We start from the raw sequence: 271,740 nt of genomic DNA, 5'->3' as shown, positions 1-271,740 counted from the left end.
TGCATGGCAGAAGGGGGTTGGACTGGATGGCGTTTGGGGTGTCTTCTGATCTAGGATGCTATGATTCAGGGTAATCGCTGTAGTCCCCAGGAGTGAAACACTGCTGCCAATGCAGTTCCAATATTGGCAGCCACACAGTGTCCCTTCCTCCCCCCCCTGCCCCCCTTCCCTTGCTGTCCTCCATGCAACAGGGATGTAGCCAAGGGGGGGGGTCTTGGGGTCCAGAACCCGCCCCTTCCATTAGAAAAATGGTGTGTGCTGTGCACCCACCGCACCCAAGCCCCATTATAATGGGTGGCACTTAGTCTGGAACCCCCCCCCTCCAAAAATCCAGCTACGTCCCTGCATGCAAGTTATTTTCTAATTTTTTTTCTATTCTTTTTTTAAAACCACATGACAGAACAGAACCTAGAACTCCATTTAAAAAGTAAAAATAAAATAAAAATCCCTTAAATGCATGTTAGGTTGGGCATAGGGGGAGTGTGGAAGAGAGTGTGATTGCAGAAATAGCCCCAAAAACTCAATTGACAACATATGCAATAATGGCTGCTGTGAAACATGTAAGTTTCCATTTTTATTATCTAGTACTGTTGCAGCAAGAATGAGGCTCATGTGGTAATGTCCTAAGTCCCACAGGTAACAAAATGCAGTCCTCTGGTTTACTATTCTATATCATGCTCTGTAGCCTGAATATTTGAAAGCTTGGTAAAGCATCTTCATCTCCTAGCGTACGGCTGGGGAAAGAAATCCAAGAATTTCTTCAAAACCGAGGAGAAAATTAAACTCCTGCTTTCTTCAAAACCATAACATACCTGTTTTGATCAGTGCAAATAAATATTGAGGCAGAAGTGTTACTCTGTGTTCTCATTAATACCCATATATGCAACCTTGTATTTATACAAGCATCCACAACCATTGAACTACTGGGATGTTTTGCAAGGGCACAGTCATACACTTACACAAAGTGACTAAATTAGATCTCACAAAGATTCAGGTTAAAGCACCAGGGTTTTCTGTGTTCACAGAAAGAGAAACATCAATCAGTATTGTGTCATCAACCATAGCACTGGAGTGGCAGACTATTCTTTTGTGATTCCTAACAAGATTGATGAAAGGAAGCAGAGGTGGGAGTTGGTGTTTTACCCAATGAGGGGTGGGCAGAACATAAGGATGATAATGAGCTGGCACTTGGCAGAGCCAAGCACAATGGTGTACCTTTTACTTCCATGGCAAGGCCATAGGAGGGATGAAGCACTATTAGGAAAAAGACTGAAAGTTAGAGTGGCTACATTTGCCTCTTTCAGAAAGAAGGCACATTTATTTAGATTATTTATATTCCACCCTTCAGCCAAAAAGATTCCCAGAGCAGCTTACAAATTGTTTGTTTGACAGGCTTGCAATCTAAGTAAGACACATACAAGGAAAGAGGGGTGCCAGTGTATGGAGGGGATGAAGAACAGCAGATACTGTCTACTCTGTCTCACATCTTTCTTCAGCTGCTGGACCTAGGCACATGAGAGCTGGGCCCTGGATGATCTTCTCTCTTCAGGCCACAGCAGGGGCAGTTGAGGTGGAGGGAGGGCCTTTTTTGAGCTGCTGGACCTAGGCATGATGGAGCTGCTATAGCTTGGCTACTATTCTCTCCCTCTGAGGCTACTGCAGGGGCAGTTGGGGTGGAGGGAGTTGCTTGGCGAGTGCAATGGAGTTTCACTTCCTCATTGCTCACAGTTACTTGGAAACCAAGGGCTTTATACATGATAGGTTTGTTGCACAATTGATTGGGTTTGATTCCACACTTGATCTTTCCTAATCACACGATGTCACAATTCTCCCATTGTTGCACTGCATTTCCATCATTAGAATCATAGAGTTGGAAGAGACGGCAAGGGCCATCCAGTCCAACCCCCCTGCCATGCAAGAAATCTCAATCAAAGCATCCCCGACAGATGGATCACATCTTTTCATTGTTATTGGATCACATCTTTTCATTGATGGGAAAAACCTGTTAACAGCTCCAGTATTACTGCTGTTCAGCTATTGCTTCTAGTGCAATTGTTCCATTCTGCTGCATTTGTGATATTCCAGCAGTCCTGGGGGATGAGTGGATGTAATTCTCCTTATGCACCCTATCCCCAAGCAGAATGAAGTTACTCCGCTTCTGATGTCTGGGCAAAGGGAGCATAATGATACACAGGATGAATATTTAATCCCGTTCCTTGGTGGGGGGTTTTCTTCTTATAACAGCTTCATTAATATACCGCTTCAGTCTTTAAGCAGTTTACAACTGTCAGCTAATTGCCCCCAACATGCTGGGTACTCATTTTAGCGACTTTGGAAGGATGCAAGCCTGAGTCAAGCTTGAGCCCTGTCTAGTATTGAACTCACAACCCTATGGTTTTGAATGAGTGTCTGCAGTACAGGCATCTAACCACTGCACTACCAGGTCTCCTTGTTTAATTGCACAATTGTGCTGTTGTGGCAGGTTGTAAGCATGCTGCAATTACACAATTAAAGCAGAACTAAATTAAAAATAAATACCAGAAAACTGAGTAAAAGTAGCTGATGTAAACCAAGGAATGGATAGGAACACTACACAAAAATGTGAATGAGGTGGGCCGATATGAGCCACACTGAATATGTGTGTGTTTTCAATCAGAAGAATGAAATAGTAGCAGTGAGAAGCATTGAAACTGTACAGTTATGCAATTGTGACCAAAAAAAAAAGCACGCATGAACTACTTAGGACAGACACAAGGAGGAAGGCAGTGTGGAAGACTGATTGCAGGAACATGCATCTCCAAAGCGGCACCATGGCACTATTGCATAAAAGGTGTAATAGTGCTTGTTTCCATACCAGTATACAGTATTTCTATTTGCTTAAAGCAGTGGTGTGCCTACCTCTGGTGTCACCTGGTAGGGGGCAGGGCTTCCAAAGCAGAAGGGGTGGAGCTTCTGCAAGGAGGGGTGGGGAGGCCAGGCTCAGTGTTGCTTAGCACATGCACACCCCCAACCCTCCTTGCTGCAGCTTGGTTTTCCTCAGGGGAAAGCCATACTGCAGCAAGGAAGGGCATGCACACACTCGGGAAGGCTGAGCCCAGCCTCCCCACACCTCCTTGCAGAAGCTGCCCCTTCCACTTGCTGCAGCAAGGAGATGTGGGAGTGTGTGCATGCTCAGTCTGGCTCCTTGCTGTGGCCCGGTCCTCCTCTGATGAAAACTGGGCCAGGGTGAATGGGGGGCAACCAGTTGTCACCCTGTTCTGGGGTGTCACCCAATGTGGTCCACACCCCATCAGTAATACTATTGGCTTAAAGAATGCTATTGATGCAAGACAACAGGTTGGTGTGGTAAAACCCCAAGAGTGAGCGATGGCTTTTTGGCACTTCTCAGGGTGTATGAAAATATACAATGCATAGCTGAGGTATCTGTTAATACCAAATTACAGGTGCATTACAGTTCATCAATGGGAGAAGAATTGGAAAAGTGTGTGGGGTGTGAAAATCTTTGCCCCAATTGTGCAAATTGGATGGGAGCAATCCACTTTGCTCCCGTCCTTACCCTCAGTGTGATAATCTCCAGAGACAACATTGCCGACAGTAGTCTCCAGTCTCACAGAAACCATGGCTGTATCAGCAATGATAACAGAGGAATGACAGGCTGAACTGTTATTTGAGACCACTGGGCCTAGTATGTGGTGGAAATGCAGTTCAGAAATAAAATCTGAAGAACAATGCCTTTCATAGGAAAACAACAAACTTGGAAAAGGACGCACTGATGGGAAATTAGCTAGGTGAAAAGCCTAGCACAGCACTGTGGGCCTTTAATTTGGCCACTTGAAGGGGAAACCATTGAGCTTAAAATCAACAGTCTTTAACAATCATGCTGCTGCCTCTTACTGCGAGGTGTGTACTTCTTAGGTCTGGAGTGACACATAAAAGGTTGGTGGTTCCAGTACCTCAGCCATTTATGCAGTATGATGGTCTTATTGAGTAGGCCAGGCAGTTAGTCCAGCTCCCAGTGTAACTGGGCAGTACCACTCAAATGGATGCCATCTAAATGCAGCAGTGGCTGCTTCATGGGAGTGAAGTCAGATATGCAAGGTCAAAGAAACAAATTGGGAATTCTTGGTGTTAGAAATGTGGGCTGGGCCCCATAGCGCAGTGTTGTGAGTGACCGATATGTCAGGCAAATCCTAGGACTGTGTTGGGGAAACATCCAAATTGGTGGAAAGGTGGATATAAACAAATTAAAACTAAGGAAGGAACATCAACAGTTTAAGATATACAAATGACACCACACTACCAGCAGAAAATAGAAGACTTAGAATCATAGAATCATAGAGTTGGAAGAGACCACAAGGGCCATCCAGTCCAAACTCATCCTGCCATGCGGGAAATCCAAATCAAAAGCATCCCTGACAGATGGCCATCCAGCCTCTGCTTAAAGGTGGCCTTCCCACCTTAATTTGTCCATTTATTTTCCTGCCCCCTTTCCCCTCTTTTCTTTTTTGACCCTGGATTGATGTTTAATTTTCATATTTTTTTCTGCCCCTGCCATGTGTATTTTTCTATTTTATTGTCTTCCTGTTCCTGTCTTGTAGTAATGTTTTTAACTGTTTATTCGATTTTAACTTTGTATTGTAACGTTTTTAAATTTTGTAAGCCGCCCTGATCATATCCATGGAAGGGCGGGGTATAAATAAAATTTATTATTATTATTATTATTATTATTATTATTAAAGACCTTTAAGGAAGGAGACTCCACCACACTCCGAGGGAGTGTGTTCCACTGTCGAACAGCCCTTACTGTCAAGAAGTTCCTCCTAATGTTGAGGTGGATTCTCTTTTCCTGTAGCTTGCATCCATTGTTCCAGGTCCTGTTCACTGGAGCAGCAGAAAACAAGCTTGCTCCCTCCTCAATATGACATCCCTTCAAATATTTAAACAGGGCTATCATATCACCTCTTAATCTTCTTTTCTCCAGGCTAAACATCTCCAGCTCCCTAAGGCGTTCCTCATAGGACATGGTGGGAACTTGGAATGATTGCTCAAGAAAGTCAAGGAAGAAAGTGCAAAGGCAGGTTTACAACTGCACATTAAGAAAACAAAATAATGACCACTGATTATTTATATAAAGCACACAATGAAGACATTAAAATAATTCCAAGATTTTCCATACATTGATTCAGTCATTAATCAAAATGAAAAGAAAAAAATAGGACTTGGAAGGGCAATTATTAAAAAACAAGAAAAGATCCTGAAGTACATATAATTGAATACTAAAGTTAGGATTGTCCATGTCATCATATTTCCCATTTCAAAGAACCATAGAGTTCAAAAAGTCCACAAGGGCCATCCAGTCCAATCCCCTGCCGTGCAATCAATCAAAGCACTCCCAACAGATGGCCATCCAGCCTCTGCTTAAAAACCTTCAAAGAAGGAGATTGTAACACATTCTGAGGCAATATATTCCACTGTCAAACGTACTCCCTGAAATGAAGGAGTACATAACCAAAGCACTCCTGACAGATGGCCATTCAGCCTGTTTGAAAACCTGTCAACAGTATTCCACTGTTAAATAGCCCTTACTATCTTCCTGTAGTTAAGGTGGAATCTTTTCTTTTTCTGTAGTTTGAGTCCATTGCTCTGGACCAGCACAAAACAAACTTGCTCCTTCTTCAAAGTGACATCCGTTTAAATATTTAAATATGACTATCAGGTCACCTCTTAGCCTTCTCTTCTCCAGGCTAAGCATACCCAGCTCCCTAAGCTACTCCCGATAGGGCATGGCTTCCAGACTTTTCATCATTTTGGTCTACTTCCTCTAAACACATTCATATTTCTACGTATTTCTATGTATGGTTGTGAAAGCTGGGCTGTGAAAAATGCTGACAGGGAAAAAAATCAAGTCATTTGAAGTGTGGTGCCAAAGATGAGCTCTACAGATTTCATGGACTGCTAAAAAAGATAAATCAATGGGTCCTAGAACAAATCAAACCTGATCTTTCCCTGGAAGCCAAGGGGCTAAACAGACTGGCCAAAAGGGCCAGCGTCAGGGTGGAGTGGGAGTGTGGCGGCTTCACAACACATGCCCCGACTCCACCCCCAAGCCTCCTTACAACACTCCTTTGGCACAGCATTCAGATGACGCATGCCAGAAAGTGCTGCAGCACTGGCAAGGATGCCCTTTTGCCACTCTAAAAAGGAGCACATTTTGCCAGTTCTTTTTGGTGGAGCAAAGCACACCAAAGCAAAGCATGTGGTTGCCGTGTGCTCCGGAACCCTAGTATCGGCGACGGCATAACATCTAGCTTGAAGATTCACACTTCACATGAGAAATTCAGGTAATTTACAGCCCAGGATGTCTTCTGACAGGGCTAAGAGCAAGAACAATTCTCACCTCTGAATTGGTCCACATCAAGGCAATCTTTGCTATGTAGATTTGGGTACTTGTAATATGTACAAACCAGAATAACTGACCTTCTCAGTAACATCCAACAGTCATCCTTAATACTTAAACAAAAGGTATCCTACATATGTCTACAATATCTTCTTAGCACCCCAAAACAGTAATGTTCATTTATCATTTTTAATATATTTTAATAACACTGCAACACTGTATCCTTGGTACTTTTTTCTTTGGAATTACTTAATGTTCTATAATGGAGGAGCAGTATCTTCTTTCCATCGGCAGCTTCACTGCAAATGATAGGAACACCATGGAGGATATCACACGACTGAAATTGGAAGTATAATCCAGTGTCATCCTGAACGCGATCATGCGTATTCACGTTATTGCATGAAATATCACGCGATCGCTGGCAGTCCAAATGCACTCTGAACGCAATCACGCATCAATCCACAGTTAAGTAAATTCTGTGAACTAGCGAAGTCACAAACCCTATTCCTAGGCAACTTCGCACTCAGTGCGCTGTTGTTTGGTGTGATGTGCATGTCTCCTTTGGTCCTGATTCCCTCCCCCCCCCCAAATGTGGAAGGGGGGATTCCCATGAAGCCACTCTGCAATTCCGCTTCAATTTTGCTTCCGCTTGTCCTTCAGCATTGCTGGGGGGCGGCTGCTGCCTGCTAATTAAGAGGCATGGACCGGGAGCTATTGGATAACCATTATATTCATGTTTTAATGTGACAAGAGTGAATATATGCTTGTTATAACGTGAATAGAGCATGTTCTTTCAACCAGTCTTCCCGCCCCCGTCTAACCTCTTTTGTAAATTGTGGAGTTCCTTGCTTTATTTCTCTCACTCGCCTAAATATGCTATGCTCCAGTCATCTGAGCATGCGCAAGGGTGCCAATTCGCAATTAAGGACCCACCGATGTGATGGCTTACTTTGCACAGAATCTGGGTTGCATTCAGGGAGGCCATTACAGCGAATTTAAGGTGTGATAAGTAATCACGTAATTGTGTGAATTTTTGAATTGGCCTCGCTATCTTCTCTTTCAAAATTGAGAGCCTCCTGTCCCGTTTGATAAACTCCCATGTTTATGTTTCTTTTTAGGCTGAATTCAGAGCTGCTAGTTAGAAAATGATAGGCCAAGTTTTTTCAAAGAGACATGGTGAATCCCAGTATTTTGCAGCCACGGGGACTTGGAAGCTACTGGGGAGTGCATATTAGCAAAATTCTGGGCAGCAGAGACTAGAGGGCATCTGTTCACACTCTTGTGTCTGTCTTGAATCCTCCTAATGTCTTTTTCTGATCTGGCATATTAATTAGAAATGGTATAAAGTACAGCCCCCTGAGATACTGCACCATTTGCAGCAAGCATGACTGTACGACAGAGAGCTCTGATTAATTCCACATTATCTTAGAGCTAACCTTGTTCTCTGATTGTCATCTTATCCTGGGCTTACTGAAGTCACATTAAAATAAAATTATTCACAAGTGACCCTGTGATCAAACATCAGTTTAATCACCCAAAGTTACTAAAGAAATGTGTTGATTGAGCACCAGTGCTGCTATTGAAGATGTCTGCAATGCTATTTAACAAAAGATTCCAGGGCGACAAATAATGCATGTGAAAAACTCAGGAACAAAAATCATATATTGACCTTCTTCCCTCACAGATATATTGTGACAACTGAGGAGATGGTAACAAGCTTTGAATCCCTATTCTAAAAATAATGCTGCTATGATTGCAGCTCTAGTCAGTATGCCTTCCTATGCCTGATTAAGAGCTTTTATTCATTTGAGCCCACTTTGTCTTTCTGAAAGCTATGAAGTTGCCAAGCAGTAGGACAAAGCATTTAGTAAGACTTATTATTAACCTATTAGGTATAATGCTGAAGGATCTTTTTCTGTTTTGTTTTTTTCTGTTTCATGTGAGATAGTGAGAGTGCTGGATCAGTCTCTGGTAAAGATAATGGATAGGGGATGTGAGCCAGCCCACCCAGACAAGACAGAAATTGCATCTATTCCATTCATCCATATTACTGGTGTCCAACCTGTTCTGGAGGGAGTTGCACTTCTTCTCAAAGATGGGGTTTGTAATCTGGGATCCTTCTGGATCCATCACAGCCAGTAGAGGTGCAGCTAGCCTTAGTTTTTACTAATCCAGCGCACTTATATCCAGCTAGAGTTCTATATGGATATGGATATCCTGCCTTCAGCTTTGGTAACTTCCTTTTGGATTATTACACTGCACTGCACTTGGGCTGTCTTTGAGGGTAGCTCAGAAAAGTTAAGAAGCTTAACTGGGATGAGGTGCTGTGAACATATTACCCCCATTCTTTCCTGTATTCATTGGCCTCTGATTTATTTCTCAGCCTGTTTCTGAGTTTTGACCTATACATTTTAGTATGTCCTGTGCCTCTTTTCCACTTATCTGCCTATGCCTTAAGATCATCCACTGAGGCCATTCAGCCAAAGCACAATGAGATGGTGATGAGACTTGGGAGGGGGGAGACTTTTCACTGCCGCCCTAAATACCTCCAAACCACCAGATTCCCATCTGATCATGGAAGCTAAGAAGGGTCAGCCCTGGTTACCAGGTGCTGTAGGCTATATTTCAGAGAAAGGGACTAGCAAAACCACCTCTAAGTATTCCTGTGAAAACCCTATGGAATTCATGGGATTGCTATGTGTTGACACAAAACATGTGAAATGTTCTCCCTAGAGAGGCCCACTTGGTACCACCATTGACCTCCTTTCCATAATAGCCAAAGATCTTTGTGTTTAATTTTTTTAAAAACCCAGTGTTTTCTGTTATTATTGTTGTTTGCTGTTTGTGTATCATCTCTCAGCCTTCCTCAGTTCTTGAGACAATGTACACAAATAAAAACAGACAGAAGACCTAACTGACTGAACAGTAAACTGATTGCAAAGTCCCAGATTTTGTTCCTGTTCTTTTCAGTTTTATAGTGAGTTAAAATAAACACCCTGGTGTGCTGATCTATGAAATCTTTCATTGCACCAGGAGCTGACAGAAAATGTTTGAGATAAAAAAAAAACATGTATGGATCTCCAGAATGAAATTGTGTGTGTGTGTGTGTGTGTGTGTGTGTGTGTGTGTGAACTGTATAGAAAACAATGTCATCTTGGCTGCCTGCTGGACACTCCAAAGGGAAAAACAAGTCCAAGACAATACCACAGCCATAATGTCACTCCAGAGAAAGTCCTTAGTTGTGTATTCACCACCCTGAAAGGTTAGGGTTGTAATAAATACAATATGGTCTCTACTCAGGGTTTGAAATTCCAGGAAGGCTATCTTTTAATATTAAGTTTAGTGACGTGTGTGTGTGTTTCATTTTAAAGTGTACTGACATTTATTTTATTGTATTTGATGTTTTCGTTATATTACTTGATATATGTTTTCATTTTTGTTTGTTAAATTGTATCTCACTTGGCAGGCTAGAGTAATAGAAAACATTTTTTTAAAATGATGACATTACGATTTTTTTTTTAAAAAGTGATGTCATTACCAAATGTCATAGTTAAAAGAGATGTCATTACTAAAATAATCATAAGTCATCTCACGTTTGGCATTTACATCAGTGGAAACAGGATGTTTACAAGCTTCTTTAATGCAGTACTCCAAATTCGTAGTATTCTTTCTTCTTTTTGTCATATATAGCTCATTGCTATAATCACCTCAGTTATCCTTCAGTGTACTTTTTTAAAAAACCTGCAAAATCATCTGAAAGTTCCTTTTAGTTGGAATTAGAATAAGAATAGAGATGTATACCTGCTTTGATTCTGTTATTTGCAGAGTGCAGCCACATGCCACCCTTAATAGTTTCCATTTCCTCTTTGATTTCTCTCCTAGTCCTGGCTCCAGGTAAAGACCAATTGTGCCTTTAACAAGGTCTTTTCATCCTGAGGGGTTTCATGATTAATGATGGTTTTTATAGTTGGTTCTTTGCAACTATTCAGCTCAGCCATCTAACTGACCTTATCGCTTCTGAAACAGGAAAGTAGGCAATTTAGAGGGAAGAAGGATGGGTCTGGTTTTTGTAAAAAAAAAAAAAAAAAGTATGGGGGAAAGAGGGCTGGATGGGTAAAGTTTAAATATAATCTCACAGACATTTTTAAGAGTTGTTAACTTTAATTGTTCACTTCATCTGTCTTCTTTTGGTACTCTAATATTCTACTATATTATTTTCCCCCCATGGTCCTCCCAAGCAGTATGATAATGCAAATATGTACAAAGTGTAATTAAAAGAAGACATATTTCTATGATCTATAAAGAATAAAATCTATGTACTTTAAAGGCTCCTGTTTGAAAAAATCTTATGCTATTTTTATTACTGTACAAACTAATACGTTTTTGCAATGGGACAGAGGATGCTTAGTGAATTTTACTGTCCTACGAATTCAGGAGGCCAGGGTCTCTAAAACCTGTTTTCTATCAGGTAGAAGGCATAAGTTTGCAAAAGGAAAACAGGACTAAATGAAATTATGTTTTGCAAAAGGATGATTGGACAATTTCATAACGCTGTTTGTGGCATTTGGAAGAGGCTAGATAAATTATGATCCTCAGAACTCATGATCATTGGGTTTCTAAAAATCCTGTTTTTCTGAGGGTCATAACAACACTCATTAGTGTAATTAAATAGAGTGGATATTTCTATGCCCCGTAAAGAATGTTGAATGAAACATATGTACTATTGGTCCTATAAGAATCTATCAAATAAAGCCTCCTGTTTGAAAAAAAATCTTATGCTCTTTTTTATTTGTCTATATTCTACATAACTGGTTATGAATGTATGATATGCTAAACAGGGTTTGGAAGGACCAGAGAGCCCACTTAATGATTTTATTACCCCTCTGACAAAATTGATTGCCTTAGGAACTCGTGACAAGATGAAAGGATGCTTTGCAAAAAGATGTTTGCATTTGGAGAATCATAACAAATGCTATTTGTGGATTTGGGGAGGGGGACTAGATTTCTTTATGACCCTTCCATGTCAGCCATTTTGGGGGGCGGGAACTTCCATGTTGGCCATTTTTGGGGGACAAGAATTTCCATGTTGGCCATTTTTTGGGGGGTGTGAATTTCCATGTCAGCCTTTTTTGGGGAACAGGAACTTCCAGCAAAGTATTAGGTTTGGATTCCCCATAATTATATTTGGCAGAAGGCTTGAATTCCCAGAATCTTCCCTGAAATGTGGCAAATCCCCCAAATGTCCCTGAAAGCTTTCAAAAATCCCTATTTCAGGGGGAAATCCCTGAAATTGTCAACACTGGTGTGTAGGGCTCTTCTTTAAAAGTTTTTGTGAAATGTGTTGTAGCTCAGTACTTGTTTCTTCTTCACACTATTTAGCTTTCCCTCTATGTGAAAGAAGTCCATGTTTCTCTCTGTGTGTTTTGCATAAAAATATTTTTCTTTTCATTTATTGCCTTCTGAGAACGTTTTATAATGCCTAGTTAACACGAACTTTTATTTTCTTGGCCATGTGTCCCTTATCTCATGCTGTTTTGTGTGTACAAATGTTTTGCTTCTCTGTGTGTGTGTGTATAAAAAGTCCGTGTTTTTTGTCTTTTCATTTATTGCTATCTGAGAACATTTGTAATGCCTGGTTAATATGAACTTTTATTATGTGTCCTTTATCCCATTCTTCATGCTATTTTGTGTAAGGATATTTAGCTTTCTCTGTGTATGTAAAGAAGGCCTTGCTTTTCTCTGTCTCTCTGTGTGTTTGTGACCTTATGATTTAAAAGGCACTACTACTACTACTAGTAGTAGTAGTAGTATATGTGTCCATGCATTAACCCTTATGCTTTTATCTGTGTGTGTGTGTGTGTGTGTGTGTGTGTGTGTAAAGAAGGCCTTACTTTTCTCTCTGTGTGTGTATGTAAGAAATCCATGTTTCTCTCTGTGTGTTTTGTGTAAAAATATTTTTCTTTCTACCAAAGTTTTATAATGCCCAGAAGACTTGAGATAAACCTGAAAAGCATATGCACCATTTTTAGAAACGGCAGTCGAAAGACATGATGTAGTGCTTCACTGAATCATGACTATGCTGAATGTACAGGACATGCTTGGGAGCATCCTGAAAAACGACACACTCTTAGCTTGAATAAAAAACTATAGGAAGACATGTTGAGAGATGTTGCTAAACATCCAACCACCGCAAGGAGCATGTGCAGTGTCATTTTAAACAAATATGTATAAGGGGGAGAAGTGTCTTTGTGTGGCTTTTGCACAATGAATGCTTGCAACAGTTTTATTTCAACTGTTGGGGCATGTGTTTCTCAGAGGTGAATAAAAACTAATGATTTTTTACTATAACTTAATTATTTTAAATGAAAAACATTACACTTTTGACAGCAGCTCTTAAATCTAAACAGATACACATGGCCAAGAAAATAAAAGTTCATATTAACGGGCATTATAAAACAGTGGAGTTTAAAAGCTAGCAACTGTATATTGTGCATTTTGGGTGTCCCAATACTATTTGGTGGATTTTTGATGTTATTGGATTTACTATATGACCAACTGGTTACCCCTGCATATTTTATCCTGTTATTGTTATTCTGTTATTATTAACATTCTTCCACTTGAATAAAGTCCCAGTGCTCTTTCCTTTTATAACTGCACTCTACTAGACATATGTACTTTCAGCACTGTGGACTTCTATCATGTCTATCTTTTTCTCACCCTTTATGTATGTGCAAAATATATATTCTCAAATATTCTTTCTTGAGGTTTCCACACCCTGGCCAGAAGGTTAAGAAAGAAGGTTAATAAAGAAGGTTGTGGCAGAGCCACATCTGTACTAAACTTGAGGAAAACCAAAGAATACAACTCTCTGATGCAACAAAATCACTGTGGCAAAAAAAAATAGTAATTTCCAAACAGGAATGAGATAGAATCATCATAAATTTATGCTGGTAACTGTTAGACAAAGCAATGTCAAATTCTACCCCCATCTGCCACCCTTTTGTAATAGGTTATGCTACTATATTACTTACCCTCTAACAGAGAAGCTAGGATAAGCTTCGGCAGTTTGCTTTTGCTTGAGCTGAGTGGGAATAGCAAGAACCTGTCCTCTCGTCTTCCCTTGCTGAGTTAAAGGAGTGCAATCTACTTTGGCACTTTGAACTCACTTTGTGGCCATTGAGGTAAGACAAAGAAGAACATCAGAGGAGAGAGAAACCAGGATATTTTAAAAGCAGCTGAGAAAACGAAATAACAGAGGATTAATCAGGATTGTCACTGCCAAATCTGGACAATTGGAGGGCATGGTACTACCATGTGGGGACTGAGCGCCCTCAGTGATTTTCCACTGTCATGGAAACCATGAAAGTAGAAAATTTGAGAAATTGGTTTAAAATGTGAGGCTAATAGCACCCCGGTCAAAAATTAGATTCCTATATAAGTTGAGAGGGTTTTTAACATCTTTCTTTTTTCCTTTTCCCTCTGTCTTCTACTCACTGGTTCAAACTGCAATCTCTCTTCATCTCCTTCTCTGTAATGTATATCATCTGAGTATTTTCTTTGAAAATTGTGCAAGGGACTGTTCTTGAGAACAAGCAAAATCCACTGCATCCAGAAGGGCCTGCAAAACTTAGAGCCCTGGATCTTTTTATTTGGCATCCAATGCCCTGCCCAGATAAATTGGTAGCCAGTGTGCTTTGGCAGCTGTTGCGACCAGATATTTTTCACAAAGGGCAGTGATACATCAGGAAAACTGGAAGTATGGAAATTTCTCAAGCAGTGGCCTTCATCTTTGATCCTCCAGCTTGCTGTGAGGATTAGCCTGTTAAGATTCATAAAGCTCTCTGAAGATTATAAAGCATTATGTTGCATAAGTGTTAAGTATTAGTATTAAACATGATCATCAAATATTTCTGACCATGTAAGTTCTGTTGCCTTTGCAAATATTAACAGTGATTTCAGAAACTTCTTCTGCCTATAGATTAAAGAACAGTATCTTTTTCCCTCCTTTTCCCAAGCAGAAGCAAAGTTTTTCTCTGGTTTGATCCTAAATTGAATGCATACTTTCTTGCTTTGAAACACAACATGGTCATTTCTAAAAGTACTGAGGACATTCAGCTAACATATTTTTTTCTGGCTGGTATGTTAAGAGCAGACAACTCCTGTCGCTTATGCTACTTCTTCAGTGAACTGTAGGAGACTCTTATATAGGCTCAGCACATATAAAAGTGGAAAGCTACACCAATATTATGAAGCTGCATGAAATGGGGCCAGTCTAGATGATTCAATGGAAATATACCTGAATCTCCTACCACTTGACATTTTTTTTTAAAAAAATCCACTTGAAATTCTGTGTATATCTGCTTGTATATATAGGTGGGGAAAGCAGCAGCCTGTTCTGGGTTTACATCAAGAAAATAATGCAAGGTGGAGAGAAAGGCATTAAATCCCAACTTCCCCAGTGAGTTCCTACAGCTGCTTTGAAAATGAGTTATGAGTAGGTTCTGCCATAGATCTCCGAAGTTTGGCCTACATTAGTCCATGTCCACATGATAGGTTGAGTCTAATGCAATAGGATTCAGATTAACCCTACACCATCTTAGCTGATACATTACTTTATAAGATAGTGAAAAGCAAATCCTGGTTTCCATTGCTAATCATGTGCTTCTTTTGTATAACGCTTGAAGGTCATGTGATGCCTGAAAATTATAGTCAGCCCATCTCCTGAATCTACTTGCCAAGGATTCTGGATATATGTTTACCATCTTTTGTTCCAGGTGGTATATTTAGTCGTTCCAAACTAGAATGGGGAAGCAAAACAGAATTCTAAATATACTCTGCAGGAATTGCCTCACATTGAATTCAGCGTGATTTAGTGCCAAGTAAATACTGTATGGCTAAGAATAGAGCATAAATCTTTTAATTATTTAAATCTGATAGCCATTTCAATAGGCACATCATAGGAAACCTCTGCAACTAGACAAATGTTTCTGCTTTCTTTTAGACTGAGAATGCTTGCTTGTTTATTTGCTTAACCATTTTAACTTAATAAATTATTTTGCTTCCTTATGTAAGATTAAACCCTTAGGAGAAAAAATGTGACCTCTTTGAAACTTGCTAAGACATACACTGAAAGCTGATGTGTTGTTTTGTGTTGAGAGTACTGAACTTCGTTGCAGTGAAACATTTCAACTTTTTGCTATTCCTCATTCCAGGAACTGAACAAAGATGATTCCATTCCTGGCAAATCATTTCCAATTTAACCTTGTCAGACAGTGTTTATATTGTTAACATGATAAGAGCATTAAATCATGCTCAGAGCAAGACTCAAGCCTTTGCCTTGTGATTTTAAGTCTGTATATTTTTAGCAGTTTCTGTATAGTAGAATCATTAGTTTCTGTTAGTTTCTCACTAAACCTTATGGTTTGATTTCTGTAAAGCATCTAGATATTGTTGTGGCGGTGGTGTTTCCAATACTATGTGAAATCATAACTGTTGTTAATAATAATATATTGCAGTTCTGTTTCTTTAATTGTATTGTACTCACACTACAGTTTTTACTATTTTTATGTTATTTTATCCCTTCATATTGTGTGTGCTCTGTGTTTTGTTTTGTCAGGAAAGAAGTGATCTATTACTTTTTTGCTGGGTCTCTGGGCCATAATAAAGAATGGTTGTTGATGTATTACTTAATGTGCTTCTGTTTATCAGCATATTATTTCCTAGTAAATGTATATATAAATACTGTAGAACAAAATGTAGAGTGAAGTCCACAAATATAAAGCAAAATCCTTGCAAACCAATTGCTCAACTGCATTAATTTTTCTGTAATGAACAAAGGCTGATATTTTAGAAAGCCAGGTAAAGTAGCCTGGAGCCAGGCCAAACTACAGCGCTGCATCAACAACTATTGTTTTACAGCTGGAAGTGTCTATAGTCAAGTTTCCCAGATCCTTTCTCACAACTCTGCCTGTGGGCAGGTGAAATCACTGATCCTGTCTCCATTTATTCACACCATTTTCTATTCTTCTTTGGAGATGTTGCTTGGTGGCAAGTAACTGTTTGACATGCGAGATCAGCACCACATATATGACAGTACCAAAGTTTGATGAGCTCCCTGGTTAATATAGCTTGAAAGAACACTCACAAATTATCTCAATCTCAACAGGAGTGTCCAGATTCATTTTTTCAAAAAATCAGGGATAGCTGTGTTGACCATGAAACAAAATCCAAACTCATGTTTTGGTAACTGCCTTTGTTAGGCCAACCCAAAGGTGAAAAACACAGCATGCTAGTTTTCAAAGTTGACAGCCTTCTTCATCAGATGAAAGATTGTTTTTAAAAACCATGGCATCTAACAAGTGATGGCGCTGGAATCATGGAATATACTGGCACAGACACACACACAAACTACATGTGTTTGTATCCAGTGGAAGCTACAAACCTCTTTAGTAGAAAGACTGCCAGTAAGAAGATAAATTTGGCTGTTGGAACATCATATCATAGAATCATCAAAAGGAAATGTCAATATTCTTCCTCAAGGTTCTTATCTTAGATATCAAAGACACACCAGTCACCTCCATACACAGAAAGACGGAAAGGGCAAACAGTTACTTAAAAAAAACTGTGGCTTATTGAATTTTGAATGAATGGACATGCATGGCTGATGTGTTGCTTTGGTTTGGTAGGTAAAGCTACCCTTAGAACAGAATGATACAGACAGTACAATATTGTGATGTATTAATGGACATAAGACCTTTATTTTAATGTTAGCCTTGGCTTTCATGAATCACGAACTTCAGACTGTAGATATGAATATAGTTCCTTGTCTTTATGAGTCAGTCATTTGATTCTTCTTTGCTTGATCTTGTTTTCCAGTTTTCACAAAACTACCCTGAAGGGTTAATAAAATTAATAAAGTTCAAATGCTTTTCATAGAATCCATGACTTTAATTAGACCCTTTATTTTTCAGTAGAAAGTATGAATCTAATTTTAAGAGGAAATTATTTGAAAACGCATGACTCATGCTCCCCGATGTTATGGAAGTTTACTGGATGGCATGTTAAATCACTAAGAATAAGGCAATGCTAATTGTGTTGTCTGAAACTGACTGGCCTCATTCTTCAAACAGCTAACTGAGTTGCTCTGTGCATCTATATCAAATTTAATTGGATTCTAAGAACTCACATAGACACTTTAATTAAATTTAGAATAAGAATCTTTTTTTTAAAAGAAATCTTTATACAATGAATATTTTAAAATATATGAGATTTTTATATTTGCCCAATGGCTTTATGAATCAAATGGTATTTGCGGGAGCTAGATGATATAATGATATAAATGACACAAAGATCTATAATGGTATAAAGATGGTAGCCAATAGAGAGTTGAGGGATTGCAGGGGGTTATCATGTACCAGAAATTGAGGTTCCAATCAGGAGATTTGGTGAGATGAAAGTGGCTCTGCACACTGAGTGTGGATCTGGAGTGGCTAGTGGTTACTGAGAAGTCAGGTAAGATACAGACAGTCTGTCTGTCTGAGCTCAAAACAAGACCAAATTGGAGATACCTTAGCAGGCATATTTATAGGGCAAAATGTATCCCAGGGCAGACTTTGGGAATAAAATAAAGTTTCCAGGAGAGAAGAATGAGAAGGAAAGAAATGACTGAACAATCAGTGTAAATGTCTCTGAACAATGAAGTATCTCCTGCAGAGGGAAGTACTGTATACTGGAGCTTCCATTCATTTGTAAGCACAAGGTCTATTGTGTATCATCACTCCTTTCAATGAAGGATTTATGGAGATTCTGGTCTTAACTGATCTATCCTGGCCATGTGCTCTTGGGCTTCCCCCCATGCTGAGCCACTCGGGATCTCTTTATATGGTCACTGATGTCCTTATGTTTGGCTAGTTTTCCACATTGGAGGATCCTTCTTGACTATATGTCTAAAACATCCCTTTTGATAGCAACGTGATATTGAAAAAGAGGAGGAGTGCAGAGGGCTATACTTTGGGGTAACAAGTCCCCATTTCATGGGGCTGCCTTTGGAAACTGTTCAGAAGCTTCAGGAGGTTCAAGATGCTGCAGCCAGTATGCTGACCAGGGCCAGTTATAGTGACCATAAAATTTCCTTGTTGAAACAGCTTCACTGGCTTACTGGCTGCAACATTTTGAATCTGCTGAAATTTCTCAACAGTTTCTGGTTCTTTTCCAGGCACAATTCAAAGGGCTGCTCATGACCTATAAAGCCCTACACAGCTTAGGTCCAGACTATCTGAGAGACTATATCTCCCCATACGAACCTCCCCATACGATCCCTAAGATATTCCTAGGGAAGGCTTTCTCTCAATCTCACCACCATCACAGGTTCATTTGGTTGAGGACATGAGAAAGACAGGCCTTCTCAGTGACTGCTCCCACCCTCTAGAACTCCCTTCCATAGGAGGCTAGGCTTGCTCCCTCCCTGTTGGCCTTTTGCCGGCAAATAAAAACATTTTTATTCAGACAGGCATTTTAAATTCATGATAGGGTAGCTTTTATATGTGGTAGGTGTTTTAGATTATGTGTTTTAACTTCTGTATGTTTTTAATCTTAATTGTATACTGTTTTAGCTGAGTTATTTTAATTTTTTTAAAATCTTTTTTTTTTTTATCTTGTGAGCCACCTTGAGTCCCTTTTTAGGAGAAAGGCGGCATAAAAATGAAATTAATTAAATAAATAAATAATGCAAAAGATATAATTTTTGCATAAGTCTTACTGTTATGTACCTTCAAGTTGTCTCCAACCAATGGCAATTCTATCATAAGGTTTTCTTGACATGTTTTATTCAGATGAGGTTTGCCACTGCTTTCTTCATAAGCTGAGTGTATGACCTGACTAAGGTCAGTTTCCGTGTCTGAGCAGGAATTTGAGCCGAATTCTCCCAAAGTCCTAGCCAGCATTCAAACTATTACACCATCCTGGTTCTGGCATAAACATCCTATTGATCTCCCCATCCCTGGATTAACTGCAAATATATGTGTTGATCAACACATTTTAGTTACTTAATGCTTGTGCATTAGCCAAGCTATAGGGTTACACTGTTCTATAAAGGTTGGGTGGCTCATATGAAATATTAATAAAATAAATAATAAATTTTTTATTTATATCCCGCCCTTCTTAAAATCAGGGCGGCTTACAACAAGATTAAAATACAATCCATACAAAACAAGAATACAGGAAGAATTAAAATACATATACAGCAAATCATAGAAAAAATAACAGCAAAAAGCCCCATAGCCCAACCTCTTGGCCACGGAAGAGGAGGGAGGCCCACAGGATTTTATTCGGGGAATGCCTGTTGGAACAGGAAGGTCTTTAAGTCCTTCCTGAATTGGGCCAGGGTGGTGGACGAGCAGAGCTAAGTGGGCAGCATATTCCAAAGGGCTGGGGCAGCCGTGGAGAATGTCCTCCGTGTGGTGGAGGCTAACCTAGCCCCAGGCACCTTCAGTAATTGCTGCCCAGACGTTCTGAGGGTGCGAGGCGGAATATATGGGGAGAGGCGGCCCTTTAGGTATCCTGGGCCCAAGCCATTTAGGGCTTTATAGGTGATTACCAACGCCTTATATTGAGCTCGGAAGCGGATGGGCAACCAATGGAGGTCTTTCAAAACCGGTGTTATATGGCTGGTCCTGGGGGCACCAGTGACCAGCCGGGCTGCCATGTTCTGCACCAATTGTAGCTTCCGAGTTTGGTAAAAGGGTTGCCCCATGTAGAGTACATTGCAGAAATCCAGTCTCGAAGTTACCAGAGCATGTACAACAGTTTCTAGGTCCCTCTGGGCCAGGTATGGGCGCAGCTGGCGAATAAGCCGAAGCTGATAACAGGTGCTCTTGACCGTCGCATTCACCTGAGCTGTCAGGTGAAGCGACGAGTCAAGAAGCACCCCCAGACTGCGCACGGAGTCCTTCACAGGGAGCGTGACCCCGTTCAGGACAGGTGGAACCACTGCCATTCCTGGACCAGGAGAACCTATCACTAGTACCTCCGTTTTCTCTGGATTCAGTTTGAGTCGGTTTTCCCTCATCCAGCCCATTACTGACTCTATTACCTAATATATTAAGTGGGTTAAGTTGCAGTTCTTAGCCTGTTATTTTCTTGATGGTCCAGTGCTGTTTTACTAGGGGAAAATACCACTACAGAACAATATTCTTTTACTAGAGGACAAATATGAGCAAATGCCAGAAGAGATTGAGATAAGTCAAAACATTTAAAATATTTAATGGGAATATAATACTGTCTGTATAAAAATGTGTAAAAAGTTCTCTTATGGATATATGAACTACTACTATTATTATTATTATTATTATTATTATTATTATTATTATTATTATTTCCTTCCTAACTTTTTCTCAGTACTTGGACTCAAGCCAGTTTACAAGATATTAAAACAAATACTGATTTAAAAATACAAACAAATATACCTGTAAATATATAGAAGTTATTTTAAAATGTAATTGAACAATCTATAGAATTAAAACCATTTTAAAAAATCCATTTAAAATAGAAGATATATGTGATGATTCCTTGAGAGCAAAGCCCTGTGCGTGGCCATTACTCTCAGGGAGATCCCTTAAAAAGAACTAATCTTCCGCTGCCACCACTCAGTGAATTATCAATGAACTATATTTCCCAAGCACAATAAACTATATTTCCCAAGCACACACTGAGACTTGCTTGAGAGAGAGATCTAGTTTCCTTTCTTGCTAACCCACAGCAATCAGTAACCGAGATAAGGCACGTGTACAGGAGCCCAAAGAGATAGCAGATGCTTTTAAAAGAAAGAAGTTTATTTTAAAGAAAGAGTATAGAATAGGAAGGTATCACTCATGCTAGGCCGCCTTGCCTGGCAGGTCAGAAAAACACAGTTACAAAGATATTCATTTCAGGCAAGCTATTAGATAAACATAACCAAAACCTAGACGTACTGACTAACACTGTTCCTAAGCTACTCACACAATGATGGGATTTGCAGTCCTTGTGGAGTTCTTGGAATCAGGGAGTTGGCTCCTTGCCAACTCTACCTGCATGCCAGAGCCAGTCCTCCGGCTCTCAGAGGACAGACCTCTGGTTTCTCCAAACCAGCCAAGATGGAGAACAAAGGACACATGGTCCTACAGGGGTATTTAAACCCCTCTCTTGGAATCTTTTGAAACTGCCGCTCTGGCACTGTTGATTGGCCAAGTGAGCCTTACGTCAGCTATGATGTAGCTGCTCATTAGCATGTGATGTCATCTCTCATTAGCATGTACCTCCTCCCAGATTAACCCTTTGTAGTTCAGGAGAAGTCTTCAGGTGGTTGGGAACCCAGCCACCACAATATATTTGGCTGTCTGCAGGCAAACATGTTCCAAACAGTGCTGCCTGGTGGCTTCCATGTCTCTAAGACAGTGAATTTGTTCTGGGTTTTACTTTGATCTTCAAAAGAAATACAGAAGGTACTGAACCTCAACTCCCAAATTTCTTCAGCATCTTGAATAGCTCCCAAAAGTGTGCAGAGTGGTTTCACTGACCCATGGATATGGAAACTACAACCACCACCAGTTTCCAAAACTCTCCAGATAAGCATCTCTACTCCAAATTCTCTTTCACAGTTTTCGCTAACCCTTAGGGCAACGATGAGGAAAGTGTGGCCCACAGACAGTGAGTAGCCCCTTAGGAGCCCTAAGTGCAGCTCCAGAAACTCCCCCGATTCCCTGCAAAAAAAAGTTAAAAACTTTTGGGACAATTTTCAGAAAACTTTTTGGGCAAAATGTGACCAATAAGCACTCCCCAAAATCATGTACAAATGCATCTGTTTGCATCTCCTAACTCTCCAGAGACCCCCTCCAACTCTTCTATAATAATATAATAATAATATTTATTTGTATACCGCCCTCTGGCAAACCAATCCGGGCGGTTAACAACAGTAAAATATAAAATATGACAATTAAAAACACTTTATCCCTCCCCCACTTAAGACAGTATTAAACAGGGGAGGGGGGAGATTATGTCTATACATTTAATGTATATCTTACCTGTCTCTTGATACCAGATCCAAAGTGGCTTACAAACAATTCAAAACAGGATTGTTGTTGTTAACTGCCATTGGGTAGACTTTGAGTTATTGTGACCCCATGAATGGAAGACCTCCAAGTCACCCTGTCATCAGCAGCCCTGTACAGGTCTCCTAGACTCAGGGCTGTGCCCTCCTTGATTGAATCTATCCATCTGAATGCATTCTTCCTCTTTTCCTAGTGCTTTCTAACTTACCAAGAATCAATGTCTTTTCTAGTGAGTCAGGCCTTTACAAGATATGTCCAAAGTACAACTCGGTTTAGTTATCTTGACTTCTAGGGAGAGTTCAGACTAGAGTTTCTCAAGGATGTATCTTTTGTCTTTTTAGCAGTACACAGTCTCTGTAGAACTCTTCTCCAGCACCACATTTCAAGTACAGCTAAAAATTAATTATGCATAAGTTTTTTAAAAAATAATTACACAACAGATGGGTTAAAAATAAAAAGTTTCAACCACATAAAACACAGTTAAAATGTAGCACAACCCCTTTAAAAGCCATGTCTGACACATGAGTTATAAACCAAAGGCATGTCTGAATAGAAAGATCTTTGTGAGCCGGGCAGATGGAAAGGAGAGAGGGGGCCAAGTGAATCAGTTGTGGAGGCAATTCTACAATTTGAGAGAAGCCACCAACTACAATTTGAAAGAAGCCATGTCTCCCATGTCTTCACCAATGGTGGTGGGACTAGGAGGAAACTTTTCTCTAAAAGTCTTAAAACTTGGTCAGACTCATCAGAGACCTGGGACCAAGTCAAATAGGGCTTTAAAGTTCTTAAGCAGCACTCTGATTTCTGCCTAGAAATGGACCAACAGCCACTTGTTTCAACAGTGTCAGGGGGGGATATATGTTCCTTGTAACTAATCACAGCTAGCAGTAAAAAAATAAATCAAAATCAGCCAAAATGGCAGCTAGAAGCGACATTGTCTCTTGTCTGGTGTGCCCAAATATGCAGATGTGGCCCATTAAGGGGGTATGAGAGTGGGAATAGAAGGTAATAGCGTTGTTCCCTGCCTTAGATCCTAAGGAATTGGGTCACATGTTTTAGAAACCCACAAAAGGAGAAGTAACTCTCTTCTACTGGATGCCACTGCTCATTTCCTACTGACCTCTGCTTTAGCAGATGCTACCAGAATAAGTGTGAAAGCCAATGTGGCATAGTGGCTTGAAGATAGGACTATGACCCTGGAGATTGGTGTTTGATTCCCCGCACAGCCATGAAAACCTGCTGGGTGACCTTGGTGAGTCACAACATCTCAGCCTTTAAAAAGCCCATGATAGGTTCACCTGACGGTTGCCATGAGTCGGAAACAACTTGAAGGCACGCAACCCATAAACCAGAATAAATAAACTGATTTGAGACAATTTGATACTTCTGTGCTAAAGCTGTGTTAATATCGGACAAGTCCTTCTTGACATTTCCAGGAATACAGGAGCATTGTGGATAAATGCTCCCATAAGTTGATATGAAGAGTCTTACCATCCTCCTTTGTTTTTAACTCCTGCTGACTGGAAAGAGTCTGCTCCTTTCCTCTGGGTTCTAATGCACAACTGGGACTCAACTACATATTTCTGGTTCATTTATAAAGCTCAACCTAACTGACCCATTTTTAATTCTCAGCATTTCTCACATACGTGTCTCTGAAGAGGGTGGGATTGTTTGTTTTACTTTTTGCTCCCAAAATAACACTGAATTTTCTCAAGGATGTTCGTATATACCCAAGCACAATCTGTGAGCCAATACATTTGATTTAGTGAGGGTTAAAACAAGGGCAGAACTTGAAACCAATATTGAAGTAGCTGGATTCTGAGAACGTATGTTTAATTCAGCTTCTGCTAAGAGAAACTGATAGGTAAAACCATCAAGGTACCTATGAAACAAATTAAATATCAAGCATATATAAAGGTGTCGTGCTCAGGCTAGTGATCCTTTCAACGCAATGGTCGACTTGAGCTGCAATGGCTCTCCGATACAGAGGTATTTCACAGCCCAGCTGCTAAAGATCATTTTAACAAAAATACAATTAGAAATTATCCCAAGACATGCATGCAAAAAACTGATTTAGCCCAGATTCAGGCCCACCCATAGATTTATTACTGAGCTATAAACCCTCCATGATAAATGCATGCTAGACAAAATAGAAACCGTGTGTCTAACTCCACCTTCTTCTTCGGCCAGTAAAAGCCAATTATGCAAAACAGTGGAGAGGAAATAGAGAATGTTACAGCATGAACAGGTGAGCTGTGTTCAACATTTTGAGGGTGGGAAATATATACACACTCACATTTTTCAGAGACAGTCATTTAGCATATCTAATTTGGCCCTATTGTAAATTTAGAGCAATGATGCAAACATAGCATCAAGAAATAAATAAAACAAGCAGTTTTTCAATATTAGAAAAAGCACAAAACGCTGGCCGAGAAGACAAGAGGAGATGTATTATAGGTTATTGTGTACTTTCAGTAGTGAAGTACAAACTTTTGCCAAGAGTGCTAAAGGACAATAATATGTAGGGGATCACAGGGTGAAAAAATGGATTTGAAGTGCCTTGTACAATTTCCAGCAGCAGGTGATGTGTGACATACTGCTGGTTTTGGAAGAATTTGTCCCTTTGGAAATTCACTTTAGTGCAGATATTACAAAGAAATCCTCTGTGGGACACCAAAAAAACAGTTGCTACAATAGTGCCTTACTTACTCATTTTGATTTGCTAGAGTGCTCTGATTCCAAGGAGGGAATTATACAAGATCTCTTGAATGAGAACCCACATTGCTAGACTATAATCTCTGAAGAGAGAGCAAGGTGAAAGCTTCTTTTGTAACAAATGTTAGACCGTAGGCCTCTGAGAGCTTTCCAAACTTACAACTCCCTTTTTCTATGGCTAGATTGAGTTTCACAGTCTTTGTGGTGTTTAGAAAAACACCATCTAAACAAAGGTCACATAGTTCACCTACTTTAACAGCACCATTAACAAATGATATTCAGGCCACCCAGAGAGAGAAAGAGAGAGAGAGAGAGAGAAATTAGAACCACTTCAGGAAAATATTCTGGGATGAACAAAATGTGTGTGGATCTCTAAAATAATACTGAAAATAACAGGAACACATCCTGGGACTTTGTGGTCTTTTTAATCAATCATTCACAATTTTGTTTTTTTTCCTGGGGAGGTCCGCATTGCCGCAGCAATACATATTGGTTTTGTTGTTCCCATTTTGTTTTGATTTTGCGAATCTCTTTTAATCAATTTAACTCTGTGTTACTTACACACACCATGCTTTGGGGTTAAAATAGAGCCTCCATTTCAAATGTGTCGCCCCTACTTAAAAAAAGCCAAACCCTTCCTTTTTGGGAAGGAATGATGCAGAGCAATCTGAATCTATTTGAAAGCTTATTCACACTGCCAATGTTGTGGATCTTTCGGGGAGGGGGGGAACCCCTCCCCCAAAAGGTGCATCAAGTGCATTTGGGATGTGTGAACAACAAGGATTGAACCCGGATTCATCCTGGATGACTTTCAACGTGTGAATGGGGCCTAAGTCTTACCCTCTTGATCAGTGTCTCAGGAACAGCTCATGCAGTCACATTTTCATCACATTAACAAAATGTGATAATACTGTTGAAAAATAGTCACACATACCTCTCTCTCTCTCTCTCTCTCTCTCACTGAAACTCAAATTTCTGCACAACCTCTCCCAACAGTTTAATGACTAAATTAAGCTGATTTGCGTCCCAATTTTGGGGGGAAAGGGGGTATAAATAATAATAATAATAATTCATGAGTGGCAAGACAGAGCCCTGAGGGACACCACAGGCAATGGCCAGGATGAGGAACAGGATTGTCCCAGCCCCACCTTCTGGGCTTGCCCCACCAGAAAAGAAAGGATCCACTGTAAAACAGTGTGCCCAAGACCCATCCTGGAGAGGAGGCCCAGAAGGATACCGTGGTTGATAGTACTGATTACATATACCCACTCACTTGTATTGCATATACCCAATAACACAGCTTTTCCTGTGGCCTCCTATGCCCATCCTAATCATTTACAGCAGGATGATGGGGACTGCAAAAGTGTGGAGGTATATGTGTGTGGGTGGGTGTGGAAAAAAAAGAGAGAGGGGGGTGTATGTAAAAGTGTCATGCAACAATAACTCCACAATAATTTACACACTGCTGCCTTCATAACTGCTGTTTTAAAACAACAGATCTCACACCTTAAAGTTACATTTAATTTATGATGCCATGCTGAAAAGAGAGGGGGAGGCTTGGAAAGAACATTGACAAGTAACCAGCAGCCACATTTAGGCTTCAATCCTATATTCATTTGTCTGGGGATAAGCCCCACTGAAGTCAGTAGGACTTACTTCTGGACAGACATGTGCAAGATCACAGCACCAAAAACCCATAATCTAACAACAAATAATGTGCTCATCTGTTGTACTGGAAAATGTTCTCTACCATTCTGTTGCTAAGCTATGAATACAGATGGGATAATTTCAGCCTGGTATATTACTTGTACTTGGCACCAACATCAGTATGCTGAATTTGAACACCTATTTATACACATATTATGTATGTGTAACCTGATGCATATAAAATTGGTGTGGGTGCATCTGAAGCTGTATTGTTGCTTCTAACCAGAGTTGGTTAGCTTGGAGGGTGGAGGAGAGCACTGGGAATTCTGTGTAAGAGCTAGATGACATTAAATATAATAAATAAAAATACTTCAAGAAACGTATTAGATCCAATGCATTATTAAAATCTCTGACAGGTTGTAAAAACTATACATTCCTCTGTGGCATTTACCTGCTGGGGGAAAGTTTAATTTTTAAGACTGCATTGTTCTTTATTTCCTTGGTTCTTGAAATTCATAAATGTCTATAGGCATTGGATGACACCTGGATGGTTCTGGGGCCACTATGGGATTGGTATGGGAATAGGCAGGGAGATGTGTTCGAACAAGAAAAGAAGGAATTGGGTGTTTTGAAAGAGGCCATTCTTCAGAATATCTGGAAGGGAAGGCATATTGTATGAATTCATGGGTTATTTTTATCTCTTTGATATCTCTTTTGTTTTACATTCACTAGTAAAACTACCACTGATATGGTACTGTTGGCCACATATAAGCACATCAAATTACCTGGAGTTTCCATTTCTTTCCTGCTCATTCCTCTCTGTTCCTTAATGGAACCCTTTTTCTCTTCTCAAACTGCTGATTTTCCAGTATTGCACTTGTATTTCCTTTGGTGGAGAATCAGTAGGCAAAGGGATCTTGCAGCACCTTTGATACCAACTGTGCAAAAAAAAAAATGTAGAATGAGCTTTCATGGACTTCCTGCAGCATCTTTCTATGAAGTCTGCATAAACTCATGCTACAACTTATTTTGCACAGTCTCAAAGATCCTGCAAGATCCCTTTGCATACTGATATTCCAGACCAACAAAGCAATGTTTCTGAATTCTACCCCTTTGGAGGATGAATCACAAGAAACATAATATTTCATAATTTATTTTAAAAAAACTGTAATTCACAAATATGTCACTATGAAGGTAAAACTTCCCCCATTTCTCTAGGCAGCATTGCCATTTTCTGCCAAGCTAGAAATTAACTCCTTTGTGTTAATTTTGTGTCTCTTCTAAGAATGCCAGCTCTTACAACACTCATCTGCCTCCCATATCTCTGTTGGAGGAGTGTCACTTTTTCAGATTCAAGTACCTGACTGAAACACACTCTGAAATTTCCACCTATCAGAACAGCATCTCCTATCCATTAACTTTCCTTGATGAAGCATCAACAATTTATTTAATCAAGGACTGATTAGTTAGTTGCAGTAATATACAGTGTGTGTGTGTGTGTGTGTGTGTGTGTGTGTGTGTGTATATATATATATATATATATATATATATATATATATATATATATCCTATACTCCATATATCTCCTATACCTCCATAAATTCTCCCTCAGCTTCTAAATATTTTCCCAGGTTGTTGTCAATTTTATAGCTAGACTCAAACTACTGCATTTCACTAGCCTGGAAAAATTCAAGGTTTTAGATATTCAAGGCAGGTTGCGTATAGTCTCAGAGTCTCTTCCAGCTTTGACAAATTCATTAATCTCCCAAGCTGATTCTTTCCAAACTCAACAACACAGGGTAGCGTTGCTACTTGCATCTTTATCAGAACTGGCAACCTTTCAAGCACCAAATGACATAAAAATCCTACCTCCAATTGATTTGTTGACTTAAAATGTTCTTGGCACCTCTCCCCATAAGCCACACGGTACTTAAAAGTAGTTGCATTTAATTAAGTTCCTAGGCATCAATGTGCTTCAGTCTGGAAACTTCCAATGCCTGATGCAAAGTGCCAAACTATTACTGCTCTGACATGTCCTCACAGACATAAAGTATGGAGAGGATCCTCCCTTAATTCCTGGCCATCTAAGAACGCTTCAAATCCCCTCTGTGTTTGACCTATTGGAAGACAGGACTTTGACATACCTTCTTGTTTTAGCAACTCATTTCAACTTTCAATCCAGAACTTGGAAAAAGTATATTTGGGACTATACCTTCCAGAATCCATAAACTAGCATAGCCATGCTGGTCCAGAGATTCTGGAAGTTGTCGCCCTAAACAATATCTTTTCCAAGCTCTGCTTTTCAACCAGATGGACCTGGATTCCAATTCCTGCTGAGCCATGATGCCTATTTAGTAGGGTTTGAGCTAAATGCTATTTCTCACCCAAATTTCTGGCCCAGTCTGATTATGTCACTACTCTGTCTATACAATTATGCTACTTGGAAATTAGGTCAAATTGCACAGTTTTAGGTCAAATTAGGTTCAAATGAGAGCCAGCGTGGCATAGTGGTTTGAGTGCTGGACTAGAGTTCGATTCCTAGCTCAGCCATGAAACCCACTGGGTGACCTTGGGCAAGTTACATGCTCTCAGCTTCAGGAGAAGGCAATGAGAAACCACCCCATTTCCAAGAAAACCCCATGATAGGTTCACCTTAGGGTCGTCATAAGTTGGAAACAACTTGAAGGCACACAACAAACAAACTGCACAAGTCAATTAATTGCTTTATAAAATATGCATTCTAACCAGCACTTGGAAAGGTTACTTTTTCATACTACAGCTCCTACTGGCCTTACTGGCTAGATATTTCTGGACACTGAAGTCTCTTGGGGGATTTTTTTTTTTCAAAACTGTGGCTATCACCTTATGGTGCACCCAGTCTGATTAAAAAGACCAGAACATCCAACATTTTGTTCCTGTTCTTTCCATTTTTTTTTTTAATTCTGGAGATCCATACACATTTTATTTTTCCCCAGAATATTTTCTGTTAGCTCCCAGTAGAATCAGAAACTTTTCATACCAGCTCCCCAGGTTATAAACTGGAAAGTACATGAATAAAATCTGGAACTTTTCAGTCAGTCTGGATGCACCCTATGATGGCTTACAAAAACATTTATCTCCCCAGCATTACCAGAATGAGCCTATGAAATTTGAATCAAGAGGGGGACACTCACAAGGCAAATAAATTCACTTGTAAGATAAGATTCAGACATTACATAAATAAATGTGTTTTTAACAAGTTGTAGAAGAGATCAGCTATAGTTAATTTACTCTTTGGATCATGGAAATGAGAAGCGAAGCATGCCTGAATAGATATAATCTACCAATAAAGTCGGAAATGATAGATATTGTGGAATACAACCACACAGTTTGTTTAACATACTACAAGTGTATTGTATTTAACATACAATACACCTATAGTATGTTAAACAAACTGTGGATCAGTTTGTTTAACATACTACACTTCAGGCTCTTTGCTTACAGTCTGTGAAACCAGGAGTCCTCTGGGAATCCTGAAAATGGCCCCCATTCTCCTAGGTAACAAAGCAACCAACAGTCTTAACCCAGTGATTGTTTTCAGATCATGATTTACCATCCCAAGATGTATTGAGTTAAAGAAAGTGTTAGCATCTGCTTGAACAAAACAACCACAGTGAAAACATGTCTCTTGCCACTCACCAAACAAGAAAGCATTCTACTGTATTCTGAAGTACAGAATCCAATTTCTTCCTATTGGTTTTGTAGCCTTGTGATCACATTTGGAATAACAGTTCTCAATGGATCCATTGCTTACACACATAAAGAGAGAGAGAGAGAGAGAAAGAGAGAGAAAGAGAAGGAAAGATCAAGTGACACACTGGCAAGGAAAATTCTTCAGATATTTCCTTTGAAGGAAAATGCAGCACAATGCTACTAAGGTATGTCAGTGAGCTGGTGACCTGGAGCAGACAAAGCTATATATATATATATCTTTCTGACTGCTCACAGACAAAAAAATGTTAGCTTACACTGCAGAACACAGAAAATGTTTAACAGTATAGGTTGGTGGCTTCCATGACAGAGGGGCAATGAATGAGTTTTATCCAAACTTTAAAGTTGTGATCCCCAAACATTGTTTGGCTGTCATCTTCTTTTCCTCTTGGGTATCAACTCTAGTGCCCTCCCAATACCTATTTCTTGATATTAGGCATACTTTTTGTGCAGCAACCAGCCAGATAGCGGTGTCTGACTCAGCCGTACCTGGCTCGCCACCTCCTCCTCCTCCTCCTCAGCATCTCAGGTGCAATTATAACAGCTATAGCAGTTGCTGGTCATTGACCAAATAAAATATATGTATGTATAACAGCAACAGCAGCAGCAGTGGTCTCAAACACCAGTCACCCCATACCAATAGGATGGTGAACTCCCTTTGGGTTTTAATCTGGATTTTAAAAAAGATAGTCCCAAGAAGTTCAGAGCTAGTGTGGTGTAGTGGTTTCAGCATTGAACCTTGACTCTGGAGACCATGGTTCAAGTCCTCATCCAGCCATGGAAACTCTCAGCCTCAGAGGAAGGCAAAAGTAAAGCCCTTCTGACTCATTCTTGCCAAGAAATCGTTTGACAGGTTTGCCATAAGTAGGAGATGACATGAAGGCATACAACAAAAGAAGTTTATATGCTGAACCTATTGCAGCAAAGGGGAGCTAGGTTCCTTTAAAGTAGCAATTCCCAAGGTGCCACCACCCTGGGGCAGTGGAAAGATCCAGAGGGCAGTGAGGGGAAAGGGCCCAGCAGGAGGTGCTTCAGTTAAAATATTGGTGTGGCAAGAAAAGGGGAACCAGCAGCCCTTTAGGTTACGATAAGGATGATGGGTTAGGGCATGTGGCAGTGGTTAAGAAGGGGTGGCAAAAAGGAGCTTTCACATTTGGGACCCTGCTTAAGCTTTGTGAGCTTTGCTGGGACTGGACTGGCAGATTGGAGTTGCACTGCTGCTCTTGCTTTCTTTCATCAGAAAGGCTGACAGAAGAGGTGGCAGAACAAACAAAGTTTATGCCTGTGGGGAATGACAAGTTGAAGCTTGTGGAGAAAACACATGTCTGGGAAAGGACGAGGAGGAGTATTCTTTGCTGCAAGGCTGGTGTGGGTGAGAGGCTTCTTGGTCACTGCTCAACCAACTGCTTGGTCGCTGCTCCCTTTGCAGCCAGTCACCCTGGGGAGCAGCAACTGAGCAGCTGGCTAGCCAGCCTGTCTTCTGCTGTAAAGCCAGTGCAGATAACAGAGAGAAGTAGGCTTGGGCTGCTGCTTTATTTGCACATGAGAGGCTGAGGTGGAGAAGCCAGGAGCGACTGAAGTAGACGCCGCTAGCCATCTGGCTGCTCCACAAAGAGTACACCTGATATCAACAAATAGGCACTGGGGTGCACTAGGGTTGTTCCCTAAGAGGAAAAGAGAGCGGTAGCCCAAAAAGGTTTGAGGACCACTGTTTTTAAGTTTGAGCTAAAATCCAGATATAACCACAGAGACTAGCAGCCACTAAATAATTAAATCTTGAGAGAAGTAAACAGCAAGTACCTTTACAGATGCACTATTCATAGTGGAAGGTGTTAAGTCTGGTCGGATGTTTTCCTCTTCCTTTGTGTCAGATTCTTTCCACTGTCTCCCAGAAATGGACAATGATCTGAAGGAAGAAAGGGGAGAAACCTCAGGGCCCTGCCTGTAGCAATGTAAATTGAAAGCAAGAGCTTCATTTCTGAAGAGTTAAAATAATTCTTTGGGGGGAAAAAATCATTCACAACAACCATCCATTACAGACAGTTGCTAAGGCAACTGCTGCTTTTGGATTTATTATGCCCACTGAAATCTATCCAGTATAGAATTACAAACCTCACAGGTGCTAGCTGGCTTCATAGCATGACTCCATTTTCTATGAGGAGCATTATTTAATTGGCTCGCAAGAGAATCGAATGCCAGTCCTAAATCCAGTGAGATTTGTTTAGATTTTTTTTTCCCATAGAGAGAAAGGGCTAACCTTGGCATTTGTCACTTGAGAACGGCACGACATGTTTCTTCAAGTAGGGGGACTGTTGATTACATTAATTATTGTCCATTACATTACATTAATTATTTATTATTCAGACTGTGGGGCATTTCTGGGAAAAAAATACATTTGAAAAGAGAGAGAGTGTGAGAATTCACACTGAATAAATGTTTTAAAAGATTTGAGAGTGGCAATAGAGTGAGTATAAAATCCTTCCAAATATCCTTTAATGAGGTAACAGCATTCACACAAATATAAAGCAGAATATAAAGCAGGAATTGGCAAAGTTGGTGGTTCTGGGGGCCAGTTTTCTGTCTTGAGGGCCTTATGGAGTGCTACTATTCTAGGTTAGGGTGACCAGAAGTCCATCTGAAGAAATATTTTTTAATGTTAAAGCAGGGGGAGGGGACTGCAGCCTGTTTGAAAGTAAATTGCTGGTCCATGAATCAATAAGAAAGGCAATTCATTCTTTTACAGGGCCAAAAAAAAAAATGACCCAGAGATTTGGAGGGATTGAGGGCCACAATGACATCCTTGGGAGCACATGCGACCCCAAAGCTGCACTTTGCCCATCCCTGATTTAGAGCGTCATGAGAAAGAAAGATTTATAGTTTGCAGAAGGGTTGTTTATTTGTTTGTTTTGCTTTTAGGGAAGGAATTTGCCTCTTACCCAAATCCTCTGCTTAATACAAAGCAAAGCAGTAGTTTCCCCAGATTCTACTCGAGGTCCATGTTAAGAACAGGTGAAGCTGCTTAGTTTTTGCAGATGACATTACAGTGAAAAGTTGGGTGGGTGTGCATGTGTATGTACATGTGTGTGAGTGCATGTGTATGTATATTTTAAGTTGGGAAACCTTTGGGGGAAAACTATATATAACACAAGAGGTCTTTGGTGGATCTTAACTAAAAAACAGTCACCAGGAAGACCTGAATTAGGAGCTTATCACATGAACTTTAAAACTGGCTCAAGCCTCACGGGCTGCAGCTGGGATGTGGGATGGAGGCAGGGATTATTGCATGCTAAATCGCTACCTAATCGCCGCCCGCCACCAGCCCAGGTCCAAGCTGGGTCCCAGCCATGCTTCACCAGCACTTTTTCGAAGTCGGGAGCTTTCTGGCTTCTAAAAAGTGCTGACAGAGCACAGCTGGGACCCAGGCTGATGGTGGCTGGCAATTAGGCAGCAATTTAGCATGTGTTAATCCCCGCCTCCATCCCATGTCCTGGCTGAAGCCTGGGAGACTTAGCCAGTGTTAAAGTTCATGTGATAAGCTTCTAAAGTTGAAGCAAAAAAAGGATTGGATTAGACTTAATAATTCCTTCCAACTCTAGGTTTCTATGATGGTGCCAGGAGAGGAGGACTTCAACTTTTTCCTCTCTTGCCATTTTACCATTAAAACCTTTCTCTTTTGAAGATGCTGCCAGTAGGCCTAGGCCATGACTTTTTGTTATCTGAGCTGATGATGGTTTCTTTTTTTCAGTGTTGGCAATGGGACTATGGCCTCCATCACACCTGAAGGCAATAGGCTAGCTGAAGGGGTGCAGGGCTTTTTTTGATGCCTGAGGTAGCCAAATGCTTGGTTGCTTCCCCTGCAGTACCTCTCTCTCCTTACCCTTAAACAGAGCTAGTGACAGCTGGGGGAGGCATTTTGATCAGAGAACTAGATCAGGAGGGGGAAAAATCTGAACAGTGTTTGTGTTTGTGCACCTTCAAGTGGCCTATTGATTTATGGTGACTTTATGAATAGCACAGAGTTTTCTTAGGCAAAAAATACTCAGCTGGTTTGCCACTGCTTTCCTCTGAAATATAGTCCATAGCACATAGTATTCCTTGGTGATCCCACGTCCAACTCCTAACCAGGTCTGCCCAGTCTACCATGACTGCTTCTAACTGTTAAATATCTGCTTGCAAATCCAATCATAGCTCATCATCCCAGCATGACTATGTCTAAAATCCACTGGAAGATCCAAGCCTTTTGTACCATGTGTTGTTTAGCTGTAAAACTGGGGCACACTCTTGTGCTATCAGGCAAGGTGGAACTGATGTACTCTGAGGAAAAACACAAGGGGAGTACAAGTGATGACATTTGTAAAAAAAAATTACTTAGGCATCAAAGGAGTTTACTTCTGAACACATGTTCTAGGAGTTGGAGATGAGAGTTCTAGGAGCTGGGGGTGAGAGTTGTAATTTTGAGCTCTAAGGAAATAGAGATCATTACCAGAGGCAAAGCCCTCCCTCCATTGCAACTGACACTGTCCTGGGCTCAGAAGGAGAGAAGAACTAGCAATATCTGCTGGATTTGTTCGCATTCCCCACTGTCATTCTCTTCTCCTTAATGTCATGCCTTTTTAGATTGTAAGGCAGGGAACTATCACATTCATTAACAATCTGAAAGCTGCTCTGAGAGGCTTTGTAGCTGAAGAGCAGAATATAAATTCTTTAAATAAATAAATAAATTACTGCTGTGATATAGTATCCACAAAACCAGTAAGATGAGATACAGCAACCCTGTTTCATCAGGATTGCATAAACTGAAGATTCATGTGTCTGTGTTGAATCCTACCACAGGATTAGTTTAGTATACTTAAACATTTGAGTAGGAGCAGTACCTGGGAAATACCCTTTTGGACTGTACATCCCCAAAGTGTGATTTTTCAAATTCTGAGATACTTTCCCAGCTGCCAAAGTAGGGAGAAATAAGAAACTGCTGGGAAAGTATCTGCTATGGAATGAAAACATTCCATCATGCATCTTGGAACCTTACACTTCTCTTTCTTTCTTTCTTTCTTTCTTTCATTTATTTATTCGGATGCTCACATTAGCCTCCCTATTTCCAGAAAGAGCTTCCTTATTTTCCTGAAAAAATTAAATGTGTGTGTGTGTGTGTGTAAAATTTATTCAGGAAAATAACTCATATCAAGGAAGCTTTAATTATATGGATCCCATTTCTTGGTCAAAGTGCCTAAACCAGTGATGTCCAAACTCTGGCCTTCCTGGTGTTTTGGACTTCAGCTCCCAGCATCCCAGACCATTGGCCAAGGTGGCTGAGGCTTCTGGAAGCTGAAGAGTTTGGACATCGCTGGCCTAAACTGTAAGACAGCAGAACAGTAAACAATAAACTGTGTCCAGTTCTGGGCACTACAGTTTAAAAGGGATATTTAACAAGCTGGAGCATGTCCAAAGGAGGGTAACTAAAATGATGAAAGGTCTGGAAACCCTGTCTTATGAGGAGAGAATTATGGAGCTGGGTATGTTTAGCCTGGGGAAGAGAAGGTTAAGAGGTGATATGATAGCCCTGTTTAAATATTTAAAGGAATGTCATATTGAGGACGGAGCAAGCTTGTTTTCTGCTGTTCCAGAGAATAGGACCTGGAACAATGGATGCAAGCTACAGGAAAAGAGATTTCACCTAAACATGAGGAGCAACGTCTTGACAGTAAGTGCTGTTCAACAGTGGAACACACTCCCTCAGAGAGTGGTAGAGTGTCCTTCTTTGAAGGTATTTAAACAGAGGCTGGATGGCCATCTTTCGGGGATGCTTTGATTTAGATTTCCTGCATGGTAGAGGGTTGGACTGGATGGCCCTTGTGGTCTCTTCCAACTCTATGATTCTATATGATTCTAGAATATTCTGAAAAATTAGTCAGCATAGTCACTAAATGTGGGCACCAAATATTTCTACTTCTGTTATTTTACTGTTTTTTCTCCCAATCTGAAAAGAGAGCTGGAGGTATTAGGAGTAAAACATTGCTGAAAATATAATTTTCTATCTGAGCCCTGTAGAGTGAACAGAGATTGTTTGTCTGTCAGCTAAACACATCATGCAACAATCACAGTAATCTCAGATTATTTAATAGGCAGTTCCTATGGCTCTAATAATGGGTCAGATTAGCACATGCCTTGATAAATCATACTAATACGTTGTTTGAAGTTAACTGTTCATTGCTCGGAGCCTGATATTTATGTACCAATGGAAAAACAAAAAGAAAGATTTCTTCACAGATGCTTTATTACAGTGACATCTTGCCTTTCCTTCAACAAACAAGTGTCATTATATTCTCACAAACTGAGGGCATAAGGGCCCTGTGCAGACCACCACTTTGGACTGGCCTGGGGATAGAGTCATAACATAGTATCTATATGACGCACGCCCTGGCTCCTCCCCCGGGCACCATGTCGTGTGCTGCACCACATGGCATGTGGCGTCACGGTGTTCCTCCGGTGCTGTGTCCGCATGATGCAGTGCCAAAGGAGCACAAGGCGCAAAAAGGAATTACTTTTGGCAGCTCCTTTTTGCACCCTGGAAAGGCTAGATCGGGGCCATGGCATGTGTAGTGCCCGCCCCAAAATTTTGCCTGCCATCTTCAGTAGCATCTTTTAGGTAGATAGAAAAATAGGTATTTAGTAAAATATATCATTTAACAAAAGCTTTGCTGGATATTGTGAGTGGTTATTGCTTTTCTCTGCTGGTGTTGGTCCTTTTTTATTGATAATGGATAGGGGGTACTATTTGATATAGGCCATGCCATGCCTGTATGCCTTGCTCACCCCCACTCCTCAATATTAGCTTCAGTGTAGATATAGATACAGGACAGGAATTAATGAGCTCTGACAACCGGCATGGGGGCCTTCAGCAAGTCCACATAAGCCTTACCCTCATAACAGATACTGAAGCATAGAAAAATACTTTTTGAGATTACAATTTGCAGAATCATCCAGCCATCATGATCAGTGTCTCTGTTTCAAAAAAATTGTAATTTTTCTGAACCCTGCAGTTGGCTGCCTGCAGTTCCTCCTCCAAACTTTCCATATCTGACCGTACAGTTTGTGAAAGGATATAGAAGAATATTTTCCATTTTTCATATTATGACATGGGTCTATTCCTGTAAGTCCCCTGAGTGTCTAAAGATGTAAGACGGGAGCAATTGTGCATACAAAACTGGTTAAACGATTTTTGTATCACTGCTTTAATGCATGGCACAGTTTACGCCTCTGTCTGCCGCTGAATCCCAGAGCACCAAAGGAGATGCTCTGATCCAGCTGAGTCAAGTTACAAGGATCATAAACTATCAGTATCAGTAAATGGCCCTTAAATAATGTTTGAGCTGCTGAGAGACTAAACTAGAGCAGTGCCACTTTATGGATGTGCCCTCAGTGTGCCTCAAAAAACAGTTGGCTGTCTGTGATATTATTTTTTATTAAAAATCTATATAGACCATATAAATCACTGCAGCCCAAACCAGAACACAACAACCAAACTTACTTCAGTAATACATACCTTTGTCACTTGTATATCCTGCTCATATATTTTTTCTTAAAAATAATTCAAAGTATGTATTGCATATATTACAGTGCAGGGTTTTATTATTAGAGTTCCCAGTTTAACATCCATAATGTCTGTCTGTCTCATGGATGGGTAAAACACAATCTGCAGGCTGCATAACAAAAAGGCAATTTTAAGTCCTCCCCTTGAAACACTGCACTGCTGAAGTCTGATGGAAATTTGGGGCCAAGTGAGCAAGCTCCATATTAAACAAGCATTTTGCTTACTTTAAATGGCTTGGAGCAGCTTCCCATTAGATCTGAGTAGCAAATAAGGAGAAGTCCCTTGAAAGCAAGGAAAAAATGCTTTAAATGGAGTGTTCTCAATTACTGTTGACATGTGGGGATGTGATTCGCTGCCTAGACTACAGCTAGGGGATCAAACTGCACACAGATGTGCCAATTGTCTACCTCCTTTTATATGGAAATTGACTGATTGATATAGCTTTCCTCAAGTTGGTGACTTCTAAAAATATTGGACTAGACTTGCTTTCATTTTGGCAGCATGATCAGGGAACATGCTGGTTAGGGATGGTGGCATTAGTGTTGACATGCGTGAGTTAAATATGTATGGAGAGTTGGGGAAACTGGCTGATGCCTTCATTGCTATCAAAAAGTAGAGAGTGGCAGAGACTTGGTTATAGAAACACAGAATAATGGAATTGACCATAGGGACCACCACAGGAATACACAACCTCTACAGGAATACACAACTGAAGTACTCCTGAGACATGGCCATCCTATCTCTGTTCAAAGATCTCTAGAGAAGGAAAGTCCATGGCAGTTTATTCCACTATTGAACAGCATTTACAGTAGGGAAGTATTTCTTAATCTTTAGGTGGAATCTCTTTTCTTATAAACTGAATCCATTGGATCATGTTTTAGTCTCTGCCGCATCAGAAAACAAGCTTGCTCCATTTTCTTCATGGCATTCCCTAAGATTTTTAAAGATAGCTATCTTTAAAATAGCTGTCAGCTCAAGTCTTCTCCTCTCCAGGCCAAACATAACCAGCTTGTCTAAAGCTGCATCTGCACTCCCAAAATAATCCAGTTTGACACCAGTTAAAGTGGTATCTAACTGGGCTATTTCTGCAGTATTGATGCAGCCTGAGCCATTTTTATATCATGACTCCCAGAATCCCCCAGCCTGCTTGGGAGATTCTGGGAATCTTAGTCCCTGTTTGAAAGTTCATATTTCAGAATAGGAGAACACATGATCAACAATCTACCTCATTAACAGATTGCTTGAGTATGTTAGTCAGAAGCAAACAAAATGATAGCTCCAATTATGTAATTTGCTATGACATATAGTTACTATATCAGATGAGGCTTCTCTTCTGTTAGCTAAACATACCCAAGTCCCTGTTTGATTTTTAGACCTTTTACCATCTTGGTTGCCTTCCTCTAGATATGTTTCAGTTTGTTAGTTCTAGCCACAGTCACAGCTGTAAGGAAAGGCATGAACCCCTCTTCTCCATGTACTACAGCCCTTATAAAAAATTTTAATGCAGAGAACATACCATGCTACACATACAAACTAAAGTGTGGTTAGGCTCCTAGACTCAAAACATTCTCAGCTGTTAATTCTATGTCTCCAGTAATTAGAATACATGTCACAATATGTTTGTTATCCTTAAACTGAACCCAAGACCACCAAAGGCAATGATCTCTGATTCATCAACCCTGAATCAACTTACAAGGGTCATAAGCACTGAAGCATTACATTTATTTTTTCAATCATGTTTGAATAGCTGCCAAGCATTTCTGAAGAACAGCACCCTGTCCAGAGATGCAACAACTGCGTGACTAAGAAAATAACTAAATGCCTGAGGGAGGTTTTGTAATCTGCATGGCCCACTAAAATCTACAGCCCAGCTTGAAACAGAACAGAATAGACAGAATTTTTAAAAACCTTTTACATATCAGGTTCATGAAAATGTAATGTTTGGTTTGGTCATTTACTAATCAGTTGCATGAATATCTGTGTTCTGGAACCATGGTTTGTATAATTCTGAGCTTTTGTTCCAATGTTGCAGTATACAGTACTAGTAGTTCCCAATGCCTGCATAATAAACAAGCCTGCAGATGTTTGAGAAATAATATATCACTTCTGCTTACCACAACTTTTGATTAATCTTACGTTTCAGACATTCTCCAAGGACTATACGGATACTCACAGCTAACATGGCATGTTAGATAATTTCAGACTACATGTTGAGTTTCCCTCAGGAGCACCTATATTTCTAGAGGAATCACTGGTTCTATACCATGCTTATACATAATGATGAGCCATAATCTAGTGCTACATATACAAGCAGAAAGGAATCCTTAAGTAATATTGGGCTTTCACACTAGCCCAGCTCCTTTCCTACTCACACATGACAAAGGAAGAGAAATTAGCAAGAATTGAATTCTACTTTCGCAGATTCCTGACTAGCTGTTCTGTGTGAACAAAGAATTGTGGATTAAAATAAATTCTAGCTTCTTCAACACACCAGCGAAACAATATAATGTGTTGTTGATTTGCTTAGCAATGGACTAGAATGTATTTTAGGCCATGTATCTTGATTAATGATAAGCCAGGAACCCTGGTTTACAGTTTTATCAAAATGAGAGTAGAAGAGAGGATGGGAAAGCATTTAACTCAACACATTCCATGGCTTCCTTTCTGGTTCTGCTCAGTTATGGTGTTAGCTTTACATGGGAACATGCCAAATGAACTCAAGAGCTTGCTTGTTAATTTGCAACATTTTAGTTGATCCTAATAAAGATATTGTCCAACTGAAATTTTGCACTTCTCTACTGCTCTGTGTCTTTAATTAAATGCAAGCCCCTACACACCTGCCTAAAAACAGTCAGTTTGGGTTGTTGTTGTCCTTGTCATCATTGTTGTCACCATCATCTTCCACTTTTCTCCAATCTGAAATTCAAGATAGCTCACAAAAATTTAAAAAGTTAAAACAGAAGTTTAAAAAGATATCCCAAAAAAAATTACATTGTACAGTTGGCCCTCCTTATCCACTTATTTTTTTTATCTACGGATTCAAGCATCCATGGTTTGAAAATATTCCAAAAAAGTATAAATTCCAAATAGAAAAGCTTGATTTTCCATTTTATATAAGGGACACCATTTTGCTATGCCATTATATTTAATGGTAAATGTGCATCCACGGATTTTGTTATCCACAGGGGATCTTGGAACCAAACCCCAGCGGATAACAAGGTCCCACTGTATTAAAGTTAAAAAATACAATCAAATTATTTATAAAATTAAATGAAGTCAGAAGCATAACCATTAAAAAAAAAGAACAGCAAGTATAAACAAAACAGCACATGAAAGGCCCCTTCTCCTTGAGCAGTCATTCAAGCACTTCATTTAGAACTATATGTCATTATAAAGGTTCCCCTTCACTTCTAAGCTAAAGAGAGAGAGATTTCTTAGACTGCTTGTTTATTTCCATTGGGTATTAGATGTATTAACTAATGAGATTTCCTTTTCTTCTGGCAGAAAGGGTTTTAGAAGGCAAACAGTAGCTCCTTTGGTCCTGAAAACAAATAGACCCTGACAGGGTATACTGAAGACAACACTCAATGGGCCCTTCTCAAATGCCAAGGGACATATTATCACATCCAATCAGATCAAGACAAGACAAAATATATCCTTCCACAGAGAAAAGAGAGATGAAATCTGTGTAAAGAAACACAAAGTTGATCCCTAACCAAGCACTGACAATCATAATGACAGATGCACTGAATTCCTAGTTAAGACGTGAAATCCTTCTGATTTCCTGGCAAAAGTAATAACAAGCAAAGCCAGGCATTACTAAAGCCAGGGTGAGGAAATCCACCTCGTGTAGCAAATGTTGACATATTATTAAACAGAAATAAATGTTATTTATTTTACTGATGCAGTAACATGGTTTATTAATTATTTTTGCAAGTATTCAGTACTGCAGCCACAAGGTTGTGAGTTCGATCCCTGGGCTCCAAGGTTGACGCAGCCTTCCATCCTTTCATAGGTCGGTAAAATGAATACCCAGCTTGTTGGGGGCAATTGGCTTACACATTATAAACTGCTTAGGGAGTGTTGGTTCACTGATAAGCGGTATAAAAATGTACTTGCTATTGCTATACTGCTATTAAAAGAAAACATTTACTATTTATTTTCAATCTTTTAATCTATCTTTTCTAGAAAAAAAATCAACAACAAAAAATAATGCAAAGATTAAATAACGTGAAGCTTAAAAAGATGTAGTAATACTATCAAAGTCTATAAAATTAAGACGGCAGTAAAAGCTGACATAACAACAGCAACAGAGAAATTACTGTAAAAGGCAACAGCAGAAAAGGCCTAATGAAAGAAGCATGGCTTAACTGCTGACAGGGAAGTAAGCAGCTATTGGCCATCACCATAGCAAAGCATTTATTTGATGTATTGGTGCCACCACAAAAAATGATGTGTCCACCACATTCAGCCATTGTACTTCAAATTTATTTATTTATTTATTTAGGTATTCCAGGGATATATAAAGCAGGGCCGTTGTAGATTATTTTAGGTATCAGGCACATTCATATGGGTAGAGGTAATTTATTTTATAGCTCCATCCTCACTGCAGAAATAATCCAGTTTGACACCACTTTAATTGCCATGGCTCAATGCTGCAAAATTCTGGGAACTGTCGTTTTGTGAGACATTTAGCTCTCTTTGTCAGAGAGCTCTGGTGCCAAAACAAATTACAATTCCCAAAATTCAATAGCACTGAGCATTGGCAGTTTAAGTGCTGTCCAACTGGATTATTTCTGCAGTGTGGATGCATTTGTCACTCTCAAGTTGTTTCAGGTTTTAAAAAGTCAAGATTAGCACTTGGAACTGAGCTGAAAAATATATGGCAGTTCTTCCTGTGGTAATATAAAACACCATTGTTCAGGTCTATCTTTGGTACTAATTGAAATCCATTGAACTCATAGTTCTCCAGAGGCCACACTGTGGTCACCAGTGGTGACATTCAACACCCATTGCCATTATTTACCAAGCTGCCATAGTGTCCACTGAAGTTCAGTGACCATTGTAATGGACACCTATGAGTCAGGAGGGTATCAGAGCACCCTTGCCCAGCCCAGAGTGGCTCAGAGTGTTTTCTCACTTACCAAAAGGGAAGGGAAGACAAAAGAAAGGAATGGAAAGGCAGGGTTACAGTGCTGTTGAATTTAAATTATGCTGTTCTTTTAGCACTGGCATCAGATGGCAGTGAGAGGAGGTACTAGAATAGTTTTCACCCATAGTCCTCATGCTGCCCACTCCAGGTTTTTATAAAGAGTTTCTACTCTAAAGGGTTTTCTGGACAAAAACTGGATTCTGTTGCATCCCAAGACCTTGTCCCAGTTATATACTACCTCTGGTGACTGGTAGCTTCCACATCAACGGGAAAGTGAAATTGCTCTGGATTTTAGTTCAAATTTTCAAGGAGCTTTCTAAAATAATGGGAATATTTGGAGGATAAGGATCAGCACCATGGACAGGTCCTTGAAAGTTTACAGTAAAAGTTGGAGGAGGCAAACAACCCCACTGGCATGAAGTGTGTGTGTGTGTGTGTGTGTGTGTGTGTGTGTGTGTGTGTGTGTTTAATATTTTGCATTAAATACTGTTTCAGCTAAATTTTATTTTATTTCATTTTGGATGCTGTCTTAAGTCCCATCATAGGAGAAAAGTGGGATATGAATTAATAAAATAAATAAAGAATAAAATAAAATCTATGGGGGAGACCAGCCAACAATGATACAAACTTCTTTTTCCATAATAAGCCCATTGTCCTCTTATTGTGTAAGCCACTACCTTATTCTGAAGAGGAAATTATGTAGGAACCAGTGGATGAGGTGAGAACTCAATTCCTCACCACCCTGAACTGTTTGCATTTAAACTGGTCATGAGAAGAAAAAAACAATGTAACTGTAAGAATCAGTGCCCAGATCTGCTTATTTTCTATTCCCCTTCCCAATCCTATTGCTTTTAATGTTGTATCTTTTCAATTGTAAGCATATGGAAACAAAACACCACTAGGTGACAGCACTTACACAGATATACCGTAAGCATCTAAATGGAACTGAAGTAGGGGGGAAAGGAAGAAAACTACCAACTAGCTAAGACGTGCCTCAAACAACTCTTACTGTGAGGAGATTCTTCCTAATGTTTAGGTGGATTCTCTTTTCCTGTAGTTTGAATCCATCACACCAGATCCTGTTCTCTGAAGCAGCAGAAAACAAGTTTGAACCCTCAATATGACACCCCTTCTAATATTTAAACAGGGCTATCATATCACCTCTTAACCTTCTTTTCTCCAGGCTGAACATACCTCACTCCATAAGTCTCTCCTTATAGGACATGGTTTCCTTTTACCATTTTGGCTGCTTTTGTCTGGACACACTCTAGCTTGTCAACATCCTTTTTGAACTGAATTGAATTTTGCCAGGTGGGACATGAAATCTGACCAGTGACCAGCAGCTAATTGCAATTTGACAGGCTTAGGTCCAGGTTTGAGAGATCCTCAAAAACCTCTTTCTCCCACCTGCTACTGAGTCTCCTCCTTTCAGACCTTTCCTGTCAGTGGACTGGGCCTTCTCTTTTCTCTTCTCTTCCTGGATTAGGCTGCAGGAGTGGCAAAAGTGTATACAGTAGAAATTGGAAGGTGATGGGGCAGGCTGTACCAAAAGAGGCAGAGAGCTGGGCAGCAGCTGCTGCTTCTTAAAGTGAACAGCCATCTGAACTCCCCCCCAAACTGGCTCCACTACAGCATTGCTTTTCTAGTTCTGGAGCCAGTGGATGCTGAAAGTTCAAATGATCACTTACTGGCAATCTTGTTCCAGTGCTGGTGGTGATGGCAGTGCGGCAAGAATAAATGGGCTATCCAAGTGCAGAGCTTGGAAAAATGCTTGGATTACAACTCCCAGAATCCTCCTGAGAGCAGGATTCTGGGATTTGTCATCTAAAAGTCACCTTTTCCAAGCAAGAGAAAGGGCAGATGGCACTCTGGGACCCAACAGTTGCTAGAACATACCTAGAGCTGACATGTCTTAACCACTGCATGTCACTTATTCCCCCCCCCCCTCCCAATCCTTCCTCCAAAATGCTCAGAACAGTCTATGTAGCTTTCATCTGTTCACAAGACTCCTGTGAGATATGTTAGGCCAGAAGAAGGCTGGCCCATGCTCACTCAATCAATGTGACGGCTGACTGTGGATCCAAAGCTGAGTCTTTTCGATACCAATCTATCACTCTTTCTGCAGTATCTACTGACTTCCATGTTAAAAGTACTTAATTTGTTACATATCCCCTATTACATAATACTATTCTATGTCAACCATCAAATACTTTATGAAAGGTGTTGCGATATCATATTCCCAGAGACTAGTATTGAAGAGAATGTGGGGTGTAAATCAATTTCAGCTCTGTTGTGAAAATCTAAAACAGGAATATTTACTTTACTGAACTCAGCAATATTGTTCTTCAGAAATGACCAGTCCTTGGAGATCCAAATGATTCTTGAAGGTTTTTATCCTCCCGTCTATAAAGATTTTATTCCATTGTATTTGTAGTCTGGAGTGAGTGTGTTGCCTGGGCTTTTACTGTTTCAGTTTTGCTCTGCTGCTTGTCTCTGACAGTTTGTGTTTCAGGTTTATGTTATGTAATTAACTTGATTTATGATGTTTTATTATTGTCTGCATTTTGTATTATAAGCTGTTTTAGAGGCCTTCAGTGAAAAATCTTGGAATCATTCATGACACAGTCTGGTGTTACCTGTTTTATTAATGGGTTTGAGACTTGTCTTTCAAAGGAAGAGGCCCATTTTTTTATCCTACAAATTAGAGATAGGAAACATATGGCCCTCCAGAAGTTTTATAGAATCATAGAGTTGGAAGAGACCGCAAGGGCCATCTAGTCCAACCCCCTGCCATGCAGGAACTCTCAGTCAAAGCATCCCTGACAGATGGCCATCCAGTCTCTGCTTAAAGACCTCCAAGGAAGGAGACTCCATTACACTCTGAGGAAGTGTATTCCACTGTTGAACAGCCCTTACTATCAGAAAGTTCCTCCTAATGTTGAGGTGGAATCTCTTTTTATGTAGCTTGCATCTACTGCTCTGGGTCCTAGTCTCTGGAACAGCAGGAAACAAGTCAGCTCCCTCAGTATGACATCCCTTCAAGTATTTAGTTTGGACATCCACCTCACAGAAGCTCCAGTGAGTAGGGTCAATAGCAAAGGCCTGTAGGAAATTTATTCCAAAACATCTGTACTGCCAAAGTTTCCCTGCCCTGCCATCAGTCCTTTTGCACTTCTTGTATTAATGAGGCAAGCCACACAAACAAGACCTCCCAGTATGCTCTTTTATTTCCATATATTTCTCCAAACCTGTGAGGATGTATGTCTCATAAGAACCATATTTAGAACAAGCACATTGTAGAAAGACAGAGGAAACAGTCAAAGGCATGAGAACAACTGTCAACTGTGGGAATTTCCATGTTGGTCACACCCTCTGCCTGAAGGTGTACTGGCAAAGCCCAGAGAGGTTTCTTGTGTAATTATAAAATAAAAGGAGTATTGTACCTGTAGGCATTCCAGTTTATAGAAAAGCAAAAAAGCCATGGGATGCACATGTGTAGGCTCTAAGCTTATGCCAATTTATCTGGGAATCTGTAAGACTTAATTTTGTTCAGAGTAAAATAGACAGGATGCTGCACTGTGAACATTGTTCCCAAAATTCTGTCAGTGCTACTAAGCCAAAATCCCACCCCCCCTTTCTTTCTGGGAATGTATCTAAATCACCAATCAGCAATAAAATCAACATTCCAGGCTGACTCAGCCTCACCTGGATTTCTTTCAGTGTTATAATTCCACTTCATAACAATATCCTATGGAATCCTGGGATTTGCAATTTGGGAAGCAATATTTAGAATTCTCAGCCAGAGAGCTCTAATGCTTCAGCAGACTACAAGCCTCAGATTTCCATAAAATGCTACCATGGCAGTTACTGTGGAATCATGGTACCATAATTATACAGCATGAAAGGGCTGTAGGCTATCCAAACCTATTGGATGACTGGTCTGAATGTTCCTCTCTGGGAGCTGGGAAGCCCAATTTAAAAAAGGAATTTCCCTCATCTTCACATATTCACATGGATAAAAGGAGTGCTGGGAACTGTTACAAATTGCTTTGATGACTTTATTAGTTATGTTCAGTATTAGTTACTTTTATATTCCACCATTTTCTTCTCTCCCCATCATCCTCACAACAATCGTGTGATGCTTGCAACAATCCTGTCAAATTAGTCAGGTTGAAAGAGAGCGATTTCCCTCAGATTTTCCCTGTGAATTTTAAAGGCTGAGTGGGAAGCTGAACCTGGATCAACCACATCTCAACTCAATATTCTTACCAATACACCGTTCTGCTCTTTTGGAGCTGTTCTTAGGATCTTGATATATTTAACTACATAATGGCTTTTTTTGTATCTGAAAATCAATTATCTTTTAATTTATTTCTGGTTGGTTCTTTCCTAAATGGGATGAATTGTAAACTGGACTTAATTTATGTAGTCTTATCTGGGCTTCACCCACATTTTGGCCATTTTAATCTCGCTGCTCAGGAATTCAAGGGCAAGCTTGGAAAAAAGATTATCCTTCTCCATAAGTTTATAAACCTGGATGTTCATAAAACCATGACAAATTAAGATCTTAACAATACAAATGGTACCTCTCCTGGGCCTCTTTTAAAAACAGCTGGGTAGGAGAAAATTGTGAAATTGTCCTCCATATTCCTAAGCAGACAAGGGTGGAATTTTGTTTGTTTAAATGGACCAATGCAGGGCCTTTGCTGCTGCCTTCAAGTTGACTTCAACCCATGGTGACCCTATGAATGAAAGACCTCTAAGTCACTCATCAACCTCCCTCCTCAGCAGATTCATGGCAGCGGCTTCTCTGATGGAAATCTATCCAGCTGGAATGTAGTCTTCCTCTTCTTCTTACACTCAACTTTACCTAGCATTGGCGGGGTACAAACTGCCGCTTTGCGGCGCTTCCCTGCCGCCGCCATTTGCTCCGTGCGGGAGCCGCAGCAGCCAAACCGCGCGACTCCCGCGCGGAGCAAAAAAGAAGCTCCATTTCGGAGCTTCTTCTTGCGGCGCCTCTATGACGTCACGAGGCGCCTGGCGCGGACTCGCGACATCATAGGCGCCGCGACACATCTGGACGCTATGCGTCCAGTACGTAAAGATGGCGGCGCCCATGTAGAAGGTGCGCCGCCATCTTGTACGTATAGGATACGTACTAGGGTTAGGGGGGTGCGGAAGCACCGCCCCTTCCTAACCCTAGTACGTATCCTATACGTACTATATGGCGGTGTGTATCCCGCCTTTATCATCTTTTCTAGTGAGTCCTTACTTCTCAAAGTAAAAAAGCCTGAGTTGAGTCATCTTTGCTTCCAGGGAGAGCTTAGGCCTGATTTGCTCCAGGACACATTTATTGGTCTTTTTAGCAGTCCATGGTATTTGCAGAACTCTTTTTCAGCACCGCATGTTTAATAAGTTGATTTTCTTCCTATAGGTTTTTTTCACTGACCAGCTTTCACAACCATACACAGAAATCAAGAATATTATGGTGAACTATTCTAACTTTATTATTCAGGGATGTATTTTTACACTTCAGGATCCTGTCTAGTTCCTTTGTAGCTTCCCTTCCAGGTCCAAGGCTCCTGCTGCAAACTCCACTTTGACTGATGATTGAACCCAAGTATAGAAAAGTATGATTGAACTTTGGGAGAGTTTAGGAGCCTCAAAATAGCTTTGAGGGACCACATGTAAACTGTGGTTGACATGAGGGAAAACACAGGCCATTCAAAGAAAAAAGCAAGAGGGCATAACATGCAACAGTTTAAAGAGTGATAGTAATGATAGTCAAAAAGATAGTGTTTCTTTCCCCCTTGAGAAAAATGGAATTACACTTTGATTGTTGTGTAGGTATAGGATTGTTTTAAACAGTGCTGAAGAATTTTAAGTGTCCACCAAAATATCATCGACCAACATCTCTGGAGATAGATGATGTAGAGATCTGTATTGAATAGACTGCATTTCTTCAGCCCAACTGATGTGACCCTGAAACCACAAAAGTGCTTACCATTCCCATGAAAAGCCTTTGACCATAACCCAACATGGCATTCTGAACCAGCATGGTGTAGTTGTATAATTGTTGGACTGGGACTCCTGGGAACCATGATTCAAATCCCCCTCAGTCATGAAAATCTACTTGGACAAGTACACACTCTTTCAGCCTTAAGAGTAAGGCAATGGCAAACCTGCTCTGAACAAATCTTTTCAAGAGAACCATGTGAGAGGGTTTCCATGCAGCAGAGTTAACTTGAATGCATGTAACAACCAAAACATAGCATGCTTATTTCACGAGTCTAAGAACAACTTATACTGTATTGGATAGATGCCTTTACTGCCCAGTTACCTGATGAGACTGGAATGATCTGTGAGGTACTTTTTATGGTGGTACAGAGCCTTCCAGCTCTGGACAATCCATACAAAACAATCCATTAGTAACTACAGATTAGGAACAGTGAAGCCACGTCGTCACCATGCGCTTCTGAATTCCCATCCACTTCACCTTCTTCCTGTTGGTGTCAAGTTCCCTTTGGACCATGTTCAGGCTGCTGTGCTGCTGCCTGAGGACCCAGGAAGGGTGGAAGCGCCTCACCAGCGAGATAGAAGTGTACCTTTTGGTGTTGGTCATCGTGGCCGTGGCTGTGGTCACCATGATTCTGCTTCAGCCTGTGTTTGGGGAGAAGGGGCTGCCGGACCTTGACAAAGCGGAGGAGATGGTGGCAACACAGACAGAGAGCCAGGCCCCAGAGGAGGAAGCCGGGGACAGAGGAGGCCAAGGGGAAGTGCTCCTCCGCATTGAAAGGCTACTGGAGGAGTTCTGCCAGGCTGTCAGGCCCCTCGTCCGTGAATTCGAGCAGCGAAGGAGGCCGGAGGAGCCCGACCCACCGACCAGGCCTGCCCTTTGAGGCTAACAGTCGGTATTGATTTAGCAGTGTCAGAATTTGATAAAATAATTTTTGATTAAAAAAACCTAAGAAAATTGCTAGGTTTTATAAATATTTGTTGAAAATTAATATGTATGAAGAAGCAATTAAACCTTCCATGGTAAAATGGGCACAGGACTTAGATGAAAATATACCACTGATTCAATGGGGAAAAAATTGGAATACACGCCTGAAATATACTGTATGTGTGTCAATAAGAGAGAATTACTATAAGATGCAAAACAGGTGGTATTTAACCCCATTAAAAATAGCTAAAATATACAAGGACCAGAATCCTCACTGTTGGAAATGTAATAAAACCCAGGGATCTTTTATCCATATGTGGTGGTCCTGTGAATACGCAAAAATGTATTGGACACAGATACATAGGAAAATGCAATCAATTTTGGAATTTAATTTCACCTGTGATCCTAAAATGTTTTTATTAAATATTGTGATGGATAATATATTAGAGAAAAAACACGGGAAACTATTATTTTATATGATTTCAGCCGCTAGAATGACTTACGCTGCTTACTGGAAAGGACCTGCTCAGCCGACGTGGAAAGATTGGTTGCTAAAATTGATAGATTTCATGGAAATGAATAAACTTACCTGTTACGTTAGAAGTCTCGATTGGGAAAAAACAAAAATGGTATGGTGTCCTTTAGTTAACTTTATAGAGAAAGAAAATATATCTTCAAATTTCTGTTGGTAATCCCTGCTGAGTGTGTGAGTATGGGATTCTATTTGAAGAAGTATGTAAACTCAAAGCATAGACAGAAGTTGAAAACTTATGAGAAAGGAGATAAGTATTTCTCCTTTTCTCTATTTTTTTTTTTTTGATTTATTTAAATATGCTGGATGAAGACATATGATATTAGTTTCCTCCCACTGTAGGGGAAAAGAGGTATTAAGGTCTTTAGCATGGCATAAGCATGCCTTGTTGTCCTCTAGGAAGTTCTGTCTTTGTCGTAATTTGTATAGTCTAAGACCTAATGGATGTCTTGTTATTTGTGTGTTTTGTTATGCGTTATATGTTGTATTTGTTATATATGTATTGTTATGTATGTATGTCATTTTAATGAAACTGAAATAAAGATTAATTAAAAAAAAAGAAAAGAAAGATTTAAAGAGAAGGGCAATCTTATGAAAATAGTATGATTACACACACAATATAAAAAGGCTAAAAATGAGAGATTATGCAATAGATTGCATGACCTACAATCTTATAACATATGAGGTTAATTCAATCTATAATATTTTTGGAATGAAAACAAAAAACTCTCAAACATCTCCAAGGTAAATGGTCTGAGGAAGATGTACCAATTCCATAGCCAGGACCACTTCTATGAAAACTTCAGCACTTGTTGAGTGAACAATGCCAAATTGTCACACTGATAAATGCAATGGTTGGTGAGCATCCAAACAGTGACTGTAACTCTTTTTTCAATGGGGAATGCCCTTCTCTGGATTGCGTCCTTTTGCTGTATGGCTGGCCAACCCTGCTGACATGGCACAAACCTCCCACTACTCCTCACTGCATTGAATAACCCACCAGTGCCGAAATTAGCTTGGTTCCGTAGGGATGGACACGGCTATGCTTCCAGCTCCTAATAACAGTTCCAAAATACACAGGAAAACTGAAGCATGGTGTCACTTAACACTTCTTGTACAGAGATTTGCTCTCATCTGAAGGCTAACGTTCAGCCACTCAAGTGCAAATATATGAATTTGCAGTAATGAATAAACTGTAAGAATCAACTTACGCATGTCATCCATTACAGCCACCCAAGAAAAAGGACAATCAGAATGGCAGCAAGAACACATTAGAGCCAGGTTAACTGTCCAGGCAAGATTATCTTTCCGTGTATAAAAGACTGCCAAGGGGTGGTGGTCCAAGAATGGCTATTGGACTGATTGATTTGATGTGAAAATACATGCAATTGTACAAATGGGGGAACAAAAAAAAATTCAGAGCAGCTCCTCTAGTTTGACCAAAAAAACAACAACCCTGATTCAGAAATCATATGGTACAGGTCGAAGGTTCAAATATATCTTGGGGAGATTTTATCCCTTCGGTGTGGTGCAAAATGCAGTCAGATCTATCCAGAATAGTGCAATGTGAAGCTGTATTATTTTGTAAGCATAGATCAGACGTGCAGCTAATTTGGAGAATCAGTTCTACCACTCAGCTGGAGAGCCAGTGTGGTGTAGTGGTTTGAGCTTTGGACTGTGACTGTGGAGAGCAGGCTTTGAATCCCTGCTAAACCAAGGAAACCCACTGGGTGATCTTAAGCAAGGCACACTGTCTCAGCCTCAGAGGAAAGCAAAGGCTGAAGAAATCTTGCCAAGAAAACATTGTGATAAGTTCCCCTTAGATTTGCCGTAAATCAGAAATGACTTGAAGGAACAGAGCAACAATTCAATTGACTCATATAGGACTATCGAGTTGGATTAGGGATTAAGAAAATGACTTCTTTGCTTGCACTGAGATTCTGCTACCTACACTTTCTATTAAATACATGCATAACGGTTGTCTAAATCAAATTACTAGTGCCAACTGAAGTAGACCTATTGAATCACTAGAATTATGAATTTATCAAGTTCCTACTGATTTAGCTGTTAGACCATATTCACAGAGGGAGTCGATTAACTTGCTGATGCACGCAACTGGTAAAAATGACAAAGTGAATGCAAACAAAAGGCTGGCTGGGTGACACCTCCTGGCCAGCCGCTCTGCTATTATCCCTCCTCTCCCGAATGACTTGATTCATACTCATACATCGTTCCCACTTAATGAAGCTGCTTTAGAATCGATTTTTTGCAAAAGAACTGCTAGAAAAGTGCTATCAGGAAAAAATGGTCTTTCCACTTTTGCCCTGATTTATCCCAACAGGATTTGATCGAATAAGGATCTAAATTTATTTCAAGTGAGAACGAAGGCCATATAACCCGAATCACTATACACTGCTTTTTGAAGTGGGAACGACCCCTAGCATTTGGATTTAGACTGTTAAATACTCCTGTTACATCAAGTCTAATTGAGGTAATACTAGAATACAAGTCTAACATTACTAGATCAAATACTTTTAAAATACAATATCTTCCCTTTTCCCTATAGAAATTACCATCTTTATTCAGGTTAACTTTGCTGGACAGCCAGAAACTGGGAATATACAAAATTGAACAAGTCACTTCCAAAGGTCTTGGTTCCGCTCCTCCCATGGACAGGATCCAAAGTGGTACAAACAGTGTTCTATTTGCAAGGGGATATTTCAGTTACCCATTTCAATAGTAGCTCCCCTTCTCCCCCAATAGACCATCTCAAGATCATGGGGCTCTCTGCTGCAGTACCCCATGATATAAAAAGACACTCATGTCAAAGTAAAATATCCCCACCCCACCCCTGCCATGTGCTCAGAATTTTATGCTTATTTCTGTCTCAGCAATCAATAAGGCACTTAATACAATTTAGTCATCCAAAACATGAAATGGATCCCTCCTGCGATTTTTTTTTTTTTTTTCATTCTGAACCAGGCAAGCATCTGGTTTATTCTTGTGGTTTCTATTAAAGCAGCACAACACACGGAGTAAACCATTTTTGCAGAATCGTGAAGTAAACCTGGTTTCAAATGCCCTGTGCAAAAATAAATATATCACTGCCAACATGTGACAGAACTGGCATGCTGTAGTGTCAAGAACCAAGACCCATGCCCCATATTTACAAAGCTTGGCAGGAACTCGGCAAAAAAATTGGATAAGGACTACAGCAAGAATCTTGCAAACATAACAAGTTTAAACAGGATTCCAGCAAACTGGTGGTTTGTATTGCATAAGCATCTTTTGTAACCGAGGGAAGAAGCTGTTCAGACTCGAGTTCAGTAAACAACACAGACCTTCTGTGAAATTGAGAATACAAATGACAATTCATCTCTACCATGGCAAAAAAATCATATTTTTAATGGTGGACTTTTCTTTAGTAAATATGAAAATAACTGAATAAGCCTTCAAAAAGAGTTACATAATCATAGTGCTAAAAGAAAAGGTGCCTTCTCAGAGTAATATGTTGGCATGGAATGAAAGTATAAGTCATTGCCAAAAAGAAGATGAAATTATTCTTGTTTGCTTCAGTAACGTTAACCTGCAAAGCACCAGGGAAACTGAAGACAAAACAAAGAAAGAGAAAAAACATTACCTGGTGTTTGACACAGTATGAAGACAGGGCCTTGCCCACAAGAAGAATAAAATATGCATTTCCAAGAACAGACAAAAGGAGGGAAGGACAGCTAAAACAAGAGGTAAGTATAAAGGGCACTACAAAATTAAAGTGTAATGATTCCACTTTAACTGGTTATATCCTAATAGAATCCTGGGATGTGCAGTTTAGGGAGGAGCCTTTAGAATACTCTGCCAGAAAATTGTAGTGTCTCAGCAAACTACAATTCCCAGAATTCCATAGGATACAACCATGACAGTTACAAGAGGAATCATAATGCTATCACTGTGTAGTGTAAAATGGCCCTAAGAGCCGTACTAGCCATGTGGGAAATAACAAGAATAAAGAACATTTTCCCCATTTGTGTCCAATGCAATGTGGACAATAAGGACAATATGCACAATGCAATATAGACAATAAATCATCTTCATATTACTAAGAAAAGAGCATTCAGAGGGGAACAAAACAAGCCCCCCCCCCCATAACTTATCTCCCTGCTTTCTGCTGCAGCCTTTCCCATACATGGGTCACTTTTGGTATTGCAGACATGTTGGAGAATGACTGCTTAAAGCAGCTGGTCATCATGAGGTATGGAAGATGATACAAGATTTCACTTTCTAATACATCCATAATCGTTACCTGCTCTTTCTCAGTGTTAGCTTACGGTTTATCTATCTCCTCAAGTTGTAAGACACAGTCTGAAGCTGTGATTTGGATATTGATGCTATACAAATGGCTAAGAGAGAGTCTGTGAGCCCCTTTCCAGGTAAAGCTCAGTTACAGTCTTGGTGACTTCCTGCCTTGGGCTGATAGTTAGCATAGCAAGAAATCATAGCTAGCTGTTAGATATTAGAAAATAATACAGTCGGCCCTCCATTTGCATGGACTTTGAATCCATGTTCCTCACTTACTCGCCAGGGGCACTCGTGGGTTCTCACAGGGGCATGCCCCTATTCAAGCCAACAGGGCTTGAATATCTGCAGGTTTCCATTTTCGTGGGGGGGGGGGTCCAGAACAGACCCCCCGTGAAAATGGAGGGGTGACTGCATGCTGCTGATATAAAGCACTTGATATCTTCCTCCCTTTCTACTGAAATAGGGAGAACTTTATTTATGTTGCTTTCCACAAAGTATACACCGATTAGAAATCTATCACTCCCCATTATGTGTTTCTGTGACCAGTATATCATATTGGATTTCAGATGAAACTAAAAAAAACCAAAAACAAATATGCTTAGCATTTCTACCCTGCTTTCTATGTTATCATAAGAGCTTTGTCAATATATTGACCTAATAAGGTCTGAGGTCCTAAACAGAGTTACAGAGACTAACTCCCACTATATTTGTAATCTCTCAAGAGCTTAAAATGCTAATAAAAATAACCTTGGCAACTAGAAGAAATTGGAGGGAATTACCAGAGATAGGAAATCTTTAGCAGAGCTCCAGCCCTTTCCAAAGTTTCAGCTGTCTCCATTTCCTTTGGCCACACACTCCTTCCCAACTCCATTTTTTGTTACTGATATTTTGTCTGTCCTATTCTTCTCCCAAACCACAAAGCTGATGAAGGGAGTAAAGAATACACCTAGTTTAAAATGACTCTTTGCCCTCTTGTTGCACATTAAAAAGATAACTTCATATCCTCCAACATTTCACAGATGAAAACTAGGAAACATGTGGCCAAGTAACAGAAGAGTATGGTCAAGATGGCAAAAGTTATTAAAGAGGAAGAACATATAAACATAGAAAGGCTGCTGCAGTTCATTTTCTCCTTACCCTACTAACAAGGACATGATTTTGCCCCTTCCATTCCTTCTTCCTCTTAGTTAATTGAGAGCACACTACTTTTGCATTTCAAACTCAGTTTGCCCCAACTGAAGCAAAGTGAAGATAAAAGGGAAAGAGAGAGGAGGAGAGAGAGGGGTATATCACACAGAGCTTTTTGGTGTTTTTCTGGCTCAGTTCCAGCTCACTTCCGAAGTGATTTCACTTCCAATGATGCAGTTTCACGTTGTAAAGTGACTGTGTTATCAGACGCCATTGGTTTCTATGGGAGCCCCTTGCGAAGTGCTTCAGCAGTGATACCAAAGTGACCCCTCATTTTGGTAAAACTGGAAAAAAAGTGACTTCACAGAATTCGCTTCCAGGCTCCCTTCGATTGCACTGCAAATTGGTCTGGTGAGGAAAAGCACAGAAACTGGGGACTTGCCTACATTAGGGAAAAACTCTGAACATCCCTCCACTGAATCTTGCACAATAAGGCCACATGACGTACAGCCCTATCTGTACCAAACCCAGGATATGTCACTTTAACACGGGCTTTTAAAACTCACAGTTTTCTCCAGAGTTTGCAGGAACCTCTGGAAACTAGGTGGGTGAGAAAGCAGGACAGATTGCTGCCTGGCAGGACCAACCATTTACCTCAATGTCTGGGCCAGTTCCCAGCCTGGAATAGTTACAGAACTGTTTCTCTCTTTTTGGTGCCACTGTGATCTGACATCTTGTTTCTGATGTCAGAGCAAGCAACTGAACGCCAGCAACAGGAGTGTGGGAAATGACTTGGACATTGAGGTAAATGGCGGCAGCTGGCAGGCAGTGATCTGTCCTGGCTCCGATGGAAGAAAGACACGCCAAAGCAACATCCAGAGGCAGGGACATATGAAAACAACTACCTGATGTTTGTGGAGAAACCGGTATCAGGGAGGCTCCAGGACAGAATAGGTTGGGGTGTACATTAGCATTTTTGCCCCAAGTGTGGACTAGCCCTGAGACATTTTAAAAGTAGGAGAAAAAGTGGTACTACAGAGGATTAGTTGAGATGGTCACTGCCAAACTGAGACATTTACACAGTATGGACTCCACTCACTTTTGGATCTATTTGTTTCCGCTGCTAGCATGTGGATGTCAAGGAGTTTCAACCAAGGTAGCACTTAGAATCACAGAATCACTGAGTTGGAAGAGACCAGAAGGGCCATCCAGTCCAATCCCCTACCATGCAGGAACACACAATCAAAGCATCCCTGACAGAGGGCCATTCAGCCTTTGTTTAAAAACTTCCAAAGAAGGAGACTCCAACACACAGAGTATCCCACTGTCAAATACCTCTTACTGTTAGAAAGTTCTTCCTAATGCTTAGGTAGAATCCATTGCTCCATGTCCTAGGCTATGTAACAGCAGACAATAAGCTTTTCTTCAGTATGACATCCCTTCAAATATTTAGATGTGAAAACCCACTGGGTAGCCTTGCGCAAGTCACACTCTCTCAGCCTCAGAGGAAGGAAATGTCAAAACCCTCTGAAAAAACCTGCCTAGAAAACCCCATGATAGGGTTGCCATAAGTCAAACATGACTTGGAGGCATACAACAACAACAAATCATGTCCCCTCTTAACCTTCTCTTCTCCAGGCTAAACCTACTCAGCTTCCTAAGCTGCTCCTCATGGGGTATGGTTTCCAGACCTTTCACCATACTGGTCACCTTCCTCTGGATTCATTCCAACTGATCAATATCCCTCTTGAACTGTGGTATCCAGAACTGGACACAGTATTCCAGGTGAAGTCTAAATAAAGCAAAATAGAGTGGTACTATTACTTCTCTCGATCTAGACACTACACTGCTATTGATACATCTAGGATCATATTGGTTTTTTTAGCTGCTGCATCACACTGTTGACTCATGTTTAGCTTGTGGTTTACTAAGCCTCCTAGATCCATTTTACATGTACTGTTGTCAAGCCAGGTGTCACCCATCATACACCTGTGCATTTAATTTTTTTTCTGCCCAAGTGTAGTACCTTGCATTTCTCCCTGTTGAAATTCATTTTGTTAGTTTTGACCCAGCTTTCTAATATGTTAAAATCATTTTGAATTTTGATCATATCCTCTGGGTTATTAGCTACCCCATCTAATTTAGTGTCATCTGCAAATTTGATAAGCATTAACAAGCCAAAGATTTTCCTACCCTTGCTTAAACATTTATCCATGTGAAATCCTTTTATAATAACTCTCCACCCCACCACCATAGCCTAAATACTGTTATTAATCCTGATTAAAGTAGACCCATTAAACCAGTGGCATTTATTTACATGTTGACTCACCATTACTAATGGATAGAATAGGTTTACTCTTGTTGAGACAAACCAACAGGATGCCAGCAAATGTTTGATGAGAGGAGAGGTGATTTGGTTGGTTTGGCCTGTAAAGTTAGTTTTCTTTTACTGAAGCACATCCATATCATAGTAATATCTTTTTTAAAAAAGTAATTAGATCTCTTAACAGTAAAGATGAGAGCATCTATTCTGTTCTAACTAACCCATTTATGAGTCTCTTAATACTTCATATAGAATTTGGCAATATTGGTTATGCTATTAAAAAAGAGAAAGTTTAACTGAGAATAAGATAGTGGGCACGCAACTGCTAAAGTGTCTTTTAAAAATACTTTTTAAAGTGGAGGGACCTGTTGAGGTAGATTGGTAAAGCAAGTAATGTTTTTTTTAATTAATTTCAATTTTTGATCACTACTTTTGATTACTCATCTTAGAGAGCCAGCCTGGTGTAATGGTTTGAGTGTTAGAAGCAAGGGTTCAAATCTCTACTCAGATGTGGAAACTCACTGGGTGACCTTAGGCGAGTGACACTCTCTCGGCCTCAGAGGAAGGTGATGACAAACCCCCTTTGAACAAATTCTGCCAAAAAAACAACAACAACCCTGTGATAGGTTCACTTAGAAATGACTTGAAGACACACCACAGCAACAACAGTCTAAATACAGTGGTACCCCGGGATACGAATGCGCCGCCTTACGAAATTTCCGGGTTACGAAAAAATCCATTGAAAAAAACTGTTCCGGGTTACGAAGGTTATTTCGGGTTACGAAAAAATTTTTGGTGCTTTTCGGCGCTTTTTCGCACGAAATCGCGGCTTTCGCTATTAGCGCCTATGGCTTTTTCGGCTTACGAAGATTTTCGGGTTACGAACGCGGCGGCGGAACGAATTAAATTCGTAACCCGGGGTACCACTGTAATCTAAAATGAATTTATGCAAAGGAAAGGAGACACAAACATTCAGCCCCCCACTCCTCAGCCCATTAAGGGGGATGGGGTGCAATTGGGATTTTTCTGCTTCAGGAAATATCTTCTGAGTGGAGGAAGAATGCTGTGATAAAAGAACTGAAACAGAAAAAACAAGGCAAAGTTCTGAATGCTGGTGAAGTGTGCTAATTGACCATCACAAAGCAATACCTCAAGGGAAGGCATCTGGATGCTTCATGGCAATGAACAATAACTGCACATTTTATTACATGCAGAAACAGAGCATGCTGAAACGTCTTAATAACAGTAACCAAACCAACAGCCACCATCCTGGCTTTGTTGCCATACCATTGCTGCTGTCTCTGACTTTATTAGCTTGCCCACCTTTTGTACTCTTAGCGTGTGGAAAGGATTATACCCATAAACCAATTAAAGGATTGGAAGTGCAGGAGAGATGCTGAATGAGCTAAATGAGTAGTAACAGAGCAGCAGTCTTTTTATATACTGCTGGAAACAGAATAAGTCAGGCACAGATTCTCTAATCTATTACATAAGCATTATACAAGAGATGTGAACCAGTTATTTTCCTTTAGCAGTGCCAACTCAAATGTACTGTGGCTTTCATTTTCCCCATATTGAGTTAGATCCTCTAATAAAACATGTGGCCTTACAGCATGCTTTCCATTATTAAATAGTTTCATTAGTATGTCAAAGCTCACATTGTAATCCTAAGCATAGTTATAGAACTCTTCCTCTATTTCGCTTAGAATTATTTACTTCAGTGTCTGATGTAGAAATAATGCAGTTTGACACCACTTTAACTGCTATTGCTCCATGCTACAGAATGCAGGCATCTGTAGTTTTTTGAGGCACAGCACTGTTTGGCAGAGAAGGCTAAAGACTCTGTAAAACTACAAATCCCACGATTTTATAGGACAGAACTACAGCACTTAATGCGCTGTCAAACTGCATTATTTTTACAGTGTAGATGCATCCTGACTTCCTGAGGCATAGTGCTGTGACGGTAAATGTTAACCAGGTTCCCATTATCACAGTCTCTCATAGCCACACCTCAAAGAGAGCTCAAAAATTCAGGAAGTTGTGTAGATTTGTACATAAAAATGTATGTACATGCACATTCACACAGCTTGTCTAGGTGATTCTGGGAGTTGTAGAGCAAAAAAATAAATGTTATGAGTTATGTTCATATATACAGGCATAGATCCAATTACTAGTTCCAACTAGAGTAGACCTTTTAAATCACTTTATGAATGGTAAGCCAATACAAATGTAATCTCCATTATTTAATGTGTCTTCTCTAGCTAGAACAGGCAACTGATCTTGCTGATAGGAAAATCCATTTCTTGCTCACCCTACTCTGAGAACTGCAAGGATACGCAGAGTGAATGGAGGAGCTTAAAGAGATGGGGAAACACCATGTCATCCCTTCAAATCAAAAAGTATGGTCATGTTAATCCTCTGAGGTTTCTCTATGCTATTGACTTCTGAACTATGTTTAATGACACTCAAAAAGAAAAAGGAAAAGGAAGAAAAAGTTACACTACAGCAATGCTGCTCAACGTATTGGTTTGTGGTCTGGTGTCCATCCATAAACTATCAGCTGCTGGTCTGTTGTGAGTCTCCAGGAAAGAAACAGTTGTAGCCAGTGGACAGAAATAGCTTATGGTTCCTGGTACATTGGGCGGGGGGGGGGTCTGTGCGTGTGCTGTGCTGGTCCCCCACATCAGACAGCCGGAGTAAAGCAGTGCACTACAGAGTTGCTCGGACAGGTGAAGATGCCAGAGATTAATGCAGAAATCTCTTTTAGCTGGGTGTGCTGCATTTTTAAAAAATTATTACATTTTTAACAACCTTAACTCTTTTAAATTATGTTTTTTTTTTTTTTTTTAAAAAATATAGTAGTTTTTATTTCATTGTTTTTAAACCACAGTATATTTGATTTTAATGTACATTGTGAACTTCCTTGAGTCCCATACTGGGAGAAAGGCAAATATATTTTAAAATAAAATAAAACTGGTACTGGGTTATAGACAAATCATTTTCTCTGGCTTCTGACTTATGAATATTCCCTCATAGGCACCCATAATAATTTTAATATTGGGACGGAAGCCTCAGTTAAACTCAGTAGCAATTTACCTTAAACTCAAAAGGATTTATATCTGAACCGACATTATTATTTATTATTATTATTATTATCCTACTCTCCCTATGAATCAGGTGGGTTACAGAATACAGTTTACATACCATAATACAATAAAATGCACAATTGAAAACAAAATCAACAAAGCATAATTCCCTATTTCCCTCCTCCTAAGAGAAAAACAATCAACTATAACGCAGATTAAAATAGTTAAAAGGCAGGTTGAAGAGAGATAATTTGGGTGGGGAGGGCAGTTGATTTAGATATTAATTAATTAATTGGAGATTAAATTAGATTAGATTAGATCTTAGAGTTGAGTTATAACTATAAAATATTAAGGAAACATTCCATTATATTCAGGTGATGTCTTTCATTTCTCCTCATCCCACTTGGTAGCCAACAGCACCACAAAAGCCATGGAGTTTCATCTTCTGAAACATAGAGGATTGGCAACTGCTGCCTTCCTAATAAGACATAATTCCACTAGCTTTGCTACCCGTATAATTTCTAACAGTGGAATCCCCTGCTGGAGAAGAGTCTCTAATATTCTCTTAACACAAAAATATTGTGGTGTAGTGGTTTGAAGACTCAATGGCACAGTGGTTAAGATGCTGACTGGTGATTGTAAGATCAGCAGTTTTGCAGTTCAAGGCCCAGATGTTGCCTGATGGAGTGAGCTCCCATCACTAGTCCCAGCTTCTGGCAACCTAGCAGTTTGGAAGCTTGTAAAAGTGCAAGTAGAAAAACAGGAACCACTTCAGTAGGAAGGTAACAGCATTCTGTGCAGTCATGAACATAATTGAGTTGTCTTTAACAATGCTGGCTGCCTTGGCTTAGTAATGGAGATGAGCACCACTCCCTATAGTCAGACATGGACAAGAGGCTACCATCAAGACAGAATATGGAGAAACAGAATGATTTCCAGTTGGCATGGGGGTCAGGCAAGGTTGAATTTTATCACTCCATCAGTTTAACTTTTATGCAGAACATACACGTAAAGCAGGATTAGATGGAGGAAGGAGGTGTAAAAACCAGAGGAAGGAACATCCACAATTTAAGATATGCAGATGACAGCATATTTTGTTGTTCTTGTTGTTATATGCATTCACGTAGTGTCCAACTTATGGTGACTCTAAGGTGAACCTATCATGGGGATCTCTCGGACTGAGAGTATGTGACTCACTCAAGGTCACCCAGTGGGTTTCCACAGCTGAGAGGAAAATTGAATCCTGGTTTCCAGAGTCATCATCCAATGTTCAAAGCACTAACCATGCTGGCTCTCCTTGATACCACATCATTAGCAGAAAATAGCAAAGACTTGGAATGATTACTGAATAAAGTCAAAGAAGAAAGTGAAAAGGCACATTTACAGTTGAACATTAAGAAAATAAAAATAAAGACCACATATGATTTATATAACATCACAAAAGATGATGAAAACATTGAAACAGTATAAGATTTTTTATACCTTTGCTCAGTCATCAATCAGAATGTAGACTGCAGTCAAGAAATCAGAAGAAGACTAGGACTTGGAAGGGCAGCTATGAAGGAACCAGACAAGATCCTGAAGTGTAAAGATAGATAGTTTAATATTAAAGTTAGGATTGTCCATGCCATTGTACTTCCCATTTCTATGTCTGGTTGTGAAAGCTGGACAGTGAAGAAAGCTGATAAAAAAAAGGTCAACTCATTTGAAACATAGTGCTGGGAAAGAGTTCTACAGATACCATGGACTTCTAAAAAGACAAATAAATGGGTCCTAGAGCAAATCAAGGTTGAACTCTCCCCAGAAGTCAGGATGCTTGAACTGTGACTGTCATACCTTGGACATACCATGAGAAGACATGATTCACTAGAAAAGACAATAATGCTTGGTAAGTTAGAAGGCAGTAGGAAAAGAGGAAAACCCATTACAGACTCAGTCAAGAAAGCTTGAGTTTGCAAAACCTGAGCAAGGCTGACAATTATAGGGTGACTTGGAGGTCTTTCTCTCAGAGGGACACTATAAGTTGAAGATGATTTTATACCAGTTAACAACACAGCAGTGCTTGAGTTATTAAGACAATGCATTGCAACCTCCATGTCATTATCTATTCTAGCCATCTCCAGTTTAGCGAGTTCCACATGTTTTAGGCTTCGACTCTAGTCATCTCCAACCATTGTCCATTGTAGTTCAGAACATTTGGAAGATCCAGGTTGGTGAAGGCTGGTGTACAGAAATAACAGGTTCAGTCATGATCAACTGTTTAAAAGCATAGGAGCTGTGTCATTAAAAAAAAGTTGTATTCCTACTTCAGCTGCAATGATTTAATACATGAAAGTATGAGTAATGGACATTCTGAGCCAAACACAAACATATGTGGAGATTAAATTGTTAGATAATTGGTTTCTTTAGATTATTTGGAATTCTTACAATCTGATCATGTCATAAATGTGGGTGGCTGAATCTGATAAGACTGAAGGAAATAAATTCCAAGTCACTTAGAAGACCTAAGAAATAGTTTATACGGCTGCAGCAGGACAAGAGTCAGTCTCCTGCTATGCAACTGGGCAGACATGCACTGGTTTTTAGACAGAAAAGGCACAAAATGAAAAGGAGACCCCCTTGAAATAAATAGGACAAAGCCAAGTGCAAAGAAATAACAAAAATAGTCATGGTGATGCCTGAGCAGAAGTGTGGAATCCAAATGAAAATAATACATTGTACCACTGGTACATCAGTTCTAGCTATATCAGTTCTCACTTTTGTAAGCCATTTTGACTCCCAGACAGGGGAAAAGGTGGAATATAAATAAATCTCATCTTCATCCCTTTGTACAAGAAAATTTAACATTGCTAGCCTGAACTGTATAAACACTGAAACTCACTGTAAGAACAGAACTTCTGAATTTTGGTTAGGGATGCATATCACAGTTGGAAAATTACCTTGGGGAAAGGCTTCTCCTTCTTTCCCAGCTGTGCTTGAGGGTGTGCAGGTACACCCCCAGAGACAATCAGTGGTTGGCAGTCAGGGAATAGAGTTGTGCCAGGGTGCCATTTGACCATCACCACAAACATGCAGAATAGGATTTTTGCCATCATCAGTAATCTGAATGGTTTTCAAGCTATGAGAAGTTTGGAATTCCTTGGAAGCTCTGCAGGAGTTCTCCACTATGTTGGAAAAAATATAGGAAATGCCTGGAAACACCCCACCCCCCCCTTCACCACTGTTTCTTTAAAGAAAAGCCAAAGGGGCTGGAAGTCTACTTCCAGATTGTAAAAATGTTTCTGAAAAGCGAAACATAGCAAAGGATTTTTTTTTAAAGTATCAATACTGAAGGCCTCCATGATGGTAAAGTTATACTTTATGGGGAGCAGAAATGGGCAACTATTGCTTGCTTGTGTGAGGTTTCATATGCTGCAGCCAAGCCAAGTTTGCAGGGTCAGTCCCAATTTATCCTATTTATCCCATTTTTTCAGCTGCATTTTAAACGTCCCACTTTCCCCTCCCTCGCTTCCTCCCTCCCTTCCTCTTTCTCCCCTTGTCCTCAACTTACTTCTGCAATTGCTGCAAAATGAGTTCAAAATGAAAAAGTAGCACTTTGCATTTAACTAAGCAAGGGGGGAGAGAAGAGAAGAAGGAATATTGCCCTTCCCAATAGGCTCAATCAAAAGCAAACTGCTGCAGCACTTCTTCGTTAATACCATTTACCGTCTTGACCACACTCTGATATTGCTTGGCCATATGTGCTCTGATTTTCATCTCTGAAATGTTGGACGGTATGAGTTTTTATGTTGTTGTTTTATTGTTTGGTTTAAAATACAGCCTCCATTGTAACTCTACCTGAGTGTTATGAGCAAAGCTAAGCTGACTCCCCATCCCTTCTCATTCATTCATTAAATCAAAGCAGAATGAAGACACCAGGGTGACCAGAGGTTCTAACCACAAAGGAGGACAAGCCATGGCAAAATGTAGGACATTTTGTCCTACATTTAGCTTAAAACACTCTTATAAATATAAATTCATGCTCCTTTATCATGCTCAAAATGCAGGGCATTTTGGAATTCCTCCTGGACAGAAGGTAGAAATGTAGGGAAAGGAGGACATATGGTCAACCCTGGAAGACACAGTGGTGCAGGAGATCTCCTCTCGTAAAGAAGGTAAAGGCAAGGCCACTAGCATCAGACCCTCACCATTTCTTGCAAACCTGGCTCTTTGTATCATCAGAACCAGGCTGTGCAGGAAGAACAAGTGTGACAAGGATAATTGCCTATACTGTAAAACGGGTAATTTTGCTAGTCATCCTGGCTCCTTTCACAGAGCATGGCTCTGAAGACCCATAATCAGGTGTTCAGAAGCAGCCAGTTCAGAGACATGGCAGTAGCATGGTGCCTTCACCAGTTGCCTCTGCTGCCTACTTCTTAGCATGGCCAATCCTAAGCCATCAGAGCATGTGAGAGTGGGTGGCCTAGTTGAAAAAGTGATGGAGCTTCCTGTCCTCCTCCTCCTGCTTTAGCACCAAACCCCTGTAGTGTTTTGTCACCAATTTTTGGCAATAATTGCAATAGAGACAACATGTACCACCAAGTTTCAGAAGTGGATTTTGCAAGTTGTTGGGGGCCATGTATGGCTCACAGGCAACAATTTCCTCACTCCTGATAGAGAAACAACAGTGAAGCACAGTGGTCCCAGTTAACACTCTATGGCATAAACTCAAAAAATACCATGGGATATTTCCTAGATTTCTCTGCAATATACAGAGAATCCATTCTTTTCGGACAAGTCAGTCAGAAAAAGATTCCCTGAAACTGAAACATTTGAAAACCAGTAAGTTACCTCATCAGCCCATTTAATATCAAACTGGTTACTGACTATCAGTGTATTCCTACCCATTTACCTGTGAGTAAGGCCTAACTGTCCTAAGGCATTACATCCCATCTGATCTTGGCTGCATCCACATTGTAGAAATAATCCAGTTTGACACCACTTTAACGACCATAAATACTAAATAAAACTTTTATTTGTATCCCGCTTTTACATGTACAACACAATGTCTAAACCCCCCCCCCTTAAAAAAGTGTTATTAACAATACAATAATCTAATGGGCAAAGTGGTGGCATAATACATAAAATGGGGAGAATTCATTCATAGCTGAATCATTCTATTCAGGGAAGGCCTGCCAGAAGAGATCCCTCTTAACAGCTTTTTTAAAGCTGTCTAAGCTGGTAATTTGATGGATGGCTCAGTGTTATGAGATTCTGGGAATTGTAGTTTATTGTGGCACCAGAACTCTCTGGGGCCCAATTCACACTATGGAAATAAACCAGTGTGAAACCAGTTTATTTCCATGAAGTTTACACTTGCCCTGACTGCACTCGGGCAACTGAAAAGCCCATTTAAACCAGTGCATTTGGCACCAGACCCTTTTCTTTTTTAAGAGCCGGAATGATCTGCATCTTCGATAGTGTGATCACACTTCTGAACCAATTCGGATCATGGTGTATCATTCCCTGAAATGGAGGCACCTCCATTTTAAATCACTATGGTGGCAAATATGAATGGCAACAGGGTTAAAATGGCATGGAGGGATTCAATCACTGTAAACATTGTTGGAACACCAAACTGATTCTCAGTCAGTTCTGAATCAGCGTGGAGGTGCGAATCTCTTTGTTCCAAAATGCAAGTGTGAATGACCCCTGAGTGAGAAGGCTAAATGTCTCTCACAACTACAGTTCCCAGAATTCCATGGCATTGAGCCATGGAAGTTAAAGTGATGTCAAACTACATTATTTCTGCAGTGTGGATGCAGCCCTTGGAAGCTAAGCGCGATCAGCCTGGGATACTGCCAACTACAGAAATAATGCAGTTTGACACCATATTAATTACACTGGCTCAGTGCTATGGAATTCTGGGATTTGTAGTTTCGTGAGATATTTAACTTTCTCTGTCAGAGTGCTCTGGTGCCACAACAAACTACAAATTCGAGGATTCCATAGGATGGAGCCATGACAGTTAAAAGCCGTGACAAACTGCATTCATTCTGTAATGTGGAAGCAATCCTGATTAGTACTACCTGAATAGGAGATTGCCAAAAATACCAAGTGATGTAGACTATATTTCAGAGGAAGGAACTGGCAAAACCACCTCTGAGTATTCTTGCCTAAGAAAACCCCATGAAATTAACAAGATGATTGACAGGTGATCTGAAGGCACATACACACACGTCTCAATGTACTGTATGGGGTTTCCTTCTGAGCAGGCATGCATAAGACTGTGCTGGAAGGCTGCAACTATAAATATACTTGCTAGAGGAAAAGCCACACCAGACAAGTGTGGAATTTATTGCCAAATAAACATGCAAAGGATTGTACTGTAAAACTGTATATCCGTGCATAAGCCCATTGACCACAGTGGGTCTTAATTTTAAATAAACATGCATAAGAATGAGCTGTAAAGTATCTTTAAACAGCTGTCAGTTGTGGCAAGCCTGCCTTTACTAGCTACTGGCATATCCTCTTCCCTAGATCTTATAAAACCTGTTTCATAAACATAGTTTTGCAATCATGAATGTGTTTAATGCACTGGAACAATCAACCTAAATACTACAACTTTCACCATAGCTATGATCTAAAACATGTTCAAAAACAATCAGGATGTTGATGATGGTGATGACAGTGATCATAAAGACAGTGTTGTCAGGTAAAGTATTTTGTTTTGTATAGAAAGTAGTTAGCAACTAGAGGAATTTAAAGAAACAGTAGAGAGAGAGAGAGAGATTTGTTGGTTTAGTCAACTGTCTTAAGAGGGTCAAACTAACTTGGGTATTTATCACACAGAGATTTTTGCAGCTCTGATCCAAAGCCACTGTGGTTCCAATGATGTGAATTCACACGATAACATGATGTTTTATCACACATGATTCCTTTCTATGGGGGTCGTTCTGAGGTGCATCCACAGTGAATCCGAAGTGACTCCTCATTTTGGTGAATTCGGTAACAAGCGAATACCTTCTAATCTCACTTCGATTTCACTCTGAATTGGTCTGGTGTGGAATGCAACTTTGCTTCCATCCTGGTACACCCAAGGTCCCACATTTCCCATGATGCTGCACTGAAATTTTGCCCCATTTGCTTCCGGTGCTCCTTCAAGAATGGATGTTTGGGAGTAGCTGATAGGGACAAAGGGAATTAAACAGGAGGCTGTGGGGAGAGATGGGAGCAATGGAGGGAGCCATCAGAGGCTGGGGGATCAACCAACTCCAACTCCCAGAATTCTATAGCACTGAGCCAGGACAGTTAAAGTGGAGTCAAACTGGATTATTTCCCCAGTGCGGATGCAACCTAAGAGAAGGCAAGTGTATTCAGGGAGGTAGTACTTTAGGGAGCATGAAGAATAGTTATAATAATTATAATAAAAAACAAAACAAAAATGTTTTTAAAATAATAATAATTATTATTATTTATTTTTATAATAATAAATAATAATAAAAATTTTATTTCTATCCCGCCTTTCCAGGGATCAAGGCGGTGTACAATAGTGGGATTTATCATCCCAATGACAGTTTATCATCCCAATAATAATAATAATAATAATAAGTTATTAGTTTGCTGAGTAAAGGCTCAATGTCTCACAACACTACAGTTCCCAGAATTCCATAGCACTGAGCCAAGACAGTTAAAGTGCAGTCAAACCGGATTATTTCCCCAGTGCAGATGCAATCTAAGAGAAGGCAACTCTTACAAAGGGAAGGAGAGTGGATTGGATTCAGGGAGGTGGTATTTTAGGGAGCATGGAGGATAAGTGAAACCAGATCATTTCTGCACTACTCCAAATTGGGTCTCCTTCAGATCCAAAGGATTTACTTCCAAGTAAACCTGCAGCTTCTACATTGATAATTTTGCAGTGAAAGATTTTTTTTATTAATAATAAAAAAGACTCATTCAGTGTGAACTTTCAAAAAAGGCTGCAGCATCGTGGATAGTGCATCTCCATGCCTCCCGATGCAAGGCCAGGGCAGACTATTGCTCATGGACAGCAACAGAAATAGAGGCCCCATTCCAACTGGCAGGTTTGCTCCTGAAGGAACTGGGCAGATTCGGAGGCCCCCCTCCCGAATCTCTTCGTTAGCAAGTGCCCACTACAATTCAGGGGCATTTTAATCCGAATGCCTTCTACAAGAAATCGGGTTTAACATGAAGGCTCCTGCTATCAATCAAGCGATCGTCATAGCTGACGTTTGCAGCACTCATTGGGGCATCGGAAGTGTGCTTCCCCCCTCCTTTTTTTTAAAGAGTCAGGCACAAAATGTGCACATTTTGCCAAATCAGATTTAAAAACCTCTTTTGTGTGTCTGTGTGTGTGTTGTGGGCATTTGGTCAGTGCAGGTAATGATCTGCCCTTGGCCCCATTTTCAACCCCCAAATGCAAGCTAATACATCCTGTATCCCCCACTCCTTGCCACCCAGAATGCCTCTTGCACATGTAATACTAATACTAATACTAATACTAATAATAATAATAATAAATTCCTCACCTCAGAAATGCCAGAAAAGGATGTGATTGCCATGCATTCTTTTTTGCTTTTAAAAGCAGTTCAGGGCTACTCCTTAGAGACAGTAGCAAAAGCATGTATCATTTTACCAATTTGCCAAATTGACAAGAGCAACAAATGTAGCATTTGAATTGTAGCATTCAGTGTTGCCCTTTGCAACATTTCCCCTTTGCTGGAAGCCAGCAAATGAAAGTGAAAGGGAACAAGCAGCTAGCCACGTTCTATCCATCTATATATCTGCCTCAAGGGAAAAAAACATGTGCATATTTTGTCAAAAATAATTTTAAAAAATAAAAAAGGGGGGGGGGGAAGGTGCCTGATGTGAGCTCCCTTCATGCCCTGTCTGTGACCTGAACTGACCCCTTTCCTCCTGCTACATTCTCTTCAGAGGAGCTTTGCCATTGCCTTCCACTGAGGCAGAAAGGGAGTGACCTGTCAGTTCCAGCTGACCCATGGAATCAATTGGAAATAAAAGGGAAATGCAGCGCAGGCATTCTGACTGTAGCATCCTCATAAAACACTAATAATAATAATAATAATAATAATAATAATAATAATCCAGGAGCAAGAGGAAATGAAAGTAGCACAAGCAAACACACAGGCATGTCACCCAAAAAATCATGCACATAAATTGTCAAAAATGAAAGAGGCCTGCTGCAGCCTGATTTCTCTACATCCCCCGGCTTAGCCCTGCAGCCCAATTTCCCTTGGCAATCCTCCTCCTCCTCCTTCCTTCCGACCCTCCCCTCCTTTGAGCTGGCCTGGATCCTTCATCCTCCTCCTCCTGCTCTGTTATAGAATGCCCTCCATGGCTCCCTTCTTCCCACAGCTCCTCCTCCTCCTCCTCCTCCTTCTCCTCCATCACTTTCTCCACTCCCCCCCCCGCCTTCCTTCTGACAGCCTTGCAGCCCTCATCACCCTGATTTCCCCCTTTTGCCTCCTGTCACCCTTCCTCCAGATTCCCTTTTCCTTCGGCTTCTCCTCCTCCTCCCCCTCCCCCTCCTCCCCCGCCCCTCCCCCCTCCCCCTCCCCTCCAATGAGGGGAGGGAATGTTCTGACCTCTGCCCACCCTCTGACCTTAATCCCTCCCTAAATTTGCCCCAATCATGATCGAGGGCAAGTTCATATTTCAGAAAAGACGGATTTTAGCCCGAATCTCGATAGCCCACGCTAAGGGGCATTTCCTTGTGCAAGCCTCGACATGGACTGTGACAGAATCGGGCCCAATATGAACTTCACGTGGAAGAATCGATTTCAAAACTGGGTTAAAAGGTAGTATGAATGGCCCCAGAGTTTTTGCTGCTCCAGAGACTAGGACCCGGAGCAATAGGTGCAAGCTATGGGAAAAGAGATTCCATCTCATCATTAGGAGGAACTTCCTGGCAGTAAGGGCTGTTCGACAGTGGAACACACTCCCTTGGAGAGTGGTGGAGTCTCCTTCCTTAGAGGTCTTTAAACAGAGGCTGGATGGCCATCTGTCGGGAATGCTTTGATTAAGATTTCCTGCATGGCTGGGGGTTGGACTGGATGATTCGATGATTTGTCACATAGTCAGTCCAGTGTATATTTAGAATTGTATGTAAACAGCGCTGATGAAAGCGTTCGAGGAGTCGTAGGTGTTGGCGATAGGTGACCCATGTTTCAGACTCATAAAGGACAATAGACAGTACAATGGCTCTATACACACTGATTTTTGTGCTTCGCCTCAAGTGTTTGTTACTCCAGACTCTTTTGTGAAGCCTTCCAAATGCACTATATGCCTTTGCTAGTCTGTGATCAATCTCTTTATCAATCTTGGCATCTGAGGAGATGATGCTTCTCAGGTAGGTGAACTGCTGGATGGACTTAAGCACAGATTTGCCTACAGTGATGTGGGGATGGTAGTGTTCTTCCTGAGGTGCCGGCTGGTAGAGAACTTTCATTTTCTTCAGTCTGACTTCCGGCCCAAAGAGCTCTGTAGCTGTTGCAAAGCAGGATGTTAGGCGCTGCAGAGCTGCTTCCGTATGGGCAATGAGGGCAGCATCGTCAGCAAAAAGTAGCTCATGGGCTAGATAGTTTAGAGTCTTAGTGCGAGCCCTCAGGCGGCTTAAGTTAAACCTTAATAACAATCATTTATTGAAGTTTCACATGTGAAACTTCAATCGGCTCTTATATACACACTTGGCGAAAATGCAAAGTGGCAAATAGATATTGGTTAAATTGTTATAAACTAATGAAGGAAATCTTAGATTGCAACTTAAACTTTGACCCCTTTTTTTTTTTTTTTGTTAAATATGGTCATGAATACCCAATTAGCAAAGAAATATGGGGAAATTATATTTTATATGTCCACAACGGCAAGATTAGTATTTGCCAAATACTGGAAGAAGAAAGAGCTTCCGGATACTCAGGAGTGGTTAAATAGACTAATCAGTTTGGTTGAGATGGACAAACTCACTTGTTTAGTAGAAGACTTGGATTGGGAAGAAAACAAGAAAGCCTGGAACCCTCTGCTTGAGTATATGAAAAAAAGGAGAAGAACTAAAAATCTAACTTTCTAAGTTAGATCTGTCATAAGACCATGAGCTTCCTGGATATTCTATAGTTGGTACACTTTTAAGTGATTAATGTAATTCTTGATATCATTAAGAAGCTTTTTGTTTAGGCCTCAACCTCCCCTTATTTAGACCAATTAAAACCTATTAAGATATTGACGTACATCATATTGAATTGGAACTGATAACAGATTAGAAGCCTGTATAGAAAAGTGAAGGAACTGATGTGTAATTTTTGTATTTCATAGTTATATTTGTTTGTTTGTCTTGTATGGGGTTTTTTTGTTACGTCTGTATTTTTGTCTTTAATAAACTTTATTTAAAATAATAAAAAAATTATTATTTTTAAAATAATAGTAATAATAATATTTTATTATTTTTAAATAATAATAATAATAATTTATAATAATAATAATAATAATAATAATAATAATAATAATAATAATAAGTTATTAGTTTGCTGAAGCACCAAAGATCTCTGGCAGAGAAGGCTCAATGTCTCAAGACACTACAGTTCCCAGAATTCCATAGCACTGAGCCAGGACAGTTTGCAAGAAGCAGGTGGGGGAATGTAGGGAAATACCACCTCCCTGAATCCAGCCATTAAATCCATTAGGTGACCATGAGCAGGTCACATACTTTCAACCTCAGGAGAAGGCAATGACAAGCACCCCCTGAACAAATCTAGCCAAGAAAACCCCATGATTGGGTCGCCATAAGTCGGAATCAACATAAAGGCACAAAGCAACAAATCAAGCAATAAAATAGCATACAGTGGACACTTGGTATCCACTGAGGTTTGGTTCCAGGACCACCCCTCCCCGAATACCAAAATCTGTGGATGCTCAAGTCCCATTAAATACAATTGCACAGTAAAATGCTATCCCTTATATAAAAATGGCAAAATCAAGACTTGCTTTTTGGAAATTATATTTTTAAAATATATTTTCAAACTGTGCATGGCTGACTCCATGGATAAAAAAAATCAATGGATACAAAGACTAGATGTATAGATTTGGATAACTGCTTATGGAATTCTCATAGGCATTCTGTTGTCCACTCTGTGTATAGAATGCTGGACTAGACAAACCTTTGCTCTTACATGACAGGGCACTGGCTCTTTTCATAACAAGTAATATTCAGACATCACTTAAGAGGTAGGCCTAGCTGTCAGTCAACTGAGTGAAAATGCAGTAGAGCCAATGTGGCGTAGTGATTTGAGTGTTAGACTATGACTCTGCAGACCAGGATTGAATTCCCACTTGACTATGAAACTCACTGGGTGACCTTGGGCAGGTTGCAAGCTCTCTGCCTCAAGGGAAAACAATGGTCTACCATTCCTTGAATAGCCTGACAAGTTTACTCTGTGAGCTTATCTCAGAGGGAGAGGAATGTGTGGCTTTGCAATGTACTATTGTGCTGCTCAAGAGCCAGCGTGGTATTGTGGTTTGTTGAAATAGGACTCTGAAGACCAGGGTTTTAATCCCCACTCAGCCATGGAAATCCACTGGCTGACACTGGGCAAGCCACACTCTCTCAACCTCAAAGGACCCCATGATAAGTTACCCTTAGGGTCTCCATAAATTGGAAACAACTTCAAGGCACACAACACACACATTACATTTTAACTAGTTTGAAAATCAGGTTGGTTCTTTAAAATGGGCCCTCCTAAAATAATAAAGTAGAAACCTAAAATGGTATGTGTTGTACAGTGCATAGAAAAATGCTGCTACAAAACACTAAAGTCATGGATACAAAGGTTATCAAAGGTTATTGTGGGTTTAATCCAGACAGCAAAAAGGCCATAGAAAAAAAATAAGAGTCTGCATTTAAAAAACAAAAACAAAAAATCTTATGTAAGTAGCTGGCTGACCTCCAATTCTCCTTTTCTAATACATGCCTGAGTCAACAGTGAACCAGATATGTGTAGAAATTATGACAAAAAGGTTTTAAAAGTAGAATCATCTTCCAGTTTATATGGCTGGGGGTAAGGATACCTTGCTTCTTGGGTGGTGACATTTTGCATTTATACAGTTTAGACCTCTGGTTTCGACATCCCTGCCTCTCTTTTCCCTCCTCCTCTGCCACTCACAACTTTTGAAACAGGATGCTCCCAAATGATCTGTACTTATACCAAAGTTCATTTATACCAAAATGACAGTAAAAAATAATTAGAGGAAACTGAAAAGGCAGAATCTGAAAATGATGGGAAGTACAGTACTAGAATCAATTGGGTAGAAATTAGAGGGGAAATTGTTTGTTAAGAAAAAAACTCACTGTAAGTGAAATTGGACTGGGGAAATTTGTTAAAAACATGACAAACTAGGTCTGTATTAACATAATAAAAGTGAACCAATTATATTACTGTAGAGTAGAAACAGATATTTGTCAAATGCAGTGATACACAACTACGGCCCTACAGATGGTTTTGGCCAACAAACCGTCAACATTGCCAACATAGCCAATGTCAAGGATTATGAGTGTTATATCCAAAACATCTGTAGTGTCATAGTTTCTAATGCAAAATATGAACCTTGTTTTAACCATCTGCCTTTAATTTAGAATTATTTGGAAATGACATGATTATATTGAATCTTGTAGCACAAAATATAAATATGTATATACTGTACAGTATCTTCACCCACCAGCAAAACTCCTTATTACTATACTACTATAATAAATAGTGTATTACTATAGTGAAATGGATTTAATCAAAGAGGCAATATGTGCTATAAAATCATATGTCCAGTTCTCACAAACAGCAGATGACAGTGGCAAATCTGCATCCTAAAGGTATACAGACCATGGCAAGCAAAGGCAAAGCAGGGCTCATGTGAATGAGTGCGCCTTCATATAAAAAAATACAAATATTTCAGTATAGACAACTAAATGAAAGGGAAAAGTGTTTTAGACTAGTGTGCACCCTGTCATTCCTGTTTTCTATGGGCAGGGAAGCTCCTCTGTACAAAAACATTCTAACATGTGAGCCCATGGCTACGCTTTGAAGTGGTACATTTCACAAATGGCTCATCACTCATCCTCTGCTATTTGTAAGAAATGGGCCTCAGAAGCTCTATGTTCAAGGGACCTGGAATAATCAGGAGACAAACCTTTTCACTTTAATCTAATAAACTCTTGTGCATCTGCATGAATGATATATATACTCATTTACATTTCAGCAAGCAACCATAGCCTGATCCAATGTTTGGCAAGCAGAACTAAGTCAGCTGATTCTGCCATGCTTTCCAAAAACATCCAACCCTTCCTAGTTCATAAAAGGCCTATAGCAGGGGAGGAGGGTTGGTTTATCATGCAGCTGGATTCAAAATGAGCAGTTGTAAAAATGGTGGGGGGTCTAAACATCTTTGGCATATTAGGTATTTATAGCACACTTAAATGATAAGAACATTATGCATACAAATTGATGCTGTTTTTTTAAATGCCAAAAACACATTAAAACATTTTCTTTTTGAACAAAACTTCCTCCTTTTCACTATCTTTAAACAGGTAACATTTTGTTGCATTTTTGTACATATCTTTGAAACCTTGGGCCTATCTTGAACTCTGTGTTCCCTTTTCTGCAACCAACACAGAACTGCTGACCAGAGGTCTCATTTTGCCAAAGGCTGCACATTACTAAAAGACTTTACTGTATGGACTGCAATGTAGAATGGAGTTGTTTTGAACTGTCAGCTGAGATGTGCTTATCAGGAATTTTGTTGCAAACTGGAGAACCTCTGTTCTTAAGAGGTATCAGTTTTAGCAGAACAAACTTGATGAAGCTGCAGGAATGACTCTTGTACTGGCGTAAATTGCCTTGATTCAGGATATAGAGTAGTGGGTGAGCTGGTGGATCGTATTGTCAGTTAATGAAGTATGCCCCATTCATAAATGAATTGTTCTTGTACAGTGAATAAGATCTATTGATGCACAAGGAGAAACTGACATTGATACAGGATGAAAGCAAGGAGGTGTTCATTTGGCTTTTGTGTGTGTGTGTGTGTGTGTGTGTGTGTGTGTGTGTGTGTGTGTGACAGTGGGGCCAATGAGGAATTTACACAGTTGGAATATCTGTTTTAAAAATGCCCTGACCCATAGGACATGATAAAACAACATGGGCAACAGTGACTTTGCCTAACTCTACAAGTTCTGTCTATATACTGATTCTACAGATTAACACGGCTATATCTTTGAATTCTGCCAGAATGATACTTTTTAAAAGGTAAAGTAAAATCAGTAGCTCAGATCATCACAGATTATAAACTTTTAATTTTCAAGCAGATGGGCATGGTTTTAGTAGAAGATGGACATCATGTGGTGTAATTCTGAGTATACAGTGGAAACATAAAAATCTCTTCCAAGCACTGTCGTTGTTGCATTATCCTATTTATTTTCCCTTTATCATATTCAGTTCAAATCACTTATCTTGTCTCTGGGTGTGCCTCTTCTTTAGTGAAACAAACTGAATTCCCAACATCATATAATTTATTCAAATCAGTTTGCCGTACCTGAAGGAAGAAGTGGTGCACTACCATGTTGCTCCTATAGCACTGTTAAACAGTTAACACAGTGAATTGCAGTATCAAACCCAACATACACACACACACAAATCAAATCCTACAATTTGTACTCATAATCCTATTTCACCAGTGAGCTTTATTGCTGGCATACCAAATGTGCCAACCTCACAATGCATGGAAATCCAAATTATGCTATACCTTATGACACTATTTCCTAAGCATATTCAATATGCATCTGCTTCCTTCCTATATACTTTAGTTCCCTTGCTTTCTCTGTACATTCTTTTTCTCCATGCCACTTGTGAAGTAACTGTTCCAAAGCAATCAGGCACATTGGTCTTCGCTTGCAGAAACATCAGTGGGATGCAGATATATATAATGATCCTCCATCATTATTTGATATCAATCAAATAAGATATGCAAACATGAACTGACCAGTGATCCCCATCTCCTATTTGCTAATAGAATGGTTCGAGGAAAATTGCAACCGTTAGGCTTAATGCTCTTTCCTGCTGATTGCTGGCTGTGGAATGGATGACTGGCGTTGCAGTTGAACACAACTGGAGGGCAATAGTTTCAAAACACTGCTCTTGGCATTTTGACATTTTCAGAATATTCTGTTATAAATTAACCTCTGTTATAAAGTAGTCTCCAGTGTTGATACTGACTATAATAATAAACACACTCTGGTACAAATGAGTAATTTGTTTACTTAATCAGCTTATCTGAAAACACATTGTCCGGTATGTTAATGCTCACAGGGAAGAGGGTGTTATGAAAACTCTCTATAGAATCATACTTTTATTATGGTCTTATTTGTTAAATGACAATGATACACATGATATCTATTATGCTCACAGGATGTAGTCATCTTAATCACTATATATTTGGCACTAACAAATAATATGTACCCTCAGACGTAGGAGTAAAATAGGCTTTGGATGGTTTCAAACATGGAAAAGGATGACAAGAAATATTTTAGGGGCCTACATATTTTTAGTGCATGTGAAGGAGTCATACAAAGATGTGATTTCCACACTGATAGCTTAGATACAGTTATAGAACATTTCAGATAACACATTATCTTCTTTTCCAAAAAGTACAAAGTGTGTGCAATATGTGTCCCACTACGCAGAACACAATCCAGCAGCCATCTTCTAAAATAAATACCTTATTACTACCTCCATCCCTCTCCTCCCTCCCTGAGGCAACAGAAAAGAAAAGGGAAGGGACTTGGTTGCAAGAACACAAACACAGATACTTGTAACCTGTCCCAAGGCAAACTACTTTCCTCCCCTCCCTCTGTCTCCCCTTGGAATTTCCTTGCATAAGAGCCAGTGTGGCATAGTAGTTAAAGCACTGGCTTATGATTCTGAAGACTAGGGTTCGAATCCTCTCCTCATTCGGCAATGGAAACCGACTGGGTGACCTTGGGCAAGTCTCAAACTTTCAGCGTGAGAAACCCCCCATGATAGGTTTGTTCCCAGAAATCAGACTTGGAAGGCACACAACAACAACAGAAAAGAAGCGACGAGATGGGAGGCAATGGTAGGTATCCCTTAAGACTAAGTGATTTATATTTTAACACAGTTATTTGTGGATATCAATCCACTTCATCAGATGCAATGATTAAGGAAGTGGATTGGTGTCCACAAAAGTTTGTACTAAAATATAAATCAGCTAGTCTTAAAGAGTTGTAGTTACCCCCCCCACCCCCACCCCGGCTTCTTCCTTTTGATCTGTCTTCAAACAAGAGGTATAATTTTCCTTATTCAGCATCTCTTCTTCCCTACAGAATGATGAATACTGTGGAGATTTCAAGAGTTGGGGGGGCATTATCCAAGGCTCAGATTGTAGAGCTCCCGTATGACTGGATTAGCCTGAATGAATCCAGATTCTGAATGAATCCTACCTAGTTGCCATTAGGGTCATTAATTAGCCAGGATTTTAAGATTTCATTTTAAAAAAGTAAGAACAATATCACCACAATCCAAGATTATGCCCCACCTACAGAGACAGAAGAAGGAGAAACTGAAAGATTCTATGCCGATATCTCTGGGGAAATTGATCAAACATCCAAACTGGATATGTTGATAATCAAAGATGATAGGAATGCAAAAGTAGGAAACAGAGCAGAATCAAAGACTATTGGAGAATTTAGCCTAGGATCAAGAAAATAAGCATAAGAGTAACTGGGTGAATTTTGTGAGGTCAACAGTTTGTTCACTGCAAATACATCCTTCAGGCAACCAAAGAAACAACTGCATACATGGATGTTGCCTGCTGGCCAATATAGAAATCAAATAGATTACAAAATTGGAAACTGAAGATGGAGAAACTCCATTCTCTCTGCAAAAACAAGACTAGCAGCAGAATGTGGCACAGACCATGAACTGCTAATATCAAAAATTAGAGAAAAGATAAAGAAGAAGAAATAAGTCTAATCCACATTGCAGAAATCATAGCATTTGAGACTACTTTAACTGCCCTGACTCAGTGCTAGGGAATTCTGGGAACTGTGGTGACACATTTAGCTTTCTCTGTCACAAAGCTCTGGTGCCACAATAAACTACAGTTCCCAGGATTCCCTAACACTGAGCTAGGGCAGTTAAAGCAGTGTAAAACTGAATTATTTCTACAAAGTAGATTGGACCTAAACCAATCATCATACCAAAATGCAACTTGAAGAACATCCCTATAGAGTTTAAAGATAATGTAAAATAAATAAATAAATGTATTTGCCCTACAGCCTAAATGAATGTGAGCAAGAAGAATTCTTAATTGCAGATAGGGATTGTGAAGGAAGAATGCAAAAAGATACCAATAAAATGTTTCAAACAGATGAGACTCTTTGAATTGTAAAAGGTAGGAAAGAAGCAAAAGGGAAAAGGTGATAGAAGTAGGATCAGAATCCTGAACATAACTGTTCAACAATTTGTGTACAGAGACAAAGAGAGCTACTGTAAGAGTAATGCAGAGAAACAGAAGTTAACAAAAATGTCTGAGTAGCCTCTTTTGCAAGATCTGACAAATCAAAGGAAAATTTAAACCAACAGTATGGATGCTAGCAGGAGAATGCACTGCATGATCAAGAAGTGATTAAAAAAGAGGATGGAAACAATACACTGAAGATCTATATATAAGAGATGAGAGAATGACAGATTCATGAAAAGAATAATTTGAAAATGAACCCACAATTTTATAAAGTAAAGTAGAAGCTGCATTCAAGACACTTGCGAGAAATAATCACCAGGAACAGATGGCATACCAATTGAGGTGTTTCAAACTACAGAGATAGAATTCACTCAGTTCTAACTAATCTGCCAACAAACATGGAAAATAAAGCAACGGCCCACAGGTTAGAAACACATTAATCTCCGGTGCAAGCAAAATGATATTAAAAATAAAAAAACAACAACAAAAATACCACTTATTATATATGGAGTGAGAAATGCCAGACAGCCAATCTGGGTTCAGAACAGAAAGAGGCACTAGGGATAATAATGCAAGCATATATTGGGTAATGGCATGCATCAAATAATTTCAGAAGAAAATCAGCTAGTGCTCATGAAAAATTATGGATCGTTCCTAAAGGAATGGGTGTACCATAATATTTTAATTGTCTTGCTGTGTAGTTTATACTTAGACATAGAGGCCACTATCAAGTAAGAATATAGAGAAGCAGAACTTGCCATTGGCAAAAGGGTCAGGCAAGACTGCATTATATCACCCTATCTAATTTATTTGCTAAACATACCATACAGGAAGTGGATTAGACTAAGAGGAAGGAGATGTGAAAACTGGAGGAAGGAATATCAAGCTATGTACATGATGCCATACTACTAAAACAAATAGCAAAGACTTAGAGCAACTACTGAAGAAAGGCAAGGAAAAAAGTGCAAAGGTAGGGTTACAGTTTGCTTATTTATTTATTTTTAATGGCATGATTGTATATAAACGGTTCAATTTTTTAAAAATCATGTGTGCACTTCTTTTCTGGCCATTATCTGCCATGGTCGCCTTAGTCGATGATCTCCGTCTGGTCATCAACCGGGGAAGTGTGATCCTGTTGGTGCTCTTGGACATCTCAGCGGCTTTCGATACCATTGACCACGGTATCCTTCTGGAACGCCTGAGGGAACTGGGTATCAGGGGCACTGCGCTCCAGTGGTTCCGATCCTATCTCTCTGGCAGATTCCAGATGGTGCAGTTGGGGGACATTTGCTCCTCTAAGAGGGAACTTACATCTGGTGTCCCTCAGGAAGCTATTTTGTCGCCCACTTTGTTTCGCAGGGAGAGATCATCCGGAGACACGGGGCGTGGTGTTAACAGTACGCTGATGACACCCAAATATGTTTCTCTGTATCTCCGACTGCCGTAGTGACTAAGGCTTGCGTCTCTCCTCCGAATGCCTGCCTGGAGTCGGTAATGGTCTGGATGAGGGAAAACAAACTCAGGCCCATTACAGACCGCCCAAAAGGGGCGGTCTCGGGCCGCTGCCGGTTGCAGCGCGGAGGAGTCACAGCAGCCAAACTGCGCAACTCCTCCACGCTGCAAAGAAGGAGCGCGAAAATCACGCTCCTTCCGGCAACCCAGAAGAGATGATGCAAGTTCCAAAGCGTGCATTCGCGGTGTCACTTCTGCTGCACGACGTGCGGACGCAGAGCGTCCGTTACGTCAAAATGGCGGCGGCCGTGTGGAACGGCCGCCACCATTTGTTACGGACTCTGTCCATAACAGGGTAAGGGCGTCTAGAAGAGACGCCCCTTTTTCAAACTGGGACATCCTGAGGACGTCCGAAATGGCGGTCTGTAACCCGCCTCAGATTGAATCCAGAGAAAACGGAAGTACTCATGATAGGTTCCCCAGGCCCGGGGAAGGAAATTTGTCCACCTGTCCTGGACGAGGTCACACTTCCCCTAAAGGACGAAGTTCGCAGTTTAGGAGTACTTCTGGATTCGTCCCTGCAGTTGACATCTCAAGTAGATGCAACGGCCAGAAGTGCTTGCTATCAGCTTCAGTTGACACACCAACTGCGACCCTACCTGGGCCAAAGGGACCTTGAAACAGTGGTACACGCTCTGGTAACCTCTCGCCTAGATTTCTGTAATGTGCTCTACATGGGGCTACCCTTGTACCAAGCCTGGAAGCTTCAGTTAGTACAAAATATGGCAGCCAGACTGGTCACCGGTGCATCTAGGTTTGACCATATAACACCCAAGCTGAAAGCTCTGCACTGGCTACCTATTCGCTTCCAGGCACAATACAAGGTGTTGGTTATCACCTATAAAGCCCTACATGGCTTGGGCTTGAGTTACTTGAGGGACCGCATCTCCCCCTACGAGCCGCCCCGCACACTCAGAACATCCGGGAAGAACTTATTGGAAACTCCATCGTCCAAATACGTCTCCTCTTCCCAAAGGGCCTTTACAATAATGGCCCCGCGGATCTGGAACAGCCTACTGGAGGAGCTCCGTCTCATGACCTCTTTGGAAACATTTAAAAAGAGATTGAAAACCGTACTCTTTTGCCAAGCGTTCCCCTCCGAGGAGTGATGTTTACATGACCAATATGCCTGCCGACAATGATATTCTGTCTTACCCCTGGATGTTGCATGCTGTTGGATTGTTGTATTTTACTGATGTTTGTATAGATGTACCATTTTGTGTTTTTATAGTGTATTGTATTGCATTGTATGTATTGATTTTAGTAGTCTGTAACCCCACTTCGATCCTTTGGGAGAGGTGAGGAAACACAAATAAATTATTATTATTATTATTATTATTATTATTATTATTATTATTATTAATTTGTTTCATTCATGCTTATTACACAAAATAATTTTGTTTTAGAGACCCTGGGTGTCAAATACAGTAGGTATGCCATTGCATAAAAGGCCATAAACAGCTGAACAAGGTGCTTGGACAAAGGCATCCCACGCATCCATTGACTCCATATAGGATGGAACAACTGCCCTTATATGTTTACTCCTGAATAAATGGTATGAATGTGATGATGTTTGGGCAGAATTAGTATCTGTGGCTGTATCTCCATTGCATTTTAACTTCCATGGCTCAATGGCATAGAATCATGGGATTTGTAGTTGTGTGAGGATATTTTGACTTTTCTGTCCAAGAGCTCTGATGACACAACAAACTACCGTACAGATCCCAGGATTCAACAGTATTGAGCCATGGTAGTTAAAGCGGTATCAAACTGCATTATTTCTGCAGTGCAGATGCAACCTTGGTCTCAGGAGCCTTGGTGTTTATGTAGCAGTTCACATCCGTAGAAACAGTTTGAAGTCTGTTGCTCCTCTTGCCATGCACTCAAACACCTCAGGTTTCCAGATTAGAACTCCAAATGTTACATAGGTCTGGTACATACGGGCCCTTACTGATGCCCTTGTCACATGCTAGGGGTGGCCTGGGGCGGAGCACCCACACGTCCCTAGGACATGACGAGGGCGTAACAATGGTGGCGCCCTGTATACATGGGCGCCGCCATTGTTACGTAAGTGCCATGCGGCATCCACATGGTGCCAAGCAGTGCTTACATAACGAGTGCGCCAGTGGTGCACTCGTTACACTGCCACCGCACCCACTTTTCACGGATTCTTTTTCCGCCAGCAGGAAGCTGTGCAGTTTGGCAGCTGGGGCTTATCTCTGGCGGAAAAACAGGTGTCGGTAGGCCGCCCTTTTGGGGCGGTCTGTCCCGCACCATAGGCTCGGTACACAGAGCCAGGAAAAGGTGGATGGGAGCCGCCTCTTGTTGTTGTGCTGCGGTACTGCAGCAACCAAATTGTGTGGTACCACTGCGCAGTAAAAAATGAGTGTGCAGAAGTTGCTGCTTTTTGCAGCGGCACAGCGGTGACACCCTGGCCAAGTGCTAGGGTTGCGGGTCATGCAGTCGCTCTTCCCCTGGGCAACCCTAGCACGTGACGAGGGCATCCCTAAAGGCCCATTTGTACCAGGCCTTAGTTAGTGTACATACAACTGTAATGTTATACCCACAGTTTTTTTAAAGTAACTTCTTTGCATTTCTCAAAAGTAATTAAAAAATTGTTTTAATTGCTTAATAACATAGCTGCTGGCCTACAGTGTAAAGTACACTTGCAATCTACCACAATGGCTCAATACTCACATTAGTGAACAAGGCAACCATATGCTGTTTCTCCTCCACCATTAGTGAACTCATACCTCTGTAACTATAAAAGTAACAAAAAATTAGAGCCATCCAATAAAAGAAGTTAAGTTCTCCCCATCAAGTTGCAACCACACCTTGACTATGGGGAAAAGAACTAGTTAACTAGGTAATTGGAACATTGCTTTCAACCTCTATTCCAAATTTTACACTATTTTTAGAAGATGCTAGCTACAGCTGCAGGTGAAAGATCAGGAATAAACTCTTCTAGAATACTGCCTCATAGCCCGAAAAACCCACAAAAATTATGGGTACTGGCTATGAAAGCCTTTGACTCCACATATTTTTAAAATGTCTGAAAGAGAACTTTCTTAGAAAATCCTCACACATTGGTTGTATCTCTGAGGCCTGAAAATCCTCCCTGTGCACATCTTCTTTCTATCATGAGGCTAGAAACAGCACAAATATTACATATGGATCCACTTAGAGTCCAAAGGGGCTCTGAGAGAGCCATGGCACCTAGTTCTATATGCATCTCACTATCCCAAGTTGTTCCCTACTGAAATCTCTCTTATATGTTGTCTATTGCTCTTTTTAAACCTCCCATTCTCCAGCTTTTAAAGAGTTACTATTATATCAAAGATAAAAATTTGCTTATATAAAAGGAAATTAGAATTTTAAAAATTCATTTTATGCCTGCTCTGGCTGATAACAAACACCCTTGAGTGCATTTTGGTTATGTTGGAGTGCACTGTACATTATGCAATCCTGCTTCACAGGAAATAAACAAGTTGCATGCTTTACATAACAGAGAAAAGCTGCAGACTCAGTCGACAGATCTCCATAAATGAATAGTGTTCTGATTATAAAATGAAATGGTTTGAAGCTAGAAAACACTATCTTTTGGTTTACACACGCAACCTTAATTCTCCACATACATGAAGGTAACTTAAAACATGAGCAGCAGGCAAGTCAGTAAAACTAGATTAGTGTATGTGCATCAATTTGACTCAAATTTGAAAAGCCTTTAGAGAACAGATCTCAAACATTTGAAAACTGCCATGTCTGAATAACAAAAGGCTATCTCATCAGCAATGAAGCAATGGCAAATGAAACTAGTCTTGTTCAGTTTCAACAATTCTCTGACTGCAAAAAAAAAAAAAAAAACCTTAAAATTTTGACAGATCTTAAATGATTCCCCATAAAATTACATCTTAAATCTGCTAGCGTTCTATATCAGTCACTAGAACCCAGGAAATTCTAAAATTATGGTCCAAAACACGCTGCAGAAATAATCCAGTTTGAGGCTGCTTTAACTGTCCTGGCTCAGTGCTAGGAAATCCTGGGAACTGGTTTATTGTGGCACCAGAGCTCTCTGACAGAGAAAGCTAAATGTCTCACAGAAGTATAGTTCCCAGAATTGAGCCAGGGCAGTTAAAGTGGTCTCAGACTGGATTATTTCTGCAGTGTTTTGGACCTATGCCTCTAATGATGACTCTTTTCCCTCCCCCTGGCTTTCTGTCTGTCTCAGTATTGCTCACACAACCAGTTTCTTACAAAAGTCTTCTATGAATCCAGCACATTAATAATTCAACCAATTTCTTGTACCAATGTTAACAGCCTAATGCTGTTTACAGGAGTGGGTGTTGTAACACTGCAATGGCCAACATAAGCTACCACTATTTGTGAGGCAAAGAGTTTAATTTTGGAGAACTGAGGTCACCCCCAAATCTCTTCCCAAACTTTAAGGTCGCTTGGTTCAGCTTTAAATGGTAGTGTGCATGTACCAAACTTTGTTCATTAATTGTTTTATTTACAACCTTTAGAAGCTGACCTGGAACAAACAGTTCTCCAGGCAGTTTACAACATAAAACAACTTTTAAAAAATCACTGACATTAAAATAAAAAGCAACACAGCCAAGAACACAAGGATCAGTAATCAGAACAATAAGGCAAAACCCAATTTGGTTCATAACAGTACAGTACTAGTCACTGAGTGAATCAGCACAATCAGGTCTCTGAACCAGAGGTCTGGGTACTTACAAATGGGATGAAGTGAATCTTTTGTTTAAAATTAATTACTCTATATACTCATGTATAAGATTAGAAATTTTAGTCAAATAACTGACCTCAAAAGCATGAATTGACGTATCCATGAGTCAATATAAGTACAGTACTTTAACTCTTTTTTTTTTAAAGGAATCATCCCCTGGTGAAAGGCAAGAGATCTGTCCTGGAAGCACTGACCCACCCCTGATTCTCTCATCCATCCATCCCTTTTTAGTGTGAGTACAAACAGTTATTATACCTGCTTGAATTTTGAAAGTTCTTTGGCATTGTTTTATTTTGCTTCATCCTTTAAATCCTTTGTTACATGCCCCTAAGTTTTACCCTTGAATTATCCACAGGGCATATCAAAATCCATAATTTTAGCTCCAAAATCTGTCCTCGACCTATACAGTCGGCCCTTGGTATCCATGCGGGATTCATTCCAGATCCCCACACAGCTACCAAGATCCACGGATGCTCAAATCCCATTGTCCCCAATGGTGGTGGTGGAGCAGCACCACTGGGGACGATGGGGCTTTGCCGCCCCAGGCGCCCAAGGCCCGCCTCACTGCTCTCACTGTGGCAGGCAGCTGCTTCCTCTTCCTCTCCCCACACCCCCTCTCCTTCTTCTTCCTCCTCCCTCATTCTCTTCCTGCCACATCTACCTCTTCTTCCTCCTCCTTCTCCTCTTCTTGCTACCTCCACTTCTTCCTCCTCCTCCCTCCTCCACCTCCTTCTTCCTCCTCCTCCTCCTCTTGCTGTCACTGCCTCCTCTTCCTCCCCACTGTCACCACCTCTTCTTTCTCCTCCTCCCTCCTCCTCCTCTGCCACCCCCACTATGTGGGCTTGCTGCCCACAGATGCTGGGATCTGTGGATGGCAAGTCCGCAGATACCAAGGACAGACTGTACATGAAGTCACCTTATAGTCAAGTATATACAGTAGCAATTTTGGAAGGGTTCTGGGAGACATTAGCATGGTGGCAAATTAAGGCTTACTTATTGAGGAGAAAGTGGCACTTTTTATGCTGCCATCACACCACTGAATTTGGGTGTTATGGCAATAGCAGCTGGTCTCCTGCCTGAGTAGCATGGCAGAAAAACTGCATGGGGAAGGCATGCCCATGTGTTGCCCATCTTGTCATTTAAGATGAAGATCAGAAGGTTGGGCCTGGAAATGGATTGGAAGCCAGTGAGGATGACAAAACTCTGACATAATATCTTCATATTCCTCAGTCAATAAAAACCTGATGAAGTGACAAGTTGTAATTTTAACTATGTTCACTGAGGGACAAAAGCAGGATGAAAGATGTTGCCCAAAGGAAGCATGGATGGATGACCATATGAATGGTGGAGTTTTGGAATGTGATATGTGCACACTAGGAACCAGAAAGGAGATATGATACCTGTCAAACTTCCTTTTGCTACCCCCCCCCCCCCATGTATCCAATCTTTTAAGGTCATTTTGAATCCTCCATCCTCTGGGGCATTAACAAACCTTCCTAATAGGGTATCTTCTGCAACTCTGATAAGCATGCTTTCTGTTCTGTCATCAAGTTGTTTTTAAAAGCACTGGGCCCAGGACACAATCCTGAAGGACCCCACTAGTCACTTCTCTCCAGGAAGCATTGGTGAATACTCTTTAGATTTATTCTGTTAACTACAGTATCTAATAATCAACACAACAGTAACATTGTTTAACCTACATTTTACCAGCTTTCTAGCAAAAATACCGTAAGTGATTTTCTCACTAAAATCAAGATGCATTGCCCAAAGCAACTAATGACCCACCAAGTTTGTACCTCCATATACAGTGGAGCTTTGCCTTACGTGGGGATCTGTTCAAGCCTGCCCCCGTGTAAGGCAAATCCCGCATAAGCTCAAGCCCCATTCAATATAATGGAGCTCATGCTCGCAGTGGCCATTCAATATAATGACGACGTGACTTTCGCGTAAACAGAAAGACGCGTATGGAGTGCCCATGTATGGAGAGGGTCCACTGTGTGTGTGTGTGTGTGTGTGTGTGTGTGTGTGTGTGTGTAAAAATGCTTTTGAGACACCCATGGCAGGTTTTCAGAATCGTAGTTGTTAACTGCCATCAAGTTGACTTTGACTTGTGGATGAATATCCTATGAATAAGAGACCTCCAAGTTATGCTATCATCAACAGCCCTGCTCAGGTTTTAGATTCAGTGCTGTGGCTTCCTTCACTGAGTCTATCTATCTCTAATGTGGTCATCTTCTTTCCCTGCTGCCTTCTACCTTACCAATCATTATTGTCTTTTCTAGTGCGTCATATCTTATCATGTCTCAAATTAGTCATCCTGGCTTCTAGGTAGAGTTCAGGCCGGATTCGCTCTAAGGCCCATTTCTTTGTCTTTTTAGCAGTCCATGATATCTGTAGAACCCTTCTCCAAGACATTTCAGATGAGCCGCTATTCTTCCTATCAGCTTTCTTCACTATCCTGTTTTCACAGTCATACATAGAAATGGGAAATATGATGGCATGGACCATCCTAACTTTAGTATTCACTGCTGTATCTTTACATTTCAGGATATTGTCTAGTTCCTTCATAGTTGCTCTTGCAGGTCCTAGTCTTCTGAATTCTTGACTGCAGACAGAGTAACAGTACAGTCAGCGCTCCCAAGTTGCGGTGGATCCATTCCGGAGCCCCCGCGAAAATGGCGACTCACATGAGTCCCATAGAGAATAATGGTGCGCCCATCAGTGATGTGTGTGCAAGGTTGCGTGCAGGCATGCACACCTATTTTAAAAATAGCTCATCCCTCCTGCAAAAAGCAAGACCGTGGACTCCAAGTACACACATATGGAGGGACGACTGTATTCCTTTCTAAGTGTGTACAGACTGACTAATTATCTGTTCTAGAAATTTTCCTGGTATTGATGTCAAGTTGACTGGTCAGTAGTTGATCAAGTCTTACTTGTTCCTCTTCTAGGACTACTCCTCATCGCCAAGATTTCTCCATGATTATCAAAAAAAAGATTCACTGAAATTATATCTGCAATTTTCTTGGATGCAATTAATCTCATCCTGGAGGCTTCAATCCATTTTGAGAATATTAGCAATCTTAGAAACCATCAAAGCATGGTTGATCAGGTTTTTGAAAAAAGAATGGGAAGAGACGATACCTTATTTAAAGCAACTATAAGCTGATTTCTTATTTAAAGTCAATATAAATTGAGAAGCAGTATTACAGTTCAAGGCAGTAGTGTCGGTGGATTACATGATAATCGGTAGAAGTATATAAGTACTAGGTTGGTACTTTATTTTCTATTCTTTTTGATTTTGTATACAATTCAGTTAATTATAGTAATAATTAAAAGTACTGTAGAGTTTGTTAGGAGAAGGGACTTCAGGCAAGAGGTGGGAAAGTACTGGGGAAAAAGATATTTGTCTTGACTCAAATCTACCTTTCATTTTAGAAAAGCTGTGTTTGAAATCTTTAATTTATCATGTTGTTTAATCTCTATTTTATTGCTCTTTGACTATTATTTTATGATGGGGGAGGTTTGGGATATGGGATTATTTATAATTGTGAATTTTTCTTCTTGTGGTATTTTATTGTTATATTTTGTGTTGTAATCCGCCTTCATTCCCTCAAGAAAAGGTGGAATATAAATAATAATAATAATAATAATAAATGTTTTGTGCGGTTTCATTTATTTATAGGTGTAATATTAATTATATAATAATATAATATTCATACCCGCTCTTCAGCCCAAAGGCTATCAGAGCGGCTTAAAAATTATTAATTAGACATTTCTAATTAACTAATGTCTAATTAAGAAACTAATTAACTAAGAAATTAATTCCTAATTAAGATATGCGTTATAGGGGAAGGAGGGTGGGACATGGGATTCCGCATGTAATTTTTTAACTTGTTCGATTGTCATTGACAGAGATGGCAAGATGTAAATAAAAGTTTATTATTGTTTTATTATTCTGTGGCGTTGGAGAATGTCACATTGGTGTTATACAGGGTGAAACTTGAATAAAAAATATTTAGGGGGGAAAAAGAGAAAAAACACTTTTCTTGGCTTGCAAACAAATGGGCAGTCAGCTCAGCAGGAGGAGGAGGAGGAGGAAGAAGAAGAAGGCTGGACTCTGTCCCAAGCTTTTGAAGAGCCTGGCTCAGTTTGAATTCCAACCGTCTCTTCATCCTCCTCCTCACAGTTGAGAGGAGAGAGAGTAGAGTCGCGAGCACGTGGCCTTGTTTTATAATTCCCCCGCCACGCCCCCTTTCCCGTCCTCGCGCTCCCGCTCAGCCAATGGGAAGTGAGGCTGGGCTTGACGCGTCGTTTTTATGTAAGCCTGTGGCGTTGTTGTCTCTCTCTCGCGCGCCGAGAGTGGAGGGGGGCGAGCAAGGATAAAGAGAGAGAGATTAGAATATGAGGGAGGAGTGGGCGGAGCTTTCCCCAACCGCCGCCCCGCCTACCTACTCCCTTGCGCGCGCCCGTTCGCTTATCCAACGTCGGAGGAGAGAGAGTGGGCGGGGCTTTCCCCAACTGTTGCCCCGCCCACTCCCCGCGCGTTCTCGTTCGCTTATTCAACATCTGAGGGAAGAAGTTGCCACTGACAGAACTGCGCATGCGCATTGGGGTCAAGAGCTCCGGCGGCGGCTGAAGACAAGAAAAAGAATAAACAGAGAGAGAAAGAGACGGTTGTGGAGGCCACGCCCCCTTCCTCCTCCTCTTCCTCAGTCGTTTCTCGAGACTGAGGAGAAGGGGAGCATGGCGTCTCCGTCGGCGGCGGCTGCCCCGGAGCCTGGCTGTAACAGTAACAATAACCACCTCCAGTCTGAGCAGGAGCGTCTCCTTCGGCGCGGGGAGCTCTTGGCGCTGGGCAACCACCTGAAAGAAGCGCTGGAGGCGTACTCGGCGGCGCTGCGCCTCGGACCTCCTCCCAGCTCCCGCCGCCGCCTCCTCAGCACTCTGGCGGACTGCCTCGTCCTCCACTACCGGCTCCGGCAGCAGAAGGAGGGCGAAGAGGAACCCTCGCCGCCAGCCCTGGAGGAAGACGAGGAGGGGCCGCTCTTCCGCTGCCCGGGCTGCCGGGGCTTCCTGGGCGAGCCGGTGACGGGGCCGTGCGGGCATAGCTACTGCCGGCGCTGCCTCCGAGAGGAGCTCCGAGCCCGGTGCCGCCGCTGCGGGGAGGCTTTGGGCGCCCCTTCCTCCTCCTCGGCCTCGGTCACCGTGGTCCTGGGCCACCTGGCGGAGAAGTGGTTCCCTGCGGAGTGCGAGAGGGCGCGGAGGTGGAGGCGCCTCGGGGAGCTGCTCGGGCAAGGGCAGCCCCGGCAGGCCCTGGAAGCCGCACGGAGGGCCCTCCGCGAGGGTAAGAGGCCCAGGCTGCATCCACACTGGAGAAGGAACCCGGTTTGGCACCGCTTTGAATGGAATTCTGGGAGTTGGAGTTTGTTGTGGGCCCCAGAATTCTATAGCAAAGAGCCAGACAAAGAGTCAAAGCGCTGAGTCCCTATTGGCTAAGTTTTGCCGTGGCCTTCCTCTGAGGCCGAGAGAGTGTCACCCAGTGGGTTTTCATGGCTCTCCAGAGTCACAGTCCGATGCTCAGACGCACTACGCCGCCCTGGTTCTCTTCAATGTAGAAGAGAGCCAGCAGAGCGTTTTGTAACTCTTAAGGGCTGCCTTGTTTGCAGTGAAAGCAGCTCCTGTTGGGGAGCAAGAAGCAGAGAAGGGCCTCAGGTGGACTGTTGCCCAAAATCACAAGAGATATTTTATGTTTGTTTTAACTAGGCATGGTTCTTTTTTATCTTATTTTCTATTTGAAATGGTCTGGAGGCTTAGTCAATAAAGAGGTATCTAATGTAAGTGTAGGAGGTTTTCCTCTGAGGCTGAGAGAGTGGACCCGAGCGAATCGTGTGAAGAGAGTCCACGCATTTGTTGTGTCCCTCGAGGACAGCTGGGTTGAGGGACCCTCCCACCAGAGCAAGATGCTCCATCGAGGCTGAAGGGCAGCCCTCCTGAAGGAAAGGGATCTATCTCTCTATCTGCTCTCTCTCTCTCTGAGCACATTGTCTTGGAGGCTTTGGGTCCCTTTCAAGTGGAAGTGTTCCCCTCCGACATGCAAGAACTGGAAGCATGAAGCCATGTTGCGTGTTCTTTCCCCCTCTTTTCAGAGTTTCCTTGAAACAAGCATCCTGAAGGTTCAGTGGGGGTTCTGGGTGACTGAAGGGCCCTTGGTGGTGGTTACACATAGCTTAATATAAAGCCTTTGTGGCAGGTGAGGTGGAGAATCAGTGCGCTCCATGACAGTCAGTTTCCTTGGTTTTATGAGGAGATGGATAGATGCGCGTTCCTCTTATCTGTAAATGGTTCCTGTTCCAAAGAAATGAGAATGTGCAGCAACCCTACAAACAGGAAGGAGCCTTTGTTAAATGCATTCCAGAGGATTAGCCTACATCGCTCTTAAGGCTCAAGTGCTGAAATGTTGTCATTTGTCTAACAAAGCAGTTTTTACATTTCAGAATCTACCTTCTGAATGAACATAAAAATACAGTAAAAAAATAATGAAAAGTGCTCTTTGCTTCTGAAATGAGACATTAAAGTCTGGTGGCGATTTTGGGGGGTGGGTCGGCAAGTAAGGGTCGGGACTTTGCTGTGGCAGCTTTTTGGGGTAATGTGAGTCAGGACTAGTAGTCGCACATGGGACATCTATCTCCTTTAAGAGAGAGGCTTATTTTCTGTCTCCTCCAGTGTTACTGAGACAATTCCCAAGAGGCTGGGGCTAGTTGCATAAGCAGATGGAGGCGTGGAAGTGGAAAAGGTTGTATAATGCCAGTGACATCAGAGATGGGTGTGTATGGCCCTTCAGAACACATTGCTGGGAATAATGTGGGGTACAGCCAGTTCAAGGGAAAAGATTAGTCTGATACTTAGTGAGCACTTTATAGTATGCTCACTATTGAGTAACTATAGCTGTGAAAGAGTGCGTGGGTATTTACGTACATCTCCTCTTCAGTCTCTTCTAAGGATGTGGGCCTTGGCTGCTAAGCCACTGTGGCTCTTCTTGTGCAGTTTAGGTCCTGAGCTGTTCACATCATGTTTTGCTTTGTGTTCTTGTTCCCCTCATTGTAATATTTTTATCTTGCACCTGTGCTTCTGACATTTTACTGTTTAGATTGAACAAAATGCATGGTTGTAAACAATTAAGCCATTAGTCAGTCTAGTTTCAAACTTGAAAGCAAGTTGTTGTTGTTGTTTTAAAGAATAGCTGTTATCTCCATGGGGGAGGCTTATCACTGAATGCTCAAGTAGTGTTTTCTAAGAACTATAAAGCTGAATCTTCCTAATACATACTGTCTGTAAAGCATTAGATCACCAGTTGTCCTGAATCTCATGGCATATTCTGTACTTAGGGAAGAATACTTACTGGAAACACATTGCAGTATTTTTGCTGTGAAAAGGAAACTTCTTTGACGTAGAGAGATATGTATGTCTTATGCAGTCAGTGTCCAATAAAAGAAGAAGGATTCCAAGGCCTGTTCTGGGATTCTTGCCCTCCGTCGCATAGCCCAGTGGCTAAAACCCAGAGTTCAGCACAGTGATCAGTTGTGCCATGTTTATGATCTCAGATTCAGTCTGTAATCTTCCCGTCATATGACTTGGTCAGCAGAAGCAGCTTGAGTGGAGTTTTGGACACTAAGTGTAATGGAGCTATAAACAGCCAGGAGGTCTTAGAATGGATTTTTGTTGGACTTGTTTTCATTGCTTTTGGTCTTTTCTTTGTAGCCGTTAGAGTCATAGTATGTACCATCAGATGCTCATAAGGATTCAGGAGGGCCCATTTTTTCTGATGCTTAGCTACCAGCATCAATTGGTGTTTAAGTTACACTAGTTGCCCCCTCCCAAAACATCTGGTGTCCTTCAGATGAGTAAGATTGCAGCTCCCAGCCTTCATGCTGCATTACTGTACATCTGGAAGATACCAAGCTGGGAGAGGGCTAATAATGCATCTGAAGAAGTAGATTGAAGTCTACGAAAGCTCATGCTGCCAACTTCTTTCTTTCACTTAGCTGCTACATGATCTCTCTGTGTACTGATTCTACAGACTAACATGGCTATATCTTTGAATTCTAGGCTAGTAATGTTGATCTCTTAAACTTAACACAAGGCCCCAAACAGACAAGCCAAACTAATGCTGCTTTGGGTCACTTGTGGTATCCTATTTAAATGATGTGTGCATCCTAGAGGCCAGAAGCTGCGCTTTGGTCCTTAACACTGGAGCCATGGCTTTGGCATGACTTATGGCCTCTTAGGACACATGCCTCATTTAACAGCATACTTCCAAAGTGACTCAAGCAGTTTATTTTGGCTTGTCTGTTTGGGCCCACAGAGTTGAAAATACATCTGGTTTGTAGCCGGTGTTGGAAAAAACCCTAGGTTGTTTGTTTGTTTTTTTAATTTAACCTGGGGTGATTGGTTTGTTTTGCATTACTTTAATGGAAAAACAAAGTCATGCTGTTATAGTAATACCATGAAACATTATTCTATGTGTTAGAAAACTTGATCAACCATACTTCAAGTTTTCTGACACCTAACAATCCAAGTTATTGGCTTTGATTCATCTTTCAATAAAGTTTTGGGGATTTATTGACCGGTTGGTACAGCAATAAAGGAGTAAATCAGAAAACTAAGTAGCAAAATCTAGTTCAGATATTGTGGCCAGTAGCTTTCAGGTTTGTGGCCAATAGTTAATGGTAATTGTTATTAAATGTTTCTTTTAAAGCAAGTTGTGCGGTTGAGTTATGTTAGTTGACGGATTTGTTTCTGATGGCATCTCTTGCACATAAAAAATAAGTGATTACAAGGAGCAAGTAACGCTGGATACTGGTTTATCAGTGAGGCAATTGCCAATAAACTATTAAAGTTAAAATGTTTAATTCATCATTGTTGTTCCAGAGATAATAATATAAACAGTAATAATAGTCAGCCTTTTTAAAAAAAAAACTAGGAGTGGGTTTTTAACGGTCATTTGGTTTAAAGCAGTCAACCTTGGTTTGTAGCATCTTGCCCAAACTATGTACACACAATTCTGTTGTCTATTAAGAAGTCCTAGGGACTACCACACACATTATGTACATTTGCAGAGATATGCCGGACATCATATTTGTTTGATCTTTTAGCTTTGTACGATACCTGATTTGGCCCCATTGGGAATGGGAAAATGAGATTTGACTTTTGCATGGAATGTTATTTGGTATTCAACTCATTAATTTTTTAATGGGCCTTGTAATCATGGGAATGTTGACTTCTCCAATTTGAGTTGATCCCTTTAAAGGTTAGTGTGCAAGGCTGTGGAAAGCACCATGTGTCAGGCACAGGTCATGGGAGAAATACGGTGTTGCTATGCCACTTTAAAAGTACATTTTTCTTGGAACAAGGCTGGACAAGTGTGGTCCTCCACACTAGCTCCCAGCATCCTTCACTATTTGCAATGCTGATGAGGCCAAACTGGATTGCAGTCCAGGTGCATCAGAAGAATTAAATTGTGCACACCCTGTTTTAGAGGCATTGCCATTCCCTCAAATTTTGATGTGAGTGAATAGAAAAGAACTGTCTATCCGATAAATATTAAATTCCAGACAGTTGTTGTTGTTGTTTGCTTCTAATTCATTTCTGACTTAGGGCAAACCTAGGCAAACCTTTCATGGGTTTTTTTGCAGCTATGCACATCAGGTTTGGAACAAGCTCAACTGCTTCTAAGTTCTGTTTCTTTGATTAGTGAGGTAAGAGGAAGAAAGCTTTTTTCCCTCCTTCTTAACTGCACTATAAAAAAGAGGAAACTGGGAGCCGTTTATCTTGTTTCATAACCTGATGTCCAAAGCTGCATATTCAAATTAGAAAATCTGTCTAACTTATTTGAAACCTGAATCATGTCAGTCAGCATCTGACATCTTGTGGTTATTTTTCTACTTTTTTCGTGGATTAAAATTTGAAATGTCACGTCATATTAAAATGAAAGTGGGCAGTACGTACTAGCTAGTATAGGAGTAGGCACATCTGTGAAGCTGAGAGTGACCTGAGGGGAGTAGGTGGACCTTAGTAGATTTTTTAAACAGATATAAAATCAGGTAATATGTAAAATACATTTTAATGGCTATAAACTTATTTTCACATACTATAGTATTAGTAAAATATCCCAAACTCACTAAAATTAATTCTTACTTTAAAAGTTAGTTTATTTTAATCATCAAATTGTATTATATGAATTCTTGCCATTTAGGTTATTCATATAGATATATTTATTATAATTATTTTATTTTATTTTATAAAATAAATAATTTTATAATTAAATATATTCTCTAATGATTACCTTAAAATGAATTAACTTAAAATTACTCTTTAATAAATTTTTAATTTCAATAAACTTGGGGAATTGTGGGCTTCAAATCAACTTCCTATGTACCACAAACAGTTGTATAGCTAGCGGCAGCAGATTAGCAAATTAAATGCTGCCTAATCTATAGGTAGGAGGGGAAGTCTAGAAACATTGAAATTCTTGCAGAAGCAAGTTTCTGTTGACTGGTAACTGGAGAAGGTAATTTGAAGAAGTCCATTGAATTAGTGGTTTGCTGTTGAATTTTGGTGGCAAAATGCACTGAAGGTGTTTTTAGTTGCTTTCCCCAAACATAAACTGAGGCTGGATGGCAATCGTTGGTTGTGTCTTTCTTGCAACAGGGCTGGACTGGATGGCCTTTGGAGACTCTTCCAGCTCTATTGATTCTATTATTCTGTATGGGGAGCACAAAAAGGGGCGGTGGCTGCATTGGCACTTTTGTGACCCCCTTTGTCAGTAATCTGTCCTTGCATTTTAACATAACCTCCTGTTGTAGCAAATGCTACAGAATAAAGCACTGAAATGTGAATAAACTGGAAATAGTTGTGTGTTCTTCGCTTTTAAAAAAAATGAATTTATGCTATAGTCGAGGTGTCCAGATAATTTCAGAAGCTGTGTAGGAAAGGAATTGGCAAGTGTTTTTGTTTTGAAACCTTTCTGTTAGGGAAGATTTAAGACCACATGCACAGTCTAGGTCTGTATTGTGGATGATCTAAATTTTAGATTCTAAAAGTTTTCTTTGAGGTTTAGACCAGGTTGAAAATTTTCCTCTCATTTGTATAAGGAAATACACCCCACCATTCAGTTATTTCTTTAGCATGTTTCCCTTTCTTTATGGTGCCCTTATGAAATATTAAAGCAGCCTTGAAATGCAACCAGACATCTCACTTACATTGGGAATGCCTTCCTGGACTTGTGAGGTAAATTGAGACTGAAATCCATGGGGAGCTAGTTCAATAAAGATACTGCAGACCAGGGGGTTGTGTTCCAACAGAGTTGAACTGGCTATAAAGTTAGCAATATTACTGAATCCGCCATCAGTTTAAGCAGGGGTAGGCAACCCTTTTGAGCCGGGGGCCGGGTTGCTGTCCCTCAGAAAACTGGGGGGCCGAAGCCAAAAAATAAAATAATTAAATAATTTAAAAAATTAAATAAATAAATAAATGCGGACAAATGTAGGACAAATGTTCAAAGGAGGGCATTTTTAAATAAATGAGGACATGCGAAAAAAAATTGCTGATTTTTTAAAGAAAATGTTAAGTAAATGCATGTTTCTGAGGCTTCTATAGACAATGCCCCACCTGCCCCTCGCGCGAGACGCCAAAGGCCCCGGTGGCAATCGGCGGCAGACCGGCTGGGGCCGGTCCCAAGGCCTTGCCGGACCGCATTCGGCCTGCGGGCCGCAGGTTGCCTACCCTGGTTTTAAGCATTAAAACATCAGAGCTTATCTTTTCCAGTCAATAGATATGTGCAGAGGCAGCAGCTGCTGGTTGCAAGGGGGCTTGGCTGGGATGAGTTGACTTACTATTAGACAATAGTTCCTTTACAGCAGAGCACACAGAAATAGAACTATATTATTCTGTGTGCCTTCTCCATTAGACTTTCCGTTGGGAAGGTACATCAGGAGAGAGACAGGCAACACATCTCTTTCTGTGCCTTCTGCAGCATGTACAGCAGGTCAATAGGAGCGGCAGTACATCTTCCTATACAGTAACTAGTTGCACTGAAACATCCAAAAATGCACCAAACCCCCACTGATATCTCTCTTCCAATTCAGTGCTTTAAGATCCACAAGGTTCTTTGTCTTGTCTTTTCTTTCTTTCTTTTTCTCTTCTCTCTCTCTTTCTTATATTTTTTTTCTATAGCAGGCTTAGCAGAGTTACCCCTTTTGACATTGCTAAGTGTTCTCTTCTCATCACAGCATCCCTCGCTTAAGCAGGTGAAGAAACTGTTCCCTCCTCTCAGCAAGCAAAGGAATCTTTCCTTCTGGCAATACCAGACTGTAAATAGGCCCTTGGTATCTGCTGGAGTTTGATTTCACGACACTCCCTGCCCCCATGGATATCAAAATCTGTGGATGCTCAAGTCCCATTATGTACAAAGTGTAGTAAAGGTCTCCCTTATATAAATGGCAAATCAGATATTGCGCATATAATATATATATATATATATATCTGTGGATTCTTGAATCCCTGGATAAAGATCTGTGGAATGGAGGGCTGACTGTACTGTCTTTCTCCCTTTCCCTGCTCCTCTAATCTAGAAGTCCAGTCCAGTCAGCTTTTCTCATGCCAGAACACCAGCTCACCTTCACTCTCACACCTCATTAACTGCACAGGCACACTTAGAGAAGCTATCTTTATCAATGACCTGGATGACAGAATTGGGAGCATACTTATCAAATTTGCAGATGACACCAAATTAGGGGGAATAGCTAATACCCCAGAGGACAGGATCAAGATTCAAAATGACCTGAATAGACTAGAAAGCTGGGCCAAAGCTAACAAAATGAAATTCAACACGGAGAAATGTAAGGTATTGCACTTAGGGCGGAAAATAAAATGCACAGATATAGGATGGGTGAACTGATGAGACTACGTGTGAAGGATCTAGGAGTCCAAGTAGACTACAGGTTGAACATGAGTAACAGTGTGATGCGGCAGCTAAAAAGGCCAATGCTATTTTAGGCTGCATCAATAGAAGTATAGTGTCTAGATCAAGAGAAATATGCCACTGTATTCTGCTCTGGTCAGGCCCCACCTGGAATATTGTGTCCAGTTCTGGGCCCACAATTCAGAAAGGACATTGAGAAACTGGAGGTGTCCAAAAGGAGGGCGACAAAAATGGTGAAAGGTCTGGAAAACCATGCCCTATGAAGAACGACTTAGGGAGCTGGGGATGTTTAGCCTGGAGAAAAGAAGGTTTAGAGGGATATGATAGCCCTGTTTAAATATTTGAAAGGATGTCATGTTGAGAGGGAGCAGCTTGTTTTCTGCTGCTCCAGGAAACAGGACCTGGAACAATGGATGCAAGCTACAGGAAAAGAGATTCCACCTCCACATTAGGGAACTTCCTGACAGTAAGGGCTGTTCGACAGTGGAATGCACTTCCTCGGAAGGTGATAGAGTCTCCTTCCTTGGAGGTCTTTAAACAGAGGCTGGATGGCCATCTGTCAGGGATGCTTTGATTTGGATTTCCTGCATGGCAGGGGGTTGGACTGGATGGCCCTAGTGGTCTCTTCCAAACTCTTACGATTCTATGATTCTATGATTCTATTCATGTGGCTGAGACAATGGCCTGTTACAGACAGCCAAATAAAGCTGCTTCGCGTCACAGTGGAGCTATGGTGTTTCACTGATGCATGCGTCCTAAGAGTCCAGAGCCACACCAAAGCCACGCTCCAGTCCTTGGGCGTTTGGAGCGTGGCTTTGGTGCAACTTCTGGACTCTTAGGACGCATGCATCATTGAAACGCCATACCTCCACTGTGACTCGAAGCAGCTTTATTTTGGCTGTCTGTAACAGGCCATTATTTATTTAACTGTTTCTGGAGAAACATAGTCAGAAACTTTAAATATTGTAAATGAAGGTAATATATTGGGGTGCTGAAAAGTTCTCATCCTGACCAAGAAAATGACCCGAGCCATGAAACTTAGTCCCTATACAGACCGGTATTTTGTGCTGGCCTGTGGGCATAGTCAGGTTGCATTATCTTGATGCTGGATGCCCTGACTCCGCCCCAGGGTGTCATGATGCCACGTACCGTTCCAGATGCCATGCTGCATCATAGCGCGCCTCTGGTGCTGCATTCAGATGATACAGCGCTGAAGCAATGCCATACAGCCGCACTGCTGCAGCTATGGCATCTGGAACGGTACGTGGCATCTGGAACGGTACGTGGCACAAAAAGGACGGATTGGGGCCACGGTATGAGGTTGCCACGGCCCCGATCTGGCCAGGAAAGGGTAGCTGTAGACTGCCCTTTACATGCTATTCCACATTGTTTCTCAAGTTTACTTAACTCATCCCCCCCCCCCCCCAAAAAAAAAAGGTAATTGATGTCTGGTCACTGCTCTGCTCCACTGCTGCAATCACATATGAATCATTCGAACATTTCCTTCCTTTCAGTCTCTCTTTAAGGTTTGGAACAGGAAGTAGTCAGATGGGGCAAGATGTGGTGAGTAGGGTGGATAGTCTATGCACCCTATCCAGTCCTCAGATTCTTCAAAACACCCACTGACTTGCCAGCCCTGTGAGCAAGTGCATTGTCTGTAGCTTCTCTCACTGTTTTTCCTTTAATGCCTCTTTTATTTGGCACATTGAGTCAGAGTAGTATTCTGCATTAACAGTCTGGGCCTCCTGAAGATAGTAATCAAAATACCTTCCTTATTCCAAAATAATTTTTAAAAATATATGTGGCTATAACCTTTCCTGCTGGCCTCTGAGTCTTGAATTTCTTTGGCCATGGTCAACCCAAGTGCTGCCACTGCAGGTACTGTTGTCTAGTCTAGTGATGTAGCTATGAGTAGTTCCAAAAAATGATCATTGGATCACTCAAAATGCTGCAAAATCAACTTGGAAATATCCACTTGATTTTGTTTCTGGTCAGCATTCATACATTTTTGGCTCCCGCTTGGCTAACAGCTTCTGCATAGCCAACTGCTCATGAATTATTAACCCTGTGCATCCCCAGATATGTCTAGTGTCTCAGAAATTGTTTTGCTGAGATTTGCTGATCTGCCAAAACCAAGTCATTAAAATGCTCAACAAATTCAGGAGTTGACACTGTTGAAGGCCTGACAGACTTTGTATCTTCAGTCTCAAAATCTCCACACTAAAAGTTGATACACCACTACTTTACAGTTAAGTATTCAAACTAGAAAATGAGGAAGTAGAAATAGTAAAACAGTTCTTATATCTGGGATCAGACATTGATAGGAACAGGGACTGCAGCCAGTCAAATCAGAAGAAGATTAAGAATGGGGAGGGCAGCTACGAAAAAACTAGAAAAGATTCTAAAGTGAAAAGATATACAACTCAGCACAAAAAGTAGAATCATACAAACCATTGTATTCCGTATTACCATATGTATGGATGTGAGAGCTGGACAATTAAGAAAGAAGATAGGAAGAAAATCCATTCATTTGAGATGTGGTGCTGGAGAAGGGTGCTGAAGATTCTGTGGGCAGCCAAAAAGACAAACGTGGGTCCTAAAGCAGATCAAGCCAGAAATCTCCCTGGAAGCCAAGATGACAAAACTTTAGCTGGTGTACATGAGAAGGCACAGATCACTGGAAAAAACAATAGTGCTTGGAAAGGTGGAGGAAAGTAGAAAGAGGCATGCCACATACTAGATGGATGGACTCTATTAAAGAGATCACAAGTATGAGTTTGCAAGATCTGGGCAGAGCAGTGGAAGACAAGGAGTCTTAGAGAAGTCTCATCAGCAGGGTTGCCATGGGTTGAGATAGATGTGTAGGCAGTTAACAGCAACAGCAACAAATGACAAACATTTGTCTCTCAGTGTTTGCATCCTATTCTCATGGACAACCTTTTGAGTTTTCTTCTGCAAGAACAGGAACTTCATGATGGCCCAGACTTCAGCATTTGAAAATTCCACAGTTTTTGTTCTGTCAGTGATCTGATCCTGTAAACAATACAAAAGAGAACTTTTTGAAGCTATATTGACAAAATTTCGCTCAGATTTTGAGAACCGGGTTGAACCAAGAACTTTTCAGTACCCCCCTCATAACTGAGACCTGCCTGTAGCTCACCAATCTTGCTAACTAACTTTGGTGTTAGTTACCATGTCTTTGTACTCTTTTCACTGGTCAAGGCATTCTTTCTTTCTCTATGAATAAGTATGTGCATGTACATACCTATCTGTATAGTTATGTCTATAAAGTCTGTGCTTCAGATGTATCTTAGACTACATAAAGTTACACAATTTATATATAAAAGTTACATGCTTATTTTTTGTTTGTTTGATTGCTTTTAGATCCTAATGACTTGATGTTACAAGTTTATAGAGCTGAATCCTATGCTGGTCTCCAAGATCTTAAATCTGCCGTAGATGACCTGAATGCTGTTACTGCTAAAATGCCAAATTGGGCAGAGGTAAATGTACATACGTGCTATACTAGTCTTGTAAAATATGCACACACAAAAAGATGTCAGAAGTTGAATCTAGATAGCTTCTAGATTTATCCTCTTAATGTGGCAAAGAGTGTTTCCAAAAGTGAATGGGAGTTTTTAGCATGTTCATCATAATTTGGTCTTAGCAAAAATCTGTTCAGGTGTTTTCTGCATTGTCAAGCACTACTGTGCAGCAGTTGGAAAATTGTTTTAGCAAACCTACTTCCATCAAACTCTAAGTGACACATATAAATATATGCAGACTCTTACTCTAAAACTGAATTGGCTTGCTTCAGAGTTACGGACAAGTTGTGAAAATGCCAAATCAACAGAATTAAATGGATTAGTCTACCAGGCTTTCCTTTCTTTTTGTGAAGGAGCTATTACACTGAACCCTGACTGAATTAAAGCAAATAGATGCTTTCCACCAGTAGTCCTAAATAAAACACCATAGGCATAATAAGTAAGAGCAGATGTTTCTAAAACAACAAACTGATGAGCATGTTTTCATTTCATTATATCTCTATGCTGTTTATTGCTGTTTTATGTTATAGGTAGTAATGATGGTATGCGTGTTCCCTTTTTCTTCTGACCCTTTAATTCCTTCAGAATACACATTTTCTGCTGTGATTGAGCCAATAACATTACTCCCAAGTATTGCATTTCAGTCTTGGGAGCATACTTTGGAAGTATTTCCTATATACAGTATGCCTGTGCAAAGATCGCAAGGGCGCACTGTATTTAACAGGCTTTTTTCAAAGCAGCTGATAAAATCTCAGCCAAGTAGTGCTGTCCTAAATATCCTTACAAGAAGCATGTTACATTGAACATGCTTAATATCATACTTTTTATGTGGTACCAATGAAATAATTATCATAATATAGCTTATGATTAATAAAATGGTACCTCTTTTTTAGGCCTATTACAGAAGAGCAAAAATACTCCATAATGCTGGGTCTGTAGATGATGCCTTACAGCTGTTTCTTCACTGCTTAGCACTTGATGAAGGATTTCTTCCAGCAAAGCTAGAAGTGGAGAAGGTACTTACTACACAGTCACATCCAAATAATTGTTTTCTTTTCAGTACTTTTCTGTGTTTATTTACTTCTTGTTATCAAAACTCAGACAGAAAACAAAACTTGGGTAACAGTTAATTTCTCAGGAATCTGAAATCTGAACTTTAAATTTTAAAAAAATCAGCTGGTTAACCAGGCATGATTTATAAGAGTAACAGATTGTATCCAAATAAATGACTTCAGATTAATATTTTATAAAATACTAAACCTGGAATTCAACTTGTGCCATCCACATATATATGTATCCCTTATGCATGCACATCTGGTTTTTAGGTGCTGTGGGGGTTATTATTATTATTATTAATAATAATAATAATAATAATAATAATATTTGTTTTATTTATATACTGCTATTCCAAAGATCATAGCGGTGAACAGCAAGTAAGCTAATTAGCAAGTAAGCTAATTATTGCCATCAAAAGCTCTTTTCATGACTTACTTTAGAGCCCCAAAGTCACTGTATACAGGCATTCCATGCTTCAGAATGAACCTGAGATTCTCACAGTTCTCAGCACTGATGTTGTGCCTCTGGCTGCGGGGGAGGTAACCATATCTTCTATTCTGCCTGCTCACATCGAAGTATGGAATGCCTGTGTGAATCAACTGGTGGTGCAGTGGTTAAATGCCTGTACTGCAGCCACTTACTCAAAACCACAAGGTTGCGAGTTCAATACCAGCAAAAGGGCTCAAGCTCGACTCAGGCTTGCATCCTTCCGAGGAGGTGACTAAAATGAGTACCCAGATTGTTGGGGGAAATTAGCTTACAGTTGTAAACCACTTAGACACTGCAAGTTCGGTATGAAGCAGTATATAAATGAAGCTGTTTGTTTTGTTTGTTTGTTTAAAGTAAGTTGAGCGGGGTGTTATGTGGGTGAGCGTAATGTAAGATCTGCATGGAGATCTTTATGCAGTGCTCAGGAGATGTTGAATTGAGGACTAAATGTGAGAAGATAATTATGTAAAGAGGCTGCCAAATGATAAATTGTTAGATTTGTTGCCTTCTGTGAAAGGAAAACATTGCGAAATGTATGGTATGTTGGGGTGTTCAGAGTGAAAGACTGGCTAATAATATTGGATAGACTTTAACATTGTTGGCCTTGTGAAGCTTTGCATGCAGCTTTGAAAAGAACTGCAAATATAAATGTGTTGTCTAGTTTGCAAAGGGCTAGAATAAGATTAGGGGGGATAACCTTTGGCAGGAACTGAGACTTCTTTCATTGCATGAGAGACTGGTGCTTAGAGCTGATTTTTGACTACATCTAGAGTAGCTAATGCTGATGTATAAAAAGTATTGAGTAAACCTTTGATAAACTGAAAAGGCTGCACTTAACTAAATGTTGGTCCCTTTTGGTCTAATTTCTTAATTTTTTTGATTTAACAGATGCTGTTTGACTTATTGTCACCAGAAAATGTGCAAAAGAGTCTGAAGGAATCTACTTTGAATTCTTCACATGTTCGAAATAAACAGTTCATACAGGATTCTGAATCTGAAACTGAAGAGTCTTATGATAATTTACAGCAGACTTCAGTGACAGTAAGTAATGATTGGTTTTATATTTCCATTTATCCCATGCTTGATCTGTTGTGTCATTGTGCTCATGTTGCTTCTATTTCTCATATTTAGATGTGACAAATTTAAAAATAAAATTCCATGGTTGACTGGGATGTGGAGAGAGTATTGTGCAACTTTTTGCATTGCATTGGGAAAAGAGTCTTTGGGGAACTGAAAATTTCCCAATTTGAGCAGTGATAGTTTTAAACTAGTGATTGGCCTAAGAATTGCTTGTATGTATTGAGGGTAAAATAAGATGTGACATAAATTTTATGCATACTAATGAAAACTATCAACATCTTTTGTTAAAAAAAAGAATACAGTAATAGTTTTGGAGTGATACCCAAAAATAAGCCATACCTGAACCTGTATGCCTTTGCTATCTCAAACTGAAAATGAGACATCCAGGTGAAAGAGTTATTTAGCAAAACAAGCTAAGAAAACAATGAGAGAAATGTTCAGAAGCTTAGTTTTGAGCCCTGCTTTCATAACAGGTGGTGTGTGTGTGAGAGAGAGGGAGAGAGAGAGAGACACACAGACTTGCAGCTTGTTCTTGGCAAGACTGTTCAGAAAGGGTTTGCTTTGCTTTCCTCTGAAGCTGAGAGAATGCAATTTGCCCATGATCTCCCAGTAGGTTTCCATGGCTGAGTGGGGATTCAAACCCTGTTCTGCAAAGTTGTAGTTCAACGATCAAACCACTATACCATGCTGGTTGAAACCACTACATGACAAGAGTAGACCATACAATACTTTTTCACTGAATATTATTTTGGTACCAAGACAGTTGCAGACTGACAAGGAGGGCTTAATTGAGACACTGTGAAGCCACTGGTGGAATATTTGTTGTTTCTTCATTATATGGAATTCTGTAAACTATACTCCATGTTCTTTCTCCTTTTTTTCTCATTGTCTTCTGGTAGGATTTAGAAGTGCCAGAGGTAACATCAGAAACTGTTGGAGGAAGTTTGCACCGTGCACAGTCTACCCATTCTCTTAACTCCACTAGAAAAATGGCCAAAGAAGATGGATTAAAAAGGGTTTCTTCTGAACCTCTGCTTTCAAGCCAAGAGAAAGGTGCTTTATTAAAAAGGAAGTTGTCTCTCTCAGAACAAGATTTCACTGTTTGTGAAGATGGCAGGAATAAGCATAAAAAACAAGGGGGTAAATATTCATTCATCCTTATGATTTTCTGATCCATTCGGTATATTATGTTTTTATAATACTCTCTTTTGTCTTTTAGAAAGTACTAAAAGGGATGCTGCCTTTTCATTCAGCTATGAAGCAATTCCAGAGGACTTGGTTGATGTGTCAGACTTTGAGTGTTCACTGTGTATGAGGTAATGCAGGGTTCTTTTACCTTATGTCTGTTTTTATCATTGTCTTTTACTGTTTTATGGTAGCATTTTATGTATGGATCCTTTCATAAAAGGTATGGTAGCCTTTTATGTTAGAACCCTCTCATAAAACTACTAAAGGTTGCTTCTGTCTGAAAATTGTTCCATGCTGTTCAAGGGACAAGCATAATGTTTGTAAGTCCATTTGTGCAAAGGTCTTGTTGTACGGATAGTATCCATAGCAGTGCTGTGTCAGGAGTGTGAATTGTGCAGTTCTCCAGAAGGAGTTCCAGCATCCTTAGCTGGCATAGCTAATGATCTGGAGTGCTGGGAGTTGCTGTCCAACAACCTCATGAGGGCCATATGATTCCTACCTCTGTCATACAAAGTTGAAGGGCTTAGCAAAATCACACCTACCATGGTAATGAGGAACATGATGTTAATGCAGTTAAGGTGCCTGCACATTTCTATTGTTCCACAGATGCAAGTAGTGAAATGAATGTACAGGTATCCCCTGCTTTTTGATGGATCACTTTTCAGGCCGTTTTTTCCGTGCTATTGCATTATTACCGGAATCCATTCATTTGACATGTGTTCTGCTCTTTCGATAAATGCAATATCCAAAGTTGTAGCTGTATTAATGTGTTGTTAAGAAAGGACTGAAGCACACTGACATAAAAAGCCAGCTTCCAGCTGGCTTGGGGTTGTGGCGTAGAGATGAGGCATGCCCCCAAGGCACCCAGAAGCTGACTTCAATCTGCCCAACTGTCCGCATGTGGGCCGGCTTCTGGATGCTCCGGTGGTGTGGCGTTTACACACTGCATGCAGCTAGAGCACCTTCCAACCACAGCAAGTGATAAAAGCCGACTTTTTGCCACCTGAAAAAGGAGCGGCTCTTTACTTCTCCTTTTTTGGGTGGTTTCAAGGCAGATTGGGTTGCAGCATGCGTTGCTGAGGCCCCAAGCCACCTTCAGAAGGGCTGGCTTGAAGCTGACCCTTTGGGGTGGTCTGTTTCACCCCAAAGTCATTCACACTGTCATTAATACCTGCATTTCATTTCTTCTGCCAACATTGGCTACACTTCAATTTCCTATTATGAGTACTATGTACATGTACTTAAAATTCTGCAAGCACTTCTTATAGCTGATAAAACATCTGTTGTTTACAAAAGCTCACACTGTTGTATTTTAGTTGTTAAGTAGCGGCATTATTTTCATTTATACTGTAACAACAAGGTGCTCAACATTATTAAAATAAAAATAGGTTCTACATAGAAGCTTACAAACTAGTCAAAGATAGGTGTGTTAGAGAGGCTGAAAATACAGGGCAGACAAATAATCTTGATCCAGTTTATGAAGGTAGCAGAAGGGGACTTGGAAACTACTGGGTTAATATTCTACTGGAAATTACTTGTTTGAAGTTTCCACTAGGAAAAAAACACTGCATAAAATAAGAATTAGTTAATAAATTAGTTAATACAAGACACCTTGTAGGTGTCTAGGAGAACAGCCACACTTCAGAATTAAAGATGTTTGACACCACTTTAATTGTCATTACTCTATCTAGTGGAATCCTGAAATTTGTAGTTTGGTGTAGTATTCGTCCTGGTCTGTCAGAGAGCTCTGATCCCAGGATCCACAGGATAGAGTCATGACAGTTAAAATGGTGTCAAAGTGTTTTAATTCTGCATTGTGGCTCCACCCTAGGATTGTTTCTCCTGTAGTTTCCTCTAATTAGAAAATGAATGGTGTTACAGTGGACCCTTGTTATACGCTGGGGTTTGGTTCCAAGATCCCCCGTGTATAACAAAATCCGTGTATGCTCAAGTCCCATTACATATAATGACATAGCAAAATGGTGTCCCTTATAAAAAATGGAACATCAAGGTAAATTTATACTTTTTTGGAACATTTTAAATCCGTGTATGCTTAAATCCGTGTATAAAAAATCCGTGTATAAGAAGGGCTGACTGTATTCACTAAAGTGATTGTAACATGAAACTTTTTGAAATTATGTTTCAGGCTCTTCTTTCATCCTGTGACAACACCATGTGGCCATACTTTCTGTAGGAATTGTTTAGAACGTTGCTTAGACTATGCTCCTCAGTGCCCTCTCTGTAAAGAAAGCTTAAAAGAGGTAATGTGTTGAATAAAATTTTGTGATAAAGAATTTTTTGTGTTAAAGTTTATTTTGAAAAAAAATAACCAAACAATCTTGATACAGTACCTGATATTTTCTGAATGTATGGATACAGTTTTCAGATAAATAACTAGAGAATCTGATTAGTTATTTAAAATGTAATAAAGTAGGCTTGGCTACTTGATGAAACTACCAGATTTTTAGTATATTAAAGTCATTTATTATAAATGTATATGCTTAAAAGGAAGATCATTCGATAACAAAAATAAATCAATCTAATTGATCAACAGGTCTACTCTGGTTGAGACTAGTAGCAGGATTTAGCCCATGCTTTTCAATAAGATATTAAAGTATAGTCATTTATATGTGATCTTAATAAAGTACCTTGACTTTGATTTCTTTCTATAAAAAGATGGGGTAGTAATGAGAAAGTGTGAGCATGCCATCCTTTGGCCAGCAGATGCCAGTAGCATGCATGAGGCCCCTCCCCAGTAATGAACACAGGATCAGTTATGTTTGATCACGACATGTAGCCACTCACCTCAAATGCTTATAGAGTGACTCTTTCCAGCAGTGACCAGCCAAAAAGCATGACGTCTCTCTTTGTTCTTGAAAGTTGTTATTGCCTTTTTCTTTCCTGCAGAAACAGCCTTATCTACTTTGCAAGAAACGAAAAGGTTTCTTAAAAAAAAAAAAAAAAGCAGCAGGAAAGCCTTGTCATTCCTGGTCCTGGATAGGGTAGCTGAAGTGTGCAAGCAGGAAGAGAGCACAAATGCACACTGTGAGCTTAGGCTGTAGCCAGCATGTCACATGGGGGTAGTGGGTGGGTGGCAATTGGCATGAACCTGGAGTCATAACTTTTTAATTTGATTGCCTTGATTTACTCATTTTCTGGATCTAGCAAAAATTTGTTGAAAGGTTTAGTGGATTTAGGTTTCTTTTTTATAATGCTAGACACTGATATTTGTGTCCAAGGGAAACTTCAGCCTATTAGATCACTTTGTGTTTTTCCCCCTTGATGTTCTGAAATCATACTGAAGTGGTATGAAACATTAATTTTGAGGACTTGAATTCTTCTGGTAGATTTATAATGGCTTAAAATGTTAATTTCATCTTTATTTTTAGTATCTGGCAAGTAGGAAATATAGCATTACACATTTGGTGCAAGAACTAATAGTAAAGTATATGCCTGCTGAATTATCTGAGAGAAAAAGAATTAATGATGAAGAAATATCTGAACATGCAAGGCAAGTTTTATTATTATTATTATTATTGTTGTTGTTGTTGTTGTTGTTGTTGTTGTTGTTGTTAGTGTATATGTATTTCTTATTTTTCACACAAGTTTAGTAACCAAAGACTAATATACAGTTATATGTCCATTTTGGTTTTGCTAGTTTTAAAAAAAAATTCTGAGCACCTGAATTCTTGTAGTAGATTTATAATGGCTTAAAATGTTAATTTCATCTTTGTTTTTAGTATCTGGCAAGTAGTAAATATAGCATCACATTGTTGGTGCAAGAACTAATAGTAAAGTATATGCCTGCTGAATTATCAGTGTCCATTTTGGTTTTGCTAGTTTAAAAAAAAATCCTAAGGAAAGTTTTAAAAATGGGGTTTGGCGTTACGCAACTTATAAAATTGTTCTTCCTCAGTTTACTAAGTCAGGTTATGTTAGTACACTATCTCATTTACTAAAAAGCAGCACTGTTATCAAGGTAGAAAATAAAGTGAGGTTATACTGAAGTATTTGAATCTTGTGACTGCTATTCTTCCAGCAGTCTTTTCCTTGCCTTCTTTAAAAGAGCTCAGAGTACAGTAACTTTTCTCAGCATCACTGTGATGATTTGATAAAGGTTTTGAGAGAGCCATTTCAGTGTTGTTTTTCTTCGTTTTCAAACCCAAACTATACATGACAACAACATACATTTGCCTTTTTAAATACACCTTTGCTAGATTTGCATATAAAGAAATGGATCAGGTATGATATTAAAAAACAGAAGGTATGGCAACCGATACTGAGTCTCCCCCTGCTGGTAATCTTGCTTCTCTGTTCCCTTAACTCATCTTTTTCCCAGCCAGGCTTGCTTCTGGTATTTGTTTGCCTGATTGAGGAAAATATCAGAACAGGAGTGATTGTGAAGAAGTTCAGGTTACAAAGGGTTTACCACCTATCTACTCCATACTTTTCTTAATTCATACGTAAATCATACTTTCACCCACAGGCAGAGGTTTGCTGCTATTGCCTCAGCAGTATTATTTTGGCCTAAACACTGTTGCACAAACTATTGCATAAGTTCATATTTTGGAGAACATTTTTCATTTCTTTCTCTTAAAGGAATATGGCACATGACAGTTAGTTATTGATGAGTCAGGAGACAATTGGAAGTACAGTCAAATCTTTTGTATATAGTCAAAATGCAGCTTATAACTTTTGTCATCCATCTTTGCTGTTGAATACATTGATAACAAGGGTAAAAACAAGAGATATGTTTCTGTCAGTGTAAACAGCAATCATTCATTTACACAACTTCACAATAATAGAATTAGATTTTTATTGATTTAAAATGCTGTAGGATTTTGTTATCCTTTCTTACTGTTAGAGACTAATAATGAAAATGAGTGTGCACACAATATTGGTGTATTTTAGTTCATCTGGCAGCATAGTGGTGAACAATGGCCCAGAAACACACAATTGGATGTAATACATGGGTTGAAATTTCTGAGCTAATGATTCATTCACTTTAAAGAAGACAATACAGTTTTTTAATGGTAAGGAAAGAATATCTGTGAAGACTGACCTCCTTCTTGAGTTACTATTGTACCCTTGTAGAAATATGTAACTTTCAGAGTATCACCATAATCTTATTTTATGTATTTTATCTTCAGTTTGACCAAGAATGTTCCAGTCTTTGTTTGCACTATGGCCTACCCAACTGTGCCTTGTCCCCTTCATGTGTTTGAACCAAGGTATCGTCTGATGATTCGAAGAAGTATTGAAACAGGGACAAAACAATTTGGGATGTGCGTTAGTGACCCCCAAAATGGGTATGTCTCTATTTCACAATAAAAGAAAAACTAAGAAAAACGTTATCTTAAACAGTGGTTGACACAGTGCCCTTTCTTTTAGCTTTGCAGATTATGGCTGCATGCTGTACATTAGAAATCTTGACTATCTGCCAGATGGACGATCTGTTGTAGATACAGTTGGAGTAAAAAGATTCAAAGTACTTCGAAGAGGGATGAAAGATGGCTACTGCACTGCAGACATCGAGTATTTAGAAGATGTAAAGGTACTGAGATTTAATTTTCTCTGAAAAGGAGAAAATAGGAGATGCGTGTTTTTAAAAAATGCATCTTGGTTGTGGCATCTCCCTGTTCATGGGAAGCGAATTTGCCTAGAACAGTGATGTCCAAACTCTGGCCCTCCAAGTGTTTTGGACTTCAGTTCCCAGATTCCAAGACCATTAGCCAAGATGTCTGAGGCTTCTGGGAGCCAAGTCCAAAACAACTGGAGGGCCAGAGTTTGGACATCCCTTTTGGAACACAGCACCAATAATCCCACAGGCAGTTTGGCCATTAGATTCTGGGGGTGTAATCTAAAAAAGTGACTTATTTCAGTTGCAAATCTGCATAATACTGTACATGTTTTTAGTTTTGCCATTTTGTTTCCAAGTGAGTAGCAGGAGGAAACTTACTTGCTAATTAGCTTATTTGCTAGTCGCTGCTATGATCTTTGGAATAGCGGTATATAAATAAAACAAACAAACAACAACAACAAACAGAAAACATGCTACTTACCATTGACAGAAAAAGAGAACAATTCTAAATGAAGGGAGACTTTTATTGAAAGAAACATTGTAGAGAGAGCAACTGGGCAATTCTTCACACTGTGGCTTTAATGTTGAATGAAACATGGCCTTGAACCTTTCCACTTTTTTGTGCCCACATATTTCTTGACACAACATCTATCCATTGCACGGTTCCCTTTTTTTTTTTAAGACTGTATGTGAAGGAAACAGTGAAGTGTAAGTGCTACAGCCAGCTTTCCCTAATTTTACAAACCATAAGTTAATATGTTTTTGAATTCTCTCTTTGTGTATAATACCATGAAGTAATGTAATTCTCTTCACTTTCTCCATGTATAGGTTGAAGATGAAGGTGAGATGAAGAAACTTGGAGAGCTTCATGATATTGTATACAACCAGGCTTGCAGCTGGTTCCAAAGTTTAAGAAACAAATTCCGTAGTCAAATACTTCAGCACTTTGGTCCAATGCCTGAGAGGGAAGTAAACATCCAGGTACCTAGCGGCTGTGTAGTACAATTACAGTCAACCTGATCTGGGTTGCTAGTGACAGAGCAGTAATGCGACTAGTACAAGAACTGATTTGATAATAGCAATGATAAATTATAAAAAGAATTATTGCCAAGAAAGGTTTACTTCTGAAAAAGTGCAAAGTGCCCAGTGTCAGATGAATTGTCTTGGTCACTGAATCCTGGCTTTTAAAAGGGGGCTTTTGAGCAAGAGTGGGTAACTTCCGTTGTACAGATAGCACTGAACATTTTCTTTCAGCTGCTGATAGCTCTGCCCTCAGGAAAACTGTTCCTTGTTCTCTCCATCACTGGTGGAGAGAGCAGCAGGTGGTAAAGGATCAACAATCTTTATCATGGGCATACAAGGCCTGGCAATCTAATTGGCTCCTTGTCTTCCAAGACTGGCTTTGTTGGGTGGCAGCAGCTGTGAAGCTTCCATCCAGAGTAGATGACAGCCACCTCCAGCAGGTCATTTATCCTCATTGAGCATGTGGGAAGAGTAGTGACCATCAGTGGGTGAAGCAGAGGCTCAGAGCATAAACAGCTACTCTCAGTTGCCCAACTCCTTAATTGGTCATTCTGGTGGCTTTTCCACACTGCCAAGTAACTGGGGGGGGGGGGGGGGGGTGTCACCATGAAAATAACCTACTGCGGGAACTGCTCCACCCAGCTATTTGAGTGCTTATTGGCATGGCAGCAATCAATACGGTTATTTTGCAGCATAGAATTGTCACAAGTGGGAAAAGGGTGGAGCTGCCTGAATGATTCTTCGGATTATTATTATTATTATTATTATTATGCTTTATTTATCTGTGCCATCACAACTTGAAGATCTGATATATAGTATTATTCTTACTCTGTTTTCAATGGGAGTGAACTAGTGGCAGGGAGAAGCTTGCTGTACATTGACATGATTACAACAAAGCAAGCTCTACTTATCACAGCCATCCAAGGCAATATTGAAAACTCCAAGTCTAGAATACAGCTGGAAAGCTGTCAATAGGCTAGGTATTAGGGAGAATTTGGATTCCTTTTAAGGAACTTCTGTTTTCATCTAAACATTTAAAAAATTGAAGATTGAGGCAATCTTAATGCAATCTGATGCATTCATTACATGTAGAAAACCTGTATTTTAAGGCCTGTGTCAAAATTATCTTTATGGTAGATTCTAAATATAACACTTCTTGTTCTTTGTTTTAAGGAGATGGCTAATGGACCTGCTTGGTGTTGGTGGCTTCTGGCTGTACTTCCTGTAGATCCTAGATATCAGCTTACAGTTCTCTCTATGAAATCTTTGAAAGAACGTCTGGTAAAAATTCAAGACATACTGACATACTTCTCTAGAGATCAGTCCAAATGACTAACTGCCTGGACATTACTGAAACATTACCCTTTTCTATCTGTAACTGCAGTCGGGTTTTTTGCAGCATTTGCACTTTCAGCGCTGGTTTGAGAACTTATCAAAACTGCTTTTCCTATTTTCCTGTATGAATACTTCATCACATGGATACCTTCAGTGTGAAGGATACCACTAAAATTTGCACACAGAAAAATCAATCCAGCAACAATGTGGAAATTTCTACTTTATTTGCACTATATACAAGTGAGAATGTATCATCCTAAGATTTCAGTATTTCCACTTTACAGCTTAAAAATAGTGGAAAATATAGAATCTAAATGCTCAGTCCAAGTTTACAATATTAAGGATGCATTCAAAATCTTGCTAATCAGAACTTGCCTCAGATGCAACCCTGTTGCTATTTGCACAAGTATTTAAAATGTAGTATTGGATGTTGCTGTAGCAAACTTCTGTTTTGTGAGTGTCTTACTCTAAATAATGGCACAAGATATTTTCTTGCATACTTCATGATAAAAATGATTGTATGAATTTAGAGCCATGTTAAAGAACAACAAAGATCTTTCATTCAAAAAGCTATTAAAACTGTGAACATGTTGCCTATAGCTGTGCATTGAGAAACTGGTGTTGGACACATGACAACAGCATGTTGATCGGAGTACATAAAAGAATTTCTCCAGTACACAATAAAATAACAAAGATGGCTTATAATGTACTAAGCGTTGAATACACCAGTGATTCCTAAACTTTTGTGCATACTGCCTAGACTCAAATTTGCAAATATATTTGCATACTGTTTCTCATAGCTCTATGAATCAGCTGTGGCTTACCATACCCTTGCAGAACTCTAATGTGAGAGTTTGGGAACTACTGAAACTCTAGTACAAAAGTCCTACCAGTTATTGAAAAGGTCTGAAAGCATTTGGTGCAAATAGGACTTCCATGCCTTATTCATATCAATATTATACTGCAATGCAAAGGTTAGCACTCTGCTTGCCAATAGGTACTTTTGTAGTTTTCAGTTTGTGTCCGTCTTGTATGTGAATCATTTTGTAAAATATTTCTTTAAAAATCTTGCTTTTGCTAATATTTAATTTTCAATAAACCTAAAGCTTATATATTTTTAAACTTAACTCCACTTTTTCTTACTGTTGCCTGTTCCTACAGCGCCTTAGTTGCAAGCATTATGAACTGCCATAATGGGACTTAGATGGTAGTAGCAGGCTATACCAGGTCACTGACTGCATTCAAAAATGTATGAAGTGGGCATGGAACAGCTGGTAACTTATTCATTAGAATAATCCCGGGGGTGGGGATTAAAACAAATTTGGTGCAGGAGCCATTAGCATTTTATAGAAATACCTTTCTGTGAGGAACTAGAATTGTTTTGAGGAGTAGACTTGATTGGTAGAGAGTTGTGAAATGTTTTAAGTCACCACAGAACTGAATATGTAGACTACAAACTTTCCAGCCATATCCATATAGATCTTTCAAAACTGGAGTTAAGAACTACTTCAGTGCTAGTCGTATATTTTGGCAGGATTGTTTTATGAAATGCATGCTATGACAAGTTACACTCCTCTGAAGAATGTTCCTGATATGAATAGGTACCAAGAATGCTTCAGTTAAAAATTTGAGTAACTGATAGGTGGGACCAAGGATCACCTTTAAAAAAAAAAAAAGAAGAAGAAGAAGAAGCTTCAAACATAAGCTTCAGTTGAAAGCCTTTTATTAAACTGTTGGGTTTGTCATATTTTATTTCCAGTTGCATGTACTTTGAATCATGTATTTAGTCCAGATGTTTTGTATGCTATTCTCTTCATAGTCATCAGAAGGATGAAAGTAATGCAGTCATTATGAATTTCCAGGCATATGATGCGTCAGATGACTCCCCAAACCAACCAAATGGATCAGATGTCTAGTATTTAATGACTTCCAGGTGAAATGTCAGCTGCATCCATTGAAAATAGCAGCAAAGTTCAGCAGGGACATCTTCACGACTTTGATATTAAAACTGATGCAAAGTCCTCTTAGGCAGAGTTAAAACGAGCATGTTGTACCAAACTTGGCGAAATAGCTCCAAAGGATCTTTTTGCAAGTGAAATATGTTTTTGTGTTTACTTTATGCAGCCAGCCATTCCTAACCACCCCAATTTTAGTAACTGCCTCTTCCCTTTTCCCCTCATGGCTCTAATAGGATGATTACATGAATCCCATTACAGTGCTTCCTCGGGTTACGAAATTAATTCGTTCCGCGGCCGCTTTCGTAACCCGAAAAGCCTTCGTAAGCCGAAATGCCATAGGCGCTAATGGGGAAAAGCCGCGATTCCGTGTGAAATAGCGCCGAAAAGCACCAAAAAAATTTTCATAACCCGAAAAAACCTTCGTAACCCGGAACAATTATTTCCTATGGGATTTTTTCGTATCCCGGAAATTTCGTAACCTGGGTATTTCGTATCCCGAGGTACCACTGTATCTTGTTACTGAAAGGCGGCGGGGGGGGGGGGCTTTGAAACAGTCTTAGAAAAGCGGAATATAAATGTGAGGGGGGAAGACTCAAAAAAGGTGTACATATAGGTATAAAGTGTAGGGTGGGTAGGTTATCAAGCAGTTATACATTGCTGTTTTAAACCAGGATATCCATTACGAGTATGTTTAAAACTACTAGGACATAGTGAAGCTATAGATAGTGCCATTCAGGTAAATCTTTCCATGTTTGGTTTATAGATTTTTAAAGAAGACAAAGAAGCATCATTAGAGAAAGCTATTTTTATTCCCAGCTGTAGTGACTTATTTTCTGCATCTTTCTCCTCAGCACAGATAGGTCCACAAGTACCATGCCAAATTACATTCCAGAATAAGGTCATCTTTAGAAACTAGAGTTAAATCTATTTGTTATTGCTAGTTTTTTAATATAAACTTTTGGTAAATCCCTAGTGGACATATTCTCTACAGGATTACACATCAATACACATAACCAGTTTTACTTAATAAGCCATCAAAATAGATCAGTAAGAACTATTCTATAGTAATATTTATATGATGCTGCTTCCAGAGATTATTCTTCAGTTGTTTGGAAGAAAGATCTCACCTGTAGAGTCATTGTTAGCATCTGAGAAAAGTAATTTCTTGTTATGACAAGCGTTCTTGTATTAGGAATGATACACCAACAGAAGCCATCTATGCAGTGTCTTCTCTCATCTTTTTGTCAGCCTGCTTCAAGGAGATCCATGTATTCAACATACTTGATCGCAGCTTGGCCCAAACTAAGTGATTATTCAGCCCAAAAACCTGAGCAGCAAACTGTGCAGCACCTTCAGGTGAAAGAACAGTGGAACAACCAAGACCTGTTTAAGAAGAGAAAAGATAGTATAGCTGTCAATGAGATATTTATAGAATATGTCCAGTGTGCATATCACCTTAATTCCATGGGTAAAAATTCAGATAAGCATTTCATCTGAAAGAGCTTACAGATAACATGAGATGAAATGGGCAAGATGAGCATTGTAACTAACCTAGTTACATACTAGTTTGCAATTACAGACAAGGGTTGGTATTCTACATCAACTACTCTCTCCTCCCCTCAAGCCTTGATGGAAACCACACAGAATGGACCTGCTTCTCCCCAATGCAGCTGATGCCTGATAAAATAGGCTGGGGCAGGGAGTTATGATCATGGCAATGTCGCAATCATGACTTAAGTGATCATGAATATTGAGCAGTTACCATCCATAACACTGGTTTCACAATTGCTACTTATGAAACCAGACATCAGCTGCATAGAAAGAAGGAGGTCAATCTGCCAGCAATCAGAGCATGGGGGAATGATGTTGAGTTGGGGCCAGGAGAAGTTACTGAAGTTGCTGATAGAATACTGGGCAAGGTTTTTAAGGAGTTTAATGTAGTTACACAAATATGAGAGGTTTAACAACAAGAGACTAGTAGAAGATAGCTCAAACTTGCTTTGACTCAATACTGATTATCTGTTCTATATCTATATTTTAATCACATTTTGAGATGTGAAAATGCCAGTTTACCCTGACAGCTTCAGAAAAAATTAGGTTTTATTGGTAATATCTGCTAAATGCAGAAAACCGATTTGAGGTTTCCCTGACACTGTTCATCACAACTCATATTTCTTGTTGCCCTGATCTCTATTTTTTAAAGCTTTTGCTCAAGCCATGAACCATAAGAAGAATAAAACGTATGTTGATTAAAACCACACGTGCAAGAAGGGAAAAGTTGATCAATAGGTAGGATACAATATGCATGCCCAAAAGTAGAGTATCAGGTAAGTATAGCAGATTTGGTTCTCCAAGGATGTGGTCCTGTGCATGTTTCCTTTGAGGTGATCTCCACTGAAAGTGCAAAATTAAGATCACAGTTCTACTGCCATTAGGCTAGTGACCTGTTTGGGCTTAAAGCATGCCATGCGTCTTTGAAAATAACTTGTTTGTTGTGAAGCATTCAAGGATGACAACTTACCACTGGGCAGCCTCAGTGATGACCATATATCCTGAGCACCCCAATCTCCTGACAGTGGGGGACAGTTGATAACAGGATATGCAGTGTTTCCAGACATCACAGGTCCCAATCCATTGCTTCTCCCAGCCACTGCTATGAACACTGTAGGAATGCCATCACCTGGTAACATGTAAAATGTACAGTATTAATACCACACCTCCCAAAGAAAACCCAGTTCTGTATTCTTTATTGGATACATGAAAGTGGGTGGGTGGCACATAGCAAAATTACTATTTTGCTGAAATAGGATTAGGTTTATGAATACAAATTCAGTTTACCTTCATATTCAGCTTTGATTCTTAGTGTCTCATCTGGTCCTTTATGAGCAGAAGTCACCCGTAACTCACAAGGAATACCAAAGTTTCCACATGCCTTTTTAATCTTCTCACAGTGAGCAAGATCTGAAGTTGAGCCCATAAGCACAACCACTCTGCCTTGGCTCTGCGGTTTCAGCAACAGCTAGCAGAAAGGAAAGTCAAAGGGCAAATTAAAAAAATACTGGAGAAGACAGACAAAAGTTAATTAGCTGTTTTATGAAAGTTGTTGTGAATACCTCCACTCTTTCAGCCACCCATTCAAAGTTTCTTTTCACCATTTGCAATGCTTCAGGAGTTACTTCTTTGAGATCACGGTATGACTAAAAGACACGAGAAAAACAACAAAATATTGTATAATTCAGAAGATGTGCTTGTTTCATAGCTACTGAGGCAGCATGTGTATGCACTTTCATCAAAATACTACAGAACTGTTTAACTGATCTGTATAGCTAGTATACAGATCTCCTTTGGACATCTTCAAAAAGAGTCTGGAAAGATCACAGTTCCACTGCACATTAGAGTAGTGACTTGTTGGGGCTTATCGGTAAGCCTGTTGCAGTTGCTCTAACTAGAAATTCTGCACTGAGCAGGGAACTGGGTTTAATGGCCCACATGGCCCCTTCAACTCTAATCCTATGTTCCTGGACCTACTAACATCACTTGGAAACTAGGTCCAAAACCATGTAGAACCCCGTGACAGCAACGCAGATAAACATAAGAGTTAGTGGAAATGTGGCACTGTTGCTCACCCAGCTCCACTATTATCTCTGCAAAGTGATCTATAGCATCAAGAAAAATGGAGCAGACACATAAAAGACTAAAAAACAGCACAAAGCCAATGTGCTCAAAAATTAATTTCCTACCATTTGTTAAGACCATTCCATCATATTATGATATATTTGCATGAAATATATAAAGTTATTGGTATAGGTTGAGAAGCTAGCTTAAATATATGTACACTCCAATAGCTGTGCCATTTTTAGTCACAACATTTGGATTAAAAGTCACAATGACCAAAGTCACCAAAGGCATCATGAAACAATGTTAAAATGGTGAAAACACCTAACAAATAAAATACTTTCAGTGCAGGTTTCTTATATTGTTTAGCTATGATATTGCTATTTTCAAATATCTCTACAATCTAAGTTTTAAATCGTTAGAATAATAATTTTGTCCACAGTAGACCAATTCTGCTAAAATAAATTTCTTTTATTGGTGCCAAAGTATCAATAAAGTGTTTGTAAAGTAGAAAATAGGGAAAGACTTTGGGGGGAAAATATCTAAGGAGCATTCAGAAAGTAGTCCCAACTTTCCATCAAGTGAATATTGATAATTGTTCCTGACCACTGACCATACAGGGTGGGATTTATGGGAGCTGAGGTTTGAATCACCTGGATGTAAAGATTGACAACCACAGCTCTATAAAACAGATTTCTCTCCTCTCATAGCCAACTGTGAAACTTCAATAAGAATTCACCACCAGAATTGCATACAGAATTTCCAGGACAACAGATCTGGGTTAGGGTAATTACCCCTTTTTGTTTCTGTGTGCCTTCAAGTCATTTCCGATTTATGGTGACTAAGGTAAACCTATCATGAGATTTTCTGGGGCTGAGAGTGACTTGCCCAAAGTCACCCTGTGGGTTTTCCAAGCAGGGAACTGGCCCCTGAACTCCAGAGTAGTCCAATGCTCAAACTGGCTCAACTACCCCTCTGAAAAAAAATCCTAATTGTGGTTTAACACTGGTTAAGTTCCCAAAAACGCAGCATAAAATTACCTGTTTGTCTTTCTGCTGTCTTCTGTCTCCAGATGGCCACAACCTCCAAGAATCATTATCAATGACATCAGCAAGAACAATCTCTTTAGTCACTACATTAACACCAAACTCAACCTAAAAACATCAAACAGAAAAGTTACCTGAAGCCAGGCATTATACCGCTCCTTTGGAAACAGATTTTGATTCAGAACAACATTTTTCATACCTTCATGTCTACTAAAGTACAGTTCTGAGGCTGCCATGCTTTCTCAAGTATTTCAAAAATTGCTTGGGTAGACTGGGCCATAATATCAACTTCAGTTTGTCCAATTTCAAGGCCAGCAAACCGGAATTTACTTTCAATAAGTTGCTCTTCAGACCACTGTGGATCGTTTGCTGCATCATCCTGGAAAATAAACAGCAAAAATCATTTAGATTTTCATAACATCCACTGAGTGGAAATGAACTGGAAAGTCTCACATGCACTTTAAAACATTTATTATATAAATGTACCATTTCTTAGTTAATGTGGTGCCACCGGTGGGCTTAAAAAACAATTATTTTATTTAAAAAAAAATTAAATTAAAACTCCAACTCAAATACAGTGTTTCAGAAGAAAACCTTTTGTATTAGAAAGCTTAGTTTTTTCAAAGAATAAGAATTCCAAAAACAATATTAATATTAGCTGATGATTTTTGCAAAGTGGTATTTTATTACCAGTATTACATCCAAGGTACATCTGTGTAACCCACCTTATAAAACATCTCAATTTTAGGTGGGTAAAATCTGTAGCCTTCCTTGACACCAGGGTTTCTTTTCAGGAACGAACCTGTAGCAATTCTCCTACAAACCCATTCAATTGGAATCATTTCACAATGACCAGATATAAATGCTGTTTCACTATGCTTTCTCACAAAAGCTGTTTTGATTCCTGGAGGAATAAATAAATGAAACCATAAATTAAATGTGTTTATAAAATTAAAGGGTTGAGAATAAAACATATAATCTGTATATTGCCATCATGTACAAAATATTTATGTGCAAAATTAGTTAGCCACAGCAACTTGCACAATAACACAATAATCACTTGCAAAAGCATAGAAAGGTAAAAAGCATCTGGAAAGGGTCAAAAAGTATAGAAATAAGCCATAAAGAACTACTTGAGGAAATAATTTTGAGAAGGAACACAGTGAAATCACCTGCCCTGCACTACCAGTCGCATGGACCTGAATTAGACCTAGAGCAAAACCCCAAGCATGGGTTTGAAACCTACCTTTTAATGGAATGTGTTTGACTACACTGTGAACAGAAGAGTAAATTTATTTCAGTATAGTTAATAATTGTATGTCCTGTCTATGGCTAATAAGAATTTGTTCCAGATGATGAGGCAGTGTTTACTGGAAGGGGATTTTGGTTTTCAGAACTATACATGGTTACATTTTCAATGTTAAGTTCATAAATAAGATTTAATACTTTTATCTACTCATTACTATTGTTCTTGTTGTTTTATTTACTTGTATCCCAGCTTTCTCCAAATATAGGGACTCAAGGTGGCAACAGCAAATTTAAAACAATACAATTTAAAATAACAGAAAAGCATTAAAATGAATAAATATAACATTTTAAAAAACCAAACAATTTTAGGTCAAAATGATTATTTATTAAAATTTAAAATATAAAAAAACTCTAAAGAATATGTGTTCACTGGATATTATATATATCCAGATAAACAAGTACAGTATTGCATTTTTTGCTTTCTATAATACAATCTGTTTGGCATCCATTTGTGACTCTTTGACCAAACCTATTAGCTACCATCAAGAAACCAGACAGCAGGATGTTATTGCTGCCTTGGCAGCTAGTCCTGTCAAAGTCCTGGTTGATCTCTGGACTTGAGAAATGACTAGGGGAATTGACATGATCACTCCTAAGCATCCCATCTCACGGAGTGGAGCTAAACCAGTCCCTTGATTTTCTAAGGAACTGGCAGCAATGAAGTGAACAAGATGGATACTAGAGCAACAGGAGCGGAAAACTCAAGAGTGAATCCGACTGAAAACAGGCTAAAACCTATCAGAAGACATATGGTGATGCTACAGAAGCAGCAAAAGGCTTTTCTGACTAAAACAATTGGAGCTGCCTGCACATAACCGCTCAGTTGAGCTGTTTCAGGTGGTCAGGGATCTGCTACGATCTGATCCTGAGGAGAATGTAATCCACTCAACAGCTCATTGTGAAGAATTTGCCCACCATTTTGCTGATAAAATCACTCGGAGTCGCTCTGACTTAGATGCCAGAGTTCATACAGTTTCAGTGGATGTAACCTTGGCTCCTGCTTGTCCAGTATTAATGGATACTCTTCCATCTGTGCAGCCTGATGATGTGGACAGGATCCCTGCAGAGGTGAGAGCCACCACATGTGTACTAGACCCTTGCCCTTCCTAGCTAATTAAACAGGCCAGAGGAGGACTACCTGTTTACAGCAACACAGGGTTCCAACATGCCTAAAAGAGGCTGTGGTAAGACCTCTTTTGGGGAAAAAAAAAAACTTCCTTGGATCCTACTGTACTAGATAATTACAGACCAGTCTCCAACTTTCCATCTTTGGGCAAGGTGCTGGAGCGTGTGGTGGTCTCTCAACTCCAGGGGTTCCTGGATGAGACGGATCCTTGTCAGTCCGTTTTCAGACCTGGCTATGGGACAGAAACCGCTTTGGTCGCCTTGGTGGATGATTTACACAGGGAAATAGACAGGGGGAGTGTGTCCCTGTTGATTCTACTGGATCTATCAGTGGTTTTTGATACCATCAACTATGGTTTTCAATACCATTAACCTTCTAAATCACCTCTCTGGGATGGAGTTTAGAGGCACTATTCTACAGTGGTTCCATTCTTTCTTGGAGGAGCATTCTCAGAAGCTGGGAGATCCCAGTTCTGTCCCCTATGATTTTTAATATCTACATAAAATCACTTGGTGGTTACCTGTACATTGATAATACATGTACCCAGCTTTATCACTCCTTTCCAGTTAATTCCAAGAAAGCTGTTTCGGTCCTAAACCAGTGTCTGGCCGCTGTAATGGACTGGATGAGGGCAATCAAACAAGCTTAATGCAGACAAGACAGAGGTGCTTCTGGTCAGACGAAAGACAGATCCAGAAATAGGGATTCAGCCTGTGTTAGATGGGGTCACACTCCCTCTGAAAACTCAGATTCATAGTTTGGGGGCACTTCTGGATTCAGCACTGAGCCTGGAAGCCCAGGTATCAGTGGTGAACTAGAGTGCTTTTGCACAGCTCAAATTCGTGCAGCAACTTCTCCGTTCCTGGAGAAGTCAGAACTGGCCACGGTGGTATACACCTTAGTTACATCCCATCTGGATTATTGTAATGCACTCTACGTGGGGCTGCCTTTGAAAAGTGCTCAGAAACTTCAGCTGCAGCCAGGCTGTTAACTGGAGCAGGCTACAGGGAGCATACAACTCTGTTGTTGCAACAGCTTCGTTGGCTGCCAGTCTGTTTCCGAGCACAATTGAAAGTGCTGGTTTTGACCTATAAAGCTCTATATGGCTTGGGTCCAGGCTATTTTAAGGACCATATCTCCCTGTACAAGCCCCCCAGAGTATTGAGATCATTGGGAGGCCCTTCCCACCACCCTCTCAGGCATGTTTGGTGGGAACGAGAGAGAGGGCCTTCTCAGTGGCTGCTCCCAAGCTTTGGAACTCCCTCCCAAGAGAGGCCAGGATGGCGTCATTCCTACTATGTTATATTTTCCCACTGTGTCCCTCCACATTCTAGCAGTGTTTCGTAATGTCACATATGGTACAGAAATTCCACCTTTTGGGATCTTGGGTAAGAGTAGGGAATTTCAAAAGACTGATAACCTTGCTCAAGAGGATGCTCAGTGAAGTTTATTTTCAACCTTTGTACTCCCAAAGAACCCATGTAATTGAGGGGCGGGGGGTGGGATAAATGGATGATGTTCCATTTGAAACAGTGGAAGGAAGGAAAACATTCACCAGTAAATAATTCATGGGGAAACATTTCAGAGCAGGAGCGCTCCAAATAAGTTAAATTTTAAACCATAAAGGTTACTCAGTACTAAGATTTGATCATAGTGCACTGATATGAAGCAATTTTGAGAGGCTCATCCTGATAAACTGATACAGGATGGGCTGGATTAGAAGTGCTAAGTCTGGGACATTTTATAACCCACAAGGCATACAATATATATTCCTGCGGACTTATAATTTTTTTGTACTTGAAGCTACTGTTATAGTATCAGAGAATGGACATGCCTCATTCCAGAGGTGGGGGGAGGGAAAGAGCCTGAAAGATAGCTGAATTGTAGGATGGAATTGGTTATTCCCAATTAGAATAGATCCATTTCATCAATTGTTGAATTAAGGGTCAATGTGTAGGGAAATCCAACTGATTCAATGGCTCTCCTTTAGTTGGGACTTTAGGCTTTTAAAAATGAACAAAAAAACTGTTTAAAAATCTATTTGTCAGATCACATGTAGTGTTCAGGCTAGGAACTGACTAATTCAAATCACATCGGAGCTACAAATTAATTAGTGGTTCTAACCATTCTCTCTCACACACACGTTCCTCTGCTCCATCTTCAGTATGATATTTTTTTAAAGGCTTGTCTACCAAGATTGTTCCTGTGAAGTACTTTCAAATGCTGAAATACCTATATAAAAGCTAAGACACGATCATGATTTTGGAAAGCTCATTTTGGCCAGTGCTAAGAGTTTCAAGTTTTTGAAGTCGAAGGATTTCATGGCTAGCATCCATAGGGTTTTTTTTGTGTGTGTGTGTGTGGGTTTTTCGGGCTATGTGGCCATGTTCTAGAAGAGTTTGTTTCTGACGTTTCGCCAGCATCTGCAGCTGGCATCTTCTCTGAAGATGGCCACATAGCCCTAAAAACCCACAAAAAACTATAGTTTCATGTTTCTTTTCATTTTGTTTGGCTAGAAGAAAGGCATAATGGTGTCTTAAATCCTACTGCCTAAGCTTTCAGTTTTGTCTCTAAATGTCATTACAAGTACTAAAACAATGCTTCTTCGGCTATCTGGTGTGGGTTACCAGTAATTATTTTCTCCCAATATGCCAAGGACCAGTACCATATTTGTATCCACTTGCTACTTGTTTCTTTCCTGGAAACTAACCAGGGACTGACAGCTAACAGCTCATGGGCTGACACAGACCCTAGGAACCACCACTTTAATAGCACTGTACCAGACAACATTATGTATTTCAGGAGACCTATCTCTGATGACTGAGACCATTTTTCCCACCACATTTTGCTGGGGACAGGGAGTATATTAGTATACTTTTCATTCTAAAGCTGCCAGGAAGAGAAATAATCAGTTTTATTGTCTGCAGTTCAGCCCAAGAATTCCCAAATCTTACCAGCTTCCTTTAGCAACTGAAACACAGTGCATGTTGTGGTATTTGAAATTGCAGCCTTCCCCTCCATGAGATCCTTTCTAGCTGCATTTCCAGCAGTTATCTGGTCTTTTGATTGTAAGAGAACGCATCCAGGGAGGCTGGGCAATTCATAAACCTCCTTTGTTTTCCCTTCATTTATTTTTTTGCCTAGCTTAAGTTCTGCAGAAAGATGGAAAAACAGTTGTCAAGTTTTGCAGCCTGCTTTGATATGTGTAAACTTTTTTAGTACAGTCTTAACAATAATAAGGCATTCAATTTAATCTTCACAGTACAATATTTTTCACATTTACTCAAAGGTACATTCTTCTGTATCCAGTGGAGTTTACTCCAAGGTAAATGTGTACAGGATTGCTGCCTCTACGACTTAAATAAAGCAGTAACACATATGCTATGGCGTGTCAAAGATCACAGTTCAATAAATTTGTTTGTGTATATTGTAAGGCTAAATACGGTTAGAATTTTGTCAATGTCCACTGAAGCAAGCAAAGAAATATCTGAGACTGCAAAGAAATTTCATGTAACAATACTGATGAATCTTGCTTACAGAATTGTTCTGTTACAATTCTGAAACAGCTCATATGTCTGGTTGGCTGAGACCCTAAACAAGAAGACCTGAATATTTAGATATATATTTAGATAATGGAATCTTAGTAAAGTTTACAGTCAGCACTTCCAGCAGATAAAGCATGCACATTACATGCAGATCGTCACATCTGACAGTCACATGCACGTGTACATCGGAGTGCATTAGACCGTACAAGTGTTTGCAGCCTTCCTTGCACACATGTAGCGTGTACAAAACAGGAATTCTGTGGTGCTCGGCATTATCACCCCCTGACTATTAAGACAGCTTCAGACTAAGCAAATGAAGTGAAAACTGGTTCCAGGAGGCTCATGACAGGCAATATAAAAGCCAGTTTTTCCAGAAAAATGCAAGTTCCTCCCAGCAATACACACTGCACACAGAATGAGGTGGTGGGACTCCCAAGAAGATATAGGTAGACTATGGTCCAAAACACATTGCAAAAATAATCCACTTTGAGACCGCTTTAACTGCCCTGGATCAATGCTAGGGAATCCTGGGAACTGTTGTTTTGTGAGACATTTAGCCTTCTCTGTCAGAGAGCTCTGGTGCCACAATAAACTACAGTTTATCCAAACCAGGATCCCCTCGTCTCCACCCAGGGTGACCAGACGTCCTCCTTTTCTAGGACTTGTTCTCCATTCCAAGCCTTGTGGTCAGGAGGAATGCCAAAACATCCTCCATTTTGTGCATGAGCATGCTTCTCTCTAGTAGTTTTCTCAGCACTGTAGGAAATGGGAGAAGATCCCCTCATCTACCCACAGTGACCAGACATCCTCCTTTTCCAGGACATGTCCTTCATTTCAATGATGTGTCCAGGAGGAATGCCAAAAACGTCCTCCATTTCGAGGAGGAGGACCAAGAAGCATGGAGGTCCATCTCTCTCTCTGGGGGGTGCTTTGTGGTTTGCTCTTGCTGTCCTCCTCCTTTCTACTTGCTGGGCTTCCCCCACATTTTGCAGGGCCTGGTTCTCCTTGGGCCCCAAGGAGAGCAGAGAGAAGGGGCTACTACATCTGGATTGACATCTAAATCCAAGCCAGAGAAAAAAGGCAGGCAAAGGCCTTCATTGACTGACTGACTCACCTGAGGACTGGATTGGAGGCATGGCAGCGATGGAGGCAGCAGCTGGAGGCACCTAGGAGGCAAAAAGGGCAAAGAGAAAAAAGGTGAGAAGGAAGAAGAGGCACTGGGCAGGGTTTGCAAGAGAAAGACCCAAGAGAGGGAGGACTAGGCAGGACTAGGGCTGCCTAAGGAAAGGGGGCAGTGGCCAAAGAGGGGTGGAGAGAGGATCCCCCCCCCAAAGCCCTCCAATGGCTGCAAACACTCCCCACTTTCTCTCCCCCCACTTTTTCCTTTCCAGGGAGGAGAGAAAGGGAAGCAAAAGAGGCTGCAAACTGCAAAACTCTCCAATCTGAAGCAAGCTTTTTGCAACACCCTTCGCCCCAGACCAACCCTAGTCTGGAGCCAGGCAGGCACCGCCTTCCACCCCAAAAAAGCAACGTTTAAACTTTAACTCCCAACTTTTCAGAACGTTTCCCCTTCAGTTCTTCGCTTTTTCTCTTCAGCAACCTTTCCTCTCCACTGCCAAGCCCTCCTGCGTCCACACTGGAGAAATAACCCGGTTTGGTACCGCTTTCACTCTTATCTGGCTCAAGGCTATGGAGTTGGAGTTTGTTGTGGAGGAGTTTCAAAATGTCCTCCGCCTCTGGAGCATGGCGCAGAGGAGCTGCACGAGTTCCTTTGTGGGTGGGGGTTGTTTTGAGCTTGTATTGGGCCACCTCCTCCATCCCCCCCCCGAATGCCTTGCCTTTGGGGACCCCCTGGGGGTCAGGCTGGGGCAAAGGTGTCCCCAGACCCGGGCAGAACAAGGGGGAAGGCTGCTGCTTCCTTCCTTCCTTCCTTCTTTCCAATCGGGAAACTGCATGGAAACTTTATTTCCATGAAGAGATACAAAGTCAAGCCTTTCAGGAAAAGGCACCTAAAAGTCCCCTCAAGGCACCAGACTGAGAGGGAAGAAGCCAGAAGTGGAGGACAGGTCCTAGAAAAGGAGGACACCCCCGTCTCTCTCTTAATCTCTTTCTCTATATGTGTGTGTATGTCATATATACAGTATATGTGTTTTGTGTGTGTGTATATGTGTGTGTATATATATATATAAGAGTCTTATACAGTATATGTGTGTATGTATATATACACACATATATACTGTATATGAGACGTGTGTATATATATGTGTGTGTGTATACAGTACACACATATGAGACGTATGTGTATGTGTATATATATACACATATATGAGACGTGTATATATATATGTGTGTGTATATATATATATACAAACAGTACACACACATATACGAGACATAGGTGTATATGTGTGTGTATATACATACACATATATACATATATATTATATGAGACGTATGTATATATGTGTGTGTGTATATATATATATATATATATACATACAGTACACACACATATGATACATATGTGTATGTGTGTGCATATACACACACACATATATATATAAATATACTGTATATTATATGAGACTTATGTGTATATGTGTGTGTATATACACACATACAAGCACCCCCTGACTCTGCCCTCCCCTCCCTTTGGGTGCCTGTGTGAAGAGAAGGAGGCAGGCCAGAGGGGTGGGGAATCATCCTGGAGGCCGACGCCCCCCGCCCCTTCCTCCTCCTCGCCCACAAGCCCAAGCGGCCCCTGATGCTGCTGCTGTTGCTGCTGCTGCAGGAGCCACAACAAGGAGCAGCAACTACAGCAACTAACTAGAGCCTTGGCTGCTGCAGGAGCCCCGACACGTGTGTCCCCGGGGCGCCATGGAGTTCGAGGAGCTGGGGATCCGGGAGGAGTGCGGGGTTTTCGGGTGCATCGCCTCCGGGGTCTGGCCCACCGAGCTGGACGTGCCCCATGTCCTCACCCTGGGGCTGGTGGGGCTGCAGCACAGGTAAGGAGAAGAAGGGCTCTTCTATGGCTGGGAGGGAAGCAAGGCAACCCTTTTGGGGAGGGCATTGACTGGAAGGGCTGCTTTGGGGGTGCAGTGTTGCCTCGACCCTCATGGAAGGAGCAAAGATCTTCCATGTGGGGTTTAATCCCCAGGGCATGGGGTCCAAGTCGAAGAAGGCACTCAACCACAACAACAGCATGTGCAACATCCAGGCTGTAATTTTAGAACACTAATAAACTTGGAGACCCATCCAGTCCATGTCTGTTCAGTGGGATTTGTTTGTGAGCCCAGGGAAACTTGTGTTCCCAAGTTTTAAGTACTTGTCAGACTGCTGCCTAAAAGTCCTGGCCTTTTGCTGTTGTTTGCCTGCGCATTGCTTCAGTGGTAATCCAACAGGTAAGTTTGAAGCACAGCCCTCTGCAGAACATCCTAAATTCCCCACATAAGTTATGATGGAAGGTCTTCACTGATCCCTGGTCCAGGTCTGCCTCTGCGTTTTTAACCAAGTGGTGATTACACTGAATCTGGTCAACATCCAGATCTTATGATCATCATATTCAGGAGAACAATCATAATCTTATCACAGCAGCCACCCCAAATCCTGCTGTTTAACCAATCATTTTTGGGGTGTTTTAGGCCCCTGGTAGGGCAAGTCACACTCTCTCAGTCTCAGAAAAGACAAAAGGCAAACCACCTCTGATGAAATCTTGCCTAGAAAATCCCCTGATAGGGTCACCGTAATTAGGAACCAACTTGTAAGCATACAACAACAAAGACTTACTTGGCTTGCTGCATTCTTGAGCAGAACAAGGTTTGACGGCTTGTTTTGCTCATGTTGGTTTTGCCTATGCAAACACTGAAGGGAGCAATGTACACCACCACCATGTCTGAAGGCAACATGTGGATGTGTTTTGTGACCATATACCCACACTAAGTTGTTGTGTACATGCCATTTTTTACTTACGGCAGCCCTGTCATGGGGTTTTCTTGGCAAGATTTCTTCAGAGGGGGTTTGCCATTGCCTTTCCCTGGGGCTGAAAGAATGTGACTTGCCCAAGGCGGGTTTCACGGCTGAGCTGGGGCCTCCAGAGTCACAGCTCAACTCTCAAACTATTACACCATTCTGGCTCTACTGCCAATTGTGATTTCTTATCTCTGTGTTTCTTATTCCCTCCAGTCAGAGTTTGGAAAAGTGGCCATGCTTGCTGGAGGGTTTTGGATTTTAACATTTCTATGCTCTGGTACTCTTATGAATGATCTTCCTATACAAGACAGGTTTCTCCCTTATATGTGTCTATATGTGCTTGCAGCAAAATGTCCTGTGTGAAAGAGGCTTTAGTGTCCAGTCACTGTAGGGAAGAGTGAGCATGACATTCCTCAGGTTCTGTGTATTAGTTCAAGGGGTGGTATGTTGGTAGTTCACTGCAAGTTCAAATAGGAGCAGGGTACTTTGGAATAAGGAGCTTGTGCTGATGCTGCACAAAAGGGAAACACCAGAACAAAATGTGAGTGTGCCCTCATTCTGAATCAGTCTTTTAAATGGCTACGTCATCCTGGCCAGTCTTAATGTGTGGGTAAACTGATTGTGTTAGACCACAAGCTTTTCTGTTCCTAGCCAGCATGGTGACCATTCTGGGAGATACAGTACATCATACTTGGGAGATGCCAGGATTAGGAAATCTGGCCTATATTGTGTCTTTCCATGATTCCTGCTTCCTTTGTCTAATAATATTTTTAATTGTATAAGTCATTGGCCATAAACTTTTTTTAAAAAAAAACAACAACCAGGTCACCTACAAATTCCTTGCTTGGGATGGGGGTGATCCTCATTCTTGTTCACCTGTTAGTCTGGCAGGATTGTGATGGGAAACAATGACTGGTGAGATGGTAAAAGTGCCCTTGTAAAGGCTTGTAAACAGAAGTGCCTGTTTGCTGATTATCATCAGCAAACGTAGTAAGAACCTAAACAATTACTGGAGTGTAAACCCTATAAAATCTAACAGGATTTGTATGTAAGTAAAGATGCACAGCCAGCATGGCGTAGTGGCTTGAGTGTTGGACTGAGACTTTGGAGACCAGGGTTTGATTCCTCATTTAGCCATGAAGCCCACTGGTTGACCTTGGGCCAGTCATATGCTCAAGCCTCGGGAAGGGAATGGTAAACCTCTGAACAAAACTTGCCAAGAAAACCCCATGATAGGTTTGCTTTAGGATTGCCATAAGTTGGAAACAACTTAAGGCAAACAACAACAAAAGATGCATAGGATGGTGCTGGACATCTTTCCTTAAGACTTGCTTCTGCATCAGTTACTCTCTAAACTACTTTACTTTTTCAAGCTAGCACCAACCCAGAAAATAATCATCTCACTCACATAAAAAACAATGCATTGCATAAGTGATGATTAAATTTCCAAAATCTATAGGCTGAGGTGAATTGTATCATTGTAATGATAACACCTATCCCTGCCTCTTCGACACTCATACTTTTTGCTATTTGTTGCTCCTTAACAAATTCCACTACTTATCTACTCATTGAGTAACATCTCCTTAATGACAGATGATTCCTTCCACTTCCATTTATTGTAAAACACTTATTTCATAAAGAGCAGGGTAAGAATATGATGTTGTTGAACAGAAATTCTCAACATTCCTCACTGTTGTCTATGCTGGTTGAGGCTACTGGGAGTTGCAGTCCAGCAACAGCTTGAGAACCACTCCATTCTGGCAATCCAACACCGGGTAAAAGCAGTATTCACATGTAACTATTTAAAGGAGGGATGGGGAACATTTGGTTCCCCCAGATGTTTGGGCTTACAAATCCCCTCAGCTCTATCCAGCATGGCCAATGGCAAGGGAATGCAGGCGTTGTCCAAAACATCAGGAGGGTCAAATATTCCATCACTCCTGCTTTTTTGCTATTTCACAAGGAACAGCAAGCCTCTTATTTGTAGGCTTGTGCACTCAAACCTTACACTTTTTTGCTTTTTGCTTCTGTTTTCAGCTAACTGCAGTTATGTGTATTATGTTAAAACGCAGGAAAATGGTGCCTAGTGCTGACTGGTTTAGGAAAAACTAATTTCAGATCTGTGGTTGGTGTTACCTGTAGTTTAGAAAAGCAAGCCAACTTCAGCTCACTTCACTGATACAGTTAACATAACCATGCTTCTTCCTCTAGACGTAATAGCTCTCTTATCACTGATAATCACTGAGCCTTCCTTGCCCCTTCTGTCATGTTAAGCTAGAATTCCCTGTCTGATTTGAACTGGAAAACTGGCCTTAATTCAGTTTAAAAACCAGGAAAATAAGGCAGGATATGATCTAGCAAGAGTACTTAACTTGTGAATGAATATCACAATAAATGCAGTATGAGGCTACATGGTAAAATGTAAAAGGTACAATCCAGCCCATATTAAGCATTTGAATCAAGTCCTAATAGTGGAGATATATAATATGCACATAGAAATTAGGAAAAAATCTATCCAAATATATCTTATTCTATTTAAGCATATGTGTACTCTTTTCTCCTGTTGCTTGTACTCTCATTTGACTGAGTGTACTATAAGATTTTGATTGTTTTACAGATGTGCCCATCTGACCAATTCCTATTTATCTTCAAAATCTCACACTTAAATGAATGCCTTTTAAATAAATAAATGTTTACTGGTTTAAATAAATGGTTACTGTACCAGTAATTTAAAGATGGCTACATAAGGTATTTTCTGCCATCTAGTTACCTCTATGTACATGAATTTTAGGCCTAGGGGCTTCTTTACTGTTTTCTAAGACTTATAGATTCCAAGTCCTAGTCTCCAATCCTAAGAACATTTTCTAAGAAAGAAACCCAACAGGACCTGAATTGGACCCATTTATGAAGAGTTATATTTTAAATCAGATTACTAAACCTTTTCATTCTTTAATTTCCTGCAATTCATTTGTAGCCATGAATGATGAAATTAGACAGAGGATCATAAAATTCTTGTTAAAGGAACTTATTTCCAAAGGTAACAATTTCTAGGGAGTTAAGTGTGTCAAATTGTTACTGCAAAAACTACAATCTTATAGCATGTTAAAGACTAATTTAAATCTACTCATCTTCCATTGTGATATATGCCATCATTTGCCAGCAATGCTCTGCTGCATTCTACATACAATATATAGACCAGCCTCAGTGCAGTAGAATAAATGGGAATAATTCTGACATCAGTAATGGCATTATCTAGAAAACAATGGCATAAACCATCTTTCTCTCAGGGCATTTTGGCTATGACTTCACAGTGGCCTTTCTTAAACAATAAGAACTGCAAAGAGAAAAGTCCATGCATCACTCTCCTGTGGTTTGGACAGAGACAAAGGCTTTCCATTACATTTCATGTATTAATCAGCACATCAATGTAGTGATGTCTGTATATCCACCTAACTATTGTTTGTTAATGTCCACTGAAAGTAATACTAATTGGTTTTACTCCCTGCATCAGTCCCCCCTGACTCCACCGATTAGACTCTTCTACCCTACTGAGCAGACATAAACCATATGATGTCAGCTGAAGGTTTTATGGGAGGGGGTGCTTTCATAGCATCTGAATTTGGCAAGATCTTAAAACCTTGCCAGCTTTTCTGTTTTAGATGTCAGTAACTGTTTCCAGGCAAAATGAAAGAGGCTTCAGTCAAACCCAATGAGCAAAAAAAAGTCTTTTGTCCAAAAGGGGTATCTGACTTGGAAAGTATCCCTGAAAACAATACAGGCCTCATATTTTATTAAATATGTTTAGAACATTTCCATATTAATTAGTATTGGCTTCACCATGTGGATTTTTAGGGGGTAGATATACTTTGAAGTTGTTTGATTTAATATCCTTAAAGTGTTCACTTCCCAAACTCTTCTGTTTACTTTGTAAAGCCTTAGACCAATTAACCTTTTTCCATAGATAAGCAGCTGTTCAGGAGAACAAATTTCCCCTTCCTGTCTAAAAGAACACCCATGTCTTAACCATATTCATCATGACACAAACTAAAGGTAATTGGGAAGTTTTTGAGGGTGTCTTGCATCCTAAATTCTAATCACTTGATTAATAGGATTAATTTTTGCTGTAGAGATGTGCAAAAATCTATCTGTGGAAAACATGCTTTATTAGATAGATAAAATCATAATGGATTGTTGCTCTGAATATTGTAAAGGTAAAGGTATTTCCTTTTGACAAGGTTGTCAAGACATGTCCAACTGTAGGGGGCGGTGCTCATCTCCATTACTAAGCCAAAGAACCAGCGTTGTCAAGGACAACTCTGTGGTCATGTGGCCAACATGACTGCACAAAACACTGTTACCTTCCCACCAAAGTGGTATCTATTTATCTACTTGCCTTTTTACATGATTTTGAACTGCTAGGTTGACAGAAGCTGGGACTAGTGGTGGGAGCTCACTCCATCATGCAGCATTTGGGCCTCAAATTGCTAATCTTGCACTCGTCAGAGTCAGCCTCTTAACCACTGAGCCTCTGCATCCTTCTGAATATTGTACACAATGTCTTCTACTCCATATCATATGCTTAAAAACAGAATCGTTTACAGTGCAATCTGATTGTGGCCTTGTGCAGACCGATAGTTTGGGCCGGGTTGGGGCAGAGTTGGGGCATAGCGTCTACACAACACACACACACACCCCAGCTCTGCCCCCAGGGTGGCGTGATGCCATGTGCCACAGCGCACGGTGTCACGGCATTCCTCTAGCACTGTATCTGCATGATGCCACACTGAAGGAGCTCCATAAAGCCATGGTGCTGTGGATATCACGCCCTTCCCAGGGTGCTTTTTGCATCTCCTTTTTGCACCCTGGAAAGGCCAGATCAGGGCCATGGCATGCGGTTGCCGCAGCCCTGATCTGGCTGTAAAAGGGGTGGCTGGAGGCCGCCCCTTCAGGGCTGTCTGTACAGCCCCAAAATCTACTAATGGCTAAGTGCCATTGGCATTACTGGAGCTCACTCCTCGGTAAATGGTGTGAACTCTGCAGTTTTAAAGTATTAATAATCCTGTTACTGGAGCTACTTGTGTGTGTGTGTTTTGGCAGTAGCTCCTGAGCGACCTTGGGCAAATCATACCTCTCAGTCTCAAGACAAAGCAATGACAAACTGCCTCTGAACAAATCTTGTCAAGAAAACCCCATGACAGGTTCACCTTAGGAGGATTGCCATAAGTCAGAAAAGGACTTTAAGGCAAACAACAACAATAACATCAACCTTTTACTGAAGCCACTGAAATTAGCATTTCTTTTCTTTTTAGAAAACCCCCTACTGTTCTCCAGACATTAACATCTGGACTGAATACATGCGCAGAACTATAAAAGAAATTGAAGACTATTTTGCTATCTGCAAATATGGGAGATAATTGGATACTTATAAAACATATTATAAAACTAGGATGCCCAGCGAAGAAAGAGGACTGAGGCTATATTATTAACATCCTACTTCAGGCATTTCATCCACGTTAATCAATAAAAGAAAAAACGTCATGTGAGTCCTTGACCCAGACAATTCTGCAACATGCATTTTGGAACAAGCTTTGGGCTTGTTAATTTTTTCCAAAACATACTCCATTTTGAGAACTTTTTGGCAGGAATGGGATGTCCACTGATTAAGCATGTTTCTGAACACATTCTTCTTCCTCCTAGTCAGAACATTTTGGCAGTCAATATATATGATAAATTTCACTAGAATAAGTGAAATTTGTCAGGAATGAGTGGGAAATATATACTCTAGATTTTTCTTCAACCACTGTTACAGAAACAATACATAGTTCTTGTTCTCTGTTATATCTCAGCCTCCGCTTCCTATTATTGCTGAAGATAAATACTGTAACTTCACTTCAGAATGTAAGGGTTTTTTAAAATCCTTTCACTATTCATTTGAAGAGATAGATTGTCTCATCTGATATCACAAGTATATTACTGTATTACTTGCCATTTTTTCAGGTTATTTGGAAACACTGCTAAAACTCTGTCAGTGGAAGCCCAGAAGATCATCTTTGGTAAAATGAATATTTTAAACTACAGTTTAAAATAATTAAAACTGGATGTTGCCTCTGCCGAGACATGATTTTTCCCTTGAGGAAACCATAAATCTTACTTGCAAGAGTATAGAATATTCTGCCCAGTATTCAAACTGAGTTTCTGATACAGTAAAAATTCACTTTGCTACAGTCTTATTAAGAGCAGTGGGATTTAGGATTCATTTACTAAGCTTTTCCATTTGATTTCTGTAAGAGTTAAATATGGCTTATTCTCTGGATTGAGACCTAAACAGTTGGAGAATTGGTACTTAGTTTTTCTTGGAGTTCAGAGGGAACGGACTGCTGTTTAACTTTGATCAGATTTAAAATTCAGGAAGCTGCTGTCCTGTTTGTATACTGTCTTCTAATTAAAAGAGGCAGGATGCTGCTAATTGTGGTCAGTTTCTCTGCTAGCCAATTGACAGTGATGAAAATCTTACTGGAAATTATATTGTATCCCTGGAAACTCCATATATGGGTGCAGTGGAATAAGGACCAACTCATATATGTGTGCATCTTCATCAGATATGTGCTTACCAGTACAGCTATAAAGGCCTGTGCATGTTAACTTTTTACATTAAACAGAACAAATGGGGAACAGGAGTAAAACCCCTTTTGCCATCTCCCTTCATTCATTTCTTTAAAGTAGCCAAATTCTACAAGTCTCAAAAGATGACATTGCTACAGACAAGTGGCAATTAGCTTACAGTAACTTGAACATATGAGTAGGGAAGGAACTTAAAATGAAATTAGATTTGACACAGTTTATCCTAACCAAAATGCATGTTTTGTCATTTTAAGCAAAGTAGTTTAGTTTACTTAAAATATGTTTTGAGTAAATTTATTCAGGAGAATGGGCAGAAGAGTAAAAAATCTTTATGGAATCCCTAAATTGCATTGATATTTGTTTCTTGATGAACCTTGCAACAACCCCCCCTTTTTTTTTTTTGCTGTGCAGAGATATTTTGCAACTACTAAATAGATATCAAGAAAAACCGATAGTAGTTTAGCACTATCGTTACTGATAAAGCCCATCTAGAAGAAAAGGTCAGTAAATAAGTAACTGGTTAAGAAGTAGTTAGAAAGCAAGATAAAAATCTGAATGGCCCTATAAAATAGGAAAAAAACTAGAGGAAATCCTTAGTCTGGAAAGTTGAAAGAAGACTTTAGTAGGCTTCTCTAAATTAACCAATTAATTAGAAACAAGGTTGGAACAAGTTTTCATCAGGTCCATTACTTAAAGCAGATAAATAGAGTAGGGCCTAAGTATGCTGAGACAAATGTAATCCCCACTAAACTATTTAAGCTACTGTAAATGTGACTAAGTGTAGATCCAACCCACTGATTTTACATGTATAAAGTTATTTGTGTCTCAATCTGGAATATTTTATTTCAAAATTTGTTATTTTAAAAAGTGGAACACCTTTCAAAGTAAAAAATGCAGTCATGTGACTAGGGGATCTATATAACTGATATTATGATACTACAAACAATCTATCCTCAAACAGTAAGACTGTTCCTCATGTTAATTGGTAGCAGATATTATTAAAATAAGAAGACGCATGATCTAGGGATCCGTGGGTTGCTAGCTGCTACCCTTTCAATGCTGTCATCTGAGAGTTCTTTCAAATTCCTTCAGACAATAAACTTGGTAAAGTAGAACAAAAAACAACACCAACCTGTTGTACAGCAGGGAGCACATCATTCATTGGTGTTCTGTTGTTACCCTTCATTTCCTCCTCTTTGTAAAATTGCTCTAGAAGCATCCTTCGGTTCTTGATTACAGTATGCATGGTCTCAGAAATACATCTCTGTGACTGAACAACTATATTCTCAGAAGCACTTTTCTTAAGCTGAATAGGTGCGGGTTCTATAGGTGGAAAAGCCATTTCAGATATGTTACATGAAGCCATGAGTCAAGTTTAGTCTGACCTAACATATTGGGCATGTTGTTATGCATCCTCAAGTTATTTCCAACTTATAGTAACTCTAAGGTGAACCTATCATAGGGTTTTCTTGACATAATTTGTTGATGGGGGTTTGCCTTTGCCCTCCTCTGATGCTGAGAGAAGGCAACTTGCCCAAGGTCACCCAGTGGATTTCCATGGCTGAACAGGAATTCAAAACCTGGTCTCCAGAGTCATAGTCCAACACTCAAACCACTACATCAAGCTGGCTGTCTTTGGGCATGTTTAGTTCTCATTGGGTTGTTTGCAAGCGGGATAAGTTAGATTTGTTATACAAGACTGTAGTAAGGTATGTTTGTGTACACACACCTGCATGACATTTTGGAACTTCCTTTCATTTGTCACTTACTTCTCTTGTTTTTTGGTGTAAACCCAAGTGTATCCTGTAATGATACAAAGTCAGTCTGTGACCACTGGAAGACAGCATATAAGGAGATCATAGAATCATAGAGTTGGAAGAGACCGCAAGGGCCATCCAGTCCAAACCCCTGCCATGCAGAAAATCTAAATCAAAGCATCCCCGACAGATGGCCATCCAGCCTCTGTTTAAAGACCTCCAAAGAAGCAGAGTACACTACACTCCGAGGGAGTGTGTTCCACTGTCGAACAGCCATTACTGCCAGGGTATTCCTCCTAATGTGGAGGTGGAATCTCTTTTCCTGCAGCTTGCATCCATTGCTCTGGGTCCTAGTCTCTGGAGCAGCAGAAAACAAGATAGCTCCCTCCTCAATATGACATCCCTTAAAATATTTAAACAGGTCTATCATATCAGCTCTTGGCCTTCTCTTTTCCAGGCTAAACATCCCCAGCTCCCTAAGGCATTCCTCATAGGGCATGGTTTCCAGACCCTTCACCATTTTGGTCGCCCTCCTTTGGACACGCTCCAGTTTCTCAACATCCTTTTTAAATTGTGGTGCCCAGAACTGGACACAATATTCCAGATGGGGTCTGACCAGAGCAGAATTACTATTACTATTATAGAGTCACTATTACTTCCCTTGATCTAGACACTATACTTCTATTGATGCAGACTAAAATCGCATTGGCCTTGTTAGCTGCCGCATCGCACTGTTGGCTCATGTTCAATTTGTGGTCTACTTGGACTCCCAGATCCCTTTCACATGTAGTCTCATTCAGCCAAGTGTCACCCATCCTATATGTGTTCATTTCATTTTTCCGCCCTAAGTACAGTACCATACATTTCTCCATGTTGGAATTCATTTTGTTAGCTTTGGCCCAGCTTTCTAATCTATTAAGGTCATTCTGAATTTTGATCCTGTCCTCTGGGGTATTAGCTACTCCTCCTAATTTGGTGTCATCGTCAAATTTGATAAATATACCCCCAGTTCTGTCATCCAAGTCATTGATAAAGATGTTGAATAGCACTGGGCCCAGGACAGAGCCCTGTGGGACCCCACTGGTCACTTCTCTCCAGGATGAAAAGGAGCCATTGTTGAGCACCCTTTGGGTTTAGCCGGTCAACCAATTACAAATCCATGTAACAGTTACATTGTCTAGCCCACATTTCACTAGCTTGTTTGCAAGAATGTCATGGGGAACCCTGTCAAACGCCTTACTGAAATCAAGATATACTATATCCACAGCATTCTCTTCATCTAACAAGCTGGTAATTTTATCAAAGAAAGAGATTAGATTTGTCTGGCATGACTTCTTTCCCTGAAACCCGTGTTGACTTTTTGTGATTATGGCGTTGCTTTCTAAATGTTCACAGACTCTCTGTTTAATGATCTGCTCTAGAATCTTTCCTGGTATAGATGACAGACTAAATCAGTGGAGGACAGAAGGAGCAAGCATATCTTTCTCTACACTTTGCAAAGTAAGATTATATGGGATTAAGTAAATAGTTTCTGGAACGCAAAGGAACATTGTTGAGCAGCTTACCCACACAATTGCATCCACAGCAATCTACACAGAGAGACAGGAGACCACTGGGTCAGTCCTTGCTCCTCATTCATATAGCAATAGCAAGTACATTTCTATACCGTTTATCAGTGCACTTAAGCACTCCCTAAGTGGTTTACAAAGTGTAAGCTAATTGCCCCAACAATCTGGGTACTCATTTTAGCGACCTCGGAAGAATGCAAGCCTGAGTCTAGCTTGAGCACTTATGCTGGTATTGAACTCGTAACGTTATGGTTTGTGAGTGAGTGGCTGCAGTACAGGCATTTAACCACTGTGCCACCAGAACTCCTGAATTTTTATTTATTTAAAAGAATATTTTTATTGTATCCAGGTTTTGTGTACACAGTGCAGCCAACATTGTGATGGGGAGTGTACTGTGAATTTAATCTTCAATAACTTTTTGATAACTTTTATTACTAAAATGATAAGAGCAGTTCTTAATTCTAATAAGAGCAAGTTCCTGTTGATCCAGTAATAGCAAAATGAATATGTAGGGAGATATTAAAGCACCTTGAGACTTAGGGCTGAAACAGACAGCTCTAAAGCTGCCCTGGAGAAAGCTGGGTAGGGACCATGGCAACCACACACTGTGGCCCCAATCCGACTAGCTTCTGCTCCAAATAGGAGTAGAAAAAATCTGTTCCTATTTGGGGTGGAAAAAAGCCGCTCCTTTACTGTTGGAGCCAGCTTTTTTCTGGCTCCGGGGTGAGTGGTGTCTAATGCCACTCCCCCAAGCCGGTGACAAGCCAACTTTACTGGGCCATTGATTCAGCCCTTTGTCTCAAAGGTGCTACAAGATCTCTCTACATCAGTGGTTTTCAACCTTCCTAATGCTGCGACTCTTCAATACCGTTCCTCATGTTGTGGTGACCCGCAATCATAGAGGAGCAGTGTCTCAGTTCCTGAGACCTTCAGAAATATGTGTTTTCTGATGGTCTTAGGCCACCCTATGAAAGGGTCGTTCGACCCCTAAAGGGGTCGTGACCCACAGGTTGAAAACCACTGCTCTACATACTGATTCCACAGACTAACATGGCTGTATCTTTGAATTCTAGCAGAACAAAATTCTTACCTTCTTCCAATGATTTTCTCTTGGCACTCCGTGGTGTGTCGGTAGTAACGTCTGTAACTGTCTCTTTACAAAGACAAGAAGAGGTTTTCTGTTAAAGTGCATCCTAGTAAGTTGCTGTCTAAAAAATTGATATTCTAAAGCAAGAAGCATTCTGGAACATTTTTTTTGTTAGTTAGTTTTATGGGTTATTCATAAAGATTAAATGCATAATACCATCAGACCCATTTCAACATGTAGCAAAAAAGTTTCTCAACCACTTCATATTCGACAAAACCCAAAGGAGGATTGGAGTGGCAGCTATCTGACATGAAGGGACTCTTTAAACTTTCACAATGCATAAATAACCTGTCCCCGAGCAGTATCCCATTTTTCCCTATCTGGTTAGAGGCAAAAAAACATTGCCAGCCTCCAAAGAAATCAACAGCCTACTTTTCAATGCTGGAAGAAATAAGCTTGCCCTTCCATGGTACATTATGTATGTATGTATGTATGTATTAAAATATTTATATTTTGCTCTATTTGTCTAAAGTTCTCAGAGTATAAAATCAAATCAACATGATCATAGAATCATAGAGTTGGAAGAGACCGCAAGGGCCATCCAGTCCAAAACCCCTGCCATGCAGGAACTCTTAGTCAAAGCATCCCTGACAGATGGCCATCGAGCCTCTGCTTAAAGACCTCCAAGAAAGGAGACTCCACTACTCTCTGATCATTTTGAAACATGAAGCAATAATATTATTAAACAATTGAAAAAGTTAAAAGAAGACATATTAAAACTAGTTAAAATAAAACAGTTCAAACCCATGCATCTGTATAGATCTGTATAAAAACAGTTAGGCCGCAAAGGATTCTCTAAACAACTGTGTTTTTACTTTTCATTGGAATGACAGCAACATAGGTGCCAGTTGGACCTCTAAGGGAAAGGTAGGCCATAATGCAACTGCCGAAGCAGAGTACTATATGGATGTCACAGGGAACTTCCCTCTCTCAGCAGCCGACATGGAAATGCAGCTTGCTGGCCTCAAAATAGTCTATTAACATTTGTATAATAATTTAAAAAACCACATACTAGAAATATATTTACAAGACTGAGACTTGTCTTAACAAGATCTAAACTACAGATCTCACAACTATAACATCTAGCCTAATTTGGGGCCATTTTTAGCCCTCCCTACTTTTTAAGCCTGGTTAAGAAAGCCTGCATGCTTAACCTGGTTAAGAAAGCATGCATGCTCTTTATGATGTTTTGGTTAGTCCTAACCAACCTAGTAAAGGCATTATCTTATGTTGGATTTCAGTGTGTGTTCCCTCCTGGACCCTAAACAGTTATTTTTGCTTTTTACTGACATTGAGTTTGCTTATTTAATTTATACTCTACCTTTCCACCAAAAAAGCACTTTAATAGTTACAGTAGCTATAGTTAGCCCTCAGTAGAGTTTATGCTCATAAAGAAGGGATGGATGGAAGGAGTGAGTGATTAATGCTGGTAACCTGCTCCCCATGCTGAACCATGCTTTAACCATACAGGAGACTTGCAAGTTAAACAGCCATTAATGGGATGTAACCCAGTTTCCATTGAACAGCATGGATTCAGTGTCATCTTGTCATCCAGTATTGTCCATAAAACCTCTGAGTGACAGGGTAAGTCACATGCTCTCAGCCTCAGGGGAAGGCAATGGCAAACTTCCCTTGAACACATTTTGCCAAAAAAACCCTATGGTAGATTCAGTTTAGGATTGCCATAAATTGGAAATGGCTTGAGGGCACACAACAACAACAACAACAACAGCAACAACAAAAATTAAGTTTTGCAGAAGATATAATTAAAACTTGATCATTACGTTACTATCCCTTTTGTTCATGCCATGCTTTAGTATCTGATACAAGACTATTTTCCCTAACTTGGCAGATTTGCATACCTGGGGGATGGCTTCTCAGAATGCAGTCAATCTCATCATAAAACCGCATTTTCTTTCTTACATTGATATGCTGATCATTTTCCTTTTGCAGTGCACGGTATTCATATTTTAAGTTCTTGTACTTTGTGCGGCACTGCTTCCAGTCTCTGTCTATTCCAACTTTCATTAGTCTTCTTGCAATCTCCTCAAATATTTCCTTATTTCTAGTTGCTCCTTCAAGCATTTGCTGTATTTCCTCATCTGACCATATATTTATCAGAGCTCTAACTTCATTGTCACACCAGTGTTTTCCTGCTCCCGTGTCATTAATTGTGATAACTCTAAAGTGGTTCTGTGCTTCATCCAAGGACATTTGATTGTCTGAAGAAAAAAAACAAAATAAAACAACTTGCAACAGATGAACATTCAAGCAGTGAAGTGAACCTAAAAGATAACCAAAAATGTATTAAGCTAGATTCTACTGTACACTACACTTGATCTTAGCCAAAAGGCCAAGAAACGATATTAAGCTAGATTTACTTTTAGTTGGAGAGCATCTGAACAAAAAAAAATGTTCTTAGCATTGTTGTTGTTGTGTACCTTCAAGTAGTTTCTGACTTATGGAGACCCTAAGGCAGTGGTTCTCAACCTTGGGTCCTCCAGGCATTTTAGACTTCAGCTCCCAGAATCCCTGGTCATTTGGGCAAGTCCAAAACATTTGGAGAGCCAAAGGTTGAGAACCACTGCCCTAAGGCAAGCATAGGGTTTTCTAGGGCTGATAGTGTGGGACTTGCTAAAGGTCACCTAGTGGGTTTCCATGAGCTAGCAGGAAATCAAACACTGTACTCTGGAGTCATAGTCCAACACTCAAACCACTACAACATGCTGGCTCTCACATTATTAGCATACCATGGTTATTGTATCAGAACTATTGTCTTTCAGACAAGTTTGACACCGAAATCTGTTCATTTTGAGAAGAGTTTAGATCTGATCTTATAACTGTAATGATCCACATGTGAGATAGAAAGTGAGGATCCACTGTATCCATCCATTTTGCCGGCCAAGTTTACATCTTCTGCTGGTGGATGTACTTTGGTTTGGAAGATAATTGCTAAAGCAAGGTATTAACATGTAGCCTTCCAGATGTTGATGGAGTGCACTTCCCACGATTCCTCACTATTGGCTATGCTGGTTAGAGTTGATGGGACCTGTAATCCAGCATTTGGAGAACTATAAGTTATCTACCTTTGTGAAAAGCATTAAAACTTGATTGATATATTATAGTGGGCCCTTAGTATCCACTGGGGTCTGGTTGCAGGACCCACTGTGGATACCCAAATCCATGGATGCTTAGATGTCATTAAATACAGTGACACAGTAAAATGGTGTCCTTTATATATATATAAAAAAAATATCAAGATTTACTTTTGGAATACGTGTGTGCGCACACAGACATTTTCAAACTGGATGGCTGAATCAATGGATTAAAAAAATAGTGGATACAGTGGGATACAACCGTATAGCAGCACAATGCATGTTTTCTTAAAGCCAGTGTGATGTGGTTGTGTTGGACTTAGAACTCTGGAGACCAGGGTTCAAATGCTTGCTCAGCCATGAAACCCACTGGGTAATCTTGGGCAAGTCACATGCCCTCAATCTCAGAGGAAGGCAATGGCAAACCTCAGAACAAATCTTGCCAAGAAAACCCCATGATAGGTTCCCTTTGGGGTCATGATAAGTTAGAAACAACTTGAAGACACACAACAACAACAACATTTTCTAAGAAATACGTTTGTGTTCAGTATAGCTTGAACACAAGTAATTGTGGTTAGGATTGCCAAATTGCCAGAAATCTTATTCATAATGGGTCTTAAAAGAATAACAAGAATAAAACTGGAATACGATATAACAAACTCAGTGATTTTTTGATATGGCTTAACCATAAAATTGACTTTAGTTAAATTGTGCCTCATGGCTGCAACTTGATTGTTATAGTCAGCATTCCAGATTCTGCATTTAGAAACATTATGCTCATCATATTCATGCTTTAGTAATCTTGCAACAATTTAGTCTTGATTTGTTATAGTTATGAATGCAGTACTGGAGGAAGAGGACCACGGATGGGTATTCACGAAGGATTTGTCATCCTTTTCTCTCCTGACTCTTAAAGAGTAAAGAACCAATAACTTACCTATCCCAGATACCTCTTTAGACATTGAGAATCCAGGCACACCCTCTGAAGCTGTGCTGATGGAATCATCATCTGTAAAAAATAATTTGATGATGTACTGACACATAGTTGATAAACAATGCATATCTTATATATGTTTTTTTCTCTTTCTCTACATTTTATCGCATATTGGTTTTAAAGTAGCCGGGGTGAAATTATGTCAATAAATCATCTCCCCTAATGGTATGTTAAGTATTCTTCATGAACTGTTCAAAAAGCATAGAGGAAAAGAGGCATATTACTATTTGTTTCTTCTTTCCCACCCTCTTTAAAATTACTGACTTAAAAAAGACATCTGAAAATATACTGCAGACATACAAACAAATGAGAGAACTAAGACAGAAATGTGCCATCATCTAACCTTTGACAAATGGCAGAAGAAGGCTATAAAGAGCCCCATTGTGGCCCATCTGTAACTGCCCACAGGTTATATAACAGGATGCTATTAAAGATTATCCCCACAACTGGGCAGTACCACAAACCTTGTCCACATTGCTCAAAATACAAAGCAGGTATGTGGATACAACTGTATTTGGACTACCATAATCCAAATGAACGTGTTTATCCATGGCCTACTTCTTTTCTCTTACGTGATTTTATCCTCATCCTTTCCCAAATCCCCCAGGACTCAAGTAGCTGTGGTGTCCTATAACTCAATATGGTTTAATTTAGTTTTGTTCTTGTTGTAATAAACATAGTTTTGAAGATCAATGCCTGTTTTCAAATATCTGCTCTGAATCTAACCTAAAAGTGTGGTTCAGACCATTCTTACGCATATCTATTTGGAAGTAATTACAACAGGATTATGCTGTTCTTGAAATCTGCTAACAACTGAATAGATTGAACTTCATTATATTGTGCTGCTGCTCTAATAGATGACAGAACAGTCTAAAGTAAATTTCAGTGGAGAGGTGCAAAACATTTTCTGACCCTTAAAAAGAGAAACCCCACACACTTTCTTTCCCATGTTGCAAAACAATAATCAAGTTTCTTTTTGGGAACAAGGGTTACTTGAAACAGTATCTGCTAATCCTTGAAGGGGAAGAAACAATAAAACTGTATTCAGATAGTAAGGTTGAAGAATATGGGACCCTTGTTAGCATTCGTGAGAAACTACTGCAATTTCAGCTTAAGACAGTAGATTTCAAAATTGCGTTCTTTCCTTGAAAGGATGTGGGGTTCCTGTGTGTCATTTTTTGTCAAAGCCAGCAACTGCAGACAGGCTTCTAGGAAGGATATTTTCTATATGCAGAAGTTATTCTGTATAATATGTAATCTCTAGGGAGTCTTGGTATGTTCTGTAGTGTGCTGTCTGATTCTGTGGGTTCAGGAGGTTGTATCAAGGCCCAGCTGACCTGAGTGAGCCCTAGGATCGATTCCAGTATGCAAGCATTCATGTAGAAAGGTCAACACTGGGAAATTTCATCTTAAATTTGGGAGATTGTAAAACAGTGATTAGGCACCAGATTACACACTTCAAGACTGAGCAAATATCTGAAATTCTGTAGGAAAGCCGGAGGATGATATGTCTGAGTGGGAAAGGATTCAGTATAACTCTTCCAAACCTGCACTGTGCCTTTGTACTGGAAAAAAAAGTAGCTTCCTGAGGGTGTTTTTAATTTAAAAGCAAAAATGTTGAACCTTCATTACAGGCATGCACTGTATGGTTTGTCCATTAGGAGTTGGAAACTGTTTTTCAGGCTGTGTCGGGGGGAAAATGTAGGATACCAATTAGTTTCCCTGGTGAAAACTTCTCCTATTATTCAGATAGCCATTGAATGATGTCTGGTGCCCTTTGTATAAAGCTGCTACCAGTTAGAATAGTTGCAGAGGGAAAACAGCATTTTTGGGGAGGGCAACAGAATCTGTTTTTTATTCACCTCACATCTGAGTACACATTAATCTCTCTGAACAGAAGCATCTTATTTTTGCCTTTGTCCAAGCACTAGCATTTTAGTTGTTAGAGAATGAGTGAAATAGTGAGCCTGAGGTTTTTAAGCAGTTGTGAATTGGCCAAAATTACACTGTTAATTATTAAAGTAAACAAAAGTATTCTTTCATAAGACCTGGATCAGATCACATGGGAGCAAACAGCATCTGCTTTTGTTGTTGAAAATTATCCCAAGCAAACTGATATTCTTAAATTGAAGGCAAGTTGTGTTTGATCAATGCAGCCATCATACAACAGGATTATTCTGGCTGCACACTTGTTTTGACAACTAAATTAGGGACTGCCTAGTGGACAAAGGTGCAGAAAGATGCATCATTGCCAATTGGGCGTGTGTGCATGTTTGTGTAAAAGCAGTGCTGAGTAACAGTTTGCCATCTCTTATGTATTATTATATCAGTTACCTTTTTTATATCACTGTGGTATATGTAGGGTAGTTAAATACCAGGAAGAACCATTTTACACTACTCTTCATTGATTTGATATTTTTTTACATATAATACTGGGTTTTTATTATTTTCAAGCCAGCCAGAGAACATAGATTACTGGATGATGAATATATATGTTAGTGATCCAGTACCTAACATGCCTGTAGCTTCAGTTTGCAGCTCTGGAAAGGAAGGATATCTGAGGGCAGTCTCTTCCTGGTCGTGTCTTTAGTACATAGCTGCTGGGCTGAAGTCCATACATTCAGTTGTTTCAACTCAAGAAGTTTGGAAGTTGATACACTCTGCTTTCCCCTTCACTTTTAAACCTAGTCAAATGTTCATGAATCTAAATAAAAACATGTAAATAAGTGGGTTGTGAATGCAAGATTTCTCTGAGTGTGTCCATATAGCAGCACATGGCATTTCTTCTTCCCTGACAATTATTTTGCTTTCCTTTCTATTACTCTGCTCCTTGTCAAAATTCCAGTACTGCAGTATTATAAATTGCGTAATATTTATGTAAGCAGTCTTTTACTCAATTAAACATAATTGAGTTCAAGCATTATTGACCTAGGGGGAGATGCGTATCACAGCATCAGCTGCATTACTTCATAATTCTTGAAATCATGACTGCATCAATTTACTGCACTGTACAGATATACTAAAATAATGATTGTTCACGAACTCAGGTAGAAATTGTCATGATTTAGATATTTGTGAAAGGACTAAATGAGTATGGTCAGTGCTTTGGCTTTTTTCTTCCCCCTCCTATTTAAATGACACTATTGACATGATATTTATATTTTCCAATACATAACACTAAAATAGTTTAGGAAATGGGAGCAGCTATCTGTTTGTAACAGGCTATTCAGGATGCCTATTCACCGTATGAAGAATGAGATCTGAGCTTGAGAGCACGAACAGATTGTATCTCATCATCCTTTCGTGTGTTGCTCAAAAAAATAAAAATAAATAAAAAACTGGGAAAAAATATTGATATGCTTCTCTTTACCACAACCTGTACATCCACCCAATCTACACATGAGTAGAATAAAATAGAAATATTAGAATGGCCTTGAACTTTGGAGATTGCAGAAGGAAGGTGCCTGTTTGAAGGGTCTTCAGCTGCAGTATTATTTTAGTTGTAGGAAATGCTTACATATGGAAATAGAAAATCAACAACCCAAGATTCTCTACCTGCATTCAAATAGCATCTCAGAGCTTTCCCTGTCCCTTCATTCTGCTGCATGTGTAGATCACTCTTCTCTTGTCAATTGAACTTAAACTTGGCACTCTTGCTTGTGGTGAACGCTGTGAGTTCCAGAGGTCACAATGGACTCCGATTTGCTTCAAGCTGAATTCCATGCAAAATGGAATTTTGTAATTCCATTTTGGAACCCAGCAATTTTTCAAAACAGAAATAAACTGAAAGTTTGTTGATTGATCTCAAACTTGCATGAAAATGTCCAGGACACCAGTGTATGTGTAAATATAAAGTTTGCTCAAATCCCATTCATAAACATTCATTTAAGAGCAAAAAAGGGGATTAAAAAGTTTTAAAAAATTAGTATGAGTGGTATACAGAGTAGCTGACAAACTGAACCAGAACCTTACTGTATTCTTCATCTGGTCCAGTTGCGTAACACTAAGTGTAATCACTCTGCAATCTAGCATATATGTGCATATAGTGTAATGGACCGACATTTTAAATTATGACACATACTATGGTTTTTGTTTGACACATTTTATATCACCCCCTTCTTCCATGACAAAACTTCCCAAGAGATCTAACCACACAGATAATGACCAGACTCAGATCTGCTTTGCTTCAGCAATGTGGCTGCATTGAGTCAAGGCTACTAAACACCATTTTGGCACATGCATGATTCCAAGTCTGTTTTTTCTGAAAGGAAGGGTTGGAAGGAAGAAGAGGTTTAAAATATTCTGCTACCCAGCTAGGACTTTTCCTCCAGGAATGCTGCTTGGGTTTGGAACCAGTTGTGGGGGGAATAAGAACTGAACTGGAGGAGGGCATTTGTTAACCCTGCAGATATACCCTGTGACTACATTAAGTGTGTGTGTGGGGTGTGTATGTGTGTGTGTATTAACTGCCCTCAAGTCAGCCCTAACTCATGGTGAACCTATGGATGAGGTATCTCCCAGCCCCCCTGTGCTCCACAACTCTGCTTTGGTCCTGTAAATTCAGGCTTGTGACTTCCCTGATTTTAGTCTGTCCATCTGGTGTGTGGTCTTCCTCAGCATTATTGTTTTTGCCTTCTCATGATGTGGACAAAGTATGACAGTCTTAGTTTCGTCATCTTGGTTTCCAAGGAGCATTCAGGTCTGATCTGATCAAAGTATCCTTAGCACTTTTCTCCAGCACCACATCTCAAATGAGTTTATTTTCTTTCTGTTGGCTTTCTTCACTATCTGGTTCTCACATCCATACATGGGAATGGGGAATACAATGGCTTGGATGATTCTGACTTTAGTGCTCTGTTGTATATTTGTACACTTTATCTAGTTCTTTCATGGCAACCCTTCCCATTCCTAGTCTTCTTATTTCCTGACTGTAACCTAGTATTTGATCTAAAGTACAGGAAGTCTTTAACTAATTAGATTTCCTCATTATCTAGGTTGAATTTATGTAAGTTCTCCATGGTCATTATTTTTGTTTTCTTTGGGGATTTACCCTTACAACCTCTGATTAAAAGAGCTCAGACTGGAAGAAGGTATCACCTTTTTTTCAAATGCTCTGTATGTCAACAGTGTTCCTTTTCAATCATACCCTTTTTTGGTACTACTACTCATGCTTTTTTTGTTTGTTTGTTTGTTTTTTGAGCAATGGAATGTGTATGCTCCTGACTTCATGCAAATATCATCCTCAGATGGATTTTACATGCTGGGAACAAAGTAGTCACTTTATAAAATGAGAATCAATTGCAGTATTCATATGATGTTTTGACTCTCATAGTATCTTGCTGTATGGGAATGCTTCACTGAATTCATGTGATGTGGTTATATCTTTGAACTTTCACAAAAGCTATACTCCCTCTGTGAAGCACTAGTCCAAAGTTTCCATCACAGTACTATTTTTATGTGTGTCCCTTCTATCAAAACATGTAAGCGAATTATATACGCCGATAAACAGTAATGACCATTACTTTAAAAAACCCCAAGTAATAGTAATTTGAACAATTCTGATGGACAAGAATGGTTAAGGTAAGGATTGTAGTACAAATGAAACAAAAAAATAATATTCATGACCATAGTTTATGTTTAATTTTTAATACAACTATGATATTGGCTGTGTCTACACATCATAGTATAGAATCATAGAATCATAGAATAATAGAGTTGGAAGAGACGGCAAGGGCCATCCAGTCCAACCCCCTGCCATGCAGGTAACCTCAATCAAAGCATCCCGACAGATGGCCATCCAGCCTCTGTTTAAAGACCTCCAAGGAGGGAGATTCCACTGCACTCTGAGGGAGTGTGTTCCACTGTCGGACGGTTCTCACTGTCAGGAAGTTCTTCCTAATGTTGAGATGGAATCTCTTTTGCTGTAGCTTGCATCCATTGTTCCAGGTCCTAAACTGTGGCTTATCCAAGTATGGACAGACGGAGTACTCTACTTTCCACTTAACCACTCCCATATTGCCAAGAAAAGAGGTTCAAATACATTCCTTTCAGCTTTCCATGTTTTTCAGATACAGTATAGGTAACTATGATTAAGCTTAACTATGCTGAGTTTTAAACAAGTCAACTTTAAATCATGATTTATAAAGCTGGCTTGTTTAAACTTATATTTGTTAAGCCACCATTTGCTGGGTACAGATAACACGGCAAGCAAAAGTTTCTGAATGCATGGTGTGCTAGATTCCATATCTAGCTTGAGGCAGAACATTTGTCATTAAGCACTAAGGTCAGGCACAGTTTGTAATTCATGATGTGTCACAGTGATGCCAGGACCAAGCACAGTGTGAAAGCATGATCTTTTCTAGATTGTGCTTGCTTGGTAATCTGCTGGAGGTAGCCTTTCTGAAATTCAAGGGCACAGGGAAGAGATGATGTTCCCCAAAGACAATAATGAAGCTTTGTTAGCTTCTTTCACCTCAACCAGGACCCAGACTGAAGGTCTCAATACACAATAAGCACAGCACATTGTGAATCAGCAATCCAAATGCAACTCTGTGCCTGTTTACTTGTAAGAACGTTCTACTTCATCTAATAGGATTTACTCCCTAAAATTTGCAGATTAAAATGTTTGGTATAGCCATTACTCAACACTTTCTACTCTTGTTTTCCCATTTATGGTGGCTTCATGACTTTATTGAGATCATGAACAGAACTGGCACAGAAAGCTAAGAGATGAAAATTGTCTAGAGGGTTTTATCAGAGTTTCTGAACACACCATATTTAGTAATATTCTTGTTAACATACATTATTATGTGGACCAAATGACAATTTAGGTGTTGCCAGAAAGGCATATCAATGTGATGTGAGCTATACATGAATGAATGATGGAGCCATTGTGAAATTTGAATTTATAGCATAGCAGACAGAAGTCTGTATAGCAGACTGAAGTTCAGCAAGTTCTCAATAATGGTTGGCAGATATCACAAAGCAACAGAAAGTTTGTGGAGGAATGTTGAGGTGTCCAAATCCTGGTAGGAACTGTAGTGTGTGGTTAAAGATCAATGAATGGTTTCATAAATGATACCTAATACAAGAAATATTAACTATGCTAATCTTACACTTCAATAATAATTAATTGAAGTTGTAGTTGATATAGTTGAGGTTCACGTTTTTGTGATATGCCATCAACCCTCAAAGGGGCTAAGGAAATTTGAAATATAATCAGTGCATATGTAGAATTCCAAAGGAAATCTGTGCAAGAGAAAATAGTACAATTCTGTTTCACCTACATCAAACTCATTCATCTGTTTCACTGATCTTCCTACAAGTAAGCACAACATGTTTGCATATTGCCTTGGTCAGATGTCCAGATTGTTGTCTTTAATCAGCCAAACTACATGAGATAGATTGTCTGACTGTAAAACAACATGGAAGGGAGACTCACTTTGGTGCTGCATTGATTTCGAACAAAGGGCTCAGCCCCTGTATTAACTAGGAAAGAATTTCTCGAGGTCTGCTGTTGACATAACGATTAAATAGTCAGTGCTAATGTTGCAAGTCATCTAACAAGATTTTTCACCGGTTCGGTATCAGCCAGACAAAGATGGGCTCAAAAGCATTTCATGAGAATAATTATTTTGAGTAATATGCACAAAGAACTGGAGAGCCACAAGCAGGAAGGTGTTATTGCTGTATCGTGATTTGCCAACATAAAACAAGCTTTTGTACAGTTGAACAGTATTGTTTTAAAGACTGAAGAATTTAAAATTCATTGGTATAACTAACTGTTGTTTTAACATTAGCTGTAGGAGAGTTCTTTTAGCAACTGCCTGATTGAATATATTATGCAAAGGAAATGAAGCCTGTGACTAGAAAAAGCAATCAGATAAGTATCTTTGCTTCTCAAGAAACAAAGAAAAAGATGGTAGAAATGTAGTTGAAAATAAGATGGAAGGCAAGATAATGGAAGTATTCCTAGCATTGTTGATGATATTAGGCAAGGCAGAAAGTTATTCAAGGAGTGCTACCCTATCTTTTGATCAAAGTGCCACTTGCCTTGTGTCCTCTGGATGCAATCAGTGTTTCAACTACCAAGTCAATTGAACTAAAAGTGAAATTTATAGTCAGGAGCTATCTACCACAGGATGTTCATTATTGATGCAAATTTTTTCTTCATGCCCTATGAACTTCTAAATATTGGGTGGCATCTAAAGACACATTCTTGTAAATTGTACAGCATGATTGACAGTGATGTAAACTGCAGATCATCTACCCCATCAATAAAATTCGAAATGAGACAATAGAGCAAATATTAGTATTCATAACCAGCATCTTTCAATATTTGGAGTGGAAATGAGATGACACTGATTTTATTGGAGTTGTGTGTGTTGTTGTGTGCAAGTCATTTCAGACTTATGGCAGTCCTAAAGCAAACTGATCATGGCATTTTCTGGGGCTGAAAGTGTGTGACTTGCCCAAGATCTTGCCATCCAGTGAGTTTCTATGGCTGAGTGAGGAACCTATTGGGTTTGAGGAACTGGCTTTGCTGAAAATTTGCTGTCACAAAAATTTTAGTGATTCTGTTAGGATGAATGTCATATGGTTTTCCAGCAAAATCAATGAGATTTTTGTGGGAAATGGCAGTCTGCAGATGGCCTGTTGCTGTATGTTGATGGGCCTGAACAGACAGGCCAAATAAAGCAGCTTTGGGTCATTTTGGAGGTGTGCTGTTTAAACGACAAATGCATCCTAAGAGGACAGAAGCCGTGCCAAAGCTGTGCTCCGGTCCTAAGGATTGGAGTGCAGCTTTGGTGTGGCTTCTGGACTCTTAGGATTCATGCGTCATTGAAACTGATTCATTTGGCCTGTCTGTTCAAGCCCGATTACCCTTTGACTAAAAAGACACCAGTAATAGCAATATGCTTCCACCAGTGGAGGATCTTGGAAAGAGGTTACAGAGAGAGAGCAAGAAAAAACAGCTCTTTATAATTCTGGATGTAGTCCATGAAGTTCTTGTGTTTAAGCTCTGTAAAAATGTATAGTGTGTGTGTGTGTGTGTGTGAGAGAGAGAGAGAGAGAGAGAGAGCGTATTAGGGCTGCATTTTGATTTGTAAGTTTGTGGGTTTTCTTTTAAAACTTCATATATTGATACAAATCTTCAATGAGCAAATATTCTGGCTTGAACCAAAAAACTGAAAAATAACACCCTTTTAGAAAATAAATTAATTACTAGGATAGTGGAAAAAATATTGAGTATTTCAGAGACAAGATGTCAGCCTTGTAGGATATACTTTTTCTTTTCTTGAATCCTGATTTCTACCAACTAGAGGTAGATAAAGGAAATAAAGGTTGTGGAACCCCTACATTCACTTTGAACCCAAAACTAAGGTTAATTATTCTACACAATCCATTCCTGCTTCTGCCTCCCTTCACTTCACTTCAAATCTGCTTCCAGTTCTGCTTCTGACCAGCCTGGTATAGGCTAAATAAAACAAAGTGAGTTACAGAAGCTAATCATTTATTTTTGAAGTGAAATCTCTGTACTGGGATGGTGTATAAATGCCCATTGTAAACCACTGACTTACCTACTTCAATTGGCTCTTGTTTTATTTGTGGAACCTCTATAACATCTGGAGTAGCATGAGTGGAATCATCATCTTCAGGAATCACTGCATAAAGTCAAAACAGACTTTAGAAATAAAAGTTTTAGTTTCCTATCAAGTTCATTGCTATATAAATAAAATTGCATTTCTATGTGTTTGTCATTCCATACAGCAAGACAGGTATTATTGCTTCATTTGGGAGAAATGTTTAGGATGGTCTGACTTAAAATATAAGATATGTGGCATACATGAAATTTACCTGGAGTGGGCACTGGGAGAGCATTCCAATTATTTTTTTCCTCATTTATACAAAAGATTGTGCCATATCATTGAAAGACTTGAACATGCTGAGTTTTTAAAAATAACTTTTAAAAAAGCTTTGCTATAACTGTATAGTAGTAGAATTTTATTCGGTCATTGACCAGCATAAACAAATAACAGTTCAAACATAAAATACCAAGGGTAAACTTCAGACATCACGATAAAACTTCTAGTTAATAACTAGAGATTAAAATCTATAACAATCTGCGGCTATCTTCTCTCGGTCGTCTGTAGATGTTTTATTTCCTTCCCACCATTAGAGGGCGTGTTTTGCAGACAATATAACAAAATTTTGCAACTTTATATACAATGCTAGGTGTCTGACTATTCAAAAGATAACAAACATAGAAGGTGTCTGAGCAGCCAGAGAGTTTCCCTAGGAGAGGGGTAATCAATTGTTGGCGGATGTCTTTATAATATTGGCAGTACAGGAAGATGTGTTCCAAAGTTTCAACAGCTTTTTCATCACAATGGCATAGCCGTGCTTCGAAGGGTATTTTCTTGAATCTCCCTTCCAAAACAGCCGTGGGAAGGGCATTAAATCGGGCTAGGGACAAGGCTCTCCTAAATTTAGGTATTGTAATTTGAAATAAATAGGGAGCAGGTGAAGAAACCAGAATTTGTCTATTAATTAAGAAGTAATCAGGAATAGCTGCAATTTCCGTCTGACCTTCGATATCTAGCATTCTTTGCTTTATGGTCGATTTAGCCTGATCTAAATTTAGACTCAGGACAAAATCCCTTGATAGTCCCAGTATGTTTAATTTCTTATTTATAGCTAATTCCCAGGAGGATTTATGAGTGTCTGCCAGAACAAATTTAGTTAGACCTCCTGGATTTTTATTTAATTTGAGCCAATAAGTGAAGATATTGATCCACATACTTGTGTCGATTTTACTAACTCCAGCTTCTCTTCTCAGTGCAGCATTTGGCACACTACGACTTACTTGGAAGATTTTCCTTAAAAATTTTGTTTGTATTCGTTCTAAAGGCTGCATATCACAGTAAGGTCCTAACTGAGCTCCATACAACAGTTGTGGTTTGGCCTTAGCCAGAAAGAGTTTTATTGCGGCAGGGATAAACTGAGCTCCTTTAGAAAAAAAAACTTTTGTATAGCATCTACTGTTTTTTGGGCTTTTTTGGTGACAAAATCCAAGTGAGCATTTCTGCTCCCTGTTTGTTGAAATACAATCCCCAAATATCTGAAAGTTTTGACCTGTTCTATGAATTGTTGTCCTAGCTTCCAATTTTTCCTCCTTAGTTGTTTAGAAAAAGTAATGATTTTAGTTTTGGAGTAATTTATTGATAATTTTTCTTCGTTACAATAATGAGTTAAAGATTTTAAGGCTCTATTAAGACCTATTGGGGTCAAGGACAATATAACCACGTCATCTGCATATAGTAGTAGATTGATGTGTCTATTTGAGATTTTGGGTGGATGAAAAGAAGAACTGTTCAAAACGGGAATTAACGAATTTATGTAATAGTTAAACAAGATTGGGGCCAGAACACACCCTTGTCTGACTCCCTTTCTGACTTGAACTTCTTTGGAGATGTGACCTAGGAAACTGTATGACTAGCATTAAGTTTGTCTGTCTTTTTCTTACCACTTAATGCGGCTGGATGGATTTTCTTCATACTGGGAGAGAACACTTCAGATGGTCATTCTTATGATCATCTGGCGTCACTTCCTTTGGTGACATTTGGTGCGGAGTGCTGCCAGGGTGGTGGTGGAGGGCTGCCCTGCTCCTTCCCTCTAACTTTCCCACCTGCCCCCTCTTCCCTCCTCACTAGTTGCCCCCTCCTTTGCCTCCCTCTCCTGCCACTGTGTCACCCCCTTGCTCTCCCAGGGTGGCTAGCCCTGCTGCTCTGTTACAGGGCTTCCTCCCCAGGGAGAAAGCCCCGAGACAAAGCAGCCAGGAAGGGCATGTGCTTGACCCTCATGCACTGAAGGGGGCCCAACTGGATATCACCCCTCCTCTGGGGTGTCACCTGGTGTGGTCCGCATTGCTGGCATCCCTTTAGAATTGCCACTGCATATTACAGACCATGTGATACTCATTGTGGTGTGTGCCTGGGGGCACACCAGTTATTTTTCATTCATATCAAATACAGTTGCCCCTGAAGTTTTGCGGAATTCAGATACGCGACCCTCTCTTACTCGTGAGGAGCCAATGGGGGGGTTAAAATGGGGCCTATGGGGCTTGAATATCTGTGAGTTTCTATTTTCGCAGGGGCAGAGAACAGATCCCCCGCAAAAATGGAGGGCTGAGTGTAGTGTGTTTGGTGGCTATTTGGAAGAAGCAACCTCCCTGAAGGGAAATGGAGGGAGATGTTTGTCATGAGAAACATATGAAAATCCAAAGAGGGAGACACTCCTGATCAGTTCAGACTCAACAATTAACAACACTTAATGATTCTCATGAACAATGCTGTGTACTACAGTGAGTACTTAATATAACTTTGGGAGCCAGACTCTCTCCGCCTCAGTGGAAGGCAATGGCAAAAGCCCCTCTGAAAAATCATGCCTGGAAAACTCCATGATAAGTTCACCATTTGCCATAAGTCAGAAATGACATGAAGGTACACAACAAGAAACAATAGTACCCCTGTGCTGAAAAAAATATTGCTCATAGAATAACATCAATTTGGTTAGCAGATTGATATTCTATATCTTCTCTTTTCACTTCTGGTAAAGACATAAGTCAAAGGTAGGAAATTTCAAGACTTTGTGTTCAAGTTTGGGCCTCTGGGGTCCCTTAGGCAGCCATGTCCCCTTCCCCATTATAATACTCTTTGGTTGTTTCCCAGCTTTTGGACAGGATGCCCCCCCAAGAGGTTTAAATGCTTCTTATAAGGCTTTTTAGTTACTGACAGTGAGAACTTTAGACTACAATATACTGGTATTTTTGATCCCATCCTTTGGACCTTGGCTCCCATCACTACTACATAAATGCTGCCCTGAGAGCTTTGGTAATTTGCTCAAATTTGACCCTGAGGCTGAAAAGGTCTCCCAACTGCAGCTGTGTCCTTTCCCCTGAATTTTTAAAGACACTCTTTTTCACTGGCTGCCTCAAGTTTGGGGATCACCACCACAAAACTCACACTTTCCTCCTTCATTGTGGGCCCATGTTCATGATTTTTTGTTAACATGCATGACATGTAAGAATTGTCTATGGAGTGAGATAATAGAAGAAATATGTTTAATCATACTTAATTCAAATTTCACCTTTTTATGTTTTGCTGTGTTGCATTTCTCTAAAAAGGGGAGGAGTGTTGACCTTTAATATAATTGGTTTCTTGCTGCTTGGTGATGCTATCCTTGTGACGGGATGTGATAGCACATAGCTTCAATTAGAGCTGTAGAGGCTGACCTAACAAAGAGGTAAATGTTCAAGGTTGTGCAGAAGGGTCAGTGACTGCATTTATCTAACTCCAAACCATGTTCTGGGGCCATTAGCTAATACTGATGGCAAACATTGAGCAAGAAAATCTAATTGGTTTCTGTAGTCCCTTACTCAAAACCAAAACCTACTCAAGCTCATTGCTGACTTGCTGCTGTTAATCAGTTAATCAGAAGGGTTGATTTATTTAAAAAGACTTTTCTTGGATTTGTCTGTGTTATCTGACAGAATGGATGCTTCTCGTTGATTCTAAAATTACAGTCACATTAAAACTCCCTTCATATAAAACAAACGATAAAGCTATTAGTTTTCAACAAAAGGGGCTCAATCATACAGATACACAGAGTTTTATATAATTTGCTGGGAGGGAATGATTTGGCACCCTCTACTGGCTAAAAACTGGTGCCAGCATAAAGCTGTTTTCACAGAAACGTGTAGTAATGTTTTTTCGGGGAAGTGTCCTGGAATCTTGCTCTGTTAAAGGATATCTTAAAATGGAATAGGACTAAGGGTCATTTTGTCCATTGGGGTTTATATGTTTTTAATGTTGTTATCTGTGCTGAATGCAAGCTAGATTTCATTATCTTAAGCTGGTTAATAAAATTTAGGCTTGATATCAGTACAGTGGTGCCTCGGGTTACGAAATTAATTCGTTCCGCTATTCCTTTCGTAACCCGAAAATTTCGTAACCCGAAACACTTTTCTGTTAGCACTGGAAAGCCTATAGCTGCACTTTGCAGCACTTGAATTTCGCGCCGAAATGAATTTCGTAACCCGAAAAATATTTCGTAACCCGAAACAGTTTTTGCCAATCCAACTTTTTCGTATCCCGGAAATTTCGTAAACCGATCATTTCGTATCCCGAGGCACCACTGTATTAGGAATATTATTCTGATTTACCCTCTAAATTCCTGTCCCTTAGCCTCCTAGCTTCAACATTTTGCAAAGGCATAAACTGAGAAGGAGGAAACATGCTCAAATTGGATAGGACTAAAAAATGATGCAGTAGAATACTCTTTCTCAACCAAATAAACCCCAGATGTATAGAACTATATCTGTCATCAGAATCAGCAAGCACAGAATTTGGCTATATTTGTTGAGAAGTATGGGAATTACAGGTCAACATAACACCTAGAGATTACCTGATAGAGGAAGACTGTATTTTAAAAAATGGCTGTGGGATATCTTTTTGTGCAAGAACTGAAAAGATGCAAGAAGAGTTTACGTTTATCCAGTTCTGTATATTTTGTTTAGTTAGATACTGACTTCCAATACAGTACATTAGACATTTGGAGATTAAGGAGCGAAACAGACCAGCTCTAAATGCCAGCTTCCCAGCAGCTTGGGAGTGTGGTGTTTAGACAGCGCATGCCCCCAAGACGCCTGGAAGCTGCCCAGATGTGGGGCGCTCCAGCAGCATGGTCTTACATGCCACATGCCACAGAAATGCCATAAAGCTGCTGCAGGGCGGGAAAAGCTGGCGGCCGGCAAAAAGGCAGATTGGGGCCGCACCATGTAGTTGCCACAGCCCCAATCCAGCTTTCTCAGGGGTGGCTTGTTTCACCCCTAACTAAATATATGGTTGGAGTATATAACAGAACAGTCATTGTATTAGAGGTTAAGGAAGACAGATAATTGCCGAATATTCTGCATAAAAAATGCTAAACTATATGGTTTGTTTTAAACTACTAGTCTGCAATGAAATCATAAAACACAGTTCTGCTATGGACAAAGTATTTCATGGCTGCCAACACCAGATGTCATCCATGCATATTTCTCATCCCAAGAGTGTGGAAATGTTACTTTTTTGGATTCCAACTCCCAGAATGTGCACTGAAGGCTCTGAGAGATGCAGTTTCCAGTCTCTTCCTTTTCCAGCTTAATTGTTGGTTGCTTCATCTCCCTTGTGGTTTTTCACAATTTTACATCATTATATAAAATATTCTCCCATATATTTATAATATCTAAGGATTTTGGAATAAGAAGATTTTAATAAATTGAAGAACAAGGCCAAAATTAACAAAATGAATTTAATCAGATGCACATATATAAAATGGATGACACCTGGCTTGATGGCAGTGTGTGTAAAACAGTCTAGGTGTCTTGGCAAGCCAAATATGAGTAAGCAGTGTGATATGGCAGCAAAAATAAGTTAATGTAGCTTTTGGCTTATATGTAACAGCAAAAATTAAGTTAATGTAACTTTTGGCTTATAAGTATAGTAACTAGAAGTTAGGAAGAAATTTCGGACCAGAGTGTTTGACAGTGAATCAGATTACCTCAAAAGGAGGTTTTAAAATAAAGGTTGGGATGGTCATCTGTGCTCCTGCATGAGCAGGGGGTTAGAATAGATGGCTCATGGGATCTCTCCCAACTCCTCCATGATCTTAAAGATTCTATAATATACTAAATAACAGTAGGTTAAACTTGAGCCCTACTCACCTAAATCAGTAACTTCTTCTTTTATATTTTCCTTCATGTGTGTGGTAACTTGCTCTTCCAAATGGCCATTTGCATTATTATTTCTGTCTACTGCACTGTAGGGCACTATAAGTACAAAAATGTGATTAAATATCACTGTACTGCAGAGTTAAGAAAATGTATATCTTTGACTAAGTACTTTATGAATGCTGTCTCTGTATTTACCTGCGTCTTTTGTTTTCCTCTTGTCTGTGAACCCCAGATCTTCTGAGGCATTGCTGACTGAGTCCTCTTCACCAGCATCTTGGTGCAATTCTAGATGAAATGTGTATAGTAAAGTGAATAAATCAGCAGTTTCGTACAACTTGTGATCAACTTAGCCAAACAATCACAAAATGTATACAGATTAATTTATTCCTTATTCAAAATGCTTGGGACCAGAAATGTCTTAGATTTTGGATTTTTTTTTTTAAATTTTGGAATACCTGTATTTGCATATACATACATAATGATATATGTATATGGGACCCAGGTCTAAACACCATATTCATATGTGTTTCACATATGCTTTATAAACATAGCCTGAAGGTATACAATATTTTAAATAAACTTTTTGGCACGAAACAATGTTTGTATACATTGAACTATCAAAAAGCAAAGGTGTCACTATCAAAAGGTAAAAAAGGTGGGACATTTTCAAGCCCTTTCTAGATCAGAGTACAGAGCTGATGAACTACATTTAGTTTTCATTTAAAAAAAAATAATGTTATTGTAGAAGATCTGTTAAGACAATATATATGAATTAAATAAGAACAAACTTGGCAATTCCACCTACATTTAGTTTTCTGAGTCACAATTTGTGTAGGATTACATTACGGAGTTAGCTGGTAAGACAATGGGAAACACTGTGTGAAAAGTTGTTTTCTCCTTGAGATAGCAAGTCTCTGCTCAGAAGCAATTTATCTAGGTTCATTTTATCACTAACTGCACTATATGGCACTTTTCAGCCTCCTAAAATTTCAGTTTCTAGCTTTATTCCTATCTTCTATTCAGACTTTCTCTCAGTCCTGCCACCATTACAGGCATGCTTGGTGAGGTCATGAGAGAGAGAAAGAAGCCTTCTCAGTGGCTACTCCATCCTCTGGAACATGGGAGACTAGGATAGGCTGGCCCCTTCCCTGCTTGCCTTTTGCCAGCAAGCAAAGAATTTTTGTTTAAGCAAGCTTTTATTGGATGGGATGGGGTTTCATTTATTTATTACCTTTTGTATGTTCTAAAATTGATTTTATACTGTTTAATATATGGATTTTTAAATTGTTTTTTTTTTAATGTGTTGTTAAGTTTTTTTAAACTATCTAACTTTCTTTGGGAGCTTTCTTGGGTCCCACGCTGGGAGAAAGGTGGCATACAAATCAAATAAATAAATAATGTTTTCCATTCAACATCACTGTTAATTTTGGTACAAGAAAGACCTTTTCATGTTAATGTCTTTTCCTCTAGACTTGTAGAGTGTATTAAACACATTTCCCCCCATACACTATTTTTTAATGTGTTGCATCTTCCTAATGTTTATATGTGAGTAGTTTTGTAAAGCCGATCAAATAATTTTGATATCTGGAACTCGTACCTTTTAAATTGTTTTCTGTCATCTTTTCACTCCAATCAGTAGGCTTCTGATTGTTGTTATTATCCAATCTGCTTGTTTTATCTGCATTCCTGTGTCCCAAAATAGCATCCAGTTCTTTAAAAAACATCATATTCTTGCTTGTGTTGCCTGAGTGTCGGGCATCTTTTACACTCTTATATTCATGTTTTAGATTTTTATATTTTGTCCTGCACTGCTTCCAGTCCTTCTCAATTCCAATTTTTTGGAGTCTAGCAGCAACATGTTCAAATATTCTTTTGTTTCTCACTGCCCCTTCCAGTTGTTGCTGGATGCTTTTGTCTGACCATACTCGTATTAGAGCTTTAACTTCATTAACAGTCCAGTGCTTTCCCCCTTCCTTTGCTACAGATGGAATGAAGGGCAGATTTTTGGAAGGGTCTGGTGTTGTGGTTGCGTTACTTGCATCAGGTAGGATAGGAGAGAGACACAGATATGTATTACCTGCATTGAGTGGGGTGGGATCAGGATCAGGTAGAGATGGTAAAAGAGAACAGTTTCTGTTAATTAGTTTGTTTCCCAGAAACATTTAGGATTTTTTTTAAAAAATAAACTCAATGTAGATGGCAGGTTGGTGTATAAGATTGAATATAAAGCTTCTCATGTAAGGTCAGTATTACAGGCATTATGAAAGCAAAACAGAATTGTTCCAGGGTCCTCTGGAGGTCTCAGTAGATGATGATATTGTTCTGCATCTGGCTAGGACATAACCAAATGTTTCCACACTCTCCAATAGCAACTAATGGCCTATAACATACATATTTGGGGGGGGGGGGGAGGTTACTATATCCTGTGCTTCTAACTGTCATGAAAGTAGAGGGCCAACTGTACAAATAAATAGAATCTGACTACTTTAAAAGATGACTACTGGCCACTTGAAAGACCTGCTGTATCAGTTCACACAGTCGAAGATCTATGGCTGGGTTCACAATGTGCAAAGTTCTGTGTCCTGTTCCATCTCACTCCCTAACTATTCTTAAAAACTTGTGGTTTTAATATCAACAGGTCTGAGGAAGTGGACTGATAGCCATCAAATCTCATGCTAAAATATAAACCAGGTTGTCTTAAAGGTGGTTGTGTTTATTTTTCCCCTCCCTTTTTATTTTTATGACTTAAACATAATGATGTAAAAATCAAGATTAAAAGAGCTCCACAGCTGCATTGAGGTTTTTCATTTTCCTTCTAAAAAGCCCCACAAACAGGAGGGTTTCCTACAACGCACAAGAAGAGGCTGTTTTCAGAGAGAAAAAATAAAAGGGCAGGGAACCATCTCTTATGCAAAAGAAGTGTGCTGTACACATCAATGGGCTTGTCTGGATCTCAGCCAATTGAGTACATTTTTCATAGCCTTAAAAGCACACTGATAAATTAAACTTTGGGTTTAATTCTTAACTTCCATACACATGTTCTAAAATTTCATCAAGACAGTGCATTAACTCACAGAATGCATAATCTTGCTTTATATTTCACACCCTCCAGCATTTCACAAATCAGAACTGGGTGTCACTCAGCAACATCTGAGTCTGGTAAAAACACCCAAAGTTATTAATGAGGAAGAACACACACGCTGGGAAAGGCTGCAGCTGTTTGATTTTGCCTACCTACAGGGAAGAGCAAGATTCCACCCTCTCCTCCTTGTCTCCAGTTCAGAGTGCAAACTATTTTTGCACTTTGGACTCAGTTTGCAAGAACTGAATTAACCTGAGGACAATGGAGGAAAGTGGGAGGAGAAGAGAGAAACTTGGGGGGGGGGGGAAGCAGATGGGGTAAAAACGGTAGCAAGAGGCCGCTCTGGCCCCAATTGCTCCAGGAACGCGGCTTTTTGCAGCTCCTTTTTGGGCCAGCTTCGAACTGCCTTAAGCGGCCTTGAAACAACTTCCAGATGGTTTGGGGGTGGTGATGTTTGAATGCCATGCCCCGAAAGCACCCAATATGCCCCTTATTTGACCCTTGTGTTTCAGGCTTTGCACCTTTTAAAAAGATGGAATTGGCAGAGAGTTAATCAGGACAGTCCCTGCCAAATTTGGAACTTCCGGAGAATAAAATATTTTCCCCAGAAAACAATCCAAAATCTTAAGTATAAACTCTTCAGGCTTTCCAACATATTTCTTTTTAGTCCGGACAATACACAATTGTTATTTCACATCTGAAACAGTACACACACTCTCTCTCACACACACGCATGCACACTCATTACCTAACTGAATGGGCCTGCAGTGGGAAATAAAAAGTAGCGGATTTGTAGGAGCATCTTCCTCATCGTCCAGTGTAACTGAGACTTCACCTGGAAGATGTAAAAACAACATTATTTTATGTAGGAAATGCATAAACCATGTTGAAATATGTAATATAGTTCAATACTTATAGAATAGATATTCCTAAGGCAAAACTATGCTGAAACCACAAAAATGACACAAACCAATAAACCTACTGGTCTAGCGTTTGTTGTTGTTAACTGCCATCAACTTTGACCCCATGAATGAGAGACCTCCAAGTCACTCTATCTTTAACAGCCCTGTTCAGGTCTTATAGGCTCAGGGCCTTGATTGAGTCTATCCATGTAGGATGTGGTCTTCCTCTTTTCCTACTGCGTTCTTCCTTACGAAGCACTGTTGTCTTTTCTAGTGAGCCATGTCTTCTCATGATAAGGCCAAAGTATGACAGTCTCATGTTGGTTTCTAGGGAGAGTTCAGGTTTGATTTGCTCTAGGACCAATTTATTTGTCTTTTTAGCTGTTTGTTGTTGTTGCTGTGTGCCTTAAAGTCATTTCTGATTTATGGCGACCCTCTCACAGGGTTTCTGGGGCTGAGAGTGTGGTTTCCAATGGACTTTCCATGGCCAAGCAGGGAAGCAAAGCATAATCTTCAGAGTCCTAGGCCAATGGTCAAATGCCACACTGGCTCACCTGTGTATTCATTAGGTCCCAGAAATTGCAAATTTAAACCTTATAAAACATTTTAAAATATTTCACCATTTGAAAATTGAAAACGGGAAGGATGGAGAAATAAATTATAGGTCTTTCTGTAGTCAATTTGTAGAGATTGCAGAATGGTTACGGTCCAAAGAAGCACAGGACTTTTCTGCCCTTTCTTCCAATCCAGTCATGCCATGCCCAAATGCTAGAGTCTTACTGGACTGATGTGGGAAGCAGCATGGCAGGTTGCAGTGGGAGTCAGTGAAAACCAGAGGGATTTCCCTTGTGTACATGGAAGGACCTTTTTGCTTATTCAGGGCATCATTGGACCCAAGCCAAAATTTTCTATTTAAAATAGCAATCAGATGTTGTTGGCAAGAAAGGGTAACAAGATGATACAATCTGCTTCTAAGGTAGGATTATTCTACCCATATACCTCTTGGCAAACTAGGCATGTTTTAGTCCTATTTGATAATCACCATGGTCACACCTGATAACCAATTGATAATGATGATAACTGTGGACCTTAGCTTTGTTCTCTTAACTAGTACTTTCTCTCTTAACTGAGCTCAGTACAGGGGGCCCTCTGTATCAGTGGGGGTTTGGTTCCCCCTTTCCCAATCACCACAGATGCTAAAAAATGCAGATGATGGTAACCCATATTATTCAGTGGCAGTGACATAAAAGTGCACACTTCAGCTTGTGTACATTCATGTTGCTGCCATTAAATCATATGGGATGTGGCACTCCATAGGCACTCAAACTCTGTATTATTAACTCGTGCCACAGTTATGAAGCAATACATAAAATGAAATAGCTGAAGCACACAGACTATGTTTAACAGGATTTGTGCAATTGAAATGCCATTAAAAAGGAAATTAGGGGGGAAACGTGAGTACTCTAAATACTCCTGTCTGATCTTGGAAGCTAAGCAGGAGCAGTACTAGTTAGTACTTGGATGGGAGAATGTGAATGGATGCCAAGTGCTGTAGGCTATATTTCAGAGGACAGAACTGGCAAAACAACCTCTGAGCATTCCTTGCCTTAAAAACCCAATGAAATTCATGGGGTCACCATAAGTTGAGAGGCAGCTTGAAGGCACATACAGAGAAAGAGAGAGAAATGTTACAAAAGAAGACTTGGGAATTATAATCTTAATTGTCAGCGACAAAATGTATGGAAATTTATATGGAAAAAAACATACAGTATACAGGGTTGCAACCAGAAACAGAGTTAGGAGGATGATTTTGTTCATTAGCATTCCTGCACAAGCAGTTAGTAAACAGGCTCTGGAATTTTTATTTTTATTTTTGGGAGCATGAACAACATTGAGAGGCAGGAAGTTATTAGTTATGACTACTTGCAGGTTCTTATAATAGGGAAAGTAAGTTACTTTTATATCCGTTATCATTCAAACATCTGTAAATATAAAGACTCTTACAAGCACATTATGTACTCAGAGGTCCCCTCCATGTGTTGTTTCACTTACTCCCAAATAAGTGTGGCTAAAATAGACTGCAGGCAGCCTTCATTATTCTTGGGTGGTCTGAGCATAGCAAGAAGTTCCGGGGGTACAGTGTGCAATTTCATTCCCTTTGGAAAGAGGGCACTGGAGGCTTATTGATAGTTTGTTATGTTTGCATTTATTTACAAATACTTTGCATAGATGAAGATCCCGCTTAAACATTTTAACAGAAGTCTGCTACTCATACAAATTGCTGCACACATTGTTTGCTGGAGGCAGGACTGGGCAGGCCTTTCCTTTCCTCTGATGTTTCATCCTATTCAGAATATTTCCTTAAACAGAGATGGGGATCATGCAACCTTCCAGATGTAATTGCATTGCAGGCGCTCCCATCAGTTCAAATCAATATAGCCAGTGGTGAAGACTGCTGGGAGATGCAGTCATGCAAAATCTGGAGGCTGCATTGTTCTCATCCTTGCCCTAAAATGGTATCAAGAACTAGTTGGCTATTTAGTTCCCATGGCAACATGTTGCCTGCAGCCTACATAACAAAGGAATGCACTAGGAGAGGCCTATCCAGCAGATTTGACTGACTTTAGCAGAAACCCACCAAGCTTACAGCAGGGAATCCTAGAGGGGAAAAATAGCTTTTGCACGACTGTGGTTGCACTAGGATTTGCACATAGATGGAACAATATTGTTGTATTCTGGTTTTCCTTTCCAATGTAACGCTCTTCTGCCAATCCAAAACAGTCTTTTCATGGTCAGAAGAGGCCTCCCACTTGCAAAAGGAAACCTTTTTAGAGTCAAGCCACATTGTATTCGTTTTGTCACTTTCTGTCTGCCATGAGGTCATGGACCAAGCATCCTTGGATCATTTTCACACAATACATGATTCATGGCATTCCACTGATGTGCTGCATGCTGATGCACACATCCCATTAGCTTCTACATTTGCCTCCCCAATATCACAAGTGACTAAAAGAACCAGAAATGGTTTGTTCAGTGTATTGTCATCCAAATGAGGCTTTTGCTCCCTTTACAAGTTAGGATTGTAAATCAGGTTTGTTCCTCACTTATTGATTGTTCCTTGGCTGAGAGCAAGAAGCAAAGTTTGTGTTCAGGTGACAAGCTAAATAAATAATAATAATAATAATAATAATAATAATAATAATAATAATAATAATAATATGTTTATTTATTAACCGCTTTTCCAACGATCAAAGCGGTGTACATGTCGTTAGCTGAGCAATAAAAAAGATTGAAAATCTACATAAGATACATATTAAAATAGAATTAAATTCCGATGACATTAAAAACATACGATAAAAACTGTTAAAAGCATAACAATCCATAAAAACAGAGCTACAAAGACAATAGGGGAGGTAAAATCTTAGATGGAATTAGGAGGGTAGGCTTGTTGGAAGAGGTGAGTCTTTAAAGCCTTCTTAAAGGCTTCCACCGTTCTAATGTGGCGGACTTCTTCAGGAAGGGCATTCCATAGAGAAGGCGCCACAGCTGAAAATGCCCGTTGTTGTGTTGTCACCAATCTCACCTTAGGGTGGTCAAGTAAAAATTTTCCTGTGGATGTGAGCGTGCGGGGAGGATTATGCAGGGAGAGGCGTTCCCTCAAGTAACCCGGGCCCAAGCCATTTAGGGCTTTAAAGGTTTATGGTTTATTTAGCTTCTTGTACTGTGGCATAGTGGCTTGAGTGCTGGACTATGACTCTGGAGACCAGAGTTTGATTCCCCACTGAGCCATGAAACCCACTGGGTGGCCTTGGGCAGGTCGCACTCTCTCATCCTCAAGGGAAGGCAATGGCAAACCACCTCAGAACAAATCTTGCCAAGAAAACCTCATGGTAGTGTTGCCGTAATTGAGAACTTACTTGAAGGCACACACACTACCTATGGGTTGCTACCCCTGAACTAGAGCTTGCATGAGGGGAGATAGTTGCTGGACTGCAAGGCCCACATTTCCTGACCATTGGCTATGCTGACTATGGCTGTTGGAAGCCTAACCGTATCTGGAGGACCACAATTCTTATCTTTGCACTAGACTTGCAAGAGGAGAGTTGGGTTAAAAATTGTACTCAACCACAAAGTTCAACCATTATATCTCAGCATAATATATCTAACGATGTAGTAGAAACTGATGCCGTGAGAATAGGTGCAGGGACAGGGGGCAGTCTATGTGCAAACTCTTTCAAGCTTCTTTTAGTCTGGCTGGGATTTTGTTTATTTCTTTAGAGGCAGAAAGAGATTTACGGTATTCAGAAATATTGGTCATGCATTAAACACTGGGGTGTTTTTCAGTAAATCTCCAGAATATCATCCAGAGTAGTAATCCATTTACACAAAGGAAAGGAACAAGGTCTGTGCCCCCCTCTGAATACTAGAATATCATGATTTGTATAGCAATTGGAATGTGACTGAAAGGCAGTGAAAAGGGAAAGGTGCGGTGTTTCAAGCTGGAACAAAAGATCAGGCAGTATATCTAAACAATACGTGTGGTTTTTAAACATATAATCTGTATATTTTTGGTGTTATTGGTTTTTTTCATATCTAAATAATGACTTTTAAATATTTTTAAAGGCATGGTAGATTATTTGGTGGCTTTTTCTGGCCCTCACATTGCAGTCAGACATTTGATGAAGTATATGCAGAAGAAGATGAAACATAACAGCAATTTAAAATCTATCCCAAAGGTGTTTTTAAAAGAAATTTAATTTCACTGTTACAAAGTGATGTTTAAGTGCTTTAGGGAATAATAATATTCAAATGGCCTTATTTTGTAACAGTAAATCCCTTTGCATTCTGGTTTAGTCGGTAATGGTTGACCTTCCTAAGTTTTCATTTTCTGATTAGTAAAGGGTGAAATATACCATCATGCAGAACTCTGTTAAAGATTACAGCTTCCAAAATAGCAAACTGTCTTTTTGTGGCATTTGAACATTTAACCTACAAATGACTTTAGGACCACATTGTACCTGTTCTAAATGTTTTCTTTATTAACCATTAATAAATCTTGCAGCTGGGGGGGAGGAAATAGATAGTTGAAAAGGAATAATATATTTTCATTATTTCTAATGTATGTCTTCCATGCTTTTTGGCCCTTTTAATTCCAACAGAACATGAGATGTTATCTTTTAAAGCCAGCATCATCATCTTATTGCTCCATGCAGAATTGTTTTGTCTTCTTCCTAAGCTAGCCAGCTGCAAAAACAGGACACGAACTGCTGCAGATAAATCACTATTAAAAAGCAATAGAAGTTTGGGAGGGCCCTACTGTTTGGTGTCATGTTCCCCCACCCTCTCTTTACAGAAAGGTGGCTTCATGAATCTAGTTAGTTCTAAGAGCTAGTTTAACTTAACCAGGTTTAGGTATTTCTAGAAGCTCTAGTGAGCAGAACCACCTCCCTCCCCCCAATCCCCCCTCCCCACTGATGCACAGGAAGCACATTAAGTCAGTTTGTTCTACCAAGTGTGCCATGTGTAGTGCATGATGTGGGCTTGAGTCCTCCTACCAAGCTTAGGTGTATTTTAGAGAAAGATAATAAGGAATAGAGCTTTTTTTGTTATTACCTTCATTGTTCTCCCTGGTGGCACTTATGATGTCATTTGCTGAACACCTGCTGTTTTCTTCCTCTGTTAACTGTGGGACCGGTTCATGTTGCAATATGGCATCCAGCTCATGGAAGAACTTCATGGTCTTTGTAGCATCCCCTGAGTTGTGGGCATATTTAACCGTCCTATATTCATATTTCAGGTTTTTATACTTTGCACGACATTGCTTCCAGTCTCTGCAGATCCCCAACTCCTGTAGCCTTTTAGCAATGTAAATAAATATCCCTTTATTCCTTAGGGTTCCATGGAGTTGCTTTCTGATGCTTTTCTCAGACCAGACGCTTAGCAAGGCTTTAACCTCCTCTTCAGTCCAGTGTCTTCCTCCTCCACTCTCCATGTTGAAAGTGACCTGGAAATGATTCACTATTTCTAGCCAAGATTTTGTTTCCTAGGAAACCAGACGGCTGATTGTCAGTAAGCTCCACAGAGATGAAAGGATCCAGTTTTACTGGCTCAAGCTGCCTGAGGGGAGTAACTTGAGAAACTGCCAAATAAGCAGGTTCCCTATTAGAGGCAGGGAAATAAAGCAGCTCAGGCACAAATGATTACAAAGTATGTGAATAATTGGCACTGGGAATCAGCTGTTTTCTGCTTGACAGAAATGATGCATAACCCTGAAGTGTACAAAAATACATTCTTGGGCTCTGCTTATGCAATGCGCTTTAAATATAATCACTGCTTTGTAATGAATGCTAAAGCTCTAAATACATGCTCTGGTTTGTTCTGACTGACTGGCAATAGCGTTGCGCCCTGGTGCTGTAACGTCTTTTCTACCAAGCGCCTGCCTTTCATTGCAGTAAAATATATGTTCCACTTGTTTAGGATTGCCTCTTGAATCTGTGATTCTGGCATGGATACTGGTTTGAGCTGTTCGAAATGCAAGTTTACCAGGTTGGGTCCCCATATTTACGGATGTTTCCCCTCCCCTGCTCAGAGCAAACAGAATTATAATTTGTATTTTGAAAATTGAAAGGTGTTAGCAATCATTTCGTATAGGTAGCCATTTATTTTGGTTTGGACAATAATGTACTATAAAGCAACAAAAATAGATCAAATTGGCGTTGAAAATGTTCAAAAATATATCTAATATCCAGAAAATTTTCAGCTGTATAGGATAATATTTTTGGACAACATAGGCTTTTCAGCACACTTTTATACAGTGGATTCTTTGTATCCGCTGGGATTTGATTCCCAGATTGAATAACAAAATCCGTGGATGCTCAAGTTCCATTAAATACAAGGGGTAGAAAATATACAATGAAAAAACAAAGTTTGCTATTTAGAAGTTGTACCTTTTAAAAAAAATATTCTCAAGCCATAGATGCTTGACCCCATGGATAAAAAATCTGGATAAGCACAGTACAGGCGAACATGACCAAGGGTTTCTATAGCTCCAGTATCGCAAGAACAAAGTCAAGATTCATGAGGTATTTTTCTGTATTTCCCTTCTAATACAGCTGTTGGAAGGACATTACGCCAAGCTAATGACAAAGCTCTCCTAAATTTGGGTACTGTAACATAAATAAGAAGCTGGATATGATACCACCATATGATTTTTTACCAATATATAATTAGAGAAGGCAGCAATTTTAGTCTGACCTTTGATATCCAGAATCCTTTCCCTTACGACCAGTTTGGCTTGATCTAATCCCAACTTTAGGATGCTATCCCTAGAGAGTCTAAGGTTCAATTTCTTATAAATAACTGTTTCCCAAGAGCATTTGTAGTTATCTGCCAAAATTAGCTGTGACAGTCCACCAGGATTATTATTTAGTTTTAACCAATAAGTGAAGATGTTTATCCACAGGCTGGAAATTGCTATTTGATTATATATTCCTTACCTGTCACTCTCTCTTCCCCCCACTGATGACACTGATGACTTTGGTGTAAGAGCAGTAACAATCCAAGGATGTTATGGTCTATGTCTTCATGCTTGTGCGATTAATCTCACTAGAGGGCATGTTTCATTTCTGAATATGGATGTGGTAGCTTCAATTACATCTTTTTTCTTGCAGTGAAGGATAGGAGCATATCAAGATGAGGTCCATCCCAATCTTTCTTAGAAGGAATTCTAGGCTAGTTAAGGGTTATATGGTTTGAAGAACAATGTGCTTCAGTGTCAGAATGTTTCTTTAATGTGTAGTATACAGAGTTGGCAAAACCACCTCCACTTGAGAAAACCCTATTAAATCAATGGGGTTGCCCCCCTGGGTTCTTCAAGAAATAAAATCTGCAAACCTTGGGATTTCCTAAAGCCTACTGAAATCTGCATGGATGGTTCTATTTTGCCTACATATGGGTTCATGCTCTGAGAATGATTTTACTGCCAGTATATGAGATATGGTTTTGTTGCATTAAACTGTTATTGTTTTCTCTCAAAGGGGCCAAGAGAGTGCTGGGATTGTGACAAGTGATGGAGAGTCAGCTCAGTCATTCAAAATGCACAAGGTAAAATAGGAAGCTTGTCTCATTAAAACAAAATGTGGGTATGACTTAAGTCAAAGAATTTGAAAAGGACTCAGACTCATTTATTGCATGTTTAATGGAGCAAACCTGATGGAAACTTCATAGCTGAACATATTTTCCCCCATCCAAGTCATAAATCCAATGTTGTATATTATAAGTAGTATTATGAAACCCTACTTTGAATTTAACAGTTTTTCTACACCAGGAATAAGAAAAACAAGTACAGTCATACATATTTGTTTTGAACAGAATTATATCTTCACTATACCTTCCAAATGCACTGTAAAAAAATTGCATTGTTCTTCCTCTCTTAGCGTATAGATAAGACACAATGGATGAAGTAGGATGGTCAAACCTTTTCAGTACAGTTTTCTCTCTGTAATGATAAGCCTCTGCATATCTGACCATCATGGACATTGTAAATGAAGTTTAGGTCACATGGTTGTTTGTTACTGGTACATGTTGAGTCTCCTTTATCCAAAATGCTTGGAACTAGAAGTATCTTGGGTGTTGGGGATTTTGGAATACCTGTATTTTCATATACGTAATGAGATATCTTAGAGATGGGACCCAAGTCTAAACATTCATTTATGTTTCATATACACCTTATACACATAGCCCAAAGACAATATTTTAAATTATTTTGTGAATGAAACAAAGTTTGTGCATATTGAACCATCAAAAGCAAAGCTGTCGCTGTCATTTACCCAGGAAAAAAGTTTTAATTTTTGGAGTATTTCCGATTTCAGAATTCATGATAAGGGAAGCAACCTGTACATCACAAATCCTAGTGTGAAGTCAATCAGTTTGAATGACGAGTCAGGGACAGGCAGAAAGATTTATTTCCTCATGGCTAGCCATGGGTTTCAAACCAAAAATGTTGCCACTGCATTATAATGGTTCCTTCTTTTTTTTACCTATACAAGAAAAGCATTTAGGAGGACTATATTTTTTACGTTTTTCTGGAATTTAATCTACCTCAAGCTACCTTGTGCATCTTTATAATGTGTGTATTTAATTTCCTTTACACATATCTGTTTGACTGGTTTCCTAAATGTGCTCCTAACTCAGAAAGTTAGTTCCTGACCATGACATCAGGGCAGAACTTTCCTTATGCACAGTGATAAAATACCAGTTGCCTTATAGGAGAATTTGAAATCTCCTTATCTACTCAGAAGAAGGAGCACACTGTGTAAGCAAGAAGGATGGGAGAGTGATGGATGGCCAAGGCTTTTAAAGAAGGATGTCAATTAAATCTTCCATTACTTTGAGTCAGGAAAATAGTTCCTCCTAATTTAAATTTGAAATATTGTAATTTCACCAGAAGTACCAATTTATGAAAATGAACAATTATATATCTGTGTGAAAAACATCTGAATAATTCTTTCTTGTAGAATTGAGCAGATACTTTGCTCTGGCATTTGTAATGCCATGGTTTTCACCTTTTAGCATTTTAAAATATATATCAGAACTCTTAAAAGGCCAAGAAGTAACTGTAACAAAATTTCGCATCATTTAAAAATGTAAGTAGTTTTATTCATCATGGTGCACGTCTAGCTGTCCATGAAGCTTTCCAGGTAATATTCTCCCTGGCAACTACTTCATAAAGTCATCTTGTTGAAGTAGTTTTTTCTTACATTATCACTTCCCTGCCCACGGGTATGAAATTGTATTACCAATAAGCTATACTGTTGCTTTTTGATGATATGGAAATATGACTGACTGATCAGAATATTATGATGGAAGAAGAAAACAGCTATGTTATTAAATTAACTTCACAGTTGTTCTGTCTTCTGTGTTTCTGAAGTAGGGGTAGTAGGAAGGAACTGGTGTAGCACTAAATAAATAGCATGTTTTGTTTCCTTATTTTAAAAAAGATGGTATATAGGTGTTATAGAACATCTGATAACGCTACTGGTGTGTCCTCACTATTAACCCATTTTGCTGAGCATTATTTAAAAGTTACTGATGGGATTTACATGCATCATGTAAAGCTACTTCTGTGTAATAGGTGTCTATAGCACTTCTACAGGCCTATGAAATGCAGCATCTGCCCAGATAAGAGAGACTAAATTTGCCAGCAGCAAAATAGCAACTGTGACTTTTCCAAAGAAGGAAAGTGTTATCTGGAGAAGAAAAGCTTTGTTGCTCCCCTCCAGTTAACTGCATTTATTGTACAGTGAGAATTTTGTCCAAAAAAACCAATATGATAAAACACGTTGAAGAAAACAAATGATATTAAATGAGATACCTGCATACTTTACAGAAAGATAAGGGGGATTTCTCTTTTCTGGGAATACTGATGTGTTAGTTTTAGTGTACTGAAGTATATTGGGTGGCACTGGAAACTGAATTTAGAGCACATTTTCAGTTTCCTTTTTGTTTTTCAGGGAATGGGTCTTGTTAATCATGTGTTCAGTGAAGATAGTCTGAAAAAGCTGTATGTTTCAAATCTTGGAATTGGCCACACAAGATATTCAACATCAGGAGTCTCTGTCTTGGATAACTGTCAACCATTTGTTGTGGAAACACTGCATGGGAAGATTGCTGTAGCTCACAATGGAGAGCTCACAAATGCTGTGCGGCTGAGGAGAAAGGTAGGTAATTAATCTAGCATTCTGCAGTCATTCTAAGCATAGAAGGCAGGAAGACACAGTAAATTTACACATATATTTGTCATAACCAATATTTAATGCAGAGACCATTAAAATGGTTGACATTCCAAGAATCTGCTGCTGAATATCATGGGTAAAGGCAATGCAATGCCCACTGCCCACTGTTTACCATATAGTCAACCTTATGCATAAGTCAAGGGCAAGTTTTGGGGCAAAAATTGTGGATTTCAATATGACTCGTGGATAAGTCAAGGATAAAACATGCAACAAAGGATGCAAAAGATGAAGTTTACTATCCAGCAGATATCAAGGACCCACTGTACATATTTATTTGAATGAGTTAGTGAATAAAAGCCCCTTTTGTTTTGTAGTTCATTTGTATGTATGTATTTGCTGTGCTGGCTTGGAGATTGTGGGTGTTAACGTTATTGTTGTGTGCCTTCAAGTCATTTCCAACTTACGGTGATCCTAAGGTGACGTATCATGGAGTTTTCTTGGTAAGATTTGTTCAGAGGTTTCCCATTGCCTTCCCCTGAGGCTGAGAGTGTGTGACTTTCCCAGGGTCACTCAGTGGCTTTCATAGTCAAGCTGGGAATTGAACTGGGGTCTCCAGAATCATAGTCCAACACTCAAATCACTAGCCATGCTGGCTCCCATGGGTGTTATAGAGTTGCCTTTTAAAGATAATTCAGATATGAGCATGTACCTAATGTATTGTGTGCCCTTTGTTTTCCAGCTAATGCGCCATGGTGTGGGACTCTCCACAAGTTCTGACAGTGAACTGATCACTCAGCTGCTGGCATTCACCCCTCCTTTAGAGCAAGATGACACACCAGATTGGGTAGCAAGGTAAAGCATGTGGCTTGGGGAGCACTGAAATTAGCAGCAACTCTCCAGCTGGTCAAAACTACTATTGAAAACTACCATTTATGAATTATTGTCAAAATTAAAAATGATACATTAAGTGACTTCATCTTTCAGGATCAAAAACCTCATGAATGAAACACCCACTTCATACTCAATTTTGATGATGCATAAAGATATAATCTATGCAGTACGTGACCCCTATGGGAACCGACCTCTCTGCATTGGCCGTCTTGTTCCAGTAGGGGACATTAGTGGAAAAGGTATTTTATTTTATTTTATATATCCTGCCTTTCTTCCAATACGGAACCCTAACTTGGTGATTACGTTAATGTGTAAACCATGCTTATGCAATGAAATTTACATTCATTTTGAAATGCTGCCAATCTGGGATCACTTTAGCCCTTTTTATAGCAGGTATAATTTCCCTGTGGAGTGGGCAGAACATCCTAACTGTGGATTGGTCTCCCCCTTTGTCCATAGGCAGGAACCAATTAGCCTTTGAGGGAGTCCAGGTTGCAGAACAACCCTCCTATGAAGCCAGTCTTCTGTCCATAGGGATGTATTTAAAACACTATAACCTTCCCACTCTTCTTAATAGAATCCCCTAACCATCCCTTTAAGCTTTTCCTCCCTCTCTTTTCTCCCTCCCTCTCTCTGTTTTTGTTCTTTTTGCCTCTTCTCCTTCTTCTCTTTTCTGGGCACCAATATGGATGGAAACCAAACATGCAGATGACTGCAAGGAAGAAGGGAAGCCCCAGCTATTCTAAAGAAGCTTTTGCTGCCTTAAAAACCACACACCCTGCTACCACTGAGCTGCTTGGTGTTACACCCAGCCATATCTTGTACCAACTGAAAAGTATGAGGGTCATATTCATTTTTCTAAGCAGACAATAGATGTGTGCTGAGAGCCCTGATTTAGTCATTGCTTCCCAAATCAGTCTATTGCCTATTTAGGATGTGGGTCACCCTTTCACACTTCTTTGCTGAAAGAACCAGCAGTGTAATCACATCAAATGAAATTGCTGCATAAAGAGTGAAAGGGCTTCACCATATACTCATAAGTGAATTGATACTGATCTGGGTGGGATATTTTGCCAGTAATGTCAGTACAGTCCCACTTTGTGTTCCAGAATTATGAGCACAAATGTAAATTATCTAGAGTGTATCATTAAAAAAAGTTACTAAGTTCCAAAAATTATAGAAATAGTCTTATTGTTGTACTCATTTCATTTCCAGGGAAAAAACTATGCTGAAACTGAAGGATGGGTAGTGTCTTCAGAATCCTGCAGCTTTTTATCTATTGGTGCAGAGTAAGTTTGTTCATTATATACTGAATTAAAAATAAGCCAACAGATTGCTTCTACTATTTTGTGCTACAATAATACTTAATTTGAAGATAGCCATGGCCTGACAACGCATATCCCAACAAGCCGAACTGTACATTGCCTTCCCCTGAGGCTCAGAGCATGTGACTTGTCCAAGGAAACCCAGTGGGTTTTGTGGCCAAACTGAGAATCGAACCCTGTTCTCCAGAGTTGTATTTCAGCACTCAAACCACTGTGCCAAGTTTAATGATATTATAAAAATTCTGATAATATGGATTGTTAATTTATTTCCCAAAACATTTTAACATATTCATTCAGTTCACATACAACATTGTTGTACCTTGGGCTGTGTGCTGTCTCTTTCTTTTACATGCTGTGCTTAGTGTGTAATGAGATCTTGTAGCACCTTTGAGACTAATTGAAAGAAAGAAGTTGGCAGCATGAGCTTTCATAGACTTAAGTCTGCTTCCTCATATGCTCTGCTTAATTTGTTAGTTTGTTGTTTATAAGCAGTCTTGCTTCTAAATCTACCAAATTTCTGTTTGTTTTCATATGAGAACATAACCACCTAGTGCCCATCTGCATCACCATTAGCTGATTAGAAGAGAAACAAGCCAGAGAAAATCATCTGAATACATCTTTGCATGTGACACCAACAATAAAAACAAGAATGGATATGATTTGTATAGTCACTGTAAAGAGAATAACAGTCACTGTTTGGATTTCACTCTATATTTCTGTTCCATGAGGCTGACAAAAATGCCTTAACTGGAGCTATTGTCATATTTTATTTCATTATATTACAGTGAGAAATCATTATAATTATTTCTGTATGTAGCCAGCCTGTTTCTGGGCTGATTTTAAAGCTTTCCACCAAAATGTTGAATTAACAATCTGGCCACACCTTTCAGATTGCTCAGATTTGCTTTAGTCTTCTTAATCATGGAAAAGGGATATGGTGCTCTGGTAATCCCTCTTTTGAACATCCAGAAAGCTAATTAACAGAATCCTATACACATTTATTGATATGCATGTCCTATTATGTTCAGTGGGACTTATTCCCAGCTAAACATACATTACATCCTTAGCCTTCTTGTTGCTTCTGAGATTGTAGCCAGTATAACCCACACTTTGAAGAATTATCTTCACAGGCCATAAACCTACATTAAAGAAAATAAAAGCAGATAATTTATGGAAGCTTAAATATACCCTCAGTACCACATTTATACTTATTCCTCACTTCTGTGAAATTATGCCAGACATAGTATAACTGGGATCATGACACCTGCTAGAAAATACATATATATTTTTCCAAGTTCAGAATTGTTTAATGACTGAAGTCATTAAAGTGACTTCAAGTGCAGCAACTAATGTTCTTTCTGTGACAATATTTGCTCTTTTTTTAAAAAAAACAACTAATTATGCTATTTCACCTATGCAATCATATTTTACAGATATTACCGTGAAGTTATGCCAGGAGAGATCTTGAAGATATCTAGAAATGAGGTCCAGACCCTGGATGTTGTACCAAGGCCTGCAGGAGATCCTACAGCATTTTGTATTTTTGAATATGTGTATTTTGCACGGCCTGACAGCATTTTTGAAGGCAAGCTACCAAATTTGCTATATGCAACATTCCTTCAGTCTGACATAATTTATATTTAAGTGCTTGTAAAAAAGAAAACATCTGTGGATATGCCTAACTTATAAATTGTCTAATATGTATAGTTGAATTGCATGCCTCTAACCTGTAATCCATACATGTACTAGGGCAGTCAAGGTGCTTCCATTCTGGAAGGAACTGTCATTTTCTATACAAGAAAAAAGTAATGATTTCTACCCACAATACCTATTTGTATGATGTGCATGTAGGGAAAATAAATATAAATGGGATCAGTTTTTCTTGAGATTAGTCATAATTCCAGTATATATGACTTTCCAATTTACATCATGAAAGCACTTTAACAACTCTCCCATTTTTAATCTCTCCTCTTATTTTTATTTTATGTGATTTTTTTAAAAACTGATTAAAAAACTAGCAAAAATATTATTCAAAAGAAAAAAAGGTTGTTGACAAATCAAATTGTTAAGTAGGCTGAGGTTGACCCTTTACACCTGTGTAAGTGTTCCATGGGATTATAACAGCAATGGAGGAAGACTAATACAAATACCTTAATCAGAGTCATACAGTAGGAAAAAAAATATATATAAAGTTTCCTTAATTTCCATAGGTCAAATGGTGTATTCTGTAAGAAGGAGATGTGGTCAACAGCTTGCTATTGAAGCCCCAGTTGAAGCAGATTTGGTTAGCACAGTTCCAGAATCTGCAACACCTGCAGCTCTTGGCTATGCACAAAAGGTATTGTCGCTGTTTTTTTCCTTTAACGCCTAATTCTCTTGTTATTACAGAACACAGAGGTGAGGAGGGAGATATATGGCCTTATTTGGACTTAATGATAAGGCAGGGAGATTTAAGAATCCAAGCTTATTGAGTATGAACAGTGTGCTATCTGAAGATGGCGAAATGAAACAAATTTTGGTCTGTGGCTTGTTTATTGTGAAAGCATCAGTTTGACATTCTGGCTTCTTTCTCTTTCAACAAGTGAGAAAAGAAACCACAAACAAGCCTTCAGCGATTAGAGATAAGGGCTTGGGGTTGTATGAGGACCCCCTGGTAGCCAGAGTTTCTTCATTCCTGCCTTTTGGGTTTCAAAGCTCAAAATAAGACATGGATTACTAAACGTATTCAGAAATGTATGCTGTTGAAATCGCTGGCTATCTTTGGATAATTATTATTATCCAAAGATAATAATAATATAATAAATGATTTATTTATATCCTGCCCAATCACAAGGAATCTGGGTGGGTTACAACAATTAAAAAATACAATTAAAATACAATCAAATTCAACCTACAGTAATCCCTTTCCGAATGGACTCTTAAGAATTGCAGCTTTAACTGCTCCCCCCATCTACACTTCTATTTCTAAAAGTGCTAAGCAGTGCTAGTCCAAACATATCAATGTTTGATTTAGAATTGATTTTAGCCACTTCACAAAAACTGTACTTTGACCACTTTTTCTCCTTTTTTGCAGTGTGGATTACCATATATTGAAGTATTGTGCAAAAATAGATACGTGGGAAGAACTTTCATTCAGCCAAATATGAGGTTAAGACAACTTGGAGTAGCCAAAAAGTTTGGAGTCTTGTCAGATAACTTCAAAGGGAAGCGTGTTGTCCTCATTGATGATTCTATTGTACGAGGCAACACCATTTCACCCATAATTAAACTATTGAGAGAATCTGGTGCTAAAGAAGTGAGTAAATATTTCTGACAATTCCTAAGCAAGACTTAACTGAAGGACATACCTGTCCATACCTCAGCATCCATCTTTCAGTGATATTTTGCTTCTCCCTAGTATAGAACCAAATTGATTTGACTCCATTGTGCTGCTTTTCCTTTTTTTCCTCCCTCAGGTACATATTCGTGTTGCTTCACCTCCAATAAAATTTCCTTGTTACATGGGAATAAATATTCCAACAAAAGAAGAACTTATTGCTAACAAGCCTGAATTTCATGACTTGGCCAATTACATAGGTAAAGTGTTTTATTTTTCCCATTCTTGTCAAGAAGGATGTGTGTGTATATTAAGAGAGAGAGAGTCCAAAAGAGTAGCCATTTTAATTTGTTGTGGCAAAATAGCAAAGATAGCAGTTTAAAGGCTAACACATTTGCAATGGCAAAAGCTTTCTTGGACCAAAATCCAGTTCTTCAGTTCCTTGAAGTCTAAACTGGCTGACACTTGTACACACATGGTTAAGCAAGGCCTGATACAGACAGTCCAAAATAAAGCTGCTTTGAGTCACTTTGGAGGTATGCTGTTTAAATGATACATGCATCCTAAGGGTCCAGAAGCCACACCAAAGCCACGCTTCAGTCCTAAGCACTGGAGTGCAGCTTCCAGACTCTTAGGACGCATGCATCATTGAAACACCATACCTCCAAAGTGACTCAAAGCAGCCCGAGTCAGGTGGGAGATGAAGAGGAGTGTGGTCAGAGGAAAACAAATGCAAAAACAGCAGCAACCCAGTAATAATTGCATATGTAAAAGCAAAATAATTGGAGTGATAAATTATTAGTGAAATTAGAAATACAACATCACAAAAAGACCTTACAGTACCAGCTTTCAGAATTAAATTAAATCTTATTTTATCTTTCACTCATGTCTTATGTTCACCTGAAAGCTGTTCCTTCTGTACGTCTGTGGTGGTTCACTAAAAAGACTGCAGTACAACCCTCACTTATCTGATATGACAGTAAGCTCCTCTGAATTTAGTAGAACTTCCCTTTGACCAGGGAAGGATTTATTTATCACTATTTATTTGAAATTATTTTAGGCAGCTTTTTAGATTGGAATGAGGTAGATAAACAATATCAGCTCCCAACTCACTAAGGCCACCCAGCAATGTACAGTGGACACAAGCATTTAAAATATTTAATACACACAGAAAAAAAAAATAAAAACAAGACTAATACAATACTTCAAAATAATATTAAAATCACAAACACTTAAAGAAGCCAGAACCAAAGGCTGCTTGAAACAACCATCTTTGTAAATTACAAAGTTAGTTTGACTTTATTTGGAGTCAGTCTGACTTTATTTGGCAGGGATTCCACAGTCAGGGTGCTGTTTCAGAGAAACTCTTCTAATGTGTATCCACTAACCTACCCTTTTGAGATGGTGGGACAAGCAGCAGGGCTTCTACTGAAGATAGGATACCATGGCAAATCATCAACAGTTCACTGAAATTCCAAAATCCACCTAAACAAGTGAGTCTTCAGCTATTTCATGAAAACCAGCAAATGAAATACTTGGAAAACCCTTGATGGAAATCTGATTACAAGAGTCACATGTGCATTAAAAAAAAGGTCCTTCCCTTACTCCCTTGGTAATAAGAGGGAAGGGCTTCTCTTGATGATGCCCAGCTTGTGTGGTACAGTGGTACCTCGGGATACGAAATACCCAGGTTACGAAATTTTCGGGATACGAAAAAATCCCATAGGGAATTATTGTTTCGGGTTACGAATGTTTTTTCGGGTTACGAAAAAACTTTTGGTGCTTTTTTTTCGGCTTTTTCGCACGGAATCGCGGCTTTTCCCCATTAGCGCCTATGGCAATTCGGCTTACGAAGGCTTTTCGGGTTACGAAAGCGGCCGCGTTACGAATTAATTTCGTAACCCGAGGCACCACTGTATCTGGCTTGTTCAGCAAAGGTGGTCTTACAACTAACTAACTTCCAATCCATAGCTTAAAATCTATGGCAAGAATCCTCTATCATGGTGTGTTCCATAACTTTACATATACTTAGTTATGTACCAGAGGCACTAAAAAAATCCTGTTAGTGAACAGGATACCAGCAAGTGTCCTAATGTGTATTAATACTCCCTAGTCAGTTCTGATGCTGGCTCGCCTATGTAGTAATGTAACAGCAGGACATTATGGAACTACCTAATTCCAACTCCCACAAATGTAAGTCCACTTATGAGAATGTCCCGAAGAGGATTCCGGACTGCATTTTAAACAATACAGTAGTTGGAAATTTACTGGAGGTGACACAATATAACGTCATATGAGCTACCCGTCCAGGCCTCACCTGTCACCAGATAGCCGTCTTCTGCACAAACTGATGTTTCCACATCATCTTTGAAAGCAGATATGTGTAGTGAGAATTTCTGCAGACCTGGGAGAGGGAATCTTTGGCACGTTCATTGCTACCTTCAGAGCTCTAGTAGCTTACACCTGCCAGGGCAGAGTTCTGAAGAGATACTATTTCCACTCTCATTAGCCCCCATTTTTTCTCATTATCCTCTTCTTGTTTTACAGCCTGTTTGTTCGTGTATAGTGATGTGGGATCCTGTGGATCCACAGACTCATTTATAGCTCCTACCCCAAGCCAAATATTCTATTCTTGGATCTACAGTTATCATGGCCTACCTCATATAGTGAGTCCTTGGTAGCCACTGGGGTTTGGTTCCAGGACCATGACTATCAAAATCCGCGGATGTTCAAGTCCCATTATATACAATGGAATTGTGAAATGGCAAAATCAAACTTTGCTTTTTGGATTTTTTTAAAAAATCCAAGCTGTGGATGGTTGAATCTGTGGATGCAGAATCCATGGCTATGGAGGGCTGACTGTATTTTACATGATTTTTAGGAGGTATACAACAATTAAACACCTAATTGTTTTTCTCTCTTCTTCTCTTACCCCAACCTTTTCTCTTTCCAGGAGCTGACAGTGTTGTTTATCTTTCTGTAGAAGGACTGGTTTCTTCTGTACAAGAAAGTATCAAAGCAAAACAAGACAATGAAAACAGCCTGAAGACTAACAAGTTCCGGGCTGGAAAAATTGGTCATTGCATAGCCTGCCTTGTTGGAAAATATCCTGTAGAACTAGAGTGGTGAATTTTACAAATGCAATTGCCAATCATTTAAAAGTTCAGAACTGATGAAATGTATCATTGTCAAGCAAGTTATCAAACCACTGATATTTTAGTTAACCACTAGGTAGGTTGAAGAACACAGAAGAACTAAGGATAAAAAAATTAAATCATACGGTACAATGAACAGTAACATTGCAGCTTTGTGGTTGGAGATGGGTTACCAAAGTCTCTTGTTTCCTTAGCCACCCTAGTCTCACCAAGACACTTGGAGCTCTTCTCAGGCTTTTATTTGTAATAGTAGTTTCTTAGGAATAACATTGTGAGAGAGGCTGTGAGCCATTAAGCCTTCTCAAAATTGAAGCCTTGATCATTCAGAAGAATTTTATATAAAATACAAATTCTTATGTTTTAGCTGTTTTCATATACATTTTTAATCAGCTGTTTGGAGTCTACATTTTGAAAAAAATGAAGTAAATGTCTGTATTTTTGCTTATATAACTAAATCCATCTATTATAACTTGATTCCAAAGAGACCGAATGTTATTTTTGTACAGTGTATTTCTGAGACTGCAAGATTCAGGGAAATACTAAACCAAAACTCTCTAATACCTTCAGCCTTAATGATTTGAAGTCTGGAAAATACACTGCCCTAAAGTGCTTTTGTTGTATGTTAGAGGGATGTGACAGGGAAAATTAGATAGATGGATAACCAACTTCAGTGCTATAATTTAGAGATTAAAGGCTAATAATTTTCTCCATTATGTGCTTTCACCTTGAATGCTTACTTAACTAAAGTGTGAGTTAATGTTTTTATTTGCATGTAAGCCTTCAGAGAAGACTCCCATCACTGAAATATACAGACTTATTGTAATGGAGAATTTTAACAAATGTAGTGCTTTAAATTTAATATATAGTATTGCTTTCCTTAACACTTCTATGGCTTTTGTTAATGTGGTAGTTTTTGTGTCTTGGTAGTTATACAAATGCTAACCTGGCCATTTGTTATATGAACTAGAATTGCAAACAATTCTAACCTGATTCAAAAATGATTACTGCTGCTTCTTGGTCTCTGTATATGTGTATTCTGTACATACATCTCTCTAGCTGACAGCAAGAGATATAACAGTGTAGAACTAGATAACTATAATGGAGAGAAACCCACTCTCATGCTCAGTGTGCATGCTCATGTAGGGCTTCCACTTTCACATTCAATTCCTTTTTTACCACCTCAGCAGTATGGGCACTGTCCACCTAAATGCACAGTCTGGCTGCATTTTATATTTTCTCTTTCTCTCTGTAGTAAAGGTCCAGTGGACAAGGCAGGTGAAGAATAGAAGAGCATGCTAGCTGGAAAAGCCCTACTCATCATTTGATTCCATTTGTGAGCATTAAGAGTGGGGTGGTTAAAAACGAGTCTTGACCCTAAAGTTGTTTCTTACGCGCGCACACACACAACCAACCCACCTTCCATGCTCTATAGATAATCCTGTTTTTGCCTCCTTGTAAAAGACAATGAATTGCCTGTGCTGGAAACCTCCAGGACTGGCAGTGCACCTTTTTAAATTACTTGCATGGCCTCCTACAGAAACTGATATTAAAAAACACCAACAGTTTCTAACACAAACCACCAACACTAGCAACTTGTGCAGTTATGGTTTTGCTCTTCTTCTGTTTTTATTGAAATGCATATTGAAATGAACTGTGAATCAACGGAAGAAAAAATTGAGCATCCAATAAGAAAATACAGCTCCAAAGTTGAGAAGATCTTCTCTCCTCCTCAGATGGGGTCCATAGCCTATTACAGTTTTAGAAACACCATTTAAGATGGTGAATGTTTCAGTGTAACAAAAAAACCCCTTTCAAAAAGAGTTCCTAGTGCTTTAAGAATTCCTAATATACAGGATTTGTTTTAAAAATCATGCAAAGGACTTGACAAGTATTGTAGACTGTTGTATGGTATGGATTTTTAAAGTACATAATAAATTTATTTACTTAGTTTGGAGTTACTATTTGTATGTAGGAAATGATAGATTTGTGGGATGACGTCTTTCAACAGGATGCTGTAATATAAAACATATATTTCTGTGTAATCCTCATAAGACAGATAAGGCTCAAAACCTGGGCCCAGAGATATATCTATGGTGAACTACTACAACAAATTCTTCAAACCTTCCCAATCCATATCCAGTGCCGTTTGCTACATTTAACCAGCTCTTGTGATGATCAGTTTTCTGCATAAAAGCCAATGTAAATCACAGTCTCCCAAATAACCAGTAATAAACATTTGCTTAGGGGTAATTTATATTTTTGTCCAAAAAATGATGAGCCATGGCCAAATTTATCAACAACAAAAAGTTGCCTGTTGAGAATATATTCTGCTTCATATGTCTAGAACATATGAAACTTTGGGTTTCATTTAACGGGTTTGCCCAAAATAAGAAAGAAATTTGTGGGAGATGTCCCTGAAATCGCCAGACCTCAGCTTTATATTTCTCATTTGAGTAGGTAGAATTTCTCAATGAAGATCTGGTTCCATTTTTTCCTCCAAAGATTATATATAGGACATTGAGCAGCCGTCTATTATCCCCTCTGTTGTAAGCTGCCCGGATTCCCAGTGATTGGGCAGCATATAAATAAATCCTATTATTATTATGATTACTACTACTACACAAAGCATTACAATGGGATCTTGTTATTTGGTGGAATTTGGTTCCAGGACCACCCCCCCCCCAGGGATAACAAAATCCTGTGCTACAGTCCCATTAAATATAATGGCTAAGCAAAATGGTGTCCCTTTCATCAAGTGGCAAAATCAAAATTGCTTTTTTGGAATTTATACTATAGTATAAATTCCAAAAAGCAAATTTGATTTTGCCACTTGAGAGAAGAGACACCATTTTGCTATGCCATTATATTTAATGGGACTTGAGCATCCACGGATTTTGTATCCATGGGGGGGGGTCTGGAACCAAATTCCACCAAATAACAAGATCCCATTGTAATGTGTCTTTGTGTAGTAGTAGTAATCATAATAATAATAGGATTTATTTATATGCTGCCCATATAAATAAATATATTCAAGCCGTGGATGCTTAAATTCGTGGATAAAAAAATCTGTGGATAAGGAGGGCCGATTGTATTATCCACAAAGATGAAACAGATATGTGTTCTTTTTGTATGAGTGGATTAGAAAATAGATTGGGTACCAGAATTTAAACACCCAACCAAAATGCTGGTTTCCTTATTCTTGTTCAGCAATGGAAGCCATCTCTTCATAGTTCAACTTTTTATGTAGTCAAGATTAAGACCTATGGCTTCCCCTGCATCCAAAGCAAGCAGAGAAGGCAATCATTTGATGAAGATCTCACTCCAGGGCTGGAGGTAGATAGGAAAAAAACAAGTGAGAGAACAACCCATGTCTTCCACTCACCTTACACTTACATAAAAATTATTTGCCAGTGCAACTAACAAGTAAAATGTTAGGAATCTCTCTTTAAAATTTACTGAAATTGCACCCAAAATCTGACACACATTTTGTTTTACACAAACAAAATGTGTGCAACTCTTACAAGACAAAATGTTAACTCCATTTCAGCAAGAAGGTTTTCCTCTACCTGCATTAGCTATCTCTATAATCTTACTGGAATGGAGACATATTGGATTGCAAAATCCTGGGATCCCTGTTGAGATGCAAATAGACCTTAAATTTGCTAGACTTTGAAAGTGTCTTTATTGCCGCATGGCCAGAAAAAGGAGAAGCCTGCCTACAAAAGATATTCCTTCCCCACCAAAACAACTTTGCTAAGAACTGCAACAACATGCCGGTATCTGACTAACATCTCCAATTGTTTTCCCCCTCCTGTTTGCTTTGTAACATCTTGCCTGATGATGAAGAAGCCCATGGAGCTTTTGAAGTATATTGCAACAAGTATATTGTGCATTTCGGTTGGTGAAATGATGGATTTTTGTTTGTATTAAATGGCCATCATAGCTCCCACTGCATGTTCACAATACATGTGAATTGATTCGATAAAGGAGGCCACAACTCTGAGTTTGCAAGGCCTAAGCAGGGCTATTAATACATGGGCCTCATACTGTAAAATCATAGCAGTTTGATGCCATTTAAACTCATGCCTGCTACCTACAGAATACTGAGATCTGCAGTTCAATAAAACACTAGACCTCTAACTGATTGTGGCCCTAAAGCAAGCCTATCACAGAGTGTTCCTAGCAAAAAACTAAGCTCTGATTATATATTTAGCTCTAAACCCAGAATTCTGCAGCCAGCACATTCAGTAGTTGCCACACTTACTGGTCCTTTTTTGTTATCCAAAAAAGTATTCTTTCCAAGCTTTGGAAATTGATCCACTGTCATTGATCCACCCAGGGAAGAGTTTGAGGGCAGAAAGAACAAAGGCTGTTTGCACAATTAAGAATTTCATGGATTTCCTCTCAAACAGCAAATTTAGAAAGCTATTTCCAATACACCTATTGGGAATGCTTTTCAAAGCAGCCTTGTTATATACAGTATGATTGCAACTTGTTTCTTTAGAGGCTGCTCAGTTAAGAAAAATAAGATAACATAGCCCTGAAATGCTGATACCAGTTGAAGAATTTGAGTGACAGGCCCATGGTGTAAATTAGGAGACTATCACACTTACCCCCCACATTTGTATGGTACAACTACTGATTGGCATTTGAATGACATTTGGGTGTTGGCTGCTGGATATGCCAGACAGACTGCATTGGGACTGGGACCCCATGCTGCTACTGCTTAATCATACAATTTCTGGGTACTGCAAACTCTCAGTGTAAGTAAAAATGCATGCATCCTGTTCAACTGCATGCATTGCTTTCCTCAGTCAGATGCCTAAATCTCTAATGATTCATTTTCAGTTTTCTTCTCTAGTACATACTTTAGTTAGCTGCTTCCTTACTACCTTCTGTAGCTTACTTAGTGAAAGTTATGCTCCATGAGCGCAATGCAACCAGTACTGCATAGTGGAGCAAACTATCTCATAATTTATTTATTCATTTAATTTCATTTGTATGCTGCGAAAAGAGGATGAATTGGAGCCAGAACGTGGATTATTTAGTCTTTTGAATACAGCTCCCAGAATCCTCCAGCCAGCATGGCTATATTGATGAGTGATTCTGGAAGTCATGGTCTAAAAAAGTAAATCTGCAGTACCTTTTTTGTTCCCATGCTCCAATTCAGGTGGCACTTGCACCGTTGTACATCAAACTAGGCTGAACAACCTCCCCAATAAGACCTCCATTTTTTGGAATATGTGAGCACATTTTTGAATTTTGTTCTGTTTGGTTTTAGTAGGTTTTGTTGTTGTTTTTGTTTCACTATTTTGATTACTTAGATCTGTTGTGTAGAAATAGAAATATTCTAATTTAAAATAAAGAAGTAAAATTTCTTTGAAGTCATCCCTTCTCACATATAAATAATGGCCTGTCTTTCAGATCTGTTATACGTAATGAAATAGGTGATATGAAAAGGTTGGAATTTTGTGCTAGCTTTTATACACACGCACACGCGCACACATAATTTTTTGTCTGATAGGTTTGTGTAGCATATTCTTTTGCTCTGCTCTGGGAGCTTGGATACAGCCTTTTCTTTCCTGTATCCTTGGATTTGATTCTTTCTGGAAATAAGACACCAGCTGCACATATTTCATTACAAATAGCGTATATACTCATGTATAAGTTGAAAAAATTATATTACAAAATTGACCCAAAAAAACAGGGTCGACTATTAAATGAGTCAAAATGGTAATAAGATGGCAGAGAGTGTGATCGTTCCCAGCCTGGTTGCCTACAGAGGGGGCAGCTGGGCTGGGAAGACACAGGAGGAGGGAGCAGGACATCTATTACATCCATGGTTACATGCCCTTATGTTCCAGAAATGAGCCACTGAATTAAAGAAATCAACCTTGCAATGGAAAGGATAAAAGGACCAGAAGATACGTAAAAACAAAACAAAAAAAACCCATCCATTCCCTCAGCCAGGAGACTGTAGAATTAGACAAGTGTTTACGTGCAAGGACATTGGGCTTTTCTTTATACAATTGTCCCTCCATATTTGCTAGGGTTAGGGGAACAAGACCCCCATGAATATGGAAAAACCGCAAATAACAAAAACATGTTTTTACCTGAAGGACACCTCTCTAGGAATCTCTAGGTCCTCCAGTGCCACTCTGTGGTCAATGTCCAACATACACTGACCATAGAATGGCACTGGAGTAGCTACAAATGGTCTTTCAGTGCAACTTTTAGTTAAAGTTGACCAGAGTTGCACTGGAGGACCTAGACAGTCCTAGAGAGAACATATTAATGAAATCCGTAAATAATCAAATCCGCAAGTATCAAAGCTGCAAATATGGAGAGATGACTGTAAATTGTATACAAATTCCTCACATCTTGATTTAATTCACAAAATGTTGCTAAAACATCAGGCTTGCGTTTTTAGAGACAAAAATGAAGTAACTGCATTTTGGATGTCACCTGTCACACAGAAAAATGCACTATTTATGTGCTATTGCCCCCTGTTAGTAGATGTGCCTTCACTTATCAATTTCTGTTCAGAAATCCAATTTGTTTTTTTCTTCCCCCATCCCATAATACCAATAAAAGGTAATAGTCCCCCCCCTTAGGCAAACAGAATGGGGGGGAAGTTTTTAAATGCAATAATAATAATAATAATAATAATAATAATAATAATAATAGATTTATTTTTATCCCGCTTTTCCACGATGATCAAAGCAGCATACAGATTAAAATTTCAACATAAAAATACATACATATCGATAAAAACAATGTAAAAAATATCACATTAAAAGCTATTACACAGCCAGCTTGGTTGAACTGATCCAAAAACATTGCAAAAATCGTTACACAATAGGGGGAGAGGGCATAATATCACATCTCATGGGGGGAAAGCTTGGTGAAAGAAAAAGGTCTTAAGGTTCTTTCTGAAAAGGTCCAGGGAGGTGGTGGAATGGAGCTCGTCGGGAAGGTTGTCCCTCATTTTTGGGTCCAGAGCTTCCATGGACACCTCTCTTATAGGTTTTGAAGAAATACTGGCGTCGAGATCAGCCCTTATCCGAGAGATTTTATCCACGAAGAAGTTGTTAAATGTGTCGCAGTGGTTGACATATCTTCAACAGATTGTCTTGTCAAAGAAAAAAAAGGACTTTGTACATCTCTGTAATTCATCACCTGAACATACCATATCATAACCGCAAAGGAGGACAAGGCACCACAAAATGGAGACCATTCAAGAACAATGTAGGACAGTGGTTTCCAAACAATGCTCTTTTAAGGGATTTTGGACTTCAGCTCCCAGAATCCCAGACTACAGACCAACATGGCTGAGGCTTCTGAGAGCTGAAGTCCAAAATATCTTAACGGGCACAGTTTGGGGACCACTGATGTAGGACATTACAGTCAGCCCTTCTTATACACGGATTTTTTATACACAGATTCAAGCATCCATGGTTTGAAAATGTTCCAAAAAAGTATAAATTTCAAATATCAAACTTTGATTTTCCATTTTTTATAAGGGACACCATTTTGCTATGTCATTATACTGTATTTAGTGGGACTTGAACATCCACGGATTTTGTTATCCACGGGGGATCTTGGAAACAAACCCCAGCGTATAACAAGGGTCCACCGTACCAAATAAGACAGAGAGAGGAAAAAAAAAGAGAGGCTAAAAACACTAAAACCGATGTAAATACATGCTTCTTAGGTCCAAAACACACACTGCTGAAACAATCCAGATTGAGGCCACTTTAACTGCCCTGGCTCAATGCTAGGGAATTCTGGGAACTGTAGTTTTGTGAACATTTAGCCTTCTCTGTCAAAGAGCTCTGGTACCACAATAAACTACAATTCCCAGGATTCCCTAGCACTGAGCCAGGAACAGTCAAAGCAGTTTCAAACTAGATTATTTTTGCAGTCTCAGACTGGATTGTTTTGGACCTAAAAATGTCTCCCAGAATTCCCAGGGAAGTTAAATCGGTCTCAAACTGGATTATTTCAGCAGTGTGTGTGTGTGTTTTGGACCTTAGTTTTCTCTTATCTGCCTGTCTAAAATGGAGGGAAGGAAGGACCAAAGAAATAAATAACACAATAGATTTTATTTATATACCACCATTCCAAAGGATCAAGGTGGTTTACAAAATTACATTTAACAATACATAAAAAACAAAAATGAACAAAACAAAAATAAACAAACAAAACAAACACAAACAAAACAAAAATAAATATAAACAAAATCTTTTTAAAAATTATGGTTGTATTTTAAAGGGATGAGAGATAGAATTTTAGTTGTATATGTTATGCATTTTTTAATGTATTTGTTTATGTAAATTGTGTATTTTATGTATTGTTAAATGTAATTTTGTAAACCGTCTTGATCCTTTGGAAAGGCAGTATATAAATAACACCTATTATTATTATTATTATTATTATTATTATTATTATTATTATTATAAATACAACGCATAACATAAACAACTAAAATTCCACCCCTCTTCCCTTTATCTTTTGTTTTGTTTTGTTTTAGGGAAATTTATGGAAAATCCCTTTATCTTAAAAAAAAATCCTAAAAATTACAATTAAATTATTTAAAAATAGATACAACTCTTTAAAAAAATACAACTAAATCTTTAAAAATAGATATGCTATATAGTATATAAATAAATATATAAATAAATTATGCTTTGTTTATTGTATATAGCCTTAGTGAGAACATTCGTAATTATTATCTTTTCGGTCAAGATATACGTAATATAAAAATAAACATATAAATAGAATACAATATGTTTATTGTATATATGTCTCAGTGTGAACATTTGTAACTATTGTCTTTTTTGGTCAAGATATTTAAGAATAAAATTGCAATTAAAATAAATAAATAGATCAGCAGAAAATAAACAAGTTAAAAATTTAAAAATTAAATTTATTTATTTTTATATATAATAAGAAAAAACAGGCAGGCTTAGGAAGAGGGACATTTATTTGGGCAAAGAGGGGCAACTATAGCCTTTAGGGCTGAAGGGCGGGATATAAATACCATAAATAAATAAATAAATAAATAAAGCTAAAAAATAATTCCGGGAAAAATGTGCATTCATCCTGCTCAAAATGGAGGACGTTTTTTGAGAAGCTCCTTTTGGGCAGAGAGAGAGCTGGAAGAAAGAATGGAGGGCGCGTCCTGGAAAAGGAGGACCAAACTTGGTCAATGGGTGGCTGTGGGTCGGCCGCCCACCCATTCCCCAGCCCTAGGCGTCCCTTTTCTCTTCCCCTCAGGAGGGCCTGCCTTCCTTCCTTCCCAATCCCTGCCTCCCTTTCACTACTACTACTAATCCCCGCCTTGGGAACTACGACTAGGCCGCCGTGCAGCTGGCAGCCATTTCCGCGTTGAGGGAGGCGGGTTTGCGGCCTGGAGAGGAGGACCTCCTTCTCCTTCTCCCATATTATTATTCCAGGCCCAGCCGCAACAGGAGCCGCCCCCGTCGCCTGGACGCTAATGGGAAAGCAACCCGGGTCTCTTTGCCCCATAGGAGCCTTCATTAATTATTACTGTATTACTGTGAGCAAGGGAGAGGGCTGTTTCTGCCTTTAATGTATCATTCCTCTCTGGGGGTTTTTTCATTGTGTTGTTCTTCATTTAAAATGTTGTGAGCCGCCTTGGGTCCCAGTTCTGGGGAAAGAGCTGGATCCTGACTTGAGAGGAGGGAAAGAGATAATATAATGATGATAATAATAATAATAATAATTTAACAACAGCCTCTGGAAGGCAGAGTGTGTTTTGATGCTTCTATAGTATTGTATTTCAACTCTGTGCTTTTGTATTATAACAAGCTGTATCCTGACTTGAGAGGAGGGGAAAAGATATTATAATATAATATTATAACAACAACATAACAGCAACCAAATCTGGAAGCCAAAGTGTATTTTTAATGCTTTTATAGTATTGTATTTCAGCTGTGTGCGTTTCTACTTTAACAGGCTGTATCCTGACTTGAGGAGAAGAGAGAAAATACAATTATTATTATTATTATTATTATTATTATTATTATTATTATTTAATAACAACAGCATCTGAAAGCCAGACTGTATTTTAATGCTTTCATAGTATTGTGTTTCAAATATGTGCTTTTCAAATACAAAAGAACATAGTTGAAATATAACACTATAAAAGCATTAAAATACACTCTGGTTTCCAGATGCGGTTGTTGCTGTTGTTTTTATTATTAATTATTATTCTTTAATTATTATTATTAAATCTCTTTATTACATCTCTTCCTTTATTATTTATTATATCTCTTTATTATATCTCTTCCTTGAGGAGAGGAAGAAAAGAAATACTATTATTGCTGTTGTTATTATTATTATATAACAACCATATCTGGAAGCCAGAGGGTGTTTTGATGCTTTTATAGTATTGTATTTCAACTATGTGCTTTTATATTTTATCAGGCTGTATCCTGATTTCAGGAGAGGAGGGAAAGGAATACAAAATACTTATTTATTTATTTATTTATGGTTATCATTATTATTATTATTATTATTATTATTATTATTGGTTTATTATGCAGCTTCAGTCTCTAGTAGCTGAACTGAATTCTGCACTCTCTCCTTTTGTTAAAGTAAGATTTTGTTGTGATAAATCACTCTATGGCTAGGGTGTGGCCTCCTGATTATAGCCCTTTAAGCCTCAGAAAGCTGTCTGTCTTCAGTGTTGTGGTTGTTGTTGTTGTGTGCCTTCAAGTCGTTTCTGACTTAAGAGACCTTGTCATAGGGCTTTCTTTGCAAGGAGAAGGTTTGGTATTGCCATCCTCTGAGGCTGAGAGAGTGTGACTTGTCCAGGGACACTCAGAGGGTTTCATGGCTCGTCTGGGAATTGAATCAGAGTCGTAGTCCACAATTATTACACAAAGAGATCTTGTACCACCTTTGAGACTAAGGGTGAATCTACATTGTAGAAATAATGCAGTTTGACACCACTTTAAGTGATGTAGCTTCATCCTATGGTATTCTGGGATTTGTAGATTTACAAGGTCTTTTGCCTTCTCTGGCAAAGAGTGCTGGTGCTTTACAAAACTACAAATCCCAGGATTCTGTAGGATGGAGCCATGGCAATTAAAGTGGCCCTACCACTCTGGAGAAGAGAGTTCGAATTCTGAGAGAAAAATGGTAACATAAATTTTTCATGGATTTCCTCTAATATTTAAGGCATTTCATTCCATACATCTGATGAAGTAGACTCAGGCCCAAAACACAGTGCAGAAATAATGCAGTTTGAGGCCGCTTTAACTGTTCTGGCTCAGTGCTAGGAAATGGTGCTAGCTCAGTGCTAGGGTCAGCTCCAAAGAATAAAATACATTATGGCCCGTTACAGACGGGCCTGAAAATATGGACTGGGTCCGTATTAGGGTTAGAAAGGGGTGTCACTTCCTGACGCCCCTAACCCTAATACGGACACAGTCCGTACAAAATGGCGGCGGCCGTTCCACACGGCCGCCGCCATTACAACGTCACGACCGTGCCACCTCCAAATAAGGCGGTGCGGATGTGACGTCTTTGCGCCGTGCGAGGGTGCCTAGAGCGCCCTTTCTGCAGTGCAAGAAGGAGCTCCGAAACGGAGCTCCCTCTGGGGTTTGCGTCGCTGGGCACAGCCTTTACATGGCTGCGCCCAGCGACGCAGAGGAGAAAGGGGCCAAGTGGCCCCTTTCTCATCCTTCCCGCCGTCGCTGGGTGTCCTTGGGGCATGAAGCCGCTTCCCCCCGGCCTGCAAAGCGGCGGATCGGGGCCTCGGAGGCTGCCAGTCTGGCAGCTGAGGCCCCAATACAGCGGGGAAAGGGGCGGGTGCAGGCCGCCCCAAACGGGCGGTCTGTAACGCGCCTATGCAAGCTTTTAAAGCTTCACTGGCTTCTTCATCAGGCAAAGTTGTTAAAAATCATACAGGAGAAAAATGGTGATGGTATTTGAGACACAGACATACAGTACATTCAGTCTGAGATGTTATCAGTTAAGATGGTACTGAGGGATTTAATTGCAAGCAGAGGCTTCTCCTCTTGTTGGCCATGACTAGAGACAAAGAACAATAAAATCCAAGTAATAAAATGTCAACTCCATTAGCAACAGAAAAGTAACTTGAGATCCAAATGTCTCTTTTTTGTGTGAAGCTGACTGTTTCTTTCTTAAACAAAGTATACTGAATTTCTCAGGGAGTCTCTGTAGTGTTATTTCTGGAAAAACCTTTAAGTGCTGCATAGGTAAAACATGCCAAATTGTAGTACAATGGAAGAGTTTGTTGGAGGTAGAAAATCTCAAAGAGTTAAGTCCCAGTCCTTTGGTTCCCTCTTGTTCAGGATTCCTCCGGCTAAATTTGATATCTTGAAATCCAGGATTGTAGTGTCACTGAATAAGCATATTTCAGTTGTCAGACCAAATCACTGCAATTATCAGACAGTGAGTAAAACACACGTCCGTAGGATTTGCCATCACTTAATTTATAGCAAGGGTGTGGAAAATGTGTCCCCTGGAAGCTATGTTTGCACCCAAAGCCCCCTTCCAGCCACCAATGCTTCCTAATTTTTGAGATGCATTTTGGGCAATTTTCACCTGAAAACCATAGAAAAACACAATTGAAAACTGAATTGGGATAATTACCAGAACTACTAAATAAATGTTAAAAAACCCACTCTGTTCATTTGTAGTTATTTACTGTATGCATAGCTTGGTTTTCCTTCAAGGCAGCATATGTCATCCTCTTCCCCAATATGCCTCCTCTTCTCCCCATTTTTATCCTCACAGAAGCGATTGATAAGAGAGATGTTCTCAAGTTATCTACTGAATTTTATGGGCAGGTAGGAAAGCCAGCATGGCACAGTGGTTTGAGTGTTGGACTACGACTCTGGAGGCAAGGGTTTGATTCCTTGCTTGGTCATGAAACCCACTGGGTAACCTTGGGCAAGTCACATGTTCACAGGTGAAAGTGAAGGCAATGGCAAAACCTTGAAGAAATCTTGTCAAGAAAGTCCCATGTTAGGGTCTCCTTAGGGTCACCATAAGTTGGAAATGACTTGAAGGCACAAAACAACAGTGAAGGGCTTTGAATCTAGATCTCACCAATCCTATCTAGAAGTCTAACACATATGTTGGCCCATGTAGGACAGAGGGGTGTCTCCCCATTTTTAACACTTTTAATTTATCTTGCATATAGCATGTGTTTCGCCTGATTTTAAAAAAGGACTAGTTTAATTGAATTATTTGTTTTCCCTTTTTAGGTATGCAGTATAAATATTGACAATGACTCTTCAGGAAATTTTTCAAACCACAGCACGTTTATATCCTGAGAGAAGAGCGGTGTGCTTTGATGAATGCAACAATCAGACTCCAATTATTTACACCTACAAGACAGTTAAATACCTGGCCAGTGAACTAACAGCTTTCTTGAGGAACCATTGCAAACTTGATGAACATTTTGAAATAGGTCTCTACTGCTACCCAGGAATAAATTTGCCTTCTTGGATTATAGGGTATTGTTATGAGTTTATCTTTATATACAGCAATTAACATGGATGTAGAATGTTACAATGATCTTTGCATTACTCCATCCCAAAGAACCTCAGAACCAATCTGAAATACTTTCTTTTCTTTTTTTTTTTAACAGAATCTAATTCATGGTGATTTAGTATTCTGAGAGAAATCTCCACAAAATCAAGACTGTTCTGTTTAGTTACACAAGCCACTAGATGGAGTGATGAACACAGTGATGAGCTGAATACCATAAGTCTTTTAAGTGTATTCACCTGTCAACTTATGGCAATCCCATGAATTTCATAGAAGTTTCTTAGGCAAGGAATACTCAGAGGTGGTTTTGCCAGTTCCTTCCTGTAGTGCAAAACACACTGTAGAAATGATCCAGTTTGAGACTGCTTTAACTGTCCTGGTTCAGTGCTAAGGAATCCTGGGAACTGGGGTTGTGTGAGACATTTAGCATTCCCTGTCAGAGAGCTCTGGTACCACAATAAACTACAATTCCCAGGATTTCCTAGCACTGAGCCAGAGCATTTAAAGTGGCCTCAAACTGGATTATTTCTGCACTGTATTTTGGACCTCTGAAATATATCCTACTGCTATTCATTGGCAGTCTCTTCTCCAAGTACTAACCAGAGCTGACCCTGCTTAGCTTCCAAGATAAGGCAGAATCTCTCCTTTATTCCCCAGGGTAAGGTGACTGATACCCATATTGTTAAATGGGTAGTGACTTATGAATCTGCTCTACATTTTTGCATACCACCCTTTGTATGTTTTTATTAATATCATATACAAAGCTTTCTTCTTTTTAGTTAATGGCAGAAATCTTCTTGTTTATAACGTATGTTAGCAAAGTCTATCTGAAGTGGGTTTGGCAGAAGAGGTTTAAGAAATTCCCACGCATCTTATACCCGACAGTCTTTCTTCTTACACTATATATTAAGGGTTGCTTTGTATGGTAAATCCTTCCTACATAAAGAGATATGCACATTGTCTTATAGCCCCTGGTTATCTCCATGGGAGCAGAGAGAATGCAATATATGAAGCATTTTCTAAAGCCCAAATTCAAGGTTAAAAATTAATATATGTTTTTAAAAAATAATCTTGAGGCTTGCAGTTTTTTCTCACAGAAAAGCAACTCCAGTAAGTAAAATTTAAGTTAGTTCTATTAGCAACACAAAAAGAGATGCTCCTCTTGAAATGCAAGTTGCCACCATTCTTTGTGAAGCGACAAGTTCCCTTGTTAGGCAGAAAGCACTGAACTAAAAATTTATTTCCTGGAGTACCCATATGGCCAGGAGGAGGGGCCTGTGTGCATTAATGTCTCTCCACACGACCTGAACTGAGAACAGCTGCATCTTGACAAAATGCAGCGTTGTGACTAACATCATTTCCCCCTCCTGTATGATTTTCAATATCTTGGCCTGATGAAGAAGCCAGTGGAGCTTTGAAAGCTTGCCTATTTTGTGCATTTTGGTTTTCCCAATAAAGATATCACTGTTTTGTGGATTTTGGATGTTATTGTACACTTCAGAGAACAGTTTGCCAAATTAAATTATTTGTTTTCCTAGAATTCTTCAAGTGCCAGCTGCATATTCTCCTATTGATCCAGATGCCGTGCCAAACCTCTCTGCCTATTTTATGAAAAAGTGTAACTTCCAATATGTTCTTGTAGAAAAGGACAAAGTTCATGTAAGTGTAAAGTTTTCAATAGTTATGTCTGTTAGGATGTTTAGAATAGTATTTGAAAATATATTTCACACGTCATCTATCAATCTTCTATATTTTTTAAAACACAGTCCCACTTGAACTCAGTGTGACATACTCCCAGTAGAGGGACACAGAGGTGCAGTTATATTTATCCTGAATACCATCTTACATAGATTTTAAACTCAAGCCCCTTTGTACATAGAGTATTAACATCTCAGATACATTTCCTGTACATTAAAGGAAATTTAGTTGTTGCTCTTAGGTGATTTCTCTAGGTTTGCATTCAATTGGGTTATGAATGAACAGCTGTTTAAAAGATGAAAATGGTCCATTTGGGATCAGAAAAAAATAAGAGCATTCAAAGATTTCATTATTAAACTACCATATCTAGAAATAAATCCCACTAAACTCATTGGGCTGTAACAAATCAGAAGCAGTTCACAAACTTCATAAAAGGGTATAAGCCACAAAACATTAATACTAATTTGTTCACTTCTCTTAGAGCATTGCTTGGATTGTACACTTAGGGTTAAATATCTAATTCCTTTGCTGTTAGACTTCCTTAACTGTCCCAGGTCTGCTTCATATTAACTGCTCCAAGTCTCCTTATAATTTAAACTTATTTTGTTTTATCTGTTACAGAATTACACTAGAGAGGATAGGATGTACATGTAACTTATTTGAATCAAACCTTTCATTTTCAGAAATTCACAGAAACCTACGGACACTTGTTTACTCTTAATTTCCTTGAAATACTCAATGTTGGCTTAATTTTTTGCCAGAAGAAAAATAGTGATGTAGATGTGATAGAGAACATAGATGACAAAAATAAAAGATCTGCAGTGACAAGTTGGCGGGAGATACATATCATGGATCAGTATGTTTCAAAACCACCCAAGGAGCTGTTGGATGTCAGAGAGAAGCACACTATAGCATATATTTTACATACCTCTGGAACAACTGGGTTTCCCAAAATTGTCCGAGTGCCTCATAAATGTATAGTACCAAATATTCTTCATCTTAGGTAAGTATGTTTTTCCTAAGACTCTTTCATGGACAGACATTTAAATAAACATGACTAGCTAGAGACTGTAGTGTTGTATCTAAATCATATGAAATCCTCAAAGTGATGAACTACTAGCTAGCATCCTCCCTCCTGGTAGGCATGTAGCCTAATTTATATGGATTAAAAATGGGATTGTGAATGGAAAGCGTACTTCTCTGAAAGTTGGCTAATAATTAAAAAAGACATTGGGCAGGGAGAATTTTTGACCCATGAGCCTGTGCAGGGTTCCATTTTAGCCTGCTAGCTTCTCTGCCTCTTTTGTCTCTGTCTCTTTTGTCTGTCTCCAATCAACAGAAAGGCAGAAATAAGGAATTTGCCCCAACACATTATGTGTATGTTGCATTTAGGCTTTTAAAAAAATCTCAGTTTATGCCAGTGCAGCATGGGAAGTTGATTTCCCAGTTTGAAGCAGCAATTAGAGAAACCATTAAAAATAATACGGGAAATGTGAACAAGTCTTGTGGAACCCTAAAGATGACCAATTCTCGTTTCTATGGACTATAGTCCACTTCCATCACACACTGGAGTGGATGGTGATCTAGAAATGCAAAAAATACAAATAGTGATCATTATTATATAATTACAAAACAGGTGGGTAGTAGTACATGCATTCCTGCATGGATGAATTAATTAATCTCCACTTCAGTCTCTGAGGACACCCTCTCTTATCTCAAGATGGTCATTCTTGAACAAAAGAACTTCAAAGAAGGATCCAATAAGGTAGATAGCTGAAAAAAATGGTTTAGTTATCATGACAAGCATAAAGTCCTCTGTGACATCTTCTCCCTTTAAATCTCACAGCCATGTACCTCGGTTCCAATTATTTTTAGAATTTGCTGTTACCACTAATATCTCATACCTGACTAAACCTCTAGCATAGCCAGTAAAGAGACATCTGTGTGTGAAAACAAAACAGTTTTTCTTTTCAACCAATATAATTTAAAAGAAGCAATGTGACTCTGTATTTAGAAGCATATGATTAAGACATAGGTTTGTTCTTTCTTTTAAATTATTTAACCCTACCTGTCCTACTCAGCGGTCCTACACTTACTCCATCCTCACACCATCTTCATCTCAAAAGAACAAAGCAATGCTGACCCTACACTTCCTGCCATTCATCACCACACCTCACAACAAAAAACTATTACCAGCTGGTAGTATCACCAGTTTTCAGTCCCACCCTCTCAATCACACAACCAATCAGCATATGCAGTCCAATTTTTAAATACTCATTTATAAGCTACAGAAGAGCTCAACTACCAGTGTTCTGCTTTTTATATTATTGTGACAGCTCTGGATTAAAACAGATTCACTGCTATTCTTTCCTGTTTAACAGTTATGTAGAACACATAAAATCTGTTGAGGAAAACAACTTCTTTAATAATATTTCCTTGTGCTTCAGGATTTTCCAGTGAATAGATTAAGATATATACAAAACTTCCCAGTTACCTGTTGAAATGGAGGGGAGGGGGGACATGACTTAACCAGTTAAAGACAGAAATTTAGCCAGTAATGAACAGTTATTCAGTATTTATAAATCATAAACAAAAGTATTTTTGAGCTTAGGTACAATATGATCTAAAGATGCAAGTGTTGTTCTCTGTCTCTTATTTACAATAGGAAATACATAACTTCTTCAGTATTGCTACAGCATCATATTCCAGAATATATGTGACAGATGATATATGTGTTTCTTCTTGCTATAGAGATCTTTTTCAGATTACCCCAGATGATATTGTGTTTATGGCCTCTCCTCTAACATTTGACCCATCTGTGATTGAGTTGTTCATTGCTCTGGCAAGTGGGGCTTCTCTGCTTATAATACCTCAGATAATTAAGATGATGCCACAGAAATTATCAGAAGTTCTCTTTCATTACCATAGAGTGACTGTATTACAGGTAAGATATCATACGTGGTCATCTGAGTGTCCTGTTAACTACTGTTTGCTCTGAATGCTGTCTCTTCACATCCGTGGAATGTGCTAAGAATTAAGCAGTGTAGTAATTTGTCTTTCTGAAATATGCTTGAAATCATTCTTATGTTGTTAAAAATGGAATGCATAATTTTTGAAAACAATAAAGATGGCAGAATGATTTTGCTGAGTTGCTGTTCTTTATGCGCTTTATGTGTGTATGAGAAAATAGCTGCAGAGATATAAATAAGAGATGGTTGAAAACAGTTTCCTTTCAGCTATGTTCACATGCTGATACTTTTGGACAGTTTGAGGGCCAGATTTCCTTGAGAAAAGTAGGCAAATTTATCCCTTTCTCTCTGTCTTGCTTTCTTCCTCTCTGCTAAGCAGGCTACTTAGGCAAGAAAAGAAAGAAAGAAAGAAATGGGATGGGATGGGATGGGATGGGGTTCTAGCTCTGCCCCAAAGGAATGTGGCCCTCAACAGAATGTGACCCTGTCCTATGGAAAAGCAAGACAATCGGAGATATAGGGTGGAAAATAGTCAATAGTGATGCTACCTGTGACCACAGACTCACATACATTCTTTAGTGAAATAAAATACTCAACTAGTTGTACTGAATCAGTTTTTTCTTAACTGCAAATGAGAAAGGGTGAATCTAAAGGTACTACAGTTATACCTCAGCAAAAGAAAGTAAAACTGTTGATATAAGATATGTCAGGTTCAGCTCTCTTTAGGCATGAGACCTTAAAAAATAGTGTTCTTTCAAGTGTATTCATGTTTGTTGTTAAATATAAGAGACATGTATACTAGTCTCATTATAAATATTCCAATAAAATAATTTGCACATAAACTTTTGCATGTATTTGAATAATATATTTAAATCACCATATTTAAACCAGAAATTACATTATTTAGAGCAATGGGAAAATTTCCAAAAAATTTCCAGTTCTTTTTCTGGAAAAATTATATTTCTGAAGACAGTGGTCATCAAAATGTTTGAAAGTACCAGGTTGTCAAAGAAGAATCTGTTTTCAATAGTGACATCTTCATGATGTAAATAGAGCATGTCTCCAAGTAAAGGATGTTCACCAGAAAGAGAAGTGAGTGAAGCACAGTGCGACTCATTTCCTTTTGGCATTAGGTAAAAAATGTACTCAAGACATATGTTTCTGAATTTGGATATTGACTGAAAAGAAGAGTATATGCCAGCCTATTTTTTTTAATTTGGGGTTTGGACACTCAAGACACCTGCAGGAGAGGTGTGAATGATGGGACTCTGTAGGTGTTAAGCACAGCTTCTCTTCCAATAGCAGAAGTTACATCCAGGGTCATATCACTCACATCTCTCTTGTTGGTACAAGTTTAGTCTTCCTTATCATAAATTTTGAAATCCAAAATATTCCAAAATCCAAAATTGTCCATGTGGGTGGCTGGGATAATGACACCTTTGTTTTCTGCTGATTCATTGTATACAAACATTATTTCATGCACATAATTATTTAAAATATTGTGTATAAAATTACCTTCAGGCTATATATATAAGGTGTATGTGAAACATAAATGAATTTAATGTTTAGATTTGGGACTCATCTTCAAGTTATCTCATTATGTATATGCAGATATTCCAAAATCCAAAACACCTTTAGTGGTCCCAAGCATTTCAGACAATGGAGACTCAACCTGTATCTTGAGTGTCCCAGCCCCAAATTTGCAAAGTTAGGCTGGTACAGTGGGACCTTGGTATTTGTGGGGGATCTGTTCCCCCCCGATACCAAAATCTGCGGGACCACACTGCCATTATGGACAATGAGACGGGGGCTTCCTGAACTGCCGTAGTCTATAGTGGAGTGGCTGTGTGCAAATGCCGCCATTGGGGGCAATATGGGCTAGCCATCTCTGTATGTTTAAATCCATAGATGGCAAGTTTGTGAATTGAGAGGCCCCACTGCATTTCATTTGAAAATGACCAAATTGTTCAGTAGATCCAGAAATAATATAAGTTGCATGTGTGAGTAGTCAGCAACCAGCAACCACACAGTTAATTGTGATAATCTCTGTCTAACTTTAATAGTTTTTAAACCCAACTTGGATGAAGCACAGGAAAGATCATTCTACTATCACTGCTTCGTCTTAAGTTAAAATGATTGTAACAGTGGGACTCCGCTTAGAGCTACCTGCTAGGTTGCTGCAGGCTGGATTCTATCTGCAGGCTGCCAGTTGTCAGTCTCAGCCACATGTAATAGTGCTACTAACACAGAAGTAGACTTTTGTGTTTGACAGCTGTTTATCTTGAATCTTTTCTACAATGTGCAGGCTACACCAACACTTCTAAGAAGATTTGGAATTCAATGTATTCAATCAAAGGTGTTGTCTGCAAATACTTCATTGCGAATCTTAGCTCTTGGTGGGGAAGCATTTCCTGGACTACATGTGCTGAAAAGCTGGAAGGAAAGAGGGAACAAAACACACATCTTTAATATCTATGGTATTACAGAGGTCTCTTGCTGGGCCACCTATTACAAAGTTCCTGAGGAGGTTTTCAGTTCTCATCAGTAAGAAATCTCATTCTGGTTTTTTCCTTGTATGTGCCCTTTAGATAAAGGATTTAGTAGTTCAAATTCTCTATAGCTGGAACAACCGTAGAGTATTACATGAATGTTTGTATGAGGCACAAATTCAGATCCAGGTGCTTAACATTTGCTATCAATGAAACAGCCTTGAAAGAAGCATTTCGGTTTTGAGTGGTACTTGTGCTGTATTCTAAGAGATTATTCATGTGTGTTGAAGCATCTGCAAGAGGCTTGCTATGCTGCTTTGCTGGGTTATCTGAATCATGTTTTGAGGAAGTGCTTTTCCATAAATCACATTCTTACCTCCCTTCTCTCTCTCTCTCTCTCTCTCTCTCTCTCTCTCTCTCTCTCTCTCTTGTCCATCTTTGGTTTTAGATTTCATTCCTTGATTCCACTGGGAACTCCATTATCTGAAACAATAATAGAAGTCAAAGATGCAAATGGTTCTCCTGTTCTAGAAGGTGAAGGGCAAGTGTTCATAGGTAATTTTTGTGTTTAATATTTGCAATTATGACGTTCATTCTCCGAAGATGTAGTGGTGAGTAGTTGCTTGGCTGGCTTAAAAGAAGATGAGACAAATTCTAGTGGATGAGTCTATAAGCATTGGTTAATCAGGAGTATGCTGGAGGAGGTTGAGTGGGCAGATGCCATTCTGACCTCTTGGGGGCATCTCATGGAGGAGTGTTATATACTAGATGCTGGACTAAATGGATCTTCGGATTCATCGTGTATTTTCCTACACTGTTACTTTTGCAGTTGTTGGGGACAATCCTGTGACTAAATCTACTGGAAGCCTAAAGTCTTTAAATAATGAAGGTCAGCTTTTTCCAATCTGGTGTCCACAGGTGTGCTGGACTACAACTTCCAATATACAGCATGCAGGTTGGCATGATTGGAGTTGTTGTCCAAGAGATCTTGAGACCATCAGACTGGGGAACCTGATGTAAACAGTGGTGCTATAGAGCAGATTCCCTAGTTTGCAGGATTTTTTTAAAAAAATATAAATCTTATTTTCCCTCAACTGACATGTTGTCTTTTTAACTGACCTTCAGATACCTCGATTGCTAAATTACTGAAGGAAGGAGGTTGATGTAAAAAAGCAAAGAAAAAAGCAAAGTGCACAGTGGGAAACAGCTCTCCAGTGAACACAGGCCGGCCTGTGGGCAGAGTCAGTGCACAGCATCCTGACGACACACACCTTGACTGCAGTCCCAGGGTGTCATGATTCCACGCACTGCTCCAGGTGATGCAGCACTGAAGGCGCCATACTGCTGCACTGCAGCAGCTATGGCACCCTTTGTGCCCTCCAAAGGCCAGATTGGGGCTGTGGCATGAGATTGCTGCAGCCCCAATCCGGCCAGGAAAGGGGAGGCCTCCTGTTGCCCCTTAGAGGCGGTCTGTATAGCCCCATAATCTCCTTTTGGGATTGTGTGCTCTCTCTTCTTCCCTAAGGTAAACCAGCATTAACCCATGATTTGTGAAGCAGGCTTCACAAATAGTGTTGAACTATGAGCCCTAGTAGAGATAGCACAGGAAGCAGCAGTTCACTGAAAGAAAAGGTTTCCAAATTCTTTCACTAATCATGTAGTGCATACCTATGGATAAATCCAGCTGGGCTCATGGATACAGACCTCCTGAGCCCCATTATCTTCCTGAAAATGCTACACAGAAGTGTGTGTGTGTGTGGGGGGGGGGTACCTAGCTCAATTAGAGTGAGCTGGAGAGGGGAGGATCCCCTAGAAATCATCCTGAAAGTCCTTCCATGGACAGCTAGTGGAAGGCATGCTCCAGCTCCAACCCATTTTACTTACATTTATTTGCTTATCAGTTGCTTTCTCTAATCTGGTGTTTAGCAATCTGTATAACTCTTGCTTATACAGCATTCTGTGTTCACTGGAGAGCTGTTTCCCATTTCTTCTGCATTCTGTGGATTAATGTGAAGAGAGACTGACATAATGCTATGTCTTGTTTTGTGCAGGAGGTAAAGAACGTGTCTGTTTTCTTGATGATGAAATAACACTGCCTATGGGCACAATGAGAGCAACTGGAGACTTTGTTAGAGTGGAGCATTCTGAAATGTTTTTCTTGGGGAGGAAGGACAATCAAATTAAGCGACATGGCAAGCGTCTCAATATTGAATACATAGAGCAGGTAATCTAATAAATAACAATCTATTGGGGGGTTCATAGGCAGTCTGGGAGCCACTTTGGTCCATGAAGTATCTGGAGAATGAATGCTGCAGAGTTTCTTGTAGCTGCTTTTGATAGAATAGAGCTTTCAGGGAAAATAAGAGACTAGTCAGTTGACAGGTAACAGGTTAATGCATACTACATCACTCTTCCTCTTCATACCATTGGGGAAGGATCTGAAGAATGATGAGTAGCAAAAAGGTAATTTAGAACACTCTGTGTAGTAGAGGAATCTGTTTGGATGGTGAAGTTAATAGGAACAGGCAATAATAATTGAAAGTCAGTGCTAAGCACTTAATACATGTTGCTATGTGTCCTCATGCACACTTGTAGATGTTTCAAAGCAAATGGTTGTGGTCTTATCTTAACTGCAGTCATCTGGACTGAACACAGAAATTGACTCACAAGTTCTAACTGCAGATTTCTCCTGTTGATTCAGTTATACAAGGGAGCGGTTTTTCCAAACAGAGGGTGAAAGTTATCTAAATCTGTAGTGGAAACTCAGTTTCCTTGCCAGATGTGATGAATGGAAAGGTCTGTGGAGAACAAAAGGTGTTTTCATTTGCACATGTGGGTGGGTGACTCTAGTCTTAAGGGGGCTGATGTGCTTACCAGTGGTTCACGTAGTGTGTCAGGCATGGAGCTTTGGTCATCAGGACTGAGAATATGTGATCCACAAGTGTACCTTGAACCCCAACACTCACCAAAGCTGCATACACATTCTGTCTTCTATCTGCCATTAAATGCTGATAACAGAATATTCCAATACCTGAGTCCTCAGCTGGCCTCACTAAAGAAACCCAACCAGAATACAGTACTTGCAGGAAGTGACTGATATGGAACTGCCTTGAAATCTGGTTCCATGCAGCCCCTCAGCTGGAGACTATCTGCTGAAATCATATGCTTTCCTGTTCGAACAGAAGGAAAGCAACCACATTGGTTATTTCTGCTTCAACAGAGAAGTGGCAATACCTATCATATGAGCTACTTTGATGACCCAGGAAGCAGGTCATGGCAGCAATGAGAGTGGAAAGAATGGATAAAGGAAGAACTTTTTCTTCTTTTCTCTACTCTTTTCCCTATCTGTGTTTTTGCTGTTGTTAGATCCCTGATTGTCCTTTTTAATATAGAAGGTTCAGTAATTTGTTCAAGAATGAATAACTACTGTTGTTCTGCTGTATAAGCTATTATTTTCGTACAAAAAGTTGCAATGCAAAATATATTTTGAAACTCTAATCTTACCATTTTCCTAATTAAAAATGGTCCAGGAGGAGTTGTTCTTTTTCAGGAGATGACTATTCCTGTTGAATTTGTAAGTTTGTACTCAAAAGTACAGTCAACCCTCCGTTTTCGCGGGTGATCCATTTGGGAACCCCCCCCCCCCCCCGAAAATGGAGACTCACATATATTCAAGCCTCACAGGCTTGAATGGGGTGCGTGCCCGTGAGCGTGCACAGGGCGTGTGCCATGGGGGTGCGCCCCTTTGAGAATAAAAGAGATCCCCCCTCCATGAATAATCAAGAGCACGGATCTCAAGTCCGAGAGAAACGATCTCCATACTTTTGATTTACATTGTGCAATTAGCTTTCAGTATAAATATACATATTATCATTGAATAGTTATTTGACATGGACTTTTTTGTCAGCCTTGTTTTCAACTTTTCTCTATCTGCAGCTAATAAATACCATATATACTTGACTATAAGTTGGGCTCATGTATAAGTCGAGGGTAGGTTTGGGGGGCAAAATTATGGATTTTGCCATGACCCATGGATAAGTCGAGGGTCAAACTTGGAGGTTCCTTCAGTGTTTGTATGGGTGCGTACAGGAAAAGAGAATTGAGGCTGTTTGTTTCAACTTTGGTTGACAGTGAAGACCAGTATGGGCAGGAGAGGGTCTCTGTTTGTTTAAAAGCAATTAATCACTCAGGACTCTTTCTGCTTAACGCAAGAGAAAAAGATGCCATCTTCCCACCGCATGAGGAAATCTGAAAGAGCTGCTATCACTTTACCATTCTGACCCGTAAATAAGTCGACCTGGGATTTTGGGGTCAGTTTTTTGGGCATAAATATTTAGACGTCTAGGCGAGTATATATGGTAGCTACCTCTCAGTTCTCCATGATTAACATTCTTTATAACTGGATCACTTTTCCTCCTTACATCTATGAAACCAGTAGTCATTTATTCAATAAATAGTTTTTATACATATTTTAGTATCTAGATACAAGTGGTCAACAGTGTCTGTTCACCTTTTAGAGTTGTTTGTTTATTCTTTATTAAAACAATTTTTACAAACATTAACTTTATTTGAAATATTAGATACAGAAAAAATCAAGGAACATATAGACGTGGAGGGTTCTTTTCAGTGTACACAGCTTGTGGCTTTTTATAGTTTTGTCAGAGTACGTAAGAGCAATCATTTAATTTTTGCAGATCGTAGAAGGCTGCTGTCAAGTGGAAACCTGTGCTGTGATATGGTATCAACAGGAGAAATTAATTCTGTTTGTTGTGCCCAAAGGCAATTTGAAAAGAAGACAATTTTTAAAGAAACTCCAGCAATGTCTTCCTCGTCATGCAGTACCAGATGAGTTTTTGCTGACTGATACTTTGCCACTCACATCACATGGTAAAAAAATGTTTTGAATAAGAACTTTTGTTAATTTTAACAATTTCCCTATTTTAAAAACCAGACCTATTAGAATATATTACTTCAAAACAGACAATACAAACTCAGCACAAATATCCAAGTATGCCACTTTTGTCTAAGGACATAATTCAGTTTTTTGTCCCAACTAGAGCATTTAATCAGCAGAAATTTCAGAAATGATTGCTTAACTAATTCCCATTGATCCAATGGATCTGCTCTTTTTGGGACTGATAACTGGATTAAGGCCTCATAAATTATCTTTGGGACAAAGAAAGTTGAGGGAGAGAGAAAGGAGATATCTATCTATCTATCTATCTATCTATCTATACATACATACATACATATGCAGTGGGTTCTTGGTGTCTGCCGAGGTTTGTTTCCAGGACCCCCCTAACCCCGTGGATACCAAAATCCATGGATACTCAAATCCTATTAAATATAATGATGTAGTTAAATGGTGTCCATTATATTAAAAGGCAAAATCAGTGATCTCTTTTCAGAATTTATATAAGTAGGCCCTCCATATTCATGGGGGTTAGGGGAATGAGACCCCCGTGAATATGGAAAAATCGTAAATAACTCTGCTCCCCACTCAGAAGCCCGTTAAAGGGAGGGGTGGGAGGGAGAAGAGGAGCAGGGGCCTATACTCCTTTTTTCCCACCCTCCCGTATTTATACCCCGCTCTTCGACCACGAGGGTCCCTGCCCCTTTCCCAGCCCAATAGCTTCCTTCCCCAGGGGGTGGTCTGGCAGGGAAAGGGAAGAGGAGCTCCCATCCCCCCAATTCCTTTTCCCAGCCGGATCGCTGCCTGGGTTGCTCAGGTAGCCACTCGGCTGGGAAGGAGTCCTGGGGAGAAGGAGGCTCCTCTTCCCTTTGCCAGCCCTATTGCCCCCTGGACAGCAGAGGGACCAATGGGGCAGGCAAAGGGTCCTGGGGAGGAAGGAGGTTCCTCTTCTCTTTGCCTTCCCCATCACCCCCTTGACTTCGTGAATAATTGAAACTGAGTGTCAAGGCCACAAATATGGAGGGCTGACTGTATTTTAAAAAGACTTTCAAGTCATGGATGCTTGAATCCATAGATAAAAAAATCCATGGATATGCAGGGCTGACTGTATACATATAGGTAGTGCTGCTCAGGAGTATAGAAGCAAAATATACTGATTTCCATGAAGTATATCAGTAGAAACAACAGCATGATTCAAACGTTACTTTACATGTGTCCTTGGGTTTGTTAGATGCATTTTTTCCTGTTTCCTGGAAAGGTCTCCTCTTTCTTGGAACAGTGGACTCCAATACCACATCACATACAAAATATGGGAAAGCTCAGGGAGAAACCAAGCCTAAAATCTTATTAGACATGTGGAGCTAGTCTGGTTTGTGATGACTGATCTCTGCTCTTGCATTGCACTCTCACAAGAGCCTCAATATTCACCCATTGTTGTTTGTTGTAACTGTGTTCTGCATGACTAGTCTGTGGACTCATTAAGTACATTTAGTCATTAGGGTCTCTTAACTCATTCTGTGGAATTAGGCAATGGTGACATTGGGCAGGCTCAGGAGAAACCAATGGCAAACTTCCTCTCAACAAATCTTGCCAAGAAAACCCCATGATAGGGTCGCCATAAGCTGGAAACTAGTTGAAGCCACACAACACAATGGTATATGTGGTTTCTTTGAGTCGGTGTTAACAATGAAATAGGTACACATGTCTATTTGGCCCTCAGTTGAACTTTGCGTCATAACAAATAACATAATTTCAGAGATAAGATGTGTTTGTTTAATGTTAAAAGAAAAAGGAGTTTTGTGGCACATTTTATTTTTGCATAAATTTGGGGGGAACTATAGTCAACTTCTTCAGATGCAAATACATAGATGTGCTTAATTTTCACAAAATGAATACTCCCCCCCCTTTTTTTTTCTTGTGCAAAGGCAAAATGGATGTATCTGAGTTGAACAAGATTTACAGTAACTATCTCAGCTCCAGAAGGAATGACACTAAGCTGAGCAAAAAAGAAGAATTATGGGACAGATTGCAGAGTTTATGGAAGGTACTGTTTTAAGCTATATCTGTATCATAGCCATTGAGTTTCTAATAGGAAAAATAACTAAGTAATTTTGAATAAGTAACTGGAATACATTCTGTATATTTTGCATCATTAATAGGATTACTGTAACTCTTGCCATTCATTAAGTATTTTAATGCAGCTTCACTGCAGTAGTACTATGAGAAACTATAATCCCCTGAAAGCTGATGAATTGTAAATATTTGTAGGAAATAAGATGAATTACAGTAATGTTAAAAGGACCTTCATTGCTTGCTTCTTTGAGAGCAGTTGGAAACTGGAATTTTATTTTTTAAAAATCACTGGTCTGTAGAATTATCCTTCTCAGGTAGGCATTTCTTGGATATTAACATGTATATATAAATATAATAAAAACTGGTGAATCAGATAAAAACATAACAATGTTATTAGCTGATGCCTCTGTTTTATCTGATAGATATGTCTCTTTTTAATTATATTTTGGGTACAATCTTACTTTATTTTATGAATGGATTTAATACTTATTAGCCGCCTGGAGCAGTGCATAAGCATCAAAAGCACAGGATAGAAATGTAATGTTAACATAATATAAATGAATATTTAGGTTCTTATTTTTATGACCTGTGATATATGTATACAAATGGACAGACCTTTTGTCCTCATTTTCTTGTACAGTTAATTGTAGTCCTTTAGCATAGACATCTTCTGGAAATGTATACAATATTCTCAAGTGAAGCTGACGAATAATATATACATTTCAGAATAATCCTACCTAGATGTCTTCTTTGCCTTCTGGGTTTTCTACTGTCAGGTGTTCAAAATGTGCTCACATTACTTGGTTCCATTGTTCTGACCCAGCAGAGACCAAAGTCAAAGGTAGGAGAAGTGTGAGAGGATACAACATAATAAAAGGAATCTAGAGCAAAGGAAGGCATTCTTGTATAAGAAAGAAAATGTGCAATGAGAGTTGTGTTTCCCCACCTTAGTATTTCTAATATATCCAAGGAATTTGCCTTGTTTTTTAAAAGTATGAAACTAACATCTTTGCATAACTTCATTGAGCCAGCACTTAGTTCTAAAGGGGATGTGAATGGTCTGTTCTTATTTCTTTCAGAGGGCTGTCTTCTTGCTGCCTTGTAGATTAACAGATTGCCTCATATTTAAGAGCACATATATTATGCTTTGCCACTTTTCTTTCTTTCTCTCCCTGCAGTCTCTTCTGAATTTTCCAGATGATTCCAGTAGCATTGTGAAAAATTCACTGTTTTTTCACAGTGGTGGAGATTCCTTAAAAGCATTACAGTTCCAAGAGGAAGTTGAACTTATGGTAGGCAGGGCAGTACCAGGCCTCCTGGAAATTATACTCAGTAGTTCTATTGGAGAGGTATATAAGCATATTCTAAGTACAGCTTTTGCAGATGATGATGTAAAAGTAAGCTGTAAGAGTGCCTTAAAAAGAAAACTATGTGAAAATGAGAAGGAGGACACTAGTGCAAAGCATGCAGAACTGAAATCTGAAAGGCCGTTGGATGTTGAAGTGGACTCAGCTGGATTTTTTGCTATAAGCCGAGGGAACAGGTCATTGTCTATTGGAGAGCCTTTGAAGAACCAGAGTAAAACAGAACAGGTGGGAGAAAATTTAGCACTGAAAACTCAGCCTGACAAAACGGTTGTCAGCAACGCAAATCTAACAGAAGTAGATTCTGTTAGAAAAACTGCTTTACAAGAGAATCTAGGAAGAACTGTTGAAAATCTGATACTTAACATAAGATGGAGGACAGATCTGGGGAAGTGTGTAGATGCATCTCCCCTAGTTGTAATATCACTTACTGATATTTCATCTGCCTTTGTATATATTGGATCTCATTCTCACATAATTCAAGCAATTGACCTATATTCAGGAGAAGTCAAGTGGAAGAGGAATCTTGCAGACCGTATTGAGTCTTCTGCCTGTGTATCTAAGTGTGGAAACTTTATCATTGTTGGTATGTATCTTTGTTCCTTTTCCTTTGACATTTTAAGTATTCTGAGCAGCTAGTGATTTTATAAGGCACATTGGAGTTATGCAACTAATTTAGTTCCTTTTTTTGTGAAACCATATGGTGGTGGGAAGTATGATGATGTAGCAGGGCTTTTTTTTTAAAGTGAATACAGTTCACATCAATGGACATAAGTTTTATAACTGTTGGTTTTTATGAATTGACTTCTCGTGTTTGGAAGCATCATAAGTATTTTGGAGGTTTCAGATATTTTTTTAACACTTGTTATGGAATAGTTACAGTGCTTACCGAACTATTTCTTCTTTCTGTGCATGCAATTTTATACAGGATGTTACAATGGATTGGTGTACGTACTCAGAAGCAGTAATGGGCAAGTACAATGGACATTTTCCACTGCGGATGCTGTGAAAAGTTCTCCAGCTGTGGATACATCCACAGGGCTAATCTTCATAGGATCTCATGACCAGCATTTATATGCTTTAGATATTTATGTGAGTAGTCATGAATGTTAAAGTGAGATGTCTTCTTAGTGTAATGTCAGTTTCATTCATAGAAAATCCCATTTTAGCTGACCGCACTGAAAAGTAAAAATACCTAAAAGTGTGCACTGTAATCTAGATCAAGCCCCATAACAAACTATAGATCACTACCCATAGACAGACATAGATCACCAACTGCCATAAACATTTAAAGATGTGAGTGAATTAGACCTGCTTTAAAATGTGTTTACAACTGCATCATTTTATATGTTGCTCACAGTCAAATCAGTTAACTATTTCCCTATGCATTTACCTTTGTGCACCTGTTTTAAAGAGTTGAGTTCCATAGAATACACCCTACTAAATCTAGGTAAAGTAAGCTCTGTTTAGTTCAAGTAAGTTCATATAGGATTGCATTATTGATAATGCATAGCGTAGTACTGTATTGCACTTACTGAACTATGCAACACTAATCCAACCATACTGCTGCTGAAGCCCCATGCCCCACAGGCATCTTTGCTTGAAGAGGAACTGGGGAGGGGGCAGAAGTGTCTGGCTGTGTCCCCATAGCAAGATCTGAAGTGATTACTTCATCTGCTAAGGTCCACAGGGGTCTTCTGGAGGTATCAGTAGCCAGACACTTCTGCAGTTCCCATATTCTCTTCCAGGCATAAATGGCCATGAGTGGGGCGCTTCAGAAGCTCTATGGTAGGTGGGATATTTGGTTTCTGCAAGGAAGCTTTGGTTTTTGCAGGAGGAGGAAGGGAACCAACCTCCACAGTGACCAAAAATAGACATGTACAGGTAACTTTTGCCTATGTATGTCTCGTAACAGTGTGCCACCAATTGTATATTGTTACAGCATGCTTCTTTTTGTCAAAACAGCACATATCTTTGCATACATTCTGAAGAATGTGTATGACACTGATAATTTACGAATACCATCCCTCTGAATATGATATAAAACAACAATGACAGCAACAGAATGCACATGACCTTGGCTACTGAATATCCTATACTAAGTACTAAGATTTATTTGCAGGATAATACCATATTTTAAAAATTTTTTATTTGCAAGTTTTTGAACTTTAGCCTTTAATTAATCAATGGCAGAACCTTTAATTTATATTATGTTGTGCTAACAGAAGGAAGAGTGTGTCTGGAAGTTAAACAGCGAAGCTGGAGCTGTATTTTCTTCTCCTCATCTCAGTGTATTGCCACACCACTTGTATGCTGCAACACTTGGAGGACTGCTGTTAGCTGTAAACCCCGTATGTGCTTTGCTGGCTTTGTATGGTCCAGAAATTTGTACTGGTGCAGGTTCCCTGAGGGCCTTAGGAACTTTGGGTAGGAGGTCCTGAAGAATTATTTTGGAGAGCACCAAACCACCTGAAGCTACCCTTGATGTAATCCTTTCATACCTTTTATTAGAGTAACCCCCCAAACTACCACAAACATAATATATTCAGAAGATAAGAAATTAAATAGGGCTGGGAGACACTACTGAGCTTCCTAGCCAATGTGGTTACCTAGCTAAGTAGATGATAGAAAATCACAGCCATTGTAAGGTGATGTTGCAAGAGGCACTACAGCTGATTTTTGTACTACCATGCGTCTCTAGGCAGGGCCCTTCTTATCTTAAGTAGTAGGTAACCTGGCACAGGATGCTGTGAAAAAAATGTCCACTTAGTAACATTTCTAGGTCTTTGCTCAGATTTTTACATTTACAATTGGTTTACGTCAGAAATGGGGAGAAGTGGAGCCACCAGCTTCAGTCCCCTGTTTGCAGCCTCCAACCCTTCCATTAGATTTTTTTTTTTTTTTACTCTAAACATCCAAACTAGTAAATAACTGTTTCTGGAGCAGTGGTTTATCTTTCAAACCCTCAGCACACACACTGCCCCGAAGAAGTACGAAAGGGGGGGTAGCCTTGCAGTCTCTTACTGGGCTGCATTTTTGGCTGAGATTTCACTGCTGCAGGCTGCTGATGTGTCTGTGTATGAAAATTGGCCCATGTCACTACTGCAGCTGCCCATTCTTGTTTTAAGTCTTCAAAAACCCTAAACAGTCATTTGTGCATTACAGATTACGGGGAACATAATTTGGAAATATTTTTGTGGAAAACCTATCTTCTCATCACCACATTGCAACAAGGACTATGTATGTGTTGGATGTGTGGATGGAAATCTATATTGCTTTAGCCACTTTGGAGAAAAGGTAAAATGTTTCATATTGCTTATATCTTTTGTTACATGTGTGTGTGGGTGCCTTTAAGTCACCTGTATATTTAAGTTTACCCCAAGAATTTCATAGGGTTTCTTTGGCAAAGACTACTCAGAAATGCTTTTGCTAGTTCCTGCCTCTGAAGTACAGCCTATACCATCTGGTATTCATTGGCAGTCTCCCATCCAATTAAGCAGGGCAGACCCTGCTTAGCTTCCAGGATCAGACAAGAAGAGCTAGTGCCTTTATTTTGGGTATTTAAGATACTAGATTGATACATATTCTTTATATCTATTACTTTCTGTACTTCCCAACAGCTAAAGCCTCCTATGTAGGTCACAAAAGAGGGATAAAACCATACAATATAAAAACAAGAAACACTGCATAAATATTTTTTAAAAAGACAGTTGAAGAATATAATAGTAAAGGCAATAGCAGGGACAAGATATGAAAGTATGAACACAGTATTCAAAACCTAAAAGACTAAAAGTATTCTGGGAGAATAAACCTAGGATCTTCACCTAGCTAGTGCTTTGGGATTGATGTTTTATAACTAAAATGCTAGTACAATAAAATGTAAGAGTAGATTTAATTTGTTTTAATTATTCATTCATGATTTTAGCACTCATTTTTATATCTGTTTTGTTTATATTTGTTTTTCCAATGGGAAAAGTTTAGACATAAAAAAAATGGAAAGGTATACCTAATCTATCATGGCCAGTCAGATACCTCTGGGAAGTAGGAGATGGCCTTTTCCCACATTTCTTTCCCAAAGTTGGCTATTCAGGGACATGCTGCTTCCAGTTCTGAGGGTAGCATCATGATAAGTAGCTATTTGAAAGTTTTATCCTCCCAGAATGTATTTACAGTGGGTCCTTGTTATCGGCTGGGGTTTGGTTCCAGGGCCCCCCATGGATAACAAAACCTGTGGATGTTCAAGTCCCATAAAATACAGTGGCATAGCAAAATGGTGTCCATTATAGAAAATAGAAAATCAAGGTTTGCTATTTGAAATTTATACTTTAAAAATATATATTTTCAATTTGTGGATACTTGAATCTGTGGATTAAAAAAATCAGTGGATAAGGAGGGTCGACTGTATTTTAAAGATTGCTGGCCATCAACACATCTGATGATAGCAGGATGTGCTGTCCAAATAAATACGGCATGTTTTCTGTCCAGAATCACTCACCATTCATTTGCTTGGCTTGACTATTGCATTCTAGTGTTGCTAAGGACTAAGGAACTTGCTAAGCAAGGCTTCCTTGTCCATATTATGCATGGTTTCACATATCTCTATCAAGGTTTTCACTTCTTTTCTTTAAAGTAAAAAAATTACCCAATATATCTTTTCTTGTAGGGAAACTTGCTCTTTTCTGATAATTAATCAGAGATAATATGAATTCCCTCTGAATTCCACTTATATTTCTAATTAGGAAGATAAAGAAGGCAGAATCTCACTGTTAGGTCTAATTGGAAATTTTACGCCCCTTGCTATCCAATGGCTAAGAGGCAAAAAAAGGGTCTTTATGTGGCAAGAGAAGCATGAAACATATTCTCAGCATGAGTAAAAAGGGACTTGCACATGGCGCTCCACTCATCATTACACAATTTTCCAGCGTTGTCCTGAGTAGCAATTTGACCACAGAACCAAAACCATTTCTCCTTGCGTCTCAGCCTGGAAGAAAGGAGGCATATAAATAAAGAAAATAAAAAAGAAACCCCTCTCTACATCTTCCATAGTGAAGACACACACATGTTGTCAGTACCAACAGAATGTAAACATTCAATGTAGTACTTAAGGAAGTGGAAGTGGCAACTGCAGTCAGAGATGACAAGTGTATCTGGTAGCTTCCTAACCATTCCTGTGGTTGATTATTTGAGGGAGGAGTGGAGCTGTGCCCAAGTGCCATTGTGTTCTAGCTAAATGGAGAACTGTTTACATAAGGGGTAATTGTGTACATCTTTATACAAGTGTCTAAATAATACAGTAGCCCCTCCCAATTCATGTGGGATCTGTTCTGGACACACACACCCCACGAAAATGGCAACTCACAAATATCCGAGTCCTATTGAAAATAATGGCCCATGCATCAGTGGCGCATGTGCCCCATTTTATCCCCCACCATTGGCCACCCGTGAACGGGTGAGGGACATGGACTCCAAGCCTGCGAAAATGAAGGGACAAGTGTATAGCATATGACTTCAATAAGATTCTGGCCAAGGAATGGAGTAGTTATCCAATGGTTGTGTGATTGGGATTGAAATTTGGGGTTCCTGGCCTCTCAGGAACATTTGTAGAAAGAAAAATATTACCTAGAAAGTATGTGCAATCTTGCTTAATTTGTTGTTCTCAGCATAAAACATTCTGTGCACTTTGCAATCTTTGCAGCTTCAGAAACTATATAGCTTTTCAAGAAAATAAAATTTAAGCTGTTCATGTACACTTGGGAAAACTACAAAATACAAAAAACTGTAGAAACAGAAAACTATATATTAAAGTGTTGTCTCTGTGTGTCTGCCATTTGTTCTGTGGATAATGTACTATGTTTTGCACTTTCAGGGCTTCAGTTCCCATTCTCATTTTAAAGTTGTGCACCATTGAAAGCTGTGCAGCATTACATTTTGTGCTTTTTTTCCTCCATTTTTTTAAAGCTCCATAGCTTTTAAAGCTGCACATCATTCCCTTTTGTGCTTTTTCCTTTTGTCTTTTTGGAAAAGAAAAGCTCTATAGCTTTCAAAGCTATTTGTTGTTAACTGCCCTCGAGTCGATCTCAACTCATGGCGACCCTATGGATGAGACATCTCCAAGACCCTTTGTCCTCCACTGCTCTGCTTAATTCCTGCAACCCCATACCCATGACCTCCTTAGTAGAGTCCATCCATCTGACATGTGGCCTTCCTCTCTTCATACTTCCTTCCATCTTTCCCAGCATTATTGTCTTTTCCACTGAGTCCTTCCTTCCCATGATGTGCCCGAAGTACGACAGCCTCAGTTTGGTCATCTTGGCTTCCAGGGAGATTTCTGGCTTGATCTCCTCTAGGAACCATTTGTTTGTCCTTTTGGCTATACATCATTCTATTTTGTGCTCCTCTCCCTGACTTTAGGACAAAAGACTATTAAAGTTGTGCAACATTTAAAGCTGTGCAACATTCCATTTTGTGCTATTTTTCATAAGTCTTTTTGGAAAGCTCAATAGCTCTCCGGGGAAAGCTGTGAAGCTTTCCAGAAAAGTATGCTGCTTTTAGGAAAGCTCCAATTCTTTTTTCATCAAGTTAGTCAGATTTCTATCATTGCAGGAAAAATGTTCCAAAGTGTCATGACACTGCAGGAGGAAAAATTGATTGCTTTCCCCCAACATCTCTCGGGATCAGAAAAATCCAGGATTACCATCCCTATTCCAGCCCCACATATAATTTATTCAGATTTTCTGTGGTATTCTCCTGCAGAAAATATATGCCTTAATAACCTTGTTAGTCTTCAAGGTACCATGTAGACATTTAATACCCTTGCCATCTAACAGGCAAACTACCACCCTAGCAGGTTTCCTGCTTTTGATGGATCTAAGAAATTTCTATGCTTTCATTTTCATTAATTTTAAAGATATGGTCCTATGTTGTTGTTTTCTATTTTCCTTTTCACTGAAGCCTTCTTGTTTCTAATATGTTAACAACATGGGTATCTTTTTGGACTTAGTGGTTGGTACCTTCTCAGTCTGCAGTATACTTTCCATCAAACTTTTATTACTGTTGTTTTGAATAGCCATCAAATGTTCTGGAGAGATTTGAACATCTTTGCTTTCACTTTCAGTGTCTTTTTTAAAGACATTTGCTTTTTTGAAGAAAAATGAAACTATGCTGTTCTTGGCAATTAGGCGCTTATACATATTTTGAATTTAATAGCACTGTGGGCACTTTTTCCGGTTGGTTCAAGAATGCTTCTTGTGCCAAGTCCTGCTGTCCATTCAAAATCTCCTGAAACCTTTTCTCCTCTCCTTGGTTTCACTTTTAAAAAACTGTTTCAGAGCACATGTTATTCCAGCACTGTCTCTTTTGAATGACTCCTTGATTTACATCTCATTTTAGTCTTGAGCATTTTGGTTTGTAGTAGTAGTCGTTAGTTACTTTTGGAGCCTGATATTAGCCCCCAACAGGGATTTGGTGGAGGAATCTGCCCCTTTAGAGTCGTCCAATTGTTTGAGTCTTTGCCCGCTGTGAAACTGACTTGAAGCCTTAATTTGGACATAAAATTAATTTGAATGCACTTTGCTTGAAGTCTTATTTTGGCTAAATACATCAGTTCAGATTTGGAGCTGAATACATGAACTGGGTCCATGCAAAAGTGAATGTAGTGATACAGAACCTCTTTATGCAATATTTTGGCTAATTTTGATTACTTTTTCTGTTGGCAAAGGAAGGGCTCACATGGCCAGCAGTTTTCATCTAGTAGTGGTAGTACTTAGCTCTTTCTTTCATTTGTCCATTTGTTCAGGACAGAACTCTCTCTCCGTGCTTTTCTCTTTTAAAACCATATTTACTATTGTTTTTCTTTCTTTGCCTGTGAAATTTCTTGCTTTAGATTAGAACAACTACATCTACATTCAGACAATGCATATGCAGCTACTCTGAGAGGAAGGAAAATGAAGTTGATCTCAATCTGTGATTGCACTCTCATTTTCTCCTCTCTAAAATGAGATTAACTGCTTCTTCATTATCTGAATTCGGCCCAGCAGTAAGCAGCAGCAGGAGCCCCTGAAGAGTTGTAGTTATACTGAAGGATGACTTAAGGAACCACTACTGGACCAGAACTATTCATCATATGTATTCTGCCTTTGTCAGTGTTGTTTCTGGCAAAGGTACAGAGAAGCAAGCAGGTTCATGGTAACTACAGATCCAGTAGGTAGTTGATTGTCGTCCCCCCCCTTTACAATCTTGATGATGCCCACTAGATAAGACAGTTTATAGACCAAGTGTCCTAATCAATTTGCACATTTTGTAAGACTTTTCTAGATGTAAAGATTAATGTTCGTTTATATAATATGTTCAACTGCCTGGAATTGAAGTTACAATACTAAATTCAATTTCTTATTATTTTCATATAGGTTTGGAAGTTTTCCAGCAATGGACCAATTTTTTCATCACCCTGTATATCAGATTGTACTAATGACATATTCTTTGGCTCCCATGACTACTTTACCTACTGCTGTAATATGGAAGGCAATCTGTTGTGGAAGTTTAAAACCACATCAACTGTATATGCAACCCCATTTGTTTTCCGTAGTCAAGACTTGGGGAATAAACCATTTCTAGTAGTTGTATCTACAGATGGGAGCATATGGATCCTGAATGCTAAGACTGGTTTGATAGAAGGTTCAGGGGAACTTCCCGGAGAAGTGTTCTCTTCTCCTGTAGTATGTGGAACAAGGATTGTTGTAGGTTGTAGAAACAACTACGTTTATTGCATGGATATAAGTATATCTGAAACCAACACAACTGCCTAACAGTGGTCTTGTCAGTATTTTTGATTTTGTATATAATGCAGATTTTTAAATGTTTATATTTTTATACATTTTTTTAATTCAAACCTCAGAAAACAAAATGGATAACATTGCACTGAAATTAAGATTTTCTTGATTGTTAAATCAAGGTACTCTAGAATGATTTAAATTGGCATGGGCTGGCATCCAGCTAGTGACATATGCAAACATAGAATCATAGAATCCAACTTGTGTCTGCATATGTTTTCTTTTGGTTGTTGTTGTTACCAGAATTCTTTTCCTCTCTCTGCAGCAAACAGCCCCACCCCATTTAGCTGCTACAAGCCCTCACTGCATAGTCATTGAGTGGCCAATGGAGAGCATGGTCAGAGGATACAAAAAAGTATGACCTTGGGTGCATTTGCACTTAGAATAATGCAATTTGGTATCTTCTTTGCTTTAGCTCCATCCTATGGTATTGTGGGATATGTGGTTTTGCAAGGTCTTCAGTCTTCTCTGCCAAAGATTGTTGTTGCCTCAGAAAACTATGGACCCAGGATTCTGTAGGATGGAGCCATGGCAGGTAAAATAGTATCAGACTACATTATTTCTATGGTATAGATGCACCCTACATTACTACAGTCAGGTGCAGAATAATGACACGATCCACCAGGACCACAAAAGGACCTGGCAAATCTTGATAGATGTGATTGTTCTGTACCTGAATTACAGGGACCTAGCCAGGCAATTCTGCAATCCCCACTTGCTTTCCACCAGCCATTAAATAATTGAGAAGGGGAGGGCAAGTCCTGGAAGGTGAGATGTATCATAGTTCCATATGTGGAACTTTCGTGCTACACCGTGTAATACAGGATCTTGGTCATAATCTTCTTGACACCAGGTTGTTTGTGCATCTTACAAATTTCTAATAGGCATGATTGTTATTACCTAATGCATTCAAATGTACTAAATATGTCCTGTTTTAGATGTTAATCCATATTTATTGATACTTTAAGAAAAAAGATAATTGTCAAAACTAAGGGTGGTCTTCACTATCAAAGAAGCATAAGACTGATAAGACTATGAATGAATTAATAAAACATTTTTATTCTTTAAAAAACTGTGTCAGCTTATTATTGGAAAGTAGACGTAAGCTTAATAGTTATGCAATAGTACAAAAATGTTTTGGTGTCACATGATATCCAAAGAAGTGATATCTGTATTTCAGCAGATTTGGGTGGGAAATGGGTCCTTGTTAATAATATATTGAAATTAGTATTATAATTATAAAGCTTAGAAATACATGTTCTCCTTCACAAATAACAAAATATAAGACATTGTCAGTTAGGCAAAAGCTCTTAACTACTTCCTTTTCTAATTCACAGAATTACAATTTTATTATTCTTTACTACTGTAATATAACAGCTAAAGGTATATTCCATAGAGGAACATTTTAAACATGTACCTCATCTACCTCCTAAGGATCTGTTTGTTTTCCAAGCACATGCTTCAAAGCCCTTCCATTATATTTATAGTATAATAATTAACAGTTCGCAGTTACAGGCTGGGGAATCGGTGTAAATATTGCACTGATTTACTTTTCCGACTGTTGCAATTGTGAAAAGAAATATTAAACTTGTATAACAATGTATGAGTGTAGTGTCTCTGTCACCAACAAAGATAAATTTATAGTTCAATCCCTTAATGTCACTATGAACATTTTCTAAAACATGTATGAATGAATAAATAAAAAGTACTGTCATAGCTACAGAAACACATTTTTTATTGAAATAGAACAAATTTTCAGTGATGGACCATTTACAGTATAATCTTGACAATCAAAACTGAAAATAGAAATTGCACTAATATCCCTTAGTCATAGTTTTACTCAGATTTTATTGTTTGTAAAAACACATAATTAGATCCTACAGCAATTTCAGGCTCTCCATATAAGGCAAACCCGATGTTTTAACAAAAAGACAATGAATACATACACCTTCTGATAATTTTCAGCAGATTATAATTTAAAAGGAATTAAAATGACATTAGTATAAGAAACAATTGCACTTTAAAACATTTGAAAAATTAAAAAAGTACACAAAACAAAACCTCACAATTATACATTTGTTTATAATTTTATACACCACTATATGAACAGAGGTTAATCTTTAACCTCAAATAATATTTTGTCCCCAGTCTAGAAAATGTTAATTATTCCCAACACCTGTTAATCTGTAGGATAATGTCATTATGACTAATTTAAACCCCAATGATTTCGACAGGATTTGGGTATGATTACTTCCTCTGGATCAGGACATCTGTATACAAGTTACTAAAAAAAGAGAGTGAGAGAGACCATATTATACATAGTGGTTGGATTAATGTTGTTGAAAGTTATTCCTTGCTGGATTTCATTTTACAGAGTTTCAATAATGTGTTTAGTAGGAAAGGCTGTGAAACAAAACAAAAAAAGGTTAAGCAAAGTAACACTTCGTTGGTATTTAGTGCAAATTTTTGAGTTGATCTTACATGAAATGTCAAATATTGAAAATATTGTAGAAATGTTCCGTTACAAATATTGTACATATTCCCGCTCTAATTAGGACACTAAAATGGAAATGGCTTTCCCCTTATCCATACAAAAGTGTGTTGCACAGGTTCTTACATCCAGCATCTGGGGTACACCTGCATATGCAGAACAGCATGTAGTGTAACTAATACTATTAGCTTGGATGCACTGATCACCTGTTAGACAGAATTAAGAGAAAAAATATTCTTCCAAGTGGCCCTTGCTGCCTAAGAGGTGATTACGACTATCAATGCTGATGGTAAGCCTGGCAATGAATGAAATGGGGAAACACTGCTTTATCAGCAGGGGATGCACACCCTTCCGATCAGGGCCTTGGAATACAATTTTCAGTACACTAGATACCTTCATGCTTGAATACACTTTGCTTTTGAAGCTTTAGAACTATTTACTAACTATATACTCTGTGCTAACAGTGTGTCTAGAATCATTTTGGTAGGCCCTTCTTTTATCATGCAAATAGCATCTACTCCCCCCCTCCCTAAATTTCTTCCACTTTGCTTTTTCCCTGCCTACCTCCAGAGTTAACCTCCCCACCTTCCCCCAACCCTACTCTCCCATTCCAGACCAATTTCAGAAATGGCTCTGAAGAAATTGAAAGTTATAATTACAGTTTGTGCAATTGCAGGTTTAAGTGTGGTCTGAGTAAGTGCACATTTTAAAATAAAACATTTCCCATACCACCAGAAGGTTTTTGCACCAGTCAGAGCAGATCTGTACTTTGTATACATCCTCTACTAGGTGCACTACTTGTCCCACATTTAGTAGCTCCTCATGTCAATGGATTAATTGTTATGTATTTCTAAGATAACGGAATGCCCCTTCAGTAATCAGTGGATAAACAAAAGATTAAACACACAGGCCTGCCTTCTTTCTGCTTCACCTTGTTCCAAGTGAGCAGAAGGTTCTTGTATTTTGCAACCTGGATCTTATAAGCCCCTCAAAGTTGATGATGAGAGAACATTAAATTGCCATAAGTTACATTAATGGCTCCAGCATACACACTTGTTGTAAGGCCCTCACTATCTGGAGTGGCAATATATCAGCTCTTCATCAGTTCCAATGAAATCCTAAGCACAGCTTTTCCCTTACATTTTTAATAATCCTGCCTGAAAGTGATGCGTCTTTGGGGGTATCAATAGTTTGCATTTAAAGATGAAATTAAAATTTAACATTAAGAGCCCAACAGCTATAAGAGTACTCCTCCTCACTGAAGCTTCATAAATACTGAATTTATTATCCTTTCTGCAGGTACACACAAACACAACTGTTTTCTTTTCCTGAAGCATGATACCTGTTCATTAACAGCATCTGCTGACATGCCATTTTAGATGCTCTGCAGCAAAACTAAAGTTCTCATACTGTTTTTTGGATGAGTGACAGAGTTCTCCCCTACTGTATAGCTAAAGCAATCTGATAATATGAGGCTGTGCTGTTCAATAAGTGTATAGTAAAGCAAAATACAACTCTGCCTCTTATGATACTTGCAGTCTAACACAAACCAGTTATTCAAGTCAGTTTAGACTAACTAGGACAATCTGAATTCATTGCATTGTTGACCTTTTCCAGAATTCTTGCGTAGGAAGCAGTTTAGGAAGTAACCATGAAAACATGTCACTGCTACCTCCACACTTTAGGAATAAAGACTTAAAGGGTAGCAGTACTTAACTGCAAAGACATTATGCTTTTCCGTGCAATGTTTTAACTTTTTCTAGAATCTGAAGTCTGATCTAAGCCTTTTTATATCAGTACGTAATTACTGAGGAACTAACAATAGCTATATTGTTTTAAAACATGCCATTAATAAAAGTGCTGTAGTGATGTTTTTGCCAGCATTAACATGCAGATATGCTGGCACAGTAGCTCAAGACTAAGGTGCAAATTAAATGCAGAAATATTATGACTCCTGAAAATATGAAGTCTGATGTCCACAAGAAGGAAATATAGTTCCCTTTGATTCAATAAATTTTTAGTTCCCCATTTCCCTAAATCTGCTATATTGTAGACTCTTGTGTTAGGAGTGTCGAGCTACAGGGCTCAGATGAGTTGCTGACAAGAAGCTTGTCATGTGAAGAAAGAAAGTGGAAGTTCAGCAGGATAGTAGCACTTTTCTATATGCCTTGCTGCATGACGTTGTAGTTCTTCAATTCTCTTCTCTCAGGAGAGACTTGTAAAAGTGAGTCTTTTTTCTAGCTGGAATATCCATTCTACAAAAGGCTCACTTTTACGACTGTCTTCCATGGGAAGAGAAGTGAAGAATTAAAATGTCATGTGGTAAGGCACAGAGACAGGCGCTACTATCCAGCTGAATTACTTCTTTCTTTCATTGTGTTATGAACTCTTTAATCTTTTGAATCCCCAACATGTAGACACTGAAAAAGTTACATAACTAGGTGGGCTTTTGGATGCTATTTAAATTAGGTATAATATGAATGATCTGGGTTTGCCTTCACATGTGTTTTAATACTCCACTGCTGCTATTTTTCTCTCTGCATGGTGTTCCCCCATTGTCAGAAGAAAAAGGCATAGATGGCATTTTACCAGATACCGTTGCAGTAGCATGTATCTGCATACTGTACTAGGGAAAATGTTGTAATGCATTTTTGCAAGTAATGCATTCTTCATGGTATGAAGAATCACACATAGAAAGATAGAATGGAAATGCACATTTGACAAGCCCCAGTTTTAGCAAGTTAACAAAGCTGATATAATTAGATACTTCCTGATAGAAGCTACTGATAAAAAGCAAGGTTTATCACAAATAAAATACTGAACTCGTGAAAACATTTACAGGCAAATTTTCCTGCTCAAGGCTCCAAGCACCAGGACAAATTCCTATCCTGCAACATCTTTACAGCAGGACCAGACACATTGGTACTTTCATCAGTGACAAGTTATACTTAAGTATTTCAAAGTCATCATCTCTACATTAATTGCAACATGAATAAAAGATTATCACTGTATAGTTCCCTTTACTACTAAGACAGAAATTGGTCTTTCAATATCCTGTACCTGAGTAGATTTTTAAATTTTCCAGTAAATGGTATTACATTCTAAATTCAAAAATGGAGCAACATGCAGCTTATATTCATTTAAAGCATTTTTAAGTAGCTGGAATCTCTGCTTTGTTTACAGTAACATATCCAAAAAGACAAATAGAAATCCAAACCACTGGAGCCAAATATTGAGGGACAATGGAGGAACAATTTTTTAAAATAATCTGAACCTAAAACATATTTAACAACTGTTTTGCGAGTGATAAAACCTCAGACTTGTGCCAACACCTCTCTTCCACAGTACCTAAATTCTCACAGTGGTAAGATTCTATTATGTAGATGAAATTTGCAATGAGAAAATGGTACACAGTTCAAAGTGTCCTTCATCCTCCAGGATATGTGCTTAATTTTGTTCAGTTAGTTCTGTCATGTGAAAATACTAACAAAAAGGAGAAAGCAATTAACAACAGTAAAAGCAACCCCTGCATTGTTTACTTAATGATTTGTGGACAGTCACTCCAGGCTTTTGCTTTCCTCTTGGCTAAGGCCAGCCAGGCAGGTTCTGTTGACACTGGATTAGCATCAGGCGTAGAGAATCTCTTTGTGACTTCTTTTGCCAAGGGTGATGATGGAACAGAGTTTGAAATCTCCACTGTTTAAGAATGGAGAGAAACAAAGATTCATCACTGTAAAACAACATTGTAGGAACCTGCCTTTTGCTACGGCTAGATTCTTTCAAACTGCACATGGTGGCATTATACTAAATACTGTACTAAATTCTTTTTGGAGATGACACCATTTTGTGTGAGATGTGTGAACTGATTGTCCTGCCAATTCCACAAACCTGGCCAGTCTTCCTTCAAGAATCAGCCACTCAAACATCTGAGCAACTGCTTCATTCAGGACATGTTTCCTTCTCTTCTAACTTACCAAACCCTACAGTGCTGTGGATATCTTGGAGGTTCTGGTGTCACAGCTCTACAGGATGGGGTTTTGATACACAAAGTATACATCAGCTATAAATTTCAGGGTGTCGAAACTGAATTTCATTGTACTGCTTCATTTTTGTGAAGCTATATCTAAATAAACAATATATATTTAAAGATGTGACCATCATCAGCATTACAAAAATATCAGAGTGTTCCAATTAGCAATTTTCTCATTCATTCATTCTTATTCCATATAACCACTGAAGGTGAAAACAGTTTGACACAGGCTGGCAATATTATTTGTTGTCTCCATCAATCACTCTTCCTGCTGAGAGATGAGATTTGATGATTGACGGGTGGCACATAAAACAATAGCATAACACTATGAGTGACATCCTGTTAGTGATGTATGTGTATGTAAGTGAGGCTTCAACAACTATCCAGGTATAGCTCAGCTAATGAAGTTGATTTGGTCCTGAGTATTATATCTGCAACAGAAAATATGGTACCAGACTTAGAAACAGCATGAAAAGAATAAGGACAGGTTCCTACACCATAAAAAAGAAGAGCAGTTTAACATATTTCAGCAAATGCTTTAACCAATGGTATCAACATGCATATATGAAATGGAACCCGCTGGTCAGGTAAGCCTTGATTAAATAACATTTTGACCTTTATAGAGAACACCTTTAAAGCTGCATCTCTCAATAAGCATCCACTTTTCATATGATTTGCATTTTAGTGGCCCAACTTATCGATCTATGCTTCTTTAACATGCTGGCGGTAGATGGTGAAACAGGCTTATCTGCTTCCCACTTTTCTCTCTGTTTTGTTGCCTGAATTCCCAGTAAGGGATTCTGGAGGCAGCTGCTGTTTGCTTGGCCTGTTGTTGAGGGGAAGGAAAAGGAAATTCCCTCTATGGAGTTTATCAGACAAGGGAAATTGGAAGTATAATCCAATGGCAACGCAATCAAGGGATTTCACGTTATTGTGTGATAGCCTACCACACACAATTTCGGGCAATGGGAAGTCAGTCTGAACGTAATCATGGGGTTTCAGGTTATTGCATAATAATAGCCTACCACACACAATTTTGGGCAATGGCAAGCTATTTTCGGGCAATGGGAAGTCAGTTCGAACACAATTCGAATTCACATCAATTTGCTGCACTAGCGAATTCACATGAATGCATTCTGACCCCACTTTTTTTTCATTTGAAATTAAGTGAAATTCCTCCCATGTGATAAACTTTTTTTCCTTCTCCCTCCAAGCCAAGATAAGCTCTTTCTTCATTGTCTAAATTCCCTTCCCTCCCTCTCCCCATGGGTATGAAGCAGCAACCTCTCAGGGTGAAGAGAGAACACAAAATTGTGTAGGCAGAGCATTAAGCACTACCTGCTCAGTGTAGGATTTCAGCCCATGACTCCAAACCAAGAGGGACAAAATAATTAAGGCAGCAGAACTGCATGTCTGGATTGCTCCCACCTAAAAAGCAAAGCATTATCAAGGGAAGAATAGTGGTGGAAACACCCTACATTTAGAAATTCACCCTGTGCATTCAATTCTCTCCAACAGTGCCCTGAGAAAAGCTCTTAAAACTTCCTCATTAATGGAAAGAACACAGAATCTCTACCTCTGCCTTTTGGCACAGGAAAAAATTGTTCATTAAAGAGCACAAATTTAAAAGCAGTACCACGTTGTATACATTTTTTTGGCACTGAAAACATATTTGCATGGTTTTTAAATGTTTTTAAGAGCTAGCATTGTGTAGTGGTTAGAGCTCTGGGAGACCAGGCTTTGAATCCCTGCTAGACCTATTAGAAGACCTTGAGCACGTCCACACTCTCTCAGCCTCAGAGGAAGGCAGAGAAGGCCACCTTTGAACAAATTCTGCCAGGAAAACTCTGTAATAGGTTTGCCTTAGGGACACCATTAAGTCAGAAATTATTTGAAGGCACACAACAACCAAAAAAGGGAGAAAAAAGATTCCAGTGCCAGGGGAATGAGGATGCTTCCCCATCATCTCCCCCAGTTGAGATCTCATGTTATGGAAAAGTTTCCCAATCCTCAAGAGCAGGTTTTTAGGAGGGCTACAGGAGAAACACAGAATCATCAGTTCTTCTGAAAGGAAGTGATATCCAGCAGAAGTACACCATATAAATCCTGACCAGAGATTGTTTCTACATGAAAAGTCAGAATTACTTAGCTTAGCAGCCCTAAGATGTTTTTTAGCGCTCAATCCTGAAATATGTGGGGGGGAAACAGCTGATGGTGCTTAACTTATCCCCTCCACAACAATAAATTGCTCTTAATTTTATGGTTCTCTCACATGAGTAGGCTATTATGTGAATCAGGTATACCATTTACAGTTATCCCCAGTGCAGCAGTAAATAATGTGCATGTAAAGTTTTACTCAGCCCTTCATCATGTACTACCCTTCTGTGAAATAAAATTAATACACTGTACTTTTACCTTTATCACCTGAACTTACTGCTTTCTGATCAGTTAATCAGCCTCTGAACTTTAAAAGGCACACTTTGAGAGTCACACAATAGAGGTCATAATTAGGAAGCAATTAATGGTTTCAAGGCACTAGAGGGAACAGTGTATTTATTACATAGCACATTATTTATTACTTTAACAGCTTTTTCAACCGTATGTCAGCATTTGTATCCAGGAGCATACCTGTCAGTTTGGAAGAAAACAAACTACTGGAAGAATTTCCTAGTCATTTCAAAAGCTCAATGGCAGGAATTCCCCTTATTTTTACGCTCACTTCCCAAACTATACGCTGCATATCATTCATACTACTTCTGGGAAGGAATCAGTGAGTTGAATATCTCCAGTTTGTTAACAGGCTTTTATATATTTTATGGTGATCCTAACATGAACCTATCACAAAATTGTCTTGGCAGTGGGTAGGTAGGTTGCTCTCCTGTAATGTTGAGAGTGTAACTAGCCCAAAGTCACCCAGTGCACACTGGCTCAGGAGTTATGCATGTGTGTGTGTGCGTGTGTGTGTGTCACACTCTCTCAACCGCACAGGAGAGCAACCTACCCACCCCGAACGAAGTCTGCCAAGACAATTCTGTGATAGGTTCATGTTAGGATCACCATAAATTGGAAATTATTTGTAAGCATACAACAACAATGCATCATGGCTGCTAGCCTCCATTTCTCTTGGAGGGTTACAAATTATGCAAACTCAGAAAAGGGACAGGACTCTTCCATTTAGTATCTTACTGCAAAGGCTTTCTGACTTTGGTTCTCGTTTCCCTAACTTCAGGGTCTAACTTTCACCCTCTCCATGAACTTCTGTTTTGCCTCTGCCCATCCAAATCCATGCACCTTTGTCAGAATCACACCCCAAAGGCCAATAAAGGTGAATCTGTTCTAAAATGATAAATATCTGGAAAAAAATTGCTGGCTAAATATGTATGTTAGAAATGCATTCAAATTTAACTGATAGTGAATATTAATAAAAGAATCAGACTCCAGCTGCAGCTTGTCCCAGTGCTAGGTCTGACTGATAAAGTGTTTGTAATGAGTTAACAGCCAAAAATGCTTGTTTTACTTCAGGTGCATATGTAAGCAAGGTGCAAATATTTACTTATCTAATGGTGACTTAACACAAATTACTCGGGCTGATTGAATGGGATGGAGGAATTATGTACACAAGAGTGCTGAAGATACAGTGGACAGCCAAAAAGACAAGTAAATGGGTCCTTGAATAGATCAAACCCTGGAAGTCAAGATGACAAAACTGAGGCTATTGTACTTTGGCCACATTGTGAGAAGGCATGACTTACTTGAAAAGACATTAATGCTTGGAAAGGCAGAGGGGTAACAGAAAGAGAGGAAGACTGCATATCAGGTGGCTAGATTTAATTAGGGAGGCCACAGGCCTAAATCTACAGGACTTAAGCAGAGCAGGAGGAGGCTTGGAGCGGTCTCATCCACAGGTTGTCATGAGTCGGGACCAACTTGAGGGCAGTTAACAGCAAGAACAACAAAAACTGGCCTTATATAATACCCCCATCAAATGGTGAGGAAAATTATGCCATCTACCAGATTTCTGATTAGTGATAAAATTCTCATAACTTGGGAAGGCCCACATGCACATTGTGAAAACACTAGTTTACGTATCCAACTATTTCTTTTTGAAAGGTTCTGTTTTCCCAACAACTAGCTTCACTGTAAACACTTTAAAAGACAAACTAGAGGTCCATTTTCATAAGATGAATGGGATTCTGAAAATCTGCAACTGGTTTGTGAGCCACCAACAATCCCGAATTGCTCATAATTCTAACTTCCATGACCAAGTGGCTATGATTTTGACAGAAACTGTAAATTATACCTGTCACAGATGTAGGAAGAGTATTCGATTTTTTCAGGTGTTCTCTGCGTTCAAGCCTTGACATAGCAGTCTCAATTTTCTTCTCCTCTTCTGGGGCTGCAGGTTTTACTAGTGTATTTGTCCTGTTGGTGATTTTATTATCTGACTGACTGTTTATGCTGGCCTAATACAAAGCACAAAAGGGAAATATTACATTATAAAATATTAATATGTTTGTAACACAAAGAAAAATAAATCACATGGAATTCAATAGCATCTACTCGTGGGGAAGTATACTTGCTATGTTTCTGATGACTAATTTATTTATATACTTATTTCTGGCCTACTATTTGGCTCAATGTGCCTCCAATATAGCAAAAAGAATAAAACCAATTTAAAAAATGTACAATTCATAAGTAAAATACATTAAAATCTCTATTATATTCTAAAATGTATAGTAACCTGAATTCCACCCCAGTCTTCCTCAGTGTCCACATATCCAGCACAGCAAAAATACTTAATCTTTTTTTTTTTTTCAGGGTTATAGTAGTCAAGCCATATTCTCTTATGGCCCTTGACCTCCAGATGTGTGGGGAAGCATTTCTCATTATCCTCCAAAGAATACAGCACAGGTATCAGGTACAGGAAAGATGTCTTATGCAATAGACCAGACCTTTCTTCATATCCATCGTAACTATCAAGTATCTTTTTTCCCTCTAAGCCTTCCTCTACTCCGCTCTGCATCTGGAGTGAGCCCAGGCACCTATACCAGATGCTAGATGGTGGATAAAAGGTTAAGAAAAGTTAAAACTGTGAGAGACTGCCTCCTAGGGACTGAATGAGTTTTCTGAGACTCATGTAGTGTCCAAGGACTGAAGAGGTTGTATACTGTTGGAGGGAACAGCTGCAGTGGGCAGCAAACAGATGCACCCTCTGCTTCCTTGGGGGACAACTGGACAACATAAGAAGCAGAGAAATTCTGTTACAAAGAATGATTCAATCCCTAATTCACATGCTGCTGTGGAGAATCAGCATACATATACAGAGAGAAAAGGAATTAAAACAAATCTGTTTAAAAAGCCATTTTTTTGCTGGCTTTCATTTATAATAATCATCTTTTGCTTAAACATGGGGTGTGGATTATCCTTTTCTGTGTTTGTGCATTTTGCTCTTACTCTCTTACCTATTTTATTAATACTTTCAATTATTTTTATCATGTTATCATCAAAAATGTTGCATTGATCCCTCAAAGTCTCAAATCATATTTAGAATTGAGGACTCAGGGATTTTTGTGACTTGCGTTCTTCTCTTAGGGTACAACAGATGCTGCATATATATTTATTAGATATTAGTGGATAATCGAAACCACTTCACCTCTCAACTGTTTTACTAGCAAAAGCCAACCACAAAAAATAAAATAATCAACATACTTTGCATGATATCACAGCATTTTTTTAAAAAAAAAATCTTCACAGACTTACATTTTCTTTAGCAAGTTTCTCAGCCTGCTTTGCCTCCCTAGCTTGTCTCCTTTCCTCCCTGGTTGCTTGCTGCTCTCGAAAACCCTTCTGCTTCTGCAGTGCTAATGTGATCCAGAGTGGCTGTGCAGATTCAACTTTTTCCATCAATTTGGAGCCATCTATGGAATGCCTGCTCTGAAGCACTGGTCTTTCTAGAAGACAGAGGCCAGAACAGAAGGATTAAATTTGAAAAACAGTGACATAGCTGCCATTATATTATATTCAGGGGAAAGTGTAAAAGGGGACTTGCTCAGCAGTCTGACAGAGATGTGGCTTAGCTTCCAGTTTCCTAGACTGCTGATAAACTTCTACCTATTGCCAGCCTCAGATAAGTAATCTAAGCACATACAGGTTGAGTCTCCATTATCCAGAATTCCAAAATCCAAAATACTCCAAAAACCAAAATGTTTTTCACAGGTGGCTGAACCATGCTTTCTTATGTACACAAACTTTGTTTCATATACAAAATTATTTTAAAAATATTGCATATAAAATTAGTTTTGGGATATGTGTATAAGGTGTATATGAAACACATAAATAAATTTTGTGTTTAGATCTGGATCCCTTCTCCAAGATATGTACATACCGTATATACTCGACTATAAGTTGACCTCATGTATAAGTCGAGGGCAAGTTTTAAGGGCAAAATTATGGAGTTTGATATGACCCTTGGTTAAGTCGAAGGTAAAACTTAGGGACACACAAAAAAGAATCTAAATGATGAAACAAAGGAAAACAATGCCAAAGAACCTACAAAATTATGGCAGGCATAACTGTTTTGGCTTACAAGATTGGATGGAAGAGAGAGTAGAGGGAGGTGAGTGCTTCCAGGACAGATTGCCCTCTTGCCTTTCTTAATAAGATGGCTCCATTCTTAATAAGAGTTAAAGTATAGTATTAACATTGACCCATGGATAAGTCGACCTAGGTTTTTGGGGTCAATTTTTTGACCAAAATTTCTAGACTTATACATGAGTATATACAGTATGTACACTGTGTACATGTATGCAAATACAGTTTTCCAAAATAAAAATAAAAATAAATCCCAAATCTGAAACACTTCTGGTCCCAAGCATTTTGACTAAGAGAGACTCAACCTGTACTATTTTCAAACATTATTTGGTGTCTAGGACACTATGTGTACTACATGTCAGCACTTACTGCTTCCAGTCAAAACATCCATTTTTAAGGTATACTCCGGGGTTAAATATGGGACCCATCTGCCATTGACAGGTACACTCTAGTCTTAGAAGGTGCCTTTGTCTCCTGTCCAGGAATCCCACCCATCACTGCCACACCACGTCTTGCCTCATTCAGCAAGCTCCCTGGAGCCTTCTACATCGTATTTTCCAGAGCCTGAATGGACTTTTGTGGGGAGCAAGGTGAGGGGAGTTCTGCTTTTACCAACCCAGTTTCAGACATTCAAATCTGGATTTAACCTCATATTTGTCTTTAGTCCTTAACATTCCAGGGAATTTGTAAGTAAGTACTGTATATACTCATGAATACTTATCTTCAGTGAATACTAATCAGAGTATTCACTCTAGCACTAAAGTGTGTATCTTATTTCTTCTTTCAAAAATCAGCAAACAAGCAAACAGGCTATCTTACAGTACAGTTATTTTTTTTCTCAAAGTAAGGAATAAAGACATTTGCTATTGGTCAAATCAGATATGGTTCCTGTAGAGCACCTTATAAATGATGTGATTCTTTCTCCTTGGTTACGGCTTTGACTACATTCTCCTGCAGGAAAAAAATCTAGATGAGATGCCACTGCAGCAAACTTTTTCAAAACGTTAACAATTCTTTGCATCCTTACAGCTCAGTGCAAGCTGCCCTAGAAATGTCAAAACTAGTTTAATCTCTGAGCATCTGTGTGCACCAACACCTCCAACTATTTCTGGAAAGTGTGGGGGTTTAATTTTGGAATTATTTAATATGCTATTTTGGGGTATTTGAGCAAACTTTTCAGTTTCTAAATATCACATAGAACAAAGAGTTTAGGTGGCCACACACACACGATGCCTCCAGAAAAGAGTTATACTTTGATTCACCCGTCTTGTGTCCACAAGCTCCAATGTTACATAAAATTGCTCCATTAACAAGGGCTTCTCCATCCTTTCAATGGAACAAGAAGCTCTGCATAGGCAAAGGGCTTATGCAGCACATAACTGAAGCGAATTAAGACTACTGTACCTACCAGCTCTGTACCTTATACGTACGTGACTCTGCATTTGTACATTGGACATTACTGGAATCATTATTACTGGAATCACAAATAGGGTAGATGATTATAAAAACTGGGAATTACACAAAATGTATAAACAGGATCACAGAATAACAGAAATCAGCAAGCCACAGAGTATTTTTCAGAAGGGCTGATTATATACTGTGGAGACAATATAACTTTTTCAGTATTTATCATTTCTTCTGAAGAAAATTCCACTGCTTGCAGTTACAGTCAGCCATTCCGCCCCCCCCCCCAAACCCCCACAATCCTGTGGATATTCAAGCCCCATAGGCTATAATGGGGGTGCGTGCCCCATTTTAACCCCCTGAATTTTCTCCTCATAAGTAAGCGAGGGTCACGGATCTAGTCTGCACAAACAGAGGGGCAACTATGATTCTGTGCTCCTCCTTACAGATTTTGTATAGTTTCAAGCTTCCACAATCATCTTCTCTGTTCATGAATGATCCAGATAATCTGTTTCTGAGCTATATTGCACAACAAGGGCTATTTTATACCTATTTCAGCAGTGCCCACTTTCCTACATGTGAACAGGCTTGGAAAGATACTTCTTCAGGTATATGTATTTGTTACTGTTATGATCCCTCAATTCTTACTTAGGGTGTTCCTATCATATGGCTTTCTGGGCAAATTTATCCAGAGGAAATTGGCTGTTGCCTTCCTGTAAGACTATGAAGGATGATTTGCCCAAGATCACTCAGTGGCTAAGTTGGGATTTGAACCTTGGTCTTCCAGAGTCCTAGTTCAACACTCAAACCACTATACCATGCTGGCTCTCTATAACCATATATAGAAAGCAACCAATAAGCGTGTGTTCTGAGTTGCATATGCTTGCTGTAGTTTTTACAACCATGTAGGGCTCCAAAGAGAGCCAGCATGGTGTAGTAGTTTGAATGCTGGATTAGGACTCTAGAGACCAGAAAACCACTGGGTGACCTTGGGCATGTCACACTCTCAGCCTTGGAGGAAAGCAAAGGCAACCTCCTCTGAAGAAATTCTGCCAAGAAAACTCTGATAGGTTCACCTTAGGGCTGCCACAAATCAGAAATGACTTGAGGGCACACAACAACAACGTCTCCACAAAGCTCGTTTTTGTTCAAAGCAAACACATACAACCAGGAATGCATACAGTACCAGTTCATGTTCCAATGTCAATACTAGGCACAGGAATTCAGAACAGGAAGTTTGGAGCAGGAATTTACTGTAGTACATTTATACACACAGGTGAATCACAATGACACAGAGCTGAATATCTGCTGTAATGTGGGATTGTGTAAAAAACTGTTCCTGTGAGGTCTCATCTAAGATGGTTGGCAGGAATAAAAGTACATCTTCATAAGTGGAATTAAAATTGGTCAGTTTTGTAACTTCTGGTATGCATTAGAGGGCTGCTGTTACATTACTATGTAGCAGAAGTGGCAAAGTACCCAATAAACAGTGCCCAACAAAACACAGTGTGCAATGATGTACTCTTTCTGGTGTCCCAATACACATCTTCACAATTCCTTAACAGGGTTTTGTAGCGTCTCAGCTACTTAGCTAAGTATACATAAAGTTACCTTAAGTAAAAGGTGATACAGGATTCTGGCAGTTGTTTTCATCCATGAAAATCATCACTTCACGTGACAATAATTTAAGCATGAAAAACATACAGATGTGTGAACATATAGATCTACTAGCATATTATCAAGAAAATGTTGCTCGCATACAAAATAACAACTAAGGTAACTGTTTAAGACTGACATCATCATAGAGTTACATGTAGGAACTACAGTTTTGCCTACCTTTTTTAAGAGGCTCTGTTTTTTTCTCTGTTTTCTCTCTCCATGGCATGGTAATGGATGGGAAAAATGACTTCTTTTCCCTAGACTCTTCCTCTTCGTTCTTGCTTTCTTCCGGTGCTTGTGAAAGCAGAGTACTTCCTTTAGCTTCAGTTTTCCTCCAAGTGGTAACTGGTTCAGCTTTACTCACTCTTTGCCCTAATGGTTCAATTACAGGAGGACTGCGTATTTTTGAGAGAGGAGATGATGGTGGGCTTTGGCTGGTGGGCTTTGGAGCCAATGCAGGCTTTTGTAGGAGTGGTGATTTACAGACAGTTTTCTCTTGACTAGGTACAGACACATGACTGATACTTGGTAGAGATATTGGGGTAGCTGTAGAGTAGTTCTGGTGAATGTTAGCTGATGAGGTCTTTCCAGAATTAACAATGGCATCCTTTGCCTCTTGGCTAGGAAATTTACTTGCTTTGGAAAAAAGTTTACTTGCATCTTGTTCACTCTCTGGGGTGACCAGAGGAGTTGGAACACCATCAAAACTATCTCCTGCACTGTATCTTTTCTTCTTCTTTTGTTCTGCTTGCTGATCATAGTGAAAACGCAAAGAATAGTTGGTCCTTCTTAATTTTACACCAAATGGGGACACACTTTCTTCTCCATTTGGTGAAACTCTCTCCAGTTTCCTTGTAGTAACATTCTGCTGAGTTTCCATATTAGGAGAGGTTTCTGACTGGGGTATTTCTTTACTTAGCGGGCCACTTGGAACAAGAAAAGATGGAAGGTCTTTGGCAAACTTACAACCCTCTGTGTTATCTGCCACCACATGATGCACTTCAATTTTACTTGTAGACAATCTAGGTACATTCACTACACTTGTCAGTCCCTCAGTATGAACTGCCTCTTTGTTTGCATGGACAGTGGATGGTCCCAGTTCTTTTGCTACTGTGTTCTCTGCTTCAGGGCCAACTTTATTCTCAGTGTCTGTATTAGTCTTTGAGAGTTCTGAAAACTTTTGCCATGCTGGAGTTATAGAAAACTTTGCATTTGCAGACAAAGTCTTCCGTAAATTACTGTGGGAAGCACTTCGCCCTTTCGGTGTCCAATCATCACTATGCCTACTGAGGCTTCCCTTGTCTTTCTCATTATGTTTACCATTTTCTGCACTTTTTAAGATTTTTGACCTAATTGAAGCCCACTCAGCTAATATGGCTTGGTTGCCTTGTGGATCTTGAGCATGCTTCATTTTATTGCTCCAAAGCTTGGCATCAGGAGATGGTTTCTGAGCACTGTCTGCTGGAGCCAAATCTGCTGTTTTTCTTTCTTCTGTTAAGCCAAGTAAAGATTTACAAGCTGTATCTTTGATCTGATTGAGGTTTACTGCAGTGCCACACAGCTGTGCTCCAGTGACCAAAATCGCAGTATGTGGGACACACAAAGAGGTTGGGAGATCATGTGAACTTTTGATACATTTGGGAGTCTTAAATTCTCTTGTGGTGGAAGGAGCTGGTGTTTCTTTAACAGGAGTAACTGGGCTCAGATTCACTTTCTGAAATATAATTTGTTTTTCACCAGATGATACTTGAAAAGTAAATCCCCTGGGCATAGTTTGCCTTGCATCAACTTCCTGCCATCGTAGCTCTTCTCCAAGAATCCTTTCCTGCTCCTGAGCTTCAACATTCTTTTTCTCACAGTGCTTTAAAGTTTCTTCTTTCTCCTGCCCTTTGTCTGTCTGGTTTGACTTTTGCTGGCTTGTTTCTTCTTTACATGAAAGTGCTTTCTTTGTGGTTTCCAAATGTTTCTCGTTTACATTCACATTTTTGGCCAGTTGCAACTGGGAGAATTTATCCTGTTCTTTTGGCTTTTCCAGTGGCTGCAGCACTTCTAAATTCAGTGTTTTCTGTTCTACTAGTTTTTGTTCCAATACCCTTTGTGTCAATTCTTCTTGCTGCACTATCTTTTTGTCCAGTGGTGGTTTGAATTCTGCTGCTTCATATTTTCCATGTTTTGGTGACCTAACTTGCTTCTCAAGTTCTTGCTGCTTTTGATCATTACTGCTCATTTGCTCTGCCTTCAGGTTTTCCTTTTGCTGCTCTGGTCTCTTTTGTTTCTCCAGCTTCATGGTTCTCCCTTTCCTGTGCAAACCACCTTCACCTTCTAGAGTTCTAGTTTGTTCTAGTTCTTTTTGTTTCTGTCCTGTTTTTTGCCCCTGAAATATTTGTTTGTTCCGTTCATCATGTTTTTCAGACTTGTGTATTTCTTCTTTCAACTCTTGTTCTCCCTTCTCTTCTGAATCCCAATGTTTTTGTTTTTCTTGCCATTTCTGCTTCTCTTCTTGTTGTCTTTTATTTTTCAATCCATGCTGGAACAACTTGTCGTAAGTTTTTTTCTCCTTTATTTCTCCATGTCTCTTCTGTTCCTTTTTATCTTCAGCTTCTGATGGACTCTCTTCTTCCTGTTCTTTTTGTCTTTGCTCTTCGTATTGGCCTTGGGCCTTCACTTCACATTGCCTGTGTTCTTTCCATTGCTTTTGTGCTTCCGGTTCATGTTGATCTTGCTCTTCCTCTTGCTTTTGTACTTCCAGTTCATGTCGCCTCTGTTCTTCCTGCTGACTTTGTGCCTCCATTTTACGTTGTCTTTGTTCTTCCTGTTGTCTTTCTATCTCCTGTTCTCGTTTTCTGTGCTCTTCCCATTTCCTTTGTGCTTCCATTTCATGTTGTCTTTCCACTTCCCAGTTCCTTTGTGCTTCTATTTTAAGTTGTCTTTCCATCTCCTGTTTCCTTTGTGCCTCCAGTTCATGTTGTCTTTGTTCTTCTTGTTGTGCATTCAGTTCACGTTGTCTTTCCTCTTCCCATTTCTTTTGTGCCTTTAGCTCACGATATCTTTGTTTTTCCTGTTGTCTTTCTGCCTCCAGTTCACATTTGCTTTGTTCCTCCTGTTGTCTTTGTATGTTCAGTTCATATTGTCTTTGTTTTTCCTGTTGTTGTGCCTTCAGTTCACATTTTCTTTGCTCTTCCTCTTCCCTTTGTGCCTCCAGTTCATGTTGTCTTTGCTCTTCCAGCTGCTGTTGTGCCTCCACTTCACATTGTCTTTGCTCTTCCCATTGTTTTTGTTCCTCCATTTCATGTTGTCTTTGTTCTTCTTGTTGCTTTTGTCCCTCTAGTTCTTTTTGCTTTAGTGCCTCTAGTTCCAGATGATCACATTCTAAGTACATAGGTTCCTCCAGTTCCTGAGATCTTTTTTCCTTCTTTCTTTGTTCTTCCTGTCCTTGGTGCCACTGCAGCTGAAGTTCTTGAGGTCTTTGCTCTTCATGAGCTTTCTTCTCTTCTTGACCCTTTTTGTCTTCCATTTTTAAACACTGCTCTTCTTCCTGAAGCTTCTGCTTTTTCCCTTCTATTTGTCTTTGATCTTCCTCAAATTCTTGAAGTCTTTTGTTTTCCATATGGCTTTTTACTTCTGCTTCAGCCATTTGTAATTTTTTCTCAGTCTCAAGGTTCACCCAATTATTTTCTTGCTTTCTTTTGCCTTTCGCATCTTGTTCATAGTTTTCTCTATCCTGGATTGGCTTGTCTGCATGATGGCCATCTTGTTTTGAGACTTTATCTTCACACCTTATTGGTTCTAGGACTTCTGGTTCAAATTCAATCACTGATACACTTTGTAGCTCCTAGTGTCAGGAAAAAACAAACAGATTTACTTGGCATTTTTAAATATGCTGAAGGGTATAGTGGGTTGACATGTCGTAAATTAATTATTTTACATGCTTGGAGTTCATTATGATTCCTTGCACTTTTTAGATTTTTTTGCCATATACAAATGAACATCATAATGAATAATAAAATACATTCAAGCAACCAAGTAAAGATTCATCAAAATATTTAACCATTCAATGGAATTATATTCTGGAAAGGAAAGAGAAGACCACAGCCATCTTAGGACACAGCTAACAAAAACACTTATCACCCTGGTGCAACTGCAGCTGCATGCAGCTTCAGAATAAGATGCTATCAGCCTATATTTCATTTATTGTGACTGCTGGACCATGCTGGGCTTGGACTGTTGCTGAGCCACTTATGCATAGTGTTACTACAAATAAGCAAATCAAGAGATGTGTGCCAGTATTATATAAGTATGTTCTGTAACACTGTTAGGAGCTGCATCATGCATCATGACTGCCATGGACTGAGTGAAAATACAGAAAAATGTGTTGTAGTTAGGGTTAGAGTGTTTTGGCATATTGAAATATGTGATGGGTGTTCATTGTGAGAAGTTGTTGTTTACGTTCCTGTGTCCTGAAATAACACAGAGAAGGGACTATGCCTGGGCTCAAGCCTACTCAAGGTCATTTCGCAGGGAAAGACATCAGGAAGGGTTGTGGTGGTATGGGAATGTGAGATGAACAAGGTTGTTTTGCTTTTGTAACAAATGAGAAAATACCCCCCCCCCATTTGAAAGTGTGCATTTCTTAATTCAGCTTCACTAACCCTTGCTGTTTAGTTCTGACAACAAACATCTCTGGTGTAGACCTATAGTTACTGAATAAAGGTTTTCTGCTTTAGCACTGAAGCCTGGAATTTCTGAACTAAGGGAGTCACCAGACTTAGCAGCAGAGCAGCTGTAGATCACACTTTGTAAGCTGCAAATCGTAGGCCAGGATTCTCTTGGCGGCATACACTTGTCTTATCTGTGGTTACATGAGTCTGTCTGGACACCAAGGTGGAGATATTCAACATCTCCTTGCACAATGCCTCCCCCTTCCCCCAATGAAGATTATGCTGGTATTCTTAACTAATTATCATTGCCTGTACTTTCTGCATTTTATTTAACTCTGATCTTCATCATTCACAATTTCACCTCCTCCTCCCTATCCCACTGGCTGCGTATGGCTGTAATTTAGGATAACAATTCATGTGTTTGATAGACTAGTACACAAAAGCTTATATCACAATAAATCTGTTACATCTACAACAAGCCCATTGTACTTCCCCTTCCTTTTTTCTTATATTTTGTAATCATACTTTAAAAATCCAATACAATTTTTAAATGATAAATATGTTATATTTTATATTAACATATAAATATATGTTAAATCTGCTAGTCTGTACAATGAATACAGTACTTGTTTTTATTGAAATACACTATCCGGGGGGGGGGGGGTTAAAAAGGAAATAAACTATCTAATTTGGTTAGGGATTTATTTCAGTAGCCATTGTTGTATCTCATGGCAATGAAAGTCCTGAATTTTGTGATGTTGTTTCATGCACATGCCTAATGAATAATGTATTGTTAGATCAGACTCAAATGTTGCACAAAGTGATGTGCAACTTATGGTAAACAGCTGAAGTGCAGATCTATTTTCAGTATTTGAGTACAGAAATCTATTCAATACCTTTGATAATTTCTTGTGCTTTTTAGAAACCCTCTGATTCTTTGGCTTGACAGAGAGTTTGTGCTTTGCTGCGCTGTTGTCCAGACGAGCAATGGCCAGGGGGATTGCATCAAGATTGACTGTTTCAATTGTGCCGGAGGGTGAATGATGTCGTTTTGGCCGAGACGATGACTTCACTGGAGTAACCTGTACATATTACACACAGAAGCCAACTTGATTTAAACAGCAGTATTCACAAAGTTAAAACAAAGGACATTTTAAAATTCAACAGCATTTGCAGAAATGAATTCAATGAAAGTTCAGATGTTGTCTTCTGTAACTATTACAGCTGCCTACTGGCACAGCATTTCTTCATTTCTCTTTCATTGAAGCTGCTACTGAGAGCGTAAGGCCCTCAAGCAAACTGGCAAATCCAGATTTTTGTAGACTCCGATTGCTCACCATCTAATTTACTCCTGCCACTGCAATTTACAGGGCTACAGCTGTATATTGGTACAATGATCAAAACAGAAGAACAGTGTTAGCCATACTTTGCTTTATTCTTTACTAATTCCATATTGACATTAACAGCAAATTAGGTAGCTCACGTGTTCCCAGAGCATTCAAAATCATAAACAGTATGCACCACCAAGAAAAAAGCAGCAATAGCTAATGATATGAAAAACAATCAGTTTCATGTGTTTTTTTTTAATTCAACCCGCATTCCCATCCTGTACTTTCATAATGGTTTTGAGACTGTTTTTTTCCTCTTTCTCACATGGAAATTTGTTAGCATTTTCTTAAAAACAGCTCTTTCCTTTTTTAAAAAAATGTAAGCATGTTTTCATGTAACCAACATACTTCAAATCTCACAAGCAAGCAAATTTATTAAACACAGATTGGCATCTTGTTGGTTAGACCCAACTAGAATAGACAATTCAGTCAAGCATTGTATGCTTAGTCAACACATAGAAAAATCTAATGTATTCGATTGGCCTGCTCTATTCAGAACAAAAAGGATTACTCCAAGGTGTGCTTTGTCCCACAAGGATTCTCAGGAGATGCAAAATGGGACATTTCATATCTTAAAATCACCCAAATTATTTTTCATCTCTAGCTATAGAGGAACAAAAGATTGCAAGATTACAAGATCCTGGTGTTGCAGTGGTTAAATACCTGTACTGCAGCCACTCACTCATAACCATAATGTTGCGAGTTCAGTACCAGCGGAAAGGCTCAAGCTTGACTCAGGCTTACATCCTTTCGAGGTCGCTAAAATGAGTACCCAGATTGTTGGGCGCAGTTAGGTTACACTTTGTAAACTGCTTAGGGAGTAATTAAGTCCACTGATAAGCTGTATAGAAATGTACTTGCTATTGCTATTTTGCTGCAGGCATTATAGGCCAAATCCTTAGAATCTTTCTTTAAAAGGGAAAATACCTTGGATGAACTAGAACCCAGAAATGTTACTTTATGGAACTGTAACTCTAAGAATTTCCCAGTCAATAAGGCCACTATCTATTAACCATTTGCCTGCTTCAATACAGTTCCTTTTATCTTTAATAAACTATTATGTATTTTCCTTCTCATTAAAAATAGCAGATAGGAGACATCTGAAATTTAAATATTTAGAAAGGGACACTAGTTAATTACCTTACCAAGGTTAAGCTCATATTAACTTGTAGTTTCATGCAAAATTAGATTAATTGCCTTTTAGTCTAATATTTATTTGCCCTTGTTTAATCATCTCCTTAATTGCCTTGCAGAAACCAGTCAAAAATGTCACCAAGATAATAGCAACAGCAGCAGAGAACAAAGAATAGGTAGTTTCTTTTTGGAGTGTAGCATTTTTCATACTTTCAATATTCTAGATTTTATAAGATGTGTTTACATGAGCTTCTGCAGTTATATTTAACTGGAGTCCTAAAACCAAACTTAAGCTTAAATCAGTTCCCAACCACACCCTACTATTTCTTGGTTCTCACCCCTCCCTTAGATTTAGACCTTGGCTGCTGCCACAATGCACAATTAATGCAGTTTGACGCAGCTTTAACTGACATTACTCAATGCTATGAATCCTAGAAACTGTAGTTTGTTGTGACACTAAATCTCTCTGACAGAGGGGGCTAAACAGTTCACAAAACTACAGATACCAGAATTCCATAGCAATGAGCCATGGCAGTAAAATCAGTGTCAAACTGCATAATGCTACGATGGAGATACAGATCCAGCAAACATTTAAGAAGTGGATGAGATAATTTTATTAGGTGGAGATTGGCCCATCACAGTGGCATGGTGATGGAAAAAGCTTTTACCAAGTAGAATTGTTTTATTGTACTGTCTACTCTCTCCTCTTCTTTTAGCCATTTAGCTTGTGGGCTCCCTGTTTCTCTGCTTCCTAGGACTTCATTTTAGCCAGCAACTTCAATGCTCCTCCATCCAGTTCCATAACACTATGCTTACTTCACGAGTTAACTTGAAATTATTTACAAAGACTGTGTAACCTAATGATCTTAACCTCAAAATGAATTACGCTAATTCAGGCCAATCTGGATTGAGTCCAAACTGGATCTGAATCAAGTCCAAATCAGTCTGAATCACTTTGGGCAGGTTTGACAATCCAGGACAGTTATAGACTGAATACATGAAAAGGCTCTTTGAAATGAAATGCAGTTAGCCATACACGACCATTACCTTCTCTTCTCCTCCATGCCTTGTTCTGTGCACACTTTCAGGAAGTAATGAATCTGGCATACTACCTACCTAGAAAAACAAAAAGATTACATTTATCATAAATGACAACTACTGGTATCTAACGATGACTATGACAGCTGGTGGAATAAATTCAAAAGAGGTACTGAGGACAGGGCTGGTCCAAGACTTTTGGACACCTGAGACAAAGAACAAGATGGCGATCTCTCCTGCTCCATATAGTTAGGTTTACAGGGGATGTCCCAGCATCTTCTACTGTCTCCCATCCAAGTACTAACCAGGGCTGGCCATACCTATCTTCCAAGACAGAATCTAGTGCCTTTAGGATATTTATAGTGAAACAAAAATCACATTCTAAAATTCTGAATATATGGATGTGTATTTTCTTATAAGACTTCATCAAAAGAATAATCAAAATACAATTTAAGAAAGCAAAAATCTTTCACATAAAAAAGAAACAAAGAGAGAATGGAAGGGGAAGCACAAACTGAGAAAGCAAAACACTAAGGACATCTGGCAATATCCTGCTTTGTACTAAGCACTTAGAAAAATAAGTGGATTCTAAAAAGTCTGTCCCACCAACTGAAAGATAATTTATCCCTTCAAGTCCATCTGAAGAAATGCACACAGAGTATGCTATGAGTTTGGAGAAAAACTTTTCATAGAGCTTTCTGAAAATTTCTGAATTCACATCTCTATTATAAGCCAGCTGCCCCATGAAACAGGCCTTCTCTGCTTGTAATTCATTTTGTTTCCCTGAAAGCCTACAAAGGAAACAGTTTATCTCAAGGTTCAAAGTTCAAGATTGCTGACTCAAGCTGTTTTATAAATTAATCTTGTTGTCACAGATCTACTTTTTAACACCCTCATTGCTGAAATTTGGCCAAATCGAGTTTTCTTCATTTCTTCATTTCACCTCCCAAATCAATTCCTTTTTAAAACATTTGCATTTGGCTCTTTGCAAGAAAACATCTTCTCTTTGTCTATTTATCAATTCCCAGGCAGTAGAAATTTCAAAAAACCAAAATAATATGTCATCTGGTCATGCAAATCATTAAATTTCCGCTATCAAACTACCATTCACATTCATTATGGGGAAGCATGAACTCCCACCCCTGTAGGCTTTATGACACATTCTCAAATTCCCCAGCCAAGCTTCCTCTGTCTTTTGGAAAAGTTCACCCTTATCTGAAATGCTTGGAACCAGAAGTGTTTTGGATTTCAGATTTTTTTTGTCTGTCTGTTCGATTTTGAAATATCTGTATTGGCATATATGTATTTAATGAGGTATCTTGGAGATGGGATCCAAGTCTAAACACAGAATTCATTTTGTTTCATATACACCTTATACAGATAACCTGAAGGTAATTTTATACAATATACACAGTGTGAAGGTAATTTTATACAACAGATGTAATACTTTTGCGCATGAAACAAAGTTTGTGTGCATTGAACCATCAGAAAACAAAGCTGATACTATCTCAGTCACCCATGAAAAAAGTTTTGGTTTTTGGAATATTTTGGATTTCAAAATTGTGGATAAGGGAGACCACAGCAGTAGATTTGGGATATTTTTAGCAAGGAGGAAATCCACTAGTAGTTACTAATTTATAATCACTGTATTTTTATAGTTAAGGAGATGGAAAGTGCTTGTGGGACTTAAATTTTAAAAATGATCATTATTATTATATTGGGACAATAAGAACCATGACTCCAGGAGTGGCAACATTTGTTCCCCAGCATATATAAATTACATTAGGCAGAGTTATTAAGGCCTATAAAATCTGTGTGTCCATTAAAAAAAAACTTCAGTGAACTGTGCTATGTTCCTGTGGAAACCATAGCTGTATCTCAGTTATTCCAGCAACAATAGGAATATGTCCAGATTAAATGCTTACTTTATTATGGCTTTCTGGAAGGACCACATCCTGCTGTGTCTCTGTTTCCATTGGGCTACTCAATAGCACATCTGCTTCCAAGCTAGTACTGGCTTCCCCAATTGCCTTCACAGAAACTGTCATTTGTGGGGGTTGGCCAAATTTAATATTCTTGGCCAACTGTTGCTGAAAAATAAAACAAATGGCATATTAGTTGGAGAAGGGGACAAGCATGGTTTAAATCTACCTCTCAGATTGTTCCAATCCAGCAGTAATGGTACAGCCATGAATATTCTAGTATTCAGCATTAACAGTCATGGTGAATGTAAAAACATTTGGCTTAATTTATAACAGACACATTTCAAATCTTGCTTTAGCTCAGCTGGTTCAATGCTGAAATTACTTCTTAGTTCACACTGGCTGGGCCCATTCTTTGTTCTTAACAACAGATTCTTTCTTTTAAAGGAACAGTCTACCCTCCCAGTGTCTCCTGTTATTCAAAGTCATTGTTTTCAGAAGCCTACAGAAAAAGCTCTCACTTCCCAGCTCCAAAAATGACTAAGTTTTCATGGGTAAATGATGCTGAAGAAATCCAGTTTAAGCAATCCAGCTCCCAACATTGGAAAAATCAGGCCCTAATCCCACCAAAAAATAACAAAATGTATTCTCAGGCCATTGTATAAGCCAGGGGTGAGCAAAATGTGGTCCTCCAAATGTTCTTGGACTGCAGTTACCATCAGCCCTAGCTACTACAGCCAACAGTATAGTATAGTATAGTATAGTACAGTATAGTATAGTACAGTATAGTGAAGGATGCTTGGAGTTGTAGTCCAGCCACATCTAGAGAACCACAATTTGTCTCACCTGTGCTCTGTTCCAAAAAATGGCATACAAACACACCATAAGGTAATGTCTAGGAACCAGTTTGGGAGTATCAGAATGCATCAAAAACAGATCATCAGCAAAAGTTGTCCTCAAACTCCACCTAAAGTGAAAATCAGAGTAAATTTGCTGGTTTGTCCTCAAGTGGAAACACCTTAGGAGAAATACAAATCCCCAAATCCACAAGGAATTTTCTTTAAGTGAGACTCGGGACACAACTCTTGTGAAACACCTAAGGAACATAGAATAACTTAGTGCTGTTTGTCAGCAAAGTTTAACACATGACTAGACAATTATTCAATTTTGCCTAAAGTAAAATTCTAAGTAAAAATGCTGGCTTCTCCATAAGAGAAACATCTTAAAATTTTTGAAGGAAGATAAAGAGTTTAAGTAAAATTAGCTTCTTAAGACTAGCAGGAGGGGCTGTATAATAAACAAACCAATAGGACAGAACCCATGAATGTTGCTCCTCGGAAGCTGCCATTCATTTCAGCAGAACATGTGCAGGAACATAAAGTGTATCTGCACTTAACAGTTATAGCAGCATGATACCACTTTAATTGTCATGGCTCTATCTTGTGGAATCCTTGTAGTTTGGTGAAGATTTCAGTACTAGGCAGTTCTGGTGCACCCCCTTGAACTAGAATTCTCTCACTTCACCAAACAACAAAACCTAGGATTCCATAGGATGGGGTCATGGCAGTTTTAAATGGTGTCAAACTGCTGTGACTGTCTAGTGTAGATAACACCATTTGTGCTACGGATTTGTGCATCCTGGAACTAAAATACCTAATATTGCTTGCTCTTTCTTTATTAATTAATTAATTAATTAATTATCTTTTTGCTTCATAACTTCATATACCTTTTGGAGAGGCTACCAGTTGAATACCTGCCATCTTGTCCTCTCATCAGTGCAAGACTCCTTCATACAAAATGATAAGGAGATGTCCTACCACTAATAATAATCATTGCATCATTTAAGATTTTTCTAGTAGAAGTGCAGAAAGACTAAATAGGTATAGATGGGGAACTTTTTAAAAAAATATGTATAACAATAAATAATTCTCATGAATAGTGAGAGTTTGATGAAGAATTACAATTACAGAAAATGTAGGGCTGTAAAATCATTAATGCCTGGGAAACAGCTAATAAGGAACATAATAATTTCTCTAGCAATTATCTTGTTAAACTAATATTCAGTGGTTCTTTAGAACCTGACAGCATGGCCCCATGCAAGTCAACTCACATGTTAGCATCATTAGCTTCAAAATGGAGTTGAAAACCATCCTGTTCAGAAAAGCCTTCCCAGGCATTGCATAATTGTCGCTTACTATTTGATGTTCTTGTGGTGCATGTTTATTGAACCATTTCCTGTATTGCTATGTACTGTATATGTATTATCCTACTTGAGAGTATGTATTTTCCCTGGAAAATGATTAACCATCCATTATGAAGCCTCGCCCTCCCTCCAGTCCATCTGCCTTGGTCCAGGCCTTGGAGGTAGAGAGGAACTGCTGGACCTCTTACCCTTTCCCTCCACCACTCCCTTCTCCTTCTGTGTCTTGTCTTTTTAGATTGTATGTACAGCGCTGTGTAAATTTACAGCGCTTCATAAATAAAGGTTAATAATAATAATAATAATTAAGTTCAATGGAGTTTACTGTCATGTAAGTATTTTGAGGCTAAAATCCCATGCATACTTATATGGGAATAATTCTGAATTAAGTGGGACTTAGACCGGCCATAAAGGCTGGCCTAGGGGTGGAGTTGGGGTGTGATGTCCACACGACACATGCCCTGACTCCGCGCCCAGACCTGCGTGACACCGTGCACCACACCACAAGGCAGGTGGAGTCATGGTGCTCCTCTGCTACTGCGTCTAGATGATGCAGCCCTGAAAAGCTGTGGCGCCAGTGATTATGGTGCCCTTTCCACAGAGCAGAAAGGAGCTGCTTTTGGGGGCTCCTTTTTGCACCACAGAAAGGCAAGATCAGGGTCGCAGCGTGTGGTTCCTAGAGCTCCAATCTGACACTAAAAGATACGGCTGCAAGCTATGGTCTGTACAGCCCTTTACATCCAAGCAAAGGTTTATAGGATTACATTGGGAAATATTTTATTCACAATAAGTAAAACAAGTCATCATACGACAGGACACAACCCGTTTGAAGACCCAGCCAAATTCAAGCGAGATATCAAGTCAAGCGCTTCAAGAATGAACCAACAAATTTAGAGTCTTTTACACTGCAGCCCTGGCTCAATGGTATGGAATTCTGGGATTTGTAGTTTTGTAATATATTTAACTTTCTTTGTCAAAGAGCTCTAGTGCCATAACAAACTACAAATCCAAGGATTCCATAGGATGGAGCCATGACAGTTAAAGCAGTGTCAAACTCCATTAATTCTTCAGTGTGGCAGTAGCCTAAGTAAGGAACATGAAAAGAAGGAATAAAAAGAATAAAGTGGTGAATTAGGAATTCCTTGATATTGTGACTCCCCCTTGCAACCTTTTGGACAGAACCGAGGAATATGTTGATTCAGGCACTGTTCAATTGTGTCTCATATCATCCTTCATAATTGCTTTATATTACTCCTCTGTGCTTGACTTAATTTTTTACTTGCTTTTGGCTACCTAGAGAAGTCTCTCCCGTTCTTGAACAGGTTGAGGAAAGTCATTTTTTTGGACTACAACTCTCAGAACTCCTTGTCAAGAAGACCACTGGCCATGGCTGACAGACTAAGACCTGTAGACTTAGAAAGTAAATTTCAGAAAAAGTTTTCACAGAATAAAAGAAAAATGGTATATGGTTGGTGGAGACCAGCAGATATTGCTTATTGTGATCCCCAATGACACTTGGAAGAATTTACCTATCCCACCATTATGTAAGCTGTATTTAGAGAGATCTTGTAGCAGCTTTGAGACTAACTGAAATAAGCATGAGCAGCATGAGCTTTTGTAGACATTATATAAGCAGTCATTTGTAGCAGTTGCAGAATTATGCCTTCCACTGTCTTTGTATTATGACTTAGCAATGATATTTACTTATGTGAATGCCAGCAAAAAATAATGCCTCTTAGGACTTGCCCTAATGTCATGATGAACAGTTGGACATATGTTTCATATGAGAATTAAACACACTTAAAATATATTGAACAAAGAAATGGAAAATTTGGTATATCCTTCTTGAAATAGCTAAATGACTCATACTCAGGTAGGAGAGAAGATACTGTACTGCTATTTTTTATTTTATAAATTATCGGGAAATTTTCCAAAGGTCTTGTCTGCCTGCCTGTCATTTGATGTGAAAAAAAAATCTACAGGAAATTGACGCTAAAGAAAGAGGGGTGTGTGTGTGCTTTTTTATAAATATAAGATTGTCAGATTCACCGAGGTACTTTCAATACGGAGTTATTTTTTCCAATTATGGGAAAGTTAATGTATATTATGAAAAAAAATGATATGAAATTAAATCCAAAATATGTGCAGTGCTGCTTAGGTCAAGTTTTCATATTGTCTCTTGGCAGACAGAAATAAACCTTCAAAATGTTATTACAAGCAGAAAGTCACACACATTTTTTTAAAAAAAATCTTTTTTCAGATAGTTTATTTTATATGTGAAAAGCACAAAAATATTGCTATCTAGAGAGAGATTTAAACTTTAAATGTTTAGTTAGAATTTTAGCATTTAAGAGTACATAAATGCACATTTAAGCTTTACACAGTTGTCGCAGATTGTACCTGTTGTATGGTATTTGTCCCCACTGTTCAAGAATTATTTCTCTTCTCTGCTAGCAGAAAGACACACTCACACACATCATGTGTCTCTTCTTCCTATAAAAACCTGCTGGGATCTTGCCTTCTTCATCTGAGCTGCTGTAATTTTCCCATGTTCTAACAAAAGGAGTCACTGCACATTCACGATTTAACCTTTTCAAGAGCAGTATCCTGATGTGGACCCCCTTCTTCAAGGTAGCTAAACTGACTTCCTTCTTATTGACTTTAGGCTGCTAGCAAAAAATTACACTGGTCTGTTGAGCTGGACAGTGATCCCATCACCTTTAAGCATCAACACAGGTTGTTCCAAGTGACCTTTCAGGGGCTGAATAGATGTTTTTAGTATTACACTTGAATGGCCTCTTGGAATAGACCCCTTTTTGCCTATCCAATACTGCTATCTTCATGGTTTTGGTGGTTTGCTTCTGCCACATCTGGTGAGAAGTATAGGTCCAAGGCAGGGTGACCAGATGTCATAACTGCAAAGGAGGACAAGGCATGGCAAAATGTAGGGCATTACAGAAAATGTAGTACTTATTGAGTTTAAGAGTGGCGCAGTGGAAAATTGCCTGTACTGCAGCCACTCACTCAAAACCATAAGGTTGCGAGTTCAATACCAGCATAAGGGTTCAAGCTCGACTCAGGCTTCCATGCTTCTGAAGTCGCTAAAATGAGTACCCAGATTGTTGGGGGCAATTAGCTTACACTTTGTAAACCACTTAGGGAGTGCTTAAGTCCACTGATAAGCAGTATAGAAATGTACTTGCTATTGCTGTTGTTATTTAGGCTGCTAGTAAAAAATTACACTGTTCTGTAATACACAAAAAATACACTGTTCAAATAAAAGCTGAAAAAACTAATGTAATGTAAATTCATGCTTCTTAGTCATGCTCAAAATGGAGGACATTTTGAAATTCCTCCTGACAGAAAGTTGAAATCTAAGACATTTCCTGGAAAAGAAGGACACCTGGTCACCCTGGGCCAGGGGCAGATACGTGGTTTAGAAAATGCAGGTAAACAACACGAGACACAACGGATGGAGGTTTTGCCATCTTTAACTTCTAATCTCTTCAAGTCTTCTAGCCTGAAGGACTAGAAATAGAAGAAGACCTTAGGACTCTGTCAGAAGTTGCCCTTTCTCTACACTGAATAGCAAGGAATAGGTAGCAGTGGTGGGGAGGCTTGCCCCTAATTCTGCTTTTCTTTTGTCTGTGCAGTAGGGCAGTGATAAAACTGGTACAGAATTTCTTTTGAAATGGGTTTTGAGTCAATGTGTTGTCTCCACGTGTTTGGAGACCTGTACTTTCAATCCTGCTTATTTCTTCAAACAATATAGATGAAGTCAATAAAGACGATGGATTTTTCTTTGATCCCCCACATCCCTGCAGCCTCCTGTGCCACCCAAAAATTAGATCCAGAGAGAGAGAGAGCACAAGGAATTAGATGGGTCATTCCATCATTCTGTTAGGCAAGGTTGATCCAACAGTATTTCTTACCTAAGCATTATCCTCTGCTGTTTCATACCATGTAGGCCTAAACCAACCCAAGGGGTCAAAATATTGTGAAACTACCCCCATGCCCCCTAGAATGTACAGTACATGGAACATTGTATTTTTAAAAACAGAAGTAGTGTGTGGACATATGATCCTCTCAGCATGGGTCTCCCAGTAAAGAAGTTGTGGTCCCTGGACTTTGGGGAGTTATTCATCTTGGTAAAAAGATAATGGCTGCTTTTCGTTATTGTAGTGCTTTCCCCACCTTCAAGTCTTTTGGAAAGATTGATCTACATATCTAAAGAAAAACAGGCTTTCGATTCCATGTGCACTGTGGTAATTCAGATGCATAAGCTGGCCTGAATACTGAAAAAAAAAAGTCTGTGAATGAAACCATTGTAGAAGGTGGTATGTGTTACTCAAAGCAAGTTGTTCTACATATTCATTCTAACCTGAAGAAAATTATTATCATCTGGAAGTGTGTCAATACCACAGGGCAATGAAGATTATGACTATGACAAAGACAGGGATGTGAAGAATGTTCTTATATGCTTTTATTGAGATGTTCCCTAAAACATTTGCTTCTTTCCCCCTCCCCCCATAACACTTTCAGAGCATCACCTATGTATTCAATGTTCATTCATTCAGTTCAACATATTATTTCATTATTATTCATTCAATTCAACAGATATAGGATGGGGGACACCTGGCTGAATGAAACTACATGTGAAAGGGATCTGGGAGTCCAACTAGACCACAAGTTGAACATGAGTCAACAGTGCGATGCAGCAGCTAAAAAGGCCGATGTAATTTTAGGCTGCATCAATAAAAGTATAGTGTCTAGATCAAGAGAAGTAATAGTGCCACTGTATTCTGCTCTGGTCAGGCCCCACCTGGAATATTGTGTCCAGTTCTGGGCACCACAATTCAGAAAGGACATTGAGAAACTGGAGCGTGTCCAAAGGAGGGCGACTAAAGTGGTGAAAGGTCTGGAAACCTTGCCCTATGAGGAACGACTCAGGGAGCTGGGGATGTTTAGCCTGGAGAAGGTTAAGAGGTGATATGATAGCCCTGTTTAAATATTTGAAAGGATGTCATATTGAAGAGGGAGCAAGCTTGTTTTCTGCTGCTCCAGAGAACAGGACCTGGAACAATGGATGCAAGCTACAGGAAAAGAGATTCCACCTCAACATTAGGAAGAACTTCCTGACAGTAAGGGCTGTTCGACAGTGGAACACACTCCCTCGGAGTGTAGTGGAGTCTCCTTCCTTGGAGGTCTTTAAGCAGAGGCTAGATGGCCATCTGTTGGGGATGCTTTGATTGGATTTCCTACATGACAGGGGGTTGGAATGGATGGCCCTTGCGGTCTCTTCCAATTCTATGATTCTATAATTCTATGATTAGTCTGAGTTTGGAAACTTTTCAGAGGATTTCGAGACTTGTTGTCTAAAAAAGTAAGGTTGCCATATGGACAGGTGGAGCTGGAGCTACAGCTGCTTTATTTAGGGCTGGACTCTGTAGACTTTTCTGGAGTCCCTCAACATTTTAAATATAATTATTAAATGCTATCATTAAGAACTTTCCATCTGTCACTTCTCTTTCAATATCTCTGAAATGCGAAGCAAGTATTAAATGTCAGAGTTCCAAACAAGTCATTAATACTTGCCATTTTGTTCCCGTTATTAGTTCGTGATGACATTTTCCTTTAATAGCTGGAGCACACTCTAAATAAACAATAGACTGTTCATGTTCACTTTGAATAGCAGTGGCATTCATGGTTGGAGCTCTTTTGTAGACTTTTGTGCCCTTTCTCAAAACTACTTTTTGATTTTGATACAAACCATATTAACATATTCATCAAAATGTATACAAAACAATTAAGGCATTAAGATTGTTATCTTCTCTGCTCACAATCCTGTGCTTTGAACCTGTCCCATCTCCACACACTTAAATACTATGTAAATGCCAAATATGCTCATTCAGTACAGTGGGAGTAAGCTGGCGACATCTGATCCCTTATCCCTCAAAACATGGAAGGAGGTGGACTTGCTAATATCCAGTGCATACAATTTGCTGTGAATTTGTGTATCAGCCTGTGAAAAAGACATACGTATAGAATTTAGGATGGTTGTGCTTTTGGTGTGCTCCACTAAACACGTGATTTCCTTACATTCAGTAATGTGCAATTAAGCCTCTTGCTTTCCATCAACAACAACGTAATCTTCTTTGGCGTGTCCAGATATTACACTCTGCTGAGTATCTAGGGAGAATGGCTTATGGACAGTAACTACAAGTTTTTCGCTCACCATACAGATATACATTTATTCCTATTTTATATTTACAGTATATACTATTTTACACTTCTGCTACAATTGTTTTATGGTCTGGTGGGAAGAAAAGCCACTGTAAAGGATGAGCAAGTAAAATAGTTGTCTTGGTAGTAAACTCTAATGCCTTTAAGAGATGCAGATCCAGTAAAATGGAATCAGGTGAGATCCTTCCTGACAGGGAAACAAATATTCCGGATGCTTTTCTACATATCCAGAAAAGAGAGTGGCGGCAGGATGGGTACTGCAAATTCTGAGGATGAAATTGCAAAGTATGACTGACATGGGCCACTACCAAAATGATGCTCCTTTTACTCCATCTCCCCATAACATGGAGGATCACATAATATATTACATCAGTGATTCTCAAACTTTTTATCCTTATGACCACCTTTATATCTACATGTGGATGTCACGCCCCTCCTCAATGTAGTATATGATTTTTTTAAAAAAATTGGTTAGTGTGCATATTTTCATACACATATTTATATATTTCATATGTTAACATTTTATAAGAAAGTAGCCATCCTCTTCCTCCTCTAGATAGAGGCTCCAAGCATCCTCTTTGCCTTTCTCTTCCCTTCCAGGACAGAATAGGTTTGGGAAGAGGGAAAAGAGGGGAGATCAGGGCCTTCAAGTCTTGCACCCCCCTTAAGCAACTCTTATGCCCCCCATCGGGTACCCACCCCACAGTTTGAGAACCACTGTATTATATCATAACATTCTAGATTTTCTCATCATGCCCCCAGCAGCAAGGCATCAACATAGAGAAGAAGCAGGGAAACATGATCTCAAGAAAGAGGGTATGTGAATCTGCATAATGTAGAAAGGGAAGGCCCAGGTACCCATTTTGGCAGTAGCACTATAACCTGTACTTTCACCTTGAGTCACCTTTTTTTGAAAACCTTACTTGCAAACATGACATGCCTTCAAGAAACCTGCTGATTTATGCCAACTCCATGAATTTCATGGGGTTTTCTTAGGCAAGGAATATTCAGAAATGGTTTGCCATTGCCTTCCTTTTAATACAGCATATAACATTTAGTATTCCCTGGTACTTTCCTTTTCAAGTACTAATCAGGCCTGGCTCTGCTTAGCTTCCAAGATCAGATATGATCTATTGAAGTTTTTCACTTTAATCCTCTGATTACTATATCTGTCCATGCCTTAATGGAATATTTATTTTTGGATGGTGACTGTTGTATTACTGTGGGTTATTGATTTCTTTTGTACATTTATTATATTTTTTTCTAATTTCTATTTTGTCATTTTATATTCTTTAACTATTTATCTATATACTATTCTGACATCCTTTGGCTGCATTCTCCCATCTTTTTTAGGTCCTCCACCACAAAGCAGCAGTACATTCATAAAATAAACATTAATCGATAAATAGATAGAATAAGCTCCATTCCTGATTCATGGACTTTTCATACTTCCTAGAAAGAGGATGTATTTTTAAAGCTATTTGGAAGTTCTGGGTTTTCCTTCTTAATTTAGCCTCATTTAGCTGTTAACTGTTCAAACCTGATCTAATAAAGATTTAACTTCACTGTCGTCTCTTGTGAATAAAGTAGACGTACACTTTGATTACTGCTGGCTCTAATTTTGAAAGCAAGAAACCACTGCCATTTAGGGAGCATGCAGACAGCAGTGGAAATAAATGTTTCTGTCAACAGGGAAGAAGTTAAAGAGTATGTTGAGGAAGATGATATTTTATTTATAAAGCAAGCTACCATGACTATGGAATAATCATCTTCCACATGATTGACAGTTATGGTTGGTTTATACCTCCACTAAAAGGCACGTTAGCTTTTCTCACATCATTGTAAGGTAATAGTAACAAAAGGGACCTGTAGCAAAATGTGACAGTAAATTTCCAGGTGTTTTGAAGAGCCAGGCTTGCTTCCTATCCACCGTTTCTATAGGAAGCTCTCTAACCCACATCCCCACTTTGTGTGCCTGTGTAAAAGTATGTACACTGGTCAAAAGTATATTGCTGAGATCTTGTTTCCCCCTCTTCATATTTGTTGCTCATTCTCCAGTTCCCTTTTTCTCTCTCCTAGAAACCTCACTCTCTATGGGTTAAATAAGAGTTGGTATGAGATATATCAATTTCTTCTTTATTCACTGCTATTCTCTTCTCTATCCTTCTTTTCCCCTTCCTTCACACTCACCCTCCATTCCCACTTCTGTACAATCTCTTTATCCTCATACTATGTGCATCCTTGGTGGAATATCAGTGAACATCAGGCCGCAGTGCTAGATTATTATCCTTCCTAACCCCATATTGAAAGAGCATTCTTCTTCTCCCACCACTGGTACCAGAAACTTAAATTCCACTTCTTTTACAGAGGCACTGCAACAAGTCTCAAATAAATGTTTTTTTTAAAGGTGGGCTCAAAATTAGCAAGCAAGTTGTTATTAAGGGCTTGTCTACATGGGTGATTTATCCCAAATCCCCCCTAGGCTCACTGCATCCTGTTTACAAGATGCAGGGCTAAAATCCTGAACCAGGCCAGACAGTTTTCCCAATGCCCACACCTGATTCAGGACTTCCTTCTCCTAACCAGCATTTAAATAACTCACCTTTTACTGTGGGTTTTGGGATCGCCACAGCAACAGAGGTGGCTGCTTTCACTCACAATCCCCACAAGTGGCCTGGCACTGAGCTGCAGGCATAAGTTGCTTTGAGGTCAAAACCAAGTGCCCAGCATCAATACCATGATCTCAGCAGTGACACCGGAGGACGAGTGTGGGATTTGCTGTGAGAGCTGAAAACCCACAGCAAAAAAGAATAGGTAAGGAGGAATTTGCGGCCAGATTACTGTATTATTATTATGTGCCTAAATATCCTAAAGGTACACGAGATCCCATCTGATCTTGGAAGCTAAGTAGGCTCAGCCCTGGTTAGTATTTGAATGGGAGATGGCCAACAAATATCAGGCTATATTTCAGAGGAAGGAACTGAAAAAACCACTTCTGAGTATTCCTTGCCTAAGACCCTATGAAATTCATGAGGTTGCCATAAGTCGACTGCAACCTGAAGGCACACATACACACACAGAGCATTATTATGATGATTACTATGCTGGGGTAGTGAAGGAGAATTTGACAACCTTGATTGTAAAAAAGAAGAAAAAGAGAAGAAGAAAAAATGTGCCCAGTGATGGCACTGATTAATGGAAGCAATTCATTAAAAGAAGAGTGTGGGAAAAATTTTCCTTGGACTGTACCTGTAGTGTTAAAAGTGGTGCTTGTAAAGATGTTTAAAAAGTTGTGAAATTTGGGTTTGTTTTGTTTTACCCAGATCAAAGTAGAACTTAATTTTTAACCAGAAAAATACTTTCTTATTTGATGTTTTATGCATCATGTTTAATGATATCACCAGAGTTGCCCTTATGACTTCACCAAAACCAATTCAAATGACCTTGCCAGAGGCTATCACCAGGTCTCAGGTTTTAGCTTGAAATCTTAGGACCAAGGATGCATCTAACCTGGCAACCCTTCTGACAGTTAAGTGATTTTCTCCCATGGAGATATATTAAAATACATACACAAACATGTAACCTAAAATGGTACAGTTATAAAAAATGAAACAAAACACCACCATTTCATTACGCACATTGTATAATTTAGACCTGTTTTCAGACAGGAGAACAAATAGTGCAAGGCCATTCACAAATTTCTTGCCTGTGTAGTTTCTCACCCTCCAAGCTGAATGACACTTAATACTCATCAAAAAACTTTGATGAACCTTTGCAGTTCTAGGATGAGCTTCTAATTCATCCTTTCTTATTAACAGAGATGGAATGCACGTTTCAAGTCTGTTCCAGGTTTGTTTGAGGGTTCTGACCTTTTGATTTTGCCTTTAATTGATTGTTAATTATTCAAACCTGATTTAATGAAGATTCAAATTGACATGGCTTGTGTGATACATTCATCTTGGAAGGTCTAAACTTTTGCATGTTTCATATATTACGAACGTTGTAGTCTCATGATAGCATTTGAAAATGTTGATGGTTTATTTAAATTCATTGCCATGTTCTCCATGGTATGATAGGGTGATAGGAAATTGTTTGCAGGGTCTGAAGATATAGATGGAAAGTACATGCTCTTAGACAGAATCCATTTCAATGTGCAGAACCCAGTATTGCAACAGGTCCAGCAAAAGCAATTAAGGAAGAGAGTAAAGAAAAACAATATAATTGTAACTGGTTTATAATTCTTACCTGAAGAGTTTTGACTTTGCCTAGGATGTTGTCTTGGGACATTGCTTGAATGGACTCTTCAGTCTCTTCTCGCCCATCAGGTATAAAAATACTGTCATGGGAAAAGGCCCGTGTGCCCATACTATAGTTGGAAGACCTAGAAGGCAATTTGTATAGAGAGGATTTCATTTAACAAGTACTTCTGATCACAAATGACGCTGACTACGATGATAGCTTCATACTGTCCAACTGTCTGGGTTTGGCAGGAACAGTCCCTATTAATCCTCTGTCATCCCACTTTTTCAGCTGCTTTTAATATATCCCAGTTTCTCCTTCTCCCACTTTCTCTCTTGTCTTCAGCTTACTTTAATTGTTGCAAACTGAGTTCAAAGGGAGAGGGAGGAGAGGTGGCATTATTTTGCCTTTCCCAGTAGAATCAGTTTTAAATTACATGTTCTTCCTCATTAATAACTTTTACGTGCTTGAACATACTGTGATGTTGCTTAGCTATACTTAGGCCTGTTACAGACTGCCAAAATAAAGCTGCTTCGGGTCTCTTTGGAGGTATGCTGTTTAAATGATGCATGCATCCTACGAGTCCGGAGGTCGCGCCAAAGCCACACTCCATTCCTAAGCACCGGAGTGCAGCTTTGGTGCAGCTTCCAGATTCTTAGGATGCATGCCTCATTTAAACAGCATACTGTACCTCCAAAGAGACCCGAAGCAGCTTTATTTTGGCAGTCTGTAACAGGCCCCAATTTTCATCTGTGAAATGGAGAGTGTGTGCTTTCCCTCTTAAGTGCATCGCTTTTCCTCATATACACACACATGTATTTATTTTTACTGTATTTCTAAAAGTATGATTGCACATAAAAGTGTAAGAAAGAGAAAATAAATCACTAGAAAAATAAGGAAGGAATAAATACATTGGATATGAACAAGAGCTAGACAAATACATTGCTATCAGCTGACCATTGATATATGCTGTATGTATTTATTTGAATATAGATCCTACTTTGTTCTGAAGGGTCAAGGTGGGTAGTAAAACATTCAGATTATATTCTCTTTACAGCTTTTCTTTCACTACTTGAACTTTTACCATTTGTGAATATGGAAAAGGTCAACAGGCAAGAAAGAGATCTCATAAACAATTCATAGATTTATGCATAAAGCATTAACAGATATAAATATTTACTCAGTTTAAGACAGATTTTTCTCACGTTTGAACACAGGTTTCCTCAATTCTCAGGAATACTGTACTGAATTTCTGCTCATAATGAACTATTATTATTTTGTAAGGGAGGGATAAAGTGTTTTTAATTGTTATATTTTATATTTTACTGTTGTCAACCGCCCGGATTGGTTTGCCATAGGGCGGTATATAAATAAATATTATTATTATTATTGTTGTTGTTGTTGTTGTTGTTGTTGTTGTAGGATCCCGTCCTTGTCCCATTCCTGTCCCATCCTTGCCACGCAATCGCGAGAAGGACTTTCAGATGACATCACACAGATCCTATCATTAACCCATCCGGAAAGTGAGATTGACCGCGATCATGCAAAAGACTTTCAGATGACATTGCACAGATCCTGTCATTAACCCGCCATTAAAGCGACATTAGCCAGCATATTGCATTAAAGGAAGCTTGTGGTTATTGCAATGCTGCTTTAATGACAGGTTAATGGCAGGATTGGTGTCAAAGATGGGATAACCACCATGTGATAAATCTCCAATGTGTGGTACACAGCCCAGCTTGCACCCCATCTTGTGCCCTCAGGTTTGGTAGAGATCACCTTCTCCTTTGTAGTGATGGAATAAAATTAAACAGTTTGCTTCTGTACATGGAACAGAAACTGGTGAAGTGTCATTGTTGGCCTTTGCCTTAGGAACCAAAACATCTCTGATTGGCTCCAGTTGCTTAGTAATTCCAATGCCAGGCTTTGAGCTGTTTCTATGATCAAGTACCTCTAAACTAGGAGTGATCAAAGTGAAACCCATAGGCTTCAATGGGGACACAGGTCCATACCATTTCCCCCCAGTTGCCCCATGAGCAAAAATGGCCAGGACACGTGCATGGTGACTACACCTCATTTCTGCACCTCTGGTCTGTATTAGGCCTGAGGAGCCCTTTTCTTCAAAACTTATGGGTCTTTCATTCTACACAGTTATAGCCCTATGATTCCACTTTAACTGTCCTATGGAATTCTGGGATATGGGGTTTGATGAGGCACTAGAGTTCTCTGTCTGAGAATTCTAAATATCCCTCCCTAAACTGCAAATTCCAGGATTCAATAGTATGGGACCATGGCATTTAAAATTGAATAATTGTGTAGTGTGAAAGGGTCCCTGAAGTGACCGATTGGAGCCAGTTTTGGTTTAGGAAAAAAAAAAAGACAACTGGGACTGAGACAAGGTCAGCCAAATATTGTACCCCACAAAGGTATGAATGGCCATTTTCAGACACAAAAAATTTTTTTTAAAAAAATCCCTCACCATAGTGAAGGGGTCCAGGAGTCAGAGGGGATGCAGCCCTCTGAATTTCAAACAGCACATGTGGCCCACAGACCACTACAAATTTCCCAACACAGTTGACCCAGGTGTTGCGGAAACCCACAATTTCTGTGTTGGCAATGGAATTCTTCAAGCATCTGTTGTTGCTGAAATTACAGCAGATGACACAAAGAATCCAGATTCTGAGGCCAGGCACTACTCTTACTGTTTTCAAAGTCAATTATGTAAAGGAAGGGTTCATCAGCACTATGATGCTGAATAGAATGCCCCTAAGGGATGGCCTACAGCTGCCCCTTTCAGCACCAAATTGGGGATGTGGCAACTATATGCCATGCCCCTGATCTGGCATTTCCACAGCACAAAAAGAAGCCGCAAAAAGCAGCTCCTTTTTGCACTGTGGAAAGGACACCTTCTGGCACTCCTTTTGGCGCTGCATCATCTGGACGCAGCACCAAAGGAGTACCATGATGCTGCCTGCTGTGTGATTGGGTGCATGGCTTGATGGCAGTGTCAGGGCAGTGTGAGGGCATGCATTGTGTGGACGCCATACCCTCACTCTGCCCTGAGGTTGGCGTTTATTGTGGTCTATCGAGGCTCTATGTCATCCAACATTAGAAGTAGCATATTAATCTACACAAATAGTAATAATGAAAAATCAAGTACAATCAAGTTTTTATTCGAATGTTCACTTTCCTTAAAATATAATTAGGGTGCAAAACAGATGAGCAGTCATGCATAGCTAACATGCATGTAGATTTCTTTATCTAATTCATAGTTAGATAAGAGAAATATATTTGCTTCTTGATGTGATATAAAGAAAGTCTTAAAGCCTTGGGTATAAATGATAGTGGTGGTGATGATGATATCTTTGTAAAGTTTGTAAACCATTAATAAGAGCCTTGGGAATAAATTTACATCTACTATATCATTTATCTTCAAGCATAAGTCAAAACATAAGATATAATATTTTATATATATAAAAAAAAACAACTAGCTAGTTTCACCAGGCACAGACAACTAAAGAATTAAGTGCTCTTAAAACCTTTGATTTCAAAATGGGCTTAAGGACACAACTGCATTGAAGTTGGCTAATGAACACTGAAATAAATCGTTATATTTTGTAGGCCATTGCCACAATTTTCAAAAGTTCTAAGAACTGGGCACTAACCAAATTTTTCATAAGGCTTTGCAAATATCAGCCTCTTGTTGGAAGTCTCCAAATCCCTGGGCACAATCCAACCAGCATTAAATAATTTAAAGTTTCACTGATTTCAGTAGAAGAGATTTAATCATACCTCTAATTTTTCCACTAAAATCAATGAGTCTTAAAAGTGATTAACTCCAGCTGGATGTGCACACTGGCTTAGAGCCAAAAAGCATGAACAGCAAAAGAAAACATAGATGTGCTATTCTGTGAAATTCTAAGTAACAACTAGCTAAGATGTCCCTGTGGTGCAGTGCTATAATGTATGAGGAGCTGTATTATACGTTACAGTGTCCATTCTCAGCTGGGCACCCTTCAGATTGCTGGGAGTATAACTCCCATTACCCCTAATCAGTATGGTTGGCTGGGAAACTATGGAGATTAGTGCACACAGCTTTCATTCCTGTGCTAGGCGCAGGATGTAAACTCACACAGACAGACCGTATTGCACAGCTCCATCCCCAGGCAGTACTCATCCCGTACCCGACCTTCTCCCAGATCTTTTAAAGATGATGTCTATGGTTGTGACACCTTTGAGATCTTTGGAATCCTCAGTAGTGTTGAAATGGACACCAACTTCAAAGGGTCTTTAGAAGTGACTGCATACTCTGCCACCAATAGGGGCTGCTCCCAACAAAAAACTTTAAGGTGCTGAGCCCTGTTGTGGAGCGTCTGAGAAGAAAAAGAGAGACAAACTGAGCAGCGTTCCACAACGTGTCTCTCTCTCAAGCAGAAAAGGCACTGAGACTGGTTGTCAGTAAGTGCTACTTTGTGATGGCAAGAAACACAGAACTTAAAAAATGAAGTGGAGGCCATAAGTGGTAAGGAGAAAATGTCCAGCTGGGTAGGAACCGCTAAGAAAAACAACTTCTAGTTTTGTTTTTTTTAAATTAAGAACAAGAATAATAAAGGAAAAAATGGATGAAAATAACAATGTAAACGTACACGGAGTATTTCAGCTAGAGAACTACTGAATAGATGTTACTCTTGTGGTGGACGAAAGAGAAAGAGATGGAGCTAGATTGGCAGAATTGGGCATGCTCAGTACATTGGACCCACCAATCTGCTCAGCTTCTGAACTTCCGAATGGAGTCTCTGTGCAGGCACAAAACCCTAATATGTAAGGCACAGAGACCACAAAGAAGAACTGTCTGTCTGCAAGCATACTATATGAAGGAAGGAAAATTAAGAGTTAGTCTTTGACAAATCTAGATCTAATTTATAAATAAAATAATTCCCTTAACATCTGACTCACCTCCAGTAATCACTGGAGTTGACAGGTTAGGACTAACATGTAGCAATAGAATGTGCATTTCTATACTACTCAATAGTGAACTCAGCATTCTCTAAGCAGTTTACAATCTGTAAGCTAATTGCCCCTAACAAGCTGGGTACCCATTTTACAAACCTATAAAAGGATGGAAGGCTGAATGGACCTTAGAGCCTTCCTCTGGGATCGAACTCACAAACGTGTGGCTACAGTACCGGCATTTAACCACCGTGCCACCAGACTATTTGAGGCCCTGAGATTTGAGCATCAAAACCTGAGACCTATGGGCAATGCCTCACAGCACTGGATGATGTTAAAAGTGTGATATGTTACAAGGGTGATAAAACATAGAGAGCCAGAGTGATATAGTGGTTTGAGTGTTGGACTACGACTCTGGGGACCAGGGTTCGATTCCTAACTAAACTATAAAACCCACTAGATGACCTTGGGCAAGTCACACTCTTTCAGCCTCAGGGGAAGACAATGGCAAACCTCCTCTGAACAAATCTTGCCTTGAAAGTCCCATGATATATTTGCCTTGACTTGAAGGCACACCACCACAACAACAAATTACAAGGAGCAGCCTTTGAGAATGTTTTTAAGCATCAGGCACAATTTGTCAAAGCACGCAATTCAAATAAAATACAAACAAACCAAGTCTAACAAAAAAGGAATACACACACATATATTAAGGCAGTGCTCTCAGCCTGAGATTCCTTCTCCCTTGTCCTGAGGATAATAGGTTCCAGGCCCTGAGAGTCAACAGCTATAGCATATGCTAATAACCATAGCACAATCATAAGGAGCCTCAGGCTTGCTCACCCTCCTGGGCCCCTTTCACAGTACACAATTATAGCACTATAATATTATTTTGTCATGTCAACAACCAATTAAATTTTGAAGACTGCAGTTTTGAAAGGGATATTTAGAGAGAGCTCCAGTACACTACCAAACTACAAACCCAGGCTTCCACAGGATGCAGCCATAGCAGTTAAAGAAGAATTGCAGTGCTATGGTTGTGTAGTGTGAAAGGGCTTGGCCTGGTATCCCAATCTGGCACCCCGAGTTCCTTAGATGCTCAGGACCCATCCCTTGGCAGTTCCCCAACTTTAAGTACGTTGCCCATTACTGAAAGGTTTAAATGCCTCCCTTCAAGAGCCCTTTTCATACCATACATTCATACTGGTAGAATTCAAAGATATAGCCATGTTAGTCTGTAGAATCAGTATGGAGAGAGATCTTGTAGCACCCTTGAGACTAACTGAAAGAAAGAAGTTGGCAGCATGAGCTTTCCTAGACTAAATGCATCTGAGGAAGTAGACTTAAGTCTACGAAAGCCTGTGCTGCTAACTTCTTTCTTTCAGTTAGTCTTTCAGTTAGGTGCTACAAGATCTCTCTACACAATTATACTGTTATGATTCCACTTTAACTGCCATGTCAATATTCCATGAAACCCTGGGAATGGCACTTGGAGATTTAGAATTCTCAGCCAGAGTTCTCTAAGTGCCTCTCCAAACTACAAGCTCCAGAATCACATAGGATGGAATCATGGCAGATAAAGTGAAATAATAGTGTTATAATCCTCTAGTGTGAATGAACCCCAGGTCTACTTTACCTATAGTAAGAGCATCAAACTAAAATAGACTGCCGTACCTTTAGAATGATGCCCTTGAGAATGTATCAAAAACTGAATTGAGCACTTTGGTAGTTGTAGAGGCATAGGGACTAATTTTCACCCCATGACAGGCTGTACTACCTTCTTTCCAGCTGAAAATAATACCCAGAAAAGACCAGAAGTTTCCTTCTGGCCTTAACTTCTGGTGTTTTGTTTTGTTACTGCTGTTTTTCAGCTTTATGAAGGGACTGCAGTGTTCAGAGTTAATCTGCCATTCCGTGAGCAACGATTTATAATTCTGGAATGTTTTATTAATGTGAAACAATTAAATTGGGGAGAGTGCTGGAGGTGGGGAAGTCCACACAAAAGAAGTTGTGATTGGATGTGGCCCTCACACATTGATTTTGCCCTTGCACATTGATTGGCATAAGCCTATGGGGGCTACAGTCCAACACATTTGGGTGGCAGAAAGCTGAGGAAGGCTGATACAGAACATCAATGAACAGATGGTTATGTTCAGTTCAGATTTCTTTCATCCACATCCTTTCTGCTTATGGTACTTTATTACCCTCTCTGCAATATATCTTAATTGGTTTTGTCTCTTTTCTATTCTGGGTATTTATGTAATGTGACCATATTCACCCACACTGACACCAAAGACTTCCAAATACAGGCATTTGTCTATACTATTATGCCTTGCTGTGCTCCAGATCAATTCTAAGAACATGATTATCATTCAGAAAGCTCAGCTTGTCACTTATTTTTAGGAATGTAGAGATCTGCCTCCTACTCCCATACTGAAGCATTCACAAACAGAAGCAAGAAAATGCAAAATAATCTGAGTAACATTCTGCAATGCTCTGATCATGGAACTCTTTTAAACCTACCTCTTCTGGAAACAATAATTTGAAAATAGCATATTTAGGGAATTATTGTGTTGTATTTTAAAACACATACACCTGAAAATTGACAAAGCATTCAGAAGGTAGTATGCCTGGATCAGGTTCTTATGAGATGCTTTACTGTCACGGTAATGCTATGACAACAGTTGCCATGAAATGACTCCTCGGTATATCATGACTACTGCTTCTGAGGCCAAGTTCAAACTAGCGTTTTATTAAAAATTTAATGTGGAAATCGCAACCCCACTTATGGCAGCCCCACGAATGAGGGACCTCCAAGTCACCCCAGCCTCAGTAGCTGCAGACTCAAGGCTATGGTTGTCCAGTCTATTCAGCTGGAATGAAATTTTCCTCTTTTCCCACTGCCTTCTATCTTACCAAGCATTATCATCTTTTCTAGTGAGCCCTGTGTTCTCATGATATGGTCAAAGTATGACAACCTTAGTTTAGTCATCTTGGATTCTAGGGACAATTCAAGCTTGATTTATTGGTCCCGAGGACCAGTCCGTGTATCCACAGAACTGTTCTCCAGCGCCACATTTCAAATTAATTGATTTTTGCCCTATCAGCTTTTGTCACTGTCTGGTTTTCACAATTCTACATAGAAATGGGAAATACGATGGTATGACTCACACAGCCACTCAAGACACACATAAATCCTGGTTTATTAAACAAATATCTGATTGTCCAAACACTGCCTTCAGGTAATTTTTATGATTCCTAGCCCTGCAGTATTTGAGTCATGCATTTCCCAGTATAATTTCTGGTTTCATAGTTGACTAGCTTGATCTAACATGTGAATTAATTTCCCACCATAGCCAAAGCAAAACCATCAGCAATCAGGAACAGAAGCAACAGATTATAATTACAGCTTTTGACTCTGCAAACATACTGTGGCATGAGGAATAGCTCATGCATCACAATTGAAAATATCATTGCTTACGCAGAAGGTTATTAATTTAAAAAAGGCCATGACTTTTGAGGAAGAAGATGTACATCATACATTGGCAGACTAATTTATACCAGCACTTTTCCAAAATGCCAGCTTTGGCAAAATAAAATACAGTGGGACTTTGATATCTGCTGGGGTTTGGTTCCAGGATCTCCTGTGGATACCAAAATCTGTGGATGCTCAAATCCCATCATATACAATGGTGTACAGTAAAATGCATTCCCTTTTATAAAATGGCAACACTGAGGTTTGCTTTTTTAAAAAACAAATATTTTCAAGCTGTTAACGGTTGAATCTGTGAATGCCGAATCTGTGGATATAGAGGGCTGACTATAAGTTATTACCTACAGACACAACAGTTAATACCTTTTGGATGTTATAATACAAGATTTGAGTAAGAAGATCCATGGGACTTTGGTAGAGATCCAAATACTGTGCAGTGGTTAGAATCAGAGCTTGAAAAAAGGTATTTTTTTCTGGTGTACAGCTCTTTTGCCTCTTTCATTTTACACAATAATAGCACTTTAATGAAACTGCTTCCTATGGCATTCTGCAATTTGTCATTTCATGAGGTATTTAGAATTCTCTGCTAGACAGTTCTAGTTTTCCCCAAACAACAAATGCCAAAATTTCCATAGGCTCATCTAAATGGTATCAAATTGCTATAACTGTTCAGGATGCAAGGGGCCTTAGACTCCTCTAGTCAGTTGCCATACATGCTGCAGGTTTTTGAAAGCCGTAGTCCGCCCCCCCAAAAGGGGGAGCATTTTCATG

The 271,740-nt window shown here is 39.4% G+C and overlaps 6 protein-coding genes and 1 pseudogene across 15 annotated transcripts; 3 read left to right on the top strand and 4 right to left on the bottom strand.

Moving 5' to 3' along the window:
• Positions 1 to 90,880: 90,880 nt before the first annotated feature.
• LONRF1 (LON peptidase N-terminal domain and ring finger 1) lies at positions 90,881 to 115,839 on the top strand. Of its 3 annotated transcripts, none has more exons than XM_042469325.1 (12): positions 90,881 to 91,785; positions 102,805 to 102,923; positions 103,859 to 103,981; positions 105,399 to 105,551; positions 106,490 to 106,730; positions 106,810 to 106,906; positions 108,925 to 109,039; positions 110,168 to 110,289; positions 111,929 to 112,087; positions 112,170 to 112,332; positions 113,188 to 113,200; positions 114,556 to 114,699. In XM_042469325.1, the coding sequence occupies exons 1-12, from the start codon at positions 91,185 to 91,187 to the stop codon at positions 114,564 to 114,566; spliced, it is 1,917 nt and encodes a 638-aa protein (XP_042325259.1). In that variant the 5' UTR covers positions 90,881 to 91,184; the 3' UTR covers positions 114,567 to 114,699. The 3 variants fall into 3 exon arrangements, with proteins under 3 accessions (XP_042325259.1, XP_042325258.1, XP_042325257.1); XM_042469324.1 differs by having other exon boundaries at positions 90,888 to 91,785; positions 106,490 to 106,643; positions 113,188 to 113,340; positions 114,556 to 115,839; XM_042469323.1 differs by having other exon boundaries at positions 90,894 to 91,785; positions 113,188 to 113,340; positions 114,556 to 115,839.
• A 1,626-nt stretch (positions 115,840 to 117,465) lies between these two features.
• On the bottom strand, positions 117,466 to 128,588 carry LOC121931240 (multifunctional protein ADE2). Its single transcript, XM_042468744.1, has 9 exons — positions 128,430 to 128,588; positions 126,725 to 126,922; positions 122,062 to 122,240; positions 121,536 to 121,715; positions 121,331 to 121,444; positions 119,789 to 119,872; positions 119,514 to 119,694; positions 119,197 to 119,355; positions 117,466 to 118,058 (listed from the first exon to the last, which is right to left on the bottom strand). Exons 1-9 carry the CDS (start codon positions 128,449 to 128,451, stop codon positions 117,892 to 117,894), a joined length of 1,284 nt encoding a protein of 427 aa, XP_042324678.1. The 5' UTR covers positions 128,452 to 128,588; the 3' UTR covers positions 117,466 to 117,891.
• A 1,486-nt stretch (positions 128,589 to 130,074) lies between these two features.
• On the top strand, positions 130,075 to 187,592 carry PPAT (phosphoribosyl pyrophosphate amidotransferase). The gene is made up of 11 exons (XM_042468745.1): positions 130,075 to 130,320; positions 174,262 to 174,328; positions 176,737 to 176,943; positions 177,698 to 177,810; positions 177,943 to 178,079; positions 179,036 to 179,138; positions 180,608 to 180,759; positions 181,385 to 181,512; positions 182,248 to 182,469; positions 182,630 to 182,750; positions 185,444 to 187,592. The coding sequence occupies exons 1-11, from the start codon at positions 130,193 to 130,195 to the stop codon at positions 185,617 to 185,619; spliced, it is 1,554 nt and encodes a 517-aa protein (XP_042324679.1). The 5' UTR covers positions 130,075 to 130,192; the 3' UTR covers positions 185,620 to 187,592.
• LOC121931239 (trihelix transcription factor GTL1-like) lies at positions 144,465 to 172,249 on the bottom strand. 3 transcript variants are annotated; one of them, XM_042468742.1, is made up of 8 exons: positions 171,839 to 172,249; positions 166,072 to 166,158; positions 163,839 to 164,318; positions 162,437 to 162,526; positions 162,233 to 162,337; positions 156,052 to 156,131; positions 146,410 to 146,481; positions 144,465 to 144,599 (listed from the first exon to the last, which is right to left on the bottom strand). In XM_042468742.1, exons 1-7 carry the CDS (start codon positions 172,215 to 172,217, stop codon positions 146,410 to 146,412), a joined length of 1,293 nt encoding a protein of 430 aa, XP_042324676.1. In that variant the 5' UTR covers positions 172,218 to 172,249; the 3' UTR covers positions 144,465 to 144,599. The 3 variants fall into 3 exon arrangements, 2 of the variants coding, with proteins under 2 accessions (XP_042324676.1, XP_042324677.1); XM_042468743.1 differs by lacking the exons at positions 144,465 to 144,599; positions 146,410 to 146,481 and adding an exon at positions 149,017 to 149,170 and having other exon boundaries at positions 156,048 to 156,131; XR_006104101.1 differs by lacking the exons at positions 144,465 to 144,599; positions 146,410 to 146,481 and adding an exon at positions 159,616 to 159,760 and having other exon boundaries at positions 156,049 to 156,131.
• Positions 144,665 to 144,742, bottom strand: LOC121932346 (annotated as a pseudogene).
• Positions 187,593 to 188,603: 1,011 nt separating the features above from the next.
• AASDH (aminoadipate-semialdehyde dehydrogenase) lies at positions 188,604 to 224,601 on the top strand. Of its 6 annotated transcripts, none has more exons than XM_042468441.1 (15): positions 188,604 to 190,408; positions 198,911 to 199,162; positions 200,735 to 200,855; positions 201,578 to 201,897; positions 203,646 to 203,838; positions 206,169 to 206,407; positions 206,801 to 206,907; positions 208,404 to 208,576; positions 211,047 to 211,239; positions 213,190 to 213,308; positions 214,516 to 215,287; positions 215,630 to 215,793; positions 216,927 to 217,052; positions 217,867 to 217,998; positions 223,107 to 224,601. In XM_042468441.1, exons 2-15 carry the CDS (start codon positions 198,933 to 198,935, stop codon positions 223,503 to 223,505), a joined length of 3,288 nt encoding a protein of 1,095 aa, XP_042324375.1. In that variant the 5' UTR covers positions 188,604 to 190,408; positions 198,911 to 198,932; the 3' UTR covers positions 223,506 to 224,601. The 6 variants fall into 6 exon arrangements, 5 of the variants coding, with proteins under 5 accessions (XP_042324375.1, XP_042324377.1, XP_042324378.1 ...); XM_042468440.1 differs by lacking the exon at positions 188,604 to 190,408 and adding an exon at positions 194,631 to 195,207; XR_006104072.1 differs by lacking the exons at positions 188,604 to 190,408; positions 217,867 to 217,998; positions 223,107 to 224,601 and adding exons at positions 194,626 to 195,207; positions 216,667 to 216,803 and having other exon boundaries at positions 216,927 to 217,059.
• A 756-nt stretch (positions 224,602 to 225,357) lies between these two features.
• Positions 225,358 to 262,664, bottom strand: CRACD (capping protein inhibiting regulator of actin dynamics). The gene is made up of 8 exons (XM_042469602.1): positions 262,533 to 262,664; positions 249,848 to 250,012; positions 247,932 to 248,000; positions 245,259 to 245,444; positions 239,882 to 243,536; positions 235,811 to 236,001; positions 234,351 to 234,513; positions 225,358 to 229,716 (listed from the first exon to the last, which is right to left on the bottom strand). The coding sequence occupies exons 1-8, from the start codon at positions 262,650 to 262,652 to the stop codon at positions 229,556 to 229,558; spliced, it is 4,710 nt and encodes a 1,569-aa protein (XP_042325536.1). The 5' UTR covers positions 262,653 to 262,664; the 3' UTR covers positions 225,358 to 229,555.
• Positions 262,665 to 271,740: the final 9,076 nt, after the last annotated feature.

Source organism: Sceloporus undulatus, chromosome 5 (genome assembly GCF_019175285.1).
Source record: "Sceloporus undulatus isolate JIND9_A2432 ecotype Alabama chromosome 5, SceUnd_v1.1, whole genome shotgun sequence".
Classification (NCBI taxonomy): domain Eukaryota; kingdom Metazoa; phylum Chordata; class Lepidosauria; order Squamata; family Phrynosomatidae; genus Sceloporus; species Sceloporus undulatus.
Note: the sequence above shows the minus strand (reverse complement) of the source record. Positions and strands in the feature narration are given on the sequence as shown.

Coding starts and splice junctions, on each gene's coding strand:
- LOC121931240 (XM_042468744.1), bottom strand. CDS start 128,451: ATGCCTCCAATCCAGTCCTCAG. Junction 121,445..121,535: donor GTACTTTAGTAGACATGAAG/GTATGAAAAATG, acceptor TGATGTTTTTAG/GTTGAGTTTGGTGTTAATGT. Junction 119,873..121,330: donor GACAGCAGAAAGACAAACAG/GTAATTTTATGC, acceptor CGTGTCTTTTAG/TCATACCGTGATCTCAAAGA.
- PPAT (XM_042468745.1), top strand. CDS start 130,193: ATGGAGTTCGAGGAGCTGGGGATCCGGGAGGAGTGCGGGGTTTTCGGG. Junction 130,321..174,261: donor CTGGTGGGGCTGCAGCACAG/GTAAGGAGAAGA, acceptor TTTCTCTCAAAG/GGGCCAAGAGAGTGCTGGGA. Junction 177,811..177,942: donor ACACCAGATTGGGTAGCAAG/GTAAAGCATGTG, acceptor TTCATCTTTCAG/GATCAAAAACCTCATGAATG.
- CRACD (XM_042469602.1), bottom strand. CDS start 262,652: ATGGGCACACGGGCCTTTTCCCATGACAGTATTTTTATACCTGATGGG. Junction 243,537..245,258: donor AGCACAAGAAATTATCAAAG/GTATTGAATAGA, acceptor TCCTGACACTAG/GAGCTACAAAGTGTATCAGT. Junction 234,514..235,810: donor AGAAACTTGCTAAAGAAAAT/GTAAGTCTGTGA, acceptor GCTTTGTATTAG/GCCAGCATAAACAGTCAGTC.
- AASDH (XM_042468441.1), top strand. CDS start 198,933: ATGACTCTTCAGGAAATTTTTCAAACCACAGCACGTTTATATCCTGAG. Junction 215,794..216,926: donor TATATGCTTTAGATATTTAT/GTGAGTAGTCAT, acceptor TTGTGCTAACAG/AAGGAAGAGTGTGTCTGGAA. Junction 217,053..217,866: donor TGCTGTTAGCTGTAAACCCC/GTATGTGCTTTG, acceptor TGTGCATTACAG/ATTACGGGGAACATAATTTG.
- LONRF1 (XM_042469323.1), top strand. CDS start 91,185: ATGGCGTCTCCGTCGGCGGCGGCTGCCCCGGAGCCTGGCTGTAACAGT. Junction 91,786..102,804: donor ACGGAGGGCCCTCCGCGAGG/GTAAGAGGCCCA, acceptor GATTGCTTTTAG/ATCCTAATGACTTGATGTTA. Junction 109,040..110,167: donor GTAAAGAAAGCTTAAAAGAG/GTAATGTGTTGA, acceptor CTTTATTTTTAG/TATCTGGCAAGTAGGAAATA.
- LOC121931239 (XM_042468742.1), bottom strand. CDS start 172,217: ATGGAGAGTGGAGGAGGAAGACACTGGACTGAAGAGGAGGTTAAAGCC. Junction 166,159..171,838: donor CACCAGGGAGAACAATGAAG/GTAATAACAAAA, acceptor TACATCTTCCAG/GTGAAGTCTCAGTTACACTG. Junction 162,338..162,436: donor GAGGAAAACAAAAGACGCAG/GTAAATACAGAG, acceptor TTGTACTTATAG/TGCCCTACAGTGCAGTAGAC.